General features: G+C 51.1%; 10 protein-coding genes, 2 long non-coding RNA genes and 2 other non-coding genes across 75 annotated transcripts; 5 read left to right on the top strand and 9 right to left on the bottom strand.

Annotated features, from left to right (window-relative positions):
• Positions 1-2482: 2482 nt before the first annotated feature.
• KCP (kielin cysteine rich BMP regulator) lies at positions 2483-42087 on the top strand. Its single transcript, XM_045052729.1, has 44 exons — positions 2483-2637; positions 11007-11123; positions 13299-15887; positions 18418-18584; positions 19684-19873; positions 19963-20039; positions 20738-20822; positions 22423-22490; positions 22688-22784; positions 22927-23009; positions 23238-23331; positions 24195-24277; positions 26994-27087; positions 27194-27273; positions 27351-27444; positions 27778-27863; positions 27938-28019; positions 28254-28406; positions 28496-28602; positions 28680-28773; positions 29423-29596; positions 29737-29819; positions 29972-30065; positions 30166-30354; positions 30651-30821; positions 32573-32749; positions 33371-33456; positions 33717-33807; positions 33940-34022; positions 34133-34226; positions 35195-35368; positions 35556-35638; positions 36214-36334; positions 37273-37352; positions 37551-37650; positions 38147-38235; positions 38579-38681; positions 38770-38912; positions 39287-39459; positions 39541-39652; positions 39739-39840; positions 40620-40784; positions 41213-41519; positions 41673-42087. The coding sequence occupies exons 3-44, from the start codon at positions 15809-15811 to the stop codon at positions 41921-41923; spliced, it is 5058 nt and encodes a 1685-aa protein (XP_044908664.1). The 5' UTR covers positions 2483-2637; positions 11007-11123; positions 13299-15808; the 3' UTR covers positions 41924-42087.
• A 109-nt stretch (positions 42088-42196) lies between these two features.
• LOC111559540 (collagen alpha-1(I) chain-like) lies at positions 42197-50124 on the top strand. 2 transcript variants are annotated; one of them, XM_045052731.1, is made up of 10 exons: positions 42197-43391; positions 43960-44046; positions 44123-44284; positions 45344-45411; positions 45718-45821; positions 47401-47462; positions 47772-48917; positions 49019-49108; positions 49353-49444; positions 49575-50124. In XM_045052731.1, exons 2-10 carry the CDS (start codon positions 44017-44019, stop codon positions 49672-49674), a joined length of 1854 nt encoding a protein of 617 aa, XP_044908666.1. In that variant the 5' UTR covers positions 42197-43391; positions 43960-44016; the 3' UTR covers positions 49675-50124. The 2 variants fall into 2 exon arrangements, with proteins under 2 accessions (XP_044908666.1, XP_044908665.1); XM_045052730.1 differs by having other exon boundaries at positions 42197-43893.
• On the bottom strand, positions 49800-52366 carry ATP6V1FNB (ATP6V1F neighbor). 2 transcript variants are annotated; one of them, XM_006929363.3, is made up of 2 exons: positions 51537-52366; positions 49800-49972 (listed from the first exon to the last, which is right to left on the bottom strand). In XM_006929363.3, the coding sequence occupies exons 1-2, from the start codon at positions 52102-52104 to the stop codon at positions 49863-49865; spliced, it is 678 nt and encodes a 225-aa protein (XP_006929425.2). In that variant the 5' UTR covers positions 52105-52366; the 3' UTR covers positions 49800-49862. The 2 variants fall into 2 exon arrangements, with proteins under 2 accessions (XP_006929425.2, XP_044908668.1); XM_045052733.1 differs by having other exon boundaries at positions 51554-52366.
• Positions 52367-52518: 152 nt separating this feature from the next.
• Positions 52519-55659, bottom strand: ATP6V1F (ATPase H+ transporting V1 subunit F). Its single transcript, XM_003983025.6, has 2 exons — positions 55406-55659; positions 52519-52991 (listed from the first exon to the last, which is right to left on the bottom strand). Exons 1-2 carry the CDS (start codon positions 55561-55563, stop codon positions 52790-52792), a joined length of 360 nt encoding a protein of 119 aa, XP_003983074.1. The 5' UTR covers positions 55564-55659; the 3' UTR covers positions 52519-52789.
• A 113-nt stretch (positions 55660-55772) lies between these two features.
• LOC109497599 lies at positions 55773-81994 on the top strand. 35 transcript variants are annotated; one of them, XR_006594548.1, is made up of 10 exons: positions 55773-55925; positions 61516-61684; positions 62847-62915; positions 63117-63202; positions 63429-63835; positions 64093-68842; positions 69023-69270; positions 70564-71089; positions 71476-76846; positions 78058-78740. It is a non-coding gene; the product is annotated as an uncharacterized LOC109497599 (long non-coding RNA). The 35 variants fall into 35 exon arrangements; XR_002153901.3 differs by having other exon boundaries at positions 63061-63202; XR_006594544.1 differs by having other exon boundaries at positions 61516-62368.
• Positions 59985-87296, bottom strand: FLNC (filamin C). Of its 7 annotated transcripts, none has more exons than XM_045052722.1 (49): positions 86594-87296; positions 81994-82242; positions 80340-80437; positions 80041-80191; positions 79827-79945; positions 79541-79618; positions 79183-79345; positions 78812-79012; positions 78390-78452; positions 77464-77601; positions 76940-77066; positions 76660-76796; positions 76257-76450; positions 76050-76163; positions 75302-75445; positions 74959-75082; positions 74663-74823; positions 74366-74456; positions 74107-74276; positions 73769-73886; positions 73417-73679; positions 72428-73025; positions 71603-71776; positions 71333-71495; positions 70892-71052; positions 70054-70221; positions 69851-69974; positions 69258-69414; positions 68993-69182; positions 68784-68807; positions 68414-68661; positions 67887-67967; positions 67486-67585; positions 67096-67236; positions 66698-66826; positions 66432-66605; positions 65643-65804; positions 65326-65529; positions 64755-64907; positions 64548-64670; positions 64192-64434; positions 63731-64000; positions 63493-63630; positions 63150-63265; positions 62445-62577; positions 62174-62350; positions 61805-62023; positions 60982-61191; positions 59985-60857 (listed from the first exon to the last, which is right to left on the bottom strand). In XM_045052722.1, the coding sequence occupies exons 1-49, from the start codon at positions 86946-86948 to the stop codon at positions 60670-60672; spliced, it is 8226 nt and encodes a 2741-aa protein (XP_044908657.1). In that variant the 5' UTR covers positions 86949-87296; the 3' UTR covers positions 59985-60669. The 7 variants fall into 7 exon arrangements, with proteins under 7 accessions (XP_044908657.1, XP_044908663.1, XP_044908659.1 ...); XM_045052728.1 differs by lacking the exon at positions 86594-87296 and adding an exon at positions 82976-83458; XM_045052724.1 differs by lacking the exon at positions 67887-67967 and having other exon boundaries at positions 86594-87295.
• Positions 87297-91164: 3868 nt separating this feature from the next.
• CCDC136 (coiled-coil domain containing 136) lies at positions 91165-120937 on the bottom strand. 11 transcript variants are annotated; one of them, XR_006594521.1, is made up of 19 exons: positions 120809-120937; positions 119915-120022; positions 117820-118074; positions 117668-117742; positions 113072-113395; positions 109899-110010; positions 109166-109334; positions 108784-108924; positions 108276-108434; positions 107841-108011; positions 107044-107229; positions 105213-105407; positions 104507-104734; positions 102548-103060; positions 101989-102210; positions 100641-100919; positions 99636-99935; positions 92298-92911; positions 91165-92147 (listed from the first exon to the last, which is right to left on the bottom strand). XR_006594521.1 is itself a non-coding variant. In XM_023250543.2 (19 exons), exons 1-18 carry the CDS (start codon positions 120882-120884, stop codon positions 97699-97701), a joined length of 3615 nt encoding a protein of 1204 aa, XP_023106311.2. In that variant the 5' UTR covers positions 120885-120937; the 3' UTR covers positions 93242-93356; positions 97694-97698. The 11 variants fall into 11 exon arrangements, 10 of the variants coding, with proteins under 10 accessions (XP_023106309.2, XP_044908653.1, XP_019681332.3 ...); XM_023250543.2 differs by lacking the exons at positions 91165-92147; positions 92298-92911 and adding exons at positions 93242-93356; positions 97694-97800; XM_023250541.2 differs by having other exon boundaries at positions 91165-92911.
• Positions 120938-127336: 6399 nt separating this feature from the next.
• On the bottom strand, positions 127337-127408 carry TRNAP-AGG. Its single transcript has one exon. It is a non-coding gene; the product is annotated as a tRNA-Pro (tRNA).
• A 5936-nt stretch (positions 127409-133344) lies between these two features.
• Positions 133345-139228, top strand: OPN1SW (opsin 1, short wave sensitive). The gene is made up of 5 exons (XM_003983019.6): positions 133345-134126; positions 134443-134611; positions 134958-135123; positions 135660-135899; positions 136834-139228. Exons 1-5 carry the CDS (start codon positions 133772-133774, stop codon positions 136951-136953), a joined length of 1050 nt encoding a protein of 349 aa, XP_003983068.1. The 5' UTR covers positions 133345-133771; the 3' UTR covers positions 136954-139228.
• Positions 138029-168805, bottom strand: CALU (calumenin). 2 transcript variants are annotated; one of them, XM_003983016.6, is made up of 7 exons: positions 168654-168805; positions 158124-158355; positions 152519-152712; positions 148662-148828; positions 147189-147249; positions 141912-142111; positions 138029-140415 (listed from the first exon to the last, which is right to left on the bottom strand). In XM_003983016.6, exons 2-7 carry the CDS (start codon positions 158342-158344, stop codon positions 140311-140313), a joined length of 948 nt encoding a protein of 315 aa, XP_003983065.1. In that variant the 5' UTR covers positions 158345-158355; positions 168654-168805; the 3' UTR covers positions 138029-140310. The 2 variants fall into 2 exon arrangements, with proteins under 2 accessions (XP_003983065.1, XP_003983066.1); XM_003983017.6 differs by lacking the exon at positions 152519-152712 and adding an exon at positions 152252-152445.
• Positions 153052-153159, bottom strand: LOC123384172. The gene has a single exon (XR_006594909.1). It is a non-coding gene; the product is annotated as a U6 spliceosomal RNA (small nuclear RNA).
• A 6812-nt stretch (positions 168806-175617) lies between the features above and the next one.
• Positions 175618-196793, bottom strand: FAM71F1 (family with sequence similarity 71 member F1). Of its 7 annotated transcripts, XM_045052715.1 has the most exons (10): positions 196607-196777; positions 192588-192757; positions 191493-191710; positions 190657-191049; positions 189372-189556; positions 187778-188030; positions 183195-183316; positions 180502-180545; positions 176982-177149; positions 175618-176224 (listed from the first exon to the last, which is right to left on the bottom strand). In XM_045052715.1, the coding sequence occupies exons 4-10, from the start codon at positions 190903-190905 to the stop codon at positions 176211-176213; spliced, it is 1035 nt and encodes a 344-aa protein (XP_044908650.1). In that variant the 5' UTR covers positions 190906-191049; positions 191493-191710; positions 192588-192757; positions 196607-196777; the 3' UTR covers positions 175618-176210. The 7 variants fall into 7 exon arrangements, 6 of the variants coding, with proteins under 6 accessions (XP_044908650.1, XP_019681327.2, XP_044908651.1 ...); XM_019825768.3 differs by lacking the exon at positions 192588-192757; XM_045052716.1 differs by lacking the exon at positions 192588-192757 and having other exon boundaries at positions 191493-191690.
• Positions 196794-200756: 3963 nt separating this feature from the next.
• Positions 200757-219349, top strand: LOC123384022. Of its 2 annotated transcripts, none has more exons than XR_006594519.1 (4): positions 200757-202393; positions 215388-215943; positions 216446-218232; positions 219214-219349. It is a non-coding gene; the product is annotated as an uncharacterized LOC123384022 (long non-coding RNA). The 2 variants fall into 2 exon arrangements; XR_006594518.1 differs by having other exon boundaries at positions 200765-202393; positions 216446-217301; positions 217699-219313.
• FAM71F2 (family with sequence similarity 71 member F2) lies at positions 206285-219465 on the bottom strand. Of its 2 annotated transcripts, none has more exons than XM_003983013.6 (5): positions 219313-219465; positions 216493-216677; positions 215412-215661; positions 211648-211766; positions 206285-206649 (listed from the first exon to the last, which is right to left on the bottom strand). In XM_003983013.6, exons 1-5 carry the CDS (start codon positions 219463-219465, stop codon positions 206454-206456), a joined length of 903 nt encoding a protein of 300 aa, XP_003983062.1. In that variant the 3' UTR covers positions 206285-206453. The 2 variants fall into 2 exon arrangements, with proteins under 2 accessions (XP_003983062.1, XP_006929416.1); XM_006929354.5 differs by having other exon boundaries at positions 206285-206646.
• Between the last annotated feature and the right edge of the window lie 641 nt (positions 219466-220106).

The following is a 220106-nucleotide window of genomic DNA, read 5'->3' as shown; positions in this document are numbered from 1 at the left end:
TGTGTCACCAAAGGGAACCGAAAGAAGCCTAGTGTGAGCGGTAGGGAGAGAAGATAGAGGTGTAAAGGGGTAAGTAAGTGGGACAAGACCTCCCACCCAACTCTGGACCCGCCCCCGTCAATGCAGTTCTGTGCAAATTACAGCTGCCCTTACCTCCCCTCCAGGAGACCCACCGCCTCAGGCCCAGCCCTTGGGATTCCCCAGGCTGGCCTTCTCCTCGGATATCCCCTATTTTTGGGAACTTGTTGGCTAAACACCGGGCTCTGGAGTCTAACAGGCCCGAGTCACTCCCCAGTCTACCACGGAGGCATTGTGTGACCTCGAGCAAACCACCAACTCTCTTGGAACCCCCATTTCCCACCTGTAAAGCGAGAATAACAGCACTGTAGCAGGTTGCCTGCGGGGCCTAAATTCAACCAATGCTCAGTGAGCACCTTCTTCAGGCCAGGATAAAACGGAGAACAAAAGTCGATTCTGTCTAATGCCCTGCCCTATCTATGGTGAGAGGTAGTAAATGCTTAAGTAACAAAATCGGGGGTCCTCGTGGGTCACTGTGCAGGATAACAGAGCACGACATGACCCGACTTAGGTTTTAACTTGGCCACTCTTGACTTTGTAAACACACAAGTGGCAGCTTTATTATTAGTGATGCCCAGGAGGCCATATCGGGGCTTCTTCTCCATTTCTTACCAACTGCCACCTCCTCAGAGCTTTCTGGGGCATGACCTGGAAGTCCCCCACTTGGCCAGCACAGTCACATGCACGTCTCTAGACCTCATGTCCCCTCGTCTCCCAATTTGCAGCTCTCTTTACCTCTTCACATGGCCTGAGGCCTAAGACGCCGTGCTGTCTCCTGCATCCATCATCCCAAGCCCCAGCTCTCTGCTCCCTTGGCCCTTTTAAGAACAAATGTTACTTCCCTTTTCCTTCGTGGTCAGCACCTTTCCTCACCCTGACCCCCTGCAGCCTGGCTTCCACGCGTTTCCCATGGATTCTGCTCTGGGCCTTGGTTCCACAGCTCAAGCAGGCCCTGGTACTCCCAGGAACGCCTCAGAATCTCCAGTCTCAGCATCTCTCTCACTTAGACTCTCAGATCCTGCCTGGGATTTCACTAGTGCCAGGAGGTCTCATCAGCTCTTTAAAGAAAGATGGTGGAGACTCTCCTAGCTCAGCTCAGAGCCTTCCTGTCGTCCCCACTCCTTGGTACTGCCCTGCGTCTCAGTGCATTTGTCACTGGTTCTTCTGCTGACCCCTCCCCCACTCATATCCTTCTAGAGCCAGAATGCCCCACCCAGACATCCTGATACCCCCACCCCCGCCCCCACTGCTGCACGGGTGCTGATTCTAGCACTCTTAAAATCTGCTGAGCTCAGCATTTCACTCAAACCACTTCCGTCCCCACTGCTGGGCTCTGTCACAGAAGAGATCAGGGCTCCCGTCCTTCCTGCCTGTTGGTAGAGCATGAGGCACCTGGACAAGAAGGAAAAGAAAGAGGAGGAAACCTTCTAGGCTTCTGCAGTGCAAATAGTTGCTTTATGGGGACAGAGGCCACTTGGCCTCATAGGATCCAGCTGTGGACCTTGGTGTTCTCTCTTGTCCCCCAAAAGACCTGATTGAAGCCTAGACTCTTTATATGTCCCCACCAGGGAGAGGGGTCCCATCCAGGTCCATGAGGTCCACCCATCATTGGTTGGCATGTAGGGGACTCTGTGGTCACAGGCTGCAGTGGGCTTATCAGCCAGACCCATCTCAAGTCCCTGCAGCTTAGAACCAGTCAGTGCATGGGACCCTGCCCGGGGCAGGACTGGTGTCCGTCTGAGGTGAGAAGTGAGGGAGGGAGTCAATTCTGTCTAGGATGTCAGGGTCAGCCCAAAGGCATAGGGGTGCTCCCAACTCACATCTAGCCCTCAGGGTGGTAGGCAGATGACAGAGGACTAGGGTTGGCTCTGGGACTCCGGAAGAGGTGCTCTGTGGCCTGGAGCAGCTGAAGCCTGAGGTCATGGGATGGGGCCACGAGGCATGACATTCATCCTACGTGGCCTCTCAACACTTCATCGCGGAAGGGGGATGTCCACTGCCCCTCTTTGGCCTTCTACAAGGCAGGCTGGGTGGGGGGGTGTGGGTTGAGCATCTCCCACTAGAGGTGGGGGGAGGAGTGGGAGCTCTTGGGGGCTGGTGGGAGCCAAACAGAACTGTGGGAACAGGTGCTTGATTCCTGCCAAGCAGACACTTCTGGACTATTTCCTGGGGGTCAAGCCTCTGGGGGGGGGGGTGCTGGGTTGGGGTGTCCCCAGATTACTGCTCTGGTAGCTTCGGATGCCAGCAGTGGAAAGTCAAGAAAGCACAAAGTTCTAGGGGCTAAAGGACCCTGAGAGCCTCCTAGGACAGGCCTACGCTGTTCTCTTGGGTCCCAGAAAAGAGGAGGCTGTCAGGCCTCTCTGAAGGAGGGTCCGGCGGTGGTTCTTACCAGGCCAGTGTTCTAGAACCTCATTGTTTCACAGGTCTCCAAGCCAGGAGCCAACTGGAACTCTGATGCCTGCCCAAGTCCCCATGCCAGGCCGACTGCAGCCACATGGATGCTGGTGGGCATGTGGGATTCAGGAGTCTCCACTGATCTGTGCCAGTCTGGAAGGCCACGTATGTCCTGTTTCTCTCAGCCTATCCTCCTTCTTCTTTGCTGGGGCAGCGCATTCTTCCAGATCTGCAGGGGGACTGACGTGACTTGACAGTTATCCGGGGCCCATCACGGAGACAGGAAGAACGAGCTACCTGCTCAAGCAGGAAAGAGCTCCCAGGGGCTTCTTCATCATGCCCACCCCCCACCCCCCAACACACTGCAAATGCTTGGCTTTGCAAGTAGCAGGTCACAGAGCGTCCAAAAGAACTGGGCAGGGGGACAGTGATCCCAGGGCTCCTGGGTCCCACCTGACTCTTGGCCATCCAGAGAGCAAGCACTCAATCCTGCATCCTCACTGCGATTCGGGGCCCGGGGTTCAGGGAAGAGACGGTAGGGCCGCAGGCCCCTTGCAGAGGAACAGCTTATCCCAGGCCTTGGAGAAGAGCCAGGAGTGGTCACCGCCCGCCCCACTGCAGCACCAGGGAGGGGGGAATGCTGGGTCAAGGCGGTGTTGGAAATGGATGTGGTGTGGAGGGGGCAGGCCCCATGCTGGGCTGACCTGAGGAGCAGCTACAACCAGACAATCCTAATGAGTCCTTAATACATGCTACATGCTACTAAGCACGTTTCATGTTATTACTGCATGTGATTGCCATGAGCAGCCAACATGAAGTGGGCATTATTAGTATCTCCCTTTACAAAGAGGCAAGCTGAGAAACTTGCTAACCCCGTGAACTTGGACAAGTTAATCTGTGTACTTCTTTGTAGTCTTAGTATCATCCTCGGCTGATAGAAGCACCGCCCCGATCTCTGCCTCAGTCTTTACATGGTGCCTTTCCCCATGTCGTATCTCTGTGTCCTGTGTCCAAATTTCCCTTTTCATGAGGACGTTAGTCATATTGGATTAGGGCCCACCCTAATGACTTCATCTTAACCTAAATAATTACATCTGCCACGATCCTATGTACAAATAAGGCCACATTCTGAGGTACTGGGTTAGGACTTGAACGTACGGATTTGAGGGGAAATAATGCACTCCCTACCAATATTTAACATGTAACCTACTTTGCACCAAACACTGGGGTCACATTTGATTTTCATGGCAACCGTAGAAGGCAGGAGAATGTATCGCATTCATTTTACAGACGAAGACCCTGAAGTTCAGCAAGGTTAGGTGGTTCACCCAAAGGCACACAGCAACTAGCCAGGGATTTGAACCACACTAAACCATAAGTGACGTCTGATCATGCCGGAGTCAGACACACTGGGGTTCAGGTCCTAACTGGATGGCCTGGAGAGGTATTCACCCTCTCTAGCCTTCAGTGTCCTCATTTGAAAAATAGGGTCGATATTGCCCTGTCAACAACAAAGTGCTGCTGTTCAATGGTGAGGATGAGGTCTAGCCCGGTGACTGACACAGAGTAGAAGAAATGATAGTGATATAAGTGTAGCAGTAGCTGCTGGGTAGGGCATGTCCTGTGTCCTGTTGGTTCTGGGTGGCTGCCTCCCTACGACCACCTGTCCTTGCTGAGTTCCCAAGGCAGTCAGAGCCAGGGAGGCATGCAGATCAGTCCACCCTGGCCACCCAGAGCTCCCTGGGGTGCTGCACCCTCTAGACATGACTCCAACTCTTCCCCTCCACCGGTCCTGACACAAGTGAGGGGGAGGGTGGAGGGTGTTGGCAGCTGGGGGCCTCCTTCCCGTGCCCAGGCCCCAGGGTGTTGTCTGTGTAGAAAGGTGGCCCGGGTGTTCAGAGAATGACCACAGCCCCTGAGGGAGGCTGCCTACTGCCCAGCTGCCTCACCTTCTCTTCCTCAGGGACAAGCCCATGAGAAATTGTAGGATCAGAGAACAGACCAGGGGTTGGGGGTGCAGGGATGGGGCTGACCACAAAGGAGCAGCACGAAGCGGTGGGAAGACTAAAATTAGTGGGTACACTAAAAAGAATGAGTTTTATTATATGGAAATGACAAAACTTTAAAAAGTGATTCAGAAGGGCCGAATTCTATGGGCGCCTGGCTGGCTCAGGAGAAGCGTGTGAAACTTGATCTTGGGGTTGTGAGTTCGAGCCCCACGTTGGCTGTGGGGGCAGATTACATGAATTAAGTAAGTAATTAAAAAAAAAAAGAAGAGCCAAATTCTAAACGTCAAGAAGTTTTAGGAATAGCTTAACAAATTTAGTTTGTAGTTTCCTCTTTATGCAAGCAAAAGACTCAAATATGATAAATATGTCTTAGAGAACTCTTTAAATAAACCTAAAATAAAATTTCTAAGTAATTAAACAAAGAGAAGCAAAGAAAAGGAATACATCCTTCCCAGAAAGGCAGGAGTGGCACCTGTCCCTACCCTTTGTGTCTCCCTCCCTCCAGCCTGGCTTGTCAGGGCCCTGCTGTGCCTCCCTGACTTCCTCCCACCTCTCGGGAGGCTGACTTCTGTCAAGCTCCCTGACTGTCCCAGGGGCTCAGACAAAGGGCCCACCCTCAGTATGGGTGGCTGCAGGTGACAGGCGGACAAGTTGGGGCCCTGGCAGGACACACGCATTAAATGGAGGCAAGTTCGCAGAAGTGTTAAACAGGGTTACGAAAGCCAGTGGGGAATGTCCAGGCACCCAGGGCTTAGCATCATCGGGAACCATTACTACCCTCTGAGGGACAACCTCCAGGACCTGCCACAGCAAGGCGACGGCACTGTCTGTTCCGTATCCCTGTCCCCCTATCTCTTGCCACTGCCTCCCCCTAGCCAAAGCCACCCGGAATCCAGAGACCAAGAGAGCCAGGGGCATGGGGACTGAGGAGGCCAGCCTCCTTGGGGCATGGAGTGAGGCAGAGGAAAGCAGAGATGGATGGGGGGAGGGGTGGCAAGCAGAGAGAAAGGGAGGAATCTGATGGGGGTGGGGGGGTTGGGGGATATGCCCTAGGGCCCAAGGTTACCTCAGGCTCCTCCCCCGGGGGCGGCCAAGCCTCCCAGCTGCTCTTCCAGGCTGGGAGTTCCTGAATGAATGAATGAATGAATGACGAATTTGAGGATGGATGAGTGACGGATATAATGGGAAGAGGCTGGCTCGTGCTGGCACTAAGAACAAGGTGGATTATTTTCCCCAGGATTTCCACCCTTCTAGGCCTTTAAGGACTGTTTCCTAAGTACCCACTTCGAGGCCCTGCAATGGACCCTGAGCTGGAGAAGCAGAGGCCAAGGCAGGGGCGGGGGTGCCATCAGGCACTGGGGAGCCTGTGTGGCCCTGCCCTGCCCTGCCCTGCCCGGGAGGCCTTGCTTCTCCTCCCTCTCACTGGAAACACACTCAGGGGCTTCCCACCCCCTAGCTCCACCCCCACCCCTCACCAAGGCCCCACCTTCTCCATCTGGGCCACTCAGGGCTGGGTTCAGTTGGGTGTTGATGCTGCAGGGGAGGGGAGGTGAGGGACAGCAGGGTGGAGACTGGAGACCGAGGGACCTGTCACCCCGATTAGTATAGTGTGCACATCTGCAGAGTAGCACCAGCTCCCCAGCGCAAGCCTCCTGGTGGGAGGAGCAGAGCTTGGCCTCGGGGACCTCGAATGTTCTCAGAGTGCCCTGGGAGGTAGGGATGGTGGCGATTGACGGGGAGGGGGAGGCTTTCCCTTCCGCGGCTGGCGGTGCCAGGAGGGGCCTAGCATTGTGCTGGGCGCGTGAACACTTGCACATGTGCATTGTCTGACCTAGATACTTTGTCAGGTTGCAAACTACCCCTCCCGCACCCTGTACCTCTTTCAATTAGGCTGGGTGTTTAGCGAAGGCTATTGTGAGTCCGAGGGGGCAGAGGCAGAGAGGTGGGGAGCCCCAAATCTCATGGGGAAAACCTCATGAAGGCTCAGTTTCTGGAGTCCAAGAACCAGCACTGGGGTTGCGGTGCGGGTCAGGATAGGAGGGTGGGAGGCGTAAGGCAGAGACCTCTTCTGAGAGGTCTCTCTTGGGGGTCCTCAGACATCACATCCCCCACTTCTACTTTGGACTGGAGCTTGGAAGGCAGCAAATCATGGGACTGAGCATCGCTTGGGATGAGGGTCAGGGGCCTGGGGTGAGGGTTCAAGGGCAGAGTACCCCTCATTATGCTTCAGCCTTGCCCCGACCCAGTCTTCAGTCGCGGCCTCCATAGAAGTCTGAGTGAGTAGTACGGAGGCCTATCCCCAGTGAGTGAACTGATCCCTGGTGTGTGAGTGACCCCGGTCTTCACCTTGTCCTGTGCTCCACCTGTTCCCTGCTCCCAGGTCTGTTCCCAAAGATTTCCAGATGCACTGACCCACTGATCCAGATGCACTGATGCACTGATCCAGATTCCAGACCCACTGTGGGGTTCCAGTAGAGACCGTTTGCTTTCTTAGCAGGGCCGCTGGTTGAATGAGATAGGCGGAAGCCTTCTGCGACTGTCCCCCGCCAAGCTTCCTCATGTTCAAATCCCCCCACTCCATGCTTTGCCTACCCTCCAGCCCAGCTTCGCTCAGGCTTCGAATTTTAGGATACTCTAGGGAAAGGGCAGAGGGTAGCTACCATTGCCACTGAGCCCTGCCCCCACAGCCTGTTTGTCTCTGGGGGCAGAAGGGAATGTGGACGAGCTCAGGGGTTATACCGAGAAGTACTTAAGGTGTAGGAAGGAGCAGCAGGGGCAGTTGCCAGGGGAGCCTGACCCCAGGGCTACCAATGAGCTGCTCCCAGACCTTAGGACACTTGCTTTCCTGGGCCTGAACATCTGACTCAGGAAATCCGAGGTGATGCCTAGGGCCATGCAGCCCCCCAAATGCTCCATCAAAGCTGCATCCTCCGTATCGCTCACTGGGGCCACCATGTGGCCATCTCAATGCCTCAGTCCTTCTCGGTGGCATCCCTTTTCCAAGGCCATTCTTGCTCAGGCAGCTTTCCTGCCCACACCCTCGGCCCAGGACCTTCCCTGGGGACATCTTACCTGGACGGGACAGGAAGACAGTATGGTAAGCTGTCCACAGTTAGCCTAGAGCAACCACTAAGAAAACTACTAAATAAATAGGTATAAAAACAAATCATTTAGGAATAATTTAAATCTTATATTAGACATATATTAAAATAAATAAATAAATAAATAAATAAATAAATAAATAAATAATAAATCTTAGAAAATACATTGTAAAAGAAGGCAGTCTGGGAGAAATAGAGGAACAAAAAAGACATGAGATACTTAGAAAACTAGCAACATGGCAAATACAACTATCAATAATGTGAACGGATTAAAGAATCCAATTAAAAGGCAGAGATCATCAGATCCGACACCAATATCCGACAATATGCTATCTATAGGAGACAGATTTTAGATTTAAAGATATAAGGGTGCTCTCTCTCTCTCTCTCCCTCTTTTTCTCTCTCTCTCAAAATGCATAAACATTTTTAAAAATTAAAAAAAAATCTATCGGGTCTAGTATAGCACAGGGGAATATAGTCAATAATGTTGTAACCACTTTGAATTTTTTTTTTTTAGCGTTTATTTATTTTTGAGAGAGAGAGAGACAGAGCATGAACGGGGGAGGGGCAGAGAGAGAGGGGAGACACAGAATGCAAAGCAGGCTCCAGGCTCTGAGCCATCAGCCCAGAGCCCGACGCGGGGCTCAAACTCACAGACCGCAAGATAGTGACATCAGTCGGATGCTTAACCGACTGAGCCACCCAGGCACCCCACAACTCTGTATGTGATAGATGGCAGCTAGACTTGGTGGTGACCATCCTGTAATGTATATAAATATGGAATCACTATGTTGGGCACCTGAAACTAATACAATATTGTGTTTCAATTAAAAAAGTATTATGATGATGGTATATGTTAGAAATCTAATGGTTAATTTAAATTCACATTTACTGTATATATTAAACATAAACTTTCTGCTTTAAACCTTAAAAAAAATCGACTGGGTCTGATATTAGTATAGCCTCTCAAGTTTTCTCATGGTTGCTATTTGCATGATATAGCTTTTTACATCTATTTGTGTCTTTGGGTTTTTTTTTTTTTAATTTGTTTATTTTATTTAAAATTTTTTAAACATTTATTCAGTTTTTGAGAGACAGAGAGCATGAGTGGAAGAGGGGCAGAGAGAGAGGGGAGACACACAATCCAAAGCAGGCTCCAGGCTCCAAGCTGTCAGCACAGAGCCCAACGCGGGGCTTGAACTCATGAACCGTGAGATCATGACCTGAGCCAAAGTCGGTTGCTTAACCGACTGAGCCACCCAGGTGCCCCGTTTTTTTTTTTTTTATTTTTAATGTTTATTTATTTATTTTGAGAGAGAGAGAGAGTGCAAACCAGGGAGAGGCAGGGAGAGAGGGAGAGAAAGAATCCCATGCAGTGTCCATGCTTCCAGCACAGAGCTGGATGCAGGGCATGAACTCATGAACTGTGAGATCATGACCTGAGCCGAACTCAAGAGTTGGATGCTTAACCTGCTGAGCTACCCAGGCACCCCCAGACCCAATAGATTTTAAAACAAAGGAAGTTACTAAAGATAAAGAGGGACATTTTATCGTGATAGAAGTTTAATTATCTAAGTGGTGACAATTAGAAACAGATATGCACCTAACAAAAGAGCTATAGTTCACAGCACATACAAAAATTAACTCAAAATGGATCAAAGACCTATATGTAAGAGCTAATACCATAAGAAAATATAGGAATAAATCTTACTAACTTTGGATTAGGTGATGGTTCTCTACATATGACACTTGAAGTACAAGCAACAAAAGGAAAAAAAAAACAGATAAATTGAACTTCAACTTCATCAAAATTAAAAGCTTTTGTGCTGCAAAGGACACAGTAAAAAAAGTAAAGAGTCACCCCACAGAATGGAAGAAAACAGGGGTTAGCCATATACCTGATAAGTGATTTGTAACTTACAAATCTTTGTTCTTTGTAATATACAAAGAACTCTTACTCTGAATAAACAAAAAGACAACTCAGTTAAACTTGGGGAAAGGATTTGAATAGACATTCCTCCAGAGAAGTTATATAAATGACTAATCAGCACATGTAAAGATGTCAACATCATGAGTCATTAGGGAAATGCAAATCAAAACCATACTGGGATACCACTTTACAGCCACGAGGATGGATATTAAAAAAAAAAAAAAAAAAAAAAAAAAAAAAAAAGGGGGCGCCTGGGTGGCGCAGTCGGTTAAGCGTCCGACTTCAGCCAGGTCACGATCTCGCGGTCCGGGAGTTCGAGCCCCACATCGGGCTCTGGGCTGATGGTTCAGAGCCTGGAGCTTGCTTCCGACTCTGTGTCTCCCTCTCTCTCTATCCCTCCCCCGTTCATGCTCTGTCTCTCTCTGTCCCAAAAATAAATAAACGTTGAAAAAAAATTAAAAAAAAAAAAAAGTCAATAATGAGTGTTGTAGAGAATGTGGAGAAATCGGAACCCTCATATACTGCTGGTGGGAATGTAAAGTGGTACAGCCACTTAGGAAAACAATTTGGCACTTCCTGAAAAGGTTAAAGATAGAGTTACCACCCGATGCAGCGATCCCACCTGGCAGACACCCAAGAGACGTTGATGCCTAAATCCACAAAAAAACTTGCACATGAATATTCATAATAGCCCCAAAGTGGAAACAATCCAAATGCTTATCAACTGATGAGTGAATAAATAAAATATGGAATAAAAAAATAAAAACTGGAATGTTATTCGGCAGTAGAAAGGAACAAGGGTACTGATACATGCCACAACACGGAAGATCCTTGAAAATACGCTAAGCGAAAGAAGTGGGACACAAAGGACCACATGTTGTAAAATTTACGCAGATGAAATGTCCCGAATAGGCACATGAATCCATACAGAAGTGAAAATGAGTGGTTGGTTGCCTGGGGCTGGGGAATGGGTTGCGGTAGGAAATAGGGGGTGACTGCAAAGGGTACAGGGATTCCTTGGGGGTGACGAAATGTTCTAACAGTTGATTGTGGTGATAGTTTAGTATATTCACAGCCGTGTGACTATACCCAATTACTGAAGTGTATACTTCTCCCCGCCCCTCCCCCCCCATAACAACATCCTTTATTGGGCACCAGCAGTGCCCTGGTAAGCCCGCGTGCGCAGACTGGACGAGGTGCAGGGCTGGCTTTAGTGACGGTGCTGTCGCAGCTGCAGTCCACCGCAGCCACACGTCCCAGTTTTTAGTTTCTTTGTTCAGCTTTATATACACTTTCGGGTGCCCCCTTCCCCGCCCCCGCTGCTGCCGTCACATGCGATCACATGACTTTCAACTTCACTCATGGGCTGCTCAGCTATCAAATCAATGGCAAAGTTTTCATTCGCCTCTTTCTGGTGACCTACAAATCGAATTTTCCTAGTCTTTATTATCATAAACATGACGGATGTGTGTAACCTTCTCCCTGGTGGGCCAGGATCGCACCCCGAAACACCTGGAGCGTCCACACAGCTCATGCCCAGCAGCCCCAGAAGGTCACGCTGCCGCCATCTTGTGGGCTCTGAATTGTGCTCTTTCAACAGGTGGATTTATGGTATGTGAATTATATTTCAATAAAGCTGTTACCAAAACAAAAACCATAAAAAGGGAACCTGAGGTTATTTGTGGGTATTAGGACATCTGGTGCCTCATGGTAGTCCAGCTGTGGTTTTGATCTGCTGGCCTCTCCTCCTTGTCATCTGATCCCTCTCTTCACATTACCTGGAAGGAAGAGCTGCTATTCCTTTCCCTCAGTCCCTATTCTAGCTCTTGTTTTTCTCTAAAACTGTGGGGTGGGGCTATGGTGCTGGGGGAGACCAGTTGCTTGACCAGAAGAACCCCCTTGACCAGTCTTGGTCCAAACTCCAGTGGCCAGCCTATGTGGGAAGGCAAGTGTGGACCCTGACTGCCAAGGGAGTCCAGAGAGGGGTGCTGAGCTAATCCAAAGCAGAGGGCCTTGGGCAAGTGTAGGCAATGTCGCTTACTGACCAGCCTCCATCTGGCTCCTCAGAGCCACAAATTGAGTTGGGTCAGTTCTGACGCAGGCTGCCAATGATAGGCTTTGCCTCTGTTTGGGATCTGAAGTCTGGGGCCCTGACCCAGGATCGCAGGAATAGGGGCCAAAGGAACTTTTGAGACTCAGTAACCCCAACCCAATCTTTGGATTTTATAATGGGGTTGAGGCAGTGGGAAGAGAGACCCCTGTGTGTGCCCATCCACCGGTACCTGCCAAGCAACCCCCATGGCCGTACCCTGGGATTAAAGCAGAAAGGGGCGGAGCTGGCAAAGTGGACCTGCTGGAGGGGCCCTCCCAGCCCATTGTGCAAGGGAGCATAAATCTTGTAAATTTTGCACGCATCAATCTTGTAACTGCATGCATTCCCAGTGCTGTGGGAGAACCGAGGAGAAGCGGAAGTTCCCCGTGTGCAGGAGTCATGGGTGGTGGGTGAAGATCAACAACATCTCCATAGCGGTTAGGTGTCAGAGCTCTGGTGGAGCGCCAGTCCCCCGCTCTCCAGCTGAGTGAGCTTGCCTAGGCTGCTTAAACTCTCCAAGCCCCCGTTTCCTTGCCTGTTGGAGCCATTAAGGATAGCAAGAAGAGAAATGGGTGGGAAGAAGAGGGAACTGCCAGCAGGAAGCTACATGTATGTATCTTGTCTCCTCTTCCCCCAACTTCTTAGCTTGAGAAATGAAAGTCACAAAAGAGATTGAAGACACCCTAGGTTGGAATAAGCACAAGAATGACTGGCAAGCTCCCCTCCAGGCTGGAGAACCTCAAGGCTTGGAGGTCCCTGTATGGGCTCCTGGAAGCCTCCCCGCCCCCGCTCCCCCCCAGGTCCTTGCTCTGCTGCAGGATTCAGATATGCAATCTGATTGCATCAGTCTCCCTATGCCAAAATCAAAACAACAAATGTACACACACTCCTAAAATCCCAGCAGGTTCAATCCAACAAGGAAGTATTCGGTTCCAGCTGTGAATATTAATCTGTGCAGTGTTGGTCAAGTGTGGGGACTGGTATTTCGTACTGAGCAGTTGTGCCGCAGCTTGGCACAGAGCCTGGAACATCGTGAGGTGGACCTTGGCGGGCATTTTAAGGACAGGCAAAGGATGACCTTCCTGGAGGGGGACCGGTGGGCTACCTACTCTGAATTTGGGGGAGGGGTAGCCAGGCTGTGGGATACAGTTGTGAAATTCAAATCTCAGATCTCTGATAAACAACACAGCCCCCACCTGCTGTAGCAGCTCAGCCGGTCAGCCAGGGGTAGCCTTTGCCTGGGGTGGACATGATGTTGTGAGTGGGGAGGGAGGGTCCTGGGGGAATCGGGAGGCTGAGAGAGGAGCTGCTGAGATTGCGGACTCAGGGACAAGTTGACAAGGGTTGTGGGGGTGGGGGGATGGGGGCTGGGATCCTGCACAGCCTGTTGCAAAATGCCATCTCTAAACGAAACCGCCTGGTCTACACATGCTTGCATATGGTCGTGTGAGCCAGGTGAAGGGTGTGGAAGAGCATACCCGTGTCACCCTTGGTCACCTGGGGGTGGCAGTACATGGGCAAGGGAAGGGCCTGGGGCAGATGTAAACGATAAGCTTTGTTTTTATACCTTTGTAGTATCTCATTTCGTTTGTCACAACCTGTATGGTTTGAAAGATAACAAGTGAAGTACAAGAAATTAATCATTTACTAATCCTTTCTGTCTCTCCCTCCTCACAACTGCCTTTTGCTCCCAGCCAGCAAATCCAGAGAGAAAACCAACCTGCTGCTATTGGCAGTGCAACCCGAAGCAGGTAAGGAGCGGGAGGCAACTTATGTTGGGGTCTTCTGTGGGCCGGGCACCGTGCATACGTCGGGCGCACACACACATCGACCTGCAGACTCGGCGGTAAGAGAATCAACAAGGGATGTTGAAGACCGGGGACTAGCAAGGGTGGGAAGCCATCACCACTCCTGAGCTGAGAGGACAAGGGGAAGGAATAGCGTCATCATGGGAGCCAGGTTAGCAGAAGGAGGGAAGAAATACCCCTAGCCACTCTCCTCTCCTGCCTTCCAGGCCTCGCCTGTGCCTCTCGTTGGCTGACCCCAGAGGCGGCCAGGGGGATGCGTCTGTAGGGGCAGAGAGGGAGGAGAATGAATGGGAGGAGGGAGAAATGGAGAACCACCAGCACAGACAGCGAGTGTGGAGCAGGAGTTGACCTCAGAACTTCGGCTGCCCTACGTAGCAACATGTGCTCCTGTGCCCGCACGTCCCCCCGGCTCCCACACACCACTCCGTCTGTAGGGCCATCTTGCCAAGTAAAGGCTCAAGCCCGAGTCTTTCCTTCTTTCTCTGGCCAGAATGTCCTCTTCTAAGGGAAGGGCTGGGTTTTGGGTCGGGACAGCTGCGTCTGGCAGAAAACGTGAGTCCTGTATTCCAAGCCCAACACCTATGATCCCGTGCTCACACTCCTCCTCTGCCAGAAACCCCATTTCCCCTTCTCTTGATCTGCATGGGGCATTCCACCAAGGACCATGTTTTGTTTACTGCCACATCCCTGTATCTGGCTTGATGCCCGGCACAAAAGAGGCTCACAGTAATCACTCGTGGTGGAACTCAAATGACTCTCCGGATGCCCTTTCCTCGGGGCCCTGGGCTTTTATGTCATGGATTGGGTTTTCCGGAAGCTTCTTTACCTTCTGTTGCAGATAAAGAATGTACCGAGCCCTCTTTCCAGCCATTAGTTTACATAACCTTCACAAAACACTCAATGGGGGCGGGGGGTGTTGTTAGAGCTACAGGTCACAGCTAAGAAAAATTCACCACTGAAAGTTAAATGACTTGTCTGGAGTCACCGGTAGAAAGTCCCATCAGACCCAGGGTTTGGTCTAGCAGCTCTCACCACAGTCTGCGCTTAGCCTCTCTCTGCTCCACCCAGTCTCCCAGGGGACCTGCCTTGTAACAGGCACCGCTTTCTTTAACCTTGATGGGACCAGAGCTGCTACTTCCTTGTTTCTTTTCTGGCCTGCTGGCCCTAGCTTTCCTCTGCTCCTGTGAGCCCAGCTCCAGGCCCGCTGAGGCCAGGTCTCAGCATTGGCTCACGGCCGCCCCTCCCCCGACTGCCAATGTCTTAGGCCTCTTTAGGGGTCCACATTCCTGGGGAGAGATGCTGTCCTCTCTTAAGGCGCATGGGGAGTGGGCTGGCAGGACCTTTAGTCCCGGCCTGGGCTGGGGGAAGGGTGGCTTCTGACTTGCTGGCCTTTACAGCAGGGACGGAGACTGCTTTGGCAGGATTCATGGCTCCACCCTCAGTGTCCCTTTGCCTGTGAGCTAGGGGCCCATCCCCACCTCCCCCTGCTTCCCAGCTGCACTGAGGAGTTTGTGGCCAGCTTTCTTCACTTCCTCCCTTTGGCCCCCTCTGCCTGCTGAGCCCAGGGCCCAGCCCTGCCCCCAGTCCAGGCTCACCCCCGCCCCTAGGCCTGACTTTAGGAACTGGAAAATGGGCAGGGACCAGCCAGCAAAGGGAGGGCTTGGCATTTGGGGCCAAGCCTGGGCTTACTGGAGGTGGCTAGGGGTGGGGAGTAGAGCCCAGGAAGGAAATGTATAGGTGGACAAAGGAGGACGAAAGCGGGAGCCCTTGATTCCAGAGGTCTGGAGCAGCACCTATGGCTGTTATTTGTTATTTACCGAGCACTTAGCATGTGCCGACCACTACCCTAAATTAGTTTTATATTCTCACTGCCAGTCTATAAAGTAGACAGTATGATCCTCTGTTTACAAACAGGGAAAGTGAGGTACAGTTAGGGGTCTGTCTAAGGGCACACGGATTTGGCTAAATAGGGTTTTGAACCCAGCCCCATCCTCTTCTCTCGCAAGCAAGAAAAAAGCTGAACTGGGAACCCAAGGGCAAATGGAATAACCCTAAGGGGGCAGGAAAACCAGCTGTCCCAGGGCCCCAGAGTGACAAATCCGTGTTTATTGTCCCGTCTCCTCCAGGGCTCACGTGCAGGAGACGGTCCCAGCTTCCCGCAGGGCTGGGGCTGCTCTCCCACCGCCTTACCTCTGAGACAGGGCTGGGGTCAGGATGGAGCTGGGGTCCAGGGCGCGAGGTGCCCATCAGGGAGGCAGGCGCCACCCTGGGCGGGATGACAGACTCCAGAAGCCCTCCCTGAACAAAGACTGGGTGGGAGGCGGCCTGGTGTGTCCCCACCCCGCCTCCCCCAGCGCCTGCTGAGCCGCGACCACAGACAGCGAGGCGGAGCGAGCATGGCGGGGCCCCCGGCCGCTCTGCTGCCCCTCGTCCTCCAGCTCACGAGCGTGGCCGTGGCCTCCGCGACGGACGGAGGTAAGTCGGGGCGCTGAGGGCCTGGGGGCGGCCGGGAAGGACCCCATTTCTTACTCAGCCCAGCCTGAGGGAAGGAGCTGGCGCCAGGCTGCCTCTCCCGACCCCCAGCCTCGGGGTGCGGGCGCCTCTCGGGCGGCCTCGGTCCTCCCCGTCGGTGGAGGAGCCAGCAAGGGGGCGCGGCCCTGAGGTTGAGGCCCCGCGCCCAGAGGAGAGAGAGGGGGCTCCCTGCAATGGCTGGAGAGGAATTCCTGCAGGCAGCGGTGGGGGAGAGGCTGCCCTGGAATCTGGGAGTCTGAAGTTAATTATTTGTCTTGAGAAAGGGGGAAAAAAGGAGGCCCGCTATGGGAGCCGACTCTGAGGCTGTGTCTGGCCTTCTCCTAGGAGGGCAGGCAGGAAAAGAGGGGTCAGTGCAAGCACTTGGCAGCCGGCTGGGGAGAGGGGAGCCGAGGACAATTCCATGGGGAGCAATCAGGCTCCGTGAAACAACCAGGAGCTCTTTCTGCTGGTCTCTCCAGGCAAGGGACTGGTCCTGTCTTCCCTGCCGGAGACCCCCCCAGCCTCTCCCTGCCTCCCTTAGTGTGACTGCTTAAATAGGTCTGGAGGAGGGGTCATGGGGTGGGGGTGTCAAGCCGGGACGGGAAGGGGGGCGGTTGACGGTACTGATCATCTGCAACTGCCCTTCAGGGCGCCAAGAAGAATGCTAGATACTGGAGCCATACCAAGGGAGCACAGTTCCAGGTGACAGGATACCCGGCAAGGGAGGGGGATGGGAATGTGCACAAGAGGCTTGGGTGCCGGTAGACCTTGGAGGTGGGGAAGAGCAGGGCACGGGGGCATTTGCAAAAGGTCACCTTTGGACTTGCTGGGAACCTTCAGATGTGTGACTTAGAGAGGTGGGTGCCAGAGAGGAGGAGCAGGTGGAGGCAGGAGGTGGGCTTTGGCTTCAGCCTCCTGAGTGGAAAGAGGGGAGAGGAGAAGAGGGAGGAGTGGGTTGGGGACACCTGGGCGAGACCAGAGGCTGGTGGGTTGGGGGGTACAAAACGGGGAATCTGAGCCCCAGATCTCTTAGTAGGCGGGGATAGCATTTCCCAAGCCAAGGAACTCAGGCCAAAGCAGGTTTGGAAGAAAGAAGGCAACTTGGGTTTCAGATTAGACTCTCCAACCCCCGCTTGGGGGTGTGGGGACAAGGGAGTGGGTGACACAGTCCCTTACCTCACAGGACTAGTGTCTTCGAGAAACCCAGGCCCGGCCTCATTAATGAGCTGCCTCTGAGGGAAAGACCCTCCTCTCTCTGTCCTCCTCTTCCTCCTCCAGCCCCTCCACTGCCCACCCCCAACCCGGAAGAGCGATCTGGTCTGTGGGATGTCAGTGGAGTCAGCCTATCCCCGCCCCACGGTTTTTACTTTCCTGACTGAAGGGGAGGGGTTAAAGTGAGGTGGAAATGGCTGTCCAACCTCAGGCCTGAACTCAGAGAAACCCCCTTCTCTGACGCAGTGTCATCAAAAAACCAGGGACAGGCTGTCTTTATTCAGCCTGGTGCCTTGGGAGCTAGTGGGGGCCCTGCCAACTCCTTCCCCAAACCCTTCAAGAAATGCAGCCCCCTCTGCCCAGTGTGGGGTCCTGTCTTCCAAACCATGCAGGGGAGGAGGGTCACCCTGTGCTCCACCCCTGTCTACCTGCCCACTCACCTGCCAGGGAAGGAGAAATGGCCTGTGAGGGTGCTGGCCTGAAAGCGTAGAAGGAGGAGAAGGCAGCCCTGGGTGGACCAAAGTGAGCCAGACCAGCTTTCCCGCGTAGCAAGAACCTCTGTCGGGTACAGAATGCGGGCTCCCGATGTGGGGGTCCCCAGGCCCCCTCTACCACAGGCCTGGAAATAGTGGCAAGGCTGGGCGCGGGGTGGGGGTGGAGCAGAGGGAGCAGTTGCCCCTCCCTGTGCACATTCTCTGGAAGCAGTGCCCTTGCTGACAGGTGAGGACAGGCAGTTGGGGGGCCAGGGCTGCTCACACCAGACCCCGGGCCCCATAAAGCAGCCCCGCCTTTCGCATGTCCGTCTCCCTCTCCTGCCCTGAGTCTGCACTGGCTTCTGGGCCCTCCCAGCCTGACTTGTCAGCTCCCGGGGCTAACCCTGGCCAAGACCCTGACCCATGTCAAGATGGATGACCCTGACACGCTCCCCGTGGCTGGGGACCCCTGCAGCATCAGGAAGCTACAGGGAGGCCCCGGTCTAGACACTCCCTGTCGTATCCCCAGCAGGTCAGGGGCCCTGGGGCTGATATCTGACCGAGGTTCTTGCTACTTGGGAAAGCTGGTCTGGGTCACTTTTGTTCACCTTCTCCCTTCTCCTTCCACGCTTCCGTGCCAGCACCCTCAGAGACCATATCTCCTTCTCTGGAAGGTAGGTGGGCAGATGGACAGGGGTGGGCCACGGGGCGACCCCTCCTTCCCTGCATGGTTTGTAAGACAGGACCCAGGAAACCTTGCTAGGAAACCTTTCACCCACAGGCCCACCTTGGATTCTTGTGCTCTTCAGGTGGGGTCATCCTCCCGGAGCCCCCTGGGCTTGCTGACATCCTGGACCACCAGCAGCAGGCACCAGCCCGCTCCTCATCCCATGCTGGGGCCCCACAGGAGCAGTGGCGCCCCCTGGAGGAGCGACTGGAAAGGCTGGAGGCCCAGATGATGGAACTCAGAGAGCAGGTAGTGCTGGAGGCCGGAGGGCTTGTTGGGGGGGGGGGGGGGGTAGGGCAGGTCTTGTGTAGTGAGAGGAAGGAAGGATTGGACTTGGGGGAGGGGGCCCGGGAACTCTAAAATAGAGTTTTATTTTATTAGTTTTTTAATGCCAGCTTTTTGCTTTTATTATTTATTTATTTAATTTTTTTTTTTTTTTTTTTTTTTTTTTTTTAATTTTAGAGGAAGAGCACGAGCGGGGGACAGGGGCAGAGGGAGTGAGAGAGAATCTTAAGCAGGCTCCATGCTCGGTGTGGAGTCTGACTCGAGGCTTGATCCCACGACCCTGGGATCCTGACCTGAGCCAAAATCAAGAGTCTAACGCTTAACCGACTGAGCCATCCAGGCACCCCGAGTTTTATTTTATTTTATTTTATTTTTTTTAAATTTTTTTTCAATGTTTATTTATTTTTGGGACAGAGAGAGACAGAGCATGAACGGGGGAGGGGCAGAGAGAGAGGGAGACACAGAATCGGAAACAGGCTCCAGGCTCTGAGCCATCAGCCCAGAGCCCGATGCGGGGCTCGAACTCCTGGACCGCGAGATCGTGACCTGGCTGAAGTCGGACGCTTAACCGACTGCGCCACCCAGGCGCCCCCCGAGTTTTATTTTAAACGCACATGGAGAAATTCTTATATGAACAGCTCTTCACATCGATTCTTTCATATAAACGAAGAGCCTCCGGAGTATTTGTTTTTTCCATCTAGACTTTCGTATTCTTTCGTGTGTTTGACAAATATTATGGAGGACCTACGATACATAAGGCATCATCAGGAAAGATTTTGGATGGGTAAAGGATTTAAACTGTTAGAGAGAGGGGATCGGGTCCCCTTCTGCCCAAAGGAGAGGTCTGGGCATGCCATGTCCCTCTGGGAGCCTGTCCAGACTCTAGGTCCTGAGAACTGTGTCTAAACTAGACGCTGTGTGGAGGGCACCCACCTCTCCCCTTGAACTCTCAGATTTCCTTCTCGTCCTGCTCGGTCTTCACACCCTACAAATCTGCGGGATGTGTTGGGTAGCGGGGAGCTGAGCCAGTGCCCCCCACTTTCCCCTCTCCCTCTTTCCCCAGAACAAAGAGCTGCAGGTGAGGGTGAGGCAGCTGGAGTCCTGTGAATGCCGCCCAGCGTCTCCCCAGTGCTGGGGGCTGGGGCGGGCCTGGCCCGAGGGTGCTCGTTGGGAGCCTGACACCTGCACCGCCTGTGTCTGCCAGAATGGGACCGTGCACTGTGACCCCAAGCCCGACCTGCCCCACTGCCACGGTGAGTGCCACCCTGTCTGCCTGCCAGGACCACCTCGGCACCTAGAGATGGCCGCGAGTGCCTGAGTGACAGCACTATCTTCTCCCCAGGCTGCAGCCACAATGGTCACACCTATGGCAACGGGGAGACCTTCTCCCCGGACGCTTGCACCACCTGTCACTGCTTGGTGAGTTCCCGCGACCCACCTGGATATCCCATACTTGGCCCCCTCACCTGCTTCACTTAAGCCACCAGCCACTGCGGCCCGGTGTGCTCAATGTCATGTAATGGGGTCTGCCTGCCCTTCCCCCAAAGTTTTGGCCGCCAGTGGCTCCGGCTGATTCCAAGTGGCTATATTTTCTGGGGCTTAACCCCCCCCCCCACCACACGCACATGGCGGGGGCCCCCAAACCTCTCTGATTTGGGCCTGGCAAACAGTGGCATGGAGGGCAGAGAGGATGGAGTTGCTTGTCTTCCTACATGCCCCCTCTCCTGTGGACCCTCACTGTCCCCGCCCATCCACCTGTCCCTGTCATCTACCTGCCTATTCCCCCTCACTCGGCTCCACATCCACATTCTTCCAGCCTTTCCTTCCTCGCTCCTCCGTTGAGGAAGTTTTCAGTTCCCTTCCTAGGATCTCTCCACTCTGGGAACTTGCTGGCACCTGGAAGAGATGCTTTCTGGGGGCCAAGAGCAGTAGGAGATGATGGGAGTGGGGGTAGGGTGTCTCTTTCCTGCCCTCAGACCGAAGGTAGCCCATGTACCCTGAGCTGCCTCAACTTCTTGCTCCTCTGGTGTGTCACAGCCTGGGGTGAGGTTTCAGTTCTGGAAGCCAGGTCCTCGGGGTTCTGATGGCTGGGCAGCCACTAGTCTGCTTCCCCACAGGAAGGAACCATAAAGTGTACCCAGAAGCCATGCCCAAGAGGACCCTGCCCGGAGCCAGGAACATGCTGTCCTCACTGTGAGCCAGGTCAGCCTCCTGCCAGCCTCGCCTCCTGCACTCACTCTGGGGCCCCCAGAACCATCGTCTGCCCCCTGCCACATGCCCAGAGAGTGCCTGCCCACCCACTCCAGCAGTAGTTAGGGAATTCAGAACGGAAGCACAGCCAGCAAATACTCCGGCCTGGGACTGATCCAAAAGCTCTGTATGATCTTTTTCCTGCCCCCAGGGAGCTTCTAATCTAGTTGAGAAAATAAACAGCCAACATAACACAAGATTTAAGATCCAATGAATAGAGTAAGAGAACGTAAAGAAGGGCAGTATGTGGTTAGCTGCCAGAGGCTCAGTGGTAACAGACTGCTGTAAGCCTTGCATTTTGGACTTTCTTCTGTGGGCAATGGGGAGCCATTGAAGGCTGCAGACAGAGCCGGAGTGTGGCTTGTTCAAAGGAGTGTTTTAGGACTAACCATCTGGTATGGACTGGATGCAGACAGAACCAGTTAGCGGGCTAGTACAGTGGTTGTCTAGGCATGGAGCCAGGGATAGCAGTGGCTGCAGAGGGCGGGGTGTTTCTAAAACAATGGGCAGGAGCTGGTGGGTTAGACCCCACGCAATAGTGGGGAACTAGGAAGGCAGTGGTGCCAGTGACATGAAGGGAACTGGGAGGAAGTGGAGGCAGGAGGCAGTGGCTCTGCAGGGGGATGTTACTAGCTCCGAGTCAGGGAGAAGGGGTTGCCTGATTTACCCCAAAAAATACAGGATGCCTTGTTAGATTGGAGTTTCACATAAACAACACATACTTTTTTGGTGTAAGTCTGTCTCATGCAATATTTGGGACATACTTATACTAAAAAAAAATATGGATCGTCTGCGTGGAATTCAAATTCGACCCGGCATCCTGTACGTTACGTGGCAGAATATCAGCTGATAGGGGCACAGGGTGGGTCAGAGGCTCAGGAGACCAGCGAGGTCTGGAAATGTAGACTGGGAGTCTTGGCCAGAGATGAGGAGTGGAGTCTTGGGAGTTGATGGATCCCAAAGAAAAGGGACACACACATTCTCTCTCTCTCTCTCTCTCTCTCTCACACACACACACACACACACACACACACACGCACATGCACACAGATTTCAGGACACGTGGTGCCTCAAGGCCACTGCTAGCTCATATGATATCTTCCGTGAAATTTTTTAAAAAGCACCCTTTCCTCAACACTTGCATCTATTGTAAAATAGCGGAAATCTGATTATGCTTGAGTCAGACGCTTTACTGCCATCTGCTGGAAAGTTGTAGTAAATACAAAAATCTGTCTCCTGAATGGCGCCCTTTTTTTTTTTTTTAATTTATTTCGGAGACAGAGGGAGACAGAGCATGAACGGGGGAGGGGCAGAGAGAGAGGGAGACACAGAATCGGAAGCAGGCTCCAGGCTCTGAGCCATCAGCCCAGAGCCCGACGCGGGGCTCGAACTCACGGACCGCGAGATGGTGACCTGAGCTGAAGTCGGATGCTTCACCGACTAAGCCACCCAGGCGCCCCCTGAACAGTGCCCTTTGATGTGGTTCCCTTGTGGGTGCTTTGGTTCCGGTACCCTGGGTCTCTTACTCGGGGGCCTGGCCCTGGTTTTTCAGGCTGCCCTGGAGGCCACAGGGATGGGGAAACATGGCAACCAGAGCCCTGTGTCATCTGCACCTGCCAGGTAAGGGAATCAGAGCCTAGTCCCGGCCGCCACGCACATCCCTGATGCTCGGCATGCCGAGCCCAATCTGGGGGCCAGACAGAGCTGCTGCTGCCACCCAGGCCTCGAGGCCTGCAGCCTGCTAGGCCCACCAGGCCTGCGGAGTAACTCAGCTCGGGCAGTGGAGAGGGAGGGAGGGCTCAGTGTCTGCCCTGCAGGCAGGGACCGTGCGGTGCCAGGGGCCCTCATGTGCAGAGCTCAACTGCCTGGAGAGCTACACCCCACCTGGGGAGTGCTGCCCTGTCTGCCGGCCAGGTGACCTCTCGCCCCACCCTGCCCCTCCATCCCCTCAGCCCCGGAGGGTCCGGTACCTACTTGGGGTCATGCCTTCCCTTGGGTGATGTCCACTCGCCCTGCTCTCTGCTGACCGGCCTGTCATCCTGACAACCCTCCCCAGGCTGTGAGTATGAGGGGCGGCCTTATGAAGAGGGGGCCAGCTTCCTGTCCAGCGCCGACCCTTGTCTCCAATGCTCCTGCCTGGTGAGTCCCCACCCGCCTCGTTCAGGCCTTGCTCCTCCATATACCCTCCCTGCTCCCCCTTGGGTCACACCTGCTGGTCTTTCATATACCTCCCAAGACCTCCTGCCGGTGAGGCTCACCCTCCATCGCGGTCCTGTGCCCCACCCCTCCAAGGATGTCTGACGCTTGTCCACCCTGCCCTGTCTGGGAGCCAGACCGGGTGGCTTTACGGCGACTGGTGTATTACAGAGGAGCCTGGTTCGCTGTGCGCCCATCAAGTGTCCACCCAGCCCCTGCCCTGAGCCAGTCCTGAGGCCTGGCCACTGCTGCCCGACCTGCCAAGGTGAGAGCCCTGACCCTTCCCTGGTAGAGCTCCAGGTGGGGACGTCACAGCATTTCTTCAATTCCAGAGCCCATTCTGCTGGCCCTGACCTGGGGGGTTGGTCAGTGGGGAAGCGATGCCCGGCCAACGCTGCTCTGGAGCTGAGGTGCCTGGCCTCAAATCCTGCCCGTGCCATTTCGTGGCTGGGTACCTCTGAGGGAGTTACTCTGGGTCTCGATTCCCCATTTGTGAGGTGTGGATAATGCCATTCTATACCTTGATAAATGCTGAGCATTTTCATTTGCTATGTGCACGGAAGACACAAGGGGCCCCCCCCCTCCAAGAAGACCACTAGAGGGTGACACTGAGTCACACACCAGTACTGTCGCAAAGGCAGTATTAGAAGCAGGTGCCGGGCACTGTGGACACGCAGAGGAAGGAGACCTAATCCAGCCTGGACACAGGAAGGAAAGCGTCCTGGAGGCGGCGCGTCCTGAGTGAACCTTCAGGATAAAGAGCAGTTAGCTAGGGGAAGGGTGGAATAAGGCAGAGGGCATTCCAGGAAGAGAGGAGAGCTTGCACAAAGGCTCGGGACTGACAGTCATGTGAGGTGGGTGTGTGGTAGGCGGGAAGGTGCAAATGTACGCGAATGGCCAACGCTTACAGCGAGAGGTGAGGAGGGGCCAAGAGCTGGGGGGAGGTGGGCGTGGCCACACTGGGTCCCAGGAGGCCTTGCACTGGAAGCCCTCAGGAGTCTAGGCAGAGGCATGGCCTGGTCTGGTCTGGGCTCAGGGCATGTGAAAGAGGGTCGGGGCCGGCTGAAGCTGCTATCCAGGCCAGCTCCTACCAGGCTTCCTCTGTGTCCATCTTTACCTCAACCCCAGGCTGCACGGAAGGTGGCTCTCGCTGGGATCATGGCCAAGAGTGGACTGCCCCTGGGGACCCCTGCCGGATCTGCCGGTGCCTGGTGAGTCCCTCCGCTGCTCCCACACCCCTCACCCCTCCCCATCCCCAGGCCAACCATATTCATCCTCCATTTCACTGAGCACATCCCCTATGCACTGGGAGGGGACAGAGGTGGAGAAGACCTGATCCTGGGCGCTATGAGGGTGAGGATGGGGCTGTGCCCACCTGTATGCCCAGTTCTGAGCATCGTAGGTGTGCAGCGTGGGTTTGCGAATGAACTCAAAGATCTGGCAGGTCAGGATATGACAGGCAGTAACAGCTCAGGGGAGAGAGAAATGCAGATTACGTGGAGACATCTAGAACTGCGCTGTCCCGTCTGTGGCCACCACCGCATGTGGCCACTGAGCCCTTGAAAGTAGCTGTCCAGTTGGAGATGGGCTGAAGTGCAAAATGTGGGATTTTAAAGACTTAGGACAAAAGAAAGGAATATAAAACATCTCATTGCTACTTTATGTTGAAATCCCTTTTGGGGGGGCGCCTGAGTGGCTCCGTCGGTTAAGTAACCGACGTCAGCTCAGGTCATGATTCCATGGTTGGAGGTTCGTGAGTTCGAGCCCTGAGTTGGGCTCTGCATGGACAATGTGGAGCCTACTTTGGATTCTCTATCTCCCTTTCTCTCTGTCCCTCCCCTGCTGGTACTCTCTCTTTCAAAAATAAATAGGGGCACCTGGGTGGCTCAGTCGGTTAAGCATCTGACTTTGGGTCTGGTCATGATCTCATGGTCCGTGAGCTCAAGCCCCGCATCGGGCTCTGTGCTGACAGCTTAGAGGCTGGAGCCTGCTTCGGATTCTGTGTTTCCCTCTCTCCCTGCCCCTCCCCAAATCATGCTCTGTCTCTGTCTCTCCCTCTCTCTCTCTCAAGAATAAACATTAAATTTTTTTTTAATAAATAAACATTTTTTGAAGTTTTTTAAAAAAGAAATAACTTTTGGATATAGTCAGTTGAATGGAATATATATTAATATTTAGTTTCCTCTGTTCCTTTTTGAAATTTGACTGCTAATTTAATTTATTTTATTTTTTTGAGTGAGAGAGAGCACGTGTGTGCAAGCAGGGGAGAAGCAGAGAGAGGGAGAGAGAGAATCCCAAGCAGGCTCCGTACCCAGCACAGAGCCTGACACAGGGCTCGATCTCACAACCATGAGATCATGACCTGACCCAAAATCAAGAGTTGGACGCTTAACCCACTGAGCCACCCAGGCACCCCTACTAGAGAATGTAAAATGACTTACGACTTGTGTTATGTTTCTACTGGGCAACACAGATCTAGAAAATCTTCATGGAAGGGATGGTGTTTACCTAGGTCTTAAAGGGTGAGTAGCATTGAAGCAGGGAGAAATGGGGGAAGACATTCCAGGTGCTATGAACTGAATGTTTGTGTCTCCCCCAAGTTCATATGTTGAAATCCTAACCCCAAGGTGATCGTATTTAGAGGTAGGGCCTTTGGGAGGTGCTTCGGTCATGAGGGTGGAGCCCTCATGAATGGGATTAGTGTCTTTGTAGAAGGGACCCCAAAGAGCTAGCTTCTCTCTTCAGCCACGTGAAAACAGTGAAAAAGCAGGTGTCTAGGAACCTGGAAGCCGGTCTTTTTCAGACACTGAATCTCCTGGCACCTTGATCTTGGACTTCCCAACTTCCAGAACTGGGAGAAGTAAATTTCTGTTGTCTATAAGCCCCCCAGCCTATGGGATTTCATTACAGCAACCCAAGTGGACTAAGACACCAGGTGTAGGGAACAGTCAGGGCGAAGCCTGGGGGAAGAAGGTGGGGACGTGGAAACGTCATGTCCAGGCAGGGAGCATCCTGAGAAGGGTTGTGTTTCAAGCCAGAGCCATACAGCTTCCTGACAGCCTACCAAGGTCTGAAGACTCCACTGCGAAGGCCATGGGGCATCCATCCCCTTTGCATCCACGTGCCTCCCTTCCCTGTTCACATGGACCACCCTCCTGACACCTGTGAGAAGAGTCACTGGCTGCCCACTTACGGGACTGGACATAGTGAGCCCTGATGTAGGTGGGAACTCAAAGGGCGGGGGTCTGTCTGGGAACAGCCGTGGCGAGTAGCAGCAGCTACTGTTTACTCGCCAGCTTCCAGAGGCGGCTGTCACACCGGACACTATATCTCATTTCATTCCCATAACAAGGCTGTGAGGACAGGACTATTACTGTCTTTGCCGATGGGTAAACTGAGTCACAGAGAGCTTCAGTAACGTGCTGGGCACCAAAACAAAATACCGCAAAGGGGTTTGGCTTAAACAACAGAAATGTATCATCTCGTGGTTCGGGAGGTCAGAAGTCCAAGGTCAAGGTGTCCTTCCGAGGGCTGTAAGAGGGAATCTGTTCCAGGCCTCTCTCCTGGCTTTTGGTGGTTTGCTGGCAATCCTTGGTATCCCTTGGCTTCTGCCTTGATCTTCACATGTTGTTCTCCCTGTGTGTGTCTGTGTTCAAATTTCCCCTTTTTTAAGGACGTAGTTTTTGGAGGGGCCACCCCACTCCAGTATGACCTCAGCTTAACTAATTATATATGCAGTGACCCTATTTCCAAATACGTCGTGTTCTGGGGTGCGAGGGGTTAGGACTTCAACATATGAATTTGGAGGGGGGCACAGCTCAACTCATAACAACATCTAGTAAGCGCATCATGGGAACTCGACTGCCATTTCTGCCACTTGATGGAGCTCTAATGGCCCCTTCCCCTGCCCGCTGTGCCCCCTCCCAGGAGGGCCACATTCAGTGCCGCCAGCGAGAATGCTCCAGCCTGTGCCCGTACCCTGCCCGGCCTCGTCCAGGCACCTGCTGCCCGCTGTGCGATGGTGAGTCAGTGGGTGGAGTCTGGAGTGGGGGTCCAGAAAGCTCACCTATGGCCCAGCTCAGTCTCCCATGAAGGCCAGGACTTTAAGGCACCCTATTCCCCAACAGGCTGTTTCCTAAATGGGCGGGAGTACCGCAGCGGAGAGCCCGTGGGCTCTGGGGACCCCTGCTCGCGCTGCCACTGTGCCGTGAGTGTGGCTGGCCTGGCAGGGAGGGTCTGGCTTCTGGGCCTGCCTCTTGAACGCTGATCAGGCCCTGTTGGCAGAACGGGAGTGTCCAGTGTGAGCCTCTGCCCTGCCCGCCTGTGCCCTGCAGACACCCAGGCAGGATCCCTGGCCAGTGCTGCCCAGTCTGTGATGGTGAGCTGGGGACTCGAGTCACCGGGAGAGGGGCAAGCACTGGCCCAAGAGAGGCTCGGGAGGGGGGCGGGGGCGGGCGTTTAGACCTACAGGAAGCTCCCTTGAACTAAAGTGCAGGACAAGTCCTTGATCGGCCTAGGCTCCCGTCACCACCGGTGAGGGTCACGTTCTCACCTTCTCATGGCGCACTGGGCACCATGGCGGGGCCCTTGATCCTGGAGGTAGGGGAGGCTGGCTCATCAGGGTTGGGGGGGGGGTGGATGCTTTGAGGTGACGTGAGGCTTCCCCATCAGCCTCCAGCCCTGCCCCCGGTCCCCCTGTCCTCCTGACCAGGCTGTGAGTACCAGGGACACCAGTACCAGAGTGAGGAGACCTTCCGACTCCAAGAGAGGGGGCGCTGCATCCGCTGCTCCTGCCAGGTAGCCAGTCGCGCCCTCTCACACCCCAGATCTGTCTCACCCCTTGAGGACCTCTCACCCGGCATCCCTCCTAGGCTGGCGAGGTGTCCTGTGAGGAGCAGGCGTGCCCGGTTGCCCCCTGCACCCTGCCTGACTCTGGCCCCCAGCTCTGCCCAGGTATGTGTGGGGAGGGAGAGAAAGAGGAACAGCTTCACAGGAGCGCTGCTCGCAGGCGCTGAAGACGGAGGGGTTCCTTCACAATAAGGGGGGCACTGTCCGGTCCACCAGCCACTCCCAGCGTGGGGTCAGAGGCCACCGTAGGCCTGGCAGAGCCAGGGCCCTGTGGTCTGGGAAGGTCAGGGGTGGCAGCAGGTGTCTCGGTTGCCATGGTGACAGCCCCCCTTGCGGCAGCCTGCGTGCTGGATGGAGAGGAGTTTGCTGAGGGGGTCCAGTGGGAGCCTGATGGTCAGCCCTGCACGGCCTGCTCCTGTCATGATGGCGTGCCCATGTGTGGGGCTGTGCTCTGCTCCCCACCCCCCTGCCAGCACCCTACCCAGCTCCCCGGTGAGTGCCCCACCCTGATCTGGCCTTTCCCCCCTGCTTTGTCCAGCCCGCCCGGATCAGCTGGGCTCTGATCAGTCTGCCTCCCCCAGGTGCCTGCTGCCCCAGCTGTGAGAGCTGCACCTACCACGGCCAAGTGTATGCCAATGGGCGGAACTTCACGGACGCGGATAGCCCTTGCCGCGCCTGCCGCTGCGAGGTACCACCCCAGGCTTGCTACTGCCCTGCTGAGCCCCTCCTGGAGCCCACCCCCATTGCCCTCTCCCCTGCTCCCAGGCTGGGACTGTGAGGTGCTCCTTGGTTGACTGCCCTCCCACAACTTGTGCCAGGCCCCAGAGTGGACCCGACCAGTGCTGCCCCAGGTGCCCAGGTATGTGCTTATGACACCTGTCTGGCTTGGGGGCCCCGGAGCCAGCTCTCCCATGGCCCCACGGGCTCAACAGATACCCTAGCAAGCAACAGCCTTCTGGGTTGTTTTCAGACACAGCTTGGACTTTCTGGAACTCACAGGGTATGGGTAGGAGGGAGAGTTCCTATACGTCCCTTCCCTCCTGTTCCCTCCTGTTCTGTATTTCCTCCTCCAGTACCCTTACCGGTCAGATATATCCCTGTGTCTATATATAGCTCCATGCCACAAACGTTTGGGTCTGATGCGCGGGAGGCTGGGTGCTAGGGTGCAGTGTAACCTGGTCCCTGCCCCGCCCTCCTGGAGAGCCTGTACCAGAGCGTGTATCACAAACACAGGCACGTTCATGCACGAGCTCCTTGGCTGTCCACCCTCAGAGGCATACACACATGCATCAGGTAAATGGGCTCAAATATGCCTCCACATGCGAGCGTGTGCTCGGAGAGATACCCGTGCCTGCATACACAGACCCTTCTTCCACTCTCTCCGTGGTGCTTCCTGCTGGCATTTCCTCAGTGGCCCTGGACTCCAAGGATAGATGGGCTGTCAGCCCATGCCCAGAACTGTCAGTCCTCGCCCCCACTCCTGCCCCTCTCCCTGCCCCAATGCTCAGACTGCATCCTGGAGGAACAAGTATTTGTGGATGGCGAGAGCTTCTCCCACCCCCGAGACCCCTGCCAGGAGTGCCGGTGTCGGGAAGGCCATGCCCATTGCCAGCCTCGGGCCTGCCCCAGGGCCCCTTGTGCCCATCCACTGCCTGGCACCTGCTGCCAGAACGACTGCAATGGTGAGGTGGATGCCAGGCGGGGGGGAGGGGGCGGTCTCCTGGGATGGCTTGGCCCCATCTGCGGGCTTTTAGGGTCGGAAGGGCAGCCTCCCCGGGGAGGAATGGGCCCCTCCCAGGCCTATAGCTGCCCCCTCCCCCAGGCTGTGCCTTTGGCGGGAAAGAGTACCCTAACGGAGCAGACTTCCCCCACCCGTCTGATCCCTGCCGTCAGTGTCGCTGTCTGGTGAGTCTGCCACCTGGGTGAGAGGAGGAGGCTAGGGGAGTAGGGGTGGGACTTGGGAGACCAGGAGGGGGCCCCCAAGGTGGCAGTCAGAGGGGTGGGGGTCTCCTCAGCCTCCCACCACTAACCGGCCTGGCGTGGGCCCTCTGTTGCAGAGCGGAAGCGTGCAGTGCCTCTCCCGCCGCTGCCCGCCGCTGTCCTGTCCAGAGCCGGTCCTGCTGCCCGGAGAGTGCTGCCCGCAGTGCCCCGGTAGGATGCGCACACCCCTCGGGCAGATCCGCATGGGAGGGAGGGGCGAGCCTCCGCAGCCTCTCCTTGGAGCCCTGACTCGCGCGCCCGCTCTCTGCAGCCACCTCCTCCGGCTGCCCGCGGCCAGGGGGCGGGGTCCCGGCCCGCCACCTAGAGCATTTCTCCCAGCCCGACGACCCCTGCCGCCGCTGCCTCTGCCTCGATGGCTCTGTGTCCTGCCAGCGGCTGCCCTGCCCGCCTGCGCCCTGCTCCCACCCGCGCCAAGGGCCCTGCTGCCCGTCCTGCGACGGTAACTGGCGCCCCCTCCCGGCCTAGGCAGCACCCCACCCCCACCTGCTCCCTCCAGCTCTGCCCCCAGCCTCACCCTACTCCGTCCCCTCTTAGGACATGTCCCCCTTCCTCCAGCCCCTAACACTGCGCGACCCCAGTACCCCCCCCTTCCTCCGGGCCCACCACTCCCACGTCGGGGTTCTCACTAAGAATGTGGGGGGACACCGCCCGGTTGGCAGGGCCAGGGGGGCCGTGGTCCTGGCAGACGGCCACCACGACCGCCACTGCTCCCGCCTTGCTCGCCTGCCCGCCTAGGCTGCCTGTACCAGGGGAAGGACTTTGCCAGCGGGGAGCGTTTCCCTTCACCCACTGCCTCGTGCCACGTCTGCCTCTGCTGGGAGGGCAGCGTCAGCTGCGAGCCCAGGGCCTGCGCACCTGCTCAGTGCCCCTTCCCCGCCAGGGGTGACTGCTGCCCTGCCTGTGATGGTGAGGGGCAGGGGACCGTGGGGATGAGGGGCTGGGAAGGCCGGGTCAGCGTCATCTTTACTGCCCTAGAGTGAGTCCCCAACATCTGTCACCGTAACAGAAAACACTGGACTAAAACCTGGGGTTTCTCCTGCTGCTGATGCTATTTGGCTCTGTGACCCTGGGCAAGTTACATAACCTCTCTGGGCCTAATTTTTCTTAATTGAAAAAATACATTTTAAACTGTGTATTTTTGTAAAACACATATAACATAAAATTTACTGCTTTAAACATTTTTTATGGGTGAACCATTTTAAGGGTGAACGTTTATTCACCCTTGAGAGACAGAGCACGAACGGGGGAGGGGCAGAGAGCGAGGGAGACACAGAATCTGAAGCAGGCTCCAGGCTTTGAGCTGTCAGCACAGAGTCGACGTTGGGCTCGAACCCACGGACTGTGAGATCATGACCTGAGCTGAAGTTGGATGCCACCAGCCGACTGAGCCACCCAGGCCCCCCTACTTTAACCATTTTTAAGTGTAACTCTAATTTTAGCTCCTGAAAAAAAAGAGAGGGTTGAACAAGGCCCACTCAGTTCCCCAGGCTTCGGCCACTCTTGTACTATCTTAGCAACATTTGCTACATACCCTCTCGCACCTGTAAGTTTATTTAGTTAGCTATTTTTCTTCAAATTAACCTTTTATTTTCTTTAAAAACATTTTTTTAATGTTTATTTAGGTTTTTTTTGAGAGAGAGAGACAGAGTGTGTGCCGGGGAGGGGCACGCAGAGAGAGGGAGATGCAGAATCCCAAGCAGGCTCCAGGCTCCGAGCTGTCAGCACGGAGCCTGACGCAGGGCTCGAACTCGTGAACAGCGAGATCACTGCCTGAGCCAAAGTGGGACACTCAACTGATTGAGCCACCCGGGCGCCCCATCCTTTTGTTTTTAAACCTATTTAGAAAGGAGTCTTTATATCATAGTGTAAATGAGTTAGATTTTCCAGGAATGAAGATTACCATAATTATTAATACAGTTAAAAATAGAACATTAAATTTGAGTCAGAAACTTTTGCCTGCCAAGGCTTTGAGACGGAGACTTGCCTCTCTCTCTCTCTCTCTCTCTCTCTCTCTCTCTCTTTTTTCTGTTAAGACTTTGTTTCTTTACGGCAGTTTTAGGTTCACAGCAAAAGTGAGAGGAAGGTACAGAGATTTCCCAAGTGCCCCCTGCCCCCAACACATGCACAGCTTCCCTCCTTATCAATATCCCCCACCAGGGATTTGTGGTTACTACTGACACCTCATTATCACCCAAAGCGCCCTCTCAGCAAGTGTCAGAGAGCTGCTTGCTACAACCCTGGGATCCCCTCCGGCCCCTGATTAGTCAAGGGGCTCGGAAGAATATTGGAAAGACGATACCTTGATCAGTGTCTCCGAAGCCATCTCGGGCTATCTCCAGCTGTCCCCAGGTTGGAGAAATTGGTACCTTCTGGCTGGGTGTGGCCTGCTGAGCATCCAACTCTAGGGACAGATTCCTTGTGGGTCTTTCCAGAGAGATTACAGGCTGAAAGGGGAAAGTGTGCCCTTTGGCCGGTGCCCCATCCCAGACTCCTTTGCCCCCCCCTCCCCCCCGTCTCCTGCCAGGATTGAGCCTTCTCCTTGCCCCCAGTTGCTGGGTCTTTGAGGCCTCAACTGGGGCCCAAGGTCAGAACTGGATGACTGCTCACCTCTCACCATTTCTGCCCCCTGCCCTGCCCCTCCCTGTCCTCTCTTGAAGGTTGCGAGTATCTAGGGGAGTCCTACCTGAGCGGCCAGGAGTTCCCGGATCCCCGAGAGCCCTGCAATCTGTGTACCTGCCTTGGAGGCTTTGTGACCTGTGGCCGCCAGCCCTGTGAGCCTCTGGGCTGCAGCCATCCGCTCACCCCGGCTGGACACTGCTGCCCAACCTGCCAGGGTAGGACAGCACCTGCCCTTCCTGCCCCTCCTGGAGCCCCCAGGGGCCCAACTGGTCTTACCACCGTCACCACACAGCAAACCCACGCCCTGTGCTCTCCTCAGACCCCTGAGGATCCACACCCTCCTGGCTGTCCCTGCTGTCTCCTCAAACTGCCTTACACTTCCAGAACTCCCTGCTCTCAAACTGTCTCGTCACCTTCCTGAGATGTCACATCCCCAGATTCAAACCCATTCGATGGCTCCCATGCCCCCTGAGTGACCAGTCACAAGGGGGAGCGTCCCTCCCGCCTGGCTTGCCTTTGCCCATGCTCCTGAGCCCAGCCCATCTCTTGCCTTCAATTCCGGGTGTGTGTGCCCACTCGTCACGTGGGCCCCACAGACAGAAACTTCCCAGCGGCCTTTGACCCCACCTCCAGACCTGACTCCCTTCGTGCACTGAGGTCTCGCCGCTCACAGCCTGGCCAAAACCTCACCTTCCCGGCCACCACCTTGGGCCACACTTATCTCTCCCTCTCTGACTCCCTAAGCGTTGGTAGGGGTCGTCAGGACCAGCTGCGTGTGTGGCCATGGGGGGGCTGCCCCGATGGCTGCTCTTTCAATGCATTTCCTGCTCTGCCAGGATGCCTCTATCATGGGGTCACCGCAGCCCATGGAGAGACCCTTCCTGACCCACTGGACCCCAGCTGCTCCCTCTGCACCTGCCAGGTGAGGTGGCCTTTGGGGAACGTGGTGACCTTTCATCCCTCGATCCTCCTCTCTGGCCCGGAAGAGCTCGTCTCCTCACCCAGGTCTCACGGGGGACCATCTAGCGGAAGAGGATTGGATTCTGGTCTCCTGGGCCGAGGGAGGGAGGTTTGAGCCCGGCAGGCTCAGTGGGGGCATCCTGCCAGGGGGCAGAGTGCAACCTGGTTTCAGGTTGTGATGCCACGGAGTCGGGAAGTAGCAATTGACCTCTCTCCCCCCAGGAAGGTTCCGTGCGCTGCCAGAAGAAGCCATGTGCTCCAGCTCTCTGCCCCCACCCCTCTCCAGGACCCTGCTTCTGCCCTGTTTGCCACAGTGAGCTGCCTTCCGCGTGCCCCAGCCCCCCATGCTCGTCCCCACCCCTCCCCCCTCTTTCTGTCAGGCCTGAGCGAGGTCGGACAGGGCGAGGTGGCACAGCCCCCCACCCAAGAAAGGTCTTTCCCACAGGCTGCCTCACCCAGGGCCAGGAGCACCAGGATGGGGCAGAGTTTGAGGGGCCCCCAGGCAGCTGCGAGTGGTGTCGTTGTCAGGTATGGTGGCTGGGGGGGGGGGGGGGAGGGCGTTGGCGTCGGGGCTAGGTGCCTATGCCTCTGGGGCGCCTGGCCTAGAGGGTAAGTCCCTGAACCTGCATCTCCTGCAGGCCGGCCAGGTCAGCTGTGTGAGGCTGCAGTGCCCCCCTCTGTCCTGCCCACTCCAGGTCACGGAGCAGGGGGGCTGCTGCCCTCGCTGCAGAGGTATGCCCAGCCCCACGTGGCTGCCCCCTGGCCTCTGCCCCCGGGCCCGATGCCCCATACCGGTCCCCTCTCCCTCTCCTTAGCTCTCCTCCGGCCTTCCCCCCTCCCTGGCCACCCACCTGGCCCTCCCACACCTTGGCCCTGAAGCTCTCATCCCTGCAGGCCTTTGGTTCCTCCTACCCCTCCGTGCCCCTGGCCTGCCCAGACCACACCCCCTCAAGACTGACACCTTCCTGACCACACTAGTCATCATCATAATCGTATCGTGTGCCACATTCTGAGCTCAGCACTTGACACATAGCTCACTTAATCCGCACACGGTCAAATAGGTACTATTACCACTCCCATTTTGCAGATGAGGAAACTGAGGCACAAAGAGATAACATCGCTTGCCTATGGGCACGCAGCTGGTAGGTGGCAGTCAGGATGTGCATCTAAGCGATCTGGTTCTAGAATATGAGCCTGTTTTAGGCTGCCTCCTGGCCCTCACCCTCATACGCTGTTCAGCAGGGTGTAGCTTCCACAGAACTGTCACAGCGTCTCACGCGCCCTTGAGGTAGGCAGGACAGATGAAATCCCCATTTAACAGGTGAGGAGACTGAGGCTCGGAGAGATTGTTACCTGGGGCACATGGTTAGTGATGGAGCCTTTCATTCATGTCACATGCATTTATTACATGCCTGCTGCATGCCAGGTGCTGGGCTACCACCAACAGTGGCTGCTGCCTGGCACAAGGTCCAGCAAGCAAGCAGGCACGGAAGGGGATAAGAACCGGGTGTTCCGACCCTAGCCCAGGGTCTTTCCCGTCCGCCACAGGCAGGAGCACTGCCCCAGGCCATCTTTCCACCATATCCCTATAGATCCCCCTCCTGGCACCCGCATGCCCTGCTGGCCACCCAGGGTGGGGGGACAGGGGCACGCGTGCAGAACCAAGACTCAGAGCTCGTCCCTGCCCACCTGGGACACAGGCTGCCTGGCTCACGGGGAGGAGCACCCGGAAGGCAGTAGCTGGGTGCACCCCCAAAGCCCCTGCTCCTCCTGCATGTGTCACGAGGGCGTCGTCACCTGTGCCCGCGTCCAGTGTGTCAGCTCCTGTGCCCAGCCCCACCGAGGGCTCAGTGACTGCTGCCCTCGATGCTCTGGTACTGGGAGCCTGGGGCCGGGTGAGGGAGGGCGGGGAGGCAGCACTTCTCTCCGGGCTGGGCCGCAGAGACAGGCTGCTCCAGGAGAAGTGACCCCCACTCTTGCACACACCCCAAAATCTGGAGCCGGGGGCATCCCCTAGCATTCTTGCCAGCCTGAAGGCTCCCTGGTCCTGTTCTGCCCCAGACTGTGAACATGAAGGTCGGAAGTACGAGCCAGGAGAAAGCTTCCAGCCTGGGGCAGACCCGTGTGAAGTGTGCATCTGTGAGGTGGGTGAGGGCAATGCCGAGGGGCTGGGCACCACAAAGGGGGCAACCATGGGGAGCAAGCAGTATGCGGGTCAGAGATAGGAATGTGCCCCCTGGGGCCAGGAAGCGTGGGGCAGGACAGGCGCTGAGCGGGGTGGGGGCAGTGGGCAGCCCTTCTGGCTGGAGTTTAGGGTGGGTGTGTATGGGAGGTAGGGGACCCCTGGGAAGTGGTTGGGGGGCCTGTGAGGGAATAACATTTGAAAGTAATGGTGAGCCGATGAATGACGCCCTGTGCCCAGGGATTTGGCAGGGGAGGGGAGGAAATGGCATGAGAGTGCAGGGGCTCAACACTCATAAGAAGGTTCAGGCCCGGGTAACTGGAAAGAGAAGGGGACGTCATCTCCTGGGACTAGGGCATGGGGTGAGGAGCGATCTGGGGAGACGTTGAGTCTCTGCAGACTGGAGTTTAACCTGCCCAGGGTACACCCAGCAGGAGGTGCAGCAGGCAGATGGAAGGGCTTGGGGTCCAGGGAAAGAGGGTGGCTCTTGGCTTTCAGGGCCCGGGACCCACCCCCTTTGCTCACTCATTTTTGTAGCTGCAGCCTGAGGGGCCCCCGAGCCTTCAGTGTCATCGGCGGCAGTGTCCCAGCCTGGTGGGCTGTCCCGCCAGCCAGCTCCTGCCCCCTGGGCCACAGCACTGCTGCCCCACCTGTGCCCGTGAGTCCCTGGATGTGGGGGTAGACAAGAGGGTAGGAATGCCATCCCCAGAGTGACACTGGAAGTCAGTCGCTCTCCTCTATAGTCCTGGCTCTCACCCTATTTTGAGTCCAATGGACTATTCAGGAAGCCCTGGCTGGTGCGGCCTGCACCTCTCCCCCACCCCCAGAGGGGGACTGGGGAAGCTGGCAGGGAGGGATCCCTGAACTCTGAAGCCAGGCGCAGTGTGTGGAGCATCTTGCCCAGCAGGTGGCGCTGTGGGATGGGGTTTTGCAGGTTGCGGGCTTGAGGGCCGTAATGTGAGGCCAGAGGGGCTACAGAGGTGGGGAGGTATTCTTACCAACACTTGTTAGCATGTGCCTCAGGGAAAGAGAAAAGGACTAACATTTAGTAAGCACCTACTGTATGCCATACCCGGTACTTGGCGTTTTTAATAAACACTATCTCATTTAATTCTCATTTACCCAGTGAGCGGTGTTATTATTCCCTTTTACAGATGAAAAAACTGAGGTTCAGAGAGATTGATTAGTCTGCCCAAAATGGCCCAGGCACTGAATGCTGGAGCCAGGATTAGAACCTGGGGTACCTACCTGGCTCTCTGTGCTTCCTTGTGCTGTTTTAGCCAGGTAATATCAAAGGAAATAGGAGAGGGAGCAGGCGAGGCCGGCAGTCTGAGGGTCCTTAGTGACCTTAGGCTAAGGAAGCCACACCTTGTCCACTCCCAGGCCCTCCACCCTAGTAGTCTGCAAAGTTCTTTTAAAAAAGCCCCAACTTTTCTTTGCGGACCCAAGAGGAAGGAGGACTCATCCTCTTGGAATCAAGGTGCTGGGGATATGGGTATGTCCCAGGCCCAAGAAGTCCTGGGACACAGCGGGTAAGTGGGCTTTTGCCCCCTGCTTCCCCTCTCCGTCCCCGACGCTGAACTCTTGTCTTCACAGAGGCGCTGAGCAACTGCACAGAGGGCCTGCTGGGGTCTGAGGTGGCCCCGCCGGACCCTTGCTACACCTGCCAGTGCCAGGTGAGCCCCCCGCCCTGGGGATTCCCAGAGCTCTCTCTTCTTCCTCCTCTGTGCACTGTGGCAACAACTCCTCTCTTGCCGCTCCAGGCTCCCCGCCCACTCCGACACGCGTCCGCACACCTTGAATATCATATCTGGCCTCCACCCTGCTCCCTCCCTGTTCTTCTCTACTGATGGCGTTCACATGCCCTTCCACAGGACCTGACATGGCTCTGCATTCACCAGGCCTGTCCTGAGCTCAGCTGTCCCGCGTCGGAGCGCCACACCCCCCCTGGGAGCTGCTGCCCCGAGTGCCGAGGTAAGTGCCGGCCTTGACCTGCATCCTGTGAACACGAGCCCAGGGGGGAGACGGGAAGGGTGGCATCCAAAGGCTAAGGGGGCAACCTGAGGTCTGTACTTCAAATGTGGGCTTCGTTCTCTTGTCGAAATGAAGGGTCATTCAGCGGGGTGCAGAAGGTAGAGGAAAGCAGAGGATGAAATCTGGATACTCAAGGCCTGGCCTGGGGCTTGTCACTGGGCTCGGAGGCCCCAGGCCCATTGGACAGGCATTGCACTGAGCTGACAGCTGGCCCATGGGAAGGTTCCAGCCTGTGATTCTTTGGGCTTCCAGGACCCTTTCCACTTCCCTCGCACTGGTTGCGGACCTGCCATCTGGTAGGTCGTCTGGATACCGGTTGCAGAAATCAGCACCATCAGGGTGCTAGCGGAATGGCGCGAGCCTTCAGGGTGCGCTCCAGGGAGGAGGATGCAGGTGGGAGGACCATGCTCCCCCCTCCTCACTTCTTCCTCCTCAGAATGCGTGGTGGAGGCCGAGGGCCGGAGAGTGGCGGATGGAGAGAGCTGGCGGGACCCTAGCAACGCTTGCATTACTTGCGCCTGCCATGTGAGCTGGGGGTGGTGGGCAGGTAGAGGGTGGGGCGGAGGACCTTACAGATGGATAAAGGGAGGAGTCTCAGGACACTGGACCAGTGAATATGGGGTCTTTGAGGTAATTAGTAAAAGGCGCCCCCTCTGGGTGAGAGCGGGCAGTGGCATCCCTGTGCCGGGGCAAGGAACTAAGGGCTGGATTTCACCCCCCACTGGAACATGAAATGGGTGTTCTTGTAGGGCAGGGGCAGAGAGAAGGGGCTGCTGCCTCAGACTGTGACCCAGAGGCTCCCAGAAGTGTGAGGCCAGGCACCCCAGGCCCTGCAGGAAGTCCCTAGAGCAATGACATCTGTCCTCAGCGGGGCCGCGTGGAGTGCCACCTGGAGGAGTGCCCCGCCCTCTCCTGCCCCCAGGGCTGGGCGAAGGTGCGAGAGGCTGGCAGCTGCTGTGAGCGATGCCAAGGTGCCAGCCAGAACGATGGGAGTTGGGGACGAGCGAGACCCAGTGTGAGGGACGGGCAGTTGACCCTACCCCGCTCCTGTCCCCTCAGCCCCCGCCCAGTCGTGCGCGCACGAGGGCCGGGCGGTGGCCTCCGGGGAGCGCTGGGCCGTGGACGTTTGCACCACTTGCTCCTGCGTGGCAGGCACCGTGCGCTGCCAGAGCCAGCGCTGCCCGCCGCTCTCCTGTGGCCCCGTGAGTGCCGCGTCTAGGGCGGTGGGGTGAGTGGGCATGTGGCAACGCCTTCCTGGTAAGACCCGGCGGGAGGAAGGAGGCAGAGCTTGGGTAGCGGCCGCGGCGCGGTTGGGAGGGGGGCGGGGAGAGAGAGAGAGAGAGAGAGAGAGAGAGAGAGAGAGAGAGAGAGAGAGAGAGAGAGAGAGAGAGAGAGAGAGAGAGAGAGAGAGAAACCCTGCGGCCGTGCAGTTCCAGGCGCCGCCACAAGGCGGTGCCCTGAGCCCGCTTGCGGTGAGCCGGGGAGATTCCCGGGAGATCCTCGGTCCCAGGGGAGGCTCTGCGAGGGGCACCGCAGGGAGGGCGAAGTGTCTGACGGGATCCGGGGCTGAGGCCAGGACGAGGCCCCCGCCCTGAGTCCCGGCAGCTGCTGCCCCCGCTGCCTGCCCCGACCCGCCTCCTGCATGGCCTTCGGAGACCCTCATTACCGAACATTCGACGGCCGCCTGCTGCACTTCCAGGGCAGCTGCAGCTATGTGCTGGCCAAGGACTGCCGCGGAGGGGACTTCAGGTGCGCAGCCCCCTCTGCCTTCTCCCTAACTCCCCACACCTGTCCCTGCTGACGACTGCACCTGGGTCTCTCACGCCACAGCGTGCACGTGACCAACGATAACCGGGGCCGGAGGGGTGTGGCCTGGACCCAGGAAGTGGCGGTGCTGCTCGGGGACGTGGCGGTGCGGCTGCTGCAGGGCAAAGAGGTCACGGTGAGCAAAGCTGAGGACCCAGGGATGGTCGGTCCCGTGCTTTCCGCTGTCCCGACGTCGGCCCTCCTCCTGCCTCCCTCCTCCAGGTGGACGGGCGCCCTGTGGCCTTGCCCTTTCTGCAGGAGCCGCTGCTCTACGTGGAGTTACGGAGACGCACCGTGATCCTGCATGCCCAGCCCGGGCTCCAGGTGCGGCGCAAGGGCCAGTGGGGGTGTGGGAGCCTTGGACCTGTTCAGGCCTCTGTCTGTAGAGGGAGTGGGAATACCAGCTGGGTCCCGTGCCAAATCAGGCCAGTGAGGTCAGAAAATTCTGCTGGATTCTGAGGGGGAGGAAAGGAATCATGGTCGGAGACCTTGGGTGCAGGGAAGGGAGGTCTGAGCCTGGTTTCTAATCTTGATTCAGTCACCAACGCAGTGGGACTCTTAGGCCAGTACCAGCCCTCTCTGGGCCTGTTTTCTTATTGGTAAAAAGGGGGAACAATTCAGGGGATGCCAACTAAGGTCTACGTGGTTTCTGAAATTCCTTCCAAATCCCATGTCGAAGAGTAAATTTCTCCCTGCCTTCGGCAAGAAGTACAATTTGTAAATGCCTAAAACAAGTCTCGTCGATACTTCTGATCTGGACTCTAATTGTGCTTCATCCTCTCTAAGGCCCTAATGCCCATGAGAAAGTGAATCTCTGAAGCAGTTCACCAGGGGGCCCAGTTCAGGGGTGCCGATGGGAGAAGGTGCCCTCCTGCCGGAGCTGTGGGCAGCTCTTCATGTCTTCTGTGTGTCCCCAGGACTCACAGAGCATGTGCCAACTTGGCTTTGGCCAGGGCAGCCTCCTTTCCACGGGGAACCTCTACCCGCCCATTCTCCTCCCCCACAGCATGGAGTGTGCTGACAGTGCATGGGGCCAGGGTGGACCCTGGGCTTCTGGGGGTCCCTACCTTTCCCCATTCCCCGATTCCAACCTCTCTGCCCAGGTGCTGTGGGATGGGCAGTCTCAGGTGGAGGTGAGCGTGCCCAGCTCCTACCGGGGCCAGATGTGTGGGCTGTGTGGGAACTTCAATGGCTTTGCCCAGGATGATCTGCAGGGCCCTGAGGGGTTGCTCCTGCCCACAGAGGCTGCATTTGGGAATAGCTGGCAGGTGAGTGGCACAGGAGCCGGGTGGCTGAGTGTGATCATAGAGCAGCCCTCTTATATGGAAAGGGGGGTCGGCACGAGATGGGCTTTGCAGCTTCAGGGTGATTTGGGGGCTTCTTGCTTCTGTCGTGATGCTGGGGGAGGCAGCGTGGCCTGTTGAATGAGGCCTCATCATCCGAATCCGCAAGCCCTGCCTTGCCACTCACTGGCTGTGTGACCTTGGGTGAGTCACTTAACCTGCTCTGGGCCTTAGCTTGTCCAGCTGTAATATGGGGACAAGGAGAAAGTAGCTGGTGCTTCCTTTGCTATTCTTGTAGGGAGATTTTTGGAGCTAAACCAAAGTATTTAGTGGAAAGTGTTTTTGAAGCACGTAGCACACAGAGATCAGCCACCAGTGGATGCTGTCACATCAGGGTCACTCTTGCCACCTAGGTCCCAGAAGGGCCGGGACCCAGTCGGATATGTTCCAAGGGCCGCGAGGTGGATCCGTGCAGGGCAGCGGGTTACCGTGCCAGGCGTGAGGCCAACGCCCGGTGTGGTGTGCTTAAGTCCTCCCCGTTCAGTCGCTGCCACTCTGTGGTGCCACCAGAGCCCTTCTTTGCCGCCTGCGTGTATGACCTATGTGCTTGTGGCCCCGGCTCTTTGGCTGACGCCTGCCTCTGTGATGCCCTGGAAGCCTATGCCAGTCACTGTCGCCAGGCAGGGGTGACACCTGCCTGGCGGGGCCCCACACTCTGCGGTGAGGGGGAAATGCCCAGCACGAGTTGGGGAAGAGGGTGGCACAGGGCTCAGGTGTGGATGTGGTAGGAACAGGGTGGACCGCAGGGGTGAGCAGGGCACCTGGAGCGCTGCCGGGGTGCCCCTGTGACCCTGCCTTCCACTCCACCTGCAGTGGTGGGCTGTCCCCTGGACCGCGGCTTCGTGTTCGATGAGTGTGGCCCGCCCTGTCCCCGCACCTGCTTCAACCAGCACATCCCCCTGGGGGAACTGGCCGCCCACTGTGTGAGGCCCTGCGTTCCTGGCTGCCAGTGCCCCGCGGGCCTGGTGGAGCACGAGGCCCACTGTATCTCACCCGAGGCCTGCCCCCCAGTCCAGCTCACCGGGGACCAGACACCCAGACCTCCGCCCAGCCCTGGCCAGTAGCCAGAACACCAGGACTCATCAGGTCAGAAGCCTCTCCTCCGAGAACAGCTCCCACCCTGGCCAGAGCCATGGAAAGAGTACCCCACCCAGGCACTGGGGTCCTGTGTCCCACAAAGACCTCATCGTGTTCAATCAGAAGCAGTAAAATCGGGGCCTCTCCTACAGCTTACTTGTGTCTATGTGTCTTTTCTCCTGGGGCTGGGATGGTGGGGGCTTGGAATATGGGGTACAGCAGCGGTTAGTGTCCCCAGGATCAGAGAGGTGGCAGCTGTGGGAGCTGAGCCTTCACTTCTTGCACTTACCATACCCTGGTGTTGCCTGGGAAACCCTGCAATGGAAGGACGACCTAGGTATCCTGGTCCCAGCTCCGTGCTCACACTATGTCACAAGCGTAGCCCATGGTCCCCACGTTGGTACCTCTGTGGATCCATGTGGAATCCTGCTAGGAGGCTGAGGGGCACGGAGAAGGGGCTCAGTTTCCCCACATGGCATTCCCTTTCCTCTTGATTTGGGGAATACCAAAGGCTAGGCACCTCCTGGGCTATTCTAACAGCTGGTGACATAGGGACCCCATGCCTGGGGTGGGGAACAGAAGACACAACAGACTCTGATGAAATATGGACACACGTGCACGCACACACACACACACACACACACACACACACATACACCTCAGAAACCCAGATAAACATGTGCGGCACATGCATGGGCCCATGTGTGCATTCACAGCCACACCCACCCTGGATGGACATGTGAGCAGGAGACATCCTTGCAGGGGAAGGAGCATGGGTTTTGAAATAGACAAAAAGTCTATTTCCTTGAAAAGTCTGTCTTCAAAAAGAACTCTAGTATTTTTGGCCGTGACCTTGGTGTTTTAGGAGCCTTGGCTAAAAGATCGGGGTGAGGGGGTCCTCCATTCTCATTGCCAGGTCCCCCTAATCTTTCAACAGGAGTGAAGAGGGAGTGTTGGGCTACACTGAGATGGCCTGCCCTGCGAGCTTAGCCCGCTTCTGCTGAGGCCCACCGGAGAGAGGTGGCCTCTTTCTCTCGCGGAGCCGTTTCAAAGCAGCAGGCACGCAAGGCTGCTCGTGACAGCACAGCGTGTGAACGTCACAGACCAGCTCGTGTGTTGGCACCTCCCCTCGTTATGACCTGTACAAACCGTGTCCTCGCCTGATGCATCTCGCGTGTTGTGAGGAGTAAACAGAGTGACCTGTGGCCAGCACTTTGCACGTGGACAGCTTGGAACAAGCCCTTGGGAAGTGCTCACCGTCGCCCGGCCTGTGGCTGCTTGCGCCTGGGACCGTGTTTCCCCCAAGCCTGTTTATCACGGCCATTTGCCTCCGGATGAGGGGGACGTTGCCACGTGTTAGCTAGGGCAGTTTACTGTCTAGGCTGTTTTCTAATCTGTAAAATTGGGATAACGATAGCACCTACTTCCCGGAGTTGCTTCAAGGACGGATTACTTGTATGTAGCATTTTGTTTCCTGCAGATAGTAAGCTGTTGGTAGCCGCTGTTCGTATTGGGCGTATTACGTGTGGCTATAATGCAGTTGCAAGCTTCACATGCATACGTAAAACACGTACCCGGTCAGGATTGCAAACAAGCATATGCAGACACCTCTCCCTCACACTGCCATCCCCCACAGCCAGGAAACCCATATCGGAGGCGGGCCAGAGTCTCTGTGAGACTTGGCTGGGTCCGGGCCCTGGCTCAGATGTCAGGTCCCTGCATTATTGAGCTCAGGAGCCTTTGTCTCCTCCTCATTCCTGGTCCTCCCTTCTCCACGCTCCAGCAGCAGAGGAGAGGAGGGAGGGGACATCTGCCCTGGCTCCCCAACCCCATGGAACAGGCAGCCGCCCCTGGCGGCCGAGGGCTCCCTTGTAGCCAAAAGCAGGCCTTAGCTCTGTACCAGCACCTCTTTAGATGCCCTGCGGGCCTGGGCCCACTCCAGGCTGCGCTGCAGCAGGTGAGGGAGGTGGGGCATTGTCTCCAAAGGGCACGGTGGAGGCCTGATGCCATCTTGTCCCCCCAGGTGCAAGAGAGTCGGGCCTGTCCCTCGGGACTGGAGCTGCCCGCTGTGTTGCTGGAGATGGAGCGGAGCCGGCGGGCCCAGGAACAGGTAGGGGCTGGCCGAGGGGCATGGCAGAGGGCAGTGTGGGCACCCCTTCATGCTCTGGCAATGCGTCTTTTTGTAGCTCCTGTGGGACTTGGAGCTGCTGACTGGGGCGGGGCTGGGCCTCTTCTGGCCCCCCCGGGCCCAGTTCTGCGGTCTGAGGGACCGGGCCCAGTGTGCATGGAGCCAGCGCAGCAAGCCCCGCGGTAGGATGGGTAGGGGCCCCGAGCAGCCGAACAGCTGGGTGAGCAGGGGCATGGCTGAAGGCAAGGGGGTCAGTGTGACATCAGGGTGATTGTGGTGGGGAGGAAGGTGAATGGGGTGTGGGCTTTGGGCACATGTGGACCTGGGTTGGGTCTCCGTTTTGACGCTCCCCGTGGACTGTAAGCCTCTGTTTTCTTAGCTGCAAATTGGGGACGATAGTAGATCTTACTCAGAGGGAGCACCAGTGAACTCATCCATGGAAAGGGTCTAGTGGCACCCAGGACCTGTTAACTACATACAGGCTATTATCATGCTGCAGTTAACAACTATCTGCGTCAAATCAACTGCATGGTGACATCTAGAAGCTTTTTTTTTTTTTAATTTTTTTTAATGTCTATTTATTTTTGAGAGAGAGAGAGAGACAGAGTGTGAGTAGGGGAGAGGCAGAGAGAGAGAGAGGGAGACACAGATTCTGAAGCAGGCTCCAGGCTCCGAGCTGTCAGCACAGAGCCTGACGTGGGACTTGAACTCACAAACTGTGAGATCATGACCTGAGTCGAAGTTGGACACTTAACTGACTGAGCCACCCAGGCACCCCTAGAAGCCTTTAGACACGGCTGCAGCGTGGGAGGAACGCGAGCCTGGCATGGCTCCTGAGGGCAGAGGCACTGATGCCTAGCCCGGGGTGCACGGACCTTTCCCTTCAGGGCTGGTGGCTGGGCTGACCCGTCTAGGAGGGAGGGTGCTCTGGTGACTGGGAACTAGGACTGTGCCTCCTAGTCTGATTCCCAGTCACCAAGGCACTCTGGGCAAGTTGATGGCCATCTCTGAGAGCCAAGGCATCCTCAGCTGTAGCAAGAGGGGGTGTTCATGGTGACTGCTAAGGAAGTGTCCAGCTGACATTGTTGGTCACGACTGCGGTCTCATCTGAAGGCTCGAGTGGGCAGGAGAGCTCCATTTCGTCACAAGGAGGGGAAGAGGACAGGGTCATACATGGGCTTGGATACCAGGAGGAGGGATCATTGGGGGCCACCTTAAAGGCTGCCTACCACACTGGGGAATGATGCCCTGCGGACTAGGGCACCCTCCAACTTTCCAGAGTTCCAGCCCATGCCCATTGCCTCAGGCTGGGGACTCCCTGAGCCAGAACCATCAGCTTCCTGAGGGGTGAGTCTTTCTCTTGGGAAATCCTGTTTGTTTCGTGTTGCCACATAAAAGGGCCAAGCACTGGACCCTTTTTCCTGTCTCCTTCCACGGCCCTGCCTAGCATCTCTTTCTTGTGCCCAAGGCTCATCCTGGGGCCCCCACAGCCCCTGGAAAGGGTGACTCCGAGTTCCAGCTGCTGGGATCCAGTGGTGGGTGCAGGGGCTAGGAGAGGCTGCCCTGCACTGGGGTGGCAGACAGGCTTCCTCCCCCTTCCAGAGCCCATGGGCCGTGGGAGGTGTATCTGAAACAGCCTCTGTACTCCCGCAGGGGGCTGGCGGTAGTCCCATCATCAGCCCTGGATCTGGGTGAAGCTGCGAGTCACAGAGACCCAAGGCGGGCGAGCCCTGCTCTGCCTGCAGAGTCCACACCTGGTACGCGGACACCTTGGCCGGGCGGCCAGACTAGAGCTGGAGGAGGTGGGAAGTCCTCACCCCAAGTGCCAGGATTCCAGTCCCTTCCTCACTCATTCTTTGTCTCATACTTTATATTGGGTGCCAGGAGCACCCAGGGACAACAAGCAGGTTTTATTTTATGTCCTAGTTCCACCTGGTTGGTAGCAGCTGTCCCAGGCACAGGGTCCAGGAGGATTCTGAAGCTAAACTGAGTGGGGGGGGGGGGGGGGCAGAGCGCGCTGGGAAGGACTGTTCACGGCGGCCTAGGGAGGGGGGAACGGAACAGCAGCTCCTGCCCCTGCGTCCTACCCTCGCATCAGACACCCAGAACATACAGAGCACAAGAGAGACACGGCCCCATTGCTTGGTCCCTGTCACTGAGGAGATCACAGCCTAGCGAGAGCGTGACAGTAAACAGGCAGTTCGAATTCTGTGAGATGGACGCTGTGAACCCTGGGCCTATTAATTTAAATGGAACAGACTCTCCAGTTATTTGTTAAATTAGCCTAGTGTAGCCATAAGCCTTTAATTGTTCCGTCGTGTCCGTGAGAGAAGAGCGAAGTGCCAATGCTTGTTTTTCTGACTGGCGGAAAGTTTTACAAATAGAGGGTCTCTTGGGGAAACAGGGATACCAATGACAACATTATAACCACAGAAATAAACTGTCAAGTAAGACAACAAATCAAACTGTGAGGGGACAGGTTTTGGGGGCTTTGTTCCCTGTTCATGGCAATGATTTCTACAGGCTTGGGAGCCTGGTCACAGACTCCTTTGCTCAAAAATTCTTCAAAAGACATTTCTTTTCGCAGAGAACATGCCCATTTGGTTACTGTTATGCAACGTGGATGTGTGAATATTCATAAAGATGGAATAGACTTGTGAAAGTTCTCCATTTAGGACCTGACGAAATCAAGTTCTTTTAACTACTTTCATGGAGGCAGGATGACTCTCCTTCCTCCACAGCTGCAAGGGAGCAGTGACATTTCATTTCTTTTTTTAGATGTCTTTTGTTAATTATGAAACTTGCAGTTTTTAGGCCAGGCTCCAGCCTAAAATTTCATTTCTTGAGTTTCACTTGATTTCACTGTCAGCAACCAAGAAAGAGCTACAGAGGGTTTTTCTTAATAATAGTCAAATAAGGCGTATACGGTAGGTTTCTTTACGGGCCTCCGCGGGCCCACCAGGACGAAGGGGGGTGTTCTTATGAGGGCCTGACAAGCTGGCCAACAGACCCTTCCTGCCCCGAAGCATCCTCTGGTGGTTTTGGGGACAGGGGTGGGCAGATTCTTCTAAGGTGTCCTGCCTCAGCTGGGAGGATGAGGAAGATGTGGTCGGCCGCTGGCCGGCAAATCCGACAAGCGGGCACGTGACAGGCAACGTGAAGACTAGTGGACCCATGAACTGTCACAGCCTTGGAGTTCAAACATCAGTCCTCAGGGCATCCCCTTCTCTCAGGTGCTGGCGACTCCCTGGGCTTCCTGGTTCCCGCTCAGGTGGAATGTCTGTGAGGGGCTGGGGCATGAGCAGAGGGTTCCCGACATTGGTCTTTCTCCCTCAGGCTGCCTACAAGAGCTGAACCCCACCACCAGCTTTGGGGACCCAGGAAGTTCTGAGTTCAAGGTGAAAGAGTCAAAGTGCCCTGGGCAAGGGCCCTCTCGATTGGGAAGAGCAGGGGTGGGGTCTGCCTGGGAGGAGCCTACTGGGGGGAGGTGGTCCTACCTCCTATAGCCAGGGGGAAGAAGGGACCGCCACTGAAGTACCTTTTACACAACATAAAAGAAGTTTAATGAATTCAGGAATCAGGCGAGGGCTGTGATGGAAGTGAGGCCCACTAGGACAGCCACTGAGGTCTCCAGGGTCCCTTGGGGAAAGTGGGCCTGGCACGGGGATTCCCTCACAAGCCTGGGCCCAAATGCTCTTGCTTCCCAGAACCTGGCCCAGAGGGCAGAGAGGAGACAAGCAGGACCCACAACCCAGAGGCCCTGTCAACAGCCATCCGTGAATGTAGGCGGTCGAAAGCTCACTCAGGGAGCCCCAAGGCTCTGGGGCCTGCCCTCCCGGGGCCTGCCAGAACCCCAGGTTCCCCTGGAGGGGCTGGGCTGGAGCCTGGGCCGGGAGAGAGCAGAACTTCAGAAACTGCTGAGGATCGAGATTCCTCAGAGGCAGAGAGAGGGGGACCCTCAGGAGCAGAAAGAAGAGAGCCCCCAGGGTCAGAGAGGGGAAGCCTCCCAGGGGGAGAGCAAAGTTCCTTCCGGACACAGAGAGAAGACACGCCAGGGTCAGTGTGCGGAGGCCACTCAGGCTCTGAGGGAGGAGGTCTCGGAGTATCCCAGGTGTGAGGCTCCCCAGAGTGAGAGGAGAGAGTCTCCTCAAGGTCAAAGAGGAAACAGCCCTAAGTGTCAGAGAACGGAGGTTCTCCAGGAGACACAAGACCCGGAAATGAAGACCCTTCAGACTTCCCCAGGCCCTAACTGGGAGGTGGCTGAGGGAGAGGTGCCTACACAACCCCCGGAGGAAGGCGGCTCCCTGGGAATTTCTAGGGATCTCTGTAGGTCCCTGGGAGAACAGATGCCACAGCAAAGGGGTAGGGAGAGCCCTGGCTCCGGGGAAAGGGCCGCCCAGCGGCGAGAGTCAGCACCGGGCGCGGGAGAGCAGAGGGCCGCCGGGGAGCGGGTACGGACTCCCCTTCCACCCCCGAAGCCCCCGACCCGGCCGCTGCTCCCAAGCCCAGGGGCCGAGACGCTAGAGGCCCCAAGCACTGGGAGCTCGGGGCAGCAGGAGCGCCCCGCAGCTCCCCGGGGGCACCCAGGGCTGGTGCCCGACCCGCACGGGCTTCAGGACCGGGAAGAAAGCCCAGGCCCGGCGGAGCAGGTGCCGGACGCCGGCGGGGAGCCGAGGGGCGACGCGGAGGCCCCCAAGGCCTCGAAGGCCGCGTGGCCCTGGCCCCCGGGCAGGGAGAAGGCGTCGGCGGGCGTGAGCGCGGTGCAGCAGGAGACCGCTCTGCAGCGGCTGCTGGAGCTGCACCGCGCGGCCAGGCGCCGGCGGCGGCAGGATCGCGAGCAGCAGCGGCTCCGGGTGCGTATCCGCACCTGCCTGCCGGCTTGAGGCAGGCGGGGCCTGCCGAGGACCGGCCGGCCGGCCGCTGACAGCCGTCTCCCCCTTCCCCCCCCCCCCAGGTCTTGGAATGCCTCCGCATCGCCAGGAACCGCCACTGCCGGGTGCACCCTCTGGGGCCCCCACCCAGCCCAGCTCAGCTCCAGCCACAGGCAAGCCTCCCAGAAGGCGGTGGCGTCACCACTATCTGGGCCAGGGCGGGGGGAACGCGGGGATGGGGGAGGGGAGGGCTGGGTCCGAGCTGGTATCGCCTCCTGGATGCCTTTGGAGTGCACACTTGCACTGACCCCGACAGAGGGCGGGAGGGGGGGCGTCAGTCCGGGTGCTGCCCCCTGCTGGCTCCATCAAGCCCGCGGGGTCCGAGGCCGGGGCGCTCAGCGCTCTGCACCGCCCCAGGAGGACGCGGCGGGGCAGCGGCGAGCCCTGCGGCAGCAGCTGCAACAAGTGCATCGGGAGAGGACCCGGCGGCTGCGGGCCCTCGGGGCCAGGTGAGGGGGAGGATGGGGAGGCTTATGGGGCGATCTTCCTCGAGAGGAAGAGAGAGGGAGAGCGAGAGGGAGAGCGAGCGAGATGGTTCTCTTTCTCGGACATCTGGAATAACCGGCCACTCTCTTTCAGGAACACCCAGAACTTCCAGCAGCTACTGTGGCCTCGCACTGAGGACCCTTTGCCAGGAGAGGAGCCCTCGCCCTTCGCAGCCCCATCTAGTCATTGCTGAATCCTCAAAGGGATGATTAAAGAGATGAGGATTAAAGAAAAAGCAAGTGCAGGTTAGAGGGAGTTCCAAGAAAGGCTCCGAACGCCGCCTCGGGGCCTGGGAGGGCCAGAAACACACACAGCAGCTCAGTCCCACTAGAAGGCGTGTTATTTCATCTTCCCTCCCCTAACTCCACTGCCCGGCCAAGGTCAGAGAGCCAGGTCCCGGGGGTCAAGCAGTGCGAAGGCCCCATTCTTTCGGAAGAATGATTCGATGCGGCACGTCTTACAGGAGACCAGTTCTTGCTTCACCGGGGGGCCTGGGAAAAAATGTCAGAGGCCAGGAATGATGGGTCCTGGGAAAGGGAACTTGGCCAGAGCATGGGAGCCCTGCCTTCCTAGCCCTAGGAATCTGCCTGTATTGTATCCACTTTGTATCCTTTGTGAAGGAATAAAAAGTGCTTCTGAGGAATGGGAGCTGTGGGCAAAGGAAGGAGCTGGCTGGGTGCCCAGATCAGCAGTGAGGGCAGAACCAGCCAGTCAGCCATGTGCCATTATTTCCCCCACCTCAGGGTCCTCTGCAGAGTGGGTGGTGGGACACCCAGCACTGCTTATCATAGGGACAGAGCTAAACGTCTCTGGGAGAGACAGGGCTTCCTTCTCCCTCCTGTTCCCCTGGGACTTGCTTCCTGCTTTTGTTGGAAAACTCTTTCCTCTCCCTTTAGCACCCTGGGGAAAGTGGGGGGAATTTTTTAGGCAAAATGTCAACTGTGTTTATCCCAACCATCTCCCTGTGGATGGCATTCAAGCCTGTGAAGAAAAACCCATGACTTTGTAGACTCACTTGAAATTCATGACCACAAATAGCAAAGGGACGGACGCGGCGTCACCCAGCAATCCTGCAACACTCCCCGGTGTAGTCCCTTTCCCATGCCATAACTTCATCTCCCACTACACCGCTGTCTCCCCACTCTCTTCCCTGATGAGAAAAAGCCTCCCAGAAAAAGCAGACTCAGTCCAGATGGAGAGCCTTCCCACCAAAACCGTCTCCCCTACCCTTCTCTGTGCCCCTGGCCTCTCCTGTCAGATTCCAGCATCTGGAGATCCCTGGAGGAGCTTGTCCCACCTCAGGCTTTAAATAGCACCTATATTCTGCTGCCCCCCAATGTGCACTTCAGCTCCGACCTCACTCCGGAGGGGGGACTTCCGTACACAGCCACTGCATTGGCACCTCCGGCATGGCCGGGGCTGATCTGTCTTCACACCCCCTCCAGCCCTGCTCCTCTGTCTTCCCTGTTCAGCTGCTTGAGCCAAACACCTGCGCTTCGCCATGGCTTTCTTTCTCCTTCTCTCATTCAATCCATCAGTAGGCTTCAGGGATTCTTCCTCCAAAACATAGCCTGAATCCACCTCAGCTCTACTGCTAATCACCCTAGCCCAAGCCATTATCCTCCCTGCCAGGATAACTCAAAATAGATGCAGACCTCATCTGCCAGAGCGGATTCTTTCTCTGAAAAAGCCATTACTTACAGAACAGTTAGTATCCTATCAGTACCATTCACCTGCTTAAAACTCTCCACGGCTTCCTCTCCCACTTGGGTTCCTCCGTTGTGTCACTTCGCTTCCAGCCCTTAGGTCGGTCCTCCGAGACCCATCTAAAACGTCTCATGCCCCCTGCCCCTCTCTCCCATCACTCCCTAGTCTCGCCATGGAACCTGTCCTTCTCAGATGTTTCCTTTGTCTTATGTTTACGGCCTGGACCCCCCGCGAGAATGGACACCCCCATCCGTGTGTCTTGTGCGCCTAGGGCCGACAGCATGGCCTGGCTCATGGCAGGAGCTCTGTGTTTGTGAAGTGAATAATCTCCGGGAGGATGGGGCTCACCCAGCTGCCAGCCGTACATGAAGTTGGTGGTGATGGGGAAGAGGTAGCGCGTCTCTGGCACGTCCAGTTTTCGGGTGTTGAGGTAGCGGTAGCGCCCCTGGAAGTCGTGGGAGATGCCTTCGTACAGCAGGGCCCGGGTGGCAGGCAGTACCGGATACATTTCGGACTGAATGGGCGTCTCCAGGGGAGGGCCGGGGGTCTTGGAAGGCACCGCTTTGGGGGCAGGTGGGGGCGAGAGTGGGGCTTTGGGGTGCAGTGTGGGCAGCGCGAGGGGTAGGCGGGCTGCAGCCTTAGCCTTCTGCTTGGCCTTCACCGTCGACCCGTACTTGCGGTGCCATTCACAGCGAAACATCTTCTCCCTCAGATATTCCTCCTTCCAGAAGTTCTGCCGCAGCGTATCCATGTTGAGTTGCCGCGACATGGTAGCAAGGGCAGGAGAGGTAGCAGGGTGGCCGCAGCTGAGGGGTGAACACAGGAGGCAGAGTCCTTCGGACAGCAGGTGGCTGCCACGGACAGTCACCCGGCAACCAGGCCTCACCTCACATAGGGCCAGGGTTCTATTTGCCATGCCCTTAGCAGACCACAAGCAGACCTTGATCCACAGGCAGCCTCAGGCCAGGGCCCGCCGGAGAAAGGCCTCGATCTCCAAACCTCTTGCGGGATCCGGGCTCAGTCTCGTATCACAGGCCTTTAGGTTTCCTGTGTTTCTGCTTCCAGCCCCTTGGGGTCAGGTCCCCTCCCAGCCCAATAGAGACTGAAGTGGGGGAGCCAGAGGCCTGGACACAAGCCTCCTCCCGCTCCTCCCCACCAGAGCTGGTCACTTGATTCAGAGGACCCATCCCTGAGTTATGACCTCCTGGGACAATCTTCCTGGTGCAACTCTTCCATGCCTATATCTTTGGCAGAAGCTTTTCCAGCCCTGCCAGTCGAATCTCCCCGACAGCCTCATCCCACGCGTGTCCTTTCTAGCACCCAGCCTCAGTTTGGAGAGAAACAATAACGTTACTTTAATTTAACATCAACAATGACACCGTGTAACAGCACAGGGAAGAGGTGGTGGAGAGAAGACACTCAGGCTTCCTGTTCCCTAACCAGCCTTGGCTTTAATGGCAGAGCCCCAGCAACCTGGAAGCAGCTCACCTAGCCTCTTAATGGAGTGGGCAGGGGCACGGGAATTGGAAATCAGAGGCTCAAAACTCACAGAAGGACTGAGGGCAAGCCTGGGGAGGAGCTGCCTGGCTGTAGGGAGGGCCCTAGCGCAGGTCTTCGGCTGTGAACATGCCCCGGGCCCGGCGCAGGATGGAGTCCTTGGCGGCATCATAGGGGTGCTCCTTGGACGGGATCTCCAGGACGGCTGGGATGGAGCGCTGGTGGGCGTCGAGCGCGTGCCGCACCATCTCTGCGATGTACTGGTTGATGAGGATAATGCCGATGTCATCCCGGTTTAGAAACTGCCTGTTGGGAGAAATGAGAAGGGAGCCCACTCCGAGGTGGTGAGGCCGGGCGGCGGAGGCAAATGTGCTTGACCCAGCGAGTGCAGAGGCCAAGGGCAAAGCTTGCTAGACCGAACTCTCTCCATTCTAACCAGAACCAACTTCACTCAAAATCTAGGGGCCCTGGCTGTCAGGGGTAACTTCCACCTCCCCTGCTTGGAAGGCTCCCAAGTGAGCTGGTGCTGAAGATTAGGGCACAGGCTGATGTGACCTGTATGCTGCGTTTGTGGGAAAAAGAGAGAGGATAAGTATATGTCTGTCCATAGTATGTACATTTTAAAAGGCAGGAAGATAAGGAATTAAGTGCTTCCAGGGGCAGAGAAGGGAGGTAAGGAAGTGGAAATAGATGAGGGTAGGAGTGAGACTTCTCAATATGTATACCTTTGAAATATTAATTTGCAAACCACACGAATACCTTAACTTTTCAAAGGAAAACAATTTCTTTAAAGGGGCTGATGAGACCACTTAAGGTCTATGCTGAAGTTTGGCATGAGCTAAGAATACAACATAGGAAGAGGAAAATCATCCTTTCCCCACAGAGAGGACCTAGCACTGGGATCTTCCTTTCTTGTAATCACCCAGGCATTAATATATTAAAAACGACTGGGGCGCCTGGACAGCTTAGTCAGTTAAGCAACCGATTCTCGGTTTCAGTTCAGGTCATGATCTCACAGTTTGTGGGATGGAGCCCTGTGTTGTGCTCTGTGCTGACACTGCAGGGCCTGCTTGGGATCCTCTCTCTCTCTCTCTCTGTCTCCCTCCCTCCCTCCCTCCCCTGCTCACACACTGGCATGAGCTCCCTCTCTCTCAAAATAAATAAACATTAAAAAAATATATATCTATATATAAAACTATTTTTGCTGAGCACTTGCTCTGTGCCAGGCACGAGGGCCAGTTAGACTTGATGACTGATCTCTGGGTCCCTTTGGATGGAAACATGGAATGGTCTTGGAGTAAAATCTGTCCTTCTCCTATGACAACTTGGGTCACTTTACCAGAATGCTTAGAGATCAGGCCAGTTCAGGGCCTATCATCCCCAGGCAGCAGGATCCAGTCTCAGCCAGCAGCTCAAGGCTGGACTGTTTAGGGGAAAACAGGTGAGAGTGGTTTGTTCCTAAGACTTGGCAACAGGGGCCTTAGAGAAGGGGTGAGAAAGCACAGGGGGCTGGCATCCTCGTTTCAAGTCACCAGGACACCTCCTGAGTTAAGGGACATGCCCACATCCACACTATGAAGCCATCACTCTTGACCCAGAGCAGGAAATGAGGACTTCAAATGCAAGGTCTTTTTGCTAAATTCACTTATTCTGGTGGCTTTTTAAAAAGATTCTTTAAAAACAGTTTTTTTTAATTTTATTTATTTTTGGGAGGGAGGGAGAGAGAGAGAGAGAGAGAGAGAACAAACAAGTCGGGGAAGGGCAGAGAGCGAGGGAAACACAAAATCTGAAGCAGGCTCCAGACTCTGAACTGTCAGCACAGAATTCCACGTGGGGCTCGAACACACGAACCGGGAGATCATGACCTGAGCCGAAATCAGACGCTCAATTGACTAAGCCACCCAGGCACAAACCCCCCCTTTTAAAAAAAATTTCATTTATTTTTGAGAGAGAGAGAGAGACAGAGTGCAAGTCAGGGAGGGGAAAAGATTCTTACATTCTCTGTACTGATCATGCCATACACACATGAAGTTTTTCTTCTTTTGATTAAAAAAAAAAAAAAGGCAAGGTCTTAGCACAAAGTAGGATACAGTCCTAATATTCTGCAGGCTATGCTCAGGACAATGGGAAATTCCAAGACTGAAGAGTGTGGACCTGGCTTAAGAGAGTTGGGCCTAGGGTTCAAATCTCCACTCCCTCTCTTCCAAATGGTGTGACTTTGGAATGTGCCTTAACCTCTCTGAGCTTTAGTTTTCCCACTTGTACGTGGGAATAATAACCCCTACCTTACAGGATGATTGTGAGCCTGTGAAGGGCATGAAAATACAAGAAAGCCCGACCCCACTGCCTAGGTGTTCGCTCAGTGTGTGGTTCCTTTAGGGGTCAACTCCCAAAAGAGCTGAGGCAGGTCCCAGGGGCCGGTTGGGCCGAGGGGCGGCGCCTGTCACGAGCTCTGTTCCCCTTCTTTCCTGACACACAGTCATATGAGGGATGAGCTCGTGGACCTGACATAACCCGGGTCCCCCGGAGTGCAGAAAGAGAACTTGGGGCACAGAGGCCTCCCCCGGAAGGGCGGCCGGACCGACTTCCTTGACCCTCGAGGGCAGGGTCTGGAAGCCCCTCTCAGGCCCCGACTGCCGGGTCTCCGAGCCGCCCCCACCTATTCCCCTCGCTCCGACCCGAAGCAGAGGGACCCATTCAGGCCTCACGGGCTACCGTACCGGAAAGTGTCTTCGATCTCATTGATGGTTGTATCCTTCTCCACCACCAGGAAATTAGGGTGGCGGTTCTTGTTAAGCTCCCCTATGCCGCCCAGGAGGAAGCCAGTAACTGTGTCCTCGTCTCCGATCACCGCAATTAGCTTCCCCCTACCCGCCATTCTCGCAGACAGGTAGAGCTCAGTAGAGACGGCCTGAAGTCCTCGAAGCCCCACCCCCGCAGTGCGCCGCCTTTTCAATCGCACCTCCACCCTTTAGACATGCGCAGTTCACCACTCCGCCTCCGGGACATGCGTATTAATAGAAACACGGCCTCAATCCGAATACGCCTGCGCCGTAAAGAGAGGCCGGAACCTGGGGACTACGAGTCCCAGAAGGACGTGCGGCACCACGGACTCACGCAGGCGCGTTCCATCGCTTGTTCAGTAAACCTGTTGAACCGAGCGCTGTTAGACCCTGAGACCTCAGAAGAAAACACGTAGTTTCTGTTCTCGAGGGTAGGGTCCGAGCCTGAACCGTGCACGTAAGTCTTTAACTATGGCACACAGTTAACGACCAGTACATATTTGTTTAGTAGATAAAAGATTGAACAAGTTAATGGTGACACTGACTAGGGAGGTAGGGCTTCAAGTGAACAGGCAGTTACAAAGCGGTTGGTTAATGCTAAAATATGAGAAGTACATGGAAGCATCCACTGAAGGCGTAACTAACCCACAGAGGGGTGGGGGAAGGGTGCTCAAAGAAGGTCGCCAGAAGGATGCAGGGTATAGAAATAAGGACAAGAGAGTGTTCTAGGTAAGAGGAACAGCATATGCAAAGGCTTAGCGACTAGAGAGCACGAGTGCCCTCAAGAAGAGTTAAAGAATCTGGAAGTTATCCTGAGGACAAATTATCCTGAAGCCACTGGAAGATGGTGTCCTGAGGCAGTTGTTCTAGAACTAGAGCTGTCCCGGTGCTGTGTGCAGAGGCAAGACTGCAGGAGGATACCACTGTGGTAAGAGATGATGGTGGCCAGAACTCAGGCTGTGATAATGGGAATGTGGAGATGGAGTCAAGAGATTCTTATTTAGAGACAGAATGGGCAAAACTGGTTTTCAGATTGGATGTGTTTGGGGAGTGAGAGACCCAGGTGACCCCTGGCTTTCTGGCCATTGCCACTGGGTGGATGGCAGTAACATTCCTGAGAGAGTAAGCTCTGTGAAATACAGACTGAAAGAGAAAGGTCCAGCTTTCCTCCTCCATTTTAACAAGCAGGCATCCTGGTGTTCAGCATGTGGTTTGTGAGTTTAGAGTGCTTGAAACCTCCAGATGGTCTCATCTAGTGGTTATTTGTATGATTGGCTTGGAATTTGGGCACACCCGGTTTGAATCTTGGCCCCACTATGTAGAGGCATGATTTTTGGGTTTATCAGCAAAATTTTCAAGGCCTTGAGTTCTTCAGATAATAGTATGCCCACCTGATAGGGCTGTTGGGATTAAGTGAGATAGAGCCCTTAAATGTTCAGCACCCAGGGCCATACTGTGCTTGGGGAAGAGCAGCTGGCTGGCTGTAGACACACAGGTGGAAGGCAGCTGATGCTGAGGAGGCCGGCAGGCCATCTGGGAAAGTGCTCACATCTGGAGTTAGTGGGGAGGGAGGGCAGAGAATGAGGAAGGGTGGGTGTAGAACCACCCGATTTAGTGCCTGGCCCACAATGGTCACAGATGGCAGGGTACTTAAGAGAATGCATCCTGCCTTTGGTGGTTTAACAGGTGAAGTGAGGAGCTGCGTACATTTATCATTCAACCAGCGTTTATCACATGTGACCCTGAAGAGGCTGAGGACGCAAGATTGATAAAGTATGATTTCTGTTCTCAAGGAGCTCCCTGCAGGATGGAGGGGAGGGTGAAAAAAAATATCACGGGGAGGAGGTCAAACATACAATAAAGAGAGGCCCTGGTGGGGCACCTGGGTGGCTCAGCCAGTTAAGTGTCTCACTCAAGTCATGGTCTAAAGCCACGTGGGGTTAGAGCCCCATGTAAGGCTCTGCACTGGTGGTGCGGAGCCTGCTTAGGATTCTCTCTCTCTCTCCCCCTTTCTCTCTGCCCCTCCTGCATGCTCGTTCACTTGCTCTCTCGAAAGAAAGAAATTTAAAAAAAATAAAGAGGCCCTGGAGGGGCCTTAAGGGGGCAGGATTCAGAGCAAGGAGGAGGAAAGGAAAGAAGAAACTTGAAAAGGAGCAAGGAGGCACATAGGCTACCGAGTAGAGAGGCGAGGAGGGTAGTTCAGAGCTGGGCCACCACTGTGTGCTGAAATGTCCAGGACGGGTCTAGAGGTGAGGGATCAATTGAGTGAAATGCTTCTTTGCCCTGCTCTAGCTACTGAGTTACTCATTTGTCACACCTGTCTGTATTAGACCTTCCAGGGTCAGGGAGCCCAGGCTCCTGGGGAAGAGGGTCTGTAGACACAAGGTCACAGATCAGTGTGATAACACAGGCATAGATGTCCCCCTGAGATGGTTTGGGAGCTGGGGGGCAGATCCAGGAGGGGCAGAGAGGGGGCCAGGAAGATGAGGAGAGTGGAGAGGCAAGGGTGTTGCCAGGCACTGGCCCAGACTGCCTCATGGGTGCCCAGGAAGCTAGAAGCTGTGAGAGTTTGAAGCGGAGGGTGTGGTGGAGAGAGGGCACACTGACTCAGGACTTCTTGCATGAACAGGTTGGGGAAGCTGGAGTGTGAATCTGGAGGCCTTAAAGGCCTTGGTAGAAGAGTAGATGTTACCCTGGAACAGGAGGGAGCTGTGGACTGGCCTCAAGCCAGAGAGGGGCAGATTCCTATAATGTGAGCCTCTCAGGCTGCAGTGTGCGGGGTGGGCCGGGATGGCTAAGGGGAGGGGCTGGCAGGCCAGTGAGACTAGTTAAGAGGCTAGTGGTCCAGGGAGATTAGTGGGCCAGGAAGGCTAAGTGACAAGGCTGTAGGGCCAGGAAGACTAGTTCAGAGGTTGGTGACCAGAGAGGCCAAGTGAAGTGACTTTTAGGCCAGGGAAGCTAGTAAAAGGCTGATGGGCCAGGGAAACTAGTTAAGCACTGGTGGAACAGGGAGACTAGTTAAGGGGCTGGTGGGCCAGGGAGGGTAAATGAACAGATTGCTTGGCCATGGAGACAAGTGAAGAATCTGGTGGACCTGGGGGGCCAGTTAAGAGGCCAGTGAATCAGGGAAGTTAAGTTTATTTATTTTTTTAATTTATTTTTTTTTTCAACGTTTATTTTTGGGACAGAGAGAGACAGAGCATGAACGGGGGAGGGGCAGAGAGAGAGGGAGGCACAGAATCGGAAACAGGCTCCAGGCTCTGAGCCATCAGCCCAGAGCCCGACGCGGGGCTCGAACTCCCGGACCGCGAGATCGTGACCTGGCTGAAGTCGGACGCTTAACCGACTGCGCCACCCAGGCGCCCCTGGGAAGTTAAGTTTAGAGTCTGGCAGAGCAGAGAGTCTAAGGGAAGAGGCTGTCGAGCCCAGAAGGCTAGTTCAGAGGTGGTAGCCAGGGAGGCCAAGAGAAGAGCCTGGTGGGTAAGTGAAGAGGCTGGTGGAATAGAGAGACTAGTTTAGATGCTGATGGGCCAAAAAGTCTAGTCTAAGAGCTGGTAGGACAGATACTAGTGAAGAGGCCAGTGGGCCATGGAGACTGGTTAAGAGGCTGATGGGTCAGGGAGACTAGTTCAGAGGTTTGCAGGCCAGGGAGGCTAGTGAAGATGCTGGTAGGCCAGGGAGAATAGTGACTATGCTGATGGGCCAAGAAGGCTAGTTACAAATAAGGTACTTGTGAGGGGGCTGGCAGTTAGGGAGACTAAGAGGCTGGTGGGCCAGGGAGGCTAAGGGAGGAGGCTTGTGAACTAAGGAGGCTAAGGGAGGAGGCTTTGGGCCTGGGAGACCAGGTAAGAAGCTGGTGGCCGGGGGGGCTATGAGAAGAGGCTGGTGGGTCAGAGAGGAGGCTAAGGGAAGAGGCAGGGGCCCTCAAGACTTGTCAGTGGCCCGAGGGCCAGGGAGACTAGTTCAGAGGTTTGCAGGTGGGGGAGAACAGATAAGCTGGTGGACCAGGGAGACTAGTTAAGAGGCCAGGGGAGCTAACTGAAGAGGTGGTGGGCCTAGGAGATGAGTTCAGAGGTTTGTGGGCCAGGAAGGTAAGGAAAGAGATCAGGCTAGGGTGACTAGTTAGGGGCTGGTTTAGGTTGGGGTCCTGAGCAAGGTCCGAACTGCTGGTGGGGCCAGAGCAGGTCCAGATCTGACCCTGGACTTAGCTGGATTAAACGTTCCAGGGTTTGCGTGGGATTCTGCCTGCCTGCTGGGTGAGGAACATTCCTGTTGGAGTCTGTGCTGTTTTAAGGACCTAATTTGTTGAGAGTCTGAGGTCAGGCTAAAGGGAAGCCTGCCAGTAGTCACAGGGCAGTCTTCCAGAACACAGTGTTCACCTCCCTCTCCCACCCACCAGCTCTCTAGGAGTCTGAGAACCAGTCCTTGGTTCTTTCAGGTATTTCACCAAGATCCCAGGCCTTACCAAATACATGGTGGCCACCCATAGAAAGCACATGCACAAGAACAGCCAAGCCTCTGCGACAGGCCAAACTTTATTTGGAGTTTTCCACTTAGGCGACTCCCGGCAGAGCCGCATGACATGTGCAAAAGTCTCCCCAGAAAGCTGGGCCTCGCAGTGTGTAAAAAAGGCCCCCCATGGGGCAGAGCTGTGCAACCGTAAAAAAAAAAAAAAAAAGAGAGAGGGAGAAAGAAAGCAGTCCTCCAGGAAGCCTGGCTGGGGCAGATACAAATCGCTGTGGGCCAGGCCACGTGCCAGCGCTGCTGCTGGTTCTGGGTCTGTTTTCTCCTCCGATTGTGCTTTCTTTTCCAAGTCCTTAACACTCTGGGGTCGTGGCCACCAGAGGGGCCAGACACAGTCCTTAGCAGCAAGGTGGTCTGGCCGGCAGTGCGGTTTGAGGGTGCCCTCTCTCACACGCGCAGACACCCCCAAACACATGCTTCCCCACTGGCCTCAGCCCTCCCCCCGCCCACCTTCGTGTCACATTCACGGGAGGAACACTGCCCTGAGACAGACAAAGCCCTCCAACCCCTGGGGGCATGGCAGGGTGGGGAGGCTAGGGCGTTCACTTCACACCCCAGGGCAGGTGTTTGTGGTATCTGATTCTGTGCGTGTGCATCTAGGTGTGGTGTGTGTGTGTGTGTGTGTGAGTGCATTGGCCGGAGGTGGGGGCTGAGGCTGGGGGAGGCACTTCAGGGATTCAGGGCACGTTGACTTTGAAGGGGCTTCCGGGAACACTTTCGTCGCCCCACTTGACAATGAGGATGTAGTCCCCTTTCTCCTTGACGGTGTAGGTGACATTGTAGACCCGGTTCCCCATGTGCTTCACGTACACCTCTTCACAGGGGGTCTTGGGCCCATGCACGCCCACCATCATCATGTTGGTGCCTGGAGGGGGAGACGGAAGGGGCTTGCTCACACCAGGGGCCCACAGCCCCATGGTACCCCCTACCTGCCATGTTCTTGTGCACTTGCCCACTCTAGGAAACCACCCTCTCCTCCCTTGGCATGCCTGCTTTGCTGCAGTCCACGGTGAAGGAGTTCTTCTGGCCCACAAAGGCCTGGGACAGCCCAGGGCCCCGTGTCACCACCTTGCTGGCATCCGAGGAGAACTTGGGGATGGAGCTGTAGCTGGAGCCACGGCTTGAGGAGGATTTGGTCACGGTCTCCACCAGAACTGTGGATGTTTCATGAAGGCTGTGGCCTCCAGACAGCCGGGGACCTGAGGGACAGCGTGGGGTAAACACAAGCTGGGTCAGAGGCCTGCCTTCCTGAGGCAGCAGGCCCTCAGCCAGCACCAACAGCCCCGTGGGCCACATCCCTTCCCCACTGCGGCACCCAGAATTCCTAGTGAGCCCGGCTGTGCGCACAGCTGAGGCTCATCCTGAGACCCTGGGCCTCTGACGGCTCCAGCCCTGGCACGGTCTGGGAACTCAAGTCCCAGGGTTAAGAGTCTTGCTTTAAAAAGGAACATATATCCAACTGATCCTTCACACTGCTTCCAAAAGGAAAGCTTGCTAAATGTTTACTGAGCTTTGTGTTTTAGGAAACCAGAAACATACGAAGAAAGTTAAGCTAAAGCTTGGGAGCCACTGCAGGGAAAAATTAATCACGTGACAGACAACAGTAAAGAAGAAGGACTTGATTTTCAAAAATGATTCTCCGTGGTTCCACAGAATGGTGTGCCGTGCAAGGTCAGGCCCACTTTATTCCTGGTAAGTTGTCCGTGGATTTTAGGTCAGACTATGACTGAATATGAATGGCTGCTGGAGTCATCCAAGCTGGGTTGGGCTGCAGGCTGGGCTGGAGGGATGTCCCCCACCCCGGGCACTCACCTGTGACTTTGGCCTTGAAGGGGCTGCCCACGATGTGCTGGGGGCCACCGTACTTGATGGCAATGAGGTAGTTGCCAGGCGCCATGGGAGTGTAAGTGACAACATGGCCCTCAGGACACTCCCGACAGTCCAGCTGCACCTTGGAGGGGCCATCGATGGTGACAGACAAGGCCCCTGAGCCCGCATTCAGGGTGTTGACAATGAACTCTGATGACACGCCTAGGGACCAGAGGTAGCAAGGCGGTAGGTTGGGCCCTAGGCTCTGAGAACAGACCTCTGCAAGGACTCAGCCCTCTGGGACAGGGCAGTACAGGACCAGAAGCTGAGTGCCCCAATATCGGACCCTCCTCCCTAGCCCCAGGCACTCACCAGTAGTGCCTCCCTCAAGTCCAGGACCATAAGCTGACACCAAGCCTGGGTCCCCAGCCTGGCTCTGTTCCCCAACGCGGATCTTGAAGGGACTGCCAGGGATGTGGGCACCGTTGAACTTGACATCAATAGAGTGGACGCCGTTCTCGTGGGGGATGAAGCGGATGGTGTGCTTGTCTGTGGGGCGGAGGGTTGGTGAGTGAGCCTTTGTTCTTCCCCTCCCCGTCCCAGAAGGGCCTGGCATGGGTGGGCAAGGCCAGGGTCAGCTCACCGCTGTCCAGCTCAGAGACGTAGCACTCCTCCACCGCACCCGAGGGCGTGTGCACCCTTGCATCAATCACACCCCGAGCACCATTCAGCTGCACCGCAAAGGACGCCGGCTGGTTCACCTTGAGCCCTGTTTCCTGCAGAGGCCACAGCCAGTGCTCAGAATCCTGGGAGGGTCTGGAGCACTGCTGTCTGCAGCCTGACACTGATCCCAACCCCAGCCTGGCCCGGCTCAGGGAGGCTCTCACCAAGGCTCCCTTGGGAGGGGAGGGGGAGGCAGGGGCTGGGCCTATGGCCTTGGCATCTGCTAAGAGGTGGGCCCACTTGGCTGTGCTGGGCACAGTGGAGGATGACATGATGTATCCTGTCCTGACTAAAGAGATAAGATTCAAACACTATAAATCAGGTCAGTGCCCAGAGGCCCAGAAGAGGAAGGGTGTGGCCTAGACTGCCCTGGGGAGGCTCCCTGGAGGAGGTGAGTCACTGGGGAGGACTTGAAGAAGCACAAGGAGGCCAATTGGGGGTGGGAGTGTGAGAAGATGATCCTGGGGTGAGGCATGGCACCCCCTGCTATACGGATACTGGGAAAGAGGGAGAGACATCTGCCTGTCTCTTCCAAGGTCACTGCTAAGCTCTGGACACATGGACCTGCCTTCACCTCCTGCCTATCTCTCAGGATGGCAGAGGGGCCCCACCCCATGGCAGATACCTGGAGGCTGGTGACAGTGAGGCGGCGAGCATCATCTGAGAGGGAGGCCACAGGTACCACAAAAGGGCTATCTGGTATGTGTTCATCATTGAACTTGATGGAGACCTCATAGTCACCTGGGAAGAGAAGGCTGGTCAGGACAGGCTCCTTGGGCCAGGGCTCAGGTCTGGAGACAGACTCGCACTCCCAGGGGCGTGGGGTGGAGGAAGATGGGGTAGAGAAAGAGCAGGGGCCCAGGTGAAGCGGGAGTTCTGTAGCCCATCTCTCTGCTCTGGTCAGCGAGCAGAAACCCGGTCTGGAAGGTCAGGCAGGCCCAGCTCCCACCTCCATCATGGGCACCCACCTGGTTCCTGGACAACATAGGAGACCCCACAGGAGCCATCTTTTCGGTCCTCAAATGAAATCTCCGCCTTGCTGGGACCCTCCACGGCAATAGACAGGCCTCCAGCACCAGCTTCTCGGGTCCAAATGCTGAATTCAGCTGGGGACAGGGAAGCAGGGCAGAGGCAGTTCTTTAGCACGATTGCCCATCCTGCCAGCTGCCCTGCCCCCACCCCCTCTCCTGGACACCTGCCCCTCACCTGGCACACCGGCCACACCTCGCTCCAGTCCTGTGCCTCCAGCCCGCACTTTGTGGGCACCACCTTCACCCAGCGGCCCCACAGTGAACTGAAAGGGACTGCCAGGTACGTGCTGGCCGCGGTACTTGACGGTGACTGTGTGGGGCCCCATTTCCTGGGGCACAAAACGCACACTGTACGCGCTGTCTTCTCCCTCGACAATCTCTGCGGCTTCCATCTTGCCCGATGGGCTGGTCACCTGTGCAGTCATGTCCTGGGAACTGGCCTCCCCTGCAGGAGGTGGGATGGTTAGGCTGACGCTGGGGTTGCCCCCAGCCTTGGACCTTCCCTCCCTCCCTCAGTAAGACCCCTCCCCTTCCCAGAACACCCTGGCCAGTTGCCCGTGCCCTCCCCATCCTGTCCCCGGGGACAGAAGGCCCAGCCTCCCTGTGAGGACCCTGGCCCAGCACGGCCCTGCTTACCCTCCTGCTGCCGGGTGATGCTGCCAAAGGAGCCCAGGCGCTCCCGGCCCAAGAAGTCCCCGAAGACCGCGGGGAAGGGGTCTCCACCAACCTGGGTGGACTCCTCTACCCGCACCTCACGCTTGGTCTCTCCGCCGCGCGTCTTGCTGATCTCCGTGCGTTCTGTGCGGGTGTATGTGTGGCTGCTGCGTGTGAAGGTGCGCGTCAGGCGCTCCTGGGCAGACACCATCTGGAACCAGTTCCCTGTGGGGCACGGAGCAGTGGAGGTGAGTGTGCCGGAAGGACGGGGCCCCGTGGGGTAGGCTCTGGGCCCGCTGCCCTCCCCCGAGCCCTGCCAGGCTCTTCCTGGCTCCTACCTGGGATCTTGAGATTGAGGTCACAGGTGCTGCCAATGGTGGCAATGGAAGGTGCCTGTCTCCGCCGCGTGATGCTTTCCTTCATGCGACCCTCACCGGTAACCTTCACAGTGAACGGGCTTCCTGGAGGGGGAGAGGCGGGGGGAGCGGATGGCTCAGACACCGGCCTCCCGGCCTCTCCCTGCCCAGCTGTGGCCCAAAGCTTACCAGGCACGTGCTTGTCAGCAAATTTGATGTTGATGATGTAGGTGCCAGGCTCGGTGGGGCAGTAGGTGACTTTGCATGTGCCATCTTCCATGTCCTCACAGTTGATGTCCACCTTGCTAGGGCCTTCAATACTCAACCCCAGGCCCCCGTAACCTGGCAGGAAGCAAAGGACACGTGTCCCTCAGGCCCTGCCACCCTGCTCTTCCCGCCCCCCCACTACAGGCTCTGTCTGGACCAGGCACCCAGCATGTATAACCACCAATGAAAGCTGGCTCTGTGGGAGGAGGGGTAAGCCAGACACTGAACCAGACAGTCCGGGATGGGCAGTATGGAAAATTCCCCCAGGTGGGCCTCTTGGGTTCCAGTGAGTGAGGGACAGTCAGAAACTTAAGAGAGCTGAACTTTCTCTTAACATTTAAGAGGAATGACCCGGAACATGTACTTTCCCTCAAATGGACCCCAGAACGGGGAGTCCAGGGAGGAGGCGATGACTAAGGGCTGCTGGGCAGGAAAGTTCAAGTCCTTGTTGGAAGCACCAGCCAAAACAAGGGGTTTCTGGGGCGAGAAGCACCTGCGTTGCGAGTGTCCACGATGAACTCCGCCACCTGGAACGTGTGTCCCTCGGACAGGCCCTTGCCCCAGACCCGCACCTTGCTGGCATCTCCGATCTCAGATGGCCCCACCAGGATCTTGAAGGGGCTGTTGGTGACATGCTTGCCACTTTTGCGCACGCTTACCACGTGCTCCCCAACCTCCTTCGGGGTGAAGGAGATGCCTGTGGAAAGGGGGGTGGTCAGGCATGGTGCCCAAGGCCGGGCAGAGCACCCCTTCCCAGCTCCTTTTAGGTCTTCCTCTTCCTGAGGCCCCTCCCCACGGCCCCACACTCACCGATGTGCCTGTTGGGCAGGCGCTTCAATAGGCAGGGCTCCTCGTTGCCTGAGGGGGCGCGGATGCTGGCAGTCAGCAGGCTCAGGTCACTCTCCGTGATCTTCAGTGACACATCCGTGGAGGTGCCCACATTGAGCTGTGATGTCCTCATGGAGTCATCGCCTGGTGGGGGAGTTTGACATGTCAGGCGGTTAGGACTCCAGGTAGCGTGTTCTCATGGGGCTCAGGAGACCTCCTGGCAGACCCCGCTGGACTCCACAGACCTGCCCACCCAAGGGGCAGAGAGGCCGAAGGCCCAAGAGAGCCTGGTCTTCATTCACGTGTTAGCTGCCAAAGCTTCCAGACGGGCCCCCTACCCCAGCTGCCTTGTGGATGCCTCCGGCCCAAATGGGATAAATCCCTAATCTGTGTATTTTAATCGCAAGTCACACAGTTTCATGGAACCAAAACACTAGACCAGTCGGCACGGATCCCTTACTTGCTATGTGGCCCTGATCAAGTTGCTTAGCCTCTCTGGGCCTACCAATCTATCAAGGAGGTTTATCAGTATCCTAACTTCATTAAGAGTTACTCCAAACACTGAGATGATGTATTTCAAAGCCTGAGGGGTGGATATTTCTCACCTGCTACAGGGAATGGAATGTTCCTGATATTTGTACAAAAATGCCCTCTTCCACCCAGAGGGGCCCCTACACTAACAACCCTTGATTACTTGAACACACTGGTCTTGCACATCCATCGTGTGCTGGGGGCGTATACTGGAGGCCTGTGTGCCTACTTCCACCTCACCTGTGATCTTGGCCGTGAAGGGGCTTCCTGGGATGTGCTTGTCATCAAAGCGCACGATGATGCTGTAATCTCCAGGCGCTGTGGGTAAGTAGGATACGGTGCAGGTGCCGTCCTTGTTGTCCTTGCAGGTGATCTCTGCCTTGGATGGGCCCTCCACAGCCAGGGACAGGCCCCCTGTAGGGGGAGGTGGGGCTGAGATCAGAGGTCCTGCCCTCATCCCTGCATCTGGCCTCCTACTCCAGCCCTCTGCCTACAGCTCCCCTCACCTTCCCCAGCATCCTTGGTGACAATGGTGAAGGTGGCCGGCTTGTTAACCATGCCATGGCTCAGGCCTGGCCCATAAGCACTCACATGGCGGCTATTGATGGCATCCACATAAAACTGCAGGGGGCTTCCTGAAGGAAACAGAGAAAGGGGACTGGGTCAGTAGTGAAGACGGGAGCTGCCTGAGCCCAGCACGGTCCCAAGTGCCTTCCTGTGGCTTCCCTGTCTGCTGTGGGGGTCTGTCTGATGGAAGCCCGCCTCCCACCGAGACACCAGCCTCCCCAGGGCCTGGGGGTGTGTGCTGTGTCTGCACACAGCAGGCGCACAGTGAATATTTGTCAAAAGAAGGCAGGCAAGAGTGAAGTCACTGTGGGTTCCTCTCAGCCTGGCCCCAACTTACCAGGGATGTGGTTGCCGTCATACTTGATCCCCATCTGGTGCAGGCCTTTCTCGGTGGGTGCATACCTCACCGTGATGGTTCCATCCTTATTGTCGGTGATGTTGGGCCGGGCTGTTTTCCCAGAGGGCATCCGTACCTCCCCTGCCAGGGAACACAGTTATGTAGGGGACCCTGTTTATCCTACCACAGCCCACCCTTTCCCTGCTGTCCCAGGCACCATGAGGTAGCCTGGAGCAGTGAGATGAAGCCCGAACTGGGACACAGAAGGCTCAAGTCTGAATTGCAGCCCTGCCCAACTTGCTGTGTAGCCCGGGGTAGCTCACTTCCCCCCTCTGGCCTGGAAGAAGTCCCCACTCTGAGCTCTCCTGCCTTGAGGCCCCCGGACAGTACCTGTGAGCTCCCCTTTCTGCACGGTGAAGGGGATGACCAGGTTGAAGGGCCTAAGCATGGACTCCATTGGCTCTACAGGCACCACTGGCTCCTCTGTGGCCTGGGGCAGGGGAGAGGAACAGTCATTGGCTGGGGAAGGCCTGGGGAGCTTGGCCTGAGTCACAATTGAAGTCAGAGATAGGAAAGAACAAGATGGTTAATGGTGAAACCAGAGTGGCAGGAGGGGTGTGTCAGCTGCAAGAGAAGAGGTGCCGTGCTCAGCTCAGGGATGTGTCTGCCCAGCCTGACTCCCGCCTGCTCCCCAAGATGGCCCCCAGACCATGCCCCAACCCTGGCCACTGAGGATCAGAAGGAAGAAATGAAGGAGCAGGAGGAGGGTGATGTGTGGGAGGCGGCAGTACCCAGTGTGTGGGGTAGGGGCCGGGCCGGTGCGGCTGCAGCACATCGGGAGGCTCCTCCACGTGGGGCATGGGGTCACACGCCTGGGAGACAAGGCACGGGAGAGCGTGGCTTGTTACCCGGTAGGCCAGTTCATGCCAGCTCGAGTGAGTGAGAGCGGACTCAGAGAATGGCCCAGAGATCTGAAGTCTCAGGCTGCCCATGAGGCAGTATGAATAATTTGAGTGCTTTACCCTCTAGAGGGCTTCATCGTCCTGCAGGGCCACCTTGGGGGTATGTATAGGGACAGTGGGCCTGAGGATCAGAGAAGAACATGGCAAGTTCCTCCAGAGAGAGCCGACCAACCACTGGAGGGGCCAGAAAACGGGCTGTGCTCAACTCCCAAGTTGGGAGGCTGTGGGAAATCAATGGCTTGACTCTGGAACACTCTGGGCCCAGAATCTATCAGGTGTGCGGACAGGTTCGTGATTCCTTGCTGCTGCTAAGAGGGCCCATCTCCCCAGCCAGTGTCCAGGGCCTTGGAACTTACCAGCACGTGGAAGGGGCTGTTGGGGATGTGCTCGCCTCCAAAGCGGATGGTGATGACGTACTTGCCCGGCTCGGGCGCTGTATAGTAGATGTCAAAGGTACCGTCGTGGTTCTCAACCACATCCACGTCGAGCTCCGCCCCATCCGGAGTGGACACCGTGCACGTCACCTTCCCCTTGCCTGCCGCCTTGGCGTCCACCGTGATCACTGTCTCCTCCCCGATCTGGATGCGGGGTCCCAAGCAGGCACCTGCCACCCAGAAGAGCCAAGCCAGGTTGAAGGTCTGTGGGGGCTGTGCTCAGTCCCTCTCCATTCCCAGCTGCCCCTGCCACCTCAGCCCACAGTGAGAAGAGAAGAAAAAGGGCACTCACCCAGGCCATGGCCTCCAATGGACACTGGAAACAGAGAAGAGTGTGAGGCCACGTAGCTGGTGAGAGGGGGTGGGGGGGTGGGGGCAGGGGAGGTGGGAGAGGTGGGCTCTCTGACCAGCAGTCCCCTGGGGACTGGGCTAGGGACCTGGAAGAGCAATGAGGGGTGCTCGATGGTGAGCAGGGGCAGAGGACATGGGGTGGGTGCCTACCTGTGACAAGACACTTGCTGGCATCCCCAGTGGGCAGGGCGTGGATGCGGAAGGGCGAGTAGGGGATCTCGTCGCCGCCATACTTGATGGTGATGGTGTACCGGCCACTCATGTCTGGCAGGTAGGACACAGTGTACGTGCCATCCCCGTTGTCTCGGATGTTGGCTTTCTTGGGCTTTCCCTCCGGGTCCTGGGGGAGAAGCAGAGGTCAGGGCCTGCCTGTACCCAAACCCTGACCGGGGAAGTGTACTACACATGGACTCACCAGGATCTGGACGGTGAGCAAACCCTCACCGGCATCCCGGGCATCGATGGTGAACTCCACGGGCAGGCTGGCAGGGATGCCAGAGGCGTTGAGGCCGGGGCCGCTGGCCCGCACCTTGCTGGCATCATGGGCAGGAAGCACCTTGATCTTGAAAGGGCTTCAGGGACAGAAAGGATGGACAGTTGGCCGGGGGCCTGGGGGGAGGACTCTGGGGCGGGGAGGAGGGGGCAGACCACATCCTGAGTTTTGTGGGAGGATTACTCGAGGGTACCCGTGACAGACCCTAAGAATTCCTGCATTCCCAGTGAAGATGCTGTGGTCGGTTTAAAGAAGAGGGTGCAGGAGGCCGCCTTCTCCCAAGGCACTCATTTTGTAGCTACGTGGTGGGAAAGCCTGGCCCGAGGAAAGCCTGTGTGGTGACAGGCAGGGAGCCCCAAGGAAGAGCAGTGGGGGTGGCTGAGCCGGAGACCGGATGAGGCCAAAACGGTGGGGGGAGGGCACCCCCAGGGCCCTGCCAGTGGCCGGCAGGTGTGGCCCCAGTGGGAGCGCCCCAGCGCTCAGCCACAGCATGGGAGCCCAAGAGTGCTTCTCACCTGCGTGGTACCTCCTGGTCGGCATACTTGACGGCTACCGTGTAGGGCCCATCGGTGGCTGGGGTGTAGTGGACGGTGTGGGTGCCATCTCCCTTGTCACGCACCTCTACAGGCTCGGCTACACCTGAGCAAGGGGGGAGGGTCAGCAAAGCCTCCTGGTACCCCGCCCCGCCTCCTTCCACCCTGCCCCAGACATTCGGTACCTGTGGGGCCCAGCACGGCCACTTGCAGTGGGGCCCGGCCGGCTTGGCTGCAGTCCACCGTGAAGGTCTGGGGTACCCGGGCCCTGACACCGGCCCCCAGCCCTGGCCCTGAGCACTTCACCTTCCCAGGGTCCACCACATCCTTCACCGGCACCCGGAACGGGCTCCCTGCAAGGAGAAGGACATCAGCCCCTACCCACCTGCACAGAATGGTCTCTGACGCCAAGGAGGCAGGGGAGAGGTCTTCCCTGCCTTCCCTGCCTCTGAAATACCCTCAGAGAGGCCAGACCAACATGTACAAATGCTTAGGAACTTGCTCATAAACGGGGACAAATAAACTTGGCTGCAGACTAAGGTGGGGCAAACCTTATTATGTGCTGGGCCACAGGCCTGGAAGAAGACATTCTTAATTTAATAAAATGCTAAAGATGGATTATTTTTAAAATAAAATGCACTTTTGACCATGAAGTTAGAAAAGTTAAGGTGGGAAAAAAAAATGTCCAATTTCAGCATGCCTAAGCTCTGCAATAACAGAAGACACGACCTGCCCAAGCAGCTCAGCCCTGTTCTTTGCGGACAGCGCGAGAAGGCACGAGAGAGAGGCTCTCCTCTGCCGGCGAGAGTGGCCTGGACTGTGCCTGAGTGACTGAACCCGTGAGGTCTGGCGCTCCAGGCAAAGGGCCGGGACGCCAGCCCTGGGCCTGTGGGAATGAACCGAAGGGTTGTCCCATCAGCGACGATCACTGCCCTGCCTCTTGGCCACAGCCTCAGCAGCCACGCGTTGTCACTGATGCCTTCCCTGCACAACCCTCCCCCGCCACCCACTCTCTCTGCACACCTGGGATGGGCCGCCCCCCAAAGGTGATGTTGACGTCGTAGTCTCCAGCGGTGAAAGGGATGTACTCCACGGTACAGCTACCATCTTTGTTGTCCTTGCAGGACATCTTGGCTTCTGAGGGGCCCTCGATGGCTAGGCCGAGGCCTCCGGTGCCAGCTCCCCTGCAAGGCAACGCCCTTCTCAGCTCTGCTAGGAACGGTGAGTAGGGAGAGGGAAGAGCCGCTGAAGGGGGTGGGTGGAGGACAGAGGGCAGGCTGCCAGGTGCCCAGCTGAGGAGGGACAAAGGGGCTGATCTTGAAATACCAGGGGAGGTAGGCTCCTGGGTCACCCTGGAGAGGGGGTGGGATGAGGTGCACACCGGAAGGACAAGGGAGAAGGGTGAGTAGCTGGGATCAGGGTGGCTACAGCATCGGTGTCCAGATTAGGAAAGGGGGAGGATACCTGGTCTCCACAGTGAAGTGGTTGGCCTTGTTGACCAAGCCGCTCTCCAGGCCAGGCCCAAAGGCCCTCACTCGGGTGGGGTCACAGCCCTCGGTCACGCCCACTCGGAAGGGGCTCTTGGGCACAGCTACGTCATCATACAGGACCTCCACCAGATGCACGCCTGGAAGCCAGCCACACAGGGCGATCAGGGCGTGCGCAGCCCCTAGCACCCCATCCACACTGAGAGTCATCGGTTCCCCACCGTCCCCGCTCGGCCCAGGTCCTCACCCTCTTCATAGGCTGTGTACTGCACTCGGTAGGTGCCGTCCCCGTTGTCTGTCACATAGGTGTCCGTCTTAGCACCCGAGGGGTTGAGCACACGAGCTGTCACGTGGTTCCCACCTGTGGCTGTTAGGGATCTTGCGTCCACAGTGAACTCAGTGGTCACCTCACGCAGGACACCTGGGTCCCAGGAAAGGAGTACTCCGTGTGAGTCAAGGGCAGCCTCACATAGTCGCTCATGCCTCCACCCTCCCCAGCTTTCAGGCTCTTGCTCTTATCCGCTACTTCCCAGCCTGAGCCCAGCCACCCTCTGCCCCCCCCCGCCGTGTGCTCCAGGCCCCTGCTTCGCTCCCATCACCACCGTGTGGTATTCTGTTCATGTCAGGCACCCCACCAGGCTGTGGGCCCTTCAAGGGTGGGCCTGGGTCTTCTGTCTCCCTTGACCTTCCACTCTCATGCCTCACCAGGGGCTGGCCTCCAACAGGTGGCCACTCACACTCACTGAACTGGGCTGAACTATCTCCTGACCTACTACCCAAAGCTTTCCCACTCTATCCTCTACACTGGGGTCCTTAGCTTTCTCAGATCAGGCACCTGATCTGAAAGCTGGGATCTCCCCGGAAAGACGCACATAGGCAGACACAGTTTTGCCACGTGAGCAGAGGCAAAGCTCCATGCCCAGCCTCTGGCCCTTGGCTCCTTCTCTGGGGTACCTGAGTCCTAAGGACCCTCCTTTTACCTCTGCCTTGGCCCTCCCTGAGCCCTCAGCCCTGCTCCCTCCCTCCTGCTGATGTCCAGGGCTCCCTGACCAGCTCCGCCTCTCTCACTCACCGTGAGGCTCCACCCCGGGCCCTGAGACCTTGACTCCACTGGTGTCGACAGCAGGCTGCACGTGGACGCGGGTAGGGAATTTGGGGACAGGGTGCCCGCCATACTTGATGGTAATTGTGTAGGTGCCAGGAAAGGCGGGGCTGTAGGTGATGTGGTAGGTGCCGTCGGCATTGTTGTGGATCAGCACCTCGGCCTTGACACCGGCGTCCGACAGGATCTCGATGGTCAGCTCAGCCTCGCCAGCCTCCGAGCAGTCCACCGTGAAGGTGGCCGCCTCGCCAGCCTTGCCACGCTCCAGGCCCGGCCCACTGGCCCGCACCTTGCTCGGGTCGAACACGGGCCGGATGGTGGCCTTGAAGGGTGAGCCAGGGATGTGGGCTTCGGCAAACAGGATGTTGATGGTGTACTCGCCGGGCTCCGTGGGCAGGTAGCTGACAGCACATGAGCCATCACCGTTGTCCTGGCACTCAATCTTGGCCTCACAGGGGCCCTCCACAGTCAGCCCCAGGCCGCCCGTGCCAGCCCCCTTGGTGTCAATGGAGAACGGTGCCGGGGTGCCTACCAGGCCGCCCTTGAGACCGGGCCCATACGCACAAACCTAGGGAGAGGAGCAGGTATATAGTCTCCTTACATCCGGCCTCTCCCGTGCCTGGTCTTCGTGGCTCCCCACCCAGCTAAGCACCTTTAACTGTAGCAGCTATGACAGGCTGAGTCCTTACAACAATTCTAGATGAGGGAATGGAGGCTGACAGATTAAATAGTTTGTCTCGGTTAGTGAAGCTGGAGCCCAAGCCCGGTGTGATCAAAGGCCACACTCTTCATAACTAGGCTGTTTCAAAGGCAGGTCCTGAGATGGAGGGATCACCGTGGCCTTGGACCCAGGGCTGTAGTCATTCCAGGTACACGGGCCCTCTTGCCTCTGTGACTTATTCATTTTCCCTATAAACCCTCAAATCCCAGCTCCCTTCAACTCCTATCTCCTTACTTACCTTGGAGGGATCAGGGGGCAGGACACCCTCCACAGCAAAGGGGCTACCGGGCACTGGGTGACCGTCGTAGGTGATGTCCACCTTGTAGGGTCCCTCCTCAGGGGGCATGTAGCGCACGGCCTGGGTTTCAGCTCCGCCCCCAGGCTCCAGCTTGCAAGGGATGGGGCGACGGGAGGGTGAAGTCATCCGCACATCCAGCTGCCCTTGACCGCCAGCCCCACGTGTGTTCACAGAGAAGGCCTGTTCTTGCCCCACAGCCACCTCTGCGGAGAGGTCAAGGGGCACAGTGAGCAGAGACTCCGGCCCACCCCACAGCACTTCTCCCTTCCAGGGCGGCTCCTGCCCCACTTACTGCTGTTCAGGCCTTGAACTTTGACTTTGCTGAGGTCCAGTGGGGGTGCCACATTCACCACAAAGGGGCTCTTGGGGACAGGGTCCCCACCGTAGGTCACCGTCACTGCCATGTTGCCCTATCAGGTACAAGAAGAGGTTAGAACTGGGTGGCTTAGACACGGCCTGGCAACATGCCCTTGGCCGATGTGGACCTCAGGCTCAGAGTGGCACAGCCAGAGAGGATAGGTGCCAGGAAAGGGCCAAGACGACCCAGAAGTGGTCCTAGGAGACCGGCGGAAGGAGATGCGGGACCCTCATCAACCAGGATGGGTGGGGTGGGGAGGAAGCGGGACACACCTGCTGGACGGCTGTGTACTTGACAGTGTAGGAGTAGTCATGGTTGTCGATGATTTCAAAGTCCCGCACGGCCTCACCCTTGGCAGCCCCGGCAAAGTGCACGTCCAGCTTGGCCTTGCCGGCTCCCTTGGTCAGCACCGTGAAGTGAGTGGGCTTCCCGACTTCCACACCTGGGGAGCCCACCCCAAGACAGCGGTGAGGGCCTGGTGGACACCTAGCCTCGATCCCGGCCCAGCCCAGCCCCCGCCCAAACGCCTACCCGTGCGGTTCAGCCCAGGGCCCTCAGCCTTGACTTTGCTGGCATCGTGGGATGGGTCCACCTTAATGTGGAAGGGGCTGGCAGGGATCTCCTGGGCGGAGAAAAAAGATCTGGTCAGGGTAGGCAAAGGTGGCTTCTGAAACAGCCCCTTTGTTCCTTCTGAGGCCCACCGCCCGCACACAGAAAGTGCTCTGTCGATGGCTGCGCAACTGTCCCCAAAGGACAGGATATGAAGCTGCGGCTTAGGCTTGGAGGCTGCAGGCCACCAGTGACGGCCAGAAGCCAAGGGTAGGGTACCTGGTTGGCAAACAGCACCATAATGGTGTAGCGGCCGGCCCCTGGGGGGGTGTACTTGACTGTGAAGGTGTCATTGTCGTTCTTGATGATGTCAAAGTCGATGTCAGCTTCTGCAGGGCCCACCACTCCGGGAGCACACTTGATGCCGATACTCACGTCACCTGAGGGGAGGCAGGCACAGGGCCATGAGTGGGTTCTCAACGGCCGCCCCCACTTAGCTAGAAGCAGGATCTGGCCAGAGTGCAAGCCCCACCTACCCAGGCCCCGCCCACTCCCCTGACCACAGCCAGGCACACCTTGCCCAGCCTCGCTGCAGTCCACGGTGAAATAGGTAGGCTCGTTGGCCTTGAGGCCCGTCTTCTCCACGCCTGGGCCATACACCTTCACCCGCTCGGGGTGACTGCCTTCTCCCACGTTCACCTGTCGGGAGGAGGTTGATGCTCAGCCCAGGGCCCCTCCCACAGGCCCCATACCCCATCACAACCCGCCCCGGCCTCAGCGGGACCAGCCTCAGCCTCTTTGTGGGTTTTGAGGTGGGGAGTGGAGACAAGGGCCCAGGGACGACCAACATCTCCTGTATGGGGCTCCACCCTCCCTCTGGGACCCCAGGCAGCAGGGGGGCAGGACAGGAGGACACACCCGGAAGGGGCTCTTGGGCACATTGACGCCTCCCCAGGAGATGATGATGGTGTGTTTAATGGGCTTGGTGGGCACGTAGGAGCAGCGGAAGGTGCCGTCGCCATTGGGGATGACCATGATGTTGACAGGGCAGCCATCAGCATCCTGGGGGGGGGTAACCAAACGAGAGTCTTAAGAACACTCCGGCCTCCTCAGAGCACTGACGCCCTCTGCTGGCCTCAGGCAGCCCTCCTCACCTACTGCCTCAGACCTCAGGCCAGAAGAGCCCAGCGCCACGTGCTATGGTGGCGGGGAGCACGCCCTGGGAGCCATTTGTGTGGCCCAGCCTCCCAGCCCAGGCATCTGCAATGTGTTAGCTGGGAAAAGGCTGGGTTAAATCAATGTTTCTAAAATTGAATAGTGAACATGTTAAAGGAAAATCATCCTCTTGAACCCAAGAGTACATTCATTAACTTCTAGGGATTAGCGGACAGCAGCATGAGAAACGGACTTGGGAAGTCAATGTCATATTCAAATCGTCTTTCAATTGCAAAATTATTAGTACAAAAAAAATACACTTTTGGTAAAATATGTTCATAAGGTTATCATCAGAAAACACAACATTTTTAAGTTTCCCATAGTTCTTTTGGATCCGTGAGAGTCAAGCCGGGCCAGTGACGCTACAATTTCCTCTGCCTCTCACCTGCCTCCGCCCTCCCAGGGTTCCTGCCCAGGGCAATGAGGGTAGCAGGACCGGGCAGTGACTTACCTGGGCATACAGGTTCAGGTCTCCCTTGCCAGCAGCACGGGCATCGATGGTGAACTCTGCAGGCTTGTCCACGATGCAGCCAGTGGGCTCCAGGCCAGGCCCAAAGGCCTTCACCTGTGCAGGGGGAGGAGCGGAGGGCTAGGTTGGGGACTGGAGGAGGGCCTGCTCACCCCATCCCGGGCTAGTATGCAGGCCCAAGGACCCCACCTTATCCGGGAAGCAGTCAGGTGCGGCTGGCTGGATGTGGGCAATGAAGGGTGAGTCTCGGATGTCCTCGTCATCGCAGATGACGTGCACGGCGTACTCCCCAGGCTCCGTGGGCCAGTACCGCACATCGCAGGAGCCATCCCCCTTGTCATCACACTCGATCTTGGCCTGTGAGGGCCCCTCGATGGAGAATCCTGGGTGCGATGGAGGGAAGATCAGGGGGTCCAAGAGACAGCTTGGACACTCGGGCAGGTCTCCTATCGCTCCCTCAGTCACCCCTCCATCCCACTCTGTCTCATCCTGATACTACCCAGCGTTCCCGCCTCCCGTCCCCAGTCACCCCCCGTGTCCCTCCATCACACCACTCCCCAGCGTTCCCGCTTGCTGCCACCCAGCCACTTACCCAGTGTCCCCACCTCCGTGCCAATGGCCTCCACCACAAAGTCGGCCGACTTCCCCACCTGGCCAGTTTTCAGGCCGGGACCCCAGGCCCGTACCTTCTGCGCTCCTGCCTCTGGGCTCACCTGTACCTCAAAAGGACTGGGCGAAGAGGGATCTGGGGTCAATGCCGGGAAGCACCTCTGCCAGAGGTACCAGTCCTCTCTTCCCTCAGGCAGCCCGTCCTCCCCTCCCCAGCCTGGGAGGCCCCAGACAGGCAGGCCTGGCGGGTGCGTGGTGCTTACCTGCGGGGGATGGCGTAGCCGCCCCACGTGATGGTCACCACATACTTCCCAGGCACCACAGGGTGGTACTCACACTCGAACACGCCATCTCCAGCCTCTCGCACTTTCACTGGCTCTTCTGTGCCCTCTGAGGAGACGGGGAGCACACAGGGAGGTGATCACCAGTCTGAGAGCCACAGGTCCTCAATCCCCTCAGGGACCCCGGCACCCGGGCCCAGCCTGAGGGCAGTGCGACTAGTGGGCAGAGCTGAAACTCGGGCAGGGACCACATGCCATCCCTGTGCATGACACCCAGAGTAGCGTGTAGGGTGAAAAGGATCATTTCCAGTTTGCAGGTGAGAAACTGAGGCAAGAGAGGAGACAACATGCCTAAGGGTCCCATGGTACCTCTGGGCAGAGTCTCTTCTTGGAGTCTCTCTGGGGCGGGGCATGGTGCTCGTAGTCACTGCCCTCAGGAAGCCAGAACCACGGGCCATATTTCCTCCCTGCTCTCCCACCCCCCAGTCCTGGGCCCCGGCACTCACTTGGCCCTTTGACTGTGACCTTGAGCTCCCCGCTGCCGGCACCCTTAGTGAACACCTTGAAATCAGCCACCTCTTTCACACGCACACCCTTGGGCTGCAGGCCCCGCCCAGAGGCACGGCAGGCGTTAGGGTTACAGGCTGGGGGTTGGAAGGAGAAGATTAGGGGTGCTGAGGGGCTGGAGACAGAGCCTCAGCCCCTCACCACTCATTTCCCACCTCACTGGACATAGTCTTCCTGACACAGGCACAGGCTATGGCCTCATGCAGTCCTCCCCCGTGCTCCCCAGGGCCCCCGACACAACTGGGGCCCTTGGGAGCCATGCTGGACGAGGAGCCGGCTACAAGAAACCCTCCCTGCTGGGCTTCTCAGAGTCAGTGTCACTTGGGACACAGACATGGCAGAGCCTGGGCAGAGAGGGGGGCAAAGAGAGATAGGGGAAGGCCCCAAACCACCCAAAGCCACCCACCCAGAGCCATCTGAGCCTTCTCAGGCAGAGCCACCATAGCAGCTTTAGGACTAGGTCATGTCATGCCATAAAACACTAAGCGAGGCCACAGAACGAGATATTCAACATAACATGAAGCCTTCTGCAGGTCACAGGCAATGCATGGAAATCAGCCTGCCACAGAACACTACCAGTGGCGATGAACCCAGACCTTGCTACTGAACACAGGCCAAAGAAGAGTGATCTCAGACTGCCACGGAACACATAAGATGGCATAGGACCCAACGGGATGCCACAAAACAGGCAGGACGTGTAATCCAGGCCTACCACAGGACACAGGCAATGGCACAGAACCTGGGGCCCGTCACAGAATGCCACGGAAGGGGGGCAATTCCACACTGCCTGGGCCATTCCACACAGCACAGGTGAGGCCAGTCAGCTGTGGCCATGCTGGCCCCACCTCCCCTGGACAGTACTAACGTGGCACCACTTTCTTGGCCTGGTGGATGATGGGCACGGAGGGGACGTGTGACGGCAGGGGCTCTGAGCGGCAGGGAGAGAACCAAGTGGCGGGAGTCACCACCCGAGGGCCTGGGGTATGGGTGCCCATCACGTATGCCCCCACGACCCTTGCAAGGTGGCACCTGTCTGTATACTTTGCTGTGGTCTCCGGACCCTCCCTGGGATAGTAGGTGGAGAGATGACCAGGATGAGATCTCTCCAGAGCTACCCCCTGCCCCCACCCCATGGATATTCTACCTATTTTAATGCCGGCTCCCCTCCCACCCCTGGATTTAGTGGTTCGTTTCCCATAAACCCTCAGCCCCGGAATTTGGTGGCAATTCTCTCTGTGTCCTGGCCTCAGGGAGGGTGACTGTGGGGCTGGGTGAAGGGCCTTTTACCTTCAGCTACATGGACGGGGAAAGGACTGCGGGTGATGGGGGCACCAGCGAAGGCCACATGCACCGTGTGGGGCCCCTCCATCACAGGCCTGTACGTGCATCGGAACGTGCTGTCGCCCTTGTCCTCCAGGGCCACCTCCACTGTGTCCCGCCGGCCCTGCGGGTCCACGATCACCACGGCAACATCACCAGTGCCGGCCCCTGCCGTGCACAAAAAGCCGTCAGCAACCCCCTCTCTGGACAGCTGCTCGGGGCTCCCTCACTCTGGGACCACCCACCCTCTGGCTGAGACCCTGCCCCTGTCCCCCATCCACATCACCCCACGTAGTCATGCGCTGCCCGCCTGACATCCCCCTAGGGCCCATCCTTACCCGCAGTATAGATGTCAAAGTACGTGGGTTTGTTGGCCACATTGCCCACAGGCTCCAGGCCAGGGCCACGGGCTGACACCTTGTTGGCATCTCCCAGAGCCATGCCCACGTTCACCTCAAAGGGACTGCGTTCGATATTCTGGCCAGCAAAGAGCACAGTCACCTGCAGATCAGGGGCCAAATGTTAGCCTCTCGGGGAAAGCAGTTCTTTTGAGAGGGGGTGGATGGGCAGGGCGGAACCGAGGCTGGGGAGAGGTGGGCTGCTGGGCATGCTGGGGTGGGCTGCGAGCGGAGAGAGGGCTCCACGACGACAGAGCCAAGGACGTGAGCGGGATGGGGAGGGTCGGCAGGGAGATACCTTGTGCAACCCCGCAACCTTGGGCACATAGGAGACAGCATAGGTGCGGTTCTTGTCATTGTTGGGAACCACTTTGGCCTATTGGGAAGGGAAAAGACCGGAAGTCACAGAGGCTGCAGCCCCTCCTGACCCCACAGTGCCTGGCAGCACCCACGGTGATGCTTCCCCCAGAACCCGGCCTAGTAGTTAATTCTGGCAGCCATCTCCAGGCCAGTCGTGCTAGCAGCCCGTGGTCTCTGGTTCGAAGCCCATGCCATTCCCTCTCGTCCTCAGCAGCTCTCCATACCTCCTCGGTGTGGCCCTCAGGGTCCTCAATGTAGACCAGCACCTCGCCCACGCCGGCATCCACCGTCTGCACGGTGAAGTGGGCAGGCTGTAGCACAGTGTTGCCGTGGGGCTCGATGCCTGAGGGACAGACAGCAGAGCCAGGTTACTTAGGAAGACCCATCCTAGGATGGACCCAACTGCCCAGGGAAGACCGGCAGGGACTCGACACGTACCAGGCCCGTAGGCGATGGCCTTCTTGGGGTTCAGCTGTTTAGAGCGAACAGGGGCACCAGGTTTGAGTTTGGCCTTGGGGAACTGGGACAGGTAGGTCATGACAGAATGCTCATCCACGTTGGGGTCCACAATCTCCTCGGGGGCAATCACCTGCCACAGGGAAGAAGGGAGTTACAGGGTGCTCTCTACCCAGTGACTTCGGTGCTCTCCCCCCTCTTGACCGGGCATCCTCATAGACCCAACCTCCGTCCTGGCCCTCCTGGCCCCCTACTCTCCCCCACCCTCTTTGTTCGTGTACCTGGGGCACCCCGAGCCAGTCGTCCGCCTGCTGCATGGCCTCCCGGGCGTTCTCCACAGGCTGGTTGGGGTCCCAGGCTTCCCAGTCAGGGCACAGGCCTAGAGAGATGGTAGAGGGCGACGATGAGTAGGGGAAGGCAGCCAGTCAGAACGCAGAGCATCTGCTCACCCGACACCCTCACAGGCTGCGGGGTCACGCCCGCTGCCGCGCACCTCTGGGCCCCTGACCAGCCAGGTTCTTGCTGCCCCCCTACGTTACGGACCATCGCTGGGATGCCCGTCGCCATTGGGAGGCGCGGCAGCCCTCCCTAGCACCAACAATGAGGCCTTTCTGCCCTGGCTGACGCAGCCTGGCACCAGCCCTGCCAGTCAGCCTTCTGCCGGCCCCAGTGCAGACCCTGTCAGGACCGCCCCCCTCCCAGTCCTTCCCGCCTCACTCCTGCTGCCTCGGGGCAGCAGGTTCCACCCTGCACATGCCTCTGACGCCATCCTCTACAAGGTCTCCTCACAGCCTCCCTCAAGTCCTAGAGCTCCAAACACTTCCCACGTCAGCCTTAGAGCCTAAGACACCCTCTCCTTCCTCATTACCCACTTGGGGAAACTGAGGCACATAAGGGCATGTCATGAGAGGATAGGTTCTCCTCTGTGGCCACCCAAAACACAGCCCTCCTAATGGGAAGAATGCTGAGGCAGCTCCAGATCACTCCTGTCAAGGGGTGCAAAGGTCAGGGGGTGCCTGGTCCAGGCCAGAGCTGGAGGAGGGGTGATGCTCACTGGCTGGGAGGGGGCCGGCTCAAAGGCTGGAATCCATGACCGGCCGGAACAGCTGAGCTCACTTCTGGCGGCCTCACCAGCTGTGGGCAATGGCTCAGCAGCTGGGAATGCTTCCCAGGCGGCTGGTGCCCCCGCCTCCCACCCCCTGCTCCCCAGCTGACCCCAGACTGGGGAGGATTCTCCCAAGGGGCCATGGCTCCCCAGAGGCAGAGCTGACCGACTCGGATGAGAAGGCGATCTATCTTCTTGGGAGGTGATGGTCAGAAAGGGAGATGCATATAGGGCAGGGCTCTAGCCAGTCATGGCCTCAGTCTTCTCATGGGCCCTGACTGCCCCCCCCCGACCTGACCGGGCCAGGGCCTACGTTTGAGAGGACAGTGTTGGGCCACCTGTCCCCGGGCAGCAGCACACCAGCCTCAGTCCCTCCTCAAACCTCTCCCAGAGCCTCACAAAGAAGAACCTTCTCAGGGTCTGACTTCTGGGCTTCTTGCTACAAGTCCTACCATGTTTCCTTTCTCTCAGCTCAGCAGAAATGGTACCCGTATGGCAAAGTAGGACACTCATGGAGCAGGAAGTTGAGACCTTGGGCTCAAGTTCAGTTCTGCCACAGATGAACTGTGTGATCTTGGACAAATCACTGGCCCTCTCTGGACCTCATTGCCCTTGTCTGTAAAATGAGGAATTCTGAACCTTTTGCTGCAAGCTGCAGTATCTGTCGCACCCGCAGGAAGGGCCTGTCACCAGCAATGACTCTCAGCTGGAGCAGAGGGCAAGCCCCACAGGCCGTCCTGATCCCCCAGCCCGGAGATATGCATTCTGACAGCCACAGCCCTCAGCACCACCAGCGAAGGGCTCCATGATGGGCCCACTGGTCCACTTACCAGGGGCACAGTTGTCCACCAGGGCGCCCAGAGCTTTGCCATCCTGCCAGTCACGGTTGAAGTTAGTGATGGGCAGCTGGGGCACCTTGTTCTGGATCCAGCCGAGCAGACGCTGCTTGGGCGTCTGCTTGCGGGCGTCCTCGTCCTCCTCATCCTCCCACATGGGCATGGAGATGGAGTAGTGTAGGATCAGCGTCCAGATCAGACCCAGGATCAGCTTCAGGTTCCCATCCACAATGGCCTTGCTGTCTGCAGAGTGGAGGGGACACGCTGGGCTCAGCGAGGGGGCTGCCCGCCACAGCTCGGCTCAGCTCACGAGGCAGCTGCTAGAGCAGAGGGGGTCAGGCCTCCCGCTTTCGGAACCTGCCCCCTTCTCTGCCTACCGGATTCTCACCCTCCAGCAAGGCCAAGGCCGCGCCCAGAGGCCTAACGTTTTGGATCTGCCTACAGCGTGCCCCACGGCAGGTACTTTCACCTGTGGAACCGTGGGCCTCCATCCGGCTACAGGCCCCCTGGCGATCATCCGGGACTGTAAGCCTCTGCGGGGGGGGGGGGGGGGGGGGGGGGGGGCTGCGCCGTTTTCATTTTTTAAGTTTTATGGAGGTGTGCCTGACACACAAGCTGCACGTATTAAACTGGACAAGCTTTGACAACACGTATGTGCCTATAACGCCATCACCACAAGTCATAAACCTATCCACCTCTCCCCAGATTTCCTTGCACGTGCCCCTTTGTGGTCCCTCCGCCTGCCCTTCCTTGTCCCCCTTTCCAGGCAACAACTGGTTTGCCCTTGGTTACTATGGATTAGTTTGCATTTTCTAGAGATTTATACAAATGGAATCATATAGTTAAGTACTCTCTGGTTTCTTTCACAGTAGACACTATTTCTCTACACTCAGAGCCTAGGACTTAGTAGGATCTCAGTAAATACTAGTTGAATGAATATTAAAAAAACGGAAATTAGAGAGGAATTAGAACTAACCTGGTTCCAGCCGAATTCTCCTCTTGAACACCATAAAAGGCTTTTGGAACAAAGTTCGGGGAGGGGGAGGGAGAGGGGGGTACAGTGCATGCTTGGGTAAGGCTTGAAAATCATGTTTTCAAATGCTGGGGCCAGTGGGGTTTCACATGAGCCAGGAGGAATGTCACCCGTGTGGACTCAAGTCTCAGGAGCTGAGACTCTTCACCCATCCCCACCTTGGAGGAATACTAGGGACCAGAATCGCTTCCTCAAGATTCGGGAGACCTCGTTCTCCTTCAACAGCCAGAGTGAAATATCCAGGAGCCGGGATGGCCTACAGTATGAGTCTTTGGAAGCCAGCTTATTTGTAAAGGGCAATGCAGGCCTGAAATCCATCAGCTTCCCTGAACACTACTTTTAGGAGGTTGGGAGGGGGGACAGAAGATTCAGCCTTGTTTACTGGCGTTGCCTGAGAGATGGGAGAGGGTGGGGCTGGAGGTGCACCCCCCTCCCCCCCCCCACACCCCTTATACAACTTTTCCTCCTCCCCTAGATCTTGGGAGAAAACAGTCCGGAGACCAAAGGCCTGGGGAACCCCAGCACCCCCCACCCCATCCCCACCAGCCCCCAGGAGGGGGAATCGCAGCCTCTCTATCCCTCTGGCCTCCAGCTCTGGCCCCCTTGGCTCCCCCACCCTTTCACTGATTCATCCTTCCTTCCCCGGCAGCTCCCCAGCCCGCCCCCTCTCCCCCTGGCTCTGCTGCAGCACAAAGGTTTGGCAGCTTTCAGATTCCATGACACAACTCACTCCCGGCCTCCCGGTGCTTCAGGGCGCTCTCTCAAACACACAGGCCGCCATACTCTCACACAGTCTTGACACCCAGTGCCCCAAGGCCTCTCACCACCCCGACAGCCTCCAAAGCCAGTGCTCACACACCCAGAAGAGCTTCTTGCAAACCGGGGGGGGGGCGGACAGATTCGTGGGAGGGAGGCCGTGAGGCTGCTGGGGTTGGAGGGGGTGTCATTCATATTTGCCGCAAGGAGAAGTCTCTCCCCAGTGACTGGCCCTGGGCCAGACAGCAAGTGGTCCACTGCGGCTTGGGGCAGGAGAGGGACCTAGAGTCCTGCTCCGGAGCAATGACCTTCCTCTCCAGACCCATTCCTGCCCCAGGCCAGGCAGAAAAGGGGAGCTCAGTCTTCCTCCCCCCCACCCTGAGCCACCACTTCTTCTCCAGCCTGGGGACACCCCCAAAGGGGTGGGAAGAGCCCTACAGCCAGACCCTGAGGCCACCCCAGGCCTCAGGGGTGGGGAAGGAGAGAGGGCCCTGGCGAGGGAGGTGCCGGCACAGCTGCTGCCCCCCTCTGGCCCCTCCCTCAGCTGTTGGCTCTAGAAGGAGTAGCAACTGGGGAACAGCTGCGGCACAGAGCTGCCTCATTAGGCCTCTTTGTTTGGAGGGGCTGAGGGGCTGGTGGGGGCCGGGTTGGGGTGCTGGGGTAAGGGCACACAGCTCCTTCAACCCGGGCTGAGCACCCCGTTCTTTAGCTGGACTTCCCAGCCCCCAGCCCCCACCCCACTCCTGGAAAGGGAAGTGGGGAGTCTTTCCGACCCCCTCCCAGGTGCCCAGATGCTCCATCGAAGTCCTGAGATAAGGCCCAGAGGAGCCCCCCCCCCCCCCCAGCCCCTTCCCACCACTGATCGGGCCAGAGGGAAGCAGAGGAAGCAGAAAGCCGCCCCTGGTGGGGAATCCCTTGACATCTCCTCAGGGTCGAGCAGCCCCGCCCCCTGTGCCCCCTCCCTCCACCCTCAGCCTCAGGCCCGGCCCCAAATTGCTGACAGCTTATCTCATCAGCACGAGTGAGCCACTTGGCCCAAATGGGGAACAGTTCCCCTTCCTCTCAGCGGGAACCCAGGAGCGTCCCTCCCGCCCCCAAACCATCTTTTCCTTCTTCCCCCTCTACTCTGAGCCGGCCCCTCCGCTGTTGAGCCAAGGGGCCGGAGCCAGGCACCGCCATGGGGGGAGGGGAGAGGTGCGCTCAGGAAGGATGAGGCCTGGAGAGGGGCCGGCGGCCCCCGCAGCGGGGAGGGGAGAGGAAGGCTGAGCAGTTTCCTATAAAGTCCTGGTGAGGCCGGAGGCCCTCCTCTTGAGACCCCACCTGGGACCGTCAGTCGGTCGGTCAAACCTCAGCATGCAGGGGGATGACAGCCCCAGGACTGACTTGTCTCTGATTCCCCCACACAAATCCTCCGACCAACCCCCCACCAACACACACACTCTGTAGCCCTCCCCCCACTACACACACCAGGGTCCCCTCCCCCACCCCTGTCCTCAGGCTTGTCCTTCTGGAAAGCTCAGAGACATCTGCTGTGTCACGGAGGCAGGGCTATTTCCAGGCCAGAGCGGGTGGGGTGGGGGGGCAGTATTGGGGCAGGAGGGGTAAGGCCTAGAGAGGGGACTGGACAGGGCAAAGGGCCCCGGACTGACTTCAGCTGCTAATTCAGGAGGCCTAGAGATGCCCTGAGGGAGAGTGGGGGTGGACAGATATTCAATTATCTTTGGGGTAGCCTGGTGGGGGAAGGCATCGGACCCCATGTGAAACTCTTCTCCTGGGGTTTTGGGGTGCACCCCAAGGGGCCCTTTCCTGTAAATCACAGCAAGACTCTTAAGAGCTCACCACTGGGGTAGGGGGTCTTCCCTAGGCCCCCAGCCGGCAGGGAGGATTGCAGGGCTGTGAGGGGAGGAGCAGCCTCCGACCACTCAGAGCCCACCCTCAGCTCCCCAAGCTCCCAAGCCTGGAGCGCTTCCCCACCCCCACCAGCACTGATACACCTTCCAAATCTGGTTACACTCAATGACTTCCTCCCTTCTACAGGCCTTCCCCTCCCTCCTCTCAACCCAGACAGTTAGCTGCAGCCAATCCAGTCCTAGGGAGTGGGCTGGGGCCTGGCATGGACTTAGGGGAGCACCCTCCTGCGCAGGCTAAAGCAGGAGGTGGATAGGCAGGGGTTAAGGCTTTCTGCCCTCTCTTAGTGCCTTTTTAGGTTTCTGAGGCTGGGCCCTGCCTGCCCTGGCCCAGGGGCCTGAACCCAGCTGCTAAGCACAGGCCTGTGGAGCCCGCCTGCGCCCCCCCCCCCCCCATGCCTGCCTAGCCACCAGCTTCCCTGACCTGCCTTCAGCCTGCTTCTCCCCCATGGACGTGCTGGGAGGCAAAGAAGCTCTTTGCTTTGTTTAGGGAGTCAATGCCCCCCAGGAATCAGTAATGGGCACCCTGTCTTCTCAAGCATGGGCTGGGATGGCCCCATGGCAAGAAAGGGGACAATGAGTAGAGGCGGGTTGATGGGAGTGTGTGCCGGGAGGCTGAGCTGGACGACTTAGAAACGGTAAGGTGTGGACTCCCCTGGGGAACCCCAATATTCCGCTGAAGGGACAGAGGGGTGTGAAGGCACTGCCCATATGGCCTGCATCGATGGCAGGAAAGCAGGGACCAGGGCCCTCTCCCTGGGCCAGGGGGCCACTCTCTGTCCTATCTCAGCTCCCGGCACCCACCCAGCACCTGTGTCCGCCGTCCCCGGGGGGCCAGCCCTTTCTTGGGGCACCTCCCCCTCCCCGCTGTGTCCGCGCACCGCTCGCCCGCACCGACCGATGGACACGAGCTTGATGTGCTCGCGCTCCAGGAACTCGAGGGCCACGGACACGTTCTCCAGCTTCATCTGGCGGAAGTTGGGGCGCGGGTGGAACTTGCGATACATGCGCTTCTGGCTGAGCACCTCGAGCAGCGCGATGAGGCGCAGCCCGTCGCTGAGGTCTCGCTGCAGGTCGGTCAGGCGCTTGCCCACACACTTCAGGTGCTCGTTGCACCAGCGCGTGAACGTGTTCTGCTGGATCTTCTTCCACGGCGCGTCCTCCGCCAGGTCCTTCTCCGTGGACGGCATGTCGTCCACCTCGTCGCCCAGGCCGAGGCCGGCGGCCTCTGAGTAGCTGCTGTTGTTCATCATGCTGGCGCGGGCTGGGGCGGGGGCTGCTCTGCCTGCCGGGCTCGGGCTGGGGCTGGGGCGCTGTCGGGGCGCTGTCGGGGCGCTGTCGGGGTGCTGTCGGGGCGCGACCGCGGGACTCGCGGCTCTGCGCTGCGCTGCTCTCAACTTGTCTCGCGCCCTGGCTGGTGGGACTCGGCTGGCCTCCTCGGCTCCTCGGCCGCGCTCTCTCTCTCTGTCTCTCTCTCTCTCCCTCCGGGGGCGGAGCAGTGCTCGGGAAGTGCGGGCCGGGCCGGGGCGGGGGGTTTAAGAAGCCCCTGGGGCCGCGCCCCCCCCACGCCGCGCTTGCGGCCCCCGAGTCCACGTCAGAGCGCCGGCCTCCCAGGAATGCCGCCCGGCCCGCGGGTGGGGGCTGAGCGGAGCGGGCGGCCCCGCCTCCTTCCTCCCCTCCCCCCACAGGGCCCGGGTGGCGGGAGGGCTCCCCCCCCCCCCAACACACGCCCCCCAGCCTCGGCCTGGGTCTGCGGCCCAGGCGGGCTCGGTCCTGCGCAGCCGCTCTGGGGAGGTGGATCGCAGAGCTGAAAGGCGAGGGGTGAGCGCACCCTAGACCCCCAAACTGAGCGTCGCCAGACGGAGATGAAATACACCCCCTTCATACGCTGTGGGACTAAAGACATAATGGGGAAACTGAGGCTAGTGGTTGGGGCAAAACACACTGAAGTGCTGACAGAATTTTCTGGATGAACTGGTGGCAGGGCCGTTGACAGGGCCCGGGAGTCCTGGCTCCTGGCCCAGGGTATTGTCCACCTGCAGGGGAAAGGAAGTGTGTGTGCTTGTGTACAGATGGGCTGAGAGGAAGCAGGGACACTGCCCAGGCCGATTAGGAAGAAGGCTTGGGGGTGCTCCACTTTACAGGTAGAAAAGCCTCATTTGAAGCCCAAACCCAGGGTCCCAGGGGAAAGACTGAGGCTGCCCCTGACTCAGTGTCCCTGTCACCAGCCTGCTTGGCCTCATCCCCTCAGAATGCAGCTGAGCTCAGGAAAATAGTACCCAATGAGTCACACCGTGTCCCCCCTCCATGTCTGACTCAACCAAGGTGATGAGAGGGCAAGGAGAGACTGCCCGTGGTGCCAGGGAGCCCCCTGGGCAATGTGCCCATTTGGGCCGCAAGGCAGATCCTTCCAGCAAAAGGGCGGGTTAGCCAGACAGAAACAGGGAGAGCCTTGCCCAGAACAGCCAAGGGGAAACGTGACGGGGCTGGTGGGCAGGGAGAGCCCAAGGGAGCCAGCCAGAAAGCCTAGGCGGGACTGGGCTCAGGGTAAGCCAAGGGCAGCTGGAGGCCTAGGGCATGGTGACAGCAAGGAAACTGAGGCACTCAGAGGAGCTGCTTGGAGTGAGGGGAAAGAGCTATCAAATGTACTTATATAGAGAATATATAGCCTGCAATTCTGTGTAGCGTACATGTATTCCATATCTCCTGGTACCCCTTTTAGGCCAAACTTCCTCAGCTGCCCCATCCCTCTTGACACAGTAAGGTTGGGCCAGACATTTCCCGACTCAAGCTGTTTGATGATTGACATTTGAGAAGGTTCTGGGACCTTCTAGGTGAATCATTCTATCCTATTCTTCTTCTACCCCCAGGCAGTGGGGAAAGGAAGAAGACAGTGGGCATCTTTGAGGGCTGTCTCTTCAAGGGCAGAGTGAAGGCAGTCCCTGTTATGGAGTTCAGAAAAAGGGGGGGTTTGGGGGGGGGCAGTGCTTATGGCAAAAGGAGTCCATGAATGATTTCTTTCCCTTCTCATTAGGTAGGGAGGGGGAGGAGTAGAGAAGGGACCAGAAACAGAAGAGGGACCTGCTGTGCGTGGCTTGGGAGGGGGGAGCTCTGGGGGCCCTGATAATGACAGGCGAGGTATAAATAGCTTGGGCCCTGCGGCTCATGTTCTGTCGGCTGCCTGTGACGAGGTGCTCAGGAATCCCACTCTCCTATTGGCACTCCCCCATCTCCAGAACTCTCATTCCCCCCCATGCCACCTTTGTCCCATGTCCAAAACCAACCATCAGGCATCAGTACTGACCATCGACTTGAGAGGCTGAGCTCTCCTGTGGAGAGATGCCCAGCTGGGGACACATGACACATAGCTCGGTCTCACAGGGAGGGAGGGGTGTGCGTGTGTGTGTGTGTGTGTGTGTGTGTAAAAACGTAGACATTTGACACCCAGTCTGAGGTGCCAGCTCAGGGTTCAGCGAGGTTGTCACTGAAGCCCAGATGAGGAAACTGAGGTACAGATCTGAGACAGCACTCCTGGGGAGGAGAGAGAGGAGTAGGGTGGGTTTGCTTGGAGCTGACAGCCTCTTTACAAACTCTAATGGCTCACAGTCCTGTTTTGTGGGCATTACCTGAGGTCCCCCAGTAAGTTGAGGGCATCCGTTAAGGAGGGGGGATTTCAGAGGGAAGCCGGTGAGTGAAGAAAGAACTCCCAAGTGTAGCCTACCCTCTCTTTCTCCCCTCTCTCCCTCTTCTCCTACCCTCCCTACAAGAGAGGTTTGTGTGCAGCCCCAGAGGAGTAAGTGAATGGTTGGCAGACAAGGGTGCCCAGTGCCAAGGATGGTTCCCGGCATCCTTCTCACCCCCTCCCACAGAAACCCGAACCTGTTGCTCTCCAGGATAAATCGGGGCCTGACTCAGGCCCCAGCCAGCCAGTCATAGTCAGCCTGACCCAGGAGCAGGCTGGTGACTCAGCCCTGAATATAGCCCATGAGCCCAGGCACAGCCATCAGTGCTGGAACAAACCGTGCACAATGCTAGTCCTGGAGCCTGCCAAGTGGGCCCCCCCCCTCCCTGAGGAGGGCTGATGTGCTCCTCCTCCCTGAGTCAGGCAGGGGCGCAGAGAGGGGTTTGCAGGGGGTTTCATCAGCTGAGTATTTGGGGCAGAGCTGGCTGGGGCCATACGCCTTTTATAACCCCCTGACTCACCACCCACTGACCTGTCTCAAGAGACCAGGTTGCCTGGCTATTCACCTGGCCCTGCCTTTCCCATCAAGGGGCACTGCTTGTCAGCCACTGACTTTGGCCATGGTTTGGGGTGAGCAGAATCTAAGTGACCAGGTCCAATGGGCTGTGTTTGAAAATCTTGTTTTTCTGGAGTCGGGGACATTTCCAGAGTCACCTATGAGGATACCAGGTTGGCCAAGTTCATAGTTGGCACTTTGATCAGTCAGTGATACTGACTGTGGCCCTGACTTATGTGCCGGGGACACTCTGGTAGGATAGAAAGATCCATAGCCCTCTTCAATTCTGGCTCTGCCACCTCCGGCAGGTAATATAATGATTTGGGGCTTCAGTTTCGAATCTGTAAAATGGAGTTAATAGTACCCTTGTAGCAGATTAGGAGATTTTTTATGTGTGAAGATGAGAAGAGAGAGCATGCGAGGTGATTAGCTCGGTGCTTTGCAGCTAATAGGTGACCAGAAAAAAGTAAGTTTGTTTCCTGTGCTGGTGCCTTATGGACCACGAAGGTTCTTTTTTTTTTTTTTTTTTTTTTTTTATTACATTTCTTTATTTTTGAGAGGTAGAGAGAGATAGAGCATGAGTGGGAGAGGGGCAGAGAGAGAGGGAGACACAGAATCGGAAGCAGGCTCCAGGCTCCAAGCTGTCAGCCCGGAACCCGACGCGGGGCTCCAACCCACAAACCGTGAGATCATGACCTGAGCCGAAGTCGGATGCTCAACTGACTGAGCCACCCAGGCGCCCCTGGGCCACGAAGGTTCTAGTGAGCAGGCGCTTCCTCACAGCCGTCCCTATCCCCTGTAGAGTCCATTGCCGGGATCACTACACTGTTCCCCCCTTCCCTTCCCTTCCCTTCCCTTCCCTTCCCTTCCCTTCCCTTCCCTTCCCTTCCCTTCCCTCCCCTCCCCTCCCCTCCCCTCCCCTCCCCTCCCTTCCCCTCCCCTCCCCTCCCTTCCCCTCCCCTTCCCTTCCCTTCCATCTTAACACTGCATCTGCCAGAATTGGAGCCAGACTACTTCTGATCTTTAGAACTACCCAGGAGTGGCAGGTGGTGGCCCGGGGAGAGCGAGCAGAGGGGCTGTTGTGCAGAAAGGGAAGAGTCGTGCAGAGCACAGCAGTGGGCAGACGGAGGCCCCCAGGTGTCTGGTTCTAGCTGTACCTCAGCCTGGATGCGTGCCTGGTGGTGGCTTCTAAGAGACACCCTTGTGGACTTAAAGCTAGCCCAAGTGGCTGTTTCACACTCAACACAGAGAGTCCTCTTTATTCTAGCAACAGCATATCAACAAGACCAGGAGGCACAAAGACCCAAATGATGAAGAGGACGGCTTTCTAAAATGAGCAAAAGGGCTGGGGGAAGAAAAGCAGGACCACTTTCCTGCGCATTGCTCAGGCTCTAGGCTCGGGCCTGGGAAGGATGGGATGCAGTCCTAACTGGAGGCTCACTGCCTCCCAGACCGTGACCTCCATCTTGGCTTCTAATTCCAAGTTAAATCGGTGATCCTCACTGGTAAGTCATCTTCCAGTCCTTTCCACCACATATGTTCTCCAGCCGACTGGTGGCCGGACTAAAGTGGATTAAAAACGGGGTCCCCCTACCTACACTCAACAGCGAGGGGCCAGTGGTACCGGATGGGTTGTGAAGGAATTTCTTCAATTTAGGTTACAACTGAGCACACACAACCTAATGTCGCTGAGGGCAGTTTTCCAATTCTAGTGCGCATACTGATCAACTGGGGACCTCGTTAAAATGCAGATTCTGTGTTGGTAGGTTTGATGTGAGGCCCGAGATACTGCCTAACAAGCTAATGATGCTGATGCTGCTGGTCTGTGGACCACACTTGGAATTGCAAGGAGCTAGGCCACCCCAAATCAGCACTGCCTTCAAAGAGGAGTCATTTAAAGGGAGAGAAAGGAATGCGTGGCAATGCCCTCAATCTGCCTAGGTGCAGCCCTGTTTACAGTGACTGATCGCGATTTTAGAACTGGCCCCAGGCCCCCTAGGAAAAGGCCGGGGAAGAAGTGAATTCATTTAATGCCCACTACATTTAGTGCCCACTACAGTACATGCTCTATAGGTACATTACTTCGGACATTTGGGTGAATGGAACAAACTCCTCTGGCATCAGGTAGAAAAGAGGCAGAGAGGCGTTCCGGGAAACCAGCGGTCATGGCGCCATTTTGTCCACTGTGGCTTATGAATGCACTCGAGGGCTCTCCTATGGAAACACTCATATGGAACAACCAATCACAGAGGGCTCCACAGCAACGACGGTAACCAAGGACACTCATAAATTATCCTTATCATTCTGTCTCCACTTTGATCCCCTCTCCATCCTTTGCCCTGCTCTGAATTCCAGGAGACTGACCTGTGTCACCTGGGCATCGCTGCTCTCTGGCTCGCAGCTGGGATCAGCCAATGAGAAGTGCCATTAGGAAACTTGACAGGTGGGGGGAGAGGGTGTCAGGCTCTGACAAGGGCCGTATCCTTCTGTGGGTCCGGGGCCCCTTTCCAGTCCTCTAGCCCTGCCCTCCTCCCCTCTCCTTCAGGTCTGTGATGGGAGACACTGTTGCTGGTATCTGGGGATTTCACTATTCCTTGCTGGTTCTCTAACTCTGCCTGTGTAGAGTCCCTTCATTTAAACACTCTTCAAGTTAAGGCTCTTGAGTGTGCCACCTGTTCACCGTCAGACTCTGCGTGACAGTAAGTCCTCTCTGAGAGCGAATCCCATGAGGCATCACAAGGGCAGAGCCACGAAGGCTCAGATGCAGATCTTCTCAGGACACTCTTCTCACAGCAGATGGGTGTGGGCATGGACCTAAGGGCAAGTCACTTGCCCCCCCCCCCCCCCCCCCACAGTGTCCAGCTCATTCCATTTCCCTGTGTTCGGATGAGCTGCTGGAGATAGGGTTTATATGTGCAGACCGATGCATCTGCGATTTGGCTGGCAACGCGAGGAGCCACCCTCGTCTCTGAGGTCACCTGTAGGGTGAGAAATCGTATTTAGGAGCCCGATCCGTATGCGAGGTACCCCGTTAAAGGGGAACTGCTCTGTTCTGGTTGTGTTGTGAGGTGTTTCGCAAATAAAAGGCCACAGAGTCTCACGTAATTAGGTTGATATTTAATTACACGGAACCCAGGTTCTTATACAAGGCAGGAGATGGCAGCCAGCAGCTCCCCGTGACCTTTCCAGCCTGGGTGACTGAGGCTGAGGAGATGGGGACACACGGGACACACGGGTGGGGTGGGGACTCTGGCACAGTGTGAGGGCAGCGGCCGCTGGGGATCTGCCCCCGACGCTGGCCCAGGTCTGCCATCACTCCGTGAGGCAGAACTCTGACTCCTGCGGTCGCATGTTGGGTAACACATACAGAGCCACAGCCGCGATAGCCAAGAACACGATAGGCTTCCACATCCCAAACATGTTCTGTGGGGACCAAAGACAAATGGTGAGTGCCCAGCCTTCTGAACCCTTCCCTAAGCCAGAGGTTTCCCTGCCTACTGGCGCTGGAGAGACATCAGGAACCTCCTGGTCCGGGTCTCTCTCACTTCCTGGGTGACTGCTGAAGACAATGCAGTCCTAGTCCCGGCAGCACTAGGTATCTGGAACAACGCTATGTGTATCACCTGAGGTGACTCCGTGTATCCAGGCCCCACGGAATGAAGAGAATACCCGTTCGTGTGTGTAGAAGCCAGCTCAGGAGCCAGACTTCAAAGAGCATCCAGATGGTTGCGATGAGAAAGGATCAAGCGCCGTGGCAAGAAAAAGAGGGTAAACTGGGCCCTCTGGGGAAAGCGGAAGTGCCTCACTGGCTTCATACAGGAGAAATGAACTCGGTCAAAATGGTAAGACTGAGGGGAAATAAAGGATGCACCGTGGAGTGCAGGCAAATATGAGGTTCAGAGGCAGCCCAGACCTTTTGTGGAGAATGCTGCTGGTTTGAGAAAACTCAAGGAAGCCAGTCACTGGCCCTGGGCGGCAAATGCCAGGGTCCTGAAAACATCCCCGGTCACCAGTGTGTTGACTGACTTCCTGAGCATGTGCCGGTGCACTGAGGCTTCCAGACTCCACTGACCATAGCAAATCCTGCTGGTTCGTGGGACAACAAAGAAGCATCATTTAGGGAACATGAAATCCTGGACAAGAAAATACATACTTAGGGAAATAGTTTCTATTTTTGTTACTTTTTCTTACTGCATTACTTGAAAGACAGAATTTGGGTTTTGAGTCATAGCTACGGTGTAATAACAGAAGGATGATTTTAGGTAAGAACAGAGTATAGCCCATTCATCCTAAGAAAGCATTTGCTTAGAGAATAATGGGTCTAAGAAGAGGATTTTAAGTCAACTATAAAGAGCAAGATCTCTCACATTTGTAGAAATAGTTACCAAAAAGAACAGAACAAATGAAATGGAAAGCGAAACAATGCTGGAAGCAGATACAGAGAGTAATTTATGTAAGAAAATAACTGGAGGGGCGCCTGGGTGGCTCAGTTGGTTAAGCATCCAACTTCAGCTCAGGTCATGATCTCACAGCTCATGGGTTCAAGCCCCGCGTTGGGTTCTGTGCTGACAGGTCAGAGCCTAGAGCCTGCTTCAGATTCTGTGTCTCCTTCTCTCTCTGCCCTCCCTTGCTTGCTCTCTCTCTCTCAAAAACAAATAAACATTAAAAAAAAAATTAAAACAAAAAAAAAGAACTGGAAAGGAAGCTAGGAAAAATATGTACATGCTCAGATGCTTATATACTAATATATACTGCTAAAAACGTCAGTCGAGGGGTGCCCGGGGGGCTCAGTCAGTTAAGTGTCTGACTTCAGCTCAGGTCATGATCTCACAGCCCCACATCGGGCTCTCTGCTGTCAGCACAGAGCCTGATTCAGATGCTCTGTCCCTCTTTCTCTCTGCCCCTGCCCCACTTGCATGCTCTTTCTCTCAAAAATAAATAAAAACATTAAATACATACATATGTCAGTCTGATGTTCTTGAAGGAGGACATTTATGGAGCTGGACCCATAAATGTGAACCGGTACCCTTTACACCAGTCAGAGGCAAGTTCCAGACTGGCTGAGTGGAGGGCTGGTAAGTCACCTCAGGCTTTCCTTTCAGCCTGGGTTACTAAGTTGACAGATCAAAGAAATGGTTTTGGACTTTATTGAGACATCTGACAGATTTTCCATGATCTTGGGGAGAACAGGAGGAAATAAAAGTAGGATGCTTGCACAGTTTGCTGTGTGACCATTTGTTAAGTGACCAAGGAGCTAGATAAAAGAGAGCCTGGAAAAGACAACACTCCGGAGGCTCGGCCCTCACTTGAATGTGTGCGAACATATGGAGGTGGGCTGGTCACCCCTGAGGAGGGTGTAGAGCTGGCAGGGAAATGGGTAATTTGAAACCACAGGGTCAAGATTAAAAAAAGAAAAAACAGGGGCACCTGGGTGGCTGAGTTGGTTAAACATCCGACTCTTGATTTGGGCTCAGGTCATGATCTCAACGTCGTGAGATCGAGTTCTGAGCTGGGCATAGAGCCTGCTTAAGATTCTCTCTCTCCCTCTCCCTCTCCCTCTGCCTCTTTCCTGCTCGTGCATGTGCTCACATGTTCTCTCTCTCTCTCTCTCTCTCTCTCAAAACCAAACAAACAAACAAACAAAAAACTTCACAGATTACATCAATGGACTATACCTAATAGGGATGAATAAAAAGTTCTGCCTCAGATCCAAAAAAACAACTGCAGGTAGAGGATGGGGGGAGGATGCTTAGCACATGCAACATGCAAAGGAGCTCCTGTAAACAATACATGCAGGAAGTTAACAAGGTTTGATTCTAGTTGTCAAGAGGGCTAATGCGATTGGAAGCTGTGTGAAGACAAGCGTGGGGTCTTCCTAATTACATGGAAGCAACCAAGGAAAACTGCTCAAAATGAGGAGAGACGGTTAAGGGGGAAGCAGGACTGGAATTTTATCTGTTGCTAACATCAGTCTTTAGAATCCACCTCACAGCTCGGTGGCTGTATTACTTGGCCTCTCTATGCCTTAGTTGTATTACATATAAAATAGTAAAAGCTGCCTCATTGGGTTGTTGCAAAGATTAAATGAGTTAATATACATAAGGTAATTAGAACAGTGCCTGGCACAGAGCATGTATTATGTTAAGTGTATTTCTTTTTAAATTATCTCTGTGGTGTTTTATCATTTATGAAACACTTTCATAAACATGAACTCAGGTGATTTTCACATGAGGAAGGCAGAGATTTTACTGTCCTTTGCTTTTATTTGAAGAAATTAACATTCTGATTATGCATTTTGCCTACTGGGACTAAGCGGTAAGAGGCAGGGACAGACTTGGCCAGGTTCTCTGACCACCTGTCGGCCACGTTCCTACAGTACTACACTCAGCTCCTGGACGGGGAGCTGCAGGGTGAGGCACAGCCAGGCTCCCCAGAGCACCCTGACCCAGGACTTCCTTCCTCTCACTCTGCTTGGGCCTGGCTGAGGTGGAGAAAGGTTATGGCTGAGTGCTTTGGGTCTCCTCCCCTAGGGACTGAGAAATCTGGATGTGGACAGAGGGAGAACAGGTACAGGGAGAGACCCTGTCACTAAAGGAGTTAATAACTGGAGTGCCTTAAAGACGAGGAAGGAGAAAGGAAAAAGAGGGAAAAATCTGAGGGGAAAAGGAAGGAGGAAAGTGCTACCAACATAAGCTTCAGCTGCCACCCTAACCTGTGCATTAAGCCAGCTCCACTCCATTTGCAGGGGTGAGAAGGGAAGGGGAGGTGTGGTGGAGGTTGGGGGGGGGGGGGAGCAGGAGAAAGGAGCCAGAACGGACCAGGAGAGAACAACTGATGGGTTCTGAAGACAGGTGGAACCCTAGGGCTCTACCTTGGGCCCCAAGACCACAGTCTGCCTCCTAAATTTGGTATCCTGTTGACAGACCAGATTACATGGACCGCAGCCAAGTGGAAGGCGCCCAGAATATGTCAGCCTTGGTGCCCTGAGAATCCTCGCACCTCATTCTTTTCACCAGTACCGCTTTCTCTCCAAAAAGCCTGGCTCGGGAAGCCAATTACAATAGAATCTGGCCCCCAAAATGGATAAAGAGAGAACTATAAAACATTTCCTGGCGTTCTTGTTCTGATTTTTCTGAAGACCAGAAGTCCCAAAGCAGAGAACTTCTCAGTAGAAAGCACATAATATGGCGGGGGGTTCTGTGCTACTTCCACCATGTTTGAAGGACAAATTGAGGCTGCCCTCCTCCAAATGCCCCTGAGAGGGGGTTTAGGATTAGGGTTGGGGTTGGTCACAGCTCTCCAGAACTCCTCTCTCACTCAATGGGGGAGGCAGCGATTCCTTGCTTTGCCGTCCTGGGTGGCGACAGCAGTCGAGAGCTTGGCTCTGGGGCTAAACAAAGACAAAGAGCACCCAGGCCAGCCTTGCAGACAGACATCAGCTCATCAGAAGTGGTCAGGCATTTCTCAAAGTGGCCACAGTGCTGGGATCATCCAGAGTTTTCCCAGCCAGAAAACAGAAACTCAAGCCATGTCAGCGATATGCATTCCCACTCGCTGTGTGTTAGGAAGACGTGCTCAGGGATGCTACGGGCTTTGCAGTAGCCCAAGGAGAAGCCAGGGCGAAAACTCAGCCCTGAGTAATCTGTCGTCAGAGGACTAAAGCAAGAAGCAAGCAAGCGAGAGAAAAAGGAAAGAGGAGAGGCCAGGGCAACCTGCACCCCCCCTCTACCCCTCAGGAGGAGAGGACTCGATACCAGTACCTGCGTTAGGACGACGTCTCGGCCCACCAGCACCAGAGCAAAGCCGATATGACCACCAGGCCTACGAGAGGCAAGGAGAAGATGGGGGGCTCGGGGGCAGGGGATGGCTGCGACATATCAAATGAGAAGGAAGCACGAGGAGAGGCCAGGAGATGAGGGGTGGTATAAAAAGACATAAACATATGAATCCAATGGATAATGAGGATGAGAAAACAAAGGGAAAAGAGAAAGAGATCAAGAGGTTAAACAGGTAGCGAGGGCAGCCGCGTCTCCTCTCTGCGCCCGGGCCTGGTTCTTCCCACTGGCGGCCTGCGGAAGATGCAAACCTGAACGGGTTAAGCAGCTGCTTAGGTCTGAATCAGGTGGTGGGTCGTTTCCCGGCTTGTCATACCCCTCTCACATCTTGTCAAGCAGGGGTTATCTGCACTAGACCTTTCTTGCAGGTCAGTAACTCTGGAAAAGTGAAGCTCCGAGGGTAAAGCTGGGCTCTCCAGATGAGGAGGATGCACACTTCTAGGTCACTCAGGGAAGAGCCAGTCTCCTGCCAGGCCACCTGTCCCTTTGTGAGGCCACATGTTCTGGCTGCTCTCCACCGAGTCTCGGTGTTCTGGGCTCTGATCCCTGTGACCCCCAGGAGTCTAATGCCGTTGTTGTGAGACAAAATGCACTAAACCAGGCTAACAGTGGAGAAGGGCTAGTTCTTTGACTGCAACAATCTTCCAGAGAGAAAGTGAATTTGCAGGTAGTATCACACATGCCATCAGATCTGCCTGCAAAAGATGCAGGACCTAGGAGGCAAAGGGACACCTCCATATGTAGCCAACGAGGAATGTGCTCGACTTCAAAGTACAAGAATCCGTTTTGACATTTAGAGATGTGGCACCCAAGACAAGGAAATCCAGGAGGTTCTGACCCATCGTGTGGTGGAATACGATGAATTCAAAGAAACAGAACACTGGGGAAGAGGATGCGGCTGCTCCTACTTTTTACATCCTAAGTAATGGTTCTCTGACACAAGGTCAACGGAGAGCTGCACGCTGGGTTGTGAGCCAGTGCTGACAACTGCTGAGCTACCAGAAAATTCCAGGTAGCCTTAGAGCTGACTGGGATGTCCCACCACAAGAGACTTATTTTCTTCCCCTGTGTTTAGAGAGATGGAAAGAGCCTGTGGTGCAAACCAAGGACTTATTCAGGAAGTACTCACTCTTCAAGGAGTCAGAGCCCCCAGTTAACCTCAACCAGGGCAGGAATTCAGCTGGTACATTCCTGTACAGATGTACCAGTAGTTAAAACACAGAAACACTTTTGTACAATTGGTAAATCACCCAGGAGACTCCCATCCCAACCTCTCAAGATCTAGCAACTAATTTGGTTAGGGCTCTGGCTGCCCTTCCTCAGACTGGTCAACGCCCCTGTCGTACGGACTGAAATATTCTACTTCTGACCACCCCCAGCTCCCCACCTCATGCCCCTGTGATACACGGAGCCCGCAAGCAACACCAGCCTCCCCACATCCCTAACAGCAACAACAGAGGTCAACCTCATAGGGCACCCTGGGGAAGCAGGACAGAGCGACTTGCCCAGGCTGACAAACAGCCTTTAGATCTCACACCATCCGCGTTCTCAGCGCAGCGCTAGATGAAGGGTGAAGAACCCTCCTGATGTAAGGAACAAGCGCTACCACACAGATGAAAGGTCAGACTGCAGTGAGCCCACCCTGGTTTCCAAAAAAAGGGATCTTTGAGACCCAGGTCCACAGCAGATCGGTCTAAGCCTGCCATCTCCCACGGAGAGACCGTCTCCGCCACTCCCGGCTCATCTCCACTGTCCCTGAGCGCCACGCCTCAGGGCTTGCCGGCTTCTCCTCCTGCAGGAGTCCATCCTCGGGCACCTGAGCCTGACAGCCCACTTCCCACCTGATCCAGTCTTGGACTGCGGTTACCTTTTTGTTTTCAGAAAGCTTGAGGCGGCTGTTTTCCTCTGAAGCTTCAGGGCAAGCGTCGTCACTCTCATCTTTGTTGTCTTCTTCCTTGCCCCCCTGCTCTTGGGACTCTTCATAAGCCCCCTCTTTATCTTCCGTGGACTTCACCTCTGCAGGGTCTGATGCCTGAGAAGCTACTTCCTCCCAGGACTCCTGCTTCGTTTCCTCTTTGGTTTCCTTCTTTCCCTCCTCCATTTCCTCTTTTGTTAGATCATATAAATCCATGTGGTTGGCCTTGTAGTAGAGCACCACCTCCAGACTCTGCAGGGTGGAGGCAGGGCAGGATGGGGGCTGCGGTTACCTGTGAAGATGACTCCCTTCACGACAAAGCTGGACTATCTCAAGAGCACCCTGCTTCCCAGCATGTCACGGTGCGCGAGCAGCCCCACGTTCTGGTACCAGGTCTCTCCCTGCGCATAGTGTGGAGGGCAGTCACGCCCAGCCTCGGGCCCCACACAGCCGTCTGGCCACTGGCCATCGGCCATCTCAGACAGCTACCACAGCTACATTCTTGAGCTCTGTCCCTCAACTGCTACTTCCTACCCCCGCAGGGCAACGGTGACTCCTATTTTACCCAATCCTCTCTCACTTATTTCCAACTGCTCTGAATAAATTCCTCTCTCTTCATCCATTTGGTCCCTCTCTTGGGCACATAACCCAGGAAGAAAAGGGGCCCCAGAAGATTGGGCTGAGCTCGTTGGAGCAGTCGTCCAACCCAGGGGCGATGGGCCTTGGGGGCTGTGCCTCCAGGTCGAAGTGGTCTGTATTCCACTCCCCTTAAAAAATTTCACCGCCAAAGGGTGAAAGACCCAACTGCTACCAAGAGGGAACTACTCTTAACACGTCAGAGAGACCAGCAGCTTCTCTACAAATACCCCACCTGGTCGAAACGGTGGTGCAGATGATTTTTCTTCCCAAGGTCTCCCCTGCCTTTCTGCTTATCTGGGCACTAGGGTTATCACTCACCTTCTCGTCCTCACAGTTGTACTCAGAGCCGTCCAGGCTTGGTTTGGTCACCTTTTTATTTTTAACCCCGTTGGCATTTTTGTTCATATTCTTATTGCCGTTTTTCCCCTTGGTTTCTGTGGCGACAGAGGACCTCTCCTTGAGCTGGCGCAGCTCCTCCTGGCAGCACTGCAGCTGTCCCTCCAGCTGCTCCTGCACGGCCAGAAGCCGCCCCTGCTCGTCCATGCTGGCCTGATACTGCAGCTGCAGCTCCCGCAGCTTGGCCTGCAGCTCTTTGATCTGTTGGTGGTGGAGCGCCAGTCACCCCCAGCACCACCCCCTCGGCCAGCCTGGTATCTTCACAGGTGACCTCGGCCCCCATCCTGCCCCGACATTCCCCTGCTGAGGCCCTCGGGGAAGTAGGCGAGAGAGGGAACATCAACCTGCGGAAGGCGAGCCTCTAAAGCGGTTCCGCAAACAGTTTCTCTCTAACCTGAGGCCCCTGCTGATTTACCTCTAACATCTTCAAAAAAGGAGGATTTAAATTATGTTTTTACTGTGACCTCTCTGGGGAATAGCTAGAGGGCTACCCCTTCTGAACCCCACGACTTTATTACAGACACCTGCTTCATCCAAGCAAGTTCTCGAATAGGTACAACTGCCTGAGACACCGTGTTCTTGTCTACTCCAGAGAGTGTACCTGGGCTCCAGTGCCTCGCCCTGGAAACAGAGGCACATTCTAATCCTGCTCCCTAACCTCTGGTTTCGTCTTTCCCGACTTCTGGCATCACAGGCTCCTTGGTAGGTAGCGATACTAAGCAACCTAGGCCCACATGCTGATTGCTGTCTAGACTCTCCCACGCATATACAGTGAGCCCTGCTGGACTGTGGACTGCTCTAGGGCAGAAATGATGCCTTCTGTCCCATTCCTCATGGATGCAGGGCACCTTTCTTGGCATTATAAGAGATCCAAGAGGAGGCAAGGCTCTGCCCTTGAGGTGCTCACAGTCTAGTTGAAGACACAGGACCAATACACCCAAAAATAACTCAAGGTGAAAAAAAATACAACTCTATAGAAGTGCTCTGGGACACGGCAAAGGAGAAGAGTGGTAAAAGGAAAAAGAGAAAAGTTATCCTGAGAGTCCTGGTGAGTAAATCTCAGGACAGTGAGCACCTGGGGAATGTCCGCCAGTGACGCAGCAGACTGCCCGGCCTCCTGGGATTCAGCCCCTGCTCCGTTCCTGGGAGCGAGAGCAAGCAGTGAGCTCCTGGCCCTCTTTCCTCAGCCTCTCCAAAATGGCCAGGACCTAGGACCTCCTCTGGCTCTAGGGGCTCCTAGAAGAAACCTTGCCTCCCAGACAGCCGTTACCTCGTCCCTGTCATTTGAGGAGGCAACAGGCTTCTCGCGGCTTCCCAGGCACTCCTTGAATTCCTTTTCACAGGCATCCAGCTCTTCCTTCAGCTCCTTCTGCCGTTCCAGCAGCTTTTTCATTCGCTCTTGCAGCTGGTCGTGTTCCTCCTGGCTGAGCTGGTACATGGCCTGCACTCCCTGCAGCTTGATCAACACCTTGGCCACCATGTCCTCACAGCGCTGCGGAGGGTGGGGGAGTAACGTCTGCACCCTGAGAAGCACCTGCCCTCCGCCCGCTCTCTTTGCTAGGCCTTTTCGTGGGTACAGAATAATGGCCACAAGGATCTGAAACTGCCCTGGGGCGAATTCTGTACTTCTTCCCACGAAGCAGCAGCACTGTGATGGCAGCATCTCCATATCAGACACATGGAGCGCCTCATTCATTTCCAGTGAGTTACCCAGCTCACCTCCGACCCCGCTGCCCACCTCACTTCTTGCACCTTTCCCTGATGGACTTCTCTCTGAATAGGACAAGAGCCTTCTGTCCCTGTGAGACCTCTCATCTGGCTACTTTTACCTCTACATCTTCAGGCTCAGCAGGTTCATCCTCAATGCTGCTGACGTAACTCTTGTAACAGGGGTCAGAGCTACTGCTGCTACCGTAACTCTTCTTATAGGTGACGCTGCTGCTGCTGCTGCTGCTGCTGCTGTAATTCCTATCACAGGTCTTGTGGGTACCGCTGCTGCTGTCGTAGCTCTTGAGAAAGCTCTCATCACTGGCCTGGGTGCTACCGTAACTCTTGTGATAGCTCTCGCTGTCATCAACGCTGCTACCGTAGCTCTTACGATCGTGCTCGGTGCTGGCGGCCATGCCGCCGTAGGTCTTCTGGTAGGACTCAAGGCTCCTGTTTACGGAAGGGGACTGGACTCGGAGCAGCTGCATCTCTTCCAGGCAGAGCTGCAAGTCAGCCTGCAGCCTCTTCCGCTCCTCGAGGAGCCTGCCCTGCTCCTGCTGCAGTAGCTCCTGCTCGGTCTGAGTGCTCTCGTACAGCCCCTGCAGAGCCTGTATCTGGGCGAAGATCATCTTGGACTGCCAGGAGTGGGCGGGGGGAGACATTGTCATTACTCCAGACACTGCCACGCTTCTAGCTGCGCCCCTCCTGGGGCAGACATCTGACAGCACACTTCAGAGGCCCGCACACCCACACTCCAGTCACCACAGCCTAGGTCTTCAACAGCCCCCAGCTACTGGCACGTGTCGGTTTCTTGCTCACTGGGGGGGAATCCCCCCAGGGCGGCTACTCTGTGATCTCTGGGCTCCTGTTTCTGCTGGTTTCTAAACTCTGGTTTAGAAACTCTCCTGGCAGCAGGGCTGAGTGGGTAGCAGGAACACTCTGGCTCCCTCCCCTCCCCTCTTCTCAGTCAGGATATACCCATTATCCTGATCTTGGGGCTCAGTCCCCTCCCCTGCCCCCAAGTCTAAAATCAGCCCTGGCCTTGAATTGAGCCTACAAAGAATTCCTCCCTCAGCAGATGGGGACCTGGAATTAAGGTCTCACTACAAGGCCCTGTACCTCCTGCCCCAATTCTGAATCTGGCCTCTGGGCATGTTTCCCAGGCCCTCTGGGCCTGGCTTCTTGGCTGCTGATGCCCAGGATGAGATCTGATCAGTTAAGGAAATATTTTATACCTGGTTCCTGGTCTCTGTGTTACCCAGGCTGAAATCTGATGCCCCCTGAATCTGACCAAATCTCAGCTTGGACTTCTGCAATTCCCTTGTTCTCCCTATCGAGGCTAATATTTGAATGAACAGATCTAGCCTAGATTGAAACTGTCCCCCTGCTCTTCCTTGCCCACCCTGAGACCTCAGACCAAATGCATCCCATAATCCTGAACAGACTTATGTGGAACTCTCCACCAGCATGACCTCAGGGGCGTGACCCCTTCCTGGTGCTTGAGATGCATGGATTCTTTGGTCCAACCCCCCTCGACGTGGCTCTTATTGCTACCAAAGTTTTCGTGAAGACAGTGTGGTCGGTAGCAAGAATGCCACATGTTAGGAATTCTTCCCTTGGGAATGAATGGCCCCAGATCTGTCTCATGCAGAATACCAACATAGGTTTTGGTCACTGAAAAGTGGCACTGGTCAATTACCAGTCGGCTTATAAAAAAAGGATGACATGCTTAGAGTCAGTCTCAAAGAATCCAGACAAATACTAAGCTGATATGATAAATCTGGAAAATGGTATGTTGGAGGGGCCGCATCAAATTATCAGACGCTTAGATTCCCAGGTCACCTGGTTCTCAGTGTTGACAGCGCTTCGATTAGGCACGTATCTGATTGAGGTCCTCAGGCCGTAGCTAAAGCCACATCTTAATGAGCCCGTGGGTGGTCATGGCTGAAGAAGGACAGAGCCTCAGTCTCATTCTTACTTCTGGCCAGACAGGCCTTCCTAACTCTGACCCTTCCACGGAACCCTCTTCCCTACCATGCTATCGTCCCCAGAACTGTCCCCCTGCCTCTTGTTCTGGTTACCTTGTTAGGACCACACTTGGAGGACTTAGACAATTTGGAATCATCGGGATTCTTGAAGACTTCCTGGAAACGAGCCTCTTTGAAAAGATGTAGCTCTTCGTGCAGGTCTGACTGTTCTCTGAGCACACATTCTTGATTCTGTACCAGTTTTTTCTGCTCTTCCTGCATGCCTTGGTAGAGCAGCTGTAGTTCACACAGGTCTTGTAACTTTGTAAGCAGCTCCTGACTCTGTGAGGTGGTGGGAAGGAAGCGGGCAGGAACTGTGGAGGCCACCTGGGAAGACCCGTGCCTCCTTCCTGCTGGGGACCCCTCCCTTGGGAGTCTCCGAGTGGTCTCTTAACGGCCATCTGGGACGGGGTCAGGGTGGGGGAGTGGCTTTTCTATGGAGACCTGCTGGCTGACTAGTCACGATCTCACAAGTCTGCAGGTATTCTGCAGTTTACAGAGCGCACTCGGAGTAAGTTTTCTCCAGATGGACTAAAACTCTAAATAGAAAGCTGGACAGGTTTCAGGGCACAACGCGTATTTTAAGCTTTAAAACCCTAATCGGCTAGAGTGAACTTTCTGGCTCGAAGAGATCGGTGACCAAGTAAGGAGTGGCTGATTCAGGTCCCCACCCTGTTCTTTTTCCCAAGTACAGTCGCACCTGGGAAGCTTCTCAAAGCAGCCTCTCCATAGTCAGCAGCCGTCCCCTGGCTGGGGTTACCTTACGGAAGAGACCAGCTCTGGGGAACGGGAGCGGGAGCCTGTGCAGCTCTTCTTGCAGCCGGCCCTGCTCCTCCTGCATCCTCCTCTGATCCTCCAGGAGCTCGCACTGCTCCATCTGCAGCTGCCCCAACTCCTTCTGGCTGGCCTTGTACTGTTCCTGCAATTCTGTCAGTCTGGATAGCACTGTGTCACACTGTGGGTGGGGCGGGTGCGGACGGTGGTTACTCGGACGTATTTCTCGGCACTGTGCCTAGCAGAGCCCTTCCGTGCTCTCCTGCCTCTTGTGGCTCGCCAGGGGCTCCCTCCCCACGCGGTCCCCTTGGACTGACCGTCCCAAGCCACGTGGCACCCATACGGGTTTAGACACCGAACGGGAAGCCCCAGCGGGCCGCTCAGAAGCGTTTGGCTGTGCTGTAAATTCTGTCTCCCGGTCCCCGAGAGTCCTGTGAGGGGAGGGTTATCGCCGCCCCTCCCTTCCCATTTCCCCACCTTCCTTTCCTTTGGCCCTTCCCTTCGGTGCACACTGTTCTCCCGCCCTGCTGGGAGTTCTAGTTCCCGTCACTGTCACTATCCCCGGTTGGTTTTATACCTAATTATACTTCTTACCAATAAAAACTTCACCCTATCTGTCCCCATTCTGTTTTCATAATCAGCTTTTCAAATCTTTAGAAAAATACGAGCGACTGCTGAATTTGGGTTGAGAAGACTAAATTATCCCATGATTCCAAAAACCCAAACCTTCTAATACCACACTCATCTCCTTGCTGTGTCAGGACAAGAGGAAAAGCTGCCTCTGTGTCAGCGTGCTCCTCCCTCCCCACAGTCTCTTCTACTAGGAGAGGAGGGGATGAGCGAGTCGTGGACAAGCTGGGCCTCTAGACCGAGTAGGAATGGAAGAAGGAAAGGTGAGCCTGGGCGCAGAAAGGCAGGCAGACTGTTGGAGTGGCCCACACAGCCTCCCCATTCTGTGTCTTCTGAGGCCTTTCTCTGGGGACACGGCCTGCTGCTGGCAGAGGAAAGAGCCACCGAGTCATCGGGCACAAGGTGACCTGCTCCACCAGCTTTGGAGAATCTTGTGCCTTTTCTCCATCACGTTTTAACACCTTCCATTTCCTATCAGTGATCAGGAGCTGAAAGTGCTCAACACAGGGTAACTGAGAATGACCCGCATTTTACACACTATGGAAAAAGAAAAAATGAGTAAAGAAGGCCTTATTTATCACTACCACGATTTATTACTAAAGGAGGTGAGAAAAGAGCAGTATTCTGTTCAATTTGAAGAGAGTAAAACTCAAGCTTAGAGAACTTCACTATTCTGAAGTCACAGCATAAACCCTGGGAGAACCTAGGTCCTTCTAATACCCAATCAGCACTCGGGGCACAAGACCGTGTCATCTGACAAGAACATCTGCCATCTGCCTGAGAAAACTGGACCTTCCCTTTCTAGGTCCGGTGATAAAAGTTGTGTGTAGGGGCTTTTGTGCATGTTCTTCTCCACAAATGATAAGATAATATATCACTACAGTTTGAAGAACAAGGTATAAATGTCTACACACATGGAATCAAGTGCAAAACCTTCAGGTGTTCAGACCGGATCCAGCTATACTGCTCCTACTAAGCTGTGGCTTGGACTCAAAGTCAAGATCAAGGCAAACTGTTTACAAGTTACCAGCATGAGACTCTGCCTCTGCTTCCCGCCTTGCATGCTCAGCCGTGACTGGACCGGGAGCTCAGCAAGCCCCTTGGCTGGGTGACTTCACTTCTGCTCTTACGCCTCCTTTCTCCAGAGGAAGTACCCAGGAGAGCTCACCTCTCTTAATCACAATTACCTTATTAGCACACTTCCCCTTGTCCTCTGGGATGGGCTTGGTGGTCTTGAGCTCCTTCAGCTCCTGCTGGCAGAGCAGGAGGTCCTGCTCGAGCTGATCGTACATGTGCTTCTGCCGCTCCAGCTCCTCCTTGCTGGACTGGTACAGCCGCTTCATCTCCTGAAGCTGGGTGTGCATCTCTGCGTTCTGGGGTAGGGGAGGCAGGCCCCGCCATCATCCCAGAAGCCCCCGCAGCTGCACTCTCTCCTCTCAGACAGGGACGAAGGGATCCTACCCGGTCCCTTCCAGTCCCAATTTCATCCCAATGGGTGCTACCCAAGACGGACCAGACCCTAATGGGCTCCACACAGAGACCTTCTAGGGCTTCCTTTTGGGGCAGGTGGGGAAAGAAAGAGGGCTTCCTTTTAATAGGCTGATTTTCTGATTTAAAAACAAAGGAAGCTGGGGCACCTGGCTGGCTTAGTCGGTTAAACGTCCGACCCTTGATTTAGGCTCAGGTCATGAGCTCACAGGTCTCTCATCTTTCCTTCTCTCTCTGCCCCTCCCCCAGTCGCGCGCGTGCGCGCTCTCTCTCTCTCTCAAAATAAATAAACTTTAAAAGAAAAAAAAAAGGAAGCTGAAAGCACCATGACCTTCTGAGATTACCTTTCTACTAAGCACCTCTTCCCCCCCCCCCCCCACAACCCCGCCAATGGCTGTACCACAGAACTCCTACCATGCCCCCTCCTCCTCGGTAGTATCGCTCTCACAGAAGACTCCACCTGGCTACATTCTCCCTCACCTGGAGTTTCTTTTACCTTCTCACTGCTCTCCTGGAAGGAGGCCACGACGTCCTTGAGGCGCTGCACCTCCGCCTCATGGTACCGCAGGTCCCCACACAGCTGTCGCTGTACGTCCAGCAGCTTATCCTTCTCGCACGTGATGTGCTGGTACTGGAGCTGCAGCTTCTGTAGCCGGCACATTAACTCCTGCGGGGGAGGGGGCTTTGGGCAGCACCTCTGGGATCCTCCACCCGCTCGTTCTGCCAGAGTCCCTCTAGGCGCGGACGGTCTAAGCCCCGACTTGTCCCCGCCCCCTGCTGTCCTCTCATCTAGCGCAGTACTCGAGGGCGGCCGCAGGGTCACCGGGCGCTGCCCAGGTGGCAGCGGCACTTACCGTGACTCTCTGCTCTGGTCCACCTGCCCCAAAACCTCTTAGCACCTAAGTCGCCCCTCACCTCCTTTTGTTGTTACCTTCTCACTCGGGCTTTCTACGGCTGTGGATTTCATGACTTTGAGCTGCCGGAGCTCAGTCTGAAGCTGTAGCTGTGCCTTCAAGAGCTCGTTCTGCTCGTCCTGGCTCGCATCATACTTTTGCTGAAGGGCACAGAGTCTGGTCTTCAGCTCCTCGTTCTGTGGGGGGAGGATGTGGGTCGCACAGTTACTCTCAAGAAACAGCAGACCCCTCTACAGACCAGTTTGGTTCCTTTCCAGACGCAGACACCTTGACGAGCTCCCACGGGTCTATGGTTTGGTTTCTTCTCTGAGGCAGACACTCAGCGATGACTGCCATTTCTGTAATGCGATGCCAACGCTACGTGACTTCTCCAACCGGTCTCCAGCAGACCGTACCCTTGATCGCAGGGCAAGAGGCAGCAGAGCACAGCCGTGCTCTGCGTTCATCCTTCCCTGATGCAGCAACTCCACGTAGGCCCTTCTGCCCTCCCCAAATGCCCTCCCCAAATGCCCCAGCCGTGTTTACCTGGGCGGCGTTGTGGGAAGTCTGAAACCGAAGCACCTCATTCTGTGCACACTTGAGCTCCCTCTGCAGCCGCTTCTGCTCCTCCTCACTGGTCCGGCGATGATGCTGTAGTTCTTGCAACTCACAACACAATTCCTTACACTGGGCAGGACATGGAACGGAAGGGCTGATTGAGTATAGGTTCCACAGGCACTTTAAGAAGAGGCTTACAAGAATATGGCATTCTTTTACTGAAATATTTACACCAGGCAAGCCAGCGAGACGCCAGAGCGCCACCGCCTGCCATAGCACATGCCTCCTTTGTCAGCCCTATGCCTAAGGAGAGGTCTCTGCCACACGCCAGGAGAGGGTAAAAGAGGCAGGAAGGCGCCTGTCCCCCTACCTTGTTCTGCATGTCATGCATCTGCTCTTCAGCTCCCAGAAGCTGTTGTCGCAACAACTGGGTTTCAGGGTCAGGTTCTAGAAAATCCATTTCTGAAGTCTGAGACTCTGCTGACGTCGTATTCTTTACCATTTGGGACTCCAGCCACTTTTCTGTTGCTCTTCGTGTCCTGTAATCCAGAACCCCAGAGCCATGTTTGGGAAAGTGTTCTGTCGGGCATCGCCTGCCGGGTGTGCTCGGTCCTGATGTCTTTATTTTAGGCAAAAGATGGTAAGAGCCTTCTCTTGTGATTTATCTCCCAAATGAACGTGCTGAGCAGGTGAAGAAAAAGTCCTAGCACCTCAATCAAGGCATGTTTGGCTCTGGGAGACCTAAGAGTTCTAGTCCAGTTGGGCTCAAGGCCGGGCCTCGTGTCAGGCCAGCTCCAATCTGGAGGCCCTACACCATTAGACGCAGACCACAAAGGAATCACTTCTGATCTACTCCACGGAGAGCAAACCAGACCCCAATTCCCAGCATGAAAGAAAACTCAATTTTAGGACTTGAGTGCTGAGATAGCTGGATCCCCATGCCTGCTTCTAGGCAGCATCCATACCCTTTGGACACCATGGAAAGGACCAGCTCTCTAGGAGCAGAGGGACATTCATTAGCCTGGCATCTGCCTTCACCGACTCTATGCAGGCAAAAGCCCAAAGCAGGGTCCTACGGAGCCCCAGCAGCCTGCTGGCTGTACCTCTCACTCTCCAGATCAGCGAGCTGCCCCGTGAGGCTGCTGTTGCTCTCCTGCAGGGCCCGGTACTCCTCGTTCAGGAAGCGGTAGCGTTCCCGCAGTTGCTGCAACTCTTCTGCGGAAGACAAATGGAGAGATGTGAGATCCGAGGGGGAAAGCGCAGATGATCAGCCCCCAATTTTCCTGCCTCGAAATCTGACAGCTTCTCTTTTTCTAAAGACAGAAGAGACACCACATGCAGCGGCTTAGAAGACAGGGCCCTGAAAATTCCACATTGCTTTGTGTCTTTGCAGGTAGCTGCCCTTCTTTGCACCTTCCCAGATCTGCCCTGTGTGTCCATCTTCAAAACCCCAACCAAGGTAGTCTTGACATTTCAGGAGCTCATGAAGATTTTTTTTTTTTAATGTTTATTTATTTTTGAGACAGAGAGAGACAGAGCATGAACGGGGGAGGGTCAGAGAGAGAGGGAGACTCAGAATTGGAAGCAGGCTCTAGGCTCTGAGCTGTCAGCACAGAGCCCGACGCGGGGCTCGAACTCACGGACCGTGAGATCATGACCTGAGCCAAAGTCAGACGCTTAACCAACTGAGCCACCCAGCCGCCCCAACTCATGAAGGTTTTAATTGAGTTTCTGGATCACTGGATTTCAAGTTTCCATCAAACTGTTTATGATTACCTTCCTATTACTCTTTTCGTACAAAAGCTGAGGGACGTGAACTGCCAGATGTCACACTGCCAGTCCTGGCCTTTCAGAGACAGCCCAGGCATCTTGAACATTCTTTTACTTACTTCACCACCACACTAAATACACTGGACCGCATGCAATCAAGAATTCTTTCTAATGATCTTTTATCTGCTGACAAAAGAGCCCATCCCAACCAGACCCACATATCTTCCTCAATCATCAGCAGAGATCTGGTTGAAATGTCGCAGAACACGTCCTTAAGTACCAGGAACCAATACTTTCTAAAGTTACAATTATACAAACACCTCTGTTTTGTTTTTTCCTGATTTAAGAATTATTTCTCTTATGGGCCGCCTGGGTGGCTTAGTTGGTTGAGTATCCAGCTTTTGGTTTTGGCCCAGGTATGATCTCATGGTTCGTGAGTTCGAGCCCTGCATCGGGCTCCGCACCGACAGTGTGAAGCCTGCTTGGGATTCTCTCTCTGACCCTCCCATGCTTGCTCTCTCTCTTTCTCTCAAAATAAACTTAAAAAAAAATTTCTTTTGGGGGTACGCCTGGGTGGCTCAGTCGGTTAAGCGTCTGACTTAGGCTCAGGTCATGATCTCATGGTTTGTGAGTTCAAGTCCTGCATTGGGCTCTGTGCTGACAGCTCAACGCTTGGAGCCTGCTTTGGATTTTGTGTCTCCCTCTCTCTCTGCTCCTCCCCCACTCACGCTTGGACTCTCTCTCTCTCTCTCTCTCTCTCAAAAAAAGACATTAAAAAAAAGTTAAATTTTTTTAATTCAAAAAATTAAAAAAAAAAAAAAAGAATTACTTCTCTTAGAATACCAACTCCCCCGATATTTAAAGAATATTAACTTGCTCTATTAGAACACAGGCCTATCTTACCTATGTAAGATTCAACACCTTGAAATTCACTTCTAATGTCCCCTCTTCGTTCCAATCAAAACTCCTTAGAATACTGCAGATTACCACAGAAGGAAGGAAACTAATCTTTAATACAAGGCAACCACGTGCTAGGCATTAGACTTGATGGTTTCAGCCTCAGATTCAGTTACTGTATGAGTACTTCAACATACAAGGCATTTCATTTAATCCCAAAAATAGCACTATAAGGTTTTCTTTCTCTTTTTTTAAAGTTTTTTTTTGAGAGTGTGCACGTGCGCATGAAAACACACACACACACACACACACACACACACACACACACGTACGTGGGGGAGGGGCAGCGAGAGGGAGAGAGAGAATCCCAGTCAGGCTCTACACCGTGCAGAGCCCAATGCGGGGCTTGAACTCACAAACTGAGACCACGACCTCAGTTGAAGTTGGACGCCTAGCCAACTGAGCCGCCCAGGCACCCCTAAATAAACTTTTAATTTTACAATAGCTTTAGATTTACAGAAAAATTGCAAAGATAGTGCGAAATTCCCTGGGAGAGTTCTCACCTCATTTCCCCTAACGTTAACATCTTACCGCAGTACATGTGTCACAACTAAGGCATCAACAGATTTCTCTCCATTTGTTCTAAGGTCCTTTCCCTGTGCCAGGATCCCCTATGGCTGTGAAGTTTTATTACCCAACATTTTTACAGACACAGAAACTAGGGTTCAGAGAGGTAATAACCAAGCCAAGTTCATCCTGCTAATTAGCAGAACCGAGATTCTGAATTCAGCTCTGTTTAACTTTGACCCAAGCTTTCCCACTGTGCTGGCCGCCCTCTCCTGGCACCATCAGTCCAAAGGCTCTTCTGAGAAGCTTGTTACAGCTGGGAAAATTTGCAGTTCTTTGATTCCTTGCTGATTGCCTCTGCTTGACCTGGCCTAATACAGGGCCTCCCATTATACCCAGATCATAAATCTAGCCTCAGAATAAAGGCAAACTCTCTGATGTCATGAATCCTAGCAACTAGCTGGGAGACTCATTGTCTGAAAGCAGAGCTCTAAGCTTTTTAGTACCTCATGTATTACTGGAAATAACCTCTTTTCCTCTCCAGCTGTCTTGTGCTCTGATTTGTTGTCCCCTAAAGCTTCTACATTGGACAGGGCTAAAGGAGCCTAAAATTAGCAACCTAGGACCTGGGAGCAGGACTGGAGGCCCCCCATAAAACAGTCCAGGCAATCATCATGATGCCAGAGCAGCAAGAAGTTTCCCAAGATGACAGGCCCCTCATCCTCCCATCCTGGAACTGGAAACTTTCTCAGGAAGGGCCTTCCCACAGTCAAATCAACAAACGTCCAACGTCTCTCTGAAGAAGAATTCTCAGGGTACATCTCCATAGTGCTATTTCTTATACCACCACTGACTGGTTGTGTGACATCTGGGTCAGTTTTTCTCCCTTATAGTTCTCCCTTTCTCCCTTAAATTCAACCTGGAGGTTTTTTCTAGAGGTTCCCAATTCATGATGTAAGACTACCTTCCACCATCTTCTTGCATATAACTCTCTCTGCTTGACTTTACTGACAGACCAGGAAGAGGGTCTGGCCTCTCATACCTTGCATCTCAGAGAAATCTGAGACACTTAAACTATTGGATGGTTCAGAGCTCTTCATTTCCATTTCTGCACGGAGGGAGGTGATCTCCATTTCATACTCTCCCCGAATGCGCTCCATGTCATCGAGTTCATTCTGCATCCGGCAGAGATCCTCCTGCAGGGATGCTATGTCACTCTCGTGTTCAGTCGCGGAATCCTCTGCTGCTTGCCGCAGATTCCGGATCTCAGCCTGGGCTATGTGCAACTCCTGTTCTATTTCCTTAAGTTCACTTTCTTTCTCACGCTCTAACAGGGAAATCTCCTCTCGTAGAGACCGCAGCTCACCTGCAAAGTCCAAAGGTTGGGATGGTCAAGAGGAGAAGTAAACTCATCTATCATGTTCTAGAGGCAGAAAGTTAAAAGGCAGACTTATTTATTATCTGGAAACTACTTTCAACCTACTCTCTAGCACATTAGAGAAGTATAGCTTCATCTGATATGGAATAAAGGGAATACCTAAGAAGAGTGAATGTAGTAAGTAAGGTGCAGTAGAAAGGGAGATTTTGAGGCCTGGCACCAAAGCAACACCTTAAGCTACTGCAAACAAAAAGTATTAGGTGCGTCTACTTGAAGACCAAAACTAACTGACAGTATTTTACTGATGCACCTCGTCTTTCCAAAAATTCCCTGTCTAAAAAAATGTACACAGACTATTCTCATCTATTCAGTCTGGAACCTTAGACATTACAGAGCCTCCGAGCTCGCATGAACTGCCTGTGGGAAGTACTGGCCCCCAAATAATGTACAGAGTTCACAGCTGAAATTAAAATGCAGGCTCATCACATGATAACCAAATATGGCTATGACCTTCACTTCCCACTACATCCTTGATGTTAGGGTTCAAATTTCCCTTAGGTTCCCCTCTGGGGTCTGGTCCTAAAACAAACAAACAAACAAACAAACAAACAAACAAACAAACAAACAAACACCGCTTTCTCAGATTCACTGGAGAATGGAGAAAGGTCTCCCTCAGCCACGAAAGCTCGCAATTTGGAGCATAAAGGGACAGGGCCTGTCCACCGTGTAGGGCCAGGGTTTGCAGGCCCGAGGGGGAGGAGCTTATTCAAAAGCTGGGCGGGGCGGACCCTGGCTGGGAGTTGGAAGGGCCAAACCCGATTTCCAATTTCCGGAGAGGTAGTGCCCGTTGCCAGGGGGCGTGGGACCTTCAGGGCGAAGCCGAGAGCCTGGGAACCGGGCTGCGGGGCAAAAAGTGGGTTCCTACTCACTGGTTATGGCCTCCATCTTGTCGGCTCCCCCCGCAAGAGGTCTCTCTGGGGGGGCCTCCCGCCGCCGGCCGGTCCCGGCCCCCGCGGGGCTGTGGCGGCCAGAACGGCCTCTCGATACCAGCTACCTCTGAGGCCGCGCGTGCCCCCTCTTGGCGGAAACGGGCAGCGCGCGTGCGCAAGGACGGCCTTTATTTCCTGCCGCGGGGGGGGGGGGGGGGGGGAGGGGGGAGGGGGGAGGGGGGAGGGGGGAGGGGGGAGGGGGGGCGGGGAGTTGAGCGTCTTCTTCAGACCCGTACCCCTAGCTTGCTGGCGCGTGATCCATTGCCCAGTTGGCAACACCCTAATGAGTGAGGAGTCGCTACAGAACTCGTTTCCCCAAGTAGTTGCCTACCTGCATCTCTTCTGAGTTCCCTATTTGCAAGGAAGTATGTCCCTTCTCCAAGCAAAGGCCTTTTTCTGCTCTACTGGATCGTTTCCTTCATGATGCAAACATAATCTAGTGTAGTGGGTCCTATCTCAAACAAACAAACCAAACTCTCCCTTGACTTCATTTCCTCTTCCCTTATTTCTCTGCTTCCCTTCAGAGCATGACCACTGTAACTATGCACACTCTCCAGTCTCTACTTCACCTCCCTTTTCCTCTTTAATCCCAATCCAATCAGGCTCAGTCCTCACTGAAATATCTCAGAGCCCTCCATCTTGCCAAATCCAACAGCCATCTTATTTGATTTAGCAACTTTTGACACAGTTAATTATTATCTCTTTGAAGCACTTTCTGCTCTTGATGTCCAGGACATGAAACGCTTCTGTAGTTCCTCCTACCTCAGTCATTTTTGTTCATATCTCCTCTACTGGACCTTTAAATACTGGACTATCCCTGGGACTGGGCCTTTTCCTCTTCTTTCTAGATCTCTCCATATGACGTCATAGTGATGTCTCAGGGACTCAAATGCCATATATATGCTAATGACTCCCAAATTTATATCTCCAGCCTTGATTTCCCTCCTGGTTCTAGATTCATATATCCAAGTGCCTTCTTAACATATTTATTTAGATATCAATAGCCATTTCAAACTCAACACACAAAAACATGTCTTAAATGTTTCCCCTAGCCCTCAAACTTGTTCTTTGCCAAGTCTTCCCCACCCCAGTAAATGATAGCACTGTCCAACCAGTTTCTTAAGGCAAAGTCATCTTTTGTGTCTCTCCGATTCCCAACCCCATCCCCATGCCCTACCCCTTTCAATTCATCAGAAGTCCTGAGGGCTCCACCTTCAATATAAGACTCTGCCATGTCTTTTTACTATATAGTACTTAGAATGAAAGCCAAACCTCTCAGATGGACTCCAAGGCCCTTTGTAATCTGGCCTCAGCCTCCCTCTCAGAACTGTCTCTTACCAGGGTCCTGCACATGCAGTCTGCTTCAGCCATAGTGACTTTTGTTCTGTCCTTCAAACACGTGAAGCTCATTCCTACCCTTGAGCTTTTGCAGTTGCTATTCCTTCTGCCTGGTATGCTCTTCCCTCAGATCTTTCTCATTATTTGGGTCATAGCTCAAATGTCATCTTCTCAAAGAGGCCTTTTCTAACTGCCCTATCAAAAATCAATCCCCCAGGGTGCCTGGGTAGCTCAGTTGATTGAGCACCCTACTCTTCTCAGGTCATGATCCCTGGGTCATGTGATTGAGCGCCTCGTCGGGCTCCACATTGATCAGGTAGCTTAAGATTCTCTCTCTCTCTCCCTCTGCCCCTCTCGCCTGCTTGCATTCTCTCTTTCTTTCTCTCTCAAATAAAAAATAATAAAGTAAAATAGTAATAAATAATAATAATAATAATAATAATAATAATAAATAATAAATAATAAATATAAAGTAAAATAGAATAAATTCCCAACTCACCCCATCTCTCTATATCATATTGTTTTTAACTTTTTTGTTTGTTTGTTTTTATTTATTTTGAGAGAAAGAGAGAGAGAGAGAGAGAGAGAGAGAGAGCAATCGGAGGAAGGGCAGAGAGATGGAGAGAGAATCCCAAGCAGGCTCTATGCCACCAGCATGGAGCCCGATGGGGGGCTCGAACCGAGGCAAACCATGAGACCATGACCTGAGCAGAAATCAAGAGAGTTGGACACAACTGACTGAGCCACCCAGCTGCCCCTCTATATCATATTGTTATATTATCTTCCTAGCATTTATTGCTACCTGAACTTATATTATTTATTTTCTGCTTCTCCCCCATTAGAATGCACTCTTCATTAGGGCAGGGATCTGGTCTGTCTTGTCCATAGCTTGCCCTCCAAGTATATAGGCACTCAATAAATGAATGATAAACAGATAAAATAGCCTCATTTTACTGATAAGGAACTGAGTCTCAGAAAGATAAATGTGATTTGCCAAAGATCCCAAAGCTTGTTACATGGCAGAACTGGACCCAAGAATCTAGGTTTTCTGAGACCAACGTTCACATGCTTTTCCCCGTGCAACACATCTCCTGCCATTTCTCTCCTTTACCTTCTCCCCATTCATTGTCCACTTCCCTGCATCTACCTTGGCTTGTACCTTTCCCTTCTCTTTTCCTCCCCTTCCTCCACCTTTGCTTGCTGCTCTTCAGGCCTGCTTTCCGGCCTTCCTTTTTTCTCCATTTATATTTTTCTTTTGGTTTGATTTCAGTTCTCCCTGGAGAGTCCCTGCTGTTTTCTAGGGCAGCTCCCCTAAACCTTCTGGAAGCCCACAGAAGTAACAAAAGCTCCTTCTTTATTTGGTGGTGCAGTGGAATGTGGGACACCTGCCTTGCTGCTTCCCAGAGACAAAGCGATGTGGGCGTTAGAAGAAAGGGATTTAGGGCCCCAAGCTCTGGTCCTGGGAAGCAAGAGAAACCTTCTCATCTGCTTCCCTTAAAAGATGCAGCGTCCCTTCCAGTCACTTCTCATTGGCTCACCGCGCTTCCCATGGTGTCCCTGGAGGGACAGGGAAAAGCAGTCTGGTTTGGAATTCAGCCCTGATTACCTACCCCCAGACCTGGAGAGCAAAGAAAAAGGGATACAGGTGTGATGAGAGGAGTCTGGAGGAGAGAAAGGGGAGAGTGTTAGCCAGAGAGAGAAGATGTGAAGTGGGAGGGCAAGAAAGGGCCGAGAAGGGCAGAAGAGCCAGGCAGAGATGCAAAGAACATCAATTAGATAAAGAAAAGAATGGAGAGAGAGAAGGAGGAAAAGGTGAGCATAGTAAGGGGAAATGAGGAAGAAGTGCTGAATTAGTTTATATTTGTCTGCTATGCTTCAGCCAACCGCTCAGGTGGATGGCCGCCTCCCCTCCAGTCCAAGTGCTGGGAATTACCTTGGAGCTGCTGGATCTGCTTGGTGAACACCTCTGCCTGCTGGGCACTGGCCAGCCGTTCATCCTCCAGGAGCCCTGCAGGGAGAGGGGGAGCAGACGTGATCCTGGGATCCAGCGAGCCCAGGCCCTCTGGCCCCATCCCGGACACTCACCCTGCAGCTCCAAGGAGTCATCCTCGTGCTGCCCTGCCAGTTCCCGGGTCTCCTCCAGCTCTGCCACCAGCTGTAGCACCTGAGCCCTCAGCTCCTCCAGCTCCGTCTCTGTGAGGCTCAGTCCCCGGTGCTTGCTGGCAGACAAGGAGCCCACACTGCCGCCTTTCTGCGCCTGCTCTTCCTCTTCTTCCACCCCTTCTTCCTCCTCTTCCTCTTCCTCTTCCTCCTCATAGAGAGCTGGGAGCAACACTTCCCCTAGGAGAGAAACCCATCCCACCAGGGGGTCAGAGTCAGCTTCCTTTCCAGAGTCTTTTGAAGGCTCTCAAGCTCATTGTCCCAGGGCAGCGATGGTATCATAGTGCCACCTGCTGTCCCCCAAGGAGCTCCTGGGCTCGACCTGCACTCCTGATGAGTCCTCAGGTGCAAGGGTCAAATTTGGAGGTAGCTCATCTCCCTCCCAGGCCCTTTCGGGACCAGTATCGTACCAGGTGGCCTCCTATTACTGTCTTTGGGCAAACTGAGCAGCTGGGTGCTGGCAGCCATGTGAGCTTGTACAAGGACACCTGCTTCTTCCAGACCTGGTGGTCTCTGTGGGACAAGTACTCAAGAAAGGATTCAGGGCGCCTGGGTGGCTCAGGGGGTTAAGCATCCAGCCCTTGGTTTTGGCTCAGGTCATGACCTCACAACTCGTGAGTTCGAGCTCCGTACTGGGCTCTGTGCTGACAGCACGGAACCTGCTTAGGATTCTCTGCCTCCCTCTCTCTCTGCCCCTCCTCCCCACCCCCCCCCACCCCCGCCGCCTCTCAAAAATAAATAAATAAACATTTTAAAAAAGAAGAAGAAAAGATTCAGACACTGGGTGTGTCTTTAGGCCACATGGGGCAAGAGTTACAGTTTGGGGGGTTTGTCCGGTTAAAAACGTATCCAGGTGGCTTGGGAGAAATTAGCCTTTCCATAGTAAGAAAGTGTTGCTCTCAGTAGGCAGAGAAAGAAAACATCTGGATGAAATTATTCTAAATGTTTTACTGGACAAACCCCGGGGCCCCTTCAAACGTATCCTATCATAAAGCCTTTTTGAAAGTTTCCGCAAGGTCCACCTTCCTTATCTCTGCTGAGTGTCAGGAGGCCTCCCCGCTCCCCAGGTGCTGTAAGTGCCCTCCTCCCCTGCTGACCATAGGGCAGTTTTCAGGGGAAGTCTGAGGTTGGACTTGTGTGGAAAAGAAAGGCTGCCATTTTAATGAGCCAAGAAACTGGGGTGTACTGGTCCACAGCCTCTGGTTGGCGAGTACCCCCTCTTTTGCTGCAATGCAGTTCCTTGAAATAGCAAAATTTTGTCTGGATTCTGATTATTTGCTTTGTTTTAAAATTCTGAATCCCTGGCCTTACTTACAACAGCAGCCTAAGGTTTATCTGGAACCCTTTGCATCATCTGTCACCTTTAGGGGAGCAGGGTTGCCCACACAGTGTGCGTAGGGGCCTGGGGACACTTCACAGGAAGTCCTGGAAAATGGAACAGCATCCTTCCAGGGGCCTGGAACTGCCAAGTCACATGGGTGCAGTGGTGATATGTGAGTGTTGGGAGGTTGGCCTTCTCACCTGCCCCCTTCCAGGCAATTCTTTCAGGCGGTAAGGGATGCTAGAGAACCAAAGCCACAGGCTGACATTCAAAGTGAGTGGTGATGGCACCAGAAAGACAATGCTGACTTCACAGGCTCACTTCCTTGCTTTTCAAAAATAGGAGACAGCTTGGGATCTGGGTCGGGTGGCAGTGAGAACAAACCCCCTGCTGAAAGGCTACTTCAAAGCTGCCCAACGAGGCCTCTTTCTCTGTCTGGCAGCTCCCCCATCCCCCACCCCCGGGAGGAAACAACCTGGTTAGCCGGTGATTAGGGCCCCAAAGGGAATGCACCCAGAGCCTCCCCTCAAAGCCTGACCCCAGGAGGGGTCAAACTCAGCCCTGAAGGCTAGAGGGGGCTCAGGTGAGCAGGAGGAAGGGCTCTGTCCTGGCTCAGAGTTCTGGGGGCCAGATGGGGGAAGGAGGAGGGAAGGGAAATTGGCTGAGGCGAGAGAAAGAACGCTTTTTGGGAAAACTCACCCTCCATAGCTTGCATCCCCCGCCGCTCCAGGGACCCCCAGCGTTGGCCTTTCTTCCTCTCACAACCCTCAGACACCTCATAGGAGCCTAAAGTGGTCACTGTGGGTCCTGTAAGCAGGGAGAGAGGAGGTACTGTGGGAATGTAGGGGGGGGGGCTGGGACTGGGGTGCAGGGCAGAGAGATGGGGACGTGCCTTCCAGCCCTCTGGAGCCCTGGAGTTCTTAATCCCGGTGGAAGTGTTTGGCTCACTTGGCCTAGGCTGCGACTCCCCTCCCTCAGCCACCCCTCGAGCTGGGCCTACGGGGACCCCGCCCTGCGCTGCCCAACCCCCCCAGCACCCCCTTTCCAGGCTCCTCTCCCTGCACAGACAGAAAGGGTGTGTGCCTCTTTAGCCAAGAGGGGACAGGGAGGAGACCGGCAAGGATGGAAGAGAGGGCAGGAACCTGGGAAAAAGAGGCTGAAATGGTGAGGTGGTGCGGGGAAGGGGAGGGAGGGGCTGCGGGGTGGGGGGTGGGGGCGTGTGGCAAGGGGATCTGGGCCGGAGCCGCTCCCCTCCCCTCCATTCTCAGTGGACCTCGTCCACCCCACCCTCGCCCTGCGCTCAGACGCCTTTGGGGCGGAGTGGGTGCAGGGTCTGGGGCCCCCAGGGCTGGGCAGTTGGGGTGGAGAGGGTTCAGGGCGAGGGACGACCAGGGAGGATGAGGCCGGTGTGGGGAAGACCCGCCCGGAAAGATGGAGATCGGGCCCGGGTGGGGGGCAGGATGGAGGGAGGAAGACAGGAGGGAAAGGTGGGAGCAGCGGAGGGAGGGGGGGAGGACGAGGGGGTCTGGAGGGAGGAGAGATGGAGAAGAGGAAGGAGTGGCGGTGGAGAGGTGAGGGAGGGGCGGCTCTGACCTGGGCCGGGGCAGCTCCAGCCCGCGGCGCCCGCGGCGCCCGCGGCGCCCGCACCGGCCCCGGCGCCCGCCTCCATGGCCGCTCGCGCCGCCGCCGCTCGCGCCGCCGCCGCCCGGAGCAGACGCCGCAGCCGTGAGGCCGGGCGCCCGGAGCCGGTGCGCAGGGGGAGGGAGGGAGGGCCGAGGGGGCGGGGCCTGGCCCGGCCACCTGACACCGCCCCCGCCCGGAAGCCCTCCCCCCACCCCGCTCCCAGACCTGGTGGAGGCGAGCGAGCGAGCGGGCGCGGCGAGGGCAAGGGAGCTCGTCCCCAGACAAACCTCAGGGCCCGCGTGGAGAAGTGGGGGAGCGGACGGGAGCTATTCGGAGCTGGAGGTTGCCCTAGGAGTGGCCACGAGATCCCCTGGTTCTGGCGAAGGGTCCTGCCCGGAGTCGGCTGCGCGCGGGGACCCCTCGGGGCCAGGTGTCAGAGCCCCGTCCCGCGCAGTGATGGGGGAGGAAAGGGACAAAGCGGGACGGATCCTCCGGTCCTGTTTCCTCCAAACGCGCGGAAACTCACACGCCCACCAAACGGATCCGGCGTCCCCCACTTCTGCAGTCAGTCCCGGTTCCCGCGCGGTGGCCTCCTGCGTCCCAGGGCTGCGTGAGGGCTGGAGGAGGGAAGCCAAGGCGGAGAAATACGGACTGAGGGGCCCTGATCTCCTTCTTTGCTTCCCCCGCGCCCGCAACAAGCCTAGAACCGAGACCCTTTCAGGAGGGCGGCTCCTGACCCCACGCAGCCCTCGCTGCCTGAAGACCTCTTCTCTCCACCACTGTGCCTTCCCACCTGGCCCCACACCCTGTGCGCTGTGAGCCTGAACCACTACCTACCCTGCCCCTGTAGCCTGTTCAGAGTGAGCACTGCTGATTTTCGCTCTCGTACATGGCAGATGTGGAAACCCAGCCTATTTCGCTTATTCAATCATTCATTCAAGGAACTCCTACCGGGCGCCGGATCTTGAGTTGTTCTCATGTCTCTACAGGTCTCAGCCAGGAAAGAAGTGGGTACACTTGGGAACCAGGCAGTCCCAGCACACCCAGAAAAGTGTTAGATTTCTGAGCCAGGGACACACACCAATCCCTTTTCTTGCATGTGCACTCGGCAGGTTATGGGCATACGTTGTCTGTGTTCACCCCCACAGGCTTCCAGTTTCACAAGCCCTCCACATTCCTCAGGAAAGAAGCCCTTCTTTGCTTGGACACCCCCCACTTATTCTTCAACCCTCAGTCGGGAGTCACCTCTAGGTGGCCTTCCCTGATGCCCACCCCTGGACCAGGAGAGGCCCTTGCTGGGCTCTACCCTGGCCTCCTTCCCTCTAGGGCAGCGCCTGTCAATTTGAGGTCTCAATTGACTCTTGTGTCTGCCCAGCTTCTGGAAGATTGGGAGGTATCTTAGTCATTTTTGTATCTCTAGCATCTCCATTGACACCTGACACAATAAATGAGAGAGGTAAATCTCTAACTACACAGTTAATACGTTGTCTTATGTAATAGATGATTTCACACTTAGGGAGTTAAATGTTGCCTATTAACTGTAATGTTGCCCTATAAGTCTCTTTCTTCCCGCTCCCTCCTTTTTTTCTCCCTCTCAAACCCCCAGCCTGGTGCTCTGAGAGATGATGAGCACAGATCAAGGAGATTTCATTTGCTCCCCAGGAGGACAGGATTATACCCCAGATCCTGTGGCCAAGGTAATCCATTTGTGGGGCAAGGCTGTTGAACAAGCCTACAAAGACCCTTTTCAGAGAGCCTGCCGTAGATATCAGGCCTGTCTGGACATGACTGGCAGGGGGGTGGTGAGGTGTCAGGATGGGGGTGTAGAGTTCAGGAGACTGACAGAGACTGGAACGTTGGAACCCCAATAGCTGTTTTGCCTAAACACAGCTCCTTCTAGTCCTGGCTCAGCCAGCAAGTTCAGTTAGCATTTGACCTTGACCGTTGACTTCCTGGTTCATGGAGGGAGGGGAAGGAGAGGAAGTTGTCAACTGTGACATCCAGTGATCCAGGCTCTCCTCAGGGAGTTCTGATCCTGAGTCTTAGGACTGATCTCTCCCTGGCTCCTGGGGTACGGGTCACTATTCACCTTTGATTTGGGGAGCTTTCAGGAGAGACCTGAACCAGTCTATTTTCAGGACCCAAATTTGGGCAAATCCTGGACACGTCAGTACTGGGTTGAAGGTAGGGGTGAAGTTAGGAGTCAGGAGGTAAGGGCTTGGCAGGCATTGGGGGAGGGGGAGTTGACTGTGGTCCAGGGATGCATATCTGAAGGGCCAGGAGTGGTGGGGGCGCCAGCCAGGTAATCAGCTTAGGGGGATGATCTGAATTAATCCCTGTAATCCCTGGACTCTGGACTCAGCCTCTCCCCTAATCCCATCCCATCAGATCATCCTCTTTGAGGATCGATGCAGCCATTTATCCCCCTTTACCCTTATTTCTAAAATGCCAAGACCCCTTCATTTAAAACAACAACAACAAACCAGAAAGGTACAGTACAGAGTATAACCACAAATATCCACGGACTCACCGCTGAAATCCAACTGTCCATTCTTGCCACATTTGATTCACAGATAGCCCTCCTATTTATTATTTTACAGTTTTTCTTTATATGTATGTATCCACAAGCAACAAAATACTGATTTGCTCAGCTGGTAGAACATGCAGCTCCTGATCTCCGGGTTGTGAGTTTGAGCCGCACTTTGCGCACAGAGATTACTTAAAAAATAAATAAAATAAAAATTCTGCAAACTTTCTTTTTTCTTTTTTCTCAAAAAAATTTTAAACACTCATCCAAGTTTTATTTAGCCCCAATTCATGAATTTTAACGGCTGAATACAATTTCAGTGTTTGAATATCCACAGTCTACTTATCCATTATTCTGGTAATGGGCATTTAGGTTGTTTTGAGTTTTCTGTGTTAGAAAACAATACCTTAGTGGTTAGTGCTGTGCATGCTTCCTAGGCACATAGGTAAGCACTTCTCTAAGGTAGGTACCAAGAAATAGAATCTCGGAGTCATAGAATATGTGCAAATTGATTATGGCCAGACTGCTTGCTCTATAAAGTAGTTGGATCAATTTACACTCCACTAACAGTGGCTTTCAAGGGCTTGTTTAGATTCACGATTCACTAACATATTTATAAATTTCTCTGCTCACCATTCCTTCTTGCATTTCACTCCTTCCTTCTTATTTGCTCCCTTCTTATGAAGTATATCTTTTTTTTTAATGTTTATTTTTTGAGAGAGAGCAAAAGCACAAGAGAGGAAGGGCAGAGAGAGAGGGGAATGGGGATCCTAAGTGGGCTCCATGCTGAGAACCCATCGATGGACTGGAACTCATGAACCAAACAGTGAGATCATGACCTGAGCCAAAATCAAGAGTTGGACGCTTAACCAACTGAGCCACTCAGGCGCCCCTGAAGTATATATCTTTTAGTGGTATTTTTGTGAAAGTCTTTGGCGAACATTCTCAATCTTTGCCTTAAAATGTCTTAACTTCATATAATTTATATTTTTAAATGTTTATTTATATATTCTGAGAGAGAGAGCATGAGGAAGGGGCAGAGAGACAGGAGAGAGAGAATCCCATGTAGGCTCCGTGCAGCCAGCACAGAACCCAACTTGGGGCTCAATCCCACAAACTGTGAGCTCATGACCTGAGCAGAAATCAAGAGCCAGATGCTCAACCAACTGAGCCACCCAGGTGCCCCTATATCATTATAATTTACATGGAAATTTAATGGACATAAAATTTTAGTTTGACAGTTTTCTCTTGGCCTTTGGAAGATATTCTGTTGTTTTTTTTTTTCTATACTCTTTTGTTGCTAATGCTGTCTTAAGCTTTCCCTAGTGTCACTTAACTATTCTTTCATACCTTCAATCTCTTCACTTCTCCCTCTCCATAGTTTGAATGATTTCATCAGCTCTATCTTCCAATTCACTAATTCTCTTATCAGCTGGATCCAGTCTACTGTTTAATGGGTCATTGAGTCTAATTTCAATGGTGTGTCTTTCCCTAGGTTTTATTTTTTTCCCTCAGTAAAGTGCTTTTGTTAATAGTGCAATGTTTTCATTATGGTTTATTTTCTTGTCTTTAATCTTTGGTAGTTTTAAGTATGCTTATTGTAGAGTGGTTTTCATGTTTTTCTATCATGCACAGTTCTTGGAATGTTAATTCTCCTATTTGTTGCGTCTGCTGACTCTTCCTTATGGTGGATTGCTTCCTTGTCTAGTTTATGCTATTTTATCGTGAGCTCTTCTGCAGTAGGTGTTTGTTTGTTTAGTGAGAGTCCCATTTGCCCTGGGTTATGAAAACATTGTGACAGAGCTCTTTCTTGCTTTCTGTGGGGCTACATGGTATTCCAAGGATCCTAAACCAGGTTTAGAATTAATTTCACTGCTTGAGGATCCAGCATCATGTAGATAACATAAATCCAGAAGCAACTTAAGCATTTGCTCAGGCTTGGGACTTCAGTTTCTCCGAGTTGACTTGTGTTTCTATTCCTTTTCATTGCTTCCTTGGATTGGAGTGTGTCATTTTCATCTTCTTTTCATGGACAAGGTAGATCTTTGATGTTCTTCTTCTTCTTTTTAAGACTTATTCATTTCTGAGAGACAGAGCACAAGCAAGGGTGGGGCAGACAGAGAGGGAGACACAGAATCCCAAGGAGGCTCCAGGCCCTGAGCTGTCAGCACAGAGCCCGACGTGGGGCTTGAACTCATGAACCGCGAGATTATGACCTGAGCTGAAGTCAGATGCTTAACCAACTGAGCCATCCAGGTGGTCTGATATTTGGTGTTCTGATCTTTGGTGTTCTGATCTTGAACAGGGTGTTCAGTCCCAGCTTTTTGTCTCTGGTGGACTGAAGCAATATATCCTATAACCGGAAGCACTAAAACACAGACCCAGGTCCCTGGGCATATATCTGTGTCTGAAACCCACCACGGGGCACTGTGACAGCCTCCTCTTCTCTTTTCTTTGGCCTTGTATTCCTTCTTTAATCCTGGGAATTTCATTTTAAAAAATAAATTTTTGCATTATTCAGATATTAATTTTGTTTTAATGTTTTTTTTTTTTTTTAAATAATCTCTACACCCAGTGTGGGGCTTGAACTCATGACCCTGAAATCAAAAGTCACATGCTCTACCAACTGAGCCAGCCAGGCACCTTGATACTAAATCTTTTTTAAGTTTACTTACTTTTTTAGAGAGAGAGTGAGCACGTGAGCCGGGTAGGGGCAGAGAGAGAGAGGGGGAGAGAGAGAATAACAAGCAAGCTCTATGTGTCATCACGGAGCCCGACACGGGGCTGGAGCCCAACATGGGGCTCAAACTCACAAACTTTGAGATCATGACCTGAGCTGAAATCAAGAGTTGGATGCTTAACTGACTAAGCCACCCAGATGCCCAACCTAGATAGTAATTTTTTAATTCTATTTTATGCAGGGATGCCTCGGTGGCTCAGTTGGTTAAGCGTTCGACTTCAGCTCAGGTTATGATCTCACATTTCGTGAGTTTGAGCCCTGCATCAGGCTCTGTGCTGACAGCTCAGAGCCTGGAGCCTGCTTCGGATTCTGCGTCTGCCCCTCCCCCATGGGCTCTCTCTCTCTCTCTCTCTCTCTCTCTCTCTCTCTCTCAAAAAATAAATAAACATTAAAAAAATTTTAAGTCTATTCTATGCAACTTTCTGCGTGTGTTTTAGGAGGGCACTGGGTGAGGAAATAGCTGCATTAGTTCAGTCTGTCATGTTGCCAGAAGTTCCTCTCTAGATTTTTTTTTTTTTTTCTGGTTTTGTTTTAAAGTAGGCTTCATGCCCAGTGCGGAGCCCGATATGGGGCTTGAACTCACAACTCTGAGATCAAGACCTGAGCTGAGATCAAGAGTCAGACACTTAACCGACTCCGCCAGCCAGATTTCCTTTATTTTAGCATTATTCCAAACAATCCCTATGTCTGTGAGGTACATGATAGTTTGCAAAGGGCTTTCACATACAATCTCTGCTTTAATCCTTCCAACAAGTTTAAGAAATAAGTATTACTGTTCCCATTTTACCAAGAGGAAAACTGAGACTCGAAAGTGTAACTTTAATCCTACCTTTTGGACTTCGAATCCAGTGCGTTTCATGGCTTGGGTTTATAAAAGGAGCTTGCCTTTTCTTGACCGCCAGCTCGGACCCACCCCCAAATTGTCCTGATCACTTGCTCTTCACGTAAGGCCCTCTGAGAGGCTCCTCCCGCCTGACACAGCACAGCCCTTTGGCTCTAACCTTCTCCAGCTCAGTTCCCCATGCTATGCCAGTCCCCTCCGGCCCCATTTGGCCTCAGTGGAAATTATGGGGTATATACAGGCCACGGCTAATGGAGACACAGACCAGCAGCGTGTCCTTACGGTCCTTTATTCACTCACCGCTAGGCCATCTTTATGCCTCTAGACTCAAAAGGGCAAGTATTGAATATGTGTGTGTTGGGGTACAGGAAAAAAAAATCAGAAAAGCCAGGGCTCGTCCGGGATTTGAACCCGGGACCTCTCGCACCCTAAGCGAGAATCATACCCCTAGACCAACGAGCCGCTGATGGTTGTGCTTGGCCAGATGTGCCTTCCCTGCCACATCAGCAGCAGGCACAGTGTGTGGTTCCTAGAGGCGGACTCTTCTCCCAGGCTGGCAGCCAGCCCAGGCCGGCTGCGCTCCAGCGGGCCTTGCCTCTCCCGTGGCTCTCTCCACACCTCCCTGGCCCACGGCAGGGCCACACAGATGCCCCATGCTCCAGGCAGGCCACTTCTTCCCCACGGCCAGCCGCCTCTCCCCCAGGGCCACCATGTGGACTTTGTGGGAGAGGGCAGAGAAGAAGCCGGGGTCCAGCGACCTCCACTTTCCAGGGGAGCCCCAGGTCTGAGGGAGCGTGTCTAGCAGCCCCGGCACCCCATGAAGAACAACACTTCTTTCTTACCTCCTGATCAGATCACCAGGAAAAAAAAAAAAAATCCTCCAAATCCCTCAACCTCCTCGACGAGGAAGCGGAAGACTGACGCGGGTCACCTTGACTAGATGACGCTTGCTAAGTCACTCAGTGTCTTCATCTGTCAGCTGGGGAAGTGACACCTGCCCTGTGTGCCTTCCAGGGTGATTCTCACCTGAGGATCAGGTGGGGCAACGTCTGTGCAAGCAGTCTGCAAACTGTAAGGTGCTGTGCGAGGCAGAGGGGTTATTATGATGGCAACGTGAAGGGGCGGGGGGCAGGAAGTCATAGGAAAGTTGCCCTTTAATGCTCAGTATGGGCCAGGCAGTGTGTTCTGTGCTTTACAGATCTTGTAACAACCTTGTGAGATAGGTGTCATCCCCACCGTAAGAAAAAGAAACTTCTCCACATTCGGCTTACAAGAGGCACATTTATCTAAATGCGAAGGCTGTTTTAAACGCAGTGCACGCTGCTACCCAGCCTTTCTAGCAAAGCGGCGGTGGGAAAACATCCTGTAAATACTCACACTCCCTCCCACGCCCCAGCCTACCCTGCTCCCCCTGCCTGGGGACGCGGCAGGAAAAACCCGCTAACGGGCTGAGTGTGGCCTGGGTGGTTTCCTTCTGGTTGGGAGTTTCCCAAATGAGAGTGAGGGGGAGGCTTGGAGCCTGGAGCCTTGTGGAAGATCCCAGTGGGCGCTGCCAGGCTCTCTTTCTATCTGTCCCCCCCCCCCCCCCCCCCCCCACCTTCTTGCTCGAGGGAGGCAGAGCCCTGTCTTCTTGTCTTCTTGGTCTCCGGGTCCAGCCTCGCGTCTGGCGCTTGTCAGTCCTGCTGACAAGCGACGCCCAAGCACGTCTGTGTGCTGGGCTCTGTGTGATCACTCTACCAGATTGATCTCATCTCATCTTCACAGCACAACTGTTGTTGTAGACATCGCTTAGCAAACGTCTGTGGAATGAATGAAGGAGTGAGTGCGTACGTGAAAGAAAAGTCTCGGGAGAGCACACAAAAAAATCGCTAGGGGCAACAGATATTCAGGTCAGTCCGCGTCTCTTGGCTCCAAGTAGAAACCACAAGGCTGAAGAACCCCTCCTGCTTTCCGACCTTTTAAGCAGGCTTCCTAACGAACTAACTCCTCTCTGGGATAGGCAGCAAGGATGGCCCCTGGCTTTAGGGACAGGCTCGGCGCGCCTGCGTCTGTATCCGGGGGGGGGGGGGGGAGGTTCATGGTCTCCATCCAGGAGTGCCGGGCCGGGCAACTGGTTCCAACTAATCGTGGCCAGAGAGAAAGGCAACAGCTCATCTCTTGTAAAACCGAAGAGACTTTTTTTTGGGGTAGCTGTTCCCCAGCTATAAACTGGCTGATAAATAATAGCACACTCAACGCGTCATTCCGTGACCTCAGCACACATTCCCTAAATTGCTCCTGTTGGTGGATGTGCCTGGAAGTGAGGCCGCTCCAAGAAGAGGCTCCTAGGGGGTGAGAATGTTTCAGGGATGAGACAGGGGTTGGACTCCAGCCAGTGCTTCTCTCTGGGGGTGCTGTTCGAATTTGTGGCCGGATCATTCTTCTTGGTGGGGCCTGTCTGGAAGAGTGCCCTGCCCACTAAATACCAGCAATCGCTTCTTCACTGTGGAGACAGTCGGAAAACACTGCCCCCCCCTGCCCCGCCCCCCGCCGCCCCGCCCGCTTCCAAATGCCTCCAGGATGGCAGGGGTCTGGGGAGAGGAGAACTGCTCAGGTGGGGACCCACCGGCACCTACCATACATTTCTTTTCCGGGCTAAAATCACTGTGGCCTTGCTGTGGGCACTGGGACATTAGGCCCTCGGTGACTTGACTCTGCGTTTAACAAGCCACAGATGGAGTTCTCTGGGGAGAATGGTGACACTACTTCTAGGGGCTTCCTCCTTTTCCTCCCAAGAGGGGATGGCTTTCGGTCAGGCAGATCCTTTGACGATTCCTCATTTCTCCAACAGTGGGTAGACCTTACTCTGATCTCAGCATCTGTCTGGAGGGGCCTTACAGGTCAGTATTTAACAGACAGCACTGTCACAACACATCATCTCAAGATCATTGTCACCTCCTGCGTGCCAGCGACACAGCAAAAGCCACGTCTGGAGAGGGGAACTGGGTGTCCGGGAGCCGGGGTGCGAAATCAGCTTATTTTTCACTGTATATTCCTTAGTACGTTTTGAATTTTCAGTCTGGGACAGATCTATAATCCACTCAAAAACAGAAATTCAATTATGGACATCTAAGCATTGAGAAGCAACGATTAGAGAGGGCAAGGAGAAATGTATTTCGAGCCCCCAGGGACCCAAAAGGTCCTTGGGATCAGGGCAACCCAGCAGAGTGGGTATTCGGTGCTCAGCCTAATGGTTCTGGTTTATGTCCAGTTCTGATTTATGCTTTGTGTTGAGTCCCTATTGAGAGGTCATACTCAATACCCAATCCTGTGAAACTGGTTGTTGTGTCTACTCGGGAATGTTGTTGAGGACAGTGTTTGTCATAAGACACTGATGTCTCCTTTGTGAGGTCCCGAGGGAGGCATTCTTGTCTGTCATAACCCCAAGAACACAAAACCAAGAAGAGTTGGTTTGCATTTATTCTCCGGACGCTGAATTCTGCCAATGTGTAGCTGCTGGAAGCACGAATGTGCGGTCCTATTTCAATTCAATTTCTGACTCTTGAACTTCCCACTGCTGTTCTCTTTCTCCTTTTGCTTCTACATTTGATTCAGGACTTCTTGTTGTGTCCCATATATTCCCGCAAACCTCCCTGAAACTATTTCCGGAAAAGGTGGGCGTACAAATGAATAAACTCCTAAAAAGAATAGGAAAAAAAAAAAAAAAAAAGAAAGAAAACAAAACCCATATGCTAAAACTATTCAAAAAATATCCTCCTTTTCTAGGACTTTCCTTTTTTTTCTGGACAATCAGAACAACTAGAAAAACAAATTTCCTCTTGACTCTTTTCCATTTGGTTCCGGACATTTATACATCCGAATCTAGATCAGCGGTTTTTAACTGGAGGGGAGGGGGCAGGGGGTGGTTTGGCCTCTCAGGGGATATTTGTGTCTGGAGACATTTTTCGCTATCACGACTGAGGTCTGTTGGCATCCAGTGGGCAGCGGCCAGGATTGCTGCTAAACATCCTACAATCCAGTTGACAGCCCCCTGACGACAAAGAATTATCTGACCCAATATATCAATAATATGGAGGTGGAGAAACCCTGGTCTAAACATACCTAACCGGGGCGCCTGGGTGGCTCAGTCGTTAAGCGGCCGACTTCGGCTCAGGTCATGATCTTGTGGTCCATGAGTTCGAGCCCCGCGTCGGGCTCTGTGCTGACAGCTCAGAGCCTGGAGCCTGTTTCAGATTCTGTGTCTCCCTCTCTCTGCCCCTCCCCCGTTCATGCTCTGTCTCTCTCTGTCTCAAAAATAAACGTTTAAAAAAAAAAAAAAACATACCTAACATAATCTTGTGTAAAGCCTTAGCATATATTATCATGTTCTTAAACTAATAAAGTGCCTTTAAACTTGAAAAGGGCACTGTCTACATTGAATGTACTTAACATGCCTTCAGTTTTTATATCATTACCCTCCACCTTTACCACAGGCACCATCCTCAAAATCTTCCTGCTCCCTACTCCATGGCTTCCGGACTCCAAAAATGTGTTGTCTCCTGCGTAGACGGTACCAGTAAGACCCTGTACTTGGCTAAGGCTCTTTTAGACCTGAGCTGCCACCCCACCCCCGCCGGCTCCCGGAGCGGCTGCCCCATCTCACCGAGGGCTGGGTTGCGCCCAGCTTGGGCCCACTGCCCCTCCCTCTGAGGGTGTGTGGAATAAGGTGGGAAGGGACTGTGTGGAAAGGTTTCAGGGCAGACCTAGGAGAGGCCAAGGGTGCAGCCACTTGGCCTGGGTAGTGCGAGTGAGAGGGCCTGGGTGTCTTTGGCCTACATCAGCTGCCTTGGCAGGCCGAGCCCAAGGGTTCCTGTCAGAACCGTGTACAGAGGTGGGCACCTCAGCTGAGCCCTGAAGACAGCAGAGGCTGATTCGCTCCACTCAGCACGGGCTCACGGGCCACCTGCCCTGCCCAGAGGTAGACACAGCCTTAGGGATGGCCTCTGGCCCCGGTCATAAGGGCCTGCCCAGGACAGAGGACCAGCTGACCCAGGCAACCCAGTGGAAACCCAGTGGCCTTGCAATTCCTGGATGCTTGACCGGGTCTCTGCCAGGATCCTACCTGCGGGCGAGCGTCTGTGGAGTGTGTGTGTGTCTGTATGCACGCACGTACGTGGGGACGTCGTCTCCACAAATGGCTGACAAGACTCCTTCTAGCCTTTCTAGCTCAGGATTCAAAGGACATAGACTTTAGTCCTAAGGGGTGGCCTTTTGGAGTTCCAAGTGGCCTTTTGGAGTTCCAAATGGAAAGCCAGAAGTGTTTGCCCAGCTCCTCCAACCTGCTGGGAATCAAACTGAAAACTCTTTCTCTGCTGCCCTGGATGGCAGCCGAAACAATCTGCTCAGGCTTCACCCCTGAAGCACCTCTTGCTTTTTGCTGGGCTCCTCGGTTAGTCCTCCGTGCGTAGCTCAGCAGGCAGCCTAGCATTTGAGGGGAGTTTGCATGCAGAGTTGAAAGCTTCCTCTCCTGTGGCTTCCTTCCTTTTAGAAAACCCACCTTCAGTCTTCAGCTACTCTGGGGTCCCCCAGACTCCGTCCTCTGACTCTGCAAGCCATAACGGCTGGGCCTTGCTGCTTGAATTCCGGCTGTCCCTTGCCATCTAGACTGGGGAGTGCTCTCAGGAAAGAATCCACTTTAATGGAGATGGTTCTGGTCATTCAAGGACTGGGTCGTTGACATCTCTGCCTGCTTTGGGGCACTTGATAGCACTTTCCAGTAGTGGTTTTTCGTGTTTTGTCCGGAGTTGATGATTTTTACCCACGGGAGGGATTCATCTGATACAAACTACTATGCCATCAGGGGGCCATCCTTTCACGTATCCGTATTTAAAGTGTGTCACCTTTATCTCTGCATTCTGGGTCTGCGGAGGTGGGGAAGACGGTACATTCAGAGCTGAGGTATAGTGTTGAGTGTAAGCACAGGTGGAGGTTAGAGCACAGCTGGCCTCACTGGGTGGGGGGGCTGCACGGAAGAGGTCTTGACTTAGGCTGCGAGAGCCCGGCAGGACTCCAGGGCAGATGGGGCAAGACCGTGGTAACTTGAGTACTGCTGAGCTAAAGGCGGGGGGCCCGTGAGCAAAGCAACCTCGGATGGGCTGGGGGCGGGGTGGGGTCTGAGTAGAAAACATACATCCTCTGGGTAGACTCAACACGAAGAAACAGAAGCAGCCAGGGAGGCCTTAGACTTCAAGCATTTTCAAGGTGCCCCGTACCCATCTGTGAAGGCTGTTGAAGGTGCTCCCTGGGTGCTCCCCGTTCCCTGCCCCTTCCTGCAGCCTGAGGCCGGTTCCCAGGCTGGCCGTGAGCCCAAGACCTCTGGAAAGGGAGACTTAGGGGCCACCTTCCACAAAAGAGCAGATGGGTGCGGAAACCTGTAGGGACGTGGTGGTGTCAGAAGCCAAATGCAAAGTCGCGCCCTCAATAGCGCCATTCAGAGAACGCACACACAAAAAAGTGATGAAGCATCTCTATTAAATATGGGTCAGCATCTCCCAGTTGCAGTGAGCTGACTCCTCCTATTCATTCCGGCACCCAGCACTGCATGTCGATTCTTTGAGCCCAATATTTTTATCCTCTCAACACGCAATCGGCTTTGGGCCCACAAAAGGAGGTTTAGGTGGGGGCTTGGACATCTCTAATCTCAGAATTTGTCCTTAGGAGGCTTAGGATCAGTACTGATCGTTCAAGGAGACCAAAAGTGGCTTTGGCGAGAGGGTTCTTTGCAAGGTGGGGGAGAAGTGGCGGGACGGTACTCTATAAGAGGAATCAGAGGGTGGGGGGCGTCCCATGAGTAAGATGTCAGGAGAGGAGGAGTTTTATCTGTTCAAGAACATTTCCTTGGTGGGGCCATGGGATGGGCCTCAGTACCACATTGCCCCTGTCTGGGCCTTCCACCTCCAGGCGGTCTTCATGGGCTTTGTCTTCTTCGTAGGAACACCACTCAATGCCACGGTGCTGGTGGCCACCCTCCGCTACAGAAAGTTGCGGCAGCCACTCAACTATATTCTGGTCAATGTGTCCCTGGGGGGCTTCCTCTACTGCGTCTCCTCTGTCTCCATCGTCTTCATCACCAGCTGTCACGCGTACTTCATCTTTGGCCGCCATGTTTGTGCTTGGGAGGCCTTCATGGGCTGTACGGCAGGTACGCAGGGGAAGGAGACTGGGTGGGGGGGGTGGGGGAGACAAAGGACCGCTCTAGGATTGGAACCAGGAACCAGACTGTTGGGTTAGAGTGGGCCCCTAAAGAGGAGTCTGGGGAAAAGGAGTTTGGTGCTTTTTCTCACCGGGGTGTAAAGCAGCAGAGACTAGAAGTCTGACCAACTGAGTCCCAAACTCCACACCAACCCTCAGTCCAACGCTCTGTCTCCCTATGCTTGCTCCACCCTGTCAGTATTCCATTCTGTCTGCCAGGCCGGGTGGGCCCATCTACCCCCAATTGCCCTCACATTTCACTACAGGTCTGGTGACAGGCTGGTCACTGGCCTTCCTGGCCTTTGAGCGCTACCTGGTCATCTGTAAGCCCTTCGGCAACTTCCGCTTCAGCTCCAAGCACGCACTGATGGTGGTCCTGGCTACCTGGACCATTGGTATTGGCGTCTCCATCCCACCCTTCTTTGGCTGGAGCCGGTGAGAGTGTAGGGCAGTGGTGCTAATTTAGCTAGGAGCTCAGGTTGGCGTGGGTGGCAAGAATTGGGGATAACCTTCCTCACTGACCTCCACTGTTAACGAGCGGGTGGAGTAGGTGAGGGCGAGGGCTGTGGGAGGCAACTGCTAACGTTTATCCTGCAGTTGGAATTGCTATAGCTTCAGCTGGTAAAGACAGAAACTGCCCCTGCCTGAAGGTCCGTGGGCATCCTCTGGGTTCTAAGTGGAGAGCATAATCCGGGATCTCAGCTCCACTCCACTCATTTCTGTGGTGAACCCCGCGGTGAGCAAGTGCCTGTCCAGTGGGTGAGTGCTTGGTCCCATGCAGGTTCATCCCCGAGGGCCTGCAGTGTTCCTGTGGCCCTGACTGGTACACCGTGGGCACCAAATACCGCAGCGAGTACTATACCTGGTTCCTCTTCATCTTCTGCTTCATCGTGCCTCTCTCCCTCATCTGCTTCTCCTACATGCAGCTGCTGGGAGCCCTCAGAGTCGTGAGTGATTTGTGTGAGGCTCAGGGAGGAGGGGGTCGGGGGCTCCAAGATGGGAGGGAAGAATGGGTGAGTGCTTCAGAACATAAGACCTCTGGGGGCATCTGGCTGGCTCAGTCGGAAGAGCACACAATTCCTGATCTGGGGTCGTGAGTTCAAGGCCCACGTCGGGTGTAGATTACTTAACAAACTTAAAAAAAGAAAGAACGTTTGACATCTGGACATGTTCACAGCCAGGTAGAGGAGATGCCTGAAAGCGGTGAAGGAAGTGGGGGCAGGGAGAATGATGAAATGGTGTGAAGAGTAGGGTGGGGTCCTCTCTGCTCAAATGTGTGTCAAGAGATTCTTGTGATCTCTTCCAACGTCAAAGACCAGACAGCCATCTCCATCTGGTCTTCCTCAAGGAAGGAGAACAAGAGGCGCTAGGCCAGAAGCTGGGACAGAGAGAGGCAATTGGAGCGGATGCCGCCCTGGTGGAAAAGGGTTGAGATCTGGGAGTTGAGGGCCGGGAAGAGGATGTTTCTCTGTGCTCCGCCCAGGTCGCAGCCCAGCAACAGGAGTCAGCCTCAACCCAGAAGGCAGAGCGGGAGGTGAGCCGCATGGTGGTGGTGATGGTGGGATCCTTTTGCGTCTGTTACACACCCTACGCTGCGATGGCCATGTACATGGTCAACAACCGTAACCATGGGCTGGACTTACGGCTTGTCACCATTCCTGCCTTCTTCTCCAAGAGTGCTTGTGTATACAACCCCATCATCTACTGCTTCATGAATAAGCAGGTAAAGCTCTCTATTTACATTCCTATGAGACTCTAGTTCATGAGACCTGGTTCTTTTCTCACCAATGACTTTTAATTCAGAGCACCTTGGACTCTACTCAAAAGGTTTCTAGGGGTGAACAAGGGAAGCTCTCGGTAATAAGCACAGGGAGAAAGGCTTGGTCATTGAAACAATGTAATAGAACCCAGAGAAAACAGAATTTGAGCCATAGAAGTCAGGTTGCTCCAAAGGGAAGGATGAGAAGTGGAAGGGTTTTGTTTTCTTGACAAACAGATTTAACCATCACCCTAAATTCCTAGTGCTTCCATTTCACAAGTTCTTAATCCTTCCCAACTTCCAGCCTGCAGGAGCATATGCAAAGCACAGAAATAACAACATATGCGTAAGTCTCTAAAACAGTTTATCATCTGAAGGTACCAGGTGGCCTCCTATCCCAAATCCTGAATCTGAGCTAATAAAAAAACCCAAGCTCAGATGAATCTAGGAGAGTTCCTATCTTGTGGGGCAAACCCCCTGCTTTGAGAATTCTTAATAGCTGTTTTGTTTCCTTCGTCTTCAGAGATGGGACTCAAAACTCCTGGATGGAAACAAAATTGGCAATCCTTTTCAATTGGGAGCACCTTCTAGTAATGGAGGGGTGGGTGGGTAGGCCTACTCTGGCACCACTTTTGAGTGTCTTATTGAGGCAGGTTGCTTTGTGAGGTTTCCCAACAGTGGAACCTCTGAGCCAAAATGTGAAGGGATTACTGTTGTAGGCCCTGCAGTAGCTCTCAGGATTGGGAAGATGTATTCAAAACCACGAGGAGATGCTGGGTATATGGCATTGTGCGAGGCTTTGGAGATACGGAGAATGAGATCTCTTGCCATTTCCCGATGTCGTCTCTTCTGTACTGGTCTGCATGGGACTAACTCCAATTCTGCCCTTTCCTTCCAGTTCCGAGCTTGCATCATGGAGATGGTGTGTGGGAAGTCCATGACAGATGATTCTGAAGTGTCCAGCTCCCAGAAAACTGAAGTTTCTGCTCTCTCTTCCAGCCAGGTTGGCCCAAACTAAGGAGCCATATTGGCTTATTTGCAGCAACTAGGATTTCACATTTAGGGAATTCCTTTTTTCTCTCAAAAACCAAGCTACTAACAAATGCAGAAGATGGGAAGGGGAATATGGCAAATTTGGGGCATCAACTGCCCATTTTCCTACCATTCCTTTCCTGCCTACAAAGCTGCTGTTCCAGCTGGGTCTACTATAGACCATTCCAAAGGCCATGTCAACAATCCTCCAATTCTAAGTGGCACCACTGACAGCACCTGAGAGCTGATTTCTACATATGGGGCAACTATAAAGGAGTATGGCTGATTTTTCAGTGTATGGGTAACAATTATCTTCCTTTTCAAAAACTCCCCCCCCCCCCCTTACTGGGGCTCTAAGATGATACAATCTGAATTAGAACAAACATAAACATCTTAGAAATGGGAGAGATAGAAAGAAAGAACAAACTAAACCTCAAGTAGGCCCAAAATAGGGATTTGAAAGAACTTCTTTATGCCATTACCGCCAATCATCACTATAGCTCTGGCAGGGACAGCTGTGTCCAGAAGCTCCTGAGCCAGCATGAATTATTCCAGGTGCTCCCCACCCAATTTGGCTAAACCTATATATCTGTCTTAAGCTGTGTATTAATAGTTAATTCTCTTCATGTTCTCAGAATGAACTTACACACCTTTATACAGTTTATAATGTTCAAAAAGTGTTGAAAACACTGTTTTACCTTGTACTTCATGCTCCCCCTGTAAAAGCCTTTTTGAAATAAAAATCAAGATAAATGTCGTGTGTACATTCAGGAATGCCTTGTGTTTGGTATCAGATAATTATGTAAGGAGCAGCTGGGCTCTTCTCCAGTTATACAGCCTAAGGAAAGCAGAGAAGGGGTACAGCTGTAGTGAGAAGGATGACAGAAGATTTCAGAATTAAGAAAGGAGTAATTAATCTGGGAGAAGGCAGAACTTATCTGGGATGGGAGGGAGTACAGTAAACCTCTAGGAGACCTCCTTTTCTTTGACATTTTATAGCACCTGTAATTCTAAGCAAGAGTTCCACTTCTTAAAAGAATAAAGGACATATGTACCCCACAACGAATGTAAACAGTTTTATTTAGAAACAGATAGGTACCTGTTTGCATTAGAGAATATAAAACTTGGTTTACACTCTATAAAAAATAACCAGTATCCAAATCCAAGAGAGCTAGCATTCACAGAACACACAATGTGGGTGTGTAGCCACTGTTCACCAGCCTCAGGCTTGACTTAAACCAAAAAGATAATCCAGGGGGATCATTAGAGATTAGAGTATAACACTTGCTGCTGAGCACCCAGCATCCAGAAGTTGCCATTTTAGCGTATGAAGGTTTGCTTTCTAAGTGAGTAACTTTAACATAAGGCCTGGGTTCTCTGTACCTAGTGAGCTGTGAGGCTGTCTTGCCACACAACTCATGTGCTCTCTTTAATCCCAGTTGACATTATTATCTCTGATCTTAACAGTAAAAATGGGGAATCTGGAGAGCAGAGATTTCCACTCCCCTATGCTGGGGTTAAACTTTAAAAGAGTTTATCTACTCTCAAGAGCTCAATGCAAAGGCCAGGATGAAGTTACATGATAATCCGGCATTTTACCAGGCCAAGTAGTCCACCTCAACATGATCATGGAAGACCAAAGGATACACCTAGGTTCAGATTATAATAATCACCCAGCACCACCTGAATGTATTATCCATAAAGATATATGAAATAATAAAGGTTAGATATACATACATTTATCTTAATAACCTGAGGGCTAAAAAAGTTTGGAATACAATTCTTCTTCTCAAAAGAGGTCCATCTGTAAGAAAGGGACCAAAAAAGACAGAGTTCGTGTTACATAAAATATGGGCAAAGTGTGTTGGGAACAGAAGGTGGCTTCTTCAGCTCTTTCTACAACGTCCCTCTTTGACAAGGATTGGCAATCTGCTGATCCATGATAAACTTTTTGGGGGCAGTGGGGAGAAGGGGAAATGGGGGCAAAGGGAGTGTTGGGTCAAAGGCAAGAAGGTTGAGCAATGGTCCTCAAACCAAAGAGTCCTCTATGTAGGCCCTCTCATCTTTGAGTCTGAGTTCAAGCTCTTCAGCTGACACCGAAATAGGCCTGGTAGTAAGTGGTTAGCATTCTGAGGTATGAGGATCCCTGGTAAATTCAGCAGCATGTGGTTTTTGGAAACCAGCCCACAAGATAAGAACACTGCAACCAAGCTCCTAACTAATACTGCTATTTAACCACTGTCTGAAAGAGAAAGGAAAGAAAGAAAAAAAAAAATCCCCAATACATTGGGAGGTTGTAAGCTTCATTTCATATAAGGGGGTCCAAATAATCTATTTTAGGGTTTCTTAACAGAACCCTCATTCAGTGATCATTTCTCTTGTTAAAGGCACTTTCAATGACATAATTGGAAAGGAATACAATTTGACTGCAGTGAAAGCAAGATTAATTCCCAGAACACCTGGGGAGATAGGAGCTGAATGGGGCACTTACAGTGATTCAATAGGCAAGACAGTCTTGAGCACTTCAACAGACGCACACCCAGAAAAAAGTGCCCTGAAAACACTTGTATTTTTCCCTTAATTTTCCAGCTGTTTCTATGTATAACTCTGTAAAGAGATCACACTCACTACTTGATTTTCAAGACACTGGCCCTAACTCTTCCCACCACAGCTGTGCCCAGCAAAATTAGCAAACAGCTAGTCCTACTGGGAAGAAAAAAAATGAACAAAATCAAGTCGAGCCAAGCTTCCTGACAGCACAGGGATCTGTCCTTGCCCAGATAATGCCACGATCAATTGCTGGACCTATAGCAACTGAATGGACTATGTGGCCCCTACTACTTATAAAACATACTTTCAACAGGCAAGGTTAAGTGTTCTCTCTCTAAATATTAATTGTGGGGCATTTTTTTTTTCCCTTTTCTCTCTCCTAAACATTTCTTATTGATCTCAGGCTTTAAAAAATTAGTTAAGTCAGAATTATAAAAATTATATGGCAAGGGTTGAGAAAGAGTGAAGGGCTAATATTTGCCTACAAGCGTGAGTTGAGGATGTTGATCCTTCATATCATACTCCCAACCAGAGAACAAATACAAAAATAAACACACCATGTTATACATAATACAAAGTGTAAATCTACAAACACAAGTGTACTAATTAGAGTTGTTCCTCAGAAGCACGGTTCCCTCCAGTCCCTCAAAGAGGAGGAGGAATGGGGACGGGATGGTTTTCATTACGCCTTTTCAGGTCTTAAAAACAGTTTGTAATAACAGTCTCAGTAGCGCAAACAATTTCATGTGAAACCAGAAGCTGTAAAAATAAATTACTTTTGAAGAAATGCAGCTCAGAACTCATCGTGTCGTACTAAGGCCTCACCAAAATCTGTGGCCTGGCTGCCCACAAATAAATCATACTTGTCAACAATCTCCTCCTTGGTAAGCTTGCCATCCTGAAACGAGAGAGGAGAGTGAATTGCGGCAAAACAGATTTCCCATTTCAAATTTAGAAACACTGCTACAGAACAAAAGGGGTTAGGATTTGAGATTCTAATTCCACTAAATTAAATGGGAACTCAATCCTCATCCCTGACCCCTTCCACATACAGAGGGAAGAAAGCAACAATACATTTTTCTTATTAAGTTAAAACTGGAAGAATGGAAATAATATAGCTCAATAACTTAATGCTAGAGATATGTCAAGCAAGATGTGGGACATCTTCTAGGTATAGGTAAGAGATAGGAAGAACTGGGTAAAATAAAGTGAATCAAGTCACTGCCTCACAGGAACAATGAAATCTGCTAACATCCTTACATAGTCCTCACCCCCACTACACTGTAGCCACCAATCAGATTCCAGACATAACCCCAAATGAAGGCTGAGACACTCATCTCAAACATTACGTAAACCAGATTCCCAAGATTTGACCTTACGAGTTTCTTTTTCTCACATAGCTCAGTCAGGACACAGCACTTGGCTACTTTAAGTGACTGAAGCAAGAACTCAAAACAGACCGACCCTTAAAAAGGCTTGATGATAAAACACTGCATTTGAAACAGAAGACAGGCTTAGACAGGAGAAATATTCCGAATGCAAACCCCGCCCCTGTCTTTAGATTGACTTTCAGCTCACTCTAAGCAAAGCATTCATATTGCTGAAAAGGTGACAGGGCTTAGTGATAATACCACTCTTTTAATGAACCAAATGCCTCAGATAATTGATTGAGGACAATTTTAACAGGCTCCAGAGAAAAGCTGATTTACAACGTAACTACTAAGAATTTAGTTTTAAAAAGCATATTTAAGAAGGAAATGATCAGGGTGCCTGAGTGGTTCAGTTGGTTGAGCGTCCGACTTCGGCTCAGGTCATGATCTCACGGTTCGTGACTTTGAGCCCTGCATTGGGCTCTGTGCTGACAGCTCGGAGCCTGGAGCCTGCTTCAGATTCTGTGTCTCCCTCTGTCTCTGGCCCTTCCCCTCTTGAGCTCTGTCTCTCTCAAAAATAAATAAACATTAATAAAAAAAATTTTTGTTTAAATAAAAAAAAATAAAAATAAAAAAAAAGAGGGAGATGACCAACTTTGAGTAGGGAAAATGAGCCTATGATAGATAAAAGAACAAAGGAAATAATGGGGAAAAAAAATTAGGGAAAATTTCCTGGGGATCCAAAGGTAACAGATGAAGCACGCTGGGCACAGGCTACGTACAGAGGCTCTTTGCTGAAGCCAAATGCCTCCAATGGTGTGAACACTGGGCAAAGGGATTTCTAAAATGAGATCAGATAGCTAGCACTGCCCTGTAAGTTTTCAATCGCCAACTTAAGATTTGCAGCAGACTTAGACTAATTAAGACCTTACATGCTCTATGTACCTCAACAGGAATGTTTTAGGTAATCCCCTAGAAACAGACTTTGATCACTGCTAGGTTGTTTGGGCCTGGCCAGACTTACCTTGTTCTGGTCTGATTCATACACTAGGTGCCTGGCTTCTGCCTCTGCATGATCATAGTCTGAGGGGAGGATCCAGTCTTTGGTCTCTTCCTTGTCCATCTTCCCATCACGGTTCTTATCTCGAAACTCAACAAATTGTTCTCTTTCTGTCTTTACCCATTCTGGCTCATCAGCATTTCCATCATGGCTGTACATGTCACCTACGTACATAGACATACATAATACAAAAGGTGAGTATTTTTCCCAAGACTGCCACATGCTAATCTGGCTTAACTTTTCCCCCATCTGGAACGTAGTAGCAGTTACAAGGCTATTTTATAGGTCAGAGAGGCCTGAGAAAGCAAGGCATTTTCCTGAGGTTTAACTAATGACCTTTAAGAATATTTCCAGCTGTTGATTTTGAGTTAGTGAATCCAAAAAGAATCCTTAGCCCTTAAAAATTGAAAAAATAAAGGGAGATGACTAACATCCAGAAAGATAAAGGCTAACTTTCAAAAGATAGTTGTTTCCTACATTCCTTTTCAATGCAAGGTAACTAGTTAAACCTCACTATTGGTATTAGAAAGGTGCTATTTTAAATTCTCAAGAAAACTTGAGAAGTGTAGACTAGAAGCCCAAACTGTCTACCAATTACTAAGTATATTTCAGAACATTTTTTTTTAAGAACCTACTTCTAAAAATAATGGGTATATTCTTATATAACCATAATGTCATTATCATGTTTCATAAAATCAATTTTTTGGTATTACTGAATACTCAGTCCAAATCTGAATTTACTATTATCTTCTAAAGCTAGTTTATTCAAATTACTTCTATGAATGCTGGTGGCTAAGAAGTTGTTATTGTATACCTGAATTTTACTAGATTTAAGAGTTAAGGTACTTTGAAGTTCAGTATTTACAACCAACAGAGATTCTTCTTTACAGCTATTTAAAGATACCAATTTTAAAATGTGCAATAAAATACTGTTTTGTCAAAATTTTTTTAGACTTATGTGAATGAAAAAGTCTGAAGATTCCTGAGGTATTGTATGCAAGGTATGGGAGCATACCTTATATACGTCTAAATGGTTTCCAGCAGTTCTAAGCAAAGGTATTTAGTTGTGGTAAAGGTTTTATATGCAGGAACCCACAAAATGGAGACGGCCCAAGTCACAAATCTGAACACAAGTTAGCCTGCACTTAGAGGAAGCACCATACTGCCAAGGAAATTTAACGTACACCAATCACAATCCTCCAACTCAGATTCAGCTACTTTACCTGACCCTAGAAAATAGGACCTGCTAGCCAGTCATGCTGTTTCTACGCTGCTGCTTCTAATGCTCTATAAAACTTGGCTCTTGCCCAAAATCCCTTGGGAAGAGAGAGCGCTCCACTGCTTGTTGGGCACAACGATCCCCAGTCTATAGGCTGTTTTCCCTTGAATAAAGGATGAACTCATTACTAAAATGTATTATTGTCACCTGACAGTTGGTACTGTCATTTTCCTGAACTTGAGGGCTAAGAGTAGAACTACTTTTGTTTTGTTTTGTTTTTTAATTTTTTTAACGTTTATTTTTGAGACAGAGAGAGACAGAGCATGAACGGGGGAGGGTCAGAGAGAGAGGGAGACACAGAATCCGAAACAGGCTCCAGGCTCTGAGCAGTCAGCACAGAGCCCGACGCGGGGCTTGAACCCACGGACGGTGAGATCGTGACCTGAGCCGAAGTCGGACGCTTAACTGACTGAGCCACCCAGGCACCCCGAACTACTTCTGTTTTAAACAAAGGAGGAGTACCTCAGGACAGGACTTGCCTGTTTTTTTCTATGCTACAGCACATTCAGAAAATGTAATATTTGTATGATCCACCGGGCCAGTGCCCTGCCTTAGCTGTCCTGTGGGTCGAGACCTTTCATAGTACACATATGGGGAAATTCTGAATTACAGAGGAAATAAATGTGTGCTTAAAAGACATACTTTTTTTAAAATACTTTTTTTTTAATGTTTATTTTTGAGAGAGATAGTATGAGCAGGGGTGGGTCAGAGAGAGAGAAGACAGAATCCAAAGCAAGGTCCTTTCAGCACCGAGCCCAACGTGGGGCTCAAACTCACGAACCATGAGATCATGACCTAAGCCAAAGTCGGACGCTTAACCAACTGATCCACACAGGCCCCCCAAAAGACATCCTTTTAATAGAAACTAGAATATACAATGTAATGTAAGTGCATTTCAAAGATAGATGAGTAAGGATAAAAATAATACTATTTAAATTTCTATTTAAAAAGGATTTAATCTGTATAATGATACTAAAATTAATTTTTTTGAGATTACGTTAAAATGTTCTTAGGATACATAATGCAATGCTTAGAGATGAAATGAGATGATGATTGGAATTTACTTCAAAATAATAAAAAAAAGTAAGGAAATGGATTGGTTACAGATGTGAAGGGATCGGCCATGAGTAGACGGCTGTTAGGGCTGGGCATAGGTACATGAAATTCTAATTTTGTACATGTTTGCAATGTTCTACAACAAGTTTAAATAAAAAATTCAACAGCATAACTCTGGGGACTTCTTATTAATGCTAAATGTAAGAGGCACTGACCATTTGTTTATGATCTCTCTCCTCAATAGGGCAGAAACTAGCATATCCCTAGAAACTGGAAGATATTGTTTGGGGACTTTTAGGTTTACAAAATCCAGCATCCCTGGTGTAAGTGTTTATGTTAGTTGATGGTTTGCAAAAGAAATACACACACACACACACACACACTTGGTTTAACAGTTTCAAAATACAATTCCTCTGCCCTTGGATATGTATGATGGAGAGGTAGAAAGAAATATCTCCTTATTTGACCTCGATGCTTGATAAATGATGGTACTTACCGGTTATAAAACTTAATTCCTCTCCTCTGGAGGTTCAAATGAGTTCCTCAGTTTTAGCAATAGTGATAAAATGGCAAAAGCCAGGAATGAAAAGATAAAATATTTAAAAGTAGAAACAGTCAACTTTGAAGCAGTCTCAGTAAATGCAGCCAGACATTTACTTCCTCTGTGCTGATGAACTCCACTAAAAAGAATCATTTTGGAAAGAAAGAGGAAGAGAGGAAGGAAGGAAGGAAGGAAGGAAGGAAGGAAGGAAGGAAGGAAGATCTTCCACTGCTCATTCCTTTTTCTCTAAAAAAACTCAGAACACATCACTGAGTCTTTGAAGAATAGTAAATATTCAGGGAGTAATTCAATGGGAATAACCCTAAATATAAAGAGCAAGTATAATTAGATAAAATCGGAGAAAAGTAACTTGCTCAATTCAAGGGACAGGTGGAAAAAAAAAAAAAAAGGGAACAGAGGACCTAGACAGAAAATACAAACAGAATATCATAGAAAGGAGGAAATACTCTAAGAGAAATCGGCAACTTGGGGTCCCTTAGTCACCCACTGATCTCTTATCCTATTCCCTATACTCTTCTCTTGGGTTTCCTAACACCAGTTTAGGCTCCCTACAACTCTTTACTGTCAATTCCATGGGCATCTGGAATGCACTGTATCAGTGCTATCCAATATGGCAGCCACTGGCCACATGGAGCTATCAAGGACTTCAACTATGGCTGGTCTGATCAGAGATGTGCTGTAAGTATAAAAGATGCTTCTGCAAACAGTATGAAAAAAATTCTTAATAATTTATATTGATAACATGATGAAAGTAATTTAGATTACTAGGTTAAATAAATTAAAACTAATCATGCTAAAAAATTCTTTTAAGTTTATTTATTTTGAGAGAGAACGCGCATACCAGCCGAGGAGGGGCGGAGAAAGAGGGAGAGAGAATCCCAAGTAGGCTTCACACCGTCAGCACAGAGCCTGACCCAGGGGTCCAACTCAGGAGCTATGAGATCATGACCTGATTGAGCCAAAACCAAGAGCTGGATGCTTAACCGAATAAGCCACCCAGGAATCCCTAAAAAAAAACTTTTGATGTAGCTATTAGAAAAGTAATAACACGGGGCACCTGGGTGGCTCAGTCGGTTAAGTGCCGACTTTGGCTCAGGTCACGATCTCACGGTTCATGGGTTCGAGCCCACTTCAGGCTCTGTGCTGACAGCTCAGAGCCTGGAACCTGCTTCGGATTTGTATCTCCCTCTCTCTGCCCCTCCCCTACTCGTGCTCTGTCTCTCAAAAATAAACGCTAAAAAAAAATTTTTTTTAAAAGTAAAAATATATCATGTGGCTCACATTTACATTTTGATTGGACAGTGCTGCTACAGACACTCTATCATGACCCACTATTCCTCATGCTGGCCTGGCTTAATGATGTGCTAAGAGTTGACCCATGGGGTAAATTTTTTTTTTAATGTTTATTTTTGAGAGAGAGAGATAGAGCAAGCAAGCAAGCAAGCGAGCGAGCGAGCAGGGGAGGAGTAAAGTTGGGGGACAGAGGATCTGAAGGGGAGACTCCACACTGAATGCAGAGAGCCTGATGCAGGACTCGAACCCCCAACTGTGAGATCATGACCTGAGCTGAAGTGGGACGCTCAACTGACTGAGCCACCCGGGCACCCCAAATTATTTTTAAATTTGCATTAAAAAAATTTCTTTCATTTAAAACAATTTTTTTTTTAATTTTTAAAAAATGTGTATTCTTGAGGGGTGCCTGGGTGGCTCATTCCGTTGGGCCACTGACTTCGGCATGGTTGTGAGTTTGAGCCCTATGTTGGGCTCTGTGCTGACAGCTTGGAGCCTGAAGCCTGCTTCAGATTCTGTCTCCATCTCTCTGCCCCTCCCCTGCTCACACTCTGTCTCTCTCTCTCAAATATAAAAAACATAAAAAATGTTTATTCTTGAGAGAGACAGAACATAATGAGCGGGGAGGGGCAGACAGAGAGAGGGACAGAGAATCTGAAGCAGGCTCCAGGCTCTGAGCTGTCAGCACAGAGCCTGATGTTGGGCTCAAACTCACGAGCTGTGAGATCATGACCTGAGCCGAAGTCAGACACTTAACTGACTGAGCCACCCAGGCGCCCCTATTTATTTTTAGAGAGAAAGAGAGAGCTCAGACTTGTGGGTGTGCACAGGGAGGGGCAGAGGGAGAGGGAGAGAGAATCTTAAGCAGGTTCCATACCCAGCGCAGAGCCCGATGCAGGGCTCAATCTCACTATGGTAAGATCATGACCTGAGCCAAAATCAAAAGTCAGAATCTCAACCGGCGAAGCTACCCAGGGGTAAATTATTTCTATGGGCAAACACACTTCCACAACTTCTCAGCTTCCTCTAGGAAAAACAGGAGAAACAGACTTACCAATATACTCTTCCAGGTCAATGAAACCATCAGCATTCTTATCTATATCCTCCATTGTTTCCTGGACAAAAGAGAGTAAGAAGAGACTATTAAAGTTAGTATCTGGATGAATTAGTTTAGGCATTTATCATTCATTAAAAACACCCATGAACATGCGGGTATGGTTAGGGGTGTGGGAGTGGCTTAGTCGGTTAAAGCATCTGACTTTGGCTCAGATCATGACTTCACAGTTCATGAGTTCGAGCCCCACATCAGGCTCTGTGCTGACAGCCTGGAGCGTGGAACCTGCTTCGGATTCTATGTCTCCCTCCCTCTCTGTGCTCACCCGCTCACACTCTATCTGTCTCTCTCTCAAAAATAATAAACATTAAAAAAAATTTTAAAAACAAACATGTACATGTGTGGGTATGGTTAAAGCATAGGAAGTTGCTGTTTTTCTAGCCGAAAAAATGGTAAAATATTAACTATTTTTTATGCTTCAACCCTAAATAATTATGAATCTTCTTGGAGGAACACTGGCATTATTTAATAATGACCTATCCCACCAAGCCGATAATGATGTGGAGTAGCCCTAGTCATGAAGTCATTCTAACAGGTATGACCCATAGGTCTATAACTATGTAGTCTATGTTTTATGTTTACAAAACTATAAAGTCTACAGTTTATGTTTTATTGGTAACTGCCTTCTGGGACAATTCTTCAGTAGTGTCTGATCACTGGTTATGGGATTTTGTTTTAATGTTTACTTTTGAGAGAGAGAGAGAGAGAGAGAGAGAGAGAGAGAGAGAGAGAGAGAGGGGGGGGGAGGGAAGGAGGGAGGGAGGGAGGGGGAGGGAGAGGGGGAGGGAGGGGGGAGGGAGGGAGAGACGTTGAGTGGTGAAGGGGCAGAGAGAAAGGGGAATAGAAGATCCAAAGTGGGCTTCGCACTGACAGCAGAGAACCCCATACAGGGCTCAAACTCACCAACTGTGAGATCGCGACCTGAGCCGAAATTGGATGCTTAACTGACTAAGCCACCTAGGTGTCCCGGTTATGAGATATTTTTAAAAATAGAATATTCCTAGGGTGCCTCGGTGGCTCAGTCCATTAAGTGTCCAACTTCAGCCCAGGTCATGATCTTGAGGATTGTGGGTTCGTGCCCCACATTGGGCTCTGTGCTGACAGCTCAGAGCTTGCTTCAGATTCTGTGTCTCCTTCTCTCTCTGTCCCTCTCCTGCTCACTCTCGGTCTCTTCAAAATAATAAACAAACATTTAAAAAAAAAAAAAAAAAAGGATTTTCCTGGGGCACCTGGCTGGCTCAGTCATTACAGCATGGGATTCTTGATCTCGGGGTCACTGAGTTCAAGCCCTACCCTGGAGCTTAGAGCTTACTTAAATAAGTGATTCTCCCAAATACAGTCATTCTCCCAAATAAGTCATTCTCCCAAAAAGAGAAACTGAGTTTCTGCTGAGAATCACTGTTCTCCACCAACCTGTACTACTATGTCTTTCATGTAATCATATTCCTCAGGGTGTAGGAAAGCTGTGAATTCTTCCTTTGTGGCAATAAGGTCTCCATCCTTGTCTGCCATCTTAAATCTCCGCTCATCTCTAACCATCATTTGTTTATAGTTAAAACCATCATCAGGGTCTGGATCATCTAGAAAACAAAACATTTAGGTCAAATTTTAACAGACTTCCACAAAACATGAAAATGTATGGGCTGAGGAATCAATTTCCAAGAAGGATAAACCAAGCAATGAAGAAACAACCTGATTACACAGGTAAAATTGTTAACAGTGTGAAAACATTCAGTTTTGGTCATCAAAGTCAGGTCCAAGTTGAATGTAAATGTTTGCCATCCAACATGGAACCCTGGCTCCTTGGCTAACCTAGGTACCGCTTCACTATTTTTGGTGTTAAGGCTACTAGAGGGTTCCAGCTTTCTAGTTATATCTGAGAGGCAGTGGTAGTTTTAAAATCATACTATCTGGGTTTGAATCCTAACTCTACCACTCCTAGCTGTGTGACTGTGGACAAGTAACTGTGCTTCAATCTAAATGGAGGTAATAATGGTGCCTGTCTCATAGGACTGCTATGAGGGTAAATGAGCAAATAAATCTAAGTGCTGAGAATAGTGCCTGGCATATAGCTGGCTTTCAATAAATGTTAGCTATTGCTATTTTTATTAAAGATTCGACTCCCACCGAGAAGCTAGGTATCAAAGGTTTTCTATCTCATATTAAGGTCACTTTGATTCAAGCAACAGAATTATTACCGTTTGAAAAGTCACACTTCAGTTTTTTCAGCCAACTCAGATTATCTACCATGAATTCCAGGTACCGTTTGCCACCCCTCTCCCTCATTTATGTAAGATTCTAGGATGTAAAACTAGAGTTACGCAAAACAGGTCAGAGGTTGCCTGGGGATAGGGAAGGTAAGCAGGATTATGAAGGGACATGAGGAAATTTTTTCGGGTGATGGAGAAGTTCGTTTATCTTGATTGTAAGAATGGGTTCATTGCTATATACCTATGTCAAAACTCATCAATTGTGCATTTTAAATATGTGCAGTGTCCTATATATGCCAATTATACCTCAATACAGCTGTTACAAAAAGTAAACATTAGATTACAACCAAACTGTTTCTGGACCTATCCATCTGTTATGATGTTGAACTATATAAGCAGTAGCTATTTAGTCTCTAGAAGAATGAAATTCAGTTTAAGTTGAAGGAGTTATCTGTAGGAAAAAGCCCAAAATAAATGGACAAAAAAACCTTTTCAATCTGCTGCGTGGACCAAAAGAAAGCATGTGAAGGTATCATGAAATGTAAAAGACACCACAATCAAGCTAAGAAACAATTGTTCCTAGAACATATTGCTTAAAGAAAGATATGGCACTAGTTTTATTAAAAAACCCACAAGGCCCCTTTAACAATAACATCACACTGCTGACTTTTGATACCAAAGTTCAGTCCTTCCAAATTTCAAGCACGGTTTGGAAAACAAAAACAAACTACCACTCTGTTTTGAGAGAGTTTTGGGCAGTTTGAAACTTCACGCTTTGTTGAGCGTCAAAATTCAGTAAGACAGCTTACTGAATCGTGACTATACAGGATACTCAAAACCATAATAGGTTGAAGATGGAGAATTTAAGGAAAATACACTTTTTAAAGATACTAAGTCGTGTCTTCTAAGCAAAGTTTCAGTACCGACTCCGTAACAAAATAAAGATAACAGCAGACAACTGACACAACAAGACTAGATTCTTAACTAAGAGCCCTTCTCTCCACCTCAGGGTAAAATGTGGTGACTGGAATCAAGTAGCCTGATAACATGCACACAAAAGATAAAATATTTTATTTTAAATAATTAAATTCATGTGTTTGCTGTCATTGTTTGGGGTGCCGTATCTATCCTAAGTACCAGCTTATTGTGCTAGCCAGCCTGCAGTTTCCAGTAGGCTCTTGATCTAGTTTTGGGATAGCCAGGATGGATCTTAGTATTCCGTATTTTGCTTGTAGCAGAAACAGTGTTAACCCTCCTTTTGTGGAAAGCAGATTCATTAAGACAGATTTTAATTAAAAGCTAAGATGACTTATACCTGAACTCAAGATTAAATCAAGAACATACTCTCACCAAAAAAAAAAACAAAAAAAAAAAACCCTCAGCGCTTCTCTAAGCCACCTCATTACCCCGAGTGCTATCCACCCACATGCCTCCAGGGAAAGATGCCTTATAAAGATATTGCTTCTCTAGCCAGTGCTTCAGCTTATTCAGTCTCAGTAGAAATACCCATTACATTGAATCATTTGACCTGAGAGCGCAATGGAGCTCTCAACAGATTTTTATGCACATAATCATACAAAGAGCTTAATATTCATTTTGGGTAGCAAGTAAGTGCCTAGGTCTGAACTGAGATTTATTAACACACCATTCTGTTTAGATCACCAATAACCTAGCCTTTGCTCTATATTTATAAGTCCAAATAAATCAGGAGGGTGCTGAGTCTCAGCCAGAAAGCAAGAAACACGGGTGCCTCTCCATCTGCACTGACTTCTTAATACACATGTTCTTAATTGGGTGAAGGATATGTTTGGTTCTTGGCTAAGTGTCAAGCATGAAGAAAGATTGCCACTTTCGTCTTAGGAATGAGAACAAGCTCAATACAGAAATAAAAGTCTCTTCACTAGAAATGCATGCAGTCCTGTAATTAACACAGACAGCTGGCTATCCAGTGGGGGAAACAGACCATTATACACTCACTGCTTGTTAATCAGTGGTGGAGAATGCCTGCTTTAACCCAGAAATTTGCCTCATTTCCAGGATAAAAATGCAAGAAGTAACATTTATACATTCTTATCTCAAATTGTAACTACGAAGAGGAATCGCATAACAAAAACACCCTAATCATCAACTCAGTAAGACTGCCACCTAGCATTCAACAACAGGCAAGTGTAATAAGTAAAAGAAGATTACTAACAGGTGGCCCAAGCATACAAGCTACCAAATCAACAGAAAGCAATCACATTTGCCTTGAAGCATTTGCATAGCAGGCTGATAAACTCATGTGCCAGAGAAAACAAATGGGAAATTTTCTTTTCTAAACTTCAGTAAGCAGACATACTAAAATTGTTAAATTTTATCAAGGAAAGCTATTTGATCTTTATTTTATTATGGAAGGTCAGTAATTTTCCTATTCTCACCAGTTATACAGGAATCTAGCTTGAATTTCAGGGTCACCACTTTAACGTGACCACGTCAAGAGATATTTCAAAGTCTCTTGCTTTGCATTATTGAAACAATGCCTTTTAGAGGAGATTTGCTCCAAAAATGATCTGAGGGATCACAGAAAGAAAAATTGCTAAAATAATATCTGAAATGCTAAAGATGTACAAGATGCCGGACCTTACAAAACTAAAATACTTAATATACACATTTAAAGTTAATAAAGGGAAATCAGTTCACAGCATTTGGACTATTTTTAAAGTGCACAATTTCTCCCTTTCCTTCACTGTGTGACCCATTTGTTTCTTTGACTCAAGACCATGGTCTCTATCAGGCTGACATCTTGCCCCTTACCCAAGTAAGTGCCATAAGTCACGTTTCTGTACTCATCCCAGGAGATTAAGCCGTCTTGATTCATATCAAACTCGTGCCATTGGTTTTCAACATTGTCATATATGTATTTCTTCTGGGCGTGCTTAATCCAGGATTTCAGCTCCCCCTCCGTCACAAACCCATCTTTATCCACGTCTATTTTATCTACAATCATTCTACAAGACAAAACAGTTACGTTTCAAGGTGCCAGCTCCACAAGGCTTTTTCCCCCAGATAGTAGGGACCTACCTAAAACGTAGCCGTAGGTGGCATTTTTATACTCCTCCCAGGAAACGAGGCCGTCCTCATTGAGGTCATGCCCCTTCCACTGTCGCTCTACATCCTCGTAAATCCAGCGCTTTTGTGCAAATTTAATCCAGTCTTTGAGCTCATCCACAGTGACAAACCCGTCCTTGTCGCCATCTATTTTACTTACAATCTTTCTGTAGAAAATGCAGAGAAATCCAGCAAGAGGTTAAAAAGACACAAGGCTCCAGACTTAGCCAGGTGTGTGTTGTGACCACAGGTGCTGCCCAGGGCTAAAGCATGGACATAAAAATTGTCTCCAAAAAAAACCTTCCAGATAAGCAACTGAAAATATTTCTCTTAAGTGGCCTGTTACTGGTAACGAGCCATCTAGACAAGGCAAGCGCAGTCCATGGCTGGTGCACTTACACGCAAAAGCAAACCCAGTCTCATCCTTTTAGGGGTCAGTTACAGCCAATGGTCAGAATCCAGGAGTGAATATCCATTCCTATCTGGGTTCTCCATTCTTTGTATCAAACAACATGCAAATCTTTTTTTTTCTTTGCATGTTGCCCTTTGTGCAGGGGCCCCGTTAAAATTAATCTTCTTTGTATCGTTCCAATATGTGTGCTGCCGAAGCCAGCATGACAAGCAAATCCTTATGCTTTTCTTTATTGCTTTAGGAGAATCTCAATTTATTGGTAAATAATCACAAATCACTGATAGGGTTTTCTAAAAATTCAAAAATGTAAACCAGACTTTAAAAAGTTCAGCTGCTTAAAAAAAAAAAAATAACACTTTTGTTAAAAATATAAAGATAACAAAGATAGTTCTGGGATCACTTATACCTCAAGTCAAGATTATTAAAAAACAAAGCCAAAAAACCAAAACCCACACACATACACAAAAACCACCCCAAAACCAAAAAAGAAAAAAAACAACAACACAGGTACACAAAGACAAAAGGACAGATGCATGCTTGTTATAAAAAATAGCTAACAGCTAATTATATACTATGTTGACTTGGATTTTCACATAGAACCACAAAAACAGAGAACTTTGAGGAAATGATGTGGTAAGAATGTCCACCCCTGACATACATGAGATTATGAGAATGTTAATAAGTTGAGAGGGTGAGAATACAGATGATAAAGCAAAACTACAAAGCTAAAGAATCAATATACTTCACCCTTCATGAGCTTTTCTTCCAGACTTGGCATCTCAGTTTAACTTAAGAATTTCAAAATAAGTGCATGATAGGAAAATCCCTAATGATGCAACCGCTCACTTATAGAGGCTAAGACAACCTATGAAAAGTCAACCAAGTGGCCCAGTATGGAATAGGAACTTCAAATCAAGATGTCCAAGTGAAATCTCGGCATACTCCTATGCTCTATTATTTGCAGGATGGACAAAGACTGTCACTTGGTAGCAAATAATGTCTTTTCCCAGTCTGCATTTGTTTCATGAATACTACATCGGAAAGTGATTAAAATCACAGACTACTAGTGATACGATGAAAAGGTATCGTATGATATCATCTTGATATTGGTATGTTGTTAGCCTTAACTGGCTAGTACTTAAACTCTCTAATTTAACAAGCATACTCCTTCACGAAATATGTAATCTTTCAGCTTTTGCTCTAAAGTATTAATAGAAAAGGGAAAGCAGGAAGAAGCTATCTCTTAAATACCTTCCTCTATCTACACGGACATAAGTTTTTTTGTAACTTTAACCCTGGAATTTTAAAAAATATTAACACATTAAGTTATACCAGTATTAAAAACTTTTGCATTATCTATAATGGGACCTAGTTTATGTCCAAATGGTACTAACTACCAATAGTGCAATAGTGCTACTGTACCATTAAGAAAAAAAAGGTAAGGTATCAGAATGCCTCCCATTCTCAAATGAAAATTTTAAACAGCCTAAAGAGGGTCACTCAGATAAGGATCTCTCAGATAGAGAGCACATAACTGCTCAAGAGGGGCTTTTGTTAATGAAGTTGGCTGAATGCCATTCCATTTATTCCAACAGAAATATCTCAAATGGTTTAGCCCAGATGTTGGCAAACTTTTTCCGAAAAGGGACTGATAGTAAATAGCTTTGATTTTGTGGGCCACATACGGTTTGTCACATATGTCTATACTTTAATAACCATCTAAAAATATAAAAGCCATTCTTATCTTGCTGGCCATCCCGCCTGCAGGCAGCTGTGAAAATACACTGGAAGTGGGTATGTCCCATTTTAGGCACTAGCTCTAAAGGCCGGTGCAAATTTATGAAGCTAATGGTGTTGTTTTCCTGTGACCTACAGATGTAGTTATGATGCCATCAAGTAAGCATTTATTCCAGGGTAGACACAATGCACTTAGTGGACCTTATGTTATTTCTCCTAAGAGGTAACATATGCCTCTACTCTACTTTTTTCAAGAGTCAAAAAGCAAATCAGTAAGTAGGCTCCAGGAGGGTTCATAATATTCCTGAAATATTCAGCACACAAAATCTTATATATAATATTCCTACGTGCACTGTTCTGAGGAAGGGTCTTTTGCTTTCCTTAGACTCTCAAAGGGGTTGACCTGTGACCTAAAAAAAAGGATGATGAACTGCTCTAGTTCATTTCTAAAGCAACTACACCAAGTGTGAGAACTTTTTAATATTTAGGCTCACCACCTCAAAATAAACAAACCCTCATTTGAAGGACACATAAATGAAAATTAAGTAGACTTAAGACCACTGTGAGTGACTGGGGGAGAATACACACATAAGAAAGTATGTTCTAATTTGCCAACATTCTTAAGAAAAAGGGAAAACTAGGGGCGCCTCGGTGGCTCAGTCAGTTAAACGTCTGACTTCGGCTCAGGTCATGATCTCATGGTTCATGAGTTCGAGCCCCGTGTCAGGATCTGTGCTGACAGCTCAGAGCCTGGAGCCTGCTTCAGATTCTGTGTCTCCCTCTCTCTGCCCCTCCCCAGCTTGTGCTCTCTCTCTCTAAATAAATAAACATTAAAAAAAAATTAAAAAGAAAAAGGGAAAACTGTATTAAACTGTTTTAAAAATAGTAGTGAATTTTTTGCAACTACAGGTATGAAAATGATCTTCTGTCCATCACTTGCTTTCTATATGGATGGAAAAGAGGAGGAGAATCTGTTGTTCCCAACCTCTGGTATATAGTCACCTACCAAAACAATGTTTAAAATGCCACAGTAAGCTTAAAAAAAAAAAAAGTTCATCTGGAATCCTTGCTTACAATAGTATATCACCTCATTTGTCATTATCTCCAAAATTTAGGAGAAGCATATAGTACTTGTTCATACATTCTATGCAAAACATGATTTTACCCATCTTATTCTAATCAAATATGGAGTCTGCTCATGTGTGTTGAACTTTTGTTATTTACTGAAGACAAAAAGGGACATTGTCTCTACTGAAAACTGCCAGCAGAGCTACTCTACCACCTATATAGAGCCAGAACACACTGATTAACACCAAGTCTAAAGGCCCTTCATTATTTAAGAGTAACTCTGTGAAGAGCCATGTACAGACCCAAATATGGGTCAGACATGCACATTATTAATAGGTGAGACATGAAGACCGAGAATACTCTCATGCACCCCTATTTTTAGCCCAAATGTTAGCATAGTTGTAAGATTAAAATTAAAAGTGAGCATGGTCTCTTAAAATTAGAAAAGCAACCTAACAGAAGACTGAGTCCTTAATGTATTTGTTTTTCCTATTTTCAAATGTTTGGAGATAGTTTCTCATTCTACATAGCAAAATCTTTTGAGTATTTCTGTCAGTGTTTAAGAATAAAATATTGGGGGCACCTGGGTGGCTCAGTAAGTTGAGCGTCCAACTTCAGCTCAGGTCATGATCTCACAGCTCGTGGGCTCAAGACCGGCACTGGGCTCTGTGCAGACAGCTTGCTCGAAGCCTGAAGCCTACTTCAGATTCTGTGTCTCCTTTGCTCTCTGCCCCTCCCCCACTCACACTCTGTCTCTCAAAAAAAATAAATGTTAAAAAAAAATCTCTTCGGGGCGCCTGGGTGGCTCAATAGGTTAAGTGTCTGACTTCAGCTCAAGTCATGATCTCACAGTTTGTGAGTTTGAGCCCCATGTCGGGCTCTGTGCTGACAGCTCAGAGCCTGAATCCTGCTTGGGATTCTGTGTCTCCCTCTCTCTCGTGCCCTTCCCCCATGCACACTCTATCTCTGTGTCTCTCAAAAAGGAATAAACATAAAAAAAAAATTTTAAGGGGGGCCTGGGTGGCTCAGCCGGATAAGCGGCTGACTTCGGCTCAGGTCATGATCTCACGGTCCGTGAGTTCGAGCCCCGAGTCGGCTCTGTGCTGACAGCTCAGAGCTTGCAGCCTGTTTCAGATTCTGTGTCTCCCTCTCTCTGACCCTCCCCTGTTCATGCTCTGTCTCTCCCTGTCTCAAAAATAAATAAAACGTTAAAAAAAAATTTTTTTTTAACTCTTAAAAGAATAAAATATAGTACCGATCAGTTAGCAGATAATCCAATGAAAGGATAGAATTTATTCTGAAGTATCACCCCCAAACAAACCCCATAATGTCTTCTAATCAAAGCACTATCCATGATGGCAAAATACTTTTGGAAATTCCTCTGTGGTACAACTTTCCAAACAAACCTCTTGAATATAGTTCAGAAAGTTACACCAATGGTGCTCATTAAGGAGAAAATGTTCACTAAATTAACTAAATTGGGGGCATCCCACTTTGGCTCAGGTCCTGATCTCACGGTCTGTGAGTTTGAGTCTCACGTCGGGCTCTCTGCTGTCAGTGGCAGAGCCCGCTTAAGAGCCTCTGTCCCCCTACCCCTCTCAAAAACAAATAACCTGCATTTCCTTAAAAAACAAGGCTTTAGGAGAGCCAAAAACAAACAAAAAACAAAACAACCCAAAACAAACAAAAACATTCTCAGATGCTCAGAAATTATCAACTGGAATACCATCAATTTTCCAGGTACAAAGATGCCTGCTAAGACCACAGAACCCAACTATGACCCAGCTGTTACTGAAACGGCAATTAATACTTGGACATTAAGACCATTACTTATTACAATCTTCTAAAAGGCATGATTGGTTTGCTTTTGTTTTTAATTAAGCAAATATCTGAGAATGAAAACAAAGAGGATAAAGGATGTTCTCAGAAATCATCAACTTTATAGAAATTAGCCCAGGGTCTCATTTGCAGTTTATTATCCACTCAATGGCTTGGCTTGGGGCACAATGAATACTTGGTCACAGATCATTTTTAAAAATTAAAAGTATGGGGGATGAGAAGCCTCCCCTGTAATGTTCCTCGGGGAACAAGACGCAATTCAATCTGGGTCCTGTAGCATTTGGTGCTTTTGTGCAAAAATGACTTTGCTTTGTAGAATGAGGTAAAAAACCATTATTCAGTGGAACAATGTATGAAAGCAAGCAATTAATTACATTTTAGTGGTAGCAATCCTGTGGCTAGCTTTCAGAAGATGTAGTTCAAAACAACTTTACTGGGTTGCCAAGCCAAAAGAGAAAAAAAGAATGAGCTGGCTTATAAAGAAATGTCATTACTTTAGCCCCCTGAGAGCTGGCACCTTACCCAAGTCTTTCCTTGCTTTCTTCTGGTGTCAGCTGATCAAAGGTCTTTGCTTCTTCAGCACCCAAGAAGGCATCATGGTCATAATCAAAACTCTGAGCATCATTGTGAACTTTGTCGCTGAGCTGAGGCTCATGGTGTACACGGTCCTTCTTTTCTGTGGGCTTGCTCAAAGCAAAGGCTGTGCACAAGGACAGGCACATAAGAAACTGTCGCAGGTCCATGATAATCAGATCTTAAAGAAAAACAAAGATTAGTTAATTCCAGAAGCAGTGTGCTTTGTAATTAAACAAGAAATTAAAAGCTTACATCCAGTTACTAATTTGATTTCACCCCAAATATTACTACTTAATCCATAAAATAAGAATGGTAGAATATGAGACTTTCCATTTTTATGGTAAGAATTTTTCACCAAGTTTCCTTCATCTGATTGGAAGTTGACAAGGAATCAGTTAAAATATCCACCTTGTAAGTAGGCCCCCTTTAAAAAACACCAAAGTAGAACATTAATCCTTTTAAAAGTCAAAGAACCAACATTTAAATTCAAACTAACTTACTGACTCCCAACAACTTTACTTTTTGTACTACATCAGAGGTCTGGTCTTTAAACCTGGCTGCTTATTAGGATCACCTAAGAAGCTTTAATAAAATTCCCCCTATTGAATTAGAATCTTTGAAGTTGAATGAATGCATCTGTACTTTTAAATGCTTCTCAGGTGATTCTGATGATCATTAGATTAGGAACCATGAAACATTTGAGCAGAGTCCTTCTCCTATATGTAGCACCAAGTTGTCTCTCATTATTTATGCTCAATCTCAAATCATCTTCAAAGATCAAACCATTCAGATGGTACAGTGATGGATAACAACTGCTTCAGCATTCCTTATACTGTTTCCCAAACTTGCCCGGGCATAAAGACAGCCTAGAGTGCTGTTCAAAGTACAGGTTCCCAGGTCCTAGTCCAACTGTCAGAATCTCGGCAGTCACAGGTGATTCTAATGAACAAGCACAAGGCTGGAACACTTTACTGAAAAATGATTAAAAATTGCAAAGAATATGGAGAACAAACAGAGTGCTACTGGAGGGATTGTAGGAGGAGGGATGGGCTAAATGGGTAAGAGGCATTAAGGAATCTACTCCTGAATTCATTGTTGCACTATATGCTAAGTAACTTGGATGTAAATTTTTTTTTTTTCAACGTTTATTTATTTTTGGGACAGAGAGAGACAGAGCATGAACGGGGCAGGGGCAGAGAGAGAGGGAGACACAGAATTGGAAACAGGCTCCAGGCTCTGAGCCATCGGCCCAGAGCCTGACGCGGGGCTCGAACTCACGGACCGCGAGATCGTGACCTGGCTGAAGTCGGACGCTTAACCGACTGCGCCACCCAGGCGCCCCTAAATTTAAAAAAATTAAATAAAAATACCAAAAAGAAAAAAAAAACTTGCAGAGAAGCTGCAGGATGGCAACTTGTTTATCAGACTCTACAGATACCCTCAGTATTGTCTAGAGAGGTTATGGTCTTAGAGAAAAAACTATAAAATTAAAAATCAAAAGGAAAGATTTTCCCAACTTTTGTATTTTAACTAACCTTTCACCAGTAGAATATGGATTCTGAATGCTTTTCCCCCTGCAGTTAAGTTTTTGTAAATTCATGTAATCTCTTATTCATTTCCGTTTGTGATTAATGGCTCCTTTACTGGGTAGACAGGTGGTTATTAGGCATGAAGCTTGTTGTGGGTTGAACTGTGTCTCCCTAAAAAGATGTGAAGTCCTGACCCTGGTACCCGCAAATGTGACCTTATTTGGAAACAGGATCTTTGCAGAGGTAATTAAGTTAAAATGAGGTCATTTGGATTAGGGTGGGCTCTAATCCAATGACTGATATGCTTATAAAAGGAGGGAAGTTTGGACAGACACTCAGAGAAGAGAATGCCAAGTTATGAAAAGAGGCAGAGATTGGAATGATGCATCTGCAAGTCAAGGATTCCTGGCAACCCCAGAGGCTACGAAGAGGGAGGGAAGGATCCTCCCCTGGAGCCTAAAGACAGAGCATGGCTCTGCCAACTCTTTGATTTCCAATTTCTAGCCTCTGGAACTAGGAGAGACTATATGAACTTCTATGTCACCCAGTTTGTGGTAATTTGTTACAGCAGTCGGAGGAAAGTAATAAAAGGCTCAGTATGCAGAAGGTCACTGCATTGCATGAAAGTTAAACGCATTACCTTATCCTAATTTGCAGATTAAACTAGCCAGACTTCACTTTCCACAGGATGTCACTAGTGGAACCATTTGGTCCAAGGGCTCATAATTTTTATGCAAATATTTTTAAAAACATGAAAATTCTTTCAGCATAACTCAGTGGGGTTCTCAATCTAGACTGACTGCACCCTAGTATTACCCAAAAACTCAAGAAAATATGACCACTAGGTCCCACTCCTATTAACATTTTTAAAAAGCAGTCAGGTTGTGAACCACTATTTTAATTAACCTCTCAAACAGCCATAGTGATAGCTTCAGAAGTTTGACCTGAAAGTATAGTTAATATAATCAAACTGCATACATCTGATCCTGCCTCAAAACTTTGGGAACCAGAATGAATTGCTCCAGGGGATAAAGAAATTAAATACGCCAGATTAGATGTATTTTAATGATCTTTCTTGTAACCTCCAAAGAGCACTTAAAGGAAGTTACATTGCATTACCTTGGATTTACAGAATTCTTTGATTAAAATTTTTTTTTAATTTTTAAAAATTGGGGCGCCTGGGTGGCTCAGTCGGTTAAGTGTCCGACTTCAGCTCAGGTCATGATCTCACGGTCTGTGGGTTCGAGCCCCGCATCGGGCTCTGTGCTGACGGCTCAGAGCCTGGAGCCTGCTTTGGATTCTGTGTCTCCCTCTCTCTCTATCCTTCCTCTGCTCATGCTCAGTCTCTCTCTGTCTCAAAAAAAAAAAAAAAAAAAAAAAAAAAAAATTAAAAAAATTAAAAAAAATAAAAATTACTTCTAGGGAGAGAGAGGTTTTTTTTTTGTTTTTTTTTTTTTTTTAAAGAGAGAGAGAGAGGGAGAGAGGCTGAGAGAGAATCCCAAGCAGGCTTCCACACTCAGTATGGAGCCCAACAAGCCCAATGTGGAGCTTGATCTTAAAACCCTGAGATCACACTGAGCGAAAGTAGAGTCAGGACACTTAACCGACTCAGCACCTCTAGAGTCCTTTGGATTCAATAAACTAAAAAATGTTTACCACAGCTGTTGGTGAGCATGTTATATAAAGCAGAAGGAAAGCAAATAGGAGAAATATGTTTAATCCCAATACAACCTAGAGAGCTGATTATACAAAAGCAAAACCTGAGGCCTCCATGAATAACTTTCAGCCTGTAAATGCATACAAGGATTTCCAACACCTGGGAAAGCAGTGCAGTGGAGAAGGGTGAGAAGGTCCTTAAATGGCAGAGGAGGATTTGTCAATAGAGTAGAGAGTAAATAGGACACTGCCAATAAGTCAAACAGAAACTCAGCTAAGGAGATAATGGAAGGCAGTCACTCCCCCGAATGCCAATCCCCCCCCCCCCCAAAAGTACTTTCACTTGATGGTTGTTAAGACTGATGAAACCCCGTGGTGCTTGAGTGGCTCAGTCAGTTAAGCATGTAACTTCAGCTCAGGTCATGATCCCCCAGGTTTGTGAGTTCAAGTCCCGCATCACCTCGGGCTCTGTGCTGACAGCTCAGAGCCTGGAGCCTGCTTTGGATTCTGTGTCTCCCTCTTTCTCTGCCTTCCCCTCACTCACACTCTCTCTCACTCAAAAATAAACATTAAAAAATAAAAATAAAAAAGACTGATGAAAACCCATGAGAAGCAGCAACATGAAAGAACAAGAGACTCAGAGAAACGGGAAGAAGGTGGTACTTAAGCTGTTCCCACCAATGTTAGAACTCAGATATGCTTCTGAAAGCTTATAAGGATTCTGTTCCATGCTATTCCATCGAAACACCCAAATTTGTATACAAAGGCACTTGCACAAAGATATTCAACAGTGACAGTTTATAATGACAAAAAAAAATGGAAAACGAAACCAGAGAACTAGTAAATATACATTAAATCTGTATTATGGAACAGTACGCAAAGGTTAAAAAGAATGAGGTGGATCAGTCTGCACTGAAATGGAAAATTTACCGACATGTTAAGTTGAACAACAACAAAAAAGCAAGTTGCAAATCAATGTCAAGATCTCATTTACGTAAAAAAAAAAACCAAACAGCCTCCCAGATTGTTTATATTTGTATACAATATAACACATATGCACAAAAATGGCATGGAAGGATAAACATCTGTCTGTAAATGGTGGTAACCCCAGGCTCAGGGGAGAAGAGATGGGGTGGGGTAGTGAGGCTGGCTTGGAGTGAACTTTAATACCGTACTCTGTTGTCTATATTTTGTAAATGAGTACACATTCATGTGTATTATCTGTTTGTATTATTTATTTATTGAGTGGGGGGATGAGGGGCATAAAGAGGGAGAATCCCAAGCAGGCTGGGGCTCAAACTCAAGAACTGTGAGATCATGACCCAAGCCGGAATCAAGAGTTGGACACTTAACTGACTTAACCACCCAGGCACCCCTTTGTGTTTTTAAACAATATTATAAAAACTCTTTTCAGTATTGCAAAACAAACATTTTCAAGCCATTTCTCTAGATTGAAAGAGGAAACTGAAGCAAAAACAACCACTCTTAAGACACTTTTTAAAGTAAAACATGCTGTTCTAGAATAAAACTTCAGGCTACCCTTCAATAATTCAACTGATCAATCAAATCTGTGGAACAGTAAAGAGAAAACTAGAGATTTAGTGGCTCTCTTAAATGCCGAAGTGACTATGCCTTTATTTTAGGGCAAAATAAAACTTCCATCTCAAACTAGAAACAATTCTTGAGACTTACAAAACTCTCCAGAGACAACAAATTTCTGTTATTTTGTTACATATCCAAACAGTATCTAGAGGTTTACAAAATCAAGTAAAATCAAGTCACTGCAACAGATTTTCCTTATGCCTATTAGTACGGGAACCTCACATTTAGAAAAGTTTTATAAATGACTAATTACATCCCCAGAGTAAAATACCTTAACAATTCTGGCATAATACCTTAACAATTCTGGCATAATACCTTAACAACTCTTGTAAACCCTAAATGTTACAATATGAATAAATGTATTAAGCTCATTACCAGGGCCTGGAAAAGATACGTGCAAAGTTTTGATACATGTAACATAGAGAAATGTAACTGATTCACTGTGATTTAGAGGGAAAACATTTAAGTTTCAGGCTTAACATCACTTTTCTTTTTTAAAGTTTATTTATTTATTTTGAGAGGGAGAGCACACGTGCAGGCACACAGTGCAGGCACAGAAGTAGGGGAGAAGGGAGGGGGAGGGGAGGAGGGGGAGGGGAGGAGGGGGAGGGGAGGAGGGGGGAGGGGAGGAGGGGGGAGGGGAGGAGGGGGGGGGAAGGGGGAGAGGGGGAGAGGGGGAGGGAGAGGGAGAATCCCAAGCAGGCTCCATGCTGTCAGCACAGAGCTTGAACCCACGAACCCATGAGATCATGACCAGAGCTGAAACCAAGAGTCGGACACCACCCAGGCGCCCCATCAGGCTTAACATCTTGACAACAAGAGAAGAATTCCAGAGTAAAAGTCAAGAGCTCCTGCTTTATCATCTATCCAACTTTTTCCTTTCCCTCTCTCAATTAATCTTCCAATCCCACCCCTGTAAAGTCTCCTTCCACCATTCTGTCAATCAATACTTCTCAGGTCTCCAAAATCTAAAATCAGTCTTGTTCAGACCTTGCTATTTTCACTCAAGCTTGCCCTTCCCTTTCCTTCACCTGTAGGAGTGTATCTGCTGCTATCTCTGCTTCCTCACTACCTACTGCCACCCTGAAATCTAGCTATCTACCACTGATGCAACTGCTTTAACAAGTCATCAAAGACCACTTGATGGACAAAGCCTATGGTCCTACCTTCATCTCTCTGCAGTGGGCAATGAAAAGCCCTGCACTTAAAATAACTTTTTTTTTTTTTTTTTTTTAAATATACACTCTTTGTGCTCACATATATCAACTCCTGGTTATTAGAAACTTTACAAAGGCCTCTTGTTCCATGAATATGGATACTAAAAAAAGACTGTACTAGATTTATCTAAATCCATATAGCATATAAAAAATGTTCAAGTAGAAACAAAGAATATCCCCCAAGACAAAGGATATTTTATGTGGGAAGATGTGAGAACAGTACAACTTTTTACACGAGGTATTGAAGAACTACATTAGTGCCATTAATTTCTGAAGCATCTTTCTCTTTTCAACCAAACTGAAACCAAATGATAGAAAACGAAATGGCCCTTCTTTTTCTCCTTCCCTCTTCATCACAGCTACACATCAATGGATAACAAGATATCAGGAAAACATAAATGAAGGACTTAGTTGTATGAATTTTTAGCATGTGATCTAGAAGGTAAATCAATGATTGTGCAAAAAGCATCTCCCCATCTATTTCTTAAATGACCTATAAGTTTTTTCTTTCTAAAATTCTGCCCCTCCCTCACCAAGGGTAGCATCTAATAGTTTCTCGTTTAAAAAAAAAAAAAAAATTGGACCCGTACTGTTCAGGACAATAACAGTCACATGGGCTGCTAAGCACTTGAACTGTGGCTAGTGTGAATTAAGATATGATATGTGTTATACTTTACATAGAAAGAAGGGTATTTTGTATGTACTGGATTTAATAAATTATTAATTTAACCTGCTTTAAAATTTCAGGTGAAATGTATTCACGTGACTTGTACTGTATTTTTATTGGATAGCGGCATGTTAGTCACAAACTAAATAGAACAGAAAAAAATATCAAGTAACTATCATCGTTTTGAAGTATGTCACCAGTAAGGGTCTTCTGCAAAGTTATTTTCATGAATTGCTCCAGTTAATTTAGAAGGAGAAAAGATTAATATCATAAGCTTGAATTTCTTTCAGTAACAAAGATTAGCCTGAAGAATCAGTTCATTTTAGTCATCCAAAATTTTCCTTGAAAGCTCTAATTCTTGCTATTTCCCTCCCTTCCTTCCCAGTCATTGGTCATAGAGTACTTAAATAGTTTCAGGGAAATTTAGATGTCTGGATTAAATACAACTTCTCAAGAACATTACCACTGAGTGATCCCACAGATATTCTGGTTGATCAAAGACCCACTGCTCAAAGTTAACAAGTGAGAGAAATGGGTGTGGCATTAAATTCCCGTTCTCTGAGCTGGATATTCAGCAAAAAAGGCAATCCTAAGTGACTACTTCAATTTTGAATTAGGGGAACAGCCTGGGCCTATAATAAGGCCCAGGTTATGAAATCTAGAAATTAAAGCTATCTGGTTATCTGACATTCTTTACTTATGACTTTAGTACAAGTACCACCAATGCATTATCACATTAAAGGAATGTCATCCTTCGTGATCTGATAAAAGTTATGACAGCCATTTATTCAATGTTTTTCTAGTGATGAAACAAATTTACAACAGTTCATTAACACCTTTTTTAAATATATATTTTTTATTTTATATTTGAGAGAGAGACAGAACGAGCAGGAGAGAGGCAGAGATGGAGACAGAATCTGAAGCAGGCTCCAGTCTCTGAGCTGTCAGCGCAGAGCCTGACTTGGGGCTTGAACTCACAAGCAGTGAGGTCATGACCCAAGCCAAACACCTTTTGATTACACTACTTATGGTACTGAGAGCACACATTTATAAGAGCTGAGAACAGAAAACTGCAAAATTTGGCAATAGAACAGCTTTAAGAATGACAAACTATCACTCGGATTTCATGAGTTCTATACCCAGGGCGACAGAGTACAAATTTAACATTGTTCCGGCTATGGAGGAAAAATTTAAGAAAAAATTCCAGAAAATTCTGAGAGAAAAAAGTTTCCTTTGGGGCTGATGAAACTTTAAAACATAATTAATTGCCACAGGAATGCTTTGCAAAGTGGCCACAGGAGTTTTGTTTTCTACTTGTAACTTTGCCATGCATGTTTAACATGCATAAAGTCCTTGAGAATTTGGTAGTTATTTTAGCTCAACCTCCCTTCTGTGCCAAATGTCTATAAATAATTTTAAAGTCCTAGATGAAAAGATCTACCTACTATGATTACTCCAGCTGGAAGTAATCTATACCAATTACTCCCAACTTGTATAAAATTTGTTTGTACCACTCCACAACAGATCATAGGCTCCCCTACAGATATTTTATTTTTTTGATGTTTTGTTTATTTTTAAGAGAGAGACAGAGTGTAGGTGGAGGAGGAGCAGAGAGGGAGGGAGACACAGAATCTGAAGCAGGCTCCAGGCTCTGAGCTGTCAGCACAGAGCCCGACGCGGGGCTCAAACCCACGAACCATGAGATCATGACCTGAGCCGAAGTCAGACGCTTAACTGATTAAGCTACCCAGGCGCTCCTAAATATTACATGTTTAAAAGGCAGGAATCTCAGCTAATAGAAACTGATACCTTTTTAAAAAAAATTTTTTTTAACGTTTATTTATTTTTGAGACAGAGACAGAGCATGAACGAGGGAGGGTCAGAGAGAGAGGGAGACACAGAATCTGAAACAGGCTCCAGGCTCTGAGCCATCAGCACAGAGCCTGACGTGGGGCTTGACTCTCGAACCGCGAGATCATGACCTGAGCCGAAGTCGGACGCTTAACCGACTGAGCCACCCAGGCGCCCCGAAACTGGTATCTTTCTATGTCCCTAATACAGTGTCTTGCACTTTTTATATACCATTTTACTGGATTAGCTGGACAGTACTTGGCAGAAATGCAGTTCCTGCCTGCTCCCAACCCCCAATTCCCCTTACCGGATCTGGCCATCAGAAAAGCGCCTTTCAGCTGTTTTAACTCTAATACATAAATTACACCATCAGCCACACCCATATTTAAGAATTCACAGAGGATCTAGGATGTTATGGCCTAGCATCTCCAGTGTCTAGGCCTGGCTACACCTCTGTCTTTCCAACACCCCTGCCACACCCATGTTTTAGAAATTTGATGTTAATATCAACATACTGATCAATTACTGATACAGGTGCAATGTAAATAAAATGCCACCAACCTTGACACATCACTGGATGAATGGAAGCAAACAATTATATTGAGAGTGATGAACTGATTTCACAGCTGAAACCCAGTACCATCCACTCAGGCATACCCAATTCATCTTTATGGGTTCATGGGCCTCCTAGCTGTAATCCTCAAAAAAAAATCCTATTGGACATCCCTAAATCACTGTAAAACTCAGATAAGGCCTAGGCAACCTATCCTCTACACAATTACAACTTACAGGTTTGTACTGTAAATGTGTACTATACTACTTAAATTCTTCAGTGATGGCCATCGTTTGTTACTTGGTTAACTAAATTTACTGAATGAGGTCAGACACGCATTTGTGTTGTGTCTTCCACTGCAGGGCAAAAAAAATTTATCAGAGATTATACGTTCTCTACTTCCCAGTTATAAAATCGTATTAGAAGCAACCTTATTGCCAATTCATTAACGTTGACTTTATGGTCCCTGCCGCCAGGAAGTGAATGCAGTTCAACTCCCAGAGACATTATTTTGGGAATTTACACGCTCAGTAATTGAGATCAAGGGCCCTAAAATTTTAGCAAGAGACCCAGGAAACTTTTGCCTTGATGCAAAAGCTGCTCTCAAAACTATCGACCACCAACTATGCTCTTAATCAGGGCAGCTACAGGGAATTAAGTTTACTTCTGAACATAATATGCCAAAAAACAGAACTAGGGTCTGCACCTAGAAGCAACAAAACAAAGTAAAAGCTACAATTCCCTAATAAAGGTTTAAAAACTCTTTTCTGTCGCTGACAGAACGATGCAGCCAAACATGAAGGCTAGAAATAGTCGGCTTTTCTTTAAAATTACACAGTTTTATTTTAAATCACAAAATGTCTTCCCGCTTTCTCCCCGCTCCCCCCGCCCCGTTTCTACACCCTCAAAGTCGGTGAACACGACTTTCTTGGCAGACGCACTCGGGATGTGGCCTTGGGGCTGAGCTGGAGGACACAGGTAGGCCGGTTAGTGGGAGGTGGCAGAGAACTGTTACAATACTACTATTCCACTGCCCTCCGACCTTCAGTTGGCAAACAAGAGTGACCCTCTAGTCCGAGGGACTCGTAGAGAGACGGGACCCAAGGACGGCGGACGTGGCAAGCCAGGCACAAAACAGTACCCCACACAACGCAAAGCCGGGAGCCGGAGTTCGCCGAGACCCAGGCCCCTTCCCAGAGCGCGCGGGAGGGCGAGCGGCGGCCTTCGATTCAGACTGCGCGCTGAGGGCTCGGGGGTCGCGAGCAGGCTCAAGGCCCGTAACCCCGCGCTAGCAGAAACAGGGGCCCCGAACGAAGGGGACCCATGCCGCATCGAGAGCGAGGGCCGAAAGAAAGCGAAAAAGGGAGATGGTGCGAAAGGACCGAGGGCCACGACACCTACCTTTCCTCGTAGCGCCCCCAGCCCAGGCTGCCACGGCCGCCTCTCACCCACGGGCTCAGCTCACGCGCGCAAGCACCGCCCAACCGGAAGCGATTCCGCGCCCCGCTCCCATACGCCTCGCCGGCGGCCTCCTGACCAATCATCAACGAGCCCGCCGCTGACGCACAGCTTCCCCGGACACCCATTGGCCCTACAGTCGCGTAGCCGGGATTGGCTGGAAAGCGCCACGTCCCCGCGAGCGCGCCGAGTGCGTGGACCGGATTCCCGCCCGACGCTGGTCCCCGGCGGTGTGGGGCTGATGAGCCCCAGCCCCCGACTCCGGGCGGCTTGTGGGCGCGGCTGTCTGGCAGCCACGTCCCAGTTCACAGCGCATGACTCGGCCTCCATAGGGCTTCTTGGATTACTCTGCTAGTTATCTCCTTGCCCACTAGCACGTAGGACCGAATTAATTCGCCTGCATCAGTCCCCAGCTGTATTGAACAATACCAATTTCTTTCCTACTGCTCTGATCGGGTGGCCTACGAGAGGGTCTTCAGTCGTTGGCTCCAGTGTATCTTTCTGCTTTATCTCACTACTCCCTCTCACAGATCTTGTGCTCTGTCCACCATTATCTCGGTGTTACCTAACAGCTGGCTGGCCCTTTCACATCTCTTTGGTGTTCTGCCTTCAAGTGACCTTCTCCGCCTGGACGAAGTGCGTTTTCCCGATTCTCTGCGTTATGAATGTCAAGAGAAGTCCCGGTTAGCTTTTTAGAAGTCTTTCCTGACCCCACCAGACATAATAATCCTTTATTTGCCTTCCTAACACTTTGTATCTTCAATACACTTTGCCAAATTTTGCTATAAAAAGCTGCTTATCCATATGTCCTCCTCTAGGCTAAGCTCCAGGGCAGAGACAGGACTTCCTCATCTTTTTATCTACAGCTCTGACCTTGCTGGCCAGTTCAGAGTAAATGGTTAATAATGTTAAGTAAACTGAATGGGCGGAACCCATAGTATTTCCCTGATTTAAGAGGAATATAGGAAATTTTTCACTTACTCATTTTCATGTCACGAAATTCAAAGAAGCATTAAATGAGGGCCACTACGTTTGCAAAACAAATGGAACATAAACGTACGTTCTTAGCAAAGCCTCTATAATTTAAAAGCCAATGGAAACGCATAGTATGCTGATGAGAGAGTTAAATACAAAGCAAGTTAATATACTTTTAAGTGCCAAGGTGAGAGGCTCACTGAATGCTTTGGGAATTCAGACACAGGAGTGACAGTGACCCTTGGTGGTAGCCCGAGAGGTCTTCCTAAGAAGGTGTGACTCAGGCTGGACTAAGGAATACTTTTTTTTTTTTTTTTTTTTGGACTAAGGAATTCTTAACGTTTATTTATTTTTGAGACACAGAGAGACCGAGCATGAACAGGGGAGGGGCAGAGAGAGAGGGAGACACAGAATCTGAAACAGGCTCCAGGCTCTGAGCTGTCAGCCTAGAGCCCGACGCGGGGCTCGAACTCACGGACAGTGAGATCGTGACCTGAGCGGAAGTCGGACGCTTAACCGACCAAACCACCCAGGCGCCCCTGGACTAAGGAATTCTTGAATGCAAATACTTAGCAACAGCAGTAGTAACAGGAACAAGGGGGCAAGCAGGGAACAGAGGAGCAGGTAAATTTTCATGCCAGGTTGGGGATGAGAGGTGTAAAAAAGGTGGGGGAAGGGCATGAAGATGAGGAGAGAACACAGATACAAGTTTCTCAAAGTAATGCAAAGTCTTAATCTGAGGAGCCTGAGCTGAAGGCAGTAGGAATTGTCGGTCTTCTGAAGGTTTCTAAGCTTGCACCTGTGTGGGAGGTAGGAGATTGAAAGTGGTTCTTTCTAGGAGGAATATCTCCTAATCGGGATTAACTACAGAACTGACTGCATCAGGAAGTAATTTAAAAACTTTAAAAAGTGACTCCTTGAAGTCAGGTGCTGGTAAACCCACAATGGATAGGACATGGCCCCTGCCCTCACGGAACTGCAGACCAGTGGGAGAGCCACCCATCTCGGAAGCGTTCTAGAGGAAGGTGGGGAAGGTAATGGGACTCTGCCGGGGATGGGGCCCTGCAACCCTGAGATCCCCGTGGATAAGGGCTTTGCGTAGGCAGAGCAAGAAAAGTAGGAAAGAACTCTTACATACGAGAAAAGTTCTTAAAGTGGAAATAACAAGTCCTGGACCCAGTGACTGCTGAGATGACAGAAATGAAGAAGCACCCAGAAATGTAAAGTTTTAGTCATAGGAAACAGGGAGAATGAGCTAGGTAGGTGGAAGAGAAATGAGTTGAGCTCAAGACACGGGAAATCTAAGACGATGGCAGAACACCTAAGAAGAGAGAGCCGATAGGCTGGAGGAGATCCTTAGAAGGGTCATTGGCCAGGAGGCAGCTGAGGGAGCCATGAGAACAAGTGAGCTTTCCGAGGAGAAGAAAGCACATCGAGCTTCGAGGGAGCCCCAGAGTTAGAAAGTAGGTGGAGGAGGAAGAGGACGCAAGGGGTGACGCACACAAGACATGCCACCTTACCTGCACCCAAAGCCCATTAGCCCTGGATTCCGTCTCTGAGAGAAGCACTGAGGGAGTGTTTACGGCAGGTGTGATGTCAACCTCAAAAGGCTGATGCTCTTGAGGCATTCCCTGTTCTGCCCATACCGTGCCACTAAGCATTTACTCCACGAATAAATGTATTGTTTCCTGTGTGCCAGATGCTGTTCTAGGCACTGGGAGACAGCAACAGACAAAATAGACCAAACTCTCTTATGGTGCTTGTGTTCTGGTATGTAGCTAATAATCCAGGTAAAAAAGCAAAATATATAGAGTGAGAGGTAGTGTTAGGTACCAAGGAAGAAAATAAAGCAGGAAAGGAGAGAAGAGAGTGCTGGGACTATCCAGAGTGGTGTTGTAATCTTAGAAAGAGTGGCCAGGGAAGGCTCATAAAGAGAGGGACCTGTGAGTGAACATCCGAAGGTGGTGGAGGAACATTCCAGGAAAAGGGAACAAGAGTAAAGGCCCTGACCTGAAGCATGCTTGGAGTGTTTGAGAAGCAGCCAGGAGCCAGTTTGGCTGGACTGTGGTAATTGAGGAGAGTGGAGAAAATGAGGTCGGAGAGGAGGTAACAGGAGAGATGGCGGTGAGGAGGAGAGGGACACCATGTGGAGCCTTTAGGCTATTGTAAGGACTTTCCCTTTTCCTGTGGCTGAACTGGCTATTTACCAGACTCTTTCCTCTTCCTTCTGTGGACACAGCTAGGCTGCAGTGTGCACAGGTAACTCAGATCTGGCCAAAGGAAAAGTAGCAGGTACGATGTCTACTACTTTCAGTCCTTGCCGTACAAACCTGCCGCATGCCATTCTCCAAGTTCTTTCTCTTTCTGTGGCAACCCTAGAAGCCGTGTATTGCAGATGGGCCGTCGCAAGATGGAAGGAGCCCAGGTTCTTGTTAAACAATCGCTCACGGAGGGCGCCTGGGTGGCTCAATTGGTTAAGCATCTGACTCACGGTTTTGGCTCCCGTCATGATCTCACCGTTCATGGGTTCAGGCCCTGCATTGGCCTCTGCGCTGACAGTGCGGAGCCTGCTGGGATTCTCTCTCCCTCTTTCTCTGCCCCTCCCCCACTCATGCTTGCTCGCGTGTTCTCTCTCTCAAAATAAACTTAAAAACAAAAACCTGCTTACTGAACAGGGACTCCATTTGGGGACTTTTTCTGAGAAATAAACTTCTATTGGCTATTTTATGCCACTGACATATTAGAATTTATCTCTTACAGAGCTAGCATTTCCTTAACTGATGCAGATGGGAAGACATTGGAAGGTTTTGCAGAAAAATGATGTGATCTAAGAGTTTCACGAGGCTACATTTGGCTGAAGAGGGTGAGATTAGAAACAAGCCACCGTGATGTGGACTAGAGATACAAACTTGGGAGTCATTGGTCTATGTGTGATATGCAACCACAAACTTTGCTTTGGAGACGGTATAAGGGTGTTGATGAGAACGAATCAGCAAAGGAAACTGAGAAGTAAAATCAGTGAAGGAGGAAAGCCAAGAGAATACAGTGTTCTAGAAGCCAAGTGGAGAAAGCATTTCAAAGAGAAAGGAGTAGTTACATATGTCACATGCTGGTAAACAGTAACATGAGGACAGATTAGCCACTGACTTGAGCAATAGGGGGGCAGGTTTGGTGGGGAAGTGGGTTCAAAAACCTACTAGAGGGATTCAGGACAGAATAGGAAGCAAGAAATTGGAAACCCTTTCAAGGAGTTTGCTTTAGAGGGGTAGAGAAAATTGGAACAGAGGGGGAGAGGGACCGAGAGAGGTTTTGTTTTATTTTCTTCTACAAGCAACACCAGTTTTATTGCTGTTGGGAGGGATCTAGGAGCAAGGATAAAACTGATGTAAGAAAAAGGGGTGGGGTGCCTGGGTGGCACAGTCGGTTAAGCGTCCGACTTCAGCCAGGTCACGATCTCTCGGTCCAGGAGTTCGAGCCCCGCGTCAGGCTCTGGGCTGATGGCTCAGAGCCTGGAGCCTGTTTCCGATTCTGTGTCTCCCTCTCTCTCTGCCCCTCCCCCGTTCATGCTCTGTCTCTCTCTGTCCCAAAAATAAATAAACGTTGAAAAAAAATTAAAAAATAAAAAAAAAGAAAAAGGGAGAATTGCTAGAGGAGTGTCCTTGGGTAGAAGAGATGGGATAGGATCTAGTACTGAAGGGGAAGAGTTGAACTTTGCTTAGAACTCAGACAGTTCTTCCAAAGTAACAAGGAGAGAAACTAGATCTACGGGTCTGGTGCCAGGTAAGTGGTGGACATGGTCATGAGAGCTTGGAGTTCTCTTTCAGTTGCTAGCCACTATGTTCTCGGTGAAAAAGGAAGCCGAGGGGTACCTGGGTACCTGAGTCGGTTAAGCGCCCGACTTGGGCTCAGATCATGATCTCACGGTTCGTGAGTTTGAGCCCCACATCGGGCTCTCTGCTGTGAGCACATGGGTCCTCTGTCTGCCTTTCTCTCTGCCCCCCACCCCCTCTGGTTTTCACTCTCTCTCAAAATAAATAAATAAACTTTAAAAAAAAAAAAAAAAGGAGGGGCACCTGGGTGGCTCAGGCGTTAAGCGTCTGACTTCAGCTCAGGTCATAATCTCATAGTCTGTGGGTTCAAGCCCCCACTCGGGGCTCTGCACTGACAGCTCAGCGCCTGGAGCTGAGATTCTGCATCTCCCTCTCTCTCTGCCCCTCCCCCGCTTGTGCTCTGTCTCTCTCCCTCTCAAAAATAAATAAACATAAAACATTTTTTTTAATAAAACAATAAATAAAAAGGAAGCTGGGTCGTCAGAAGGCACTGGGGGTGTGTGTGTGAGGCAAGAGGTATGAAGTAGCCATTCAGCAGTCACAACAGATGAGGGACGCATAGTATGATCTCTGGGCAACATTAAGGACCCTCCTGAGACTTGAGATGACGACTTGGAGTTAAGACGGGTGGGTATGTCCCATGGTTTTCTCCAAGCAAGTTTTGCAGCATGATGGGAGCATGGAGTGGGCAGAACTGGACTTAGCCAAGTGAATGAAATAAAGTGGAAGAGACACAAGGTGTTGAGGGTGCATGCTGAATATGGAATATGGAATCGAGGCTGGAGGGGAGGGAAATGAGGACACGAGGAGGGTGAGGAACCGTGGAAACCCAGAAGGAGCAGAAGATTGTGGTGGGTGGAAGGATTATTGGACTCAGGGAAAGAGGGGAGGCAGTGGAGGTGGAGAGTGGGAGTAATGGGGGAGGGGTGCAGTTATTAATGACAGACTCCAGGATAAAATCATGGGAGTCAGCGGCCGATGAGAGTAATGGGCAGGATTACTGGGCAGCAGCTCAAGGAACAGTGACCAGGGCATGGGGGGAATCATCTAGGTGGATACTGAAATCACCAAGAATTAGGACAAAACAATTGGAAAGAGCGGTGGTGATCCAGGAACTGACTTTTTAGTCCTCCAACCATTTCAATCTGAAAATTACTCCAGTGAAGGAAAAGACCTTCCTAGAATATCTTAAAACAAAGCAAGACACCTGAAAAAGTTTTCCACTTGGAAGTCTGGGCAGCTTTTTGGAAACGCTCATAGCCTGGTTTTTTTTTTTTTTTTTTAAATTTTTTTTTCAATGTTTATTTATTTTTCGGACAGAGAGAGACAGAGCATGAACGGGGGAGAGGCAGAGAGAGAGGGAGACACAGAATCGGAAACAGGCTCCAGGCTCTGAGCCATCAGCCCAGAGCCCGACGCGGGGCTCGAACTCACGGACCGTGAGATCGTGACCTGGCTGAAGTCGGACGCTTAACCGACTGCGCCACCCAGGCGCCCCCATAGCCTGTTTTTTACTGAATATGAAGTATTGTACATTTTAAACAAAGAGGCCAGTCCATCGGCCAGCTGACAGACACTCCTTTGTGTCTCCCTTGACCTATAACTTGTGAACCTCTGACTTTACCTTTGCTTTGACCCTGGAACCTCTGACTTCCCCATGCTTTGAGGCTGTACCTCCTCTCCGCGGAATCGCTAGTTTAATAAGCACGAACGAGGTATGTCGACGTTTCATGGGGGTGTCATATGAAAAGAAATTGAGCCAGTGCTAGTAGGACTGAGGCACAACAGCAAACTTAGAAAGTTTGACCACAAAAAGAGAAATTCCCCCCACCTCACGCACTTACACTGCCTCCTGCAGGAAACTGCAGTCTCAACCCCAAACCTTCACTTGAATCGCCAAGGCTAGGCTAGCAAGTCCTAAGGAAGGAGGTGCAAAGCTTGAATCAGAAAAGAGGGACAACGACGACGATGATGACCACCACCACCACCACCACCACCACCACCAAAAACTGGCAAAAAAGGAAACTTAAGGAGAGGCTCTTGGCTGGAATGAGTTTCTGGCCCCTCCTATTTACCCCGAGTAATCTGGACAGAGAAGAAAAGACATTTCTCTTTTGGTTTATGGCCTTACTTTCAAGTTTTAAATTAGATAAATAGAAGCTTGGTGAGGCATCTCTCAGTGGTGTGTTTCTTCTCGTACCCTCTCCAGCTTCTTTTTCAGGTCCCTCTGTTTCCTTCTGTTACCGCCTCGCCGCGAGATCTCCCCTCTTCTCGGACTTCCTCCCTCCACCTCCTCTCTTCGCCTCCACTTTGGTCTCTTCCACGTCTCCTCCGGTCCTGCTTCCCTTTCCTTCCTTCTCTCCACCTCTGGGCCCTGGCCCTTCTGAGAGCATGTCTTCTTGTGCTCGCTCTGGTGGCGGGATGGAGGCTAGGTGTGGTGACAGGTGGCGGTGCGGACCCCGAGTACGTGGAATGACATACTAGAACGATGCAGGAATAATGCTTCTCACCCGGAGCCGTGCTCGCAAGTGGTTCTCCAAGGAAAGGCTATGCTGTCAGCGTGAGATGATTCTAGTGTTTCCTTAGTTGCAGCTTTCTCCTCCTCCACATCCAGATAGAGTCCCTCAGAAAGCTGAAGGCGGCAGAGTGGCATTGGTGAGGGCTGCATAGATTCTCCCCAGAATGAAAGGGTGGTTCAAATACAATTTCCTGTTAGTGTAGGAGAGAAAGATGTCCCATGAGCAATAGCTTGCCTAAAAAGCTCTTCTATGGGCATGTAGATATGCTATTTTTTAAATTGTCAACTATTAATAACAAGTACTTGTAAGAGTTAGTGCTTTATTAATAATATTTGACTTGAGAAAACACAAACCACTCCTCCCTCCTTTGGGGATCATCTCTGGTCAAGCAGAGACACGTAGGAAGTACTTAACGAATATTTGCCAAATGAATATATGGATGGATGGACGAGCCTTGGAACATGGAAAGATAAGAGCTGGGCTCCAGAGAAGTATCACCTCCACCCCACCCGTTTTGGCCTTGCTCCTTCTCACTCTCTGCAGAAGGTTGGGGCTCCCCGAGAGCTCTGGAAAGGCAAAGGGAGAGCCAGCTTCCCACTCCCTCAGGGGAAGAGCCCCAGAGGCACTCCCCCCGCGCACAGCGGGGGAGAAAGCAGGGCTAGCCACAACTGTGATGTCCTGGTCTCTGGCCCTTCAGGGCCACTTGCAGGAATTCCCAGGGGCCTCTGCGGGCTTTGCAACTGCCACATTTAGGGTTTCCGCTCAGCCCAGTTGGAGGTAGAGAACAGGGCGGAAACAAAGATGGTGAACTTGCCTTTGGCTGGCACCCCCACTCCCACTCACGGCCTCCTGGAATCACCCCCAGGATCCTAGGACCTGACCCCGGGCCTGAGGTGGAACCCCAGGCCTGTCCCACGAAGGCGGTCAGATTAATCCCATCACCTTACCTATGAGTGGGGACAGCTGTGGCCCCGTGGAGGCTGCCAGGGTGCTGAGGAGTGAAAGGGGCTGCGGACCCGAGGGGTTCTCTCTTTCCCACTCTCCATAAGTGAACGAGTCCCGCCAGCTGAGGTCTCGGGTACAAGGGATGCTGTCTTCACTGGGAGTATCTTTCTCTAGGTTAAAAAGGGAATGCATTTGTTTGTACTTTAATTCACAGAGCAGTCTCACGGGTTATGGCCAACACGTGTAGGGTGCTTATTATGGGCCAGATATGGTTCCAAACAATCCCATGTATTAATGCTCTTTTAATCTTCACAACAACCCCGAGAGGTCAGTGCTGCTCTAGTCTCCATTTTCACAGGAATCTGAGGCCCAGCGAGGTTAACTTGCTTACCTATGGTCATATAATGAGGAGTCAGATCCAGAATTCAAAGCCAGAATTCAAAGCTAGGCAACAGAGCCCATGTTTTAACCATCCTGCCATTTGAACAAGGCGAGAACCCATGTGGCTTGGAGAGGATCACTGAGTGAATTTCCCCCAGGAGATTCAGCTAGCTGAACTGGCAACGGCCTGGAACCCAGGTGGCCTTAGGCCAGAGCCTGTTGTTGGTCCACTTGGCTTCAGCCACTCAAAGGGTGGCTTGCAGCCCGGCAGCTTTGCCATCACCCGGGAGCATGCACAGTCTCGGGCCCACCCGGATCTACTGACTCGGAAGCTGCATTTTTAACAAGATTCCCCGGGAACTATTTGCACGTTATAGCTTGGGAAGCCCCGCAAAACGCCCCACCACCCACACCGATGGGGAGTTGAAAGGTTCAGCCACACAGGTAAGCTTTGGGACGCTGGTTTTTCCCAGTGTAGCTCTCTCCTTCTTTTCATCCAGAAGTTCCAGGAGGCTGAAGTGTGACTATCCTTCCAAACTCAAAGGGTATGCTACCTGGCCCACGGAGGAAAGACGGTTCTTCAGTTTCAAGGAAAGAGAAGGGTCCTGAGGACATCCTAGGATAATTCATCGAAAACAGCCTTGGGACGGCCCGGGAGTGGTAGTTCCCATGGCACACGTATCCTCTGACTCTGAAACTGAAATATTCTGTCTTCCTCAACCATAATCCCATGGGGTATGTTTTGAGCGTGGGTGTGTGATTGAATGTAAGTGTGAAAACATTCAATACAATGCATCACAGTTGTATTATCTGTCACGTGACGGGAGACAGGATTCTTAGCCTTGGGGAAAATGTGGGCCAGCTCTACTCACCGTTTAGAATAGGGGCTGTGAACTGGCAGCCTCCAGGCTGAATCTGGTCTGCAGATACCTTTAGTTTACCCACTGTCAGCCTATGCTGTGCTTTAGCATTTTTATGGGGCAGGGTCACATAAAAATCCAGATTTGGGGCTTTTCTTGAAAACTCAGGGTATCAGTTGGTTAAGCATCCGACTTCAGCCAGGTCACGATCTCGCGGTCCGTGAGTTCGAGCCCCGCGTCAGGCTCTGGGCTGATGACTCAGAGCCTGGAGCCTGTTTCCGATTCTGTGTCTCCCTCTCTCTCTGCCCCTCCCCCGTTCATTCTCTGTCTCTCTCTGTCCCAAAAATAAATAAACGTTGGAAAAAAAAAAAAAAGAAAACTCAGGGTATCTGGCAACACCAGATCTGTGTTCCAGCATGGTGACAATTAAAGGCTCCACTGAAACCTTCACTTTGTCATTGTCACTGTCCCTGCCATGTCCTATTGCCTCCTCAGTGCTGACCTCCAGGTGTCAGCCCAGCTATTGTTTAACTTACAGTGGAGTTAAGAGATAAGTCAACCATTTCTCAAAAAAAATTTTTTACTGTTTATTTATTTTTGAGAGAGAAAGAGAGAGAGAGGATGTGAGCAGGGGAGGGGCAGAGAGAGAGACCCACAGAATCGGAAGCAGGCTCCAGGCTCTGAGTTGTCAGTGCAGAGCCCGACGCGGGGCTCGAACTCACGAGCTGTGAGGATCACGACCTGAGCCGAAGTCGGACGCTTAACCGACTGAGCCACCCAGGTGCCCCGTAAGTCCACCATTTCTTATATGACACCTAGACTCTCCAGACGTTTGAGTTGTAATCCCTGGTTTGGACGAAAGTTGGTAGAGCTTCTCTGGGATCTACACGCTCCTCTAAATTCCTAACTGTGACATTCCGGTTGCCTTCTGAGCCAATGTGGAGGGATAATTTATTAGTGGTGTGGTACACGGATACTTATGGAAGCCCTATTGTGTTCTTAGTCCTGTGCTTGCCACGGCAGCTAAATAATTCAGAGGCATGAAAAGAATGAATGTGGGTTGAAGAGATAAGACTTAAGCCTATGTTGGGGCACCTGGGTGGCTGCAGTCGGTTAAGCGTCTGACTTCGGCTCGGGTCATGATCTCAGTTTGTGAATTCAATCCCTGCGTCGGGCTCTGTGCTGACAGCTCAGAGCCTGGAACCTGCTTCAGATTCTGTGTCTGCTCCTCTCTGTGCCCCTCCCATGCTCACACTCTGTCTCTCAATAATAATTAAATGTTAAAAAAAAAAAAAAAAAGACTTAAGCCTATGTAGCAATTAGGGAATAATGTAAGAGAGGTTATGACTAAGGAAAGATTTATCGGGAAGGACAGGTAGGATTTAGGGTGGAGCAGACGGGATGAATAAGGCATAGAGAAGCATAGCCAAGGCTTAATGGAGCAGATTTGGGCTGGAGGAGACGAGGCACGGAGGGGGCTTCTATTTGAGGGGGAGAAAGTGAGCGGGTGAGATGGGTAAGAGGGGAAGTTTATGCAGGGTCATGCATACCAAAATGAGTGGATCTGGGGTAAACAGAACCTGGAAATTCATGGGGAACCGGCTGCTGTTTCCAGAATGTGTCATGCTCTCTCACACAGACCCTGTCTCCTCCTAGCATGCCCCGCCTCTGCCGCTTCGGCCAGCCCGGCTTGTACTCATTCTCCCTGACTCAGCTCAGAACCCCCCCCCCCCCCCCCCCCCCCCCCCGCCTTCCTGAGCAGCTTCCTGGGAGGAGTGAGGGACCCCAGGGGTGAGTTTTGAATGTTGCCTAGAAATAGAGTTTTTGTGACTTTAGGATTTACCCATCTGACTCCACCAAATTGTAAATGCTTTCCGGGGGGGGGGGGGGGGTACTGTGTCTCTTTCTTCATTGTGATCGGAAGCCTTCGACGGTGTTTGGCGCTTACCAAGTGCCCACTGCGTGTTTCTGAATGAGGAAATGGACGCACTCGTGGAAAATGACCGCAGGCCAGGCATGAAACTGACCAGGTGAACTAGGGGAGAACCCGCGGGAGTAGAACAGAAGTAAAGAATATGGAGAAACTTCAAAGGAAGAAATTGGTAAGATTTGCTGCCAACTTGACTCTGGTGGCCAAAGAGCCTAGAGGAACTCACACTAAGGTACGGAAGGAAGACAGAGATCCAGGAAAGCTGGGGTGGGGAGCTGGAGGGGGAACTTATTCCTACACCCGTGGAGCAGAAAGTTCTCCAAGAAATGGGCGCCCCGTGCCCTCCGTTACCTGGGCTGTCCCTTTTGGTCTGTGTCTTTTTGCTGCTCCTGGAACTCCAGCCATTTCAGGATCAAGGAGATGAAGGTCAAAAGGAAAAGAACAGAGCATGAAACTCTCATTTCAAATCTTGTCTCTAGTTCTATTTTGCTTGATGCAAAAGCTTGAGAGGCAGATATAAATATGAAAAAGGCCAGCTGTGGCTACACTGGGTGGGTGCGACGCATGTTAAAGCACCAGAAGAAAAAATAGGGAAGGGAGAGGAGGGAGGGGGCTGGGACGGGGAGCAGAATCCATGCCGCTGATTTTGCTGAGGAGGAATGGGTGTGACTCCATCTGTTTGGGCCTTTGTCTCAGCCACTTATTTTTATTTGCTGTGAGTTGCTTGTTGTTGCCAATGTGCAAAAACTGATATAATTGCAACCAGACTAGAACCTGCCTGAACGAGGAGAAAAATCATCACTCGGGGCCTCGTCCCGGGAAATTAAAGAGAAGAAACCAAATGCCTGCACAAAGAAATTGTTGCGATAACAGTGCAGCCGGAAGTCATTTCCCCGTTTCTCACATCTCTCTGATCCATTTGGGACATGACAGGCCAGACTCGGTTGCCCCGGCTTCCTGGCTGGTCTCTCCACACTTACTCTCCCTCTCTTCAAACCAACTGTCACTGAACAGCCAGCATGACCTTTCCAAAATGTAAATTGGATCACATCACTTCCCAGTTTAAAATGAGGCTAAGGCTCCCATTACACTGAACTCTAAATTCATTCACATGGCTTCCCAGCCGCGCTCGGCCCCTGCCCACTTGTTTTTTTGTTTTGTTTTGTTTTACATTTATTTATTTTTGAGAGACAGAGAGAGACAGAGCGTGAGCAGGGGAGGGGTGGAGAGAGAGGGAGACACAGAATCAGAAGCAGGCTCCAGGCTCTGAGCTGTCAGCCCAGAGCCCGACGCGGGACTCAAACCCACGAACTGTGAGATCGTGACCTGAGCCAAAGTCGGACGTTTAACCGACTGAGCCACCCAGGTGCCCCAGACCCTGCCCACTTGTACTTAGGTCCTTCCCCCACCGCTGCTTCCCCACTAGCCCTTCCTTCTCCTTCTCCGAACTCACCAAGTCTCTTCCTCAGGATGAAACCTCGTTTGTCCCCTTCACCTGCACAGCATTCTCCACCCTTTATCTGGTTAGTGCCTAATGCTCCTACACTGCTCTGACCTTCTGGAAATATTAAAAGCTGCCTGTGTCAGAATTGGCCAATAGACCCCTAGTATCCCCTCTTCTCTTCTCCCTCGGGGACAGAGCATCTAATTTTGTATGAGGCACATGATTATGTACTCTATGCACAATGATGAGTGCGTTTCCCAGCTCCCTTGTAGTTGGGTATGGCCATGCGACTGAATTGCGGCCATGAATATAAACAAAAGCTATCCTTCCGCGGGAAAAAAAAAAAAAAAATCCATGATTTAACATTTTGAGACAGTCATAAAGTTGTTTCAATCTATCTTGCTCTATTAGAGTCCAGGGGTCACCAGCTCAGCAATGCTACATTTTACCTAGCAATTTCTTAACTACAGATCTCTGTATGATACACAGCGTGACAACCTCCAGTATAAATTCTTTAGCAGTGGGCAACTAACAAGTTTTTTTCTTGTGTTAATACTTTACAGCTTCCGGCCCAAGTTAATGATACAAGTTAATATTGAGAATCTCCTTATGTCTGCCTCTAAATCTGCTGAGGACCCTGCCAAGTACTGATGCGTATGAGCTCATTTAATCTTACAATATCTGGATGAGGTTGGCACTATCATAGTTTCCATTTTGCAGATCTGAAAACTTAGGACCAGAAAAATGAAACAATGTGCCCAAGGGCTCACGGTCAGAGCAGTGACTTGTGCCCAGGGCTGCATGAGCTCTTAATCACCGTAAGAGATTATTCCCTCCAACCCTACTGGTTTACCCCCAGCCCTCGGGGAAAAAAGCCTCTTTTTTTTTCTGTTGTGTCTCTGAGTTGCTGGTCCCTGTTGTGACAAAAATCTTCTAAAACGTCATTTTTCTCTTCTGGTGACATTTAGCAACTGATTTTGGTTCTCTAGGACACCGGTTCCCACGTTATCTTTGTGCTCTGCTCGTGGTACCCTGTGATCTAAGTGCCCTCAACGCCTGTCTCACGTCAACCAATCTTAAGACTACATCCTAAGTCACCTGCACAACACAGGGACATTTCCTCAGGCATGGATAAGATGGGCCTGGACCATGGAGTTTTCCAGAACAGATTATACATTTAGAAAACAACCACAGAGGCTCCCTGAATCCCAGCAGAGGCCCCGTGAACTCAGTGAGTAGATAACGTTTGAAACAATGTTTTAGTTTTTTCTCTGTAGAACTAGGAACTGGATTCAAAACAAGGTTTTGCTTTCCCACCTGTGCTACTAATGTATTCTTATAATTGAAGAGTTACTTTTTATTTTTTTATAACATTCCTCCTCTGGAGTCAAGCCTACAGTGCTTGCTGTGTGGAAGAGAATAAGGCAAAGAGAACTGGCAAAAGGTTGGCCCTAGTCAAGGGTAAAGCCTGGGTACTGAGTGCAGCGTTCCATGCTCCTCCCTCTGCTCCTTTCCCAAGTTATTTGGTTTCTGGATCTCATGGCCCAGGCCATCTGGGTCACAGAAGGGGTGTCAGACTGGCCCAGTTTAAGTCACGTACCTTAACTGGCGGGGCTGGTGCAAGTCGGCAAAAATCTGAGAGAGTGCTTCACTTTCCCCCTTAGCCATCAGCTGCATGAGGCTCTCGCTGGGCTTGCAGGCTTGGGGTTTCTTCTGTACTAACTAGATGGAGAAAAAAAGCAAAGCCAGATGGTTAACGCCTTAGGGTGTCTGCATTTTCCTAATCGTGGTCCAGACCTGAGAGTGTTGGGGCTTAAACTGTTCGACTGGGCTGCCGTGTCAGCTGCTCAGAGAGGCAATTCTGAAGCCGTATCTGTTTGTTTATACTCCCTGTATTCTTGTAAATATCCTTTGGTGCCTTAAGGATACTATAGTCATTGAAAACTTTAGACATCATTTAGTAGATAATCTTTTTCATCTTTTTCTCCTTCAAATTTTTATTTAAGTTCGAGTTAGTTCACACACAGTGTAATACTGTTTTCAGGAGTAGAATTTAGTGATTCATCACTTACACCTAGTGCTTGGTATATAATCTATTTTTTTTTTAAGTTTATTTATTTATTTTGCGAGAGAGAGTAGGGGAGGGGCAGAGAAAGAGAGAGAAATAGAGAATCCCAAGCAAGCTCTGCACTGTCAGTGCAGAGCGGGATGCGGGGCCTGAACTCATGAACTGTGAGATCGTGTGTGACCTGAGCCGAAGCGGGACGCTTAGCCAACTGAGCCACCCAGGCTCCCCAATAATCTATTCTTATTAACATACCTTCTTGTGTTACTGAATAGCCTATTCTTATAAGCTTTAAAAAAGCTTATGCTGCTTGTTTCTAATTTTTTAATGTTCATTTATTTTTGAGAGAGAGAGAGACAGACAGACAGACAGAGACAGAGCATGAGCACGGGAGGGGCAGAGACAGAGGGAGACACAGAATCTGAAGCAGGCTCCAGGCTCTGAGCTGTCAGCACAGAGCCCAATGTGGGGCTCGAACTCATGAACTGTGAGATCATGACCTGAGTCGAAGTTGGACACTTAACCGACTGAGCCACCCAGGTGTCCCTTGCTACTTGTTTTTATATTTAAATGTAGGGGAATCAAATACCTGTTGTAAGAATTTAATGAATGGTTTAAAAATTAATTTCTCTAAGAAAAATCCCATTTTGAGCTGCTTTTTACACGAGGGTCAAATTGCCCTCTTTCTTGCTGCCCGTGATGTCCCCAAAGGCACTCTAGCTGTTCGTACTCCTCACGTTCATTTGTTCATTCGTTCATTCATTCAGTATGTATTAGATGTCAGCTGTGTGCCACACACTAGGGATCATGCTAAGAAGACAGAGAAAAACCCCTGCCTTCAAAGAGTTTATGTTCCAGCTCAAATTGGTCTTATGTCACATCTTAAGGCCTGGGGCAATGCCCAGGTGGCTTCACTGGTGAATTCTATCAAATATTTAAAGAAGTGGTAATACCAATTATTCACAAACTCAGAAAATAGATGGGCTAGAGAACACTTCCAAAAGCATTCAATGAGGCTAATAGTACCCTAAGACCAAAGCCAGAGTATCACAAAGGTGTCCCAAGAAAACCACAGACCAATATCGCTAACAAACATAGATGCAAAAATCCTTAACAAAAATCGGGGTGCCTGGGTGACTCAGTTGGTTAAGCGTCCGACTCTTGATTTAGGCTCAGGTCATAATCTTGAGCAGTCGAGCCCCATGTTGGGCTCTGCGTTGACAACGGGGAGCCTGCTTGGGATTCTCTCTCTCTGCCCCTCCCCTGCTCATGCTCGCTCTCTCTCTCTCTCGCTCTCTCTCTCGCAAAATAAATAAAAATCAACATTTAAAAAAGATGCTAACAAACCAAATCCAATAACATTGAGAAAGGATTATACACACCATGACCAAGTGGAATTTTTTGCAGGAACATGAGGTTGGTCTAACATCTAAAACTCAAGTAATGCAAGACACTGCATTAATAGAATAAAGGACAAACCACATGGTCATCTCAGTAACTGCAGAAAAAGCATTTGACATAATCCAATACCCATTCATGGTAAAAACTCTCAATAAACAGGGAATAGAAGGGAACGTCCTCAACATGATAAAGGGCAGCAACCAAAATCTCATAATGAGCATCATACTTAACGGAACGCTGAATGTTTTTTTCCTAAGATCAGGAACAAGCCAAGTAGGCTTCAAGCCTAGTGTGGAGCCCAACGCAGGCCTGGCACTCACAACCCTGAGATCAAGGCCTGAGTTGAGATCAAGAGTCAGATGCTTAACTGATTGAGGTACCCAGGTGCCCCTACTTTTGCCACTTCTAACAAACATTGCACTGAAGATTCCGGGTAAGGCAATGAACCAATGGATCCTGACTAGAAATGAGGTAAAACTGTCTTTGCCTGCAAATGACATGTGTGTGTGTATGTGTGTGTATATGTGTGTGTAGAAAATCCCAAGGAATCCATAAAACCTGCTATATCTAATGAACAAGATTAATACACAAAAATCAATGGTATATCTGTATACTATCAATGAAGGATGCAAACATGTTACTGAAAGGTACAAAAACATTAAGAGAAATTAAAGAAGATCAAAATAAATGGAAAGACATTTCATATTCATGTACCGGAAGGCTCAATATCGATAAGATGGTAATTGGCTCCAAGTTAATATGTAAATTCAACAAGTTCTTGTAAAAATTCTGCAGGCTGTTTTGCAGAAATTGACAAGCTGATCCTAAAATTTATATGGAAATGCAAAAGATCTAGAATAGCCCAAATAATGTGGAAGAGAAAAAAATTTGGAAAATGTACATCACCCAATTTCAAAATGTAGTATAAAGTTATATTAATCAAGACAATGTGGTATTGGCCTAAGAATAAACAAACAGATCAGTAGAACTCTCAATTAAGGACCCAGAGGTAAATCCTTAAATTTATGGTCAATTTATTTTCAAGAAAGCTGCCGGGACAATTCAATGGAGAAAGAATAGTCTTTTCAACAAATGGTGCTGGGACAATTGTGTATCCACATGTTAAAAAAAAAAAAAAAAAAAAAAAAAGTACTTAGATTCTTACCTCACACCATACACAAATAGTAATTCAAAATAGGTTATAGACCTAAATAGAAGAGTTATATCTATAAAACTTCTATAAGTAAAGATAGATTAGGGGCACCTGGGTGGCTCAGTTAAGTGTCCGACTTTGGCTCAGGTTATGATCTCCTGGTTCATGAGTTTGAGCCTGTGTCAGGCTCTCTGCTTTCAGTGTGGAGCCTGCTTCAGATCCTCTGTTCCCCTCTCTCTTTGCCCCTCCTCAGCTCGTGCTCTGTCTCTCAAAAATGGATACACGTTAAAACAGCAACATATGATTGCAAGTGACTGAGCTATTACCGTAGTACCTTTAGTAAATATTTCTTACCATAGATTAAATCTTTGTGACTTTGGGCTGAACAAAAAAGTCTTAGCTACAACATCAAAAGCCTGATCCATAAAAGAAAAAAATGACAATTTGAAGTTCATCAAAGTTAAACACTTCTGCTACACAAAGGACACCGTTAAGAAAACGAAAAAGAAATTTACAGACTGGGAGAAAATATTTACAAGACATATGTCTGATAAAGGATTTATATCTAGAATACACAAAGAACTCTAACGACTCAATAAGAAGACAAAACACAATTTAAAAATGGGCAAAAGACTCGAATAGACATTTCACCAAAGAAGATACATAAATGACTAATAAGCCCATGAGAAACTCTCTCAAGATCATTAGCTATTCAGGAAACCCAAATGAAAACCACCATACATCCACTAGAATGGCCTTACTAAAAAACTTAGATAACACCAATGTCGGTGAGGATGCGGAGAAATTGAGACTTTCATGCATCGCTGATGGGAATGTAAAATGGTGCAGCCATTTTGAAAAACAGTTCGCCAGTTTTTTTAAAAGTTAAATAGAAACTTACTTTGAAGTCACATAAATATATGACCCAGCTATTGTATTCCTCGGAATGTATCCCAGACACATCAAACACCCGTCTACGCAAACGCTTTGACACAAATGTTCATATCGGCATCATTCATAATAGTCAAAATCTGGACAAAATCCTCATGTCTACCCACTGATGAACGGACATACAAAATGTGGTTATATCTGTACCGTGCGATGCGACTCAGCAGTGAAAATACTGACAGTCTGACTCTGCCAGCGTTGGCCTCATGCTACAACGCAGATGGGCCTGAAAAACATCACGCTAAGTGAAAGAAGCCAGACACAGAAGACTCTAGAGTGTAGGGTTCTATATATATGAAATGTCCAAGAACTGTGAATTTATAGAGACTGAATACCGGTCAATGGCTGCCTAGGGCAGGAAATGGGAACATGTGAATGACTGCAAATGGGACCAAGGAAATTTTTAGGGTGATGAAGTATTCTAAAACTGGATTGCAGTGTAGGGGGCACAACTCTACACAGTTGCGGAGAAGTGTCGGACTATACCCTTAAAATGCTGGGTTTCATGACTGTAGACTCTACCTCAATAAAGCTGATTAGCAAAGGCCTAAGGCAGGGATCACCCTCACATACCAGCTCACCTAAACTCCACAGGCCAGCTCTGGTGCCCACTTACGTTCGAGTCTCCCGAGGGGCTGCAGCTGTTCTTGGGTACCAGACAGTGAGTGACAAGAATCCTAGGGTCTTTGGTGGTGATGGACAGGCCCTTCTGCAGAATCTGAACCAGTCGGATCCAGAAGCGGAAGACAGTCTCTGGATGGTCAGGGTGGAGCCTTAGGTAGTAGATCTTCTCAGTGACTGTCCTCAACCGCAGGATGCGTTGAAGCCGGTCACAGACCTGGAGCTCCACAAACTTCAGGGGGAGTATCCTGAAGCCACAAGGGAAGACACACATGGGCGGCCCCTATTGCTTCTGATCCAACCCTCTCTTCGTTAAAATGAGGAGCGTCTCCCACAGGACTGAGGCTTTGGGGGGTAGGAGAGAGAGGGCTTGGCACAGTGGTGCTCCCACTTTGGAGAGATCAGCTGCACTTTGGAGAGATCAAGCTGGGGAGCTTGATTAAAATGAAGACGCTCGGGGCGCCTGGGTGGCGCAGTCGGTTGAGCGTCCGACTTCAGCCAGGTCATGATCTCGCGGTCCATGAGTTCAAGCCCCGCGTCAGGCTCTGGGCTGATGGCTCAGAGCCTGGAGCCTGTTTCCGATTCTGTGTCTCCCTCTCTCTCTGCCCCTCCCCCGTTCATGCTCTGTCTCTCTCTGTCCCAAAAATAAATAAACGTTGAAAAAAAAAATTTTAAATGAAGATGCCCGAAGATAGCCCCCGAAACTCAGATTCAGCAGGTCTGGGGTGTGGCCCTGAAATCTGCCGTGATTCTCACGCCGGTGTTCCCTGGGGTCCTGCTTGAGAGAGACAGCCCTGGAGTAAGGTGGCTGGGGTCAGAGGGTTTTTAGTTTCCTCCTTGACAGCATGCGGGGGACTTCCCTCCTCTGCCACAGAGTTGGCACATTCATCGACCCTAATGCCTCAACTACTCTTCGCAAAGGGGCTAAAGTTCAGGGGGCTGGCTATCGCCCCACGCAGAACATAAAGGCGAGGTTTGTCACTGAGTCAACAGGGAGACATCAAGCGTTTACCTGGATTTCTGGGAAGATCTAGGGATTCTTGAGATATCCTACAGATTACTTGGAGAGGTCCAAACATCACATAGACCTGTTTCATCCCAGAGGGGTGTGATGTCCCTGTATGTTACGGTTCTAAGTGAGACTTAGTTCCACTCATTTTACTAGCAGGAACATTGAGAGGCAGCAAATAACTTGTGACTCAAAAATTATTGGAGTCAGTTGGATACCAAAGACTAGAACCCGTGTTCTCCCAAACGGTGCTCCATTTGCCGGACCTCAGTGCTTCCTTGCCGCTCGGCCCAAGGCGGAGAGATTTCCTATGAATTCAGCGCAGTGAGTGCAGCGAGAAGGGAAGTGGGCTGTTGACTCGCTTCTCATTACCGGCCACAGAACACTTCCCTTTGCCCCCCACCCCTTAGCCTTGATGCTCCCAGTGCACCCGGGCTTGGGCTACCGTCGCCTAAAAAATTAACGTCACTGCCAATGACTTCTCCGCTTCTCCCCGTCTTGAGTTGAGTCCCAAAGCAGCCTCCCGCTCTGGGTCTGCCCCTCGCCCTACTCCTCTTCTGTTCCCCTCTGTGTTGCTTACCTCTTCAGGATGATGTTTGGGGCTTTAGATGGTCTGTTCCATGTCTGGCTCTGTCCCTGGTGCCATTTGACACTAGCCATGAGGAGGATATTGGGAAGGGGCAGGCAGGGCACGGAGGAGGTCACCCCAACGGCCATGGTGTTGGAGGCTTTGTAGACGTCTATCCAGTTCCTGCCCTTTTTGACCTGCAAAGCAGTCCCGTGGGCACAGCCCTGAGCGTTTGGCAGAAGGAGCAGTGTATTTTAGCTGAGGGTTTCCCAACCCTGGCACTATGCACTTCGGGCTGGATAATTCTTTGTTTGGGGGAGAGGGGTCTCCTGTGCTCTGGGGATGTTTAGCAGCATCCTCGGCCTCTACCTACTAGAGGCCAGCAGCGATCCCTTCCCCACCCGAGTTGTGACCATCAAAAATATCTCCAGATGTTACCAAATGCCCCCTGGTGTGTGTGTGTGGGGGGGGGGGGGGGTGGGTGCAAAATCAATGTTTGCTGAAACCACTGTTTTAACCTATATTGGTTAAACGCCTATAAGAACCATAATCCCGGAGTTCCTGGACATGTGTTACATTTCTGTGACCCCTCCCCCACAGTTTCCTGGATTTTCTTAGACAGGGTTGTCTATAGGCCCTTTTTTGAGGGGCCCTATAATCTCCTTTCCCTGAACCGTAAGGTCCCGTGCAACCCCAAGGTCTGTTTATTCTGGGTTCCAGCTGGCCTGAGGAGAACCCAGGCAAGGAAACAAAAATGCACCGAGTGCCCTCGTAGTTAGGCTTTTGCTTCCTGTGTTTGCGTGTAATAACCAGGTCGGTCCAACCCCTTTTACAAGACAGGAAACTGGGATTCAGGGTGCGCCGGTCACTTGCACAATGACACCTCCTGATGAGAGAGCAGATTTTGAGCCCTGGTCTCTCCGGGTGCCCAGCTGCTGTTCTTTCACCAGTCAGCATTTCTGTCACAAACCCTCAAAGGGCAACTCATTTCACTGCCTCTTTGTTCGTGTCTTTGGGCTGACAGCCTGGAGGAGGAAGCAAATTGAGGGATTCGGATACCAGATCCTCTACTCAGAGCAGAGAACACCTGACCTCTTTCCCCACGATGACAAGCGTCTCCAGAAGAAGCCTTGTCCGGGGCTCTGCAACGTCAGGGTCAGATGCATTCCAGGCCCACTGACTTCTCCTTACCTCCGTTCTCACTCCACGCCAGTCCCAGGGACAGACTCTCCCAGTCACACCTTGGGAACAGGTCTAGAAGAATCAGGGAGTGCCATTCTGCACGACCCAAGAGTACCTGGACAAAGTTGCTTTCAAACACCACTGAGTCAGGAAATAGGTTGAATTCTGGAGAATGAACCATCTGGCAGAGCAATCCCTCCTCCACACCCAGGCCCACTCCAGGGTTTGGCTCCCCATCCACAGGCAAGAGGCCCCTGACTTCTTCCCCGACATTCAGGGAGGGGAAGATTGGATAGGATCTCGTGACTTGTACTGTCTTCTTTGATTTCCACTGAGTCTTTCTCTGTGGAACTGATGACAACATTTCCGCACATGCTCAGGGGCCTACCGCAAGTTTGTCCTGGTAACTCTCTCTTCCCTCCTGGCCTTGGGCAGCCGGCCAAGGCCTGGGACCGCCAATCAGCTCACAATGATGAATGGATGACATCATGAAAAAACCAGGGCAGGCCTGCAGGAAAGGGAAACGCAGAGGAGCCTCCCTTTTCCTCCAGAGCGCTTTCACGGCTTGTTTATGCCCTCACGCCCCCCAGCCCCTGTCGGAACCGGGGACATAGTGCCCCCAGAACTTTCTGAGCAAGTGGTGAGCCAGGTAGAAAGCAAGGAAGGAAGGAAGGCAGGCTGTTGGGAGGGCATTTTCCTCCCTGCCTGTCAACCCTCTCTTACTCCTAATGCAACCTGCCGCAACCAGTTTTAAGGGCCGGTGTCTATTTAAAACCCAGCCCTTGAGAGCATTGCACGATGCGGGAGCACACATGCCCTGGTTTATCTGCAGGAGCCTGTTCCGTTTCAGAAGGAATTGCTGGCCTCCGTGCTCTGCTACGGCTGGGTGGTCACTTCTACAGGCCTTATTTTCCTTAGGAGGTAAAACCGAAGAAGCAATCAGTTTCTTACCCAGAGGCTGGCTTTGTGAGGGTGCCAGCTGAGAAGAATAGAGCTGGGATGGGCGTTTCTGCGGCATCAACAAGCCGCTCGCCTTCTCGGAGAGTGACAGCGTTCCTCATCCTGGAGCCAGAAGGTGCGAGAGCCCATATCCCGCGGTGGCTAGGTCACGGGCAAAGAACCCAGCAGGCTGACCATTGTGCAAGTCCACTTCAGGGAGAAATTGTATTCTAATTTGGACAAAGTTCCAGAATTCACTACAGGATGTATGATCCATCAAAACCAAATATGATCAATTTAGAAAAGCAATTTGATGGGGCGCCTGGGTGGCTCAGTCGGTTAAGCGTCCAACTTCGGCTCAGGTCATGATCTCACAGTTTGTGAGTTTGAGCCCCACGTTGGGCTCTGTGCTGACAGCTCGGAGCCTCGATGGAGCCTGCCTCATATTCTGTGCTCCCTCTCTCCCTGCTCATGCTTGCTCTCTCTCAAAAATAAACTTAGGGGCGCCTGGGTGGCGCAGTCGGTTGGGCGTCCGACTTCAGCCAGGTCACGATCTCGCGGTCCGGGAGTTCGAGCCCCGCGTCGGGCTCTGGGCTGACGGCTCAGAGCCTGGAGCCTCTTTCCGATTCTGTGTCTCCCTCTCTCTCTGCCCCTCCCCCGTTCATGCTCTGTCTCTCTCTGTCCCAAAAATAAATAAATGTTAAAAAAAAATAAACTTAAAAAAAAGTTTTTAAAAAAGAAAAACAATTTGACAACCAATATGTGTGACGTACAGGCAGAGCGATTTATTTTTGTATTCATTGTCAAGTCTGAGAGATGGCTGAAAGGTCATGAGGATTTCCTGATCTGATTCCATCAGCCCCTCACCTGGTCACCTCTATTATGCACCTGTTCAAGCACCTGAAACAGCTCCTAGGTTGGTAAAGCAACTTCCCTATTCACGTTCCTCATTTTTTTTTTTGCTTATCATGTGGGAAAAATGTCCTCCATGGAACATTCTGTAAGGATGGGGCCAAGAGACCCCATCCTGTGGTTTACATTTCCCTAGGAACAACACACAGTACAAATGGGATGGCAATTAACACACCTATATAAGTTAAAGCTTACCCACAACAGTAAAGCTTATTGGCCTGGATACATGGCTTGGATATATTTGGCCATTGAGACATCCAAAAGTTCCCTTCAGCTGGGAAGATGACTTTTTCTCTTTTCTGTGCAAGCCTGTTGAGTCCACTTCCGTGGTATGTGGAAGAGACTTTAGGACCCAGCCTAGAAAGCTAATTGTGAGAAAGTGAGCTTTCGGCTCTAAACAAAGTGCCAAGCAATGATAAAATGTCTTTAAGATGTCTACCCTTCCAGGGGCGCCAGGGTGGCTCAGTCGATTGAGCGTCTGACTCTTGGTTTTAGCTCAGGTGGTGATCTCACGGTTCGTGAGTTCGTGAGTTCGAGCCCCACATCAGGCTCCATGCTGGCAGTGTGGAGCCTGCTTGGGATTCTCTCTCCCCCCACCCCCCGCCCCTTCCACATGCACTCTCTCTCTCAAAATAGAGAAACGTTAAAAAAAAAAAAAAAGATGTCTACTTTTCCTATTTGCCCCTATCGAACCCTCCAAAGTAGCACACTGAAACTTTTTAAAATCCATTTGGAACATGCTTAGTTGCCTTTCCCAGTATCCATTCTCTCCATTTCTTTACTAATGGAACGCTTGATTTTTAGTTGGGCACATATCTGGAATAAAAATTACATTTCCTGGTCTCCTTTACAGCTAGGTAAGGCCATGTGATTATGTTCTGGCGACAGAGATGTGAGCCCAAGGTTCAACTGCTATGAGGAAACCTTGTAGGAAGGGGAGTGCTCTTTTCACTCCTTATGTTGTTCCTCCTGGCTGGGATACAGACTTGATGGTTAGAGCTTGGCAGCCCCATTGGGCCATGAAGTGGCATTGTAAGGATGGTAGCACAGCAATATAAAAGGGCTCCAATTCCTTGATGATCATAAAACTGCCATACCAGTCCTGGACTGCGTACCTCCAGACTTCCTTATGGATGAGAGAAATAAATTTGGGTGTTCTGTCACATTGAGCTGGGCTTAAAACTTGCTGATACAACTATATAAAACTCCTATCTACTCTTCTGGACCAATTTTACAGGACATAATGGTACTCTTTACCACTAATTCTAAGCAATGAAGACGATAGGGTTAATTCGCAGGAAGTTAGGATCTTAGGAATGACAAACTTGTCGCTTCTAGGGAGGAAGGTTGTATAAATATATATCCCAAGAACATGAGAAACTCATGGCCCTTGTCTTCCTGTGTATGCAGGGATGTCGATGCCGCCACAATTGCTGCTTTGGGCACCTTTGGTAATGAGCACTCTGGTGAGAGTCTTCTTGCCAATGTTGATAGTCCTTTGGCTTGAGGCTAAAATCACTTGGTCATGTCATGTATCATTTCAGAGCTTGCTCAGGAGTGACCAGGATATCTGGTGGTCATTTGGGGCTGGACCTGGGTTCTGTGGAGCTTAAAGATTATATAATTTTGGAGACACTTAAGAATAAAAATACTGGAGGGACAGGGCAATAGGGTGTTACTGTTTAATGGGTACAGAATTTTAGTTTGGGAAGATGACAAAGTTCTGGAGACGGATGGTGGTGATGGCTGTACAAACAGTGGGGATGTACGTAATGCCACTGAACCCTACACCTAAAATGGTTTCATGTATATTTCCCACAGTAAAACATTTCTAAAACATAAAAGACAAAATAAAAAGTCCCCACAAAAGTATGACACAAACTGCTCAGCGCCCTCCTAGGGCCTCAGAAGCTTCCATGTGAACAAAGGGCCCTGAAGCGTAAGCTTTATTATCTTCGTGGTAAATCTGTCCCGTTTAAATTTGTGTCACTCTTTTAAAAAGAAAACTATTACATAAGCAGCACATGTGCTTGTAGAACATCAGGAAACAGAGACAAGTTTAAAAAACAAACAGCATTTTCTTACTTCCCAGAGAACATCACTGCAACAACCTTCGGTGTCTGTGTGTGCGTGCGTGCGTGTGTGTGTATGAGAGAGAGAGAGAGATTGTACTCTGAAAATGGTTTTATGACTTTTTGATAACCTGTATCATTTAGCCAACACTTTCTGCCTTTGTGTTTCACTATCCTTTTATCTCATCTCCTCTAATTTCTAGGCCATATCAAAACTCCTCCATTTAACTCCAATTATTCTTATGACTGATTTATCGAAATCAGCATTGAATCCAGGACCACACATCCCCCTTACGTTTAGTGTAATCTAGACATTCTCTCTTTTGGGACTCCTCCTAAACAATCGAGGCAGTTGTCCTACAGAAAATCCCACCTTCTAGATTTGTCTGGTTACTTCCTTGTGTTTAGTTTGCTTTTCTAGTTACTATCTTTTCTGTGAAATAGAGTTTGCATCTAAAGGGCTGATGGATTCAGGTAAAAGCGTTTTTTTTTTTTTTTTTAATTAAAATAGTCACTATTTCTTTTTTTAAAAAAATTTTTTTTTCAACATTTATTTATTTCTGGGACAGAGAGAGACAGAGCATGAACGGGGAAGGGGCAGAGAGAGAGGGAGACACAGAATCGGAAACAGGCTCCAGGCTCCGAGCCATCAGCCCAGAGCCTGACGCGGGGCTCGAACTCCCGGACCGCGAGATCGTGACCTGGCTGAAGTCGGATGCTTAACCGACTGCGCCACCCAGGCGCCCCAGTAGTCACTATTTCTTAATGACAAGCTACCATGGGATCTATGTACGATATTACTCTTCTTTCCCAAAGAATGTCCACAGGAAAATACATTGGAGGAATAGGTATCAGGAGAAAAACGATTCCAGGAAACAGAATACAGCTTTTGACGAGAATCTTTTCTGTACTCTCAAGGGACTGTATAGTCCCTATGAAACAAACAAACAAACAAACAAACAAGCAAAATCAGATGCCGAAATGAGATGAAGACAGGATTCGATGAGTTAAGGGGAAAACAGAAGAAAAACCCACTCAGTGTCTGACAGTCACATTAGAAGCCACAAGAAATGGAGGGGACATGACAGCAAACCAAGTCAGTGACGTGGATAACAGGCCTGAGACTTTCACACAGAGCGCAAGAAAGAAGGGCGAGCAACAAGGAAATGGAAAGAAAACGATAGTTATGTAAGACATTTATGTCGATCCAACATACAGCTAGATTCCCTGATGAAGAGGGGATGAATGGAACTGAAAAAGTAGTCAAAACCATAAAAGAAAAAGCCATTTCTGAAACAAACAAAAAACAATTTGGCAAACAGACAGAATTTACTATATTCCAGGTAAACTGAATAAAGAAACCATTGAGGGGCGCCTGGGTGGCACAGTCGGTTAAGCGTCCGACTTCAGCCAGGTCACGATCTCGCGGTCCGGGAGTTCGAGCCCCGCGTCAGGCTCTGGGCTGATGGCTCGGAGCCTGGAGCCTGCTTCCGATTCTGTGTCTCCCTCTCTCTCTGCCCCTCCCCCGTTCATGCTCTGTCTCTCGCTGTCCCAAAAATAAATAAACGTTGAAAAAAAAAATTAAAAAAAAAAAAAAAAGAAACCATTGAGACCAACATAGCCCTTGTGAAGTTCCTAAATTTAGGCAAAACAAAAGCCTCCTGCTACAAATATCTGCATAGAAGAAGCAGACGTTCTACCAAGGGGAATAAAATGAGACTGGCTTTAGACTTCAGCCTCCTTAGATGCCATAAGGCAACGGAACGAAGTAAAAGGATGTTGAGGAGAAAGGATGTGACCCAAGAATTCCACAGATTTAAATCGAATGACATTCGTTCAAGTGTAAAGGAAGTCAAAATAATATTAAACTACTACGCACACCTGAATAAATACATCCATAAGCTGGTTCTTTGAGAAAAGAAAAAAAAATTAGACCACTAGCTAACGGTTTACTTTTTTAGAAAAGGAAGGCATAAAACATACAATTTGAATAAGAAAACACAAATAAGTACAAATAACTAGGAAGTACACAGGCTCCTGGATAAAGGTAATGGCACCAACCTGTATTACTTATAGTATAGTCCAGGCACTCAAAAGACCTCAAAATATAGTGACTTAAAATGGAATTTGATTTCCTCTTACACAGTAGTCCACAGACAGGCCGTCCTGAGCTGGTAGAGTATCTCTGCCATTCGCAATATATCACTCTCTGTCTCTGGGTTTCAAAGTGCCCGCTCCAGCTCCTGCCATCATGTTTGCATACTAGCCAGTGAGAAGGGGAAAGGGGAAGGGGAGGGCACACTCATTCCTTTTAAGGGCATGACCTGGAAAGGGCATAATCACTTTTGCTCACACCCCATTGGTCGGAATTCAGTCACATGGCCACACCCAGGTACAAGGGAAGCTGGGTCATGTAGCTTTCAGCTGGATGGCCACACGCCCACCTAGAACTGGTGGGTTCTGTTATTTAGTATTTAAGGGTTAAGGATATCGGTGTATAATCGGCAGCCTCTGCAAAGGAGCCATGTCACCGAATCACTCCCTCTGACATCCACAGTAAATACGCAATAATTTTTTTAATAGCAAAAATTTAGTGACAACCGAACAAGAGGTTAAGTGGTGGCCAAAAAATAGAGCAGGAAATCTGGATGTGGCCTGATAAGAGAAAAAGTAAGCTATTTAATATAATTATGTGTGTTCTTCCAAATGACCCACGCCCACTCCCCCCCCACCTCCCACTCCCCCCAAATTGGAGGGAGACAGCCTGAGGGAGTGAGTAATCAGCTCGGGGAAAACAATAGAAAAACCTCCAAGAGCAGAAGCCCCTATTGATTACAGCACTGTCTCACCACCGAGGCGGGAAAGTTCTTCTGGGCTCTCTGTTTCTCAGGTCTTCAGGCTGAATCGACAAAGCTTACCCCACGAGAACAGGATATACCCCCAACTAGAAAAGATCACATTTTATTTTATTTTATTATTTTTTTCAACGTTTATTTATTTTTGGGACAGAGAGAGACAGAGCATGAACGGGGAAGGGGCAGAGAGAGAGGGAGACACAGAATCGGAAACAGGCTCCAGGCTCTGAGCCATCAGCCCAGAGCCCGACGCGGGGCTCGAACCCACGGACCGCGAGATCGTGACCCGGCTGAAGTCGGACGCTTAACCGACTGCGCCACCCAGGCGCCCCAAAAGATCACATTTTAAAAACTGTCAGGAGACGGGGCGCCTGGGTGGCTCAGTCAGTTAAGTGTCTGACTTCGCTCGGGTCATGTTCTCACGGGTTGTGAGTTCGAACCCCGCATCGGGCTCTGTGCTGAAGGCTGGGAGCCTGGAGCCTGCTTCAGCTTCTGTGTGTCCCTCTCTTCCTGCCCCTCGCCCCCTGCTCTTGCTCTGTCTCTCAAAGATAAGTAAACATTAAAAAAAATTAAAAAAAAAAAAAAAAGGAGAGAGCATAGCCTCACTGGACAGACAGCTCAGAAGAGATCGGAGACCAGAAGTGAGCTGGGGTGAAGGTCAAATAGGCAGGATGTCGCTGTGGGGCCCGGGAAGGGCAGGAGAGAGGCTGAAGAGGAGGTGGTGGCGGGGCTGGGATGGTACTGGGGCCCACGTGATGCTGTGACAGCACTTGCCTCTCTGAGAGCGAAGAAGGTGTGGGACCCGCAGAGCAAAGGAGCTTGGAGGAGCTGCCGCAGTGTGAGGTGGGACTAGAAAGAGCGGAGAGAGTATAGTAGGATAAATGTTGCTGTCAAAGTATCATCAACATCAACGGGGCAATATCAAGGAGAAGGTAAATACTCCAATACGGTGCTTCTCGACCTAGTCACACCCAAGCCCCCTTTTCATGCCAAATACTTCGTAACATCCCCTTTGCCATTGTGAAACAAAATCCAGTGATATTAACCTACCTGTATATATCACTTTAAAAAGCCGATATGCTAGCCTAGCCGTAACGTAAAAGAAAAAAAAACTGTAATAAAATAATACGTGCTCCCATAGGTAAAAGCTTGTGCCTGACTCTATCAGAGGTTGGAATGAAATATAATCAGAAATACCCAGGATGTAGTAGTTAAAAAAGGTAGACCTGTAAGGGCGTCTTGAACCGGTTACTCGAGGACAGTAAAGCTCCACTATAAGTGGGGTCCCAAGTAGTCAGTCGAGATGGAATGGTGTTATAGCGGAGTTAACAACAGGCCTGGGATTCGCCTGCTCAGCCAAGGGGCTGCAGACGCTCATCCAAACCACCGGGGTCCCAGCTGCGGTGGGGCGCCACCTGGTGGCAGTTATCCTCTCTGCTTACACGTGCTTGTGAAGGCATGCCCATCTTGGGGCTGGCCGGGCACCTTGGCTTCGCTGAGCCTGCAACCAAAGGTCTCAGCGATGACGGGTGACCGGATTGGGCACGATGGAGACTGACGTCTGTGAGCAGAGGCCCAGAGGCCATTGCCCTACTGCCCTCTGGACTTGGAGAGTCATGGGCTGCCCAAAGACCATGCCAAGCTATTCCGGGCCTTACTTTTCTCATCTATGAAGTACGGTTCGGAATAAATAGCCTCATACAATTACGAGAATCACATTAGATTGCAGATGTGGAGGGACGGCTCAGTCGGTGGCGCCTCGGCCTTCAGCTCAGGTCATGGTCTCATGGTTCTGGTGACACCGCCAGCCTCCGTTAGATCCTCTGTTTCCCTCTCTCTCCGCCCCTCCCCCCACTCTCTCTTCCCCAAATGAATAAACATTAAAAAAAAAAAAAAAAGGTTGTAGATGTGGAGACACTTCTAAAAATGCAAAGCATTTACAAATAGAATGTCCTGAGTGTGCATGCGTGGTAACCTCATACTGCTGGTCACATTCTTCTTGCATCTAGATCTGTCCCTTGAATGGGGGAGGGAGTGGATGTGACAGAAATTCCTTTCCTTCTTTGTGCAAGGCAGTGTGCCTGACTGGAGACTTTAGGGGCCCATAAAACCACTTTAGAATAAACCATCTGTGGCTATTTCTTTATATGTCATGGACACATGGTATGTTTTCTGTTGCGACTATTAACATTCAAAAACAGAGTTTTGTTTGGGCATAATGAAAATTTTTAGTGATATTTTAATTAAAAAAAAAAAACATTATCCACATCCCCAATGGGGAAATTTATTTATCCTAGTCAGGCAGGAATCAGAGACAGAGCAAAAATTGGAATGGCCCCCCTTTCAAAATATCTCTAGATTATTGTATTTCTGGCTGTTTTCATTCATGGTATAGCTTCTGTAAGTGACTTCAGCTTTAATCATTCTAAATGTTCATCTTTAAATGCTTGTTTTCTGAAGCTTTACCACTTTGAGTTGTTGTTTCCCTATTTTGAAACCAAAGTCTTGGATTTCTCAAGATTGACCCCCTTGCGGGCTTTTATGGGTTCTTGTGTTTGTTGTTTTGTTTGTTTTTCCAGCATAGTAAGGGAGACTTCGTTGTGGGGGTGGGGCAGGGCCAGGCTATTACAACAGGCAGAGGGATGGTTGTAAAGGAATTTTGCAGTGCGGGAGAGGTTCTGGGCTCCACTCCCAATGCTACGTGGGCAAGTGGGAATGTGTAGCCAAAGGGCAGGGTGAGAGCCGGTGGATGGAAAATTATTGAGGAAATATCAGTAGTAAGGGGGATTCCGGTGAACTTGACCTAATAGGATTCTTGCTGAAGACAAGACCCCTGTGTTTTGTCTTGTTTTCTAAATCAAAGGCCTGTGGTTCTGAGAGTTCATCAGTCATTCCCTCGGGCCGCTCAGGATGCAAGTCAGGACCAGTCATTTCTACATGTTCAGTGTCCCCAGAATCTCTGCTTCCTCTACCTCCTATCTCATCCACAACACTAGAGTCTTAGTTGGCCAGCCATTTGTTATTTTTCTTAAGATTTATAAGGGCATTTGCGAGGCTTTATAATCTCATTCCGTCTCACACTTTAAGTGGGTCTGTTCTTGGTATTACTCCTTGAGGACATTTTCTTTTTTCTCTGAATTCCATTTCAGAAACTTTAGGATGCGTCCTTACATTGTTTCGGGGATTGTTTTTTGCACATGTCATATCCTGATGGGCTCTAATTGACTCTGGATCACAATGCTTTGTTTCTTTTCTCTTTTAACCTACGTGTTTATTGGTTATTAAAAACTTTACTATCCCTTATGTGGTGTTATTTTCATTTTCATCTGGGAAATCGATGTCAACGATAAGTCCACTAAACAAAGGCTGTCATTTCTTCCCTTGTTGGGGTCCGGGTTGGGAGGGTGGGGGAGAACAACGTGGGGCAGCCAGGGCTGGCTATGGCAGAAATGGGTTTATTTAACAACCTTTAATTGGGTGTCCAGCAGGAACCAGGCACTGGAGGATACACAAGCGAATAAGGTATCTATGGTTGGTGTATTTGCCAACACAGCATCCACTTTTCTGGGAACAGCACCACATTAGACTTCACGGTTGTAATCACAGAAATTGACAGGTCAACCTTAGCCAAAGGGAACTTCTTGGAAGACTATTGGCGGGTCTCTACCACAAATGAACGTTAAAGGAACCAGGCTTGGGGGATAGGCAGAAACCAAAAGAGAAGCAATAGCCTGGATGGAAGTCCAGCAAGGGCTGCCTGGCCATGGCTATGAGGGTCTATGGATGGCAATTTACCAGGAGGAAACGTCAGAAGTAAAGGGGATGATACCCCTGCTCAGTATGTAAAATTCAGCTAAGTCCTTACAATGGACCTGATGGGTTAGCAGAAGGGCTGGTTCCTGAAACTGGAAAAGCGTTGAGGAGAAGAGGCCACCATAAGAAGAGCAGCTTCTTTCTGTTCAGGGACACAGCCCACTTATGTGACTACAAGAGACGGAGTGATTGTCTTGACCTCCGACCTGGACTTCCTCCTGGGCAAACCCACCTGGACACCAGAGGCAATGGGCCCTTCGATGTAGCCCATACAGATCAGCTTGGAGAGCAGGCAGGAATCAGAGTTCTGGGGCATGGAGAAGGTGGAAAAAGGATTGGATTTGGAAGGAGAAGGGAAGTATCTAGCACACAGAGGCATAAGGCCCGAGTCAGGATTCCTGGGACACTGAACGTTACGGGGATAAACACAAAGAGCGCATGGTGGGGACTTATTCATGCCACTGAGTGTCCCAAACAGACTGGAGATTAAATCCAAGTCCTACGTCCTTGGTGGCACCCTGGATCAGTTCCTTCCAGTCTCTTCAGTTTCTTCAGCGATCTCTTTGATTCTGTGAGCCATTCTCAAATGGACACAAGGACACAAAACCCAGGCTCCTCCTGCCTCAGAGTTGTCCCTGTTGACTGCACCTGGAGAATTCTGGTTGGTACTAGTGTGGTATGGATTGGTACTACAGCATGGGCTGCAGGCCATATAGGTCCCCAACAAGATGGAATAGAATGAATGCGGCAAGATTCCATGAACATTCTGGGGTGAAAACTTAGCCGTCAGTGGTCCACAACTAATTAAATAACCAGTAGTTGATAACAAGGACCACTTGACAACAGACGTGTCTGCCGGAGGCAGGCGGTTGCTGCCTTAGGACAAGATAAAGGGTATGAGGAATTCCAGAACACTGGAGTAGAATGGGTGCTTCTGATGACACCGAATAACTCAAAGAGAACAGAAGTTAAAGGGAAAAACTCACATTTGGTTCTCTCGGTTATTGAACTATGAAGGCTGTCGAGGTCACAGCTTCAAACCAGTCTCTTGTGTGACAGAGGCACAGTGTAAGAGTGAGACTCCAATTGGAAAAGGTCTGAAAGACCCAAACCCTCGGGTCCTTCTGAAAACTCCCCACTGCCCATCCCGTGTGAGAGGAAGCCGTTCCTTCCTTGCGAGAAGGGTGCTGAAGATTCCCTTCCGTGTTATGAGGCCAGTAACCAGAATTCAACTCTATGATGCCCCAGCAGGTGTGGGTAGGTATGTATGGGAATCAGTGTAGGGAAGAGAAAGCATTTTTTTTTTCAATAGATGACGTTTATTGTCAAATTAAGAAAGCATTTACCTAGGAAAACATATCGAAGGAATTGGGCAATTTCTATCTGTAAAGTCTGTAAATATTGATAAGTACCAATTTTAAGGCACTCCATCAGGGAGGGAGAACATAATTTTGAGAGAGGATTGTTTCACTGAAGTGGATGCTGTTACCAGAGATGACATCATAATTGTGCTATTTCTCACAGCGCCGTATATTATAGTTTGCTGTGTTGGCTGAAGCGAAACTCAATTCGGCCTGGTTCACATTAAAGAATGGTGAGAGGCCAGAAATTCCTTGATGCGATGTAGAGAAAGGAATTCAAAGCCTTTGGGAGACAAGAAAGTTGACTTGGGTCTATCATGTACCTACTGCCGCCCTTGCCTGACTCCATCCTTTGAGAAGGCCCTGAACGCTTGCACATCCTCAAGGTTTTGAGAAAGCGCTAGAATGTTTAAGAGGCTCTCTTTAAACGCGTAAACGGGCTCTGTAATCTCAGTGACGAGAAGAGAGTTCTAGGGAGCATTCAAGGACCAGAAGCGTAGTTCTGCATGATAATCAGAGCCGAGAATGGTGTGACCTTTCGAGATTCTGTGTCTGTGGTTCATTAATCAAGGATGCTTTCGGGACATTTTTCATGCCATCTGGCTGCCTGTCCTCCTTTCTGGGGACTTACACGTCGTGAGTTTCACTTCCTCGAGGCGGAAGCCAGGCCTGACTTTCGCAGCCTCCTTTTCAGCCCAAGCGCATCCTGTAACCTGAGTTCTGCCAGGCAGACGCATCTGCGTGAAACCCTCTTGTTTCTCTGGAGTAGGTAGCAGAGGAAGCATCTGATTTAGGAGGCAGCAGCGACACGCTCCAGGCCAGGGCCACTGGTGGGAGCTGAAGGATACGTGCCACAGTGGGGGCACGGAGTCCTCCTTGGAGCAGTCCCGCAGCCGTGGTTGGGCCACTGTTCCTTGTCCCGGCTACGTAAGCCCTCAAGCCATTTCTCTCTTGCCCTTCCAGAAACTCTGTCAGCCACTGGATATCCTTTGAGACGTTCATTTCATGCTTGAACTAGAGTTGGTTGTTGACAACTAAAATATCAGGACTGGTTTGGGGTCTCTAGGAATCAAATTGATAGGCAATGGCTCAGGTCATTTGTATCATCAAATGAAAGCTGGCTCTGATGAATACGGTTAGAGAATCATGCCTGCTTATCACTCCTCAGTCCTCAGTCAGTGCTCACACCCGGGATCTGTGAACGAGGGGAAGGCTGGGACCCTTAACCGGGGATCCTATTACAAACACCGAAAACCACCTGCCATGAATATTCCTTCTAGGAATCTCCAAAGAGACCTGAGGCCATTTACAGTGATAATGTGCCCTCATAAAAGGAAAACACAGAAACTTTTGGGAACCTCGGGCTACTGACTCTGAGTTAACACCAACGGCGGGGGGGGGGGGGGGGGGGGGGGGGGGGAGCGGCAGGGGGGCCCAAAATGCTACGCCGATCAGACTGGAATCCTTCAGACCCAGCGTTGGGTAGAAAAACTGTCTCAAGGGAACACGCAAAGTGTAACACAATCTGTCTAAACTCTTCATCCCTATCCGGAAACATGCAAGTGAGCAAAACAAGCCAGTGAACCCTGGCTAACTTAGCAAGGATGTACAGAGATGCTTGGCGGGGTGCCTCCCTGAACAGACAGCAAAGAGTCAGATTTTGGTGGACATCTGTTACTGTCAGCCACCAGACATCCGCTCCCCTAGCCGTTCTCTTGTGACACCCCTCAATTTCCCTTGGGGAAACCACCCGGCCTGCTGCAGCGTTTGATGAGATGTTCAATTAGCCACCCTTACCTGAATGCGCAGAGCTGTTCTGATGTCAGTGCACTCCAAGACTGGCTCTCTAACGGTCCCTTTGAGTCTGTGAGCTAACCCAGATCCTTCCAATAAATTCCCTTTGGTTTAAATTTGAGTCAGCTTCTTTTATTGGCAAAGAACTCTAACATACAGTGGCATCTATTCCCAAAGGGTTCCTAGCCCCACCAAGGAAATGAACATGTAAACAAGGATAAAGGTGTGAGAAGGGCAATACACAGGCAGACACAGAGTACGATATTAGCGTAGAGGAACTCCCAACAGTAGGGACAAGGATCACGACAGCAATAGGTAGAAATGCAAGGAAAGTTCCTTGTGTAGAGTGAAGGACAAACAACACCCTCGTAGTGTCTAAACACCTCGTGCGTTTTGGAGACCACAAGAAATTGAGCATGTGGGAACGTGAGGTTCAATGGAAGCAGCCTCTGGAGAGGCGGAGGGGCTGGAGATCGATCCAAGCCTGGCCATTTCATAACAGCGAGTTTAGTTTTTATCAAGGGTGAAGCTGTGGTCAGAATGGCGTTTCAGAAAGATCGCTCTTTCGAAGTAAAGAAGGGAAGTGGGTTGGGAGAAATCGGAAACTCATTGGGCTTTGGAGTTAGACTGGGTTCAGGTCCTGGCCCTGCTACTGACTCCCTCTATGACCTTAGGCAAGTTCTTGAACCTCTCTGAGGCTCATATTCATCATCTGTAAAATGTGGTAACAAGAGTATCTACCTCCCAATGAGTTGCGTGGATTAAGTGATCTCTGTAAAGTTTCACCAGAGAGTTGGGCACATGGTAGGTTGCTAACGAAGTTAGCTATTATTGGCATAATGATGACAGCTTGGGAGACCCGCTGGGGTCATCGCAATAGTTTAGGTGAGAGTTGATGGAGTTTTAAAACAAGGCAATAGAAATGAGGCGGAGAGCCCCTAAATGTTTGTAAATACACTGCATCAGTTGAGTGACTGGCCATTCATACAGGGACACTTCGAGAGTGGCATGGGTACATATCAATAATGATATAGGACCACAAGCATACATTGGGGAGCATGGTCACCCTTCACATTAGCTTGCTCTAAGTTCTGCTGCTAGACATCCCTCACCAGCACCAACACTGCTCAGCTTGATTACAGCAGGCTGGCAGGAAATTTGTTTGGTTTTTATTTTTATTGCAGATGAAAAGAAACCCACAGGCACTGGGCATACTCCCAGCTCATGTCTTTTTTATGATCCTCTTGAGCCAGGATTTATAGCTGAGCCCACCTGAGTGCGCACAAGGGGAAGACGGGCACGTTCTTTCTCACTCTGTCACTCTATTTCCTATCGCGTGGACTCTAGAAAGGTGGGTCCTCTAGCCTTGATTTGCAGACCCGTGGCTCAAACACCATGCCAGCCTCAGTGGGCTTCCTATGTCTCCGGAATAGGGCTCAGTATCTCTCCCACGCCGTCCCTCGAGGCAGGTAACTTGTCTGTTTGGGCCTCTCTAATATGCCCAGCATCAAGCACAGTGCCTGGCACCTAGAGGGGGCTTGATAAATAGTTACTGAATATTGTGGTAGTGTTGTCCACGTAAGTATTTGCCATTTGTCCAGAGGCTGGCCAGAGCTCCTGCCCCACCCCTCATACACACAGATACTGTGTCTTCTAGTTTGCTTTCATTAAGCCCGGGCTAGGAAAAGCCAAATCCGTTAGGACTCCTGGTCACTGGTGGTCATCGTCATAGTTGGTCGGCATCATTGTCAAGATTTCTCTCACTTTGGGTTTGCAGCAGCCCTGCCTCTGTTTCCCCCTACCCCCCTGAATGAGGAAGTTGGCTTTTTCCTCAGGCCCATTCCTCTGGACTGGACTTCTTGGCTCTGCTTGGCTGCTTTGGGGTTCCAGCTGAGCAGACAGAACATTTTCCCCATTTATTTTCCTAAGGGGTGAGCTCCCGTTCCTAATCGGTCCATCCCCAGCCTGAAGCCCCGCAGAGCACAGCCCGTAACAACTAGGAACTCACTTGGAGGTTTATTGGTGGAAGTACAAAGCACTGTGTTATAAGCACCCTCATACCTCTCCCACGGTCTTTTGGCCCCCAGTGGGAAAACAGCATTGATAGGAGATTGTGGCAAGCGCACAGAATGAAGCCAGGGAAGATCGCCCCGTTCTGGATAGGTGTCAGGGTCCAAAAAAGTTCTCTCCTAGGGAACTGGCAACAGGAGCTTGCAGGAAGTGCTCATCTGGATTCTCTTGTTCCCAGAGGCTGTGGCTCAAGGCAGCTCTCATGGGTATTTTCAAACTGACTGGAGATGCCACCCGCAAGGGGGTCTTAGAGCTGTCCAAATTGTCTATTTTGATGGCGACATTGGTGCTACTGTGGGAGCCCAGGAATTTTGGAGTCATTGAAAGCAATAAAAGAAAGAGAAAGCATTGTTAGTTTAATTAAAAAAATTGTTTCTAAATTGTATATTTTCCAGTACAAGTGCCTTGAGTGTAGATGCGGATGTGGGAATGATGGCCAGGGACGACATGTATAAATGGTATGATATATCAAGAGAGACTTGGGGACGCCTGCATGGCTCAGTTGGTTAAGCGTCCGACTTCAGCTCAGGTCATGATCTCACGGGTTCATGGGTTTGAACCCGTGAGATCTGTGTGCAGACAGTGCGGAGCCTGCTTGGGATTCTCTCTCTCTCCCTCTCTCTGCCCCTCCCCCACTCACATGCACACGCTCTTCCACTCTCTCTCTCTCTCTCAAAATAAATAAATAAACATAAAGAGAGAGAGAGAGAGAGTGACTTGAACAAAGAAAACCAAGCGGGAGGGAGGCTCCAGCTAAGGTCTGCTCTGCTGGAGTGGAACAGACACCCCTCCAAATCTTAAGCACCATTTTTATGTGGTGAGAACCTAATTTGTTAACTAAGACTCCAAGGCAAGATCTGAGCCCCGTGGGATCTGCCTGATGCCCACAATAACCTGACAGTTATCAGCATAAGGAAAAGAAAACCTCACGACAGTTCTCCAAAACAGTAACAGCTTTGAAAAAAGTTACAGCCACTGAATGTGCCTAGAAAAACACAGAGTGTGGCCAACATTTTTAAAAATGTTGATTCTAAGTGAAATACATGGTTATTTTATTTTATTTTTAAAATTTTATTTTTCAACGTTTATTTTTTTTGGGGGGGGGGGGAGGGGCAGAGAGAGAGGGAGACAGAGGGTCCAAAGTGGGCTCTGTGCTGACAGCAGAGAGCCCGGTGCGTGGCTTGAACTCATGACCTGAGCCCAAGTCAGACTCTTAACCAACTGAGCCACCCAGGAACCCCCGGTTTGTTTTTTGTTTGTTTTTTCCTTTAAAATAACCATGTTGGGGGGGCGCCTGGGTGGCTTGGTCGGTTAAGCGTCCGACTTCGGCTCAGGTCATGATCTCATGGTCCGTGAGTGCGAGCCCCGCGTCGGGCTCTGTGCTGACCGCTCAGAGCCTGGAGCCTGTTTCGGATTCTGTGTCTCCCTTTCTCTCTGACCCTCCCCTGTTCATGCTCTGTCTCTCTCTGTCTCAAAAATAAATAAACGTTAAAAAAAAAAAATAACCATGTTGGGGCACCTGGGTGGCTCAGTCAGTTGAGCATCTGGCTCTTGATTTTGGCTCAGGTCGTGATCTCAGGGTCGTGGAATTGAGTCCCGCACCAGGCTCCTCACTGAGTGTGGAGCCTTCTTGAGAGTCTCTCTCTCTCTCTCTCTCTCCCTCTGCCTCATTTCCCTGCTCTCTCTCTCTAAAAATTAAAAAAAAAAATAAATGAAAACAAGGGGAAACCACAAAAAAGCACCAAATGGAAAATAAAAATCACTCACACTGTAACTATTCAAAGATAAGATGCGATGATTTTTTAAGTGAAAATAAGTTTAGTTATGTAGCCAGAGCCTGGCGAAATGGACAAATAGTCTACAAAATCTTTGCCATAAAACACCTAGAGATTCTAGATAAAATATAATCACATAATTTAAAATGTATTGTTAAGCCCACAAAAAGCAAAGAACAATCCCAGGGGTCAAAAATTAAAGACTGGCAAAGTGTGGGCTGAAGCTGGGGGTGCCCGAGGGACTTGCCAGTCTTGGTGGCCCCGGGCTTAGGTTTTACCCACTTCAGTTTAGGCCAACATGAGTCCCACAGGTAAAGGCCTGTTTGAGAAAGTTCAGGATAAAAAAAATTCCAGCTACAGACTGCTCCAAGACCCAGACTGTTATCTTGCGTATCTGTCCATATCTGTGTACGAGGACGCACAGAGCAGCAACAGAGCATCTGATGTATCTGAAGACAGGGGAGCTCCTATTCCCCCCACAGGTTCTCAGTGGAAAGTGCCCGGGACAGTTTGAGGAGGAGGAAACTGGAAGTAAGTGCAAGGGCTCTGGCTGCGGTAAAGTCAGAAGAGGCTGGAGCTCTACATGCCTGATGGTCTCTTGAAGCCATCGGAACACTCTCTCTTGCAAGACACAGCCTCACACTAAGGAAAAGCCACTGGAAACGGGGTCCAAATTGAGTAGGACGGGAAGAATAAAAGCAAAGAAAAGAGAAAGATCAGCTAAAGACAGGAGAGAGGATCACAGCCCTAGAAGTGCAAGGCCATCAACACTTCCCAAAAGCCACACAAGAGGGAGCTCTAGAGACCAAACCAGAAAGCAACCTGGACTGACCGTCATTCCCAAAGGTTCAGGAAAATCATTTTCACATTAAAAATAACTGTCGGAGGGGCGCCTGGGTGGCGCAGTCGGTTAAGCGACTTCAGCCAGGTCACGATCTCGCGGTCCGGGAGTTCGAGCCCCGCGTCAGGCTCTGGGCTGACGGCTCAGAGCCTGGAGCCTGTTTCCGATTCTGTGTCTCCCTCTCTCTCTGCCCCTCCCCTGTTCATGCTCTGTCTCTCTCTGTCCCAAAAATAAATAAACGTTGGGAAAAAAAAAAAAAAAAAGAAACCATTATTTCCCAAAATGAAGCCTAAACCAGAAAGAATACAGGAGCAAACAAAGCAGACAGTGCCTTAAGAGGAAGAAAAGAATAGAAGGAGAGCTTAGAGAAAGAAAAAGAGAAAATGACAGCTCTAGTTGATAGGCAAAGATGAGCCAATATTCAAATAACAAGAGTATCCAAAAGAGAAAATGTTGCATTACAATTCAATACAACTGTCTTGAAAGTAAAAACAAAACAAAACAAAACCAAACCAAACCCAAGAACCACAAGACTGGGAAGCACATATAAAGGCACGCAATGACCTGGGAGAGCAGCCCAGCATGACCACCACGGGGACCCTGCCCCAGAGGGAGGCTAAAACGGCACTGAGAGAGAGAAGGGGTGTGCAGAGTCCCTGGTCTTAAGCTGCTGCCTTTTCCCCTGAAGCTGAAAGAGAGGGGCTTCCTAGGATCATCCAGAGGTTTTGAACTGGGGCCCCCTGGAGTCAGGGGTCCTCGGAGACCCCGTAGGTAGGGACACAAGTCCTGAGCAGAAAATCTGAAGGGCGGGAAAGATGGAAGAATAGGTCTCTTGGGTGGAGGAGTGAAGAGGAGTCATTCCTGTGTCCAGGGGCTCATCCAAGTCTGAGAGGACATTTCCTGAGGGCCAGACGTGGACTATACCTGAGACAGAGAGAGCCAGCCTGGAGCCATTGTAAGCCCTGCCCAAGAGAACGTCCTTACAGCCAGAGCCTGAGGGGGGTGGCGGCTGGAGGAAAGGAAGGTGTCAGAGCATCACCAGAGTTGCGGTTGGGGGTGAGGGGGGTGTCAGGTGTGGGACTTTAAAGAACCCAAGGAAGCTTCTAAGAGAAAAAATTAGCTTTAAAGTTAGGAAACAGGGGGTGCCTGGGTGGCTCAGTCAGCTGGGCATACAGTTTCTGCTCAGGTCATGATCTCACAGTTCATGAGTTCGAGCCCCGTGTTGGCTCTGTGCTGACAGCTCAGAGCCTGGAGCCTGCTTCGGATTCGGTCTCTGTCTCTCTCTGCACCTCCCCCGCTCTCTTTCTCTCTCTCTCAAAATATAAATAAACATTTAAAAACATTTTTAAGTTAGGAAACAGAAGGAGAAGAGGAGTGAAAACCCAGTGCCCACCGTGAAGGGCCATCTTAACATGAGGCCAGACTGAGGGAAGGTGTGAAGAGTTCAGAGTTTTGGTAATTATCAGCCACATTTTAATTTCAGAATTGATGCTTCTTTTGCAGTTTAAAGGGACCAGAGGACCTTTTATATTCTTTTTTTTTTTAATTTTTTTTTCAACGTTTATTTATTTTTGGGACAGAGAGAGACAGAGCATGAACGGGGGAGGGGCAGAGAGAGAGGGAGACACAGCATCGGAACCAGGCTCCAGGCTCTGAGCCATCAGCCCAGAGCCTGATGCGGGGCTCGAACTCACAGACCGCGAGATCGTGACCTGGCTGAAGTCGGACGCTTAACAGACTGCGCCACCCAGGCGCCCCGAGGACCTTTTATATTCTAAGAGGGAGCCCATATGCTTAGGGGGCCCGTCAGAGAATCAGCTTTTATCTAAGGGCAAGAAGAAAACTCCCACTGAAAAAATTATAAAGGGAAGGCAAAAATAAATTTACATTAAAAAAACTTTTTTAGTGTTTATTTTTGAGAGAGAGACAGAGACAGAGACAGAGCACAAGCGGGGGAAAGGCAGAGAGAGAGGGAGACATAGAATCCAAAGCAGGCTCCAGGCTCCGAGCTGTCAGCACAGAGCCCGACGCGGGGCTCGAACCCACGAACCGTGAGATCATGACCCGAACCAAAGTCGAATGCTTAACCGACTGAGCCACTCAGGTGCCCCCCAAATAAATTTACATTTTGATGGTATCCTGCAAGTTGTGCTTGTTCAATGTATCGATTGGGTGATCTCGCTTTCGTTTTCCATCGCTTGTTGCACAAAGAGTCTCATACAATTAGTGAATTAGTAAATGGCTTTGGAGCCATGTCTGCTTTGGGTTACTGTCTCTTCTGTCCATTTTACAGAACAGATAAGTGAGGTGAAGAGAACTCAGAACTGTCTTACCCCGGGGGACCCTGGTGAACCGGGTTTGGAGGTAGTCGATATGGAGCTCCATGAGCCTGCCCGATCAGCTCACCCTCCTCTGATAACTTACTCACCCCTCGTTCTTTTTATTGAGCACCGTCTATGAAAGCACTGAAGTTTGCCTAGGGAATATTCAGACCCAACAGCCACAGAGCCTGTTTTTGACAGGCTTGTAATAAAACTGAGGGGAGAAATCATATGCATAATGGTCTAGAATAAAAAGAAGGAACTGAGGTAGTTTGGCCGAGGGTGCCACCGTCCCCACCCACGGCCCAGTGCTGTGGGAAGGGATGCCGGAGCTGCCTGCACGGAGCACCCACCTGTCCGCTGTGAGCTGGGGCCTCCCTGTGATATTCGAGAAACTGCCACTGGTCTGCTCGGCTGTCAACAGCATGAAGCTTTCGCTGGGCTGGGCGGATGGCAGGAGGCTGCTTTCAGGCTGGGTGGAGAAAGTTACAGTCAGATGACCAGGTCTGCCTGGAGTTCTCGGCCTCCTTGGGCCAGAACCTTGAAGGGACTCAGCCTTGAGTCTTCCAGCCTCGACCCGGAAACCTGTTCCTTAAGCATCAGGCCCCAGAATCATCAGAGCCCAACTGGGCCCTGGCAGGACAACGTCCTCTCTCTGCTGGGCTGCCAATGGCTACTGTGCCTGAACATTAAGAGCGCGAGCAGCAGGGCTGGGCAGCTGACTTTGGAAGGCAGTGATAGTAATACGGAAAGGCCTTCAACTGAGACAAGAGGAAGAAAGGGTTTAGGTTCTGAAATCTGAAGGTGTTAGGCAATCCAGCCTACCGATCTCTTTCTTTCTGTGCTTCTACCCTAAGCAGGTCCTGGAAAAGCCTTCTCTGTGTCAAAAGGGGTGGGGGGGTGGGGAGCCTCAAACAAACTGAGAGGAAAAAGCGAATCCTTGGGGGAAAGGTTTACAGACACTTGTGATTCAAGGCTTAAACTTCTTGATACATAAAAAGCTTTATTGGGGCGCCTGGGTGGCGCAGTCGGTTAAGCGTCCGACTTCAGCCAGGTCACGATCTCGCGGTCCGGGAGTTCGAGCCCCGCGTCGGGCTCTGGGCTGATGGCTCAGAGCCTGGAGCCTGTTTCCGATTCTGTGTCTCCCTCTCTCTCTGCCCCTCCCCCGTTCATGCTCTGTCTCTCTCTGTCCCAAAAAATAAATAAATATTGAAAAAAAAAAAAAAGCTTTATTTTACAAACCAGTTTAGAAAAAAACACAAAATGCCAATAGAGAAATCGCCAAAGAGCACAAAAAGACTGTATAATGATGTTCAAACTCCTTGAAAATCAAAGGGCTGTTACTTTTTCACCTATCATACTAGAAAATGTATTAAAATTTATTCTTCTCTGTTGTGATAAGGACACAGTGACATAGACACTCATATTACTGGAGAGAGTATACTTTGGCATGAGCTTTCTGGAAATAATCTGGCAATGTGTATCAAGAGCCTTAAAAATGCTCATACCCTTTGCATTCTGCTTCTAATAATCTATTCTGAGAAAACAAGCAGAAATGTGGTCAGTTCACACAAATGCTTGTTCTAGCATCATTTACCATAATGAAAAGTTAGAAACAACTCTAAATGTCTGATAACAGGAGAATGGCGAAGTAAATTTTAATTCATTCACACAACTACTGGAACGGCATGAAATTATCAAAATGATGTGTATGAAGAGCTTTAAAAAGAAACGGGAAAATGCTTCTGATATAATCTCAACTGAAAAAAAAGCAACATTCAGACATTTATTATGTATTGAATATCCTCAAATATATAAATGAAAAATTAATTTAAGATGGAAGACTGTCCGGACCCCAAACTGTATCACAAAACCGTAATCACCATGACAGTACGGTACTGGCACAAAAACAGACACTCAGATCGATGGAACAGAATAGAGAACCCAGAGACGGACCACAAACGTAGGGCCAACTAATCTTTGACAAAGCAGGAAAGAATATCCAATGGAATAAAGATAGTCTTTCAGCAAGTGGTGCTGGGAAAACTGGACAGCGACGTGCAGAAAAATGAACCTGGACCACTTTCTCACACCATACACAAAAATAAACTGAAAATGGATGAAAGACCTAAACGTAAGACAGGAAGCCATCAAAATCCTGGAGGAAAAAGCAGGCAAAAACCTCTTTGATCTCAGCCGCAGCAACTTCTTACTCAACACGTCTCCAGAGGCAAGGGAAACAAAAGCGAAAATGAACCATTGGGACCTCATCAAAATAAAAAGCTTCTTCACAGCAAAGGAAACAATCAGCAAAACTAAAAGGCAACGGACGGAATGGGAGAAGATATTTGTGAACAACACATCAGTGAAGGGTTGGTATCCAAAATCTATAGAGAACTTATCAAACTCAACACCCAAAAAACAAATAATCCAGTGAAGAAATGGGCAAAAGACATGAATAGACACTTCTCCAAAGAAGACATCTGGATGGCCAACCGACACATGAAAAAATGCTCAACATCACTCATCATCAGGGAAATACAAATCAAAACCACAATGAGATACCACCTCACACCTGTCAGAATGGCTAACATTAACAAGTCAGGCAACGACAGATGTTGGCAAGGATGTGGAGAAAGAGGATCTCTTTTGCATTGTTGGTGGGAATGCAAGCTGGTGCAACCACTCTGGAAAACAGTATGGAGGTTCCTCAAAAAATTAAAAATAGAACCACCCTACGACCCAGCAATTGCACTACTAGGTATTTATCCAAGGGATACAGGTGTGCTGTTTCGAAGGGACACATGCACCCCCATGTTTATAGCAGCACTATCAACAGTAGCCAAAGTACAGAAACAGCCCAAATGTCCACTGATGGATGAATGGATAAAGAAGATGTGGTATATATATACAATGGAGTATTACTCGGCAATCAAAAAGAATGAAATCTTGCCATTTGCAACTACGTGAATGGAACTAGAGGGTATTATGCTAAGCGAAGCTAGTCAGTCAGAGAAAGACAAAAATCATATGACTTCACTCATATGAGGACTTTAAGAGACAAAACAGATGAACATAAGGGAAGGGAAGCAAAAATAATATAAAAACAGGGAGGGGGACAAAACATAAGAGACTCTTAAATATGGAGAACAAACAGAGGGTTACTGGAGGGGATGTGGGAGGGGGGATGGGCTAAATGGATAAATTATTGTTGCACTATATCCTAACTAACTTGGATGTAAATTTTTTTTAAAAAGTGATCTAGGGGGAAAAAAAGATGGAAAACTGTTAAGAAACAAAACAAATAAAAATCAGGGGGTGGTGGCAAACCAGGAAACAGACTCTTAACTATAGAGAACAAACAGTGGGTTGATGGAGGGAGGTGGGCAGGGGGAGGGTTAAATGGGTGATGGGCATTAAGGAGGGCACTTGTGATGAGCACTGGGTATTGTAGGTAAGTGATGAATCACTAAATTCTACTCCTGAAACTAATACTACACTGTATGTTAACTAACTGGAATTTAAATAAAAAATTGGAGAAAGAATAAATATATAAACAAGCAAACATTAAAAAAAAAAAGAACCTGGCAAATTCAATCTAGCCTCTAACGTTAAAGAATAAATGTTTTCAAAGTTTCAATATATTCAACAATGTGAAAGCATATGCAAAATTCTTCAGTTGATATTAAGAAGACAGCATAACTCTAATGCCAAAACCTAATAAAGATCAAACAAAAAAAGGAAAAAAAAATACATAAAATGGAAGACTGGAAGGAAGTATGCCAGAATGTTCCAAGTGATTGCTTGGGGTTGGAGAGAAGTAGGGGTGATTTTTCTGCGATTTTCTAATTTTCTTCAGTGAGCATGATTCCTTTTTTAAAACTTAAAAACAAAAAAAACCCAACAGAAAACAATTTTTAAGTGAGATAACCACTTTATAGCTCTTTTTTTTAAGAAAAAGAAATTCATTTGCTTTTTATGTGTGCGGACCCCAGTTTGATGCGTGTGTATCCTTGGCCCTTGAAAACGAATGCCCACCAATGCCCACCAATCCTCTAAGGAGCTGGGCTTCCCCTTCCCCGTCTCGCTGCAGGTCTTGGCGGGAGGCCCCACTTACCATTATTTCAGTGGAGCTGTTGGACATTTTGGGCACCAGGCAGTGCGTGAATTGGATTCTTGGGTCTTTGGTGGTGATGGACAGACCTTTCTGCAGAATTTTCACCAAGCGGATCCAGAATTGAAACACGGCCTCTGGGTGGTGTTCGTGGAGCCTCAGGTAGTAGATCTTTTCAGTCACTGTCCTAACCCTCAGGATGCGTTGGAGCCGGTCACAGATTTGTAGCTCCACGAACTTCAGGGGGAGAATCCTGGACACAATCGGGAAATCCCCACAGCAGAGGGGCCCATGCATTCAATCAATCATGCGTGCCTACCTAGAGCCTGGCCCCATCTCACTAGGCTCCCGCCTCTGCTTGGGGGATGCCCATGGAAGAAAGCTCATGGTCTGGGAGTGGGAATGATTACTAAAACTAACTCTTCTCTGACTTTCAGGGCCTTCATCACTAAAGAACCTGCCCACATCAATAACAATGGCTGATAGACGATGTCTAACCTCTCATTCAATCCTCACACCCTTTGATGAAAGAAAGGTATTTTTCATTCCATTGTACAGATGGTGAAACTGAGGCTCAGAACAGCTAACTGATGTGCCCAAGTTTAGACCACGTTAAGTAGGAACTGGAACTCAGGTGTTCTGACCCTATTTCCATCCAGATCTCCTCCCTGTATCCTAGTTAACCTTGCTGAGACAGTAAGAAGGGTGGATGTGTCCTGTACATCCAGTATTTGGTTTTTTTTTTTTCAATTGTAACACTCCATCATCCCATCTGACTTTCATACCCCTCGCCTTTTTGCGGGGGAAACCCCCTAAGTCTATAGTGACAATATAAAAGTAAATAAAAGGAAGCCAAGATCCTCAAAGACCAGGCTGAGACAGAGACCAGGGCTCTATCACTTCACCAAGCACAGTGTCTGGTATATCCAGGTACGAAAGACATGTTTTTTAATGAATGAATTCTACATAGTTTATACACTATACATCGTGTATACACATAGCTTATATACTGTCCTTTCTTTTTATCTAAAATCCAGCTGCAAAACAATGCGGTCATCCCACCCCTTCTGCAGCCTTTCTTTACCTGCTGAGGGTGACCACTGGAGCACAATCAGGTGAGCTCCAGGTGGAAAACTGACCCTGGGGCCAGGTGACGTTGGCCATCAGGAGGACGTTGGGGAGTGGCAAGGAGGGCACTGAGGAGGTCACCCCGAGGATCACAGTGGTAGAACCTTCATAGACATCCATCCAGCTCCCGGGCTTAGTGACCTGGAAATCAGCCCAGGTACATGGGTCAGGGAGAAAGAGGAAGACAAGGGTGGGAGAATACAGGTGCTGGAAAGCAGCACTTTAACTTGGGGACATGCTCGGAGCAAGTGTGCGGCACACTGGCCTGGGCAATGACCAGCATCCATCCTTTTTGTGGGTCTCTCCAAATAGACCAGCTCATTGGCGACAGGAAACTGTGTTGCCCTCCTTTGCATCCTCTGCATTATCCAACGTTAAAGGGATGCGTTAGTAAGAAAAAGCTGAGAGGCATTGACATTTTATTCCCCCATCCTCGGGTAGAAGCAGCCAGCACAGGTTTCCTATGATCTGGAAGGGAGATCGTGTGAAGAAGGTTCCAGAAGGGAAGGAGAGTGAGGAAAGAGCTAGTGAATGGGGCAGACCCAGGCAGCCCAGCTTGAGGGACGACTGGGGAGCTTGCCGCAAGATGAGGGAGGGCCCGGCTTGTTGCTAGATCTCGTGAGAACCTGTTCTCTTGCAGCATCAGAGGCAGCCCAGGGAGACTGGCTGCTTTGCACTGGGCACAGTATTTCAGCTAAGACACGCCCGCCTCACTGTCCAGGGCGGGCAGAGAAGCCTCCAAGGAACCACAAGGACCAAGGTAAGGTAAGGAACATTTGAGGAGTGACCGACCAGAGAGCCTTCTCCCAATGTTCTAGACTTTGTAGGACCATTGACACCATTTCGCAACCATGGTGGAGCCGGGGACAAGGGGAAAGCCCCAGGAATAACTGAAATTTCAGTTCCCATACGCCTGACTAGATGGTGTTCCTAAGAAAAGTCCATTTTCGTTTTGAAGGAAAAAACAAAAACAAACATTTCTTGGAGCCCCCATTGCGGAATGACATTTACATGCACTACGAAACACAGGGGCGGCACACATTGAGAGTAAGTGCTAAGTAAAGGTTTGTGAGTGATGTTTCTTACAGGTGATGGCAGAGAGGTGATACTGAGGAGGGGGGAGAAAGGGAGCCACCTAATTGTGTGGGGTGATTCCTTTCAGGTCAACTTTTCACTCTGCCACGGGGCAGCTCCAGCAGACGGGCTTTGCCCTCCCCGGAACAGTCCGAGTTTCCTGCTGCATGAATCACTAAGTGTCCACCCAGAGAATCTACACAGTTTTAATAGCAGGTCAAAGAGAACGGAGTAAGAGAATAAACCTCCTGCCAAAACCTCACACCCAGATAGAAATGACTGGAATTTGCTATCCGGAGTCTGGATCTGCCACGTCCCTGCTCTTCCTCCGCTGAGACTGTGTTAGGAAGGAGCACGCCCGCGGGCTGCCAGCTGATTGCCCCACTCTGCAGCCCCCTGGGAGCAGTGCAGGAACCGGGGAGCACTCGGAGCGGCGCACCGGCTCTTTGAAATCTGGGGGGCTCCGTCAGGGAGTAGCTTGCTGCTCTGTGAACGCGTCTTCTAATTGAGCTCAAATTGTCTCCACTCTCTCCTGTGACTCCTCACTGCTTTGTGACCCCCATCACATGGATTCCTGAACACAGACCCTCCCTATGGGTTCTAGCCTCCCACTTTCACCCAGGTAACTGAAGTCCCTTGGCCTGCAGTGTCCTCCCTCTGCTCCTCCACTTACCAAAGTCTTAGGGATACCTCCAAGAAGGGCTTCACCTCCTCCTCTGGGGAGCCTTCTTCAACTGCCAAACTCCAGAAAGTGCGCTGAACTCCCTGGACACTAGCACCCTTCTCTCTGCTCATGCTTTAGGGATGAGCTGGTCCAAACCACCTGCCAGAGCTTTCTTAGCAGTGACCATGTTATAACATGCCCTTTAAATTGACAAATTCATGAGCTCCTTGGCCAGGGATACCATCTGATCTCTCTTTGCATCTCCTGCCCTGCACACAGCACACAGCACACAGCACACAGACCATGAGAAGCTGGTCATGCGGCACTTGCAAAGGAGCACAGGTATGCAGATCCCAGCTAGACTTCTAGAGGGAGGTAGGTGGGCAGGCCCTCAGTAAGATGTCACACGCACTTTTTTTTTTTTTAAGGTAAACTCTACCCCCAACATGAGGCTTGAACTCATGACCCCAAGACAAAGAGTCATATGCTCTACCCACTGAGCCAGTCAGGTGCCCCAAGATGTCATATGACTATCCCATACTCCCAGTGGCCTCATGCTTCCCAGGCCAAAAATGCTAACTTCCAATGGCCATAGCACCACCTTTTAGGGGATGTAGAATCTGGGCAAGGCCGATTCTAGGGGCTTGGCTCTCAAACAAGGCTATTTCTAAACCATCCCACGGAGAGAAGGTTGGGTTTCAGATCAGGGATTCTAAAAACAACCTTCATTCCCTCTAACCAACCATTCCTTCCCTAGTGGCCCATGGACCCTGCCTGGAGGGTGAGCCCTGAGGTCCCCTTTTGCAGTTTGTAATTCTATTTCCTGAAAGCATATGACCTTCAAGGAGCCCCATCATGCTGTAGGCACAAACTGAGCTGAACTTGGGATCCAGACCCTCTGGTTGTCCCTAGCCATAGCAGCCTCCTTCTCCTCCCCAGGGCTTTCAGAGGCCTTTTTGGACCAGCACTTTTGGACCAACCCTTAGGAACAAGTTCTGGAAAGCGAAAGAAAGTGGGTTCTGAGCTGCACACAGGTACCTGGATAAAGTTGCTTTCAAATACCACCGAGTCGGAGAACAAGTTGAATTCTGGAGAATGAATCAGTTGACAAAGAAGGCCGTCTTCCACCCCCAGATCCACTCCAGGGCCTGGTTCCCTGACCTCAGGTGGGAGGCCCCTAATTTTACTCATTGGTTCTTGGGAAGAATGGGCTGGAGAACATCTCTGGGGCTCCACTCAGACCCAGCCCAATTCCAAGGTGTTGGTGTGACCACTGCTCCCCCCAACCTCCACAGCTCCCCCTCCCCTCCTGACTTACAAGCTGTCCACCAGGCCAGGGAGGGCCTGTCGGCTCACAATGGCAGGCATGACATCAAGGAATGTGATGGGTAACAACAGGAAAGGAAAAAAAGAAGACGCAAGGGAGGATTGGGAATAAGCAGAGCTTTTTTCTCCCCCTTCCTACGCACTACAAACTAGCGGTAATAGTAGTCTATTCCATTTTTCACTCAGTTTCTCTGCATACACGAGGAAAATGCACTACGGTTATGGCAAGACAGTGGTGAGCTGGCCGGAACGGCAAGGCAGTTTCTCCAGAAACCCACAGCCTTCAATCCTCTCCCCAGATGGCGAAGCCCCTCACAAAAACTTTATCTGTGTGAATTCCCTGAAGTCAGGCTCTCCCCGGGCCAGAGGAGCTCGGGACGAAGACGAGTAATTCACGCCAATCTTCCCTACCTCGGTTCATGGGAGAAAATGAGAACTTTTTGGAAACACCGGGCTGTTAACAAGGCAAAGAGGCTTATTTCTTTGGGAACAGTGGGCAGATGAGG

Source organism: Felis catus, chromosome A2, assembly GCF_018350175.1.
Source record: "Felis catus isolate Fca126 chromosome A2, F.catus_Fca126_mat1.0, whole genome shotgun sequence".
Lineage (NCBI taxonomy): Eukaryota > Metazoa > Chordata > Mammalia > Carnivora > Felidae > Felis > Felis catus.
Note: the sequence above shows the minus strand (reverse complement) of the source record. Positions and strands in the feature narration are given on the sequence as shown.

What these genes read in the sequence shown, in the direction of transcription:
- OPN1SW (XM_003983019.6), top strand. Translation starts at nt 133,772, where the DNA reads ATGAGTAAGATGTCAGGAGAGGAGGAGTTTTATCTGTTCAAGAACATT. An exon ending in CTTCATGGGCTGTACGGCAG is followed by an intron (nt 134,127 to 134,442) that starts GTACGCAGGGGA and finishes ATTTCACTACAG; the next exon opens with GTCTGGTGACAGGCTGGTCA. An exon ending in ACTGCTTCATGAATAAGCAG is followed by an intron (nt 135,900 to 136,833) that starts GTAAAGCTCTCT and finishes CTTTCCTTCCAG; the next exon opens with TTCCGAGCTTGCATCATGGA.
- CALU (XM_003983016.6), bottom strand. Translation starts at nt 158,344, where the DNA reads ATGGACCTGCGACAGTTTCTTATGTGCCTGTCCTTGTGCACAGCCTTT. An exon ending in TGAAAGACATAGTAGTACAG is followed by an intron (nt 147,250 to 148,661) that starts GTTGGTGGAGAA and finishes TCTTTTGTCCAG; the next exon opens with GAAACAATGGAGGATATAGA. An exon ending in TGACCTGGAAGAGTATATTG is followed by an intron (nt 142,112 to 147,188) that starts GTAAGTCTGTTT and finishes CTATGTACGTAG; the next exon opens with GTGACATGTACAGCCATGAT.
- CCDC136 (XM_023250541.2), bottom strand. Translation starts at nt 120,884, where the DNA reads ATGGAGGCGGGCGCCGGGGCCGGTGCGGGCGCCGCGGGCGCCGCGGGC. An exon ending in CTGGAGCTGCCCCGGCCCAG is followed by an intron (nt 120,023 to 120,808) that starts GTCAGAGCCGCC and finishes CCCTGCTTACAG; the next exon opens with GACCCACAGTGACCACTTTA. An exon ending in TAGAAAGCCCGAGTGAGAAG is followed by an intron (nt 108,012 to 108,275) that starts GTAACAACAAAA and finishes CCTCCCCCGCAG; the next exon opens with GAGTTAATGTGCCGGCTACA.
- FAM71F1 (XM_045052715.1), bottom strand. Translation starts at nt 190,905, where the DNA reads ATGTTGTCATCAGTTCCACAGAGAAAGACTCAGTGGAAATCAAAGAAG. An exon ending in CACCAGCCCCGCCAGTTAAG is followed by an intron (nt 180,546 to 183,194) that starts GTACGTGACTTA and finishes AAATGGCTGGAG; the next exon opens with TTCCAGGAGCAGCAAAAAGA. An exon ending in GACCAAAAGGGACAGCCCAG is followed by an intron (nt 177,150 to 180,501) that starts GTAACGGAGGGC and finishes TTTTTAACCTAG; the next exon opens with AGAAAGATACTCCCAGTGAA.
- KCP (XM_045052729.1), top strand. Translation starts at nt 15,809, where the DNA reads ATGGCGGGGCCCCCGGCCGCTCTGCTGCCCCTCGTCCTCCAGCTCACG. An exon ending in CTGCTGCCCAACCTGCCAGG is followed by an intron (nt 32,750 to 33,370) that starts GTAGGACAGCAC and finishes CTGCTCTGCCAG; the next exon opens with GATGCCTCTATCATGGGGTC. An exon ending in GCGAGTGGTGTCGTTGTCAG is followed by an intron (nt 34,023 to 34,132) that starts GTATGGTGGCTG and finishes CATCTCCTGCAG; the next exon opens with GCCGGCCAGGTCAGCTGTGT.
- FAM71F2 (XM_003983013.6), bottom strand. Translation starts at nt 219,465, where the DNA reads ATGAGTAAAATTAGGGGCCTCCCACCTGAGGTCAGGGAACCAGGCCCT. An exon ending in TTGAAAGCAACTTTATCCAG is followed by an intron (nt 216,678 to 219,312) that starts GTACCTGTGTGC and finishes GCTGATTTCCAG; the next exon opens with GTCACTAAGCCCGGGAGCTG. An exon ending in CCCCAGCTCACAGCGGACAG is followed by an intron (nt 206,650 to 211,647) that starts GTGGGTGCTCCG and finishes GGGCTCCCACAG; the next exon opens with TAGCACCAATGTCGCCATCA.
- FLNC (XM_045052722.1), bottom strand. Translation starts at nt 86,948, where the DNA reads ATGATGAACAACAGCAGCTACTCAGAGGCCGCCGGCCTCGGCCTGGGC. An exon ending in CATCAAGCTCGTGTCCATCG is followed by an intron (nt 82,243 to 86,593) that starts GTCGGTGCGGGC and finishes TCCACTCTGCAG; the next exon opens with ACAGCAAGGCCATTGTGGAT. An exon ending in AGGTGTGGCCGGTGTGCCAG is followed by an intron (nt 63,631 to 63,730) that starts GTGAGGGGCAGG and finishes CCCTGTCCCCAG; the next exon opens with CTGAATTCAGCATTTGGACC.
- LOC111559540 (XM_045052730.1), top strand. Translation starts at nt 43,471, where the DNA reads ATGCAGTTGCAAGCTTCACATGCATACGTAAAACACGTACCCGGTCAG. An exon ending in GCCGGCGGGCCCAGGAACAG is followed by an intron (nt 44,047 to 44,122) that starts GTAGGGGCTGGC and finishes GTCTTTTTGTAG; the next exon opens with CTCCTGTGGGACTTGGAGCT. An exon ending in GCCTGCAGAGTCCACACCTG is followed by an intron (nt 45,822 to 47,400) that starts GTACGCGGACAC and finishes TTTCTCCCTCAG; the next exon opens with GCTGCCTACAAGAGCTGAAC.
- ATP6V1FNB (XM_006929363.3), bottom strand. Translation starts at nt 52,104, where the DNA reads ATGGCAAATAGAACCCTGGCCCTATGTGAGGTGAGGCCTGGTTGCCGG. An exon ending in CATGTACGGCTGGCAGCTGG is followed by an intron (nt 49,973 to 51,536) that starts GTGAGCCCCATC and finishes ATTTTTTCCCAG; the next exon opens with GCCCCCCGGTGAAGCAAGAA.
- ATP6V1F (XM_003983025.6), bottom strand. Translation starts at nt 55,563, where the DNA reads ATGGCGGGTAGGGGGAAGCTAATTGCGGTGATCGGAGACGAGGACACA. An exon ending in GAGATCGAAGACACTTTCCG is followed by an intron (nt 52,992 to 55,405) that starts GTACGGTAGCCC and finishes TTCTCCCAACAG; the next exon opens with GCAGTTTCTAAACCGGGATG.